This window comes from Netta rufina, assembly GCF_964035555.1.
Source record: "Netta rufina genome assembly, chromosome: 5".
Classification (NCBI taxonomy): Eukaryota; Metazoa; Chordata; class Aves; order Anseriformes; family Anatidae; genus Netta; species Netta rufina.
Window position 1 is genome coordinate 52,480,615 of NC_140128.1, and position 288,358 is coordinate 52,768,972.

General features: G+C 45.5%; 6 protein-coding genes across 8 annotated transcripts; 4 read left to right on the top strand and 2 right to left on the bottom strand.

Moving 5' to 3' along the window:
• Positions 1-1,828: 1,828 nt before the first annotated feature.
• On the bottom strand, positions 1,829-58,329 carry SETD3 (SET domain containing 3, actin N3(tau)-histidine methyltransferase). 2 transcript variants are annotated; one of them, XM_084288554.1, is made up of 14 exons: positions 58,193-58,329; positions 57,633-57,709; positions 39,847-39,956; positions 38,151-38,243; positions 34,551-34,699; positions 33,478-33,550; positions 32,699-32,955; positions 16,197-16,255; positions 14,285-14,399; positions 9,739-9,813; positions 6,298-6,464; positions 5,594-5,679; positions 3,784-3,944; positions 1,829-3,167 (listed from the first exon to the last, which is right to left on the bottom strand). In XM_084288554.1, the coding sequence occupies exons 3-14, from the start codon at positions 39,947-39,949 to the stop codon at positions 2,724-2,726; spliced, it is 1,782 nt and encodes a 593-aa protein (XP_084144680.1). In that variant the 5' UTR covers positions 39,950-39,956; positions 57,633-57,709; positions 58,193-58,329; the 3' UTR covers positions 1,829-2,723. The 2 variants fall into 2 exon arrangements, with proteins under 2 accessions (XP_084144680.1, XP_084144681.1); XM_084288555.1 differs by lacking the exon at positions 57,633-57,709 and having other exon boundaries at positions 58,193-58,285.
• Positions 58,330-58,705: 376 nt separating this feature from the next.
• On the top strand, positions 58,706-77,396 carry CCNK (cyclin K). Its single transcript, XM_084287711.1, has 12 exons — positions 58,706-58,912; positions 59,033-59,055; positions 60,429-60,695; positions 61,714-61,795; positions 62,391-62,522; positions 63,357-63,462; positions 63,601-63,658; positions 64,690-64,859; positions 65,640-65,926; positions 69,807-69,840; positions 70,931-71,005; positions 73,000-77,396. The coding sequence occupies exons 3-12, from the start codon at positions 60,499-60,501 to the stop codon at positions 73,620-73,622; spliced, it is 1,764 nt and encodes a 587-aa protein (XP_084143837.1). The 5' UTR covers positions 58,706-58,912; positions 59,033-59,055; positions 60,429-60,498; the 3' UTR covers positions 73,623-77,396.
• Positions 77,397-77,617: 221 nt separating this feature from the next.
• CCDC85C (coiled-coil domain containing 85C) lies at positions 77,618-181,018 on the bottom strand. Its single transcript, XM_084287603.1, has 6 exons — positions 180,265-181,018; positions 116,864-116,940; positions 100,301-100,405; positions 87,140-87,235; positions 79,938-80,036; positions 77,618-78,155 (listed from the first exon to the last, which is right to left on the bottom strand). The coding sequence occupies exons 1-6, from the start codon at positions 180,974-180,976 to the stop codon at positions 78,066-78,068; spliced, it is 1,179 nt and encodes a 392-aa protein (XP_084143729.1). The 5' UTR covers positions 180,977-181,018; the 3' UTR covers positions 77,618-78,065.
• A 23,871-nt stretch (positions 181,019-204,889) lies between these two features.
• On the top strand, positions 204,890-222,093 carry HHIPL1 (HHIP like 1; the record flags this gene model as incomplete). The annotated part of the gene is made up of 9 exons (XM_084287423.1): positions 204,890-205,165; positions 208,016-208,662; positions 210,952-211,095; positions 211,387-211,715; positions 213,601-213,727; positions 214,406-214,551; positions 217,107-217,188; positions 218,782-218,864; positions 221,510-222,093. The coding sequence occupies 9 exons, from the start codon at positions 204,890-204,892 to the stop codon at positions 222,091-222,093; spliced, it is 2,418 nt and encodes an 805-aa protein (XP_084143549.1).
• A 9,252-nt stretch (positions 222,094-231,345) lies between these two features.
• On the top strand, positions 231,346-245,695 carry CYP46A1 (cytochrome P450 family 46 subfamily A member 1). 2 transcript variants are annotated; one of them, XM_084287417.1, is made up of 15 exons: positions 231,346-231,497; positions 234,115-234,192; positions 234,479-234,560; positions 235,106-235,179; positions 235,867-235,953; positions 236,730-236,868; positions 237,452-237,562; positions 238,342-238,498; positions 238,820-238,882; positions 239,851-239,923; positions 240,363-240,447; positions 242,353-242,463; positions 242,735-242,823; positions 243,759-243,825; positions 244,216-245,695. In XM_084287417.1, the coding sequence occupies exons 1-15, from the start codon at positions 231,358-231,360 to the stop codon at positions 244,375-244,377; spliced, it is 1,518 nt and encodes a 505-aa protein (XP_084143543.1). In that variant the 5' UTR covers positions 231,346-231,357; the 3' UTR covers positions 244,378-245,695. The 2 variants fall into 2 exon arrangements, with proteins under 2 accessions (XP_084143543.1, XP_084143544.1); XM_084287418.1 differs by lacking the exons at positions 231,346-231,497; positions 234,115-234,192; positions 234,479-234,560 and adding an exon at positions 234,914-235,032.
• Positions 245,696-246,448: 753 nt separating this feature from the next.
• On the top strand, positions 246,449-256,146 carry LOC311210210 (extracellular tyrosine-protein kinase PKDCC-like; the record flags this gene model as incomplete). Its single annotated transcript, XM_084288000.1, has 8 exons — positions 246,449-246,591; positions 249,008-249,617; positions 249,698-249,820; positions 251,801-252,072; positions 252,838-252,917; positions 253,018-253,122; positions 254,591-254,767; positions 256,043-256,146. 8 exons carry the CDS (start codon positions 246,449-246,451, stop codon positions 256,144-256,146), a joined length of 1,614 nt encoding a protein of 537 aa, XP_084144126.1.
• Positions 256,147-288,358: the final 32,212 nt, after the last annotated feature.

Consider the following 288,358-nt stretch of genomic DNA (forward strand, 5'->3'; position numbering starts at 1 on the left):
CTGAGAAGCTGTAGGTTGTTAGGGAAACAGTTCATCAGTAGGTAGGCTCATGTAAAATTCAAAAGGCTTTTTTTTTTCCTGTTTTGTTTTTGGAGAACAGTCCGAGAAATCCAAGTGATGTGATGTCTTTCTTGCATGAGCACTTCATATAGATAGCTAAACAGAAGCAAGATTTGGCATTTAGCCTGGGATTAGTGTGAACAGCCTCTTAACCAAACATTATGAAGAAAGTTAACTTTAAAATGCTTTGAAAGGTCTGTTTTCATGACAGATGGTAATAAGGGCTCATCAGTGCCAATTTTTTTCATTTCCACCTCAGTTTTCAAAAAGCTTAAGTTTTAGGTTAGTGCTTCTGAGAAATCATTACATGCATAGAGGAAAAATGCAAATTACAAAATTAGATTACTCACTATTTTTATTGTGTGCAACATTTTGCTAAATAACACTAACATACGAAGAGTAAGAATTCGACTCTGTGCTTAATAGACCAGTTTCTCTCTTTCTGCTTAGTAGAATCTTTTTTTTTTTTTTGGTCAGATATTTCTCCTTTAACCTTCATCTGTGCACCTGCACAGATATTTCTCTCCCCACACCCAGAAACATACAGCAGTCAGCAGCAGGTAGAGATTGTTTGTATAATACACTCACTAGGGAAGACATCGTAGAACTATATTTTATTCAAGAAAACCCACACATTCTGTCCTGTGGTGACCACAGGCTTTGCTAAGCCATAGATATCAGCAAATAAAGGAACAAAATACAGTGTATCAGATTCAATCAAAGCATGTAAATTCTGGATTACAGTTATTTTCAGGGAAGGCTAAATTCAGGATTTCATCATAGTATCTACTACAATGTTGTGCAATGTAGCTGGCAGAAATAGAATATTGGTCCTAATAAAAACTGAAAAGTAACGACTTCTGTATGACATTTAAACTGTCAAGACAACAATTCATAACATTCTACCAAAGGCAGCATATAGTTACAAAAATACTGGTCCAGCATCTTGTTAGTGGTGAAGCAATATCCAAGGTGCAATGGCAACATGCCATTCTGTGAAATATTTTTTAAAAAACTATTTTTTCTATTTTCCCCAGACTGATCCTAGCTGAACACCAAAACTGCTATGACAACCTGAAAGTCACTACTTATGTGCATTGCACCAAAAACATATGCAAAAACACATATTCCAAGTTGCAGTATAAAAGAAGCAAAATCTAATAAAATTATGAATATGCCAGAAGACGTTCTACTGCAACTGATCTTGGATGAACAGGTTGCAACATTTGCTGAACTTTCAACAGTTGTCCAAGCTTGTCCATTCTTTCCATTATCTTGAGTTTAAGGACACAAAAGGTAAAAGACCATGTCCTTAATATTGAGAAAGAAATAAATCACTTGATATACCTCTCCATTCACTCACAAAATAAAAATACTCCACCCTCCACTCCTCCCAGTACCCAGGTAATTTCGAAGTCAAGCCTTGGAATTATCCTGGTTCTGATATTGCACTGTGGTAGGATTGTACTGTTTTCGTCTAGAAGTTAAAACATAGTATGAGGGTGACCAAAATTGCTGGAGACAGTAGACCTGATTAAGTTGTGGAGGTATCGAGTAATGTGCATCAGAGACACAATCTAAATGGCAAAGCACACTGCAGACTTGGCTTTGGTTTGGACTCGGGCCAAAAATACATTAGCCTACCTGCCATTTCCTTCAAGAAAACAGTGTCAATTAGTATCTTAAGCAAAAGATTGAGTAAGATTGGGTAACCACGTCACATTCAATGTTATGTCCAACACAGAAATGAAGGAATAGCAGACAGGAATATTAATCATATTTTCCTTTTAATAATGGTTTAGTCAAAAGTGGAGCTTTGAAAATCCCTAGCTAACTGTGAAAACCTGAAGAAGCTGGGAAGCAACCTCACTTTGAACAGTACAGTTTAAAGCTGTGGCTTGGCCTATCTGCTTTCAAACTCTCCAGTAGCACTTGCCAACCTTGTAAATAAAAGGTACCGCCTGGAAATAAAAAAAGTCAGCCTTTAAAAGTTGGTGAATGTTGTATTGAAGCAGCCTAGCTCTGACTGAAGAAGAAAGATGAGATATTCTTATACAGTAAACAAAAGAGACAAAGAAAACTGAAATCTTCAGAGATCACAAAGTGTATACAATTTGGATTCTTGTCAACATTTATAACTACCAATCATAAGGTTGCCACCTTACCTTTTTCTGGACTGGCATACCTGATTTTAAACAGGCTTTCCTCCAGTCTCCCAAGTTTCTGATCCTCTTATCCAGTTTTCTGCTGTACTGCTCTCCCACCTTCATGCTCAATACCGAGTCAGTCCTGCCTTCTGCTTTTCTTGGCAGGAGGCAGAGCAAGCTTTTAATTTCGGTAGTCAGAGTGACAGAACAACAAAAGCACAGCAGATAGAAGAGCTTAATTCTTCCCCAGGAAGAAAATACATTTGGTTCAATAAAGGGCTGCAAAATCTTCCAAAGGCACCTCTTTCCCCAGTTTTTGCCTGAAAGCAAGATGGCAATCTTAATTGAAAAGGGATGCTAAATCTTTTAAATAACTTAAAAATTCATTTTTATATAAAGCAGCAAAAACATTTTTCTCTGCAGAAAGAGAAATGTTAACAAAGAAACACACCAACATAAATGCACTGTTCATAAACTTCAGCTAATTTAATTTCACAAGAAAGTCATATTTTAGGACTATTCTTTAACCTCATCAGTACTTTCTGAAGAAGATTCTTTGGCATCTTCAGTCTCTCTGTGGCTTTCCTCTTTATTTAGATTTTCACTTTCTGATTTGGTCCCATTAAATAGAGAGTTTTCACCATTTACAAACCCATTCTCTGTGACTTCCGCATCCATAGCTTCATCAATCTTTAAGTCCCCTTGATCTTCCACATCATCTAGGTTTCTCAAGACAATGGGGAGTCTAGAGTCTGCCACAGTGTTCTCCAACAAGGCAATGTTGCTCTCTTCATATTTAGGAAGCGGAGCTCCATCTGCCATTTGTTTGGTATAGTACTCTCGGCTAGCAGCTGCACTCTTTACTGCTTTCTCCAAGATCTCTTTTTCACCTAAGCGCAGTTTGATAGCCATTATCGCATGTGAAGTAAGGTCATGGGTCTCCAAAAAGGACTTATCATCCTGGTAGAAAAGAAAAGGCAAGTTTTTATTACTAACAACCAACAAAACAACAAATCCCTTAGTTTTCCTCTCTATGCTTTAACAGTAAGTGACAGTAGCTTCTTCAAGCTGATCCAAACAGACATATACAAATGAGGGGGCCTGCGTGGAGTCCCAGTGAACTTTATCACAAATCCATACAGAAGCCAAACGTTTCTCCACATAGGTCAGCCTGCATAACAAGTCAGGAGACTTCACAAACATACAAAACATAGGTTCACTTAAAATATGCTTATAGTAGTAGCATGCTTCTTTGCAGTTTGGAGAATACTACTAACAGACAAGTTGAAACTGATTCCACATTTTACTTGCAGAGAAAAAGCAAGTAGCCTTTATTTGGAGAATCAAAGAAAAAATACATTAACAAAATTACATTAACAAAATTTTCTTTTTTGCAATCTTATTTGATTTTCCTTAGATAATGCAAATATGTTTCTACACTTTAAAAAGTGCAAAATGAATTATGTACTACTGTTCAGATGAAAGTTTGTAAAGAGGAGATGGGGACAAAGTATCTTTTCTTACAATCATAATAAAGCATTTCAGACATTTAAATTATATATAATAATAATTTTACCTCCACAGTTGTTTTATAGGTTTTCAAAAGAAGGGATGCTCTGGCTTCTAGGAATGTCCAAAGTTTAACTTCATTGTCCCAGCTAATGGGAAACTCAGAGTTTCCCAGAGTGAAGATTTTATCAATGGCATGCTCACCTATCAAATGTTCCTTCAGCTCTTCTGCAATAAGCATAAAACCAATCTGTTAAAAACAATCTTATCATTCACTTTGATGGTTGACAAATTGCAGAAAGATTTATTTTCAATAGTATAGCTTTGAGCAGCTAAGGAAAACAAATTTCCTCAAACAAGAACTATCAAATATGCTGATTAATTCTAGGACTCTCCTCACACAGGCAATTAGAAGTCTTGAGGTAAGCAGAAAAAGGACCCTCTCCTCCACTCTGAAATAAGATCTGTGTTTTAGCTTCTTATACAGAATGTCACTCTGTGACACTGAGATGGGATGTTTTGTATAATAACCAATAAATAAAACAAACAGGAGTAACAAATAAGAGTTCAGTGAACATTTTGTTAATAAAAGTAACAGTGCAGAGAAAGTACACAAACAGTAATGAAGTTATTTTTTCCTAACATTTTGGTAATCTGTTTCAGTAGCAGAAGCTACCTATAGCTGGTCAAAAGGCATCCATCAAAAAACGTCATATGGAGTAGAAAATGCTTAATCAGCTCCGTGAATTACAAATTTTATTAATTTTTTTAATTATCCAATTTCACTCCTGCAAAACAGCTATCGCAAACCTCAAGTAAAATGCATCACAAACAGCAGAATTTTGAATGAAGCCTGCCGTATAGATTACTATGTATTTAAATTTCCACTTGCTTACACGAGGACTAACAAGTCAGTAAATTTCTGCTAACGGTATAACTGCACGGAGTTTCCCAATAATCTTATTACTTTTATTATACAGCATTTAAAACATATGAATAAGCACAATCATATCTGAGAAATGCAGTTAAGATGTCCACCAGCTGTATTTTCTCCTCCATGAGGAAATTCACCTTCATCACCACCTTAACCCTTTCATCAAGATCTTAAAGTTTCTTTACTTGAATTTCTTAGTATGATCTAAAAGATGGACACCAGGATGCAGTGAAATCACAACACTCAAGAAGGTAAGTCTGTTTGTCTTTTAAATAAAAGATAGCGAAGAGACCACACACAGAAAACTTAACTCCTTCAATATTCCTGCTGGTGTTAAAATCCATATCATCTGCACAGCATCCCTACCTGCAAGAGAATTCCCTCACTGCCATGAAATTATTCCCATAAATCTCACTAATGTAAGAAAAACATTATAAAGACTACTTGTAAATACATAAATTGAATTCAGATTATAAATTTCCAAAATATTTTAAATACTCAGCTTTGAAATCTCTTCTGTATTTCTCGTACAATACAGAATATTCCAATTCCGTATCTGAATTATCCTGGTAGTAAAGGCTAATCTGCTATGATCTTAAGTGTGTAATAACACCGTAGATCTCATATGACCTTCTTTCATGAACCATTTCTAAAACAAAAGTCACTCGTTCACAACAGCCTAGGAGATTAAATAAGAATTGGATCACCTGTTCAGGAGTTCTAAAAAGGACTATGTTACTAAAATACTCCTTTATATCACATGGCCAAAGATTGGGTTTCTCACTAGCTTATAGACCTGTTTGCAATCTAAATTCCAACATATTTCCCATCTGAATTTCTAGCTTAATGTTTTATATTAATGTTTACTACTTTCCTGCATAATAAAAAACAAAAAAACAAAGCCACAAAACATGAATTGGATTATCTTTATCAAATATCTTACCTTCACTCATACAAAACACCCTAAGGAAAGCCAGAAGCTGGGCAGAGATTGGAGGCTCAGTGGAGTGCAAGGCAAAAACACTAGAACTAACAGAAGAAACAAGCAAACAAGAAGAGTAAATGCAAGTTCTATTGTCATACCTTTGAACTTATTTCAAAAGACCTTAAAGAATACAACAAATGAAGTGTTACAAAAGCAACTAGTTTAAACTGAATAAACGTTTTTCTAACCTGTATCTGGAAAGAACAATTATCTCTACAATTTTACACTTACAATGATTTTTATACGGCTTTCATAATAAATTCATGAAAATGCAATGTTTCACGTCTGCTGCTCCTAACAGTACCCTCTGGACTGAAAAGACTAAAGGAAAATGCTGTGGTTCACATACTGAGCATCGTAGTATGTCTGCAAGGGATAGGAAAGAAAGAAAAACCACAGATTGCTTCAAATTAATCCTTGCTCTGTTTTTGTTCAAGTAGTTATTAAAGCAAAGACTTTTTCCCCTTATATATGGTCCAAATTTGATGATAATATAGCTCAGAACTTCTGTAAATATTATTACAATAACTTTAATTCATTATACAAACAGGATAAATATTAGACCTAAGAAAACTAACACAGAACAGCTTTATATATGCTCTACTGGACACTATATACATTATAAATGTTTTTTAAAAAACATTGCATTGTGTTTTACTTACGTTGGGATACCAGCACGAGCTAAGACCTCTGCCTTCATAGCATACAGCCTGTCACTTTTACTCACGCCAAGCTTTATTTTCACTCTGTCATGTGAATTATTATCAAAGAAAAAACCACTGTGGATCACAAATTCAGCGTTTGACCGAGTGCCATAAAAAATGTAAATCTAGAAGGATGAAAAGAGAAGTGAAGGAACAGGAAAAAAAAAGCTTAAGATCAGCTCACAAATCTGACATAATTTGAAAGTTATTTCCTGAAAGAGTTACTTTTCAGAGTACAAGGTATACTTGATTATATAAAGAAATGTGCTTTGTTTTCTGGTATTGGTTCAAATGCTGTACAGAGTGGCAATAAACTTTAGAGGCAGATGCAAACATAGCCATGTAACAGAGAGAAAGGAGAGAAAAGGTTCTCATGCCATACATAAAACAGAAATGCTTTTTTTTTTTTTCCTCCATCACAGTCTCATAAAAGACCTGTATTTGGAAGTAAGCTTTCAATGATGTTACACCTCTAAAGGCCAAAAGCATTTTGAGACAAGGAAGACCCATTAAAAGAACTGGTGTTTCTGGGGACATTTTTTCCTCCCCATATGCTCACACAACAGAGTAATGAATGGAACAACTTTTATTTGGTTTTAATGTTACCAATACATATGGATATTTCAAACTATACCATACAGAGACCTGATCTGTGTTCAGCCAATATTTATTTTTGTGCTTTAATTCATATACAAAGATAAGTTTCCAAATGTAACCTATAAAAAGTGTTTAACCAAAAGCGAATAAAAAGCAGGTAGCTCTGAATAGCAGAAGCAGAATCTCATTTCTTACAGGTGCTTTTGTATCTGATTAACTTTGGTGCTTAAAAAGGGCAAAATTCAATTAAGTTTTCCTTTTGTTACCTGTGGTGAAGATATCCCCAACTGGGATACATTTCCTATGCCTAGTAACCAGTTTTCTTGAAACACCTATAGATAGTTAATAATCTTTGATTGCAACCACAATGATAATTTTTTTTTAAATAAATTTTACAGCTATTGGTGTAGACAAAGTGCACATCCACAGCCTTACAGGCTCACATAGTTTTTCACTCAGAGCTAGGCTGTTCCATTATGCACATGGAACAAGTGGTCTGAGTAGTAAGTTTTCTTCTGCATCGAGGGGATGTTTTTGCCCATGGTTTGATAACGGAAATGTCAAACAGAAAGGAAAGTTCAACATTTAAAGAACTCCCTACTTAACACTTTAGGATTCAGCAATTGGATACCTGAAAAGTTTCCACTCCTGGCTAGCTGACAGAGGAAAAGGATGATGTTCTCTTCAGGGTTCAACAACACTAGTGATGCCATTTGCTTTCTTAGTTTTCAATTTTAGATTAGAAGTCTTTGCCCTAAGCACTAAATGCTTAAACGTTGTATTTAATTATAGTAAACATTATACAGTAACGCTCAGATAATGAATGAGTGACCTGCCTACGTATGTTAAGGTAGGGGCTAAGTCAGGTTAGCAAGGCCCTTCCACAAAATGCATAGGAAAACCAGGGGAGATGAAATGCCAGTGCAAATCTCCATTAGATTACAGGAAATGTTGCACGATCAGAAGAAACACTAGCTCAATTAGTTCAGGAGTCCAGTTTAAAACTACTGTGTTCTATCTCACATTAAACTGTCGTATGTATATCAGACAGTATTCTCTTACAAAGGAAAGCAAATTAGGCCATATGAGAATGAATTAGGCTCATTAGGCTGAATTCAAGGCCAGCATTTGATAGATTCTGTGGACTTCTGTCTTCTTTTTAGCAGTAAAAGCAGAGATAGTTCACTTTTCCTACTGAAATTGTAAGTAATATCTTCATAGTACATTAAAAGACTAAACCATTATATAATTAGCACACCTTAACAATGTTAATAACAGTTAAAGTTGGCACAGAAAATTAAAAAAAAAAAAGATAAATAGCAAAGTAAAATCACTAAACCAAAAATGAAAATAGAGGAAGCCTCTATAATTGAAATGAAGAGTGCAGCCAGAACAGCTATACAACACATCTATTGCCAGCTGTGGAAAATTATAAATTGGATCACTACTAAAAAAAACGTGGACCCCTTTTAACTCAACATACTGGTATCGGAAAAAAAAAAAAAAAAAACACAAAAAAAACAGAAAATATTTGACTACCATAACAAATTCTAAGAGCCACACAAAAAATAGACAATCACTATGAACCACAGCATAGCAATGAGGATAAATATACCTCTGGAAAGCAATACTTAAAAAAAAATCAGATAGATCTTTCTTCAAAAAGATGGTAGCAATACATAAGAAAAATGAAAACCAGAAGATTATGAAGCATAAGACTGGCAAAATAATACATTAAAGGTAGTACCTCAGAGACTCCACAGGAAAACATTTTAGGATGTTTCAGAGAAAGAGTCTTTTTTTCGACCATGTTGACTGCCATTGCAGAAGCAGTAGGAAAAACAGAGTGCAGCAACACTGACAGTTTATGCTGGCTGCTGACACAGCACAGAAAAACTATCAGAGTTCCTGCAGTCCTGGAAGCACTACCTTCAGCACATCTCTTGACAGATTTAGCTTTAACATTCAGTACTTGTTTCTTAGCAGTTCTAAACAGAATACTGGAATCCGGATTGTTCCAAGTATCTTGTGAGACCCTCTCTTGGTCCTTTTTCTTTTTTTTTTTTTTTTTTTTTTTTTTAAAGGATAGAAGTGTGTGTTCATGCATAGATGCAAGGGAGGGACTATATTTTTTTTCCCTTTCTCATTTTCACTAAGCATGGTAATGGCAACATAAGTAAAATGACTGACAAGTATACTGCATCTAACCTCTTCTTAAATAAAGGCTAACAAGAAATGTAAAACAACTAAATTTTCAGACAGACTCTACAATCTGTTAATGCAGAGAAAGTGATGTCTAAAAGTATGTTTATCTTTGGTCCTTTGGATATGAGCCTTTTATTAATCTTAGCTAGAACACCAAACTCAATGTCTGTGTATATGCATTTAGCAGTGAATAAATATTTCAAGTAGTTCTCTAAAATATAAGGATTCAATAACCTCTTAAAATCAGAGTCTGCTCGGTGACAGAAAATATTTTATTTTGAAAACCATGCACTTATTTAGTTTGGCAGTATTTTCACATGGAATTAGCCAATCATAATAAGATTCAAATGTAGCAGGACTTAATCCACACCAGTCTTCTATTACAGTTTTGCAGGAAGTTACCAAGTGTCCTTTTTTATGCAATTCCTAGTAGCAGATTAGCAAAACTGTTACAGCGAATCAAAGTTTTTTGAGATTAGCTATCTACCATGTAAGTATTGGTACACGCTACCTTTATCAAAGTATCCCTCACTTTACAACACATTTCAGCACAGAATTTCATTAAGGAACTATTATGCAGATAACTGTTCACACTACCTGTTCTCCAGCCTTGAAATCTTGAAGCGCGACACATTCACATCGGTCATCTTCTAAATTGTAGCCTGTAGTGATCTATCCAAGCAAAGAGCAACAAAAGCACCTTTAGCATTTTTAAAACATCTCCCCTGGCACTGATAAAACCTTGTCCTATTGGAAATATATATTGACAATAGCAAATGCACACATTTCTTTCTCTACCCAATATAATACAGATGGTAATAAATGCTTTATGATTCCTGAGCAAACCCTTTTTAAAATTCTCTGCATTAAAGACGTTTAAGGGAAGAAATAACTTACCCAAAGCAAATGGAAGGCTCTGATGAAAGTACCTTCCATAGACAGTCCCATGTTAAAACCAGAAGCTTGTTATAAAGTTCTTGAGCTTTCAGGCACTCCCGTAAGGGACCACAGGAGCAAGGTACTTACAGTTATATATTCTGTGTTTTATCCTACAACTACCAGCACATTTTTGATCCCTCAATGAAAATGGATTAGATAACTGTGGATCTTTAGGGGGTACAATTTTCAGAGAATTATAGTTTATTTGCAAATGACCCCTTTATCTGAAGGGGATACTGTTAAGATGCTAAAAGGACTTCTTTTTAGATGGTAGTAGGCAGTGGAAGAGGACAAATTTTCTTAAACCTGTACTTCTCCAAAACCTGAGTGTTTACACCAAAGTAAGCCTATCCTAAAAACGTAATACTTTTTAATTTTACTTTTTACTGATTATTATTATCAAAGATGTAGACACAGATGCAACCACAGGATGGAATGTCAGCTGCTGCACAATCAGAAAACAACTTTTATGGTAGGTATTCTGGATTTAGCCTTTACAGAGCTAGCTTACTGAAAAATATGCTGTGTCTGGGGAAAACCTAGAAGAAGCCAAAGATTCTCCCTCAGCCTTTCTAAATGAAAACATACTTGTTCGTAAGCTGACTTACATTTGATTTTAGCTATAATTCCCATTCTTGGATGTAGTTTACCCAAAGATAGAACTCGGTGGGTTATTTTGAGAGCCCAGCTGATGGTTTACATATTAATAGTTTTACGCTGCTTACATAATCAAAGATGCATTCATAAGCCAAAACAATGCTTTCAAAGTGACCACACGGAACTCATCTCAGATGCAGCAAATCCAAAATGGCAGCCACAAGCTAGGGCGGCCTGGCCCTGCGGGACACTTGCACAACTGCACTACACGCAGATGCCACCACTTAAGACCTATTAAAAGGATTTGTGGTATGTTGAGATCAGAAGAGAACATTAGAGTCGTGCAATATGGTCTCAGCAAAAGACAGACTGTAACATTTCAACACAAATTCCTGCACATTCGTTATGCTGGACTGAACAATTCCTAATTAAGACCCATCGTTCAGGAGGTTATCCAACTTCGACCTGCAGGTTGCAACTGCTAGAGGATTTGCCCTCAAAACGTACCTTCCAAGTTCAAAAGCAATCACCTTCTCAAAGACTGCAACTTACATTCAAAGAAAAGGAAACTTGACAGCACTTGACCTGTCCTGAATTTTTCTTAGTGTAAAGTCAATGAAATACTTTTGAACATAAGAACTTCCTTCCAGTCTCTTGAAATAACTGTGTAGAAGGAGAATTTCAAGGGTTGGAAGAATTACAGTATGTTAAAAGAAGAATTTGGTCAGTTTAAGCATGCTTCACTAGACTACCACTAGTTTTGGGGGGACTTATTTAACTTTTGTATCTTTTGGATGTGTTTTTTGTTTTAAAAACCACTTCTAAAAGGCTTTTCTATAAAGCTTAATGTCATGCCAGACTTATATTTCTTTCTTTTAATAGCAGTCATGTAAGAGAATTAACAGGGTGTTTACGTCTCTTCCCACATGATAGCTGACAAATTACATCCCTTCAGTTTTATTTCTGAGGCAGACCAATACATGAATTGCAAGTTGTGTATAAAGCATGCAGTACTCCTCTTGGTCAGTGATTACGGATGGACCCAGCCCAATAGGCAGAGTGCAGCTTATTTAAAGCTCTGGCAGAACTGGTAATCAACCTCTGACTGTCAAAATACAATCCCACTGAAGAATAACAATGAGAAATGCATGAAGACAACCATTTTGATATAGTTCTTAGAGGTAGGTTGATCTAATTAATACTGTCAGAAGGAAGAAAAAGCTGGATGGACCTGGCTCCAGTTAAAACCCAAAGAGCATTTTATTATCTAGCTTGGGCAAAGGGGCCCTGTGGAATACAGCAAGAAGAGGAATATGTAGTAGCTGATTGACTCAGGAAACATTTCTGTACATTTGGAAACGACTAGACAGTGGCACATCAACACCATCTCACATTTCTTACTTTTATAAAATGGAAAACTGTTTACTTCATGTATTTTGAAGGGATGTGCTGCGATTAGCGCAGAACCCACCTTCATCCCACTGTGTAACAATGCTACTTAATAATATAAACTACAATACAGACAGTTACCTTAGCAGATTTTTCCCCGAATTTCTCATAATACAATGAAATTAACACACAACAAAAAGGCTTGATAACGGACTGAGAAAAGCTGCTAATGTTGCAGTTGTCTATCTTTCCTAAGCCTACAGACATTTCAAAGTAGCTTGAGTAGAAATATGAAACAAATGAGTAAAGTTTTTATATACATACAAATCATTTAAGCTTCCTTCCTCTCCCCACCTCCCCTCCTTTAGGATACACTTAAGCATAAAAAATTGCTTAGAGCCCTGATATACTACTGCACTAGCAGGTTTGGCTCCAGAGGCTGGCTCCATATCAAACCCATTGTTAAAGAGCATAATAAAAATAAAAATTACTTTATCAATTTAAATAGAAGTTTGAATGATTAAAACAACTTAACTAGCTGCTCTTTTAATATGGGCTACTTAATTTTTTCCCCCTCACAGAACCTTAATTCTCTTCCTCTTTCCCTTTAATCCCAACTTTGAAGGCATTCATTAAGAGTTGTCTAATAAATACAGGCAAGTCTCTGCAAAAGCATCAGAAAGAGAAGCCCAGCAGGAAAAGGGTACAGGAAGTACTGATGCTTGCAGCTAAGACATACTAGAGATACATATATTTCTGAATTATAAGCAATTTTCTTTGTATCAGAGACTCTTGTACAAGTTTTGTTAAGAAATCAAAGCTGAGATTGCAAAATAAATAGTAAAAAGCAAGAATCAGCATTAAAGAACAACATACAAAGGGAAAAAATAAACCAAACATGCGACTTTGTAACCTAGCTACTGCTATTGGTACAGTCATGGTAACAATAAATTAGCTAAGTGTAAAGAGAAAAACAACTTGTTTTATGTTTTGTTCATTTAAAGTAAGTTTTCCTATACTAACAATACTAACATGTGCTGTTGTCACAGAATGGATTGGGTTGGAAGGAACCTTTAAAGGCCATTCAGTTCCAACCCCCTGCCATGGGCAGGGACACCTCCCACCAGACCTGGCTGCCCAAAGCCCTGTCCATCCAGCCTGGCCTTAAAAACTTCCAGGGATGGGGCATTCACAGCTTCTCTGGGCAACCTATGCCAGTGCCTCACCACCTTATGAGTAAAGAATTTCTTCTGAATATCTAATCTAAATCTACCCTTTTCAGTTGGGCTAACACTCAGGTCAACTGTCCCACAAAAGGAGCAGATTACTTGAAATAGTATAGCCACATTCTCTGTTTACAGTAAGCGATATTATCTACTGGAAATACAATTTGAGGCTATAAATTTTGAAGCAGACGTGACACTGCCTAAATAACACTGAAAAACCATTCTCTTGCAGGTTTTTATTTCCTCACTTCAACGTTAACTAGCCTGTTAATGAAATCAAGACCTCATCCTCTGAACTAGCTCACTTAAGACAAAACGTCAGCAGGTCTGACTTTCTATATACATATGTCACCTTTTAAATGTTTAATATGCCCTAAAGTAGTATTTTTGCATTTTGTTTCTTTGATGTAGTAACAGATGTACTGTTTTTGTTGAACTAGGCTTTGTTCTTGTCATTGCTGTCTCCATAACAAGGCTCTTTGGGCATGCTTAGAAGAGCAGGCAGTATTTCTTAGTTGCAAATTTCTAACCACTTTCCCTAGTGGTAGCTACAAGAGGAAACCTCCATCATTGTCTGCTTTCATATTCTCAGTACAGATCTACCTTGTATTGTGAATCTTTGTCAGACCCGTCAGAAACAAAACTTCAAGTCAGAAAAATGGAAATATTCAAGCTTGTCTGGAAAAAAAGTATCATGTAGCTGAAAACTTTTAAAGGTCCATTATATGCACACAACACACAACTGTATGCAAGTATGCAATCACTTCTAAAGTTTTGTTTAGATGAAGAAGATTCTCACTGAAAAGCTACCATAAGACATTTAAGAAACTGACAAAGCTTTCTTTCAGCTATTAGTCTTCTAGGGCCATTCAGGAAGATGAAATAACTGTATTAAGAAGTGCAATGAAAAGTGTTATTAAACTGTTTGCTGCTGGTTGAACGGCTTAATACTTAAGCCATAAGCCTTTCAGCAACACTGAAGAAAACCTTACCAGTCCATTAGTATGATTACACATGTCCCATAGAGGTATTAGTGCCAATGTAACTCTGGAACCATCTTCTGTTGGAATCTGGTTCTGCCGTGTCATAACAGAAGAAACTGCCCATCTAGAAAAATTAAAAACAATAAAAACATTAGGTGGTCGATGCTGAAACATCAATATATGATTGCCTGCAAACCAGTCTGAAGCAGTCATTTACACCAGGAGTTTCCAAACTTAGTTTTCTTACACAACACAACGACTTAAAACAGCAAGAGGTAACATGGGATAAATCAGCAGCTCCAGGGATTCCAAGACATGAACACAGACCCTGAATTTCCAAATCAGGATTGTGATCCCACGCCTCTTCTGCACTTTTTGCAACAGAATCGTATCTTCACACCTCCCAGACCTCAACCAGGACCCCCTCCCATGTCACCTTGCACTTCCTCAACCTTTTTCTGCACACATACCTCTCACCACATATCCCAGACCTGGGGTCAGCTATTTCTGCAGGCTTCAGAGTTCACAGCTACTGCGCAGCAGCAGTAGATCTTATCTATGTGCAGGCTCTTGCAAGAGCCAGGTGGCATTTTCCTTCTGGCTCTCTAAAGAGCTCACACACTACCTGAACTGCAAGGCACTGTCATCTAGTGATGCAGGCATATTTTGGTAAGTGCTTCTCTTCAGTGCAGGAGCTTAGTTCAGTATCTGTAAATTTTCTACTCATCAGAATAAATAAATGGAAAAAAAAACATTCAGATACCCAGGTTAAAATAATAATTAAAAAGAGATGATTTAGTACTGACATAATTCAAAACCTTTCTAAGGCAGGTTAAGAAAATGAAATGCCAGGTACTTATTCAACTACAGGAATCCTCAGAAAAGCTTAATATTTCAATACTTTCTATACATTCCCGAATTTCCAATTTTATTTCGCTTCAGACAAAAATATTAAATGCGAGAAAGAAGAAATCTTAAAATTATTTTTTTCTTCTGGTTCTGTTCCTTTTTTCAAAAAGCACAATAAATATATGTAGTACGGCCAGAACGTAGTGAAATTTTTAACTCCCCAGACTCCACTGCTAGCAAGTATTTAGTATATAGAATTAGACTTTCAGAAAGATTTTTCCAGAAGGACTCCAGATTGCTTAGAAAGATACTGTCAACTTGAAGTTTACTTATCTTTTTTTTTTTAAATCATGTTAAAATTGTGGATAGTTCTGATATACAAACACCACTTGAAACATAACAGCAGCATAGTTCAGTATCTGGAAAATTTCAGTCAATTTCACATGCAAGTTGGCATGTTCCTCTGTGACCCTGGTAAGTGAAGTAGGCATGCTCTGGAAAACTCAGTTTCTTAGATTTACCCAGAAGCCTCTAATACATCATGAACGCTTTTTATTTGTGCTATTTTAAACATTTAACAGAATTAAAGCTCTTACTATCTTAATTATTCTTATTTTTATCTTAATTATGTCACCCCCACAGCATCTCCAAGTGACACTCATGCTTCACATGCACAGCTTAAGCTCTCCAGTTCAACAGACACCGTAAATATTAGTTTCCACTACATGTTGGTAAAGCTTCTTAAAAAATAAACTTATAAAAAAATCCCCAACCCCAAAAAACAAACCTCCTGCAACATGGACTGATTTTCTTAAAAAACAACAAATTACCGTAATCATCTCAGACTGTGTGTGCCAGTTGGCTAAATTAGCTGCTCATAATGACTATTCCTTTGTAACTATTAAAATCTGCATATTTATTTCACTTTCTTCTTCATTAAGTATATTAGTATCAAATCCTACATTTAACATTTCAATAACAATAGGGTTTTCCCACCAATGAAGCATTTCCAAGGCCCCACAATCCACTAAAAAAAAAAAAAAAAAAAAAAGGAATTAAGAGACAGACCAACCTGTAGTCATCGTAAGTGAAAGAATCCTTTAAGGGCAGTTTGCTGGCATTGGGATGGGTCTGGGAAATGCAAGTTTCAGAAAAGGTGAAAAGAGGAAGAAAACAGAAATCAGAAATCAGTCAGCAGAATTTCATTATTTAGCTGCCTAACAGATCCTAACAAGAGCCAAATGAAGCAGGAGGCGTCCAGCCGCGCTACAGAGGGATCATCATGCTATTATGCTCTCATACATCACTGTCAACTTAATTTGTTGTGCCCAGCAGCCGCCATAAATCTGTTTCTTCATATTTCAAGACTGGAACCCACAGACATCGTACAAAAATAAAAAATTTAAGGTGGACTGAGCATGCAAAGGTAAACCAAAACACAGCTCTTGGTGAAAGGGCAAGAGAAAGAAATCAGACAGAAAGCACACATTTAGGTTTCACCAACTCTAACAATGTCCCCTGTGTTAGGATCTTGGGAAGGTGTTTCACAAATGCAATAAAAAAATGACAAAATTTGCATTTCTTCCCCTATGCCTTTAAACGCTTTATGCAGTACAAGTTGCGCTACACCTCAGAAATCAAACATTAAAAAATTTGAATAGCTTTAGTGAGAAACAGATGAGATCAGATTAGAACAGATTACCTGCATCAACCCATCTACACGCACTCCGCTCTAAAAGTGGAGCAATTGCACTTGAGAAAGCATACTGTAGTTGCCATTAACATGCAAAATACTTAGATTTGAAGAAGGCTTTAAGAAGCTGTAATGCCTGTTACTTTTCTGACAAATTAACTTATCTAAAGTTTCACAGATACAGGTAGCTTTCAGCCCACGCACACACGCTTTAGAATTTTGTCCCAGGTCACAAAATGGCAAACCCTAATCGCATAAATTTTAATCTCCAGGTCCAATTAGGTCTCCCAGACAAATTGAAGTAAATGATCAAACGGCTACTCCAAAAGATACAAATGACTTTTTGCATAGCCCTGTCTCTGACACCCCTAACCAGAAGCTCTGTGTAGCACGGTTTGCTCCGCGCGAGGCATTAGCATCACAAGTGCGCGGTAATTTATCATCTCTCGCTGTAATGTACTTGCTGGCACCGTGCGCAGGACAGTAGGGGATGAGGTAAAAGTGGCTCAAAACCGTAAATCAATTAGGAAACAAAAGCTCGCGCCCAGCGCGCAATTTTAGGCAAATTATATATCACAAAAGGCTGCCAGCGGGGCGGCAGGTCCCAGGTGCCCGCTCTCCCTCCAGCCCCCCGGTTAACCCTGCGGATGAGACCAGCCGCTCGCTCGTTTATTATTATTATTTTTAAAGCCCTTGCGTTTGCCCGAGCCCCGGAGGCGGCGGCAGAAAGCCCCCGGGCTCGGGGCCTGCCCGGGAAGGTGCCGCGGCCCCGCGGCCGGCCACAAGCGGCGGCCCCGTTGGGCTCGGGCCGGCAGCGCGGGCTGCCCCTGCCCCCTGCCGGCCGAATGGCGGAACGGCGCCCGGCCGCGGCCCGCTGAGGGGCGGCAAGCCGCGGCGACACAGCCGGCTCTCGGGGGTCGCCGCCGCACTCTGATACTCTTAGCATAACGTATGTGCTGCCATACGCCGAATTTTGGAGGTCTTGGCGTAAAGTTTACGTTTAAAATGAGGGTTTTAAGGAGGTCCCAGGCACGCAAAGGGACCCTCCTCTCTGCCCGCTCCCGCTCTCCTCCCTCTCCCTGAACTTTCAAAGAACAAAATTCTTTCACAAGCAGCGAAAGTACAAAGGCACTAACTACAGACTGACCACAAAGGGCTCAACAGTGCAAAAGTGATTTCTACTTCAAAGCAACCAAACACAAGGCACACGCAGCTCCTGGTCACGCTGCACAGGGAGCACCGGCCAACACGCTCAGCCCTGACTCGGAGCAAATACCGATAGTCATCTCCAAGGCAAAATCGGTATTAGATCTAATTGAATGATTTTTCTGTTCAAGACATCTCACAACTGCATATTGTGCCGAGGTTAATTGCTCACTTGACATAAATAGTCCTTCTGGAATGACCTGACTTGAACACGCAGCCCATGGGCACCCGTTCTGGGTGCCACCAAATGCTTTGCATCCCTCCCCTTTTTTAAGTCCATGAAACTCAGGGACTGCCCATATATTGGGACAGTCCAGACATAATTCATAAAAAAACACTAGTAAATTATGATCAGGGATAAAATCAATGGTCTTATAATAAAAAACACAAGCCATAATAAAATCCTGGCATACATAATTACCATATTTATAGCATGCTGTGGTACAATATACTAGCAGCTATTTAAAAGTTAAGATGCTCTAAGATCAGCATATTTGATCACGTTAGATTTCTGACTTGGACTATGTTAGTACATAACTTAAAAACCCTATAGATTACAAGAATCTGAAGACACACAAAAAAGAACAATATTCTGATTAAAAAATTGATTTAGTATGCAGCTTCTCTTTATAGTCCCTTGGTAAAAATGAAATCTCCCTAACAAACACTTAATAAAACCTGTCAATATATCTAGAAAGAAAAATGACACAAATGCATTAAGTATTAAATACCCTTGAAAAAAGTCACATATTCCATGAATTTTTGATGTACTATCTTGACATTAATGTAAAACCTTGATATTTATAATTGACAGATATTTAATAAAGTATAGAAGATGTCTGCTGCATAGCATGCAAATTGCTCAGGCTGATCAAAAAAGATATAGATGTATTTAAACTAAACAAACACTTAATACATAAAAAATATTAGATCTAGCTTTTAGAGGTTTACATGGCTGGATCTCTACATATTATCTATGAAACGTGACATTATCCACTACATGAACCCTAATTTTAACTTACTACGGCTGTATGAAGTAGTTCAGAAAGTTGGGAGGGGAAAAGCTTTAAATAAAAAATGGGAACATGAAAATGTGAATATATTCATTTAGATGCAGGTCCTGACATTCTACTGAAAGAGTTATTATAAAGAACAAATACCATCTATTTAGTTACCCTTTCTGTGAAAATATTGTCAGAGCTGGCAATCAGGGTGATGACCACTGCAAAAACAAATAGTAGCATGCTGAATTTCATTTTCCTCCTGATGCTGCTATTCCTAAAAAAAATAAAAAAATAAAAAAAATTGCTTCTTCCCTTTCAGCATTCCAAGCTTTCTTTGAGACATTTGGAGGATATCTCAAAATAACCAGAAATATTAAAAAGTAACAGTGATTGCTGCCAGATTGTCTGCAGCCACTGTGGAAAGAGACAGACTGTTATTCTAGTCACCTAAAACACTATCAGACTAGAAGCCAGTTACGCAGTATGGCAACCGGATAAAGGGAGGAAAAAAAATCCCCAACAACAAGAAAAAAGACTTTTAAATATTTTCCTTTCTGGGAAGCAGTGATATCCAAGGGCCCACATCTCATGTTCAGTGTCATGAAAGAAACTGCAACTCCTGATGCCCTCAGAGACGCCTTCACGCTAATTATTTCTTCACCATGTTTTTGGATAAACTTTACAAGATTAATGATTCTCAAATCTCAACCTAGGTGCTAGGTCACTCCTCCACTTTTGAGAAGACTTATTTTTATTTGGACAGGATGAAGGATTCGATGTGGAAAGGGTGGGTGCCTTTCAAGCTGAGAAGCTATCACTTCTGCTATGCAGCTTACGAGGGCATTAGCCTCCTGTACAAGAATGAGCAGACCATTAGAGGCTACTACTCCTTACTCCATTCAGTCATGAAATGCCAGAGCTCATTTATCAGAGCTCCTACCCTCAACAAAGGCACTTCCATTAAAACAAGCTTAATATCTGCTTGTTTACTGAGTGATGCAAAGTACAAGTCCTATTACTGTAACATGCAATAAAATTTCTGGGTAAAAGTTAGAGTTTACGTAGTGTTAAATTTGTGTTCATACGTACAATACTAGATGTGCTGGGAAGAACGTATTTTGGTGTGACGTCATGTTGGACAGCATACTTCTTTGTACTATTATTACCATTGTATCCCCCAAGTAAGAAAAAAATGAATTGCTGGATGTGATCAAAGGTAGTGTTTTGGTTTTTTGTTTGTTTTTGAAAAGACATCTCTAAATTGAGGTAAGCTGGCTATCTGAGTCACCTGCTACTCCACTGTAATATGTAACTAAAAAAAGTCCTTGCTTAAACCACTTTGCGTCCCATTTTTCTGCTTTCTAACTCAACGCTATACACATGCCTCAGGTTGTGACAGACCCATTTGTTGGTTTAGCGTGTTTGTAGACGCAGAGATGGCTGGATTTCTGTGAAGAATATTTCAAGTACTCACAAGTCCAAGGAAAAGTAGTGGGCAATCTCCACATCAATATTACTAAATCAGATTTCAATATTCTCAAAAACCTCTTGTGTACCGCTGAAGTAGAGAGAGCTCCATTTCTATCTTGGGAAAGCATCATACCAAGTGTTGGGATTATATTGAGGCCATCACTCCCCACCTCTGCAACCCCAACCCCCAAAACACTAAGGGTACTTGAAACAAATTTAAAGCCAAAACCAGCTTAAGCTTCCACCTTGTTAACTTCCATTCCTTTGAACATGAAGCCCAAGGGTTTGTTCCTTTTGACCAAACAATTTTTTTCCTCCCCCTCTTTGCAGCTTCCCCCCTCTTTCCAATGTACTCATTAACATGGGGAGATTTCGTTATGAGTCTTGTTGGATGCTACTTGATGGTTTCAGGCCAATGTGTAGGTGTATGAAAACACAAACACACCGCACACACACTTTCAAGGCCAGAAGCAGGAAGATCTGTCAGCGTTTGCTGATAACTGTCCCTTTCCTAGCTCTTGAAATCCTTTGAAGCAGCAGCCTTGAAGAGAAACTCCTCTCTGTGGAGCCGCTGAGGCTTTAACTGCCCTAAAGCGAAGTAAAATAAAGAATTCAGAATGGAGGATCCTAGTGATCTACAGGGACACAAGAATTCTCTTTTTCCATTGGATATATGCTGCCTAACCTAACGAGGGAAAGCCAGTTCACCATACAGGACAGGAGAAATAAAACAAAGATTTTACTTTGTAATAACATCTTATAACTACAGAGGTATGCTTTGGATTTTTCAAACAGCGTGATTCATTAGGCACAAGGAATTACATCCACAAACGTATGTTGCTACATGGGTTTGCTAATGGAAGGCAGATCATCCTGCTTCGCAAAACCTAATCTTAAAATTAAAGATGTGCTACAGAATTGAAACTTATTAAATCTAAATAACATTCTTGCTTATTCTTTATGTCAGCAATTTTTATTTACTTTCTGCCAATATACACAAGAAAGCACTGTTCCACACTATTATGGGATTCGTGTAGCGGAAGCAGACTGGAATGACTCCTCCTGGTGCAATGGAATTTAACTGCACAATCCATTTTTTTTTTTGTACCTTCTACCTGCAAAAATTGTATTTAGTCAATGAGACCTCAGTGGCATTAACAGACAGCTTATATCACAGCAAAAGCTACTACCATGAGGGGCTGAAGGACTGACAGCCCACCGCATATGCGAAGTGGACATTACCTTTTGGCTGATGGAACATGCAGTAAGCATCTTCAACCAACTGCAAACCAGTATCCTGCCCGCAAACCTGTCACCTCCTTTATTAAATGGAGGAGGGAAAGTGACTCTCTTTAAAGTGCACTTCTTGATCACTCTGTTTACAGGATATTTCTTTATCCAGAATTTTACTTTCCCCCAGAAAAGAAGCCACTCAGATACAACACAATCGAGTGACCAAGTTTTCTGTACCTTTTCCTGTCCTCACAAAATCATTTAGAGCTGAATGCAGCCCCACTAGCGGCTGAAGGAATGAAGGAGGAAAGGATGAGTGCTGAGACTGGATATGTTTTGCAATGAGGCAGCCCCCTAGCTGCTGCCCTGTCCCTGTTCACATTACAGAAGGATGCACCAGGTCCGATCTCCTTTGGTTCACCCACTCATGAAATACTAATTCAGTGTTGATGTTGAGCCTCAGATTGAGGGATTTTGTCAGTAGTTCTTCATGCAACTACAGTAAGACAACTACAGACCTTTGTGAGGAAACCCTTTACTCTGCCTGCGTACTGGGATATACCATATACTCTTTAGGTTCCTCCTGAGGTCCAAGGTTTACTTTACTCCTTCTCTTTAGTGCAACATGATGCTTCATGCACAAATTCATCACAAAACCCTGCTATTAATTCAGGGAATCACAAACCACAAATAAAGTGCTGTATGGAAAGCCTAAAATGAAGTGCTTTAAGAAGACATGGACACTGCTTCCTGTTCACAACCGCTCCCCTTCTAAAGAGTTTCCTAACAAGCGTTGATATTACACAATACGGCCAACGCTCTGCTCCCTGTGAATCAACTCAAGTTTACAGACAAATCCTACTGGGTGCCACTTGGTGGAAGCTTGGATCATGACGATCTTGTAACCGAGGTACTGCACCGCAGGAGTGACACTTCATATGGGGCAGGATGAGTCCTGCAGCCAGATGTACAGGGACTGCGGTGCACACACGCAAAGCTAAAAACTTATCACTTCCTCTTCAACTCACATTCAAGTGATCGTACAAGAAAATAAACTTTGGCTTACTTAGCAACATATCAATCTCCTACTGTGTGGAGTATTAGCACTGAGTCTGACTGAAGAGGATAATCCACTTTGTAATTTAGTTAAATTACTAATTTTAACAAAGATAAGTCCCCTGTATAATTTTGCAGTGCTTAAAGAATACATCCTTTGAGTATTCCATTCTAAGAAACATCAGCTTGTTATCATATTTTAAATTTATGGAACATTTGTAACTGCTGTTATATCAGGAAAAATATTAAATCTGCACAATAAGTAGAAACTTTATATGAAAAAGTATACTTCTAAGTGCGTGATGATCTCTTGGTGTCTACTGAGGCACTCACATTCACAAAAGACACAGACAACATCTCTGGGGATAAACTCAACTGCCCCAGAAAGTGCAACTCAGTTAAAAAATAAAAATAAAAGCAACTAATAGAAAAGCAAACAGACAAACCAAAAAAGCTCTCCATGCTATAGGCTGTAAAAACAGATGCTTATCTGCATTCTCAACCACGAGGGTGGTTGAGAACCCTATCTTAAAAAAAAAAAAAAAAGAAAAAAGAATAAAGCCTTTAAAGACCATAAGACTAACAAGAGAATGTATTATTCCTCCCAAATGTGGTTTAAACTGTGCAGAAACAAATTTTGCTTAGTGCTGGCATACAGACTTTGAAGTACATCTCTCTTTCTCTAGAGGAAAGAGGGCATTTAGGCTAGTGTAAATGAATGCAAACCATACAGAATATAAACTAAGATCTAATCAGGAGGTTTTAATTTAACAATGAACGTCCAAAGAAAGATGATATCCACCTCCAAATGAAAGACAGTTTTATCTTGTCTGTCCTTGTCCAAAATTTAAAACATTCCAACTGTCAGAAATAACAGACACCAAGTAGGATGTGCCTGAATTTCGATCTAGGCCAGCATGGTCCAACTGGCACCCATGGGCTGAATCTGGACCACAGGATGCCTCCATATGGCCTGCCACCTTTTCCTTGGAGGAAATAGGGAACAGCTGTTTGAGGAGCAAACGCTGCCCCAACAGCCAAACACCTCCTCCTGTGTCCGGCTGGCTCAAAGCCCAGAGCTGTCGCCGTGTTCCAGTGGGAGGCAAGGAAGGAACGGGGGAAGGAGGAAGGAGACCTCCTACTCATACAAGGTCTTGAGCTCTTCATTTGTCTGACAGAGACACACACGAGCCAGCAAAGCATGTAGCTGCTTCTCTGATGGCGAGGAGAGGCCACAGGAATGGCTCAACAAAGCCGTAGGAACTGCTGTCATTGCCATCATAGCCAGGGGTGAGATACACCAGAAATAATAAGAAAACAGAAAATTGGCCCATGTTTGCAAAGCCAAAACCACCTTACAGTAGATACGCTAAGTGGTACAGTACAAGCATAGTCAATCTTCAGTTTGCTGCCAGCAAAACAGATTAATACAATATTTTGGCCCTTACGGAGAGGAAAAACACAGAAAGGCATAAATATATTCCATCATTAACTGTCTATTGATTTATTATTGATCAAGCAGAACAACTCAGCTGCTGAAATTTGGACAAAGCAAATATAAATAGCAGTGCTATCTTACCTCTGTAACTGCCCACACAATGAAATTTTAAATCTCTCCTAAAGCTGACATTTATAGCAGACAGGTAAACAAAAGGGAAAGATATAGAATTCACAAGTGCCTTTTTTTTTTTTTTTTCCATTGACACTGAGACTACTTCTGAAAAAAGCTATTTGATTGGTATGGCAATGAGTACAAATTAAGTGAGGGGAAAACCAGAGTTCTGAAGACCTACCTGGTCCACGATCAAAATTGTACTCTGCTTCCAAATACATTTACTTCTGACTGCACGTTAGTTTAACTCTTTAGAAGTATTCAAATATTCTGTATCTATTATATCAATTTATAGCTAAAAAACAACTTCCAAACATTTCAATAGAGAGTTCTAAAAGGCAATACACTTGCCTGCATTTAACTCAAACATTACTTAGCACAGGAAAGTTAAATGGTGGTATCTTGCTGGAATATCATACCCTTGTTGGAATAGTATAGATTTGAAAGAATAGAGAGAAATAACGCAAGACTGGCATAAGTCATATTGAAAGTATCACAACTTTAGAAAATGGTGTCACAAATAAGCTAGAGATGTGATATCTCGCCTAATATACCCGATATTGAAGAGCCAAACGTGACACCAGATTTAAAGACGCTAAAATATTATTTTGAGATCTAGAACTTACTACTTTAAAGCCTCCTTACTAAAATAAATATTCCAGTGCCCAACAACTACTAACTACGTTTTGGAGTTCAGTCACGCTAAATCAATTAGCCAAATTTTATATGAATAAGAAATCAAATTTAGTATCTGAGCAAATGGGATTGCAGTCTCACGGAGATTAAGTTCTGTCCAACAGTGCAAACAAACAGATCAAAATACCTCTGGACAGATTACTGCAAGGGGTTGCATTCACAGTGGACCTACAGTGTAACACTTTCACAAGCACTATCCAGATGTCAATACATACTGCTCAGAAAACTGTTCCCAGTCAGCAAGTGTTCCTGTGAAATGCTTGGTATAATACAAGCTACAGATACTACCCAGCTGTATTACAAAAAGAGATTCTATTAAAAGGAAAAAAAAAAAAAAAAAGGTGTGACTCATGGGGCACGTCCAGCTTCTTGAAGAACAGTAGCTTGACTGAGGCAAAGAAAGCATTAACTCATTTGCTCATTAACATTGTGAAGAAACTTAGAACTGAGTGAAAAAGAACTAAATTAGTTAAAATATTACTTAAGAGCTTCCTTTCTCCAATCAGTTTTATTCTGATTTTTATTAATTGACAATTCTTCTTTATTCACTGATTTTTATGCTACTTCTGTGCAAAGTTAAGTTGTGGAAAGAAGATCCTGTCTCTGGCATTTCTCATAACATTAACTTCAACTGCTAGGATGCACAGTATGCATGAAACACATGTCAGTTTACAGGTTAGTAGGAAAACATGCTTCCTGGCTACATTATCATTTCTTTTTAATCAAAACAGTTTAACAAGTTAAGAAGGCACACAAAATTGAAACATGACTGAATTTATTCCATCTATAAGATAGAATCCTACATCTCTTACCTCTGTCATGTTTTAAGACAGTTATTTGCAAGCACCTGGACTTCGCCATTGCTTCTCACTTTATATACAGCTATTAAAAGACAGAGTTTTACAAGTTCTTTACAAACAAATGTAAAGTTTATATATTATATATTTGATATAAAGAGGTTTTGTTACAAACTAAAGTGTTCTGTTATGGCTTATGAGCTGTGGGTTTGAGCAATAGGGATTTCCAGCATTCTTCCACTCACCCGAACTCTACCAATTAGCTAAATGAGCTGTGGCCTTCAACTTGCCCAAGCTGAGCTTCAGAGTCTCAGGATGGTGGAATTTGGAAGCTACCTCTGGAGGTCACCTGGTCCTACCCCCCTGCTCAGGCAGAGCCACCTGGAGCAGGCTGCCCGGGATAATGTCCAGGCAAGGAGGGAGATCCCACAATCTCTCTGGGCAGCCTGTGCTGATGGTCTGTCATCCTCACAGTAAAAAAAATATTTCCTGATGTTCATAGGTATGTGATGTCCACATGCCCATTGCCTCTTGTCCTGTCCCTGGACACCACTGAAAAGAGCCTGTCTCCTTCTTCTGTGCACCCTCCCTTCAAATATTTATACACGTTGAGGTGGAAACACTCCTTGTAGGGCAGCCCAGGATACCATTAGCCCTCTGTGGCAGAGAAATTGCTGGCTCATGTTGAACTTAGCCCTTGGCACGTTCATGTATTGCTCATGAAGTTCCTGTCAGCCCATTCCTCCAGCCTGTTCAAGTCCCTCAGAATGGCAACACAACCCCCTGGTGTTCCAAAACCCCTCCCAGCTGTGGATGATCAGCAAACCTGCTGAGGATGTGCTGTGCCCATCTGGCTGGCAGCCACTCACTGGCAGGATTCCCCAGGGCTCAGGTCGAGGGCTGGCTCTGTTCAGCGTTTTTATCAGTGATCTGGATGCAGGAGTTGAGCGTATCCTTATCAAGACTGCTGATGAAACTAAACTGGGAGGTGCTGCTGACTCCCTGGAGGGATGAGAGGCCTTGCGGAGGGAAGATAGATGGGAGCACTGCCGATTAACAACGGCATGAAGTTAATTCACCAGAGGAAAATACCGGGTGCTGCAGCTGGACGGAGCAGTGCCGGACCCAGACACAGGCTGGGGGGCAGCTCAGCAGAAAGGGACCTGTGGACGCTCGTGGCCAGCAGGATCAGCACAAGCCAGCAGCGTGCCCTGGCAGCTGAGGGGACAACCTGCATTTTGCATTAAACCCAGCATAGCCAGCCGCTCCAAGCAAGTGATTCTCCTGCTATATTCAGATATCACGGTGGTTGAAGGCCCCCATGAGGGCCAGGCCCTGCAAACATAAGACTACTTCTGTAGAGGGTCTCATCTGTAGGTCTCATCCCTTTCCTTCTCCTGATCAGACAGTCTGTAGCAGACACCCACTACAATTTCACCCATACCAGTTTGAAACAAACAGCTAGCTTGTTAGTGCCCTTCAGAAAAACCTGCAGACCCCGATGGTCCAGAGACCACAGCCTAAAAATACTGTCCAAATTACTGTCTGAACTGCCATCCTTAACAGTCCTGCAAAACTGATCCTCTAGCCCAGGGCATGAGAAGCAGCTACACAAATACTACCTAACTACATACAGCTGGCTACCACAGCAAAAGTCATGCCAGTTAAAGGGCTCTGCCAATTTCAGACTTACCATATTAACACTTAAGGCATGTTAAAAGTTCACTGAAATCCTCATAAAGTTATCTTTTAGTAAGGCAGCTAATAACAGCCTCTACTACACCCTTAGTGTCCCAAACAATTAAATAGTATTCTGGCAGTTCACCTGCTCTAAGAACACTCCCCATCTTGATGTCTTGTTTTGATTTACAAAATTTTCTCTTTGGTAGACTACAAACAGGCACCCAAGTGCAGCTGCAAGAAAATCACACAGGAAAACCACCACATATTCTTTTTAAAAAGGTTCAAACTTCATTTATTTTCTTTAGGAATATAAGCTCACTGTGAATGTCTGTAAACTATATGGCTCCCTCTTGTGCTTATTATACCACACTTCAGTGTACAAAAATTTTTTAGCATTAAGCCACAAACATTTGAGCTCTGTTCACCTTTCAGTATGCATGCGATGCCCATAAATGCTGATGGAAGTCACATACATACCTTGCAAGGGAAAAGAAAGCCTTGCAGGTTACAGAACTTTTCTTTGGAACAAACTACAAAAACAGTTTAAAACTACGGGTCTTCTATGATGAAAGTACTCTTTTGACCACTCGCTGTATTTTGATAGCAATGCAGAGGCCAAACACACCTTTAAAGTACATCTGCAAGAACTTTTAAATGTTTTTTAGTTATCAAATTACATACATTAAGAAAAGTGTCAGTGTGGTTTATACATCCTGGCTAGCATGCTCAAGGGTTTATTTTTGTCTACTCCACATCACACCTGTTTCTGCTTATCAAACCAGACTACAGTTTAGCTTGCAACAGCTGTGAAATGCATAAATCTGCCTGTTCTTCACGTGTATCTGGATTACTCACTCTGAGAAAGAGAACTACAGTGTTTTGAGAAAGCCACCATTACAAAGAAACTAGTGAAATAAAACAGACCAACACTTGTCAAACAGTGTTTAAATCTGCACATGTATCAGAGGCAAAATTATTTTAATAATAGTCTAGAGATCCTACATGGAAAGAAAATGAAGCATTTGAATAAGTGATTTTTAACCCCTTTATTACCCCAGTCATTAGAAACAATTTGCAGAATAAAAACGCTGCAAAGTATTTAAAATATTTTAACTTCACAAAGTAATCCCCTTTCCAGTGTCCCCACATATTAGAAAAGCACCTTTCATTTTAAGGCTTTAATTGTTTTACTTCCTGCAGTAGAAGAGCTATCAAGAAAGCAAATGTAAGACTTCTGTAATGTAAAAAAAGGTTATCTGTAAACGTTAAAAATATTAGCCTGCGTACCTGAAACAGAATCAAAATCCTGATCACGAGTCAGCTTTCATTAAAATACTTATTCTAATGTAGTAGTAGTAGTGAATGAAATGTCACACAAAAATCTAACATTCACTTTCATACAGCTTGCAGAGTACTCTGCCTTTCACAAGAAAACGGTTTTGCTTTGCCTTTTCATTTATATGATTTTTTTCCCCACCTCTTTTTGCATTTCCATATGCTCATGAATTTCCTAAAAACATTACCCTTAGTGTTAATATTTTGTAGGTCAAGTTTATTTATAAAATAATGAGTGCATGCAAGATGATACCAAAATTCATTCATTTTTTTTCCTGAATAATGAGAAACGATACTTTTTTCTCCTAAAACAAAGAGGCATTTTTTCATGTGCTCTTTTTCTTCAGTGTTTCAAAACTTACAAGCTTTTATTTTTGAGAGCAGAAACAAAGATCGAGAAGTCTTAAAACTTCCATAGGTTTCATCAAAAGCATTGTTAGCAAGTACCTAGTCCGTTCACTTGACACCCCTGGAGCCAGCTGAAGTTTGTATCTTCCTAATGTGACATTTACTGAATAGCAGTAAAGAAACTTTCAGCTGAAACTAATTACCTAGCTAGCAGTGCTGAAGCACGGCACTAAACCAGAACACACCTAAAATTTACCTAGACCTTATTACCACTCAGTTTATACAAATTATATCAGTATGATCTCTGTTCATACGGACGTTCAGTGTGAAACGATAACGACATTATACAAGGAATAAAAGTATTTGTCAAGAGACAAAAATATCTGGTCTAGATTTTTGGAGCACAAGCAAATGTTTCACATTTCACACTGTATGTTCCACAATTCATATGAAAGACAATAATACAGGACTAAGCACTTCCTTGGATGTACTAATATAAAGCTCAAAGAGAAGAGCACCATTTACTTAAACACTATTCCCACCAAGGTTTCCCATTGCTGCAGATCAAACTGAACTAAATCACCCTAAGCAACATCAGAATACAATAGCTTCAGTTGGAAGGGACCTAAAAAGATTTCATCCAACTGTCAAACTACTTTGGGGCTGACCCAAAGCTTAAATATAACATGAAAACCGTTATCCAAATGCCTTAAACGCAGACAGGCACAGGGCATCCACCACCTCTCCAGGAAGCCAGTTTTAGTGCCCAACTAGCCACTTGGCAAAGAAGCTTTACCTAATGTCTAGCCTGAACCTTCCCAGCATAGCTTTGAGCTACTCCCTTGTGTCCTGGCTCTAGATATCAGGGAGAAATGATGAGCAGCTCCCTCTCAGTTTCCCCACCTCAGGAAGTTGTAGAGAGCAACAAGGTCAATCCTCAGCCTCCCTTTCTCCAAGTTTAACAAATTCAGTGTCCTCACTCACTCTTCATAGGATGTAACCAGCTCTTTAACCAGCTCTGCTGCCCTCCTCTGGACACATTCAAGTATCTTAAATTCCTTCTGTAGTTGTGGAGCCCAGAACTGATTGCAATATTCCAAGTGAGGCTGAACCAACACTAAATACAGTGGGAGAATCACCTCTTCTGACCAGCTGGTTATGCTGTTCAATGCACCCCACAATAGATTTTGCCTTCTTGGCTGCCAAGGCACACAGCTGACAAATTGTCTTCCAGGAGGCACACCATACTAGTTTCCATGCAGTTGCTAATATAAAACAAAACAAGCTTTTAATACTCCACACTCATTATCATGTTCAACAAATCGCCATCATCAGAGCTCTAAAGATGGTCTACTCCAAAGTCATCTCATGTACATTATTTTCTTTGCTCAAATCTTTTTTCTAATTACTTTTCTTTTCTTACTCAAACATTCTACAGCATGGCTTTTGATGCTGAATATGAATTATTTAGTGAGACAGTACTTTGATGACATTAGCTTATGTTTTATACAAATTATTTTTGATTAGCTTTAAGACACAATAAGAGAAATAGCATGTATTTGCTGTCCTTAAACAGATTTTCTGTGACAAAGCTTTCATGGACACAAAATGTTTTGTCAAACATTTAAGCTGCTTTTCACTTAATAGATATCACATGCTTCAACTGATGTTACACTACTGCATTCTGTAAACATTCTTCTGTTCTGCTTGCACCACCTCAGTATCAGTTTAAATGTATTCATCGATCATTGGGAAGAGGTTCTGAAATAGTGGACAGTCAAAATCCAGCGTACCATTCCAGATCTCATTTCTCTGCAAAACTGTATTTCAGCTTTTCTTAATTAACGTTGTAACTGCACAACCTCTCACACTGACTAATCCTGCTACTAGTGTCATGAAATTGATGGAACTAGTCATAGTAATAGTGTACTTATCTGAATAAGTTTTACTAGGGCATGAATAGCAGTTAGAAGAGTTAGATAATGTTACACAATATTATGTTAACAATGCTTTAAAAATAGTACAGCTATTCATGGGTAAAGAAATATAAAAAGATACAAGAAAGTTTAGTAGTTCTCTTTTCTCAGACAATATAATTTGAGAAAAAAGTGAAGAACTGGAAGATCAAGTGTGGCACACAGCAAAAGAGGAGAGTTGTCTAAGTTACCCTTTCCTGTGAAACTTGGAAGAACTATTTTTCCTTCCTGGTATAAAGCCACTGTTCCTACCATACTCCTTGCCTCGAAGCAAAGAATCTTACTTGGTGTTTACCCACTATATCAATGACTTTAGGTTGTGAAAGGTGTTCCTCCATTCCTCATGCCCTCACAATACTTGGTAACTTGAGACTGTGTTTGAAACATTAAGTTGGAATAATATAACTTTTGTTGACTTTAAGAAGTTAACAATAAAGTTTTGGAGCTATGATAATATTAAGGGAAAAAAGAATTGCTCTATGCCTTCTGACCTCTCCTATGACCAAAATAGTTGTATCTAGACCACCTGCTTGTGGAGGTTCAGCACATAGTTACATATTTTTCACATAAATTGTGCCACTAAAAGCTTTGGAGGGTTGGGCATTGAGCACAGCCTTGACAACAACACATCACCATTTACATAACCTACATCAATTATGTCTATATGTAAGTCAGAGTAACAGTTCTCTCTTAGAAACTCGATTTAAATCATTACTTCAGAGAATGATGAGACGTTCGCCTGTCTCAAGACTCCCCACACTCAAATTGTAATCACACGAGTTTATGTATTTAAAAGCAATCAAAATAATTGTATTAAATAGAAGAGAAAGCAACAGTTAAGCCACAGTCGTTGAAAACACAACATATGCAGTGTTCTTTTCTACATCAATTAACAATTATAATTTTGCTTTGTTTACTGAAAACTATTTTTTCCCCCAAGAAATCAAAGAAACGTAAGTTGTACAAGATCTCTGGAGGTCATCTATCCCAATTTCCCCACAGGCAAACTTCTGGAGTCTGGCTACCAGTAGGAAAAACTGAAAACAATAATTGAACCACCCTTTTTCACCCTTTCCCCAGCACCCTCACTGTCTTCCTTAACAGATAAAGGGCTTAAGTAAGTGACATCTTAGTAGCCCTCCTCTGCACTTGCTCCACTTTGTCACCATCTCTTGTACTAGTTGGCCCAAAAATATACAGTATTCCAGGTAAAGCCTCACCAATGCCAAACAAAGGGCAGTAATCACTTCTCTCAACCAGCTAAGTACTTTCTTATATATTCATAAGCTTACTGAACTGTGAAATTTTAACAGCAGTTCAAAAAAGCAGCAGGAAATTGCTTTAATGATTCAAACCTTTAAAGAGCAATACAGTTTCTCTATTATTTAGCATCACTGTTTTCATACCCTCCTCAATAATCATCACGAGAACAACATAATCCATACGCTACATTTAAGATCCTTACCTGAATAACTTTGTAGAAATAGGCATACTGTCGAGCTGTATTTTTATATTGACTAAAAACATCATGTATGGCCTGAGTTGACTGAAGATACTGTACTTCATCTTCTTCAAAATAGAGTGGAGTATCATATTCATTGGGGAGAGTCTGGATGTAGGGCAGCCAGAAAGAGTTGGGGTTGGCTCGCTCACAAAGTAAGTGGAATGCCAATGTTATATTGCCCATAGCTTGAAGAATTCGATCTTGAGAATACAGGGAACCTGAATTAACCCAGAAAGGTGAGGTGCTAAATTAACAGCCCGTGGAAAGTATCACCCTAGATTCAGTTTAAATGAACATTGTGACATGTAACACGTAAGAATTTTCAAATAAGAAAAAAAGGTTTTCAGGTTTCTAAAATATATGGCCACCCACATTGTATTATGCTGCATGTTATTTGATAGAGTAAATGCCTCATAAATTATACGATGGAAGACATGAAGAAACTAGAGCAACACTCTGTGTCTCAGAACATCTCACCTCCCAGTATTATAAACAGCATAGTACATTATACGAGCTATGTGTTCAAAATAACACATGCATCTGGAAGATATCTAGTGTGCTCAGCCAGAAAAAGAGGAAAATTAAATTATTTCCACTGATGCTTTAAGCTTCTAGGTATTCCAAACCTGATGGTGAGGATGATAAGCAAGTACTGTGGTACAGCTGATCAACTAAAGAGACAGCTAGCACTGAATGATCCCATACATAGCTTCTTGTTAAGGACTTCCTTAAGCTCTTACCTAATACTGAATTTTTAGCTGACTCGACTGTCATCAAGAGTCTTCTAGGAACCCACAGAAACAACTCTTCAGCCTACAGAAAGAAAAAAAAAAAGTATAGAGGGTCAGTTAACATGTATCTGATGTGCCAACCATCTTAAGCATACATTAACATTAAATTCCAGGGTTTTTCCTTTTTAAATCAAAAATTATTTTGAATCAAAATTCTTCCTTCTCTTCCACTGCAAGTTAAATATATTGTGGTAACCAAAGTGTCTAGATCTGCATTATAAAAAGCTTAAAACAAAGATATTTGTATTACAAAACAATGTTTCACTTTGGGATTGCCAACATGTAGATGGCCCACACAACCTCAGATCTACAACATCTATTATACTGCTATTAATTATTGATCAAATATTTTCTCCCAGTACAACTATTTTCATATTGCCCCTTATGATTTTCGAAGAACTGTTCAGGATTTTGATTCTCATTAACTGGCAGTGCTAGCGCTATTAACTACATGCTACTAAAGCCCTAGAACGAATACAACATGCTCAATTTTTAACATTTTTCTACAGTAGCCAATTGCCTCTTTCCATCTCTTTTTTACAGATGGGAAACAGCTGCAAAGAACAGCTTTACATGCTTACCTGTTGGCAAACTGTGTACATCTATGTTCTTCACCTAAAGAATGTAAGATACTCAGTACCAAGGCTTTATTTTGTTTTTCTTTTCCTCCAAATTCACTAGAAAATAAGTACCACAATACCTCTAGGAAGCAAAAAGACCAGTGCTTTAGAAGGCACTGGGACGTGGAAGAGGACAGCTATAAAAATCAATGTGAGAGGGCTACATCAGCGGGGTAAGAGTACTCTGGTGATTAGGTAAACATTATGGGAAAACAAGGAGAGAAAAAGATCAATAAATTCATAGTATTATTTGGTGAGAATAATACTCAATTTTATTTCTCAAGTACAGACTTTGGAGTGGTTTAGTTTCATCAACAAAGGGGGAAGGGAAGAAGAACATTTCATAGCTCTGCAACTACATTCCAAGCATTTTCTAATCTAGTCAAATGTTCACATGCTTACCTTTATCTCTCTTGTTGCTTTCAAACCAAACCCCTCCTCCTCAAAGTTAGCTATTTCAAAACCCTCCGTGGATGCTCCATTTTCAGTTGCCCATTTTATCAATTCAGGGAAATAGTCATCTCTTTTTCCATCAAAGACAATAGACAAACCTGCATACAGAATGTATTAAAGACACAGGAATAAGAGGAGAAAGATTAAAAAAATATATAAGCACATGTAAACAGGTATGTGCTATCCTATAACAGTTATCCTTTGAAGAAGCTGAGTGACAACTGGTCTTTGTTAAGTATTACTTGATAGTAGGCAAGTGTTATACCCAGTCTTCATCAAATTAGATACTCTGCAAAATTGGCTTACCTTAAAAACACAACCATCTAAATAGAACTATGATGAAATATGAAACACCCCTCCTCTTTCTCTTTTAAATAAGAAAATAATGAAAATATTTCTCAGCTAAATATTAATAATAAATGCAATCACCACAACATACTAATACAGATACAAGAACCCATTTAGGAGCATGTTGAAATTTCATTAACTAAGCCCTGAAAATGATAAGCAGATATCAAGCTCCTCTCACGCACAAGGCACTTAGCTTTTTCACATAGCATATGGATATGCTAAAATAACTAAGAACTGATCATCCTCCTGATATCAAAGAGCTCTTCCAAATTCTTGACACTGATTCTCCAACAGGCACGCGGTCCTACAGTGAAATCACAAGTTTTACTCACTTCCTCAGCTTTCTCTTTAACCTTCATCGGATTTGAACTTATGCATTATGGTTCCCAGCTATACTCAGTCATCCCTCTATACCTCTTTGCATCTAAGTTCTCTTCAATCCAAACTCCAGTGTCAGATCACATTAAAAGTGTCCAAACACCCCTGGTGTTAAGGCCATTTTATGAGTGACAATATGCAATCAGGAAATGGCTTACATGTGAAGTATATATTATGAAGTAAATATTATCTTTTGGTTAGGCATGGGAGAAGCATCACAGCAGCCCTGTCAAGAGAGACTTGGGGGTTCTGGTGGACAAAAGGCTCAACATGAGGAAGAGAAGGCTCTGGGAGAACTTATAGCAGCCTTTCAATACTTAAAGAGGTCCTACAGAAACAATAAAGAACTCTTTGCTGGGGTAGATAATGGTAGGACAAGGGGGAATGGTTATAAACTAAAAGAAGATAGATTTAGATTAGACATCAGGAATAAATTCTTTACTGTGGAAGGTGGTGAGGTGATGGAACAGGTTGCCCTGAGAAGCTGTGGATGCCCCATCCATGGAGACGTTCAAGGCCAACACAATCTAATGGGTGGCATCCCTGCCTACAACAGTGGGGTTGGGTGATCTGTAAGGTTCCTTCCAACACAAGCCATTCTGTGATTTTATGGTCTTGAGGAGAGTTTTAGGCAAAGTAGCAGTAGTGTATCTGAGACTATTTTCCTCAAAATCATGCATTTCAAAACCCCAAACCAATCAAATTTGCAGTTAACATGACATCATAACTATCATATAAGCTATTTTTTTTTTTGATAATGCAGTATAAAAGGTATATATTGATGAAGTCTTTTCAATGCAATGAGAATGTGTTGTGCCGTAATTTGTTTTTGTTTCCTTTTAAACAAAGCTGCCGTTTCTCCTTTATTTCATATTCATTTCATGGAATTATTTTCTGCAAAATATATCTAGACCTAAGGCTAGTAAGGCATATCTAGTAAGATTAGTTGCATAAGTTAGTCACTGTTGTGGAACAATTTATTTCCATACCAAACAAAATATAGCTGTACTAATGAAAATTACTGAATAGTCAGCTTTATTGAAAATTTTGGTAATGAATCAAACAAGCAAAAGAATTTAGAAAGCATAAATACTCCATTTTCAAGTTCAGTTTTCTATAATCAAGATCATTTTAGTCCACTCTGCAACCCAGTGTCCTATTTAAGGAAATCACAAACTATGATACTTTAGGCAATACATTCATTTGTACATCTTAAAGGTCCCAACCACAGTTGACATCTCTTTTCCTAAGTGTTTAAAGCTGATATTAATCAAGAAAACCATGTAGTTTTAATTATGTTCCACTCAAAAATAGTTTTGAAAGACACCATGCTATTCATACTTGCTGTGTATGCAAAAATGCACATTAAAAGGCATTTGTGTGTCATACAGTGTTGTGGTTGGTAGGTTTTGCATCTTTCAAGACAAGTGTCCTATTAGCATAATACTGTTCTACAAATTCTACTTCTGCCAGCAGGTATTTTTCCATAGATGGTTCTAACTTTCTGGTGCTGGAGATACGGTGAAGAGCCCAGCCTCAATGGTAACTCTGTTCTTGTTAAGTTGGGATATCCTTTACTGTAACACTTGTATTACATCATAGAAACCAGGACACATACCAAAAGTTTATGGAAGTTGTGGGACAGCAAAATAATCAACCAAGTTCACCTCTACACAGCTACAGGATGCAGTCACTCAAACAGTACTATTTATTTTTCGATGCCTTCTGGTAGTAACTAACATCCAGAGATTTAAAGTTTTTATGAAGTGAGATTTTTATGCATTCATCAATAGATATTAAAAACAGGTGTCAAAAGGACATTTCAGGCTTCTAAGTACAGTCTTCTTCAAGCAAGAATACAAAACACAAGATCCATTTTAAATACAGGCTGGCTCTTTTTGTCTTCACTGTATAAATATTAGAGTAGAGAGAACTGTTTTAAGACCTTTTCAAGTATTTCCAGTTCGTGTCTATTCATTCCCAGATTAAAAAGTTGTTTTATTGGCAGAAAAATAACTTTCAAGAGGTTGGTTTTACTACATGTTACATGGAAAATATTTTTAGAACATACCTCCAAATAAAAACAAAACTAGTATGAAAACAGTACCAACAACTGATCAGTGAGTTGTTGCAAAACATAGTGAAAGAAAATTGATCTCATCTGAAAAATAAGCACATATTAAACTTAGGAAAATCAACAATAAATTCCATATAAACTATGATACCAGAAGCATTTATTTAGTTTATTTATGTGCTTGTTATACAGCAGGTAGACGTTAATTGATGAATTTACTTTGTACATTTTATTTTGTCATAATTTAATGTCACTATTTTGAATGCAAAAACTGTTTCCATGTACAGTAGTTGTTCAGACTAAAATGCTTACTAAATTCAGTTTGAAATGTTCAGATTTATAGGAACAGAAAAGCAGAATATGGAATCATAAATCGAAAAGGCCTATTATTCTCAAAGGATTTTATTTCCAGACCTTCAGATTGTCATCTCACCACAATCTCAAACTGTCTTTTCTAAATACAGGACAAAATTATCAAAGAATCATTTATCTGTCATATTCTTTCATAAATGAAAATACTAAAATTGTTAATGCCATTGGTTATGTTCACAAGAACTTTTAAGAAAGTTTAATGTGTAAAAAGTAACTGCATGTCAGGAGAACTACTGTTTTTTATCCTAATATAACAGGATTGCATAATATTCATACAGTAACAAAGTATCTCCTTTAGCTGTCAACAGAAGCAAGACTTTGTCAAATTAAGGGTAGTTCAGGTGGGCTGTTATCTTACAGTCTTTCACATTTACCTTTCTGCTTTTTGCGAATTTTCTCAACAAGGGAACGAATCTGCACATATTCTTCCCATTCTTTACCAGGACCAGGGGTAGGACTGCTGCATTCTGGGGAAAAAAAGCCAAATGTAAATATTCTCTTTAATAATATATGTATATACATATTTTTTAACATCAGAGAAAATGTCATGGTTGCACAGTAACTTTAAGTGAACCTTAGTACTAGTCCTTTGAACATGTTTACATAGTAAACACTATCATGTCCACTGTTATAAGCATCCTGTTCTTTGGCAAGTAATTACTAGAGACTTTTGAAGTTTTCACAGTATAACATTCCTGAAGTTATTTTACTTTCATCTATTCTTCTATTCTTTCAGATAAGAAATATCAAATGTTTAAAAAGCTAGGAAGAAAAAAATACAAAGAACCAAAGCTTTCAGTACTCACAGATAAAGCAAACAGACAAAATATTCTGTTTCCAATAACCCCCACAAAACACCATTTACATTGGCCTGCTTGCCGTTATTTTTACTGTAAAGAAAGCAAGTAACAGCACTGTGCTTACCTTCAGTAAATGAGAAATTTTCTAGTATGTACATTTGACCTACCTAATTAATACAGCGTTCAAACACGCATGCGTACAGGAAGGACAAGCAAAGGGACACTTAGCCAAGAATTAGCTTTAGATTAAATCCACAGTCTCTCCCTGACAATATTCTAAATGCCAGCATGTGGATCTGAGCTGCATAAATCCAAGTGGGCAGCTGAAGATTACCTTGTTCAACTGATTTGAAAATCTTTCCACTGAACGAAACATGGAAGCTTGACAAAAAGAACAGCTGATACTTGTCTTTGCTTAGAAAATTAGATCTATATTTTATTTTTGGTAGCAAAGCACAGGCCAACTGTAGCACAAGCACAAAATTGCTCTGCCAACTCCTTGTCTCCTCTTTTGTGAGCAATGCTGAAGAAAAATCCTGAATTTTTCTAAGGCAACATTTAAATGTGTCCAAAAATTTGGTCCTGTGTTTCAACCACAGTGTAGCTCAGGACAGTTACCAGTGACAGTAGCAAGTGTGAACAGTCGTTTAACATAATCATATGAATTTATGCTCTGCTTTTTATGCTTAGTAGAAATAAGACAAATTCCAAGAACCTCAACAAGTGAAACAACCTTTGGACTACACACTAGAACGGAGCACTACAGAAAGCTTCCAAAGAATAAAAATAAACATTTTTAGTTAAGACAAAAATAACAGTGCAGTTGAATTGAGTAGCACTGCTGCTTTCCACAATTAATTTCTCTACTCTGATATTGGTTCAAAGTGCTGTTCAAATGTTCAACAGAAATGGTGTAATTCTTGAGGTTTACAAGAAAAACACTTTTGACAAAGCTGCAATGTCAAGTAATCTACACTAGCTTTTTTTAAAATCAAATCTCACCCAGTATTTATGCTTGAGTTGTGCCATAAAGCCAGAAGCTATCAAAATACACTGTGGCCAACACGTACAGATAATAGACCTGTAACTGTATCTACTAAGAGATACATGCTACGAGATACAAAATATACTATCTTAAGCAGGCTGAAATAGCCAGCTTGGCCACTTACAGGAAGTGAATTGAATTCACTGGTTTCACTAAAAAGAGAAAACATTTTTGAGTGCTCAGCACATGATCCCTTCTCCCAAAGAGGCATAAAATGAAACTTACTTTGCAATAGCTCACTAATTAGATTCAACATTTCCTTTGGAGAGACTGTCGCTGTGGCTCCTGTACCTGACTTCTGAGTTTTTACTCTGCTCTTCTTCCCCATCTTCCAACTAAAACAGATTAACAAGCAGACTTGTTACCAATTACAGCAATGACAAATTGACAAGACGACAAACAAACCAAATTATTTCCTCTTGACACAAAACAAGAGTGAGACAGACTGTCCCTTAGGACATGGAGACTGAGTCCTGAGGCACAAAAAGGCTTTTTAGCTCTCTAGTAGGTATCAGAGGCTCAAACCCACACGTGCTGTTTCATTTTATCAGTTCCACTTGAGTTGCATAATATACTTTTCTAGCGCAGCTTCTATCACGAGAAGACCTCATGTGCAGACTGGTCAGGAAAGATCTCAGATTCTCTGCAATCACTTCCTGACCAGTCACATCCCTCAGCGTTTTTTTATACGAACATTGTCCTCTAGAAAGGCACTGCTCTGCCACAAGCCGTTTATCTGATACAAGATTTGATTAATTTTCATCTCATAAGAATGCAGGAGGTGACACTCATTAGGATATCCACATGAACATATTGTGTAACAGTGTATTCCATGTTACAAGTTATAAATTATGACACAGTTTATACCAGTGAAGATGCTCATAAATGCTAAGATAAATAAGTTGATCAACTAAAGTGATTTTGAAGCATTCTGGTTTCTCAACTATAAGAAGAAATTGTTTATTGGCCAATAATTTGATGGAAAGCAGCCTAAGAAAATGCCCTGTGTATACAACTACCAGAATACTGCAAACATTCTCAGAAGTTCTATTTAGGGAAAGATCTACTTGTTATACAAATGCTTATCAGTAGATTTCATCAGAAGAAAAACATAAAACAAGTTTTATACATGAAAACATGAGAAATGCCACCATGGAATTAGAACAATGATACACCAATATATGAAGCTGTACGTATACAGTACACGGTCAGCACTATATTTTGAAATGAAAGCATGAGATTAGAACCTATTTTTGCAGTGAAAGCATTGCCAGGAATCTAAAGATAAAGCTGACTTTAGAGAATGTGAACTTTGGCTTCCAAAATACAATGAACAGATAAATTTGAACAACGGTAAGTATCTGCATTACTATCACAGGTGAATTGTCTCAGAGACCAAAAAGCAACCTCTAGCTGAAATACACTCTTGTATATTACAAACTAAGAAACTCGAGGCTAATGCAAGATCTGTCTCAGTTTCTACAGCTCAGATAGCACACAGTGAATATACCATAGGAAATAAGGTCAGCAAACACTACTTACTAGGTTGATGGCACTGTAAGCAGAAAAGCATTGTCACTAGTACATCAAAAACACTGCAAGCATCTCCATAGATGCATTTCGTGTCAGCTACTGCTTCTTAGTCATCAGAATTTGTAGAGACAACAAATTCTGTATCCTGCATGCATGATTAAATCAGCAGATTTATCTCACACACACAAAAAAAAAAAGCAAAAACAGCAGACTGACATCTTCAGATATCTTGTTTTGAAACTATTTCCTTTAAAGTAATTATCTACCTTGATTAAGACTGCACTTTTTATCCAATTCCCCAATCAGAAAATAGAACTCCACTTCCTAAATAACTTATCTCCGTTCCTCGCTCAGCTACATGAGACAAATACAACCACTTACAATCCAATGCATCTGACAAATGTGGTGTTTGCTAAAGGCCATCATCTGAAAGGAATTCCTGGTATGCGTGTATTTGTCCAGAAAATATATTCCAAATACCAACCCAGGGGAGCTGCTTAGCACAAGTCACATAACATAGTAATTTTAATGTAATATATATAATAAACATATGAAAATTTCATAAAATATTCTTAAAATCTAGAACATAATCCAATTTCACGTGTCAAAAAAAGTTTAGTTAAGCAATATTCCCTGCCATTTTCTAACCAACAAATTATGAGTTATCCTGATAACATATGGTGCAATACGGAGAAAATAGTTTAATTTCTTTGTGAAATTACCTTTTGTATTTAAAATTATATTTGTATCACACAGTTCATGAAACAGATTTTCAATTGCAATTCCATAAAAATCCCTGGATTTCCAAAAAAATTGTAACTTAAGAAAAAGTGTATTTTTTAATTTGAAATAAAGTTTCAAAAATGAAGTACCTTTTTGCTAATGATTAAAGCCATGTTTCAGAAAAATGAAATAAGCCTGTTTCTCAACACAGCAATGAAAAGCCAGGCTGTCTGCCAGTATGTGCATGACAACAGAAGCAGCTATCTAAAATATAGCTGCATAACAGGCAGAGAAAAACAAAAACCTTCAGGACCGAGAGGAGCTGAAAACTTCATAAATATCTGAAGCAGCAGTGATATTACATTTCAGTGAGGCATGTTTTTTGTTTTGCTTTTGTTTCTTTTTTTCAAGTTTGCTTTTCTGGTTGTCTTCTGGTTAACATTTTTAAGTGCTATGCCATGTTTCCTTTCAAATGAACACTGCTTAAAATTCCTGAAAGCATTCTGCAAAGGGAGAGTAAGCTGACAGCAATGATGAATAAGCTTGGTAATACACAGCACAGCCACATTTCCAAATATAGTGCATCAGCTGGCTTGGCAAGAAGGATCATGCCAAAACACTGGCAGTGAAGGGTGTAAATGATCTTTCTACCCCTTTTAATACTGCTGTCAAAAATGATCCATCTCCCCCTTCAAATACTGCTGTCAAAGAGCAGTTGTGTTGTGTCAGAGTCTGAACTTTTGTTTCCGCATCTCACACAAATAATATTTTAATGAGCTGTAAAATATTCTCCCCTTGACTTACAGCTTTAGAGTGAGAATGTGCACCTAACAGCTTTAGAAGGTAACCACGAGAGGTCTGTACGAAAATACCAAAAGTTTGCTTGCTTTTTAAATTAAAAGATAAAAAAAATAATTTAAAAAGTACTGCTTAACGTTCTCATTAAGAAAGCCAATACTTCTGATATTTGAGAATTTGACCTGATCACAGGATCACATTTCCATATGGAAGCAATGCCAAGCATGGATGATAAAAATATGAATCTTCCCAGACAGTACTTCAGGAAAAAAATAATAATACTAAAAGTATTCTATGCTAACCATTGACAAAAAATTCCCAACTTTTCACATTCACATGACCAAGCTGTTCATTGCAACACCTATGTAAATAAAGCCACAGTTAATTCTGATACACAAAAAGGCCATCATAATGAGCGATACAAATACTCCCCTTTCAATCACCGGGTAAAAACACAATCTTGCAACCCATATAACAACAGTGAGCACCATCAGTGTGCTAGGCAAACACTATTAATTTTTAGTATGTACCTGTGTCAGTTTTCAAGAACTGTGGAATTCTTCCTGCTTTCAGATACCGCCTTTCCCAGCCCCCCCGCAATGCTTTCAGTTACCTCCCTCGCCTCTTCATGGACACTCTGCTTTCAGTCTCCTCCTTTTCTAGCAAGGCAACATCACCTTTTCCAGGTCAGGATATACCTAAACATGCTAGGCAAATACATCAGCATGTATGTTGACTGCCTAGTAAACAGGCCAAGTAGACAACCTGTTCTCAACACAGCCGTTCCTTTAGCAAGCTGACCAGCTCATGGCTGAGTTCTCCCACTCCAAAACTTGACTGAAGATGCCCAACAAGCTGATGGGTTCCCAAGAGGAAAGAGCTGACCAGCAGACAGAACTGATGTAATCCTGTAAGCCTTGTTTGCTTCAGCTATCACTTTTCAGTTTACAAGACAGCAAACCAGTTATTCAAAAAAAAAATAATAATAATAATAATAATCACTGAGCTTTTACAAATAACCACCAAGTCTGGGAGTCCCACAGCAAGAGGTGCCCATTCAAGTTTAACTTTGCTTCCAGGACCCAGTATATTTCTAAGGCAGTACCATAACATTGTTTCTGCTTTGATTCAGACCCTTCTTCGAGCTAATTACATGATGTCCTCATTATATAACAGTTCCCACCCCACGCATCTTCATGGCATACACCAGCACAGAAGGTGAGGGGGGCAAATCCGGAATCGATATTAGAAGGACAGACACGGGGCGACAAGGGCAGACAAGGAGAAGACGAAGGAATTCTCAAGCTATGCAAAGAGCACCGAGAGGTGAGGATAGTAGGTGGCTGTGGGATATGTTCCTTGGCTGCACTGAGCGGGAGGACAGATGAGTAGGATGTACACAAGCCAGGCTTGCAGGATTTGTTTTTCTCCTAATTTGATTGCCTAGACTAAGTCATATTCCCCTCTACTTCAGTTAAGGAAGCGTATCATCATCTTGTATCAACATATGCTGAGCAGCCAGGGGCTTAAGGGACAAGCTTATAGGCAATTGGTATGAGGTCTCCAACGTGTATGGAGGAGAACACAATTTTACATTTAATTTGACCAGATTTAATGGCAATTTGGTCTTTTGCTTCCACTGCTGAAGTTCTTTTCTGAACGTGAATCTCTGACTGCTGGTAAAGAGATAAACACATTTCAGAGCGAATAGAAAGCACAAAATCAAGAAGTGTAAGAACAGTGTGGGTGGAGGAAGATATGTCTGTGATCTTTAAGAAAAATTCAGTTTATACACTTACAATGAACACTACGTTTGCTTGTGAAAACCACCTACATCATGTCACTTGGAAACCACATTAACACTCTCATCGCTCCCAAGGTATTAATCTAGATGTTGTTCCCACTAAATAAATGACTGTTACAGTTTCAGTCCCTTTTCCCCCAGCTCTCAATCTCTCATCTTTGCTGTACTCCATCACTTCTCTTCTTGCTATTACTTCCCTCCCACCACTGCCCTTTCTTTTTTCTTCCATTTCCTCTATAAAGCTGCCTCGAAAGCTCTGTGAAATACAGTACCACTCACTCTGTATACACTTCCTCCAACATGCTTCTGTCCTCTCATTTAAGTTGTAAGCTCTTCAGGAAGCAAGACCTCCTGTGATTAGAAAGTGCTAATAGCAAGGCAGCCTTATCCCCTCCCATTTTTAAAAGGGAATCTGAAATATTACCATAGTGCTGATGACAACACTAACAAAAATAGCTTACAAAAAAACACTAAAAAGATTGATGGTAGAAATGCCACTTAAGATTGCATTCCGCTTAGAATACAGTATAAATTTATGCTTCCCAAGAATTCCCTTGGCCATGGCCTGCAATATTTCATTACAAGAGCTTTGATGCACTCATGGCTAGATACTGTACTCTGAGTCAATCCAAGGCACAGCCCAAATACAGAGTGCCCTGGGGTTCTTCTCCTGTCCCAGAAGGACTCAGTTTGGACTGTGTTGCTTCTAATCAGTTCTAATAAATCTTTATGCTGTATTGTCACATAGCCTCAAATGTGATTCCTTCCTGCAGATCAAGACACTGTAAGCTCTCCCTATATAAAATAGGGGGATTGCCATGCTTAGATTTTTCATCTGATCACATCAAGCATGCTGTCTCCAGCAGCAGAGCACAGCTCTAAACATGCATGTTCTGCAGTAAGAGGCAGACCCTGGCACACACACATAGTGGTTACACCACAGAGCAGTTTTCTTCCAGTTCCACGAGATTCTGCTCGTCATTCCTCCCTCCTCTTCTAGTGCCTGGTCCCCAGATTCCCAGATTCAACACTCCATAAAATCAGAGGGCTTCTTCCTCAGTCTTCTCTTCTAGCAAGCTATCTACCAGATAGAGGCAACGGCTTGATGAAACACCAGTTGCCTCATCTACCACCTTCCTGCCTCTATCAAGAACAGCGTTGAACAGCATCCACCATCCCCTGGGGGAACAGTAAAAACAGAAGTTGCTCTGCCTCTTTTTACACTCTTATTTTCATCCTTATCTTTGTCATTTTTACTTTTTCTGCCAGGCCAGAGTGACCCTGTCTTTTACCCCAGGAAGAACAACCACAACAGCCACCAAGAGCACGTACTTATGGAGCTCCAAGGAAAGCACAACAAAGAGGGATTTTTCTCCAGTGTGTTCACCCAGCTTCTTGTGGTCTAAGCTGCAATTTAGCAAGCTTCCCTTCTCCGTGAGGTTGTGAAATTACCCAAGCCAGCTTCTCCTATTTCATACAGAATTTCAGTTTTATCTTCCTTTGAAGACCTGATTTAGCCATGACCCATTTGTATTGGGACCGAACGTAACCAAATAAAAATAAAATAGGAAAACGAGCAAAAACACTTAACAAGCAAAACCAAAACAGAAAAGAAGAAATATCAGACCAACACTGAAAATTTATCTCAAGTTTTCACTAATGAAAAGAACTTAGTGGCAAACAAATCATTTGAAAGATATGCCTCTATCCTTAATGCTTTCAAATTAAGGTGTTATTTCTCTTCCTAGAGGATGTGTTTAAGTACAGTTACAGCAAATGAATTTGTCACTATTTTAAGAACAGTTAACATCAACTGAGTACATAAAAAAAAAATAATGTAAGAGAACACTGTTGCTTTTGTACTTATTCAGAAAAAAATCCAGTTCATGCAGAGCATCTGTTTTTCATGCAAGATACTGTTTGATACTGGTTTTACTTCATTTTACAGCTGGGCTGTTTTCTAAGGCATAAGACAGTCACATGACTGACTTATATTTCAAAAACCCTGATGTACAATACTTCTTGATCATTTATGAAAACCCTCTCACATGCTCTGTGCTCGAGGATCTTTTTGCTATCGCTATGCAATCCCAAAAGCAACCCCTTATAAACTTTATAAAGGATTGATCCACAAAGAGAATGAGATTAGCTGTTGTCAGGAGCTATCCTCCTAATGTTCACAGAAGAAAATTCTCCAAAATGTACAGCAAAACCATGACTACAAGAATGTTACTATTGCCCCAAATCTCTATTGCCATAGTTATGCCAGAGTCATTAAGGTACGCTGATTTTATTAGGTAAAGGTACCAGCCTGTACACGTTTATCAGGAAATAACACACTACCCTGTTTAATTTAAAATGGAGGTATGCTAAGACATGTGCTACTTTTGACTGTGTTTGAACAGATTTTTTCAGAAGTCCCATAAATCCAGAAATTCCATAAATTGCCAAAACAGCTCCTGTGATGGTTTAACAACCTGCTCTACTTCCCATTGCAGCACAACAATGCTCAAGAAGTCACTTTAGTGTGTGTCATATCAGACAGCTCAACCAGTAAGTGCACTTACTCCACTGGGTAAATACAGGATAGTCACTAAAACTACTTTCTGTAAACCTTAATATCAGTGACGGCTTGGTCAAACAACCTTGGTCTTTTATCACTTTTTTTTTTTTTTTTTGTATTTTACTCACCATTGGATTAAGTGACAGTAGCAAAAAAAAAAAAAAAAAAAAAAAAGCAGTTGTTGCTGATTACCATGAAGGCATGAAGTTAAAAACACCATGGCAATAGAGGTGCAATCAAACAGTCTGTATCAGCCTGTATCGCCCGTTTCCTTGCCACAAAGCAAACAATTAAAACCAGTTCTGCCCCTGGTTGAGACAGCTGATAAGCTTTGAAATTTTGACAGAGCCTTGGATGCAACTGAAGAGTATACAACAATGGTATCTAAACATACATTTTAATAGCAATTGCTTTTGGAGCCCAAATTTATATTTCACATGGGTCATGTCTCAATGCAACTGCTTTTTGGTCACTCAGAATGATCCTAATGACCAAAAAAGAGACAACACCTCTTTGAAATAACAGAATTTCACCTAACAAGAACTTAACCCATTCCTCCACGTGTTACTTCCTTTATAGAAATTGTGCATGAAAAACAAACATTTTTGATATTATACACAAATTCTTTAGGATACACAGGGAAGACTGGATGTTTACTGGATATATGTCACTATACATTACTGTCTGTTTCACATAGCAGCTACAGAAGAAGAAACTGAGTCTGGCTGAACAGTAAAAAAAAGTTCTTGGGTATGACTGTATAGATTTATTTTTATTTTTTTTTTTTTTAAAGTCCTTTAATTGCTTTATAGTTAATGACATATGAATAATAGAAAACTAAGCAACAACATATATTCCAATTAACTGGACTGTCTCCAAGGAAGAGATTTAAAGCTGAAGATGCTTAATGCCAAGGACTGCCATTTAATTGCAACAATAACTCCTCCTAAGTGGAATGCCCTCAAGCAACTTAGCAGCAATAGGGCCCTTGATTATTTCTATGCAGCATAGAAATATCAGTTTATTTTTTGTTTTAACACCTTTGTCTACCCTCTGCTTTCTATGCATAGTGCAACTCCAGTACAACTTACTATTGCATGCTAGGCTGCTCCTGTCAGACATTTAGGTTGGACCATCAGAGACGACCACATCCCCAGTGGGAGCAGAGGCAGCAGATGCTCTGAAGCACTCGCCACAGCTCTGGGCCCTTCTAATGGAACTAATCCAGGCACTGAAGTTTCTCACCCAAGCAGGAAGGCGATACAGATGTAACAGTACAAAGATACCATCTCCCTTTCATTCACAAAGGATGCGTGCTTCCTACTCACACGCGTTCCTTAAAATCTTACACGGTGATAAAAGAGCTTGCAAATCTCTCTAACGGAAAGTAGGAAGGAAAGGTGATAACCACAGCGTAAAACAAGTTAGTACAAGCTTTCAGACCTGTCTTACATTACACTGCAGCACATGCAATTCCTGTCTTCAGAATGAGTTTCATTATACATACATCCACGTCCTGTAACATCTTCAATCAGCTGAATGTTTCAGCACCACTGCCAGAATGACAGTGTTTAAGGACCTCTATTTGGACACTGAGTTGACACTCCCCTGTGTGCATGAAGTTATTAGCATCTGAATTCGGATTGTTTTATGCCGTTTCCTGGAATACCCTTTCCTTAAAGAACACAATCTAGGCAGTTTCAAAATAACTGCTGTATTTTCCTCTGGGTAACAGCGAGGCACACCTGTCTCATCAAGCTTCTCTCCAAAGCAGATTAACTCATGAAAGGTGTGCTCAAAGACAGAACTGCTGGCAGTGCTTAGGGTTGCTATCAGACCATAAAAAACCCAAAACACATCCAAATGGACAGGGAAGTGTATATTCAATGCATACCCAATGCACAGGACTTCCAGGCTTCAGCCAGGAGCTACAGCGCAAGCTTGAGTGAACAAGTTCATGGTATGGAAAATCCAGCAGGTATTTTCGTGCCATTTCTTACCCTCTCTAGGACATGGGGGAATATCAATGCCAGGCACAGTGCTTGCTGTTAGGTGATCTCACACACCTTGTATGATTCTGAAAAACACCAGAGGCCATTTTGGAAGAGGATGGAGTTGTAGTAGAGGAAAAGCATTTGGAACAGTGCTCCACCTCCACAAAGGCCTGCTGCACTTCTTCACACCCAGAGTACATCTGGCTGCTCTCCTGCTGCTGGCAGGAAATGGCATCAGCCAGTCACAAAAAATCAACGTTTTTTTTATTGCAATGCAAGTGACAAACACAGCACTTCCAGAGCACTGAATAGCCCAAAGGAAACACTTCCCCCCCTGAAATAATTACAGGCTTGCCTGGTAGCACAGGCTAATGATTTTTTTACTTCAACTGGAAAACCTTCACTGAAGATTTGGCAACCCTCAAGCCAAGTTGCAACTACACTTGAAGATACGATAATTTGTGTCCTTGGGAACACCCATGGCAGACCAAGCATTTAGCATTCTAATTCCCCAAGGAACGCTGTTGTGAGAGTTAAGAAAGGAACTTCCACAGCACTTCAGTGCCATGCACGTTACAAATATGTACATATGGACTTCAAAGAGAAGCTTTTGCTACAAATGCCTGGTAAGTGATGCAGTTTATGGTTTAATAGCAGTTGGAAAGCCTTCCAAACCCACTTGCCTTAAGTCTACTACCCATTTAGTGTGGAAAATCATGACTAATCTAAAAGACGAGACTAGAAATTTCAGCTGAAATACTGGAAGTTATCCTAGACCTTAAAAGTGAAGGAGCAGGTTCATCTAAGCCTCTTTTTATCTTCTGGCATTCATAGTTGGCAACTTGAACCCTTAAAGTCTCCAAGTCAATTCAACCTAGCAACACCACAGTGGTTTGAAATAAAGCTTTCAACACAGGCATTTACTGGGCTATCAGGCATAAGAAAGATGCACCAGCATTAAGTGTACTTGGCCTCACTCCTGAGCTTTCAGATGTGGTCACTGTACGTTATTACTTTATCAAACAAGGTGCTGTAAACAGCTGCCAGCTGCTCAGAAATGTTAATCCTCCCAATTCAAAACAAGGATAGTTGTAGTACCAACTGCTTGATAGCATGGCTTTTGTTGTCGTTGTTTGGGTTTTTGTAAAGACACACAAAAATATAAGTGACAACACAGACCAATGCAAAAATAGTTTAAACATTTATTTTGGCACACAGAGTAAACACATTGCTCCCTTGAAGGCCACACATCACTTTCTGAAGAAAGCTCTCTTCTCTGTATTAAAGGAGAAAGCTTGAGCACCGCCTCTCCACAGGAGAACTGTATCAGTACAGCATACTAATGTAACCTGCCTGCTAGAAATCTGTTCCCCTACCTTGTCTTACATCCACACAAACTATCAGCCATGTCACTGACCCTCCCCTCCCTTTCAGGGCATCCATTAAAACCCAGAACAGGGCTGATCAGACCCTACATGCAATATCCCAAAGTGTTCAGATAAGGAACTGCAACCAACTGTAGTCCCCCTGCAAATCTCTAGGGAGCCTGGGCATCTCTTACCGTCAACCCCTGCAAATTGACTCTTCAGTGTTACTTCCCACTAGCCACATTCCTGTTTTCCTGGGACTTTCTCATTCCTGCACAGAGCATATAGGTATCCTACCTACAGATGCCTGTGTTCTGGACCTACAACCACTGCAGGCCTCTGGAGCTTCAGCACCTTTTAATCTCATCTCAGACCTGCATGGGTCACAGCAAGGAGCCACAGCTCAGGAACGAGCTTCCAGTCCTGCTGCCATAGCTAGAGCCTGATCTCACATACCAGGAACATTTCTGTGCATCCAGGAAAGGACCTGGAACTGGAATTGCATTACCCAGCAAGCCACATCTGAAACACTTGCAAGATGAAGTTTAGCTCCGTCAACCTAGAATGAAAATGTATTCCTTCTCTAGTGTAAGATGAAGAACAAGAGGAAAAAAAGCAGCAGCATGACTCCTGATGAGAGGGGCGCTAGTGCTAATGTTCAGCTTCCCAGTTCTTGTACCAGAGGGTTCGCTGCTTCCACCAGCAGCACTTACCTACTAGTCTGGCAAGACACTAGACAGAGATGACATCCACTCTGGAAGTGACCAAGGAATTCTTCCTCTAACAGCACAAAGGGCAGAACTGGTGCCAACACTATGTTCATACAGGAGCCACTCCCGACAGCTTGCTGTAGGAAATACTGTTTTCTCTATCCACCAGAGAAAAATGCATTCTGGGAGCAGCAATACTTTCCAAAGCTAGACTGCTCGTGCCCTGTGCTCTCGGATAAGGTGTCACACATTGTCAGAGCAGAAGTGTGCAAAAAGTGTTCAAGTCATGTTTGTGTTATTTATCTGATCTGACATTTCCGAACTTTCTGGCATCGAAAGTTCCAGTGGAACAAACTGAAGTTGCACCACTACAGTAAACTCCCACCCTCAAGTAGGCATACACTCACTGTCTTTTAGACTATGACAGCAGTTTAGTTACTAGAGTTTTCAGAGTAAGTCTTTGGCTACTTATATAATTATAAAAAAACTCACATTCCTACCTCCAACCCACTTCCAGAGACCAATTATAAAAACACTGCAAAATAAAGCAAGCAATTATCACATTAGGCTATTGTTTCAGTTCAGCCTTCCAAATGCCCACACTCAAAGTAGAGTTGGGCAATTTCTTCTATTGAGACACTGAATCAAAAATCTAACAAGCCAGAGAAACAGGTTGTACAAGCCAGGAATCCTACAATGACAAAAGAGAATTGCAACATTATCCATCATTGTCTTGAAAGCAGGACTGATTTTTTACTTTTCAATAGAGCAGTTAGATACAGAAAGCTTGCAATTTTACAAACCTCACTATTACTCCCAAGCATCATCTGGGCACAAAGTGAGAAGTTACTGTTTGAACACTGCCTTTTAGAAAAAGGAGCAGAGAGCAGATACCAATCTGGATCTGACTACCACATGACAACCCAACGGTCATTTTCTGCAGCTAAACCTTACAGGGATTGTATCAGCTTCTTCACTGAGTCAGCATACAAAACCTCTCCAATCAGTCTGGCAACACCAGTTCCATTTGCTCCTGACTGACAGAATCAGGTGCAACAAGCTCCAGAGGGAATGGATCCTTCTCTATTTCAAGGAGAGTTAATATATTAATATGCTGTCGATGCAACTGTGCATAGCAAAGTGGAAGATTAAATGTTTCTGCTGGTCATCCAAAGCAGACAGCCATTCTCCATTCTTCACCAGCCAACCCAAGCTACTTTCCGCAAGTCTAAAAATAATACTCCAGTAAGCATAGGTCCTTGAAGAATGGAATTCATCCATACATAGCTGAGCTTCCTTCTGAGACACACTATTTGGAGAAGGCAGCTTCCACAGAAAGATTATCCAGCTGCAAGATCATAAATACATGTATGACAGCCTCCAAACATTAATACCACAAATATCAAAACCCAGACAGTATTATCCTTCATGGTGAGCAGCAGGAGTTATAAAAATGCTGCTGGTTTAAAGATGGCAGTGATGGAATATCACAAGGACAGTTGAAATGTATCAGCCTCATCAAGTTCCTGATCCTAGTAGCTCTAGCCATGCCACCTGGAAGCTCACAGCCCAGCCCGATGACACAGCTTGCGCAAGGCTATGGAGTACTGACACAGAAGGCTGAAAGCTAATTCTGAAAATTCAGTGTCATATATGAGAACTAAAAACTGAACAGGACAAATAGGCCACAGACTTTTAAATACACAACAACAGCTATTTCCTAATATGTTCAACAAGAAAATCTATGCAGATGTATTAAAGAATTACTTTTATATCAAGGGTTGAATGGCAGAACTGAGTAAGTCAAGCTGTAAATAGGTGGTGCAGGGCACTAGCAAAGATTAGAAGATGTGAGCATTTTATCACTGGTTTTAAAGAATTAAGAAGCCCAGATTTGTAAATATTGATAACAATCTCTATTTCATTCTGTCAATAGTCAATAGAAGAATATATTGGTGACAATTCATTTTATCCCGGATAGAAAAGCAATTTTAAAAACAGAATAAGGTGTGGTGACTATCAATGCAGTAAACCAGAACCATTTTGATGCGAGCACTGAAATGCTGTCTGTACAGATTTAAAAAGTATCAGAGCCACCCATATGCCTAAACAGAACTCTTACTTCGCAACAATAGTTTCCAAAATGGTAAGTTACAGTCTGTTGCACTTCAGAAACATGTAGCATCAAATTCTCCAACAAACCTTTCTTAGCTTCCTGGAGTCAGAGATTTGATGCAAAGAGGTAACTGTTTGCTAACTCAGGCATCTGTTCTTGGTTTCATGAAATAGGCTCTATCGGCTTACTACTTGCACCTCTTCCAAGAGAAATAGCTCGAGAACAGAAGGATACAAAGCTATACTGTTACTGCTCTATTTTTAATAACAGTAAACAGGTAAGACTTTGTAGGATCACTTCCTCTGTGCCCAGGAATGGTCTATCTCTACAGGCAGGACGCGCAAATGTAGCAAGGGTGGCAGGAGACCTGCATAAACAAACCAGGTGCTCCTGACAAGATAGAAACAGCAGGAAGCAAAATGCTGTTCGAGTATGCAGGGACAAGGTTAGGGAAGCCAAAGCCCACCTGGAGATGAATCTGGCAAGGAACATGTAGTACAAGAAGGGCTTCTGCAGGTGCAGCAGCAGCAAAAGGAAGAGAAGACTAGGCAAGGTGTAAGCCTGCTGCTGAGCGGGGCTGGGGATGTGGTGATGAAGGACGGAAGGGCTTAGGTATTCCATGCAGCACAAAGTCCAGCAGAAGGCCCGTCACTAGTGCTGTACCCCTGGCGTCAGTACGGGGACAAATACTGTTTACCATCCTCCCTGCTGACCTGGGCAACGGGGCAGAGTTCACATGCACATACACAGAATAACTGCAGGCACTAAAACACCAAATTTGAATCACCTTACAGGCAGCTCCCAAAACTAGGTCTTTCAGAAGCCCTCTTTAGAAACACTTTTAGAATATTTTTAAATCTGGAAGCTCCTTCCCTCAGTACTTGAAGTTATGTAGCTACATCTAAGCTTTATCTTTATTTAAAGATAAGCAAATATCTTGAAGAGTGGTCCCAAAGAGAATTAATCCACTCCCCAAGAAAGTCTGGCAGGGGCAGGAAACAGCCTGCACCTCACTCTTGGTTGCCACTGCCTCCCCCTGAGGTAACTCATAGCCCCTTAATTTATCATTGTACAGTCAGCTGGAGTAAAAGCCGGCACACAGGAGACACTGGGCAGTTAATACAGGTTCAAATGAAACAAAGCCACATATTACATCCTTTTCCCACTCCATTAAAATAATAGCACACAAAAACTTTGGTCAGTAGTACTGTAAAACATTAAAGACAGAAGATTCCCTATTTTAGAGATATAGGCAGCATTTGGAAGTGACTCAGTTTTATTAAGTTACATAACTCCATCATTGTCTATGAGATCCAAACAGATATAAAAATACACAAGAAAAAAAAATCTAAAAATCAATCAACACAAAAGACTAGAAGCCACCTGCTGGCACAGGAGACCCAGAGAAACACTCCCCCGTTTGGTGCAGGTAGCTGACACTCTTAGCAGAAATGACCACAAAGCAGCTTATCAGAGCCAATACAATTCACAGTCCATGCTCAGCTACAAAGACAATTTTGGCCTACGTTAACACACTGCCTGAGAAGTCTGGTGGCTCAAGCACTGCCGTTCAATTACTTCCATGACAGCTGAGCCACCTCCTTCAGAGAAATCGGTAGCATGCAGAATAAAATAAGACAGCAAGTAGATACTCATCTGTCATCCCCTAACATTTAACAGCCTTTAACATCAAGCTCAAGAATCTTTCTGAAAAATAAAAAAGATCTAAGTTACATTCCATATTGATTCTTAACAGGACATCAGCAGTTGCAGTCTCAGAAATATTCCTTTTGCTTATGTTGTAACTACCTGGATGCAGCCTGCTTCAGAGCTCGCAAGCACCTGTTTGCTTATACTCACTGGAGATAAAGCTGACCTGAAGCCAAGTCACTCACATCTCAGCATGCTTCAGCCCAGGGCTGCAAAGGCAGGTGGAATTCTCCCTGCAGCTCACAGGCCTGCTGCTCTGGCCTGGTAGCAGATCTCAGAATTAAATGGAAGCCCTCAGTGCTAATTCTCCTCTACTTCAAAAAGTAGAGAACAGAAGAGAGATTAGAAGAATTGCTGAACAGTAAGGGGTAAAGGACAGGGAGAGATGGAACAACTGGAATAGTCATTTGGTGGAAGAGATGCAGGCATGAGCCAATGTAGGGCAGAGCAGCTAAAAACAGAAAAAGGGAGCAGAGAAGGTTATGGCAGACGAAGGGCAAGTACAAGAATGTAAAGCAATGGTAAAACACTCTTGGGCACTGAACTTGTCTTTTAATTACTAAAACACAAACATCTTCAAAGTAGGGCTCCAAATACATCAGACTAAAACCATACAACACTAGTGGGGCACCTTGAAGGTAACATCAACAACTGGTATACTTTGTTTAGATTTGAGGTCCTTTCTCCCATTTTACACCTGGTATTCTTGGTTAAATTATTATTATTAAATATCTGAAACCAGGCCTAGGAAGCTGAAGTGTTTCTAATAAGTCAGCTGGCAAAGGATGGCTAAAATTGAAGTCACAATCCCTTGTTTGTTATGAAAAACTGCACAATCACAGATTTGCCAACGTTAGCACAAGTCTACGGTATCTAGAGAAGGGGGAAGGTTGAACCACTGTTGTATACACTGCATGCATCTACTCTGCAGAGAACAGACTTCATTAATCCCTTCTTGGTTTCAGGTTGAGAAAAGAATGACGGTATGCAAATACTACTGTGATACAGGGAAGCAGCCACTCTGCAGAGTAATAGCAAAAGAAGTTACTAGAATTAGCTGAATCTTTATTTGATCCGCTTACAAAGAACACTGACTCCAACAAATCCATCTAATTATTGGGAAACAAATTCCTAACGCATCTAGTCGTGTAATTGGAATCAAAGATAACACCGCTGTGACAATACTCTGACCTGGGAAGCTAAAGATACTCCTAGATCTATGAACAACGCAGTACTGTCAGATTGAGTTTTGTTTCACTTCAGTTGCTAGTCAGACATTAAATTCAAGGCTGCCTCAAATTAATAATTTGTTACCAGAAGTTTATATTTAATTCAAAAGTAACACAAAATGCTAAAGGACAAAAGAGTGGCTAAATTCAAGGCAAGATCCCAAATCTAAGCATGTATTTCATAACTACTATTGCTTATTAACTTGCTAATTCCAAACTATTATACTAATAACCACAGTACTGCACAGTCACATCTTCACACTCTCCTCCCTCCCCCCCCAGCAAGCTTTCTTATGCAGAAGGAATGCTTCTTACTATAAACACCTCACCGATCTTCAAGGCAAGATAACTTACTAGCTGCCACAGGAAACAATTCAGGCTCTTTCTTAATGATTAATAGTCCTATTGCCTCCCCTTTGAACCAGCTCCTCAGACAACTATTTGACCAGAAAAGTAAAAATATTTACTCTTCGCAGAAAATAGGCAAGTAAATAGACTGTTAAACCCTACTGCTTTGCCAATAGGCTTTTGTCATTTCTTTGCTTTGCTTGAGTTTAGCTCTTCCCAAAGACTACCACAGATTTTTTTCTTCCCCAAATTCATTTTGAGCAAGTTCATGAAGAAATTGGGTACTGTTTTTGCTTGTTTATTAAGCTAATTTCATCAAAATATAGCTTCTAATTGAGAATGAAGCAAGTCACCCTGGTTGACTGCAGCCATCAGCACACAGACAGGCCAAACAGCACAGGCCTCTGAAGAGGCTTGGTGTTTAAGCCACAGACATTGTGCCACGTCCTTTAATGAGTGCCAAAGGCCATGACACTCTGATAGTAAAGATACAGAGCCCCCAAGATTTCAGAAGTTTTCAGAAGTTCTCAAATTGCCTCTTTCTTTCAAAGAGCAACCACTAAACCCACTCATTTGCTGAAGACAACCCAGCATGTCAGTTTAACTATACAACGAGCACCGTTATGGTAAAGCCTGAAATCTGAGATGCAGTAGACAGATCTATGACAGTAAAAATGTCATTAATCTATACATTTCCTATGGAACAAGATGTTTTATTTCTAAATTATATGTCATACTGAAGCTAGAGGTGTATTCAACGACTGAGATCTGAGCTCAGTGTACTGACCAGGCCGCCTCAAACTGGAAGCGGTGCCAGACAAACTACACAAGGCTCCAGGCTCCTTCCTGGATTCCTTCCCCCAGGGCCCTAAATGCAGCCCTAGCCACCCCATACCAAGGAGGTATTTTCAACAGCACGCCAGCCCAGCCAGCTAAACATACCCAAGGCCCTGTTGAAGCACAAGCTGACACGCTTGAGCCCCGACCATATTAAGTTACCCAAGTGAGCACAGCCCGGGGCACACCCTGCCCCTGCGCCCACCACACAGCTCACACTCCTGCTCGGTATTTTACATCAGGTACCGGCCCCACAGGATGCTCCAGCTGTTTACTCACCTACATCAGCTTCAAAACACTACGCAGGATTTTGTTCTTTTTTTTGTTTGTTTTTTTAAAGAAAAAAGAGCTTGCAACTGAAAGCAGAAAACACAAGAGGTTAGGTTAACGCGGGCAGTAAAAAGCCGCGGGGTGAAGCCGCCGCCTGAGGAGACAGGTGCTTGTGGGGGGGGTTAAAGGGGCGAAAAGCGGCTTCGTTTTAACTTTATTTCAGAGAAACTTTGTGCCCAGGAGCAAGCCCAGCGGAGGGAGGAAACACGGAGCCCGAGCACCCCTCCGGGCCGGCAGGGGGCTGCGAGGGCCGGCTCGTTGGGGAAGGCTGCAGCCAGCCCTGACAGCCGCGGGGCCCGGCAGCCGTTAGCAGCCGTTAGCAGCCGTTGGGGCGCGAGGCGAGGCCGGCAGCAGCGCGGCCCGGGGCAGGCGGGCGCCATTTGCTGGGCCCGGGGCCCTGAGGGGAGTGTGGGGGGGGCTCCGGCACCACAGGGCCGGGAAGGGGGAGCGGGGGGGAGGCCAGGGAGGGAGGGGAGGGGGTGAGGGCAGCGCCGCGGCCCCCGCCTTACCTGCCGAGCCCGAGCGGAGCCGAGCGCGGCCGAAGGGAGCCGAGCGGAGCCGAGCGCCGCGCCTCGGACGCCGCTGCCCGCGGGTGGGGAGGCGGCGGCCCAGCTCCCCCCCCCCCTCCCCGCCTCACAGCCCCGCACTCCCAGCGCGCGGCGCGGCCCCGCCCCTCCGGCCCCGGCCCGCGCTCGCCATTGGTCCAGCCGAAGCCACGCCCCCCGCCGCAGCCAACCCGCGCCTCAAGCCGCCCCACCCGCCGCTGCCGGCCCTAAAAAAGGGCACGGCGGCGCCCCCGCACGCCCCTCCTATTGGCTGGGGCTTAAGCCCACGCCTCCGCTCTCTTATTGGTTTACTTGGCTCGCAATCATCCCCCTCCTCCTCTCCGATTGGTCCGCAGCGCGCCTGCTCCTGGCGCTCCGCAGCGGCTGGGCGACACGCGATTGGCCGCGGCGGGGAGTCCCTCCTCCTCCCATTGGCCAGCGGGCCGCGGCCGCCCCGCCCCACCACCGCCGCGCTGCCGCCCAGGCGGCCAGGCCGTGCTCCCCAAGATGGCGGCGCGCAGGGCGCCGAGGCCGCGCCGCCCGTAGGGGCTCCAGGGGCCGGCTCTGGGCGGCCGCTCCCGGCGGCGGGGGAGGGGGCTGCGGGCACCCCCGGGCGGCCTGAGGGGAACCGCGGGGCGGCGCTGGGCGGCGGCTTCCTGCCGGGCGGGGCGCCGGGACAAGGCGGTGAGGGGCCGTGAGGGGCCGTGAGGGGCTCGCGGTGGGTGCGGGGCGGTTCGGGGGGCGGTTGAAGCCGTTTGGTGCGTTAGAAATGACAGTAACCGCTGCCCATCTCCTTCCTCGCAGGTTGCAGAGCTCGCGGCCGATCGGTGAGTGAGGGGGGGGCCGGGGGGGCTGTGAGGGGCTGCTCGCGTACTGGGAGGTGACAGAAGTCATCCTGAGCGCTTGGGTATTTATAGGTAACGAGTTGTATCCATCATTCGTTTATCTGTAAATAGTAGAAGTTGTACTGGTTATTCGCTTATTTATAAATAACCGAAGTTGTATCGATCGTTTATTTATAAATAGCAGAAATTGTATTGATCATTCACTTACTTGTAACTAGCACTATTTGCATTGATCAATCACTGATACCACAAGACATGAAGATCCTTCACGAACCGACCTGGCACCAAGGTGGTTTCCTCTCTTCTGAAAAAGAAACTTCCTGAAGTTAAGGGAGAGAGATGTATTACACCAGCACTTTTTTTATTTTTTTACTTTTTTTTTTTTGGCTGTTTGTGTGATCTTTCATCTGTTTTCAGAAGGAAGACTTCTGGAAAATTAAACAGCTTAATTTTAATGAGCTTGCGCTCGGGTCTTCCGCTGACTGTTTTGCTTAGAGCAAGTCTGTTGCATCATATTTTAATCTGCATTTCTTACTGGAAGCCTTGCCAGTGACTACATGCACAGTAATTTGTGCATGGTGTCTGCACAGTTTATTGAGTTAAGATAAAAAGAGACTTGTGCCTGAAAGAAATAAAAGTGCCAAGGCAGTGCTCATTCTCTCCTTAAATTGTGTCGTGGCCGGACATCACTCGTAGCTCAAATACCAGGAAGCTGTTTGCAGAGCACCATGGTGTCACTGTAGATACGTGAAATGCTGATCAACGTAGGGAAATGCCACACGCTGCCTGTAATCAGCCGCCTTGTTTTAGTGGGGATTTTTGGTGGTGCCTTAACATTCAGGCTCACAACAGTTGTGTTAATCTCTGTATGTGACAGAACAGTAATTTGGTACCGTTTTTTCTTCAAGTAACTCAAGTACAGATCACTTCAAAAAGTTTTTTGGAGGTGGTTGCTGCCATCTTACCATCCGGTTACATTCAGGAACCCAGCTGGATGTTTAAATTGCCGTTCAGACAGACCTAATGTGTGCATGTCACACATTATGAACAGTGATCTGATTTTGTGCCCCCACCCCAACTTTTAAAATCTTCCTGCTACCATCCTTGGATTGTTTTTCCTTATCTTGTGGACAAAGTAAGGGAAAGCTGTTCTGTTGACAACTAGCAGATATTTTTGTAAGGTATTCTCAAAGTTTCTTTATTAAACAGGTGATAGCAAAAATAACATATTTTTACTTTTTTGAACTGTGGTTGCGCTATATGGGGAAGATAAGATGAGGTTAAATGTGACTTATCTTTAAGTGGAAAAAACATCCCCTCCATTTTTAAAGAAATTCTTTTTGCTTTTCTTAAAGGATCTGAAGCTACTCACCGGAGACTTCTTTTCTGAAAATTTATCGAGCAAGAACAATTCTATTTTAATAAATGAAGGAGAACAAAGAAAACTCCAGCCCTTCTGTAAACTTGGCAAACCTGGACCATACAAAGCCATGTTGGTACTGGGATAAGAAGGACTTGGCACATACACCTTCACAGCTAGAGGGGCTTGATCCAGCTACTGAGGCACGGTACCGCAGGGAGGGGGCCAGATTCATATTCGATGTCGGAACACGTTTAGGGCTGTATCCTTTAAACTCATGGTGGCATGAAATGTATTGATGAATGGGGGTTTTAAGAATAAAAGAGAAATAGCATTATACGTGTAGTTAGTTGTTCAAATGTTTCTGTATCATGATGAAAAATGTTTTTGAGCTTCAACGACTTTTGATGTAATGTGTTTCTACGTAGTTTTTAGCCATTTGTTGGAATAGTGAAGGTTTCGTCTCAAGCCCTTGGGCAACAGAGAAGTCAGAGGATACAGTCTTGCTAATTATGGATATTCTGGCTGTAACCAGATGTGGTCCCTTATCACATGGATCTAGATAATTTCACGAGTCTTGAATTTTCCATTCATTCTTCTACATGTTTTGCCTCTGGAGCTTCTGGTATATTCCCACCTTTCCCCTCCTTGTCTCTTTTTTTGGTTGTTGTTGTTTAGGTTCAGATTTACAGATCTGTATATATTTAAGTAATTTCTCCCTGCTGTCTCACTTTCTCACAGACTGCCACTTAAACTTTTTACTTCCTGCATTTTTGGTACTTCTTATAATCTCGAGTTTACGAGAATTTCTTTGTTTAACCTGGTGAAGAAGAAACTGTACATTTCTCCTTAAAGAGAAGAGCACGTTCCTATTTTTGTTGCATTTGTAGTTGTGAATAATTAGTAACCGTTTTCCACAGTAACATTTTTCAGGCAAAGTGATTGTTCTTCTGCTCCTTTATGTACTTATCACCATTTTGGACCTTTTTTGAAGCAGGTGTGGTTTATCATGTGGATGACCACTCATGGAGGTGATCAGGGCTTTGCATGCTTCCAATAAATACTTTAGGTATCAGCTGTATCAGGGTTGAATCACAGTATTTACACAGTCTTAGGGGGGGTTGTAGCTTTTTTTCCTGTCTTACTTGCGGTGTTTTTTATCAGGTCACTGAATGGATAATTACCTGAGGAACTTGATATAGCAGGGTGCATCTTTTCCATTGTATATGCTTGGGCTTAAATTTTATGGCTTGTTTGAAATTCCTTATTCTGCACCACAGACACTATGATACTCTAGCAACCGGCATAATTTATTTCCATCGGTTTTATATGTTCCATTCCTTCAAACAATTCCCGAGATACGTAAGTATTTGCAATATTGATTGCTTAATACTGTGATTACACGAACCATGGGCTGTTTGAAGTAACAAGTCGATTGGGTACTACTGCTCGCTGCAACTCTGGATGATGAAAAACAAACATTTTATCTTTTAATCAACACAGCTTTAAATATGCTGCACCTGCCTGCTTACTTATACATTTTATTTGTGGTTGGAAATGTATTTATATTGACAGTGTGGTTATGTCTTGCTGATACTGTTCTTTAGAAGTACGAGGTAAGAGTTTTGGCACAGTTGTATGGCTAAAAGAAAAAAAAAGTGGAATTACCATCCTAAAACTGCTTAAAAGACAGTGCTGAAACAAGACAAATTCTGCTTTGGGTGTCTAACCATGAAATAAAGTTCTGTGAAATGGACAGTCCTCAAAATTCTGTATTTTGCTTTGAGAAAGAAAAGATTAAATTAACACTGTAATAATATTAAAAATTAATATGCTTATTAAGTCTTTTCTGGGAAACTTCTATGGATCTGTTAATAGAAACTTCCAGTGCTTTAACAGTGCTACACTGTATTGCATGTCTAGATGCAGATAACTTTGAAAGCACTTTCTTTTTTAGGTGACAGGAGCCTGCTGTCTCTTTCTGGCAGGAAAAGTTGAAGAAACACCTAAGAAATGTAAAGATATAATTAAAACAGCCCGTAGCTTGCTAAATGATGTGCAGTTTGGACAGTTTGGAGATGATCCAAAGGTAAAAAAAAAAAAAAAATTTAAAAAAACTCACGTTGAAATAGATTTTATCCTATTATACTCCAGCAAAGTGACATTCCTTAGAACAGTGACTGATTTTCAGTTGTTCCAAATTGCACATTCAACATGCATTTATGGCTCTTTTGGGTGACATGGGTAACTATGAAAATAATTCTTGCTAATACAAGTAGTTTGGGGAGCTTACTGCAGTAAATGTTGGTAGAAAAAGTTTGTTTGATTTCATGTGAATTCTGTTGTTACTCTGCAAATGAAATTAAACTTGAGTCATTGTGGACGGAACTAGAAATGCTATCAAGATTTAAATCATAGTTGGCAGTTTTAATGTGGTTTTAAGAACAGCAAATCCTAAGTCAAATAAGAGAGTATCATCTTTAAAGTATTAAGAAGTTTCGTGTTTAGAGCTTCTGGCTTAGTAAAACTAAACTTCTTTTGCAGTTGTTACAAATGGCTCATATAAGTGCAGGAAAGATATAAAACTCCATGAAGAAATGTGGTGGGAGTATTTTTTTTGTTGTAGTTCTGTGTATTTGACACTTTTATGCTGTATCTCTTTTGGTTCTTTGTTCCATGTAGGAAAAGGAATTCTAAACATCACTTCCACCCTTCTGCCCAAAATAAATACGGAGAATATTTGGGTTTAAAATAGCCTTTAAGTTGGAGAGGTTTCTGTTGTCCTTGGAGATAAACCCTAATCAAGCAAAAGCAGACAAACATGTTTGCCTGGAGATGTTCTGTAATCATACTTTATACCAGCGTAAAATATTTGTGAGTGAAAAAAGGAATAATATTGTGGTTACCTTGTTTTGTGCTCTAGGAAGAAGTGATGGTCCTTGAAAGAATCTTACTACAAACAATAAAGTTTGATTTGCAAGTGGAACATCCATACCAATTTCTTCTCAAGTATGCCAAACAACTCAAAGGTAAAATATTACAGGGTGCAATGCCAGTTCTTAACTTTTGGCACTTAATTTACATTAACAGAACAAGAGTATTCTTTTCCAAACCATTTGTCTTTTTTAATAACTTTATTTTTTACAACTTTCCTTACTGTTTTTCAGGAGACAAAAATAAAATTCAAAAACTGGTTCAAATGGCATGGACATTTGTCAATGACAGGTAAGGTACTGCTAGGAAACCTTTTAAAAGTTAAATAGTTACTGTTGCTTACTTTATTCTTGGTTTAGGTATTTCTGACATTCCTTTGCATTTATATGTTTTCAGCTCATAATGAGGATAGATGAGGCATTTCTCGATCTATGTATTCTTTACATTTTTCTTTCCGTCTTTCCCGTGGTAATTCTATTGAGCGTGGAATCTAGGATGGCTGCAGAAGTAGGCCAGGAATCTATGGAGGGAAAAGGAAGAAGAGAAAAACAAATTTTGTAATACAGGGAAGCAGTAGCTTTTACTATGACATGAACTTACTCAGCAGATGTCAATAATACTAATAATATCAGTTATTTTAGCACCAGTTCTATTAAAGGCTATTTGGTGAATAACCTTTTGCAGTTTTTAAAGCTTGATTTAAAACTTGCATCCAGATTGCTTGACAAGTTGCTTTACAATTTTGTGTTAGCGTTTTTTCTTTTTATTTAAATTATTATTCATTTATGTTTATGTCTCTACATTTTATTGAAAAACATTTGGAAACTCTAAAATCCAAATTTGGGCATCATTCTCTACCCAGTTGAAATGCAGTGACAGCACACTTCAGTAGCAATGAACACGAATGCTGTATTTAGTTAACAGCAGAGGTGAGGCTGCAGTGGAATGCAGCTGCCCACACTGGAATATAATGCTGGCTCTTCCCCCTCAACAACCTCTCTACTCCCATGTAGTGTTAGGTTTTCTATTTTTGAACTCAAAACTGTGTTCATATGTGAAGCAAGCACATGCCCTTTGTATTATGCGTATCTAAAATTGCCTTGTTTAATGACAGCAGTAGTGCAGAAACAGCTTAGTTTTGTTAAATTTTTGTTTGATTTGGCTGTTTTTAAGTTTCTCCATTAAGTTTGTCTGAGAAGTTGAAGTGTGGTGGTTGATACCTTGGTAATTCTAGCTGTTGTACATTAAACTTCTGTACTTGAACAATCCGAATTATCTCCAGGCTTGTGAATTTATTTATTTATTTATTTTTAATATTCCAGCCTCTGCACTACCCTGTCACTGCAGTGGGAACCGGAGATCATAGCTGTTGCAGTTATGTACTTAGCAGGCCGATTGTGTAAGTTTGAAATACAGGAGTGGACATCAAAACCAATGTACAGACGATGGTGGGAGCAGTTTGTCCAAGATGTTCCTGTGGATGTTCTGGAAGGTATGAGAAACACTTGCCACTAAAAGAGGAATATTTAACTGTTTGATCTAAGGTCACAGGTAAATGAAGATTGCTTTCTTTCTGGGTCTTAGTCAAAATAAGCATGTAGAGTGTGCAGCCTAGGGCATATATGCTATGCCCTAACTAGGCTTTTAATTGAACTTACTATAAAGAACTCGTCTAGCTCTTCTGTAAATGTTTTTTTCCTCCTTTGGTTCAGCTGTTGGAAGAAGAATTTAAGTCATTTACTTAGTTTCCTGAAACTCTTGTGGTTGGCCTATAGAATCTTTGAATATCCCGGTGGGTAACCATGTTGTAAAAGGAAGTTAAGTTGGTTAAACAGGACTTGCCCCTTGTGAACCCCTGTTGGTTATGACCAGTAACTGTGTATTTCGATGTGTCTGTCTTAACATACAGTCTTCTTTCACTCACTTTCTTGCTATGCTATTGTCCTGTTGCTATGCTGTTAACTGGCTTTCTAGGCACATGATCACGACATGCAGTGTACTAGTACCAAGACACTTAGTTGTTCTTCTCAAGAATGTGCATATACGACTGTACATTGTTCAGCACAGGCAGAAGAAAATCAGAAATGCAAGTATAAATTGAAAAATAGTCCATTTTTAAAAACTGCAATCCGGAGTCATTAGAACAAATATTTGCAATGAGTTTTTCTGAAGTTTATATCCAGCAAAAAGCTGAGTTGATTATTGTGTATTAAATATTCACTTGTACATTATGGGTGTGTAATCATTGGATTTTATTTATTTATCTTTAAAGACATCTGTCACCAGATCCTGGACCTGTACTCCCAGGGAAAACAGCAAATGCCTCATCATACTCCTCACCAGCTGCAGCAGCCACCGTCTCTTCAGTCCACTCCCCAGGCACCTACAGTACAGCAATCACAGCAAGCACAGGGTTCAGAGCAATCACAGACTCAGCAGCAAAAAGAGTCACAACAGTCATCACAGCAACAACAGCAGCAGCAGCAGCAAACACAAGCACAACAATCTAAAAAGCCCTCTCCCCAGTCAAGCCCTCCTAGAAATATTAAAAGACCAGCAGTAAGTTTAACTTTGAACTTTAACTTGCATTTTGTTTTCAATCTGACCTGATGTCCCTTTTATTTTAAGGCTGTAGTGCAGCAGACTTGTTTGCTTTAAGAATGAGCCTGGTAGTTAATTTTTTATGGTGGACTTCAGTTGGTTGTATGGCAAGTACATTAGTATAGAACACCGTTGACAGTTCTGGCATAGTACATTCTTATTTCACTTGGGTCAAAACCAACTGAGCAGACTTTCTCTTCAGCCTGAACTACTAAGGTTCATGGTTCTGTGCCATCAAAATCTGTTGGTTTTGCTATTGAGCAGGCTTAATTAAGGAAAGGTCTCTTCGAGTAGCAATATGCACAATGAAGACGTTAATTGGATTTCTTGGTCTTTAATAAGTCTTTAATAATGTGGGAAAAAAATTCTAAAAGTATGAAAAAATTCTTAGAAAAAGTCCTTCAAAATAATTGAATAGAAGCCTTTAAATACTTCATGCATTGAAGTGTCACTTTTTATTATCACCTCACCACTAAAATTAAGAAACTTCATGAGCAATTGGATAATATCAGAAGCTGCCCATGTGCTTTTCTATAGTCATCAAGGCCAAGCGAAGCTTTTAAACCTTTATCTACAGTTTTTGTGTTTAACTTCTAAGTTATCCAAAAAAGTGGTAAAGTGTTACTCAAATCTTGATGTACCTAGTATTTTCAGAAGCAAACTGATTGGAAGAAGTCCATTGAGGAAATACACTTTTGTCCAGCTTTTACAGCTTTTGCTCCTACTTATTTTAACTACTGCATGCCCAAAGTAGAGACCAGATATAAAGAGGAAAAAAAAGGAAGTAAGAAATGATGTAATGAACTGGGATTGGAAGAATGAAATATATTCATAATGGCAGCCTCCTAAAAAAGAGAAAAGTGACTTCCTAAAACTGTGGTCTTCACAAGATGCAGCCTGCTGCTGGAAGAAAAAATGTTCACTGAAATATATAGTTAGTGAACTGAATACTTTAGAGTTACTCAGGATAAAAAGCTTGAAAACTGGGAGAGCTCTTTCTCTACAGTATATATTGATTTGCATGCTTTTTCTACTATCATCACAAGCTCTGCTTGGGTTGTCAGATCTGTAGGGCAGGGAACTCTTTTCCTCCTTTTTATTCAACAAAATCTTCTAGGACAGTTTGGCACATTAGAAACCATAAACAGCAGTTAGGATTTTTCTGTGTTTCCATCTGATTGAAAGTTGTTAGGAATGCCTGTTCTAAAGCTCTACGATTGCAGCACTATTGATTATACCTCATCCCATGTGTTAATGAATTATCTCTCAGAAAAAAAGCAATGCATTTTGCACAAACAGTATCTGTTGATCTTTAGCAATGCTCCCTCGTCAAGCCGTCAGAGCCTCTTAGCTTTTCTTAGAGTTTTCGGTGCACCATCTAATAGTTAAGGAAGCAAATAATACAAATAAAAAGGTAAGTCTGATGCAGTGTAGACGTACAGAACAAATACAGAATAAAGGGTGACTCAGAGGAGTTTGTGCTGTTCCCCTGCAAAACAGCAAAATTTGAGAAAAGCAGATATGATGATCTGAAATAATTCTTTCTCCAGAAAACAATGTGGGAGAACAAGATGTGTAGTGTTTGAAAGATTTACTTGGTGCTACAAAGATATTCTTCGGTTAGATGAGCCATAAACCTTTTAAAAAATGTTTGCCTCCTTCTATAAATAGCGCTTTGTAGGACTTCTCCTCCAGTTTGTATAGAATATAAATATACTTTGTTCCTGGAGGCCAGATTTTCCATTTACATGAACTCCTATAACTCCATTATCTTATACGGAGCCAAGATACTTTAAAGCAGCTGAGGCATTGGCCCATGACTTACAAGCCCTTACCAGATGTCTAAAGCATCTGCACATCCTCTGCATCTCTGGTGGTGAAGAGCACTTGAGTTTTCAGTTGACTTCACTAAAAATATACTCATGAATCATGAGATAGTATATTTGGTTTGATTAAACTAAGAATTATTAGTGGTAACAATTTAATGCATGTAAAAACAGCACTAAAAGAACAGTTCTGTTATTATGTGGATTAAGCTTGTTTACAAAATATTAAATAATAATTAGCATGCTAATAAATCAGTAATTTTGACTCAGGGTTGTCGTGGCTGGAGCAATAGAAACTACAATATGATACAAAGACAAAAAAAAAAAAAGCTCATTTCTATTTTAGCAACTGCCATTATTAGAGAAGTAATAGGCTTTGGTTTTGTTGTCTGACTTTTTTTATGCATAAGGTAAAAACTCATTTTTGTTTTTTTGTCCCATGAGCTATTTTGTGTTTGGCTGCAGTTGCTTGTTCCATATTACTGGCAATGCACCTCAGTGACGTTTTCTGAACACCGTTTTGTGTTCACAAATGCACAATAACTAAATTGCTTCCACTTGAATTAATCAACTGACTTCACAAATTGATGTATTGGAAATTCTGCCAGTAAGTAATGAGGACTTGCAGTTGTTTGAAAGAGCAAGGATATTTGATATTTTCACACGGTTTTGCAAACAAGGAATTTAGTGCTAGAAAATGGGGAAAAGGCTGGCTGAGTAAAATGAAAGCAGCAAATGAGTCTATGAGAGTCACCAAGAAAGCGGTGTGTGTTTGGAATGGAAAGATGAAGATTATCCTTAAAAACTTGGAAAACAACCAGAAGGTGACTGGAGATGAATGGTCTTAAGATGATGAGTGGAGATGAATGATGCTTAAGACCACAAGGTGATCCTAAGCAGGCCTCAGGTACCTTTGTACTGGACAGCAGAAGTCCTGAGAACACCCAGCACAGTTAAGGGGAATTTATTGTTCAAATTCGAGTGAAATGTCAGCCCCTTCTTCCTGCAGAATCTGAAGTGATGGGAACTGAGCAACAGTTGGGGAAGATAAAACCACTAGACCTAAATAGTCCCTGTAATAAAAGACCCTTTCATTTAAAAGGCACACACTTCCATTCAGTAGAAGCGTACCCTTCTTATTTTTATCCCAATTTTAAATACATTTGTACATACTTTGACATACTTCGATCAGGTTTTCAGCTTTTTTTTTTTTTTTTTTTTTTTTTTTTTAACTATTCATCTCAGTTGGACTAAGGAAGCTGGAAAGATTTCTCATATTCCCTTGTCTGTGAAGTTAAAAAAGAAACCAGGCAACAACTTGTGATCAGAAGGATGATGTGGGGTTTTGTGGGTTTTACTCAATGTGCATTTCTTTGTTCCTGGCATAATATTTGGCTTTTATACAGAGCTTCCCATCTAAGGGCTTCTGAAGTGTATTACACAGAGCACTATTTTCACTGTCCTATCCTGGTAAATAAAGCGTGAAGGCCTGCAGGGGTTTTGACAAAGGTCAAATGGCAGGTCAAAGCAGAATCGGGAACAGAGGCCAAGTCTCTTGTTCTCAGCTCAGCAAGTAATACACTGGACCATGATGTACGTGCAGCAGATGCTAAATAAATTAAATGAGATGTAATACTCAACCATGAGAACAACAGGAAATCCTCAATCTAAAATAGCTTCAATTTTTTTTCAGTCTTCATTCTTCTAGATAAGTTGGGCTTTCCCAATGTGGTTTGACTTTGTTCAGTGTTTGCACTACATCTTGCTAAAGAGGTTGTGCATTAATAACCTTCTAATAAAAATAGGAGAATAAATAATGGGTTTCCATGACTCCTTTTAGGAGAGGGACAAAGATACTGCTGCTGAGTTGGAAATTGGTTCTGATTTAGTCAGATTTGTACAAAAGCTCTTCAACAAGCTATCAGTTGTTTCCTGTTTGGCTTGCTTTTTCAAATTTTAAAATGCTTTGTATTGCAATAGTTGACTTGTTTCCATCTTTTTTTTTTAAACAGACTGTGTCTCCAAAAGAAGAAACAAAGACAACAGGTAAATGTTAACAATTTCTTTTTTCATTTTATGCAAGCAAAATTACTGTCTTCGGGAGAATAAGTTACTCACTGACATGTGCTTAGTTTGTTTGCTTATGGGCCTGGCAGTTCTAAGCTATTTTGATACTAATGCTGCATCTTTAATTGCCTACTGTAAGATTTATAAAATGTTCCTAGCTTAAAAACTTGTAAAAATGGAGTATAACTGTGCCCCGAGAATCCCTTAATACAGTTTACAGTCAGTAAACATCTTGCTAAACTACGCAGCTCTCAATGTACAACTCCATGCATTAATTGGGCTCAGTTTAGCAAGCTGTGGGACATGGAAACGATGGAAGGTACCATGCCACTGAATGCCTGCACTAATAAGTCTGTTGGTAATCAGTGACATTTTAACTGGCTGTTGTAAAAGGCATCTTACTGCAATACGCAGTCTAACTTAAGAGATGTTTCACTGCAGGGTCACATCTTTTGGTATGGATGTGCTTTTATTTTTCCTTCTCTACTGCTGTTTTGGAGCAATTTATTTCAGGACAGCTAGGATTAATTCTGTAACCTTTCCTAAGTAGTTTTGGCACTTCTCCCTTTCAGGCTCTGCAGACAGATTCCAGAGAACTCTCTCTTCTCCCTCCTCTCTCCTGTGTAACTGCCTTTTTTCTTTTGTTTCTATTTATTTTCTTTTGAGTTTTGGATACATGTTCCCTGATGTTAGCAGAACATAACAGTTCAGCCTCCCATGAGATTTATTTAACTCTTTTAAAGTTCATTTTTTTTGCTAGAAAATGTATGTGTGCATCTGTGCAGTCATACTGTTACTGGGTCACTTTGTCTCCAGTTATAAAATACGGAGCTTGAATTTGTATGCCTATGTTCTTTTGCAAGACTGGTGCATGATGCCTGGTGCCACGTAATTTATACAAGGGTCTTGATTTTAGTTCTCTTTATTAAACATGTCTAATGTATAATGTTTCCACTGCACTTTGCATAGAGTAATATGACGGATGGTGAGTGTTAGAATGGGACTATATATGGGCTCTGGAAAATACCGCAGAGCAATAGCTAATTAGGAACTTCCAAATGTTTTTCAGAACCACCACCACCATCTAAAATTCCTAAAATTGAAACTTCACATCCACCAATACCTCCTGCACACCCACCTCCAGGTAAGCTTTTATCTTCTAAAACAAATTTACCCTTGCAGTTAATATTTCATTCATACAGTTGTAGTGACCTTGGGGGAGGGGTTGTTGCCTTGATTAATCAGCTTGGCAAGTAAAAGCATTAGGTAGATAAGCTCTAGAGGGAATTTCATTGTAGTAGCACAAGCTTTTCCAGACAGAAGCAAAAACGATATGATGGAAATAAGACTATACTACATGGATGAGGGCAAAACAAAGCTCTGACTTTCAGAGGCCAGGAAGAATAAAGGTAAATGTTGCTAGCAGGCAAAGAGTGACTGACTAGCAGGCAAAAGTCCTTTAAATGGATGGCAGATGCCATACTACCGCCCATGTAGCTTCTAACTGTCCTATAAAAGTCCTTCACGTTATATCTTTGATACAGAAATTCTGCAGGTGTGTAGCTTCTAAATAATAAGGAGGACTGTTGTAAGTAAAGTAAGGACACTTTGCTGTGTCCAGAAATGGATTTTGTCTGTCAGGGAAGTTGAACACTGCACGCATGCCTTGCCTTTGCAAAATGAACTCTACTGTTGTAAAAATGTGCTTCCAGCGTGTTGATGCATTAGTTGTCTTTCCACTGACCCTTAAATACGACATAAATATTTTACAGAGCATGGTCCATAATGTAACTGTAGGATGGCAGCTTCTAACGTGGAATTGCAAGAGAAAAAGTGCTCTGAAATATAGTAGGACCATTTTTTCCTCATTTGTTAAAAACTAATTAAGAATGAGGGAGTTCTTCTGAAGACCATATTCGTCATTTCATCAGTTGTTAAATATTGAATGCACATCTTAAATCCAGAGTGATACTGGCAATGAGCAAATGGAGAAATTACTGCCTGCTATAGTTTAGGAACTACAAGTTCTGGAATTTGTAGGTACCACAGCCAGCATACCCACTTTGCATCATCTAATTATGGAGGTGTCCTAGCAGGCAATTTTGCTGTTAAAATTGTGAGTGCTCAGATGAGGTAAATCCTACTTAAGCAGGTAACTAACTTGTTTCCCTTGTTATTTTAAGAGGAAAATTTTAGATTTGTTTATACAAGCACATTATTGTATAAACACACATTTGAAGAATAGCCTTTAGAGGCCGTCTCTTGGCTTTTCAGGCTTTGAGGAAATAGCAGTTGAAAACTAAGAACGTCTATTGACCAAATAGGAAAAAAAAAAAAAAAAAAAGAAAAAAGTACTAGAAGGCTTAATTATCTCCAATTCTGTTTAGCTTTGCCAGTTTGGTTGTTACATGTCACTGGGAATGACCGCTCTGTATATATCTGCTTCTAAATGACTTTTCTTAACTGGACAATGTTTTAGATGGTTATTTATTACAAGTTGGATGTCAGGTGCCCAGAATGTTTTTGTTTGGACTTTTTAATACTGACCATATGGTGATACAGAGGTGTTGCCATTAGGTCAGTCTTCTTCCTGTAGAATTCCCTACTTCACAAAGTTGGTATTAAGTGGGGAAAATATTCTGTTAAAGACTCGAGACTTCTGCCTGTGTTCTCAAATGTTTCACAACATGGGAGGCAAGTGAAATGCAGAGAATCATCCCAGGCCACTGCCTGGAGTATAAAAGGGGTAGAAGGGAGACATAGAATAAAGAAGATTGAAGCTCTGATCAAAAGATTTTTGGTGTCTTGGGTCCCCTGATATTTTAAAATCTGCTAGCAGTGATTCTGTCCATCCAGCCTGCCACTTTCTGCTAATCGTAGAACGGCATATAAATGATAAGAAAATAGTAGTAAGGGTAATAGTAGTAGTAGTATGTAACTTTTAGGGTGGGAAAAAATGGAATTTTGTTCTGCAGCTTGGTTCTTTTCTAGTGATGTAACAAGGCCTGTCTGGGTACCATGTAGCATTCAGAGACAGAAAATTGTTATCTTTTGATGTGTTAACTGGAGGAGAATACAGAAGTATTCAGAAGTAATTGCCGCTCTCCTTCAGACAAATAATGAAATTTTCTCTTCCAGAGCGCAAGCCGCCTCTGACAACTGCAGTTTCGATGGGAGAAGCAGAGCCATCTACTACCGTGGACTCAGTAGACATGCCAAAGGTCCAGATTCCTCCCCCTGCTCATCCTGCCCCAGTGCACCAACCTCCACCTCTGCCTCACCGCCCCCCGCCCCCTCCCCCCACCAGTTACATTACAGGGATGTCTACCACCAATTCGTACATGTCAGGGGAGGGCTATCAGAGCCTGCAGTCGATGATGAAAACAGAAGGACCAACTTACGGAGCTTTGCCTCCGGCCTACGGACCACCGGCTCACCTACCCTACCATCCCCACGTCTATCCTCCCAACCCACCCCCGCCAGTCCCTCCGCCGCCCCCCACCTCGTTCCCTCCCCCCAATATCCCCCCTCCTACCCCCGGGTACCCGCCGCCCCCTACATACAACCCCAATTTCCCACCTCCCAGGCTGCCTCCGACTCACGCAGTACCCCCTCACCCACCTCCGGGGCTGGGCATGCCACCAGCAAGTTACCCCCCGCCCACCGTCCCCCCGGGCGGGCAGCCCCCCGTGCCACCTCCGATCCCACCCCCCGGCATGCCCCCTGTAGCGGGACTTGGCCGTGCTACCTGGATGAGATAGCAGGAGGTAATTTGCACGATGCCCCCGTACGCTGCCCGGGCAGGAGTAGCTAGCCAAAAGCAGCATTGTAAAGATGAGGAGGGTGATTTGTATAATTTAGATGAAGAAATGAGGCCGTGAAATGAGAATTTAGATTATCTGTTTGCAGTATTGTTTATGGTGAGTTACATAGGCTTCTAGGTTTTAATCAGCTTTGCAGTATCTATTCTAACTTTATCCATTTGACTTAAGTTTAAATTGTCTGAGTTATTCCAGCACTGGATTACTTTGTACTAGCAAAATTGTTAACCAGCCATATTGGCTCAATTATATCAGTAAGAAGTAAATTTCCTTCTAGAAATCGGTGCCTATTTTTGAGTATCAAAATAGCCAGATACCATGAAATTTCATCTGTAATAAGGAACTTCATTTTTCAGTAATAATTAAAAACAACACAATCTCGAGCATAAAAGCTACTTTATTTAAGAGAGATTCTGAATGCTAGCTGACTGGAATCATTTTGAGGTGTTTGCCTTGCTGATATTTTTGTTTTGGAATGTACTGGTATCTTAAAAGTATTGTATGTTTACACCTATTTGCAAATTCCTGTACATAATATATATATTTTCTAAGTGTGAAAGTCTGAATGTAACAACCTACTGTGATGTAAATCCTGGTTATAAATGGGACTAACTTCATTCACATCTACCCAAATAAAATTGGTTCTGAATTTAGAGTGCTCTCGGGTTTTTCATTTCAGTTCAGAATCCGTAACTATGGTACTTACTGCAAGATACTTCAGCAGTTGTCTCCCAAGCCTTATTCATCAGTTTATTTAAAAAGAAGGTATTTTATTTTATTCAACTAGAAGTATACACTATCACAATCAATCTCTTACTTCATTTTTACTAAAATATTTCAAATGAATGTTTTACACACATTATCAAAAAAATTTGTACTAATACTTTCGCTCCCCAAAAAAGCCAGAGTGGTTCAATAATAGGTAAAAACGCGTGCTAAGGTCTAAAGAATTTTGCTATGTACACAACAGCAGGTGCTAACTTTTCCAGTTCTTTGTAAATCATATACAGAAAATATAGCAGGGCTGTAAGATCACAGGTTTAACAGAAATCAAACTTTAAACTGATTTCTAAAGCAGCACAAATAGACTTTCCCCACATTATGAAAAATATACAATTTATCACTTTACAGTCATGCACTTCGTTTGAAAAAGATCAGTAGTACTCTTCCCCCACAGTTTCTAAAAAGATAAAAGGTCACTTTAACACTGGTTTATTTTAATACCTAATATTTGGATAAAAATGTGCCATTCTCAAACAAAGTTGTGCTCAGCAGTCTCACCGAGGTGCGAGGAGCCAGCTGCAGCTGGTTCCACCACAGCATTTCAGAAACTCTCACGGAAATGCCGTTCACATCTGTCCCTCCAACAAAAGCCAAGCGTGTGATTTTACTTCCCTTAAGCGAGCAAAGTCCGTTTATGATCAGTGGATGCTTTCTCTGACAGAGGATCGCAGAACCCAGGGCTGCACTCCTGAGGAAATTCCCTTGGACTTGCCCCAAACAGATCAATTCAATGGCTGCTATTGCAAGGGATGCTCCCCACCAACTTAACGTACACAGCTCCTCAGGTAGTTTTCACTGAAGACTCAGTACGTGGGTAAGTGAATGTAAATATGCACATAAAACATCTTTTTAGCCAACTGAAAGCTTAGCACCCAAGTCATCCTGTAAAGTCATTGAGCGTCGTTTTAATCTGGGAAGACACTTCAGAGCTCAAAGGGAGCTAAGTATGAAGAGTAGCAAGCCAAAAAAGACCCCAAACCATAACACCCCAACACACAGCACCGTCATGTTCTTCTGCAAGATCAACAACGCACATCTTGCACTGAAGATCTATGCTGCCAAGCAGAATCATCAAAAAGCCAATCTTCACTCTAAGGCTGTTCAACTGAACTGCTGGCTACCCCGTGAACCGGCTCTTTAGGCTCTGCAGCACTAATGGACCTCAATTACAGTGCTGTCCTTTGTGCATGTGCTCTGCAGGTGGAATAAAAGCTTTGCTTAAAGTCACTGAATAGATTTTGCGAGAAATTTGTTACAGGGAATATTGGAACGAGAATTACATAGCTGGCAAGGCTCGTAATCTGATTAGCACAGCTCTTGTCTCGCTGAGAGGACTTGCTAGTCTAATATACTCCTAAAATAGCAAGCACGTCATCATCACAATTAACTCCCTGAAAGTGCTGGCATGTTTGTGTTGCTTTAGTTAAAATTCACTGACGTAAATTAACCCTGTTCCCAATATGATTGAATTCTCTGCTTAATCCAGAGATTAGATACCAAGAAAATTAAAATGGGTTTTCAAGCAAATACAGGCAAAAGTAACCCCGTGTTACACACTACGTGTTAAGGAAGAGTGGTGCCTCCTGTTTGTATCACCTCTCCTGGCAGGAAAATCCTAAGGTATAAGTTGTGCAGAAGGACAAAACAATGAATGGTGACTAGAAACTGGAGGTCAAAACAAAAACAAAAAGGAGGAAATTGGGATGCCTCTGAAGATACTGTACATTAAAGGAGAGTCATTGTCCAGAATGGATTTTTCCAGACTACACTGGATATAAATAGAATACTAGAGCTAGAATTAGCTAGCTCAGTATTTGCTGACTGAACAACAGTGAGAAATGACCTGCTGGGTGAGTGTGTCTGTGTTTTGGGGGAGGTTCTTGGTTTTTTATGTTTTTATTTTAATATCTGCACTGAATAATGAAATAATTCTTACTGCCTGGTATGTATTTTGGTTGAATTCTGGCTCTATTTTTTTATTACAGATTTTGGTTACAGATTAAAGGCTCTGACACTGCAAAATCTTTACCCACACAGCTACTTACACTACATGCCATGGGAACAATTCTCTATTTCATTCATATCTTGCAGCACAGGCCTCTTGGTATCGTATCAGTGCTCCGTATTAATATGATAAGACACGTCAAGAGCTCAGCTGGTAAAACAAATTAAGAAGAACTTATCCAGCTAATTCAGCTGTGGCCGTGACTGAGTCTTACAAAGAACAAAAACAAAATGATGGTGTTTGAGGTCACAAAATCTTCCAGCTAATCACTAAAATTGATGCAACATTTGAAGAGGAGGCTTTGATCTTTACACATATCTGTCTTTAACATTATTTTACACCAATGAATTTAATAACCAAGTTCAGCTTCCTTGGACTAATGGGAAAGATGGGAAAGAACATTGAATGGAACACAGGGACAGCTGCTGTGACAACTTGGAAAAAAAGGGGGGAGGTCAAATTCTTACAACTATACAAGCAGCTACTCCACAATAGCAAAGTATGTCCCATTATTTTATATACAGCCGTTTGAAGAAGGAAAAACCCACTTGTTTTGGTTCATTAACAAAAATAAAGCTTGAATGGCAGGAAGTAGTCTCAACTGACAGCCTGTGTTTATTGAGTTTTATTCAGCTCTGCAAGGTTGTTGTTTGGTTACCTTAGCCAGTAACCAATGTAAGTGAGGGATCCAGCACAAACATTAAAAAATACCCAAATCTTCCGTGTGTGAAAGACGAGCTGCTCTCGAAGATACTGTGAAAGTCATAAGCACTGTGAGGATGGCAGTTTCTGCTGAATTATTTAGTAGTAAAAGCTTTACAGGAAAAGTGTTGTCATTTTTGTTGGGAATACTGGTGTGTGGCTAAGTGACTTCAGTTCATTCACATTATAACCGCAGAAATCTTGTGTCATTTGTTCATGAAAAAAATAGTTCATTAACAGCTCACACAGTGTCTCAAGATTTTCTGTACACTTGTGATGAGTACCACTGCACAAGGTACCGAGCAGTGCTGGTGTTTTAGCTCACCACTCGGTATATTACACAGCGCCTGGTGAAAACAGTTCTATTTCGTTCTTCGCAATAAGGACCTCAAAAAAAATAAAAATGTTAGCAGTTCAGGAGCCTGGCAGCCTGTAAGGTGGCAAATTCAAATAGCTTTCTCCTTGGAAGGTTCCAGAACAGTGCTGCCTGGAGCCACTAACCTAGCTATGAATCATTGAAAAGTAGGTGGACAGGAGTGATAAAAACTGTGACTTTTCCACGGGTTAAGGGTTCTTCTTGTTCCTCTCAGAAATGCTCTCAGGTTAGTTAACTCTACAAACAGACCATACAACAAAGCGGGTTTGAACTACGATACAAATGACGCAAGTCTGGCATTACTGGGTGCTTACCCCTTGAACATTAGTTCAGAGCACCACAGCCTGGACATCAGGCTGTTAGCTGCCGTATTTACACTATTGACAGTTACAAAAAAAGCCAAAAAAAAGGAAACCCTGAAGAAACTCAACCCCAACTCCCAAAGAACAGGCAGGCAGAAACCGTGAGCTCTGCCTCTTTTAGTCTTCACAGCATCACAGCCGACAGGGCAGCATTCCTACAATGGCCCCTTGAACTGGTTTCCCGAAAGGTGTTGCCTGATGGAGGGTTTGGAGCTCGCAGCATCACCCAGCTTTCGCCAGACAACCTGTAAGAAAAAACACAAGGGCGGGGTCAGAAAGGCAAGAATTAAAAACCAGATAAGGTGCAGAATTTGGCTCCAAGTCAGCATCAGGGATTTCCCGGAGCCGGGCTGTAATTCTCGGCAGGGCCACAGGATGGCACCTACGCACCAATGTCAATGGGAAAGGCATTGATGCATTTTTCTAATTAGCCTCTCTTGAAATTAGAACCATTTCTGCCTGGGGTAATAGTATAAAACAAATACACTAGGTTCAGAAGTTAAGTTCAATGTTAGGTCAACCCTGTCATGCTTCCAGAAATGATGTTACTGTGAGCAGAAAAGATAATAAAAGAGATAATAGTTAAAATTACACATGTATGATTTTTTAAAAACATACATTTTATCACTCTAGGGCCACTGGGGTAAGTGAGGCTATTTCTAAAAAATAAGAAACTTCAAAGCCCTTTATAGCTGCCTTGAGTCTACACAAAAATAATATTTAAAGAAAAAAACAGCTGATGACAGGCAAACATAAATTTGCTGGAGCATCTGGGAGCATGAAGTTAGAGTGTGTTACCTTTCCCCCTGCACGGCTACAAGGAGATGCGGTGGTAAGGAGACAAAACATCCCCCAAAGCAGACCCCATTTACTCCATGCTTGGCTGTGCTTACAGGAATCCCACAACCCAAGTGACATGCCTCAGCCCTTGCCAAGGATTCTTGCAGGGATTTAGCTCTGTAAGACGCACTTGTGTTCTTTGCACCCCCTTTGTAGGGTTGAGGACATTTTTTTTTTCTTTTCCCTTTAAGATTTTTCCTGCTGTTTGCATGCAGGAAAGTGCTGTCTTTGTTCTTTCTGCTTCCCATTGTGTCCATAAAGATGCAGTCACCAACACACAGCAGCAGAACCTTCCATACTGAATGCTGTAGCACTTACCATATAAAACAGTAGTTTGATAAGACCCCGCTGCAAGCAGTTTCAGAATTTAAAAGGAAGATTAGGCTCCTCTCTGCTGCTGTGAGGCACAAAACGGTGCCACTTGGGCTGACCTCCAGTGCGGACTTCTAAAAGAGAATGCTCCATGAGCATCCTCCTCCCTGCTGTGAGAACTGCTGTTACCGTCAAACAGCAAATCCCCGTCTGCGCGCAAGCCCTGTTCTCGCAGAAATCCCAAACTCTTTGTTCAAAGCCAAAACACGGCCAGGGTGGTTTGAAGGAGGTAGTGGCACAGCAGCAAACGCTGCGAAGCTGCCTTTTGGTACGAACGCTCACTGTACAGCATGTGGTGAGCTCAGTTTGCAGTGTGGCTGCCAAACCTGCTAGGGGTGCTAAATGAACCCCACACATCCTAATGCTGCTCAGTGGCTTCAAACAAGATGACTCCCCCTCTGATGTCATACCTCATGGTTTAGGCTCAAACCCATTCAAGCTGCATGGCTGTAAACACAGCAACCGATTGCTGCTCAGTCCAAACCGAGCCCCTGTGGGCACAGTTGGAGTCAGCTGCAAGCAGGACTCACCTAGGCAGGGAGAGCCCTTTGTGGGGCTCGTGGTTAGCTGGAAAGCCACCCTGCACCCTTTAAGGCAGCAGAGAGGGAAGCATCTGCTGAACAAAGGCTGCTTGGTGCCATGAATGAGGCGTTCGGGTTACTGACACTGAAAGCAGCAGTCAGCAGAGCCTCGACCCTTCCCTTGTGCCTGCAGATCTCGTATCAAACAGGGCTTGTATGCAGACCAGTGCTCCCCTCCACTTACAACAAAAGAACACAAAAGACAGAGCTAGAATTACTGAGAGGCATTATTACATTGCACATTTCACGGACAATCGCCTTCTCCTTTTCACTCAGGTCCTCTTCGTAGTTGTCCTGCATTTGCCTGTCCAAATTTTCGTGGACCTCAAGGACCTATAAAAAAGCAATATTACAAAAGCATTATGCTTCTCTAATAACTAACAGTGTGCTCAGCAACTTCACAGCGTCACAGAATGGTTTAGGTTGGAAGGGACCTCTGGAGGTCACCTGGTCCAACGCCCTTGCTCATGCAGGCTTCTCCACTCCCTTCCATTAATTCCAGTCATGGGGCAACTGGGGGCAGCTCACGGGTTTTAGGTCTAACAGGGTTAGCCATCTGGGGAAGAAGAAAATGGAAATCTGTACCACTGGAAAACAGAGGATTGCCCACCGAGCAGCTAACGTGTGTGGTCTTCAGTCAGCCATCAACTTTCAGATCTTAAACAAGCACAGCCCTTTCCACTTACCTTTGGCTGAAAACTGTGTTTAACCCATTTAATTTCTCAGTTCCTCAGAGACCCTGGTGACCATGAGCAGGAACTGAGCTGTTATCACAGAGACCTGGTACCCAGAGATCCTGATCCCATGCCCAGCTCCCACCCAGTGCCTCTTAGAGCTGGATCCAGCCAGCATGCAAAGGGGATGGAAGTGGGGGAAACCAGCATCCCAGGCCCCTGCGTGCTGACTGCCATCCTCTGTAGGCACCTTGCCCAACATGAGGCTGGATGCAAGCACATCCCCTACACGTGTCCCCACTCCCAGGATTGTAACCACAGCCCTAGGATAAAACCTGCCTGCTGGTAAACACTTCAGGCAGCACAAAAGCTGAGAAGCACAGGATCTGCCCACAGGGGAGCCTGGTGCATGTAGGTGCCTGCAGCACCCTGCCCCAGGGAGCCTCCGGAGGAGCGAGGCGCCGGCTTCCCTTTCCATCCTGCTTGTGACTGAGGGGTTCTTCCCACAATAGTAACAGGAGGAAAGCACTGCAAAAACAGGAAACGTGGCCGCTAAAGCACAGCAGCAGCCTGGAAGAGTGGGTGGGGGAGGCTCGGAGATCCTCCAACGCGTTTCTGAAAGGCAACCACCAGAGCTCACTGCCTCAGCAGCGCCGCAGGGAACCCTCAAAGGCGCTCAGCCGGCTTTGTGGGGCACCCCAGGTTGATCCACACAGCCCAAGGCACAGGATGCTTGCAAGGAGCTTGAGGCCACAACATTTAAAAGCCAACACAGATCACAGCAGCCATAATGCATGAGGAGACTCCGTGGCTTGCAAGGCCACGCCAGGCCCCCCAGGAGAGCGTTCCTGGACCTGGGAAGAAGCAGGTTTCCTTGTTATGGCTCCAGCAAGGACACCCCAGACCTGACAAGCCCAGTGCTGATGTCTGTGGGCCCTGTGGACTCCACCTGGCCTGCTGGCTGGGGCCACGCTTCCCTCAGGAAGACATGTAAATCCACTGGGAAAGAAGCCCAGGACACTGAATAAAAAGGCAGTGGAAACATCCCACTTGTGACTTATTTTCTTAAACTAGCTTTTGAGTTGACAATGTTTGGAAATGGTGCTGCTTCTTTTCAGGAAAACTGACTGATATTTAACCTCTGTGGTTTATATAATGCTTGGAGGAGCATTCTCCAGGCCAGGCACAACCGGTCAGACACAGGAGGTGGCGGAGGAAGGCCTTGCGTGCACCCTCCAGGCCGTGAGGTGGTTATTTAGAGAGACCAGGATGAAAGGCAGCCTCAGCTTCCAGCTGGACTCGCACTGATGCACAGGAACACCCCTCGTGCAGCCCAGAGCCTCTGCCTGCATTCAGGAGGCCTCACAGCACGAGGCGCTGCATCAGGCCCGTCAGGGAGCAGGAGCGCGCCCGACCTGCATAGCTCCCCCAGGGCTCTGCTGCTGCAGAGGAACACAGCCATCCCCGTGTGCAGGGGTGAAGATCCCCAAATCACCCTGTGCCACCGCCAAATAGCTCATGGTCCCTTCTCACGGTGATACAGCCCCACACGAAGCTCTGCAGCAGGTTTGTTTGTGCCCGTGAGCCTCCCCGGGACCTACGGAGTGAGGACGGGCTTTGCCCTGTGCTGAGGTACACGGCACTGGCTGCTCCATGAAACGGGATCCAAGAGCAGATTATCTCCTGGTCTGGCTCGGCACAGCAATCCTGCTGCACTCCAACTGCGTTATGTACAAAAATAGGTCATTCTCCTCAGGCCCTTAACCTACTTCCAAAATGCACCAGCTCCTTTTACCAACAGATCTGGGAGCAATCCTCTCACAAACACCAAATAGCCTCGTCCCTTTTAAGGGGAGAGGAAGGGCGAGAGAGATGCAAAAAGCGTGTATGTGCTGACAGAGACAACAGCTATTTTTTTTTGCTGAAGAGGAGGGAATTAATTATTGATCCAGCTGGACTGGCACTTCGAACTTGCTCGTCTGGAGCCGGTGTGCCTCTGACGCCGGGCTGCAGGAGAAGCCGCCTGCAGCAGCAGCTCGCGGCGCAGCACGCCGCCGGTGGCTGTCTCGCAGCTGAGAGCTGCCCGTGTCTGCAGGGCAAGTGTCAAGGGCAGCCGTGGCTCACCTCACTTAAAGATCACATCAGCTCCAGCGCCTGCTTCCACCAGCCATCCATCTCGCAGGCGCAGGACTCTCAGAGGATAAGAAACTGGTTTTCTATGACTTCCACTTAAAATAAAACTGCATTCCCTTGCCCGTGAGGTGTGAAGGGGTGGTGAGGCTCATTTCTTCCAGTGGAAATGTCTCATTTAACCTTGAAACCATCCCTCACAACAGGCACGGGCCCACTTCTGTGTCAGCATCTTGGGTATGGGAAACAGGGATCCAGGGTAAAAACCCAGAAGCCCACCCCAGGAAGGCCTGCTGGAGAGCAGTGTGCTCCCAGCACGATCCCCTCTGGAAGAAGGAGCGGAGCTGTGAGTGCTGACCCAGCCCGATCCGTTTTCAGGTCCTGCCAGGTGTCTCCTCAGCTAATTAGGAAGGGCCAGATCAATGTTCCTCAGGTTACACAGCCGGGCTGTGAAATCGTCTGCGGCTCAGCTAAAGGCACCAGCCACAATTCAAAGACCGAGGATTCAATTTGCATCTAAGAAATTGGGTTATATCCTCCTCTGATTCTGCCATCTCTCCAGAAGCATACAGAAAAACAGAGCAGTGTAGCCAGGCTCAGGCCATCCCCTCCGTTTTGCTCTTCACTAAGCTTCAGTGACAGCTCTTGGCCCTCTGCAGACACCCCAGCACTACGTTGTCTCTCCCTGGGTGCCCTCCAGATCAGGGGGCTGCGGAAGGGACAGGCAATGCTCCCTGGCTCCTCACGCTGCTTTCCTGCCTGAGTACTCCACCTCCTGAAGTCCACGCTCACCACCTCCTGAAGACAACCTCCCTGTCACCAAGGTGCTGCTGCAGACGAGCCGTGCCGTGCTACAGATGGGCACACTGACTCGTCTCGCTTCCTCCACGCTGCTATGCAAGCTGCGAGGGACACCTCGGGTATATTTAGCTCTCCTTCCTGACTGCACTGACATCTGCGACCAAGACAGTGTCACCTCCAAGTCACCCAGCCCATCACATCCACTGCCCCTCCGCCTTACCCTTCTGCCCCACGCGATGCAGCTTTAAAACACAAACAAACAAACAGCACCAGGCTGGGTGACGGCAATAAGGCTTTGAAAGGGGCTTTGGAAGTTGAGGTAAGCACTTCTGTGAGAGGAAGCACTCTGATTAAGGAATGTTTGCCTAAGGGTACAAGCCTCCCTGACTGTATTGATTTATAAGTCAAATGGACAGGGCCCCGGGGAACATGGCACAGTACACAGTCGTGCTTTGGCAAGGGAACAGCCTGTATGTCCCACTAGGACTCTCCCCAAGTTTTGTCAGGGCCAAATCTTGCTTTACTCAGCATCAGTGGGAGCAACTGACTGTCTGCCTGATGGCTCTGTGCCCATCAGAGAGATGCTGCTGCTGGAGGAGTTGGATTATAGGCTAAATGTTGTTTTCTCATATTTGTCTCCTCCTCATCTCCCCACGTCTTTAGCAGGTTTGCTCAATTCCTAAGAAAAGTGCTTTGATGTTCAGTGAGATACTGAGATGTAGCATATGTACCTTTTATTCTTGTTAGCAAAAACAGCTGTTAGGAGTGCCAACCTGTCATTTTGCTCCTTATTTAGTAGGTGCAAATAAGCAAAAACTATTTCAGAAGCACAAATAAAGAAAACCCCTAAACGTGCTCAGGGAAAAACTTATTTAACGCTAAACCAAGGGCAAAGCTTCATCCACATAGCGTTCAGCTGCAGGAAAAAGCCACATGAGAAGCCTAGGGGTCATTACACGACTGAGCAGAGCTTTTTCTAATATTCAATGTCAGACAGGCTAAGTGCAAAGTCTCCTTTGTAGGCTACTTTCTTCTCCTCCTCAAGGGAAGGTCAGGAGCTGTACCATGGCGAGGGGCTAGGCCGGTAGCTGCATCCCCTTTTCCACATGCAGGGGCTGGCACTGAAAAAGCTGCCCGGTTCTGCAGGGTGCAGATAAGACCTACTCCATCTGCTGCAGCATGCAGTGGCCAAAACACGTTATCTTCCACCCAGTTTAAGATCTGTGGCTGGAGACCAAGAGCCACAGTTTTACTGTGTCACACGAAGCGGGGGGAGGAGAGGTTGAGACCAGAACCAGTTTCCTTCGTCCTTTCCATTTCCACCTGATTCTTGGAAATGGGCCACAGGATGGAAAATTAAAATCTCCTCGACCCTTGCTGCCACGCCGACTTACGGGAAGATTTCCTCCTCACTTCAAATCTGAGAATGTTTTTAACCCTAAGCCCATGAGCGGGACACATCGCATGAGGTCAGTTGTGCCCTGTGAGATGTGGCTGCTGTGCCACCTGCTTCCTGTCCCCAGCTGAGGCGGTTTCCAGCGTTTTGAAGAAAGACAAACATGCCCCACCAGCCAATTTGCGAAATCTCAGAGGAGAGCTTCTTGCAGCCCTTCCTGGTGATCAACAAAGCTCTGAAGAAGAGAATTAGCACTAATAATATGGGCAAACAACCAAGCATCCAACTTCCTTCCAACCCCTTTGTATGCATCCTCGTGCCAGACATCCCAAATGCAATTTCCAGTTTCCAAGAATCTTCCTTGTTAACTTTACAATCATTTCCACAATCTTATCAAACCACTGCTTTAAACCATTTACGTTTCTTGCCCTTACTTGGAAATTCAGTCCCATAACCCCTTAAGCAGACAGAAACTTAATTTCCCCCCAGAATGTGTTCATAACCAATTTATAACTATTTGATCTTTCGACTTAAAAAAATTATCATCTCTGCTTAGTATTTTCCCTCTCCAAATACAATGAAAAGCAGGAGCAGAAAGGTAGGAACCCCAGTCGGGGAAGCCGCATTCGTTTAAAAACAACAGCAGTAGCCTGGAGTGCATCGGTGGCTTGGATGATTAGAGGAAATCCAAGAGAAACTGGATTAGTGATGAGCAAGAAGGAAAGGCAGCACAAAGTGTAGGAGAAATGAAGGTGTCACGTGTGTTCGCAATGTTCTGCAAGGTGTCAGCCTAGCAGATACTTATGCATATTCATACAGGAGTAATTTCACCCCAAAGTGACATACAGCATAGCCCAGGATGGAGCACAGCTTTCTGACAGCACCGAACCATTCACAACAAGCAAAGAAGAAACTTTCTGGGAAAACACAGGAAAAATATATGTAGGAAACTGAGCTACCACTCATATATCCAGGGCTCCTCTGGGAAGCACTAAAAAGTGTACCAAGGGTATTGTTTTAATACTTGATGGTTCTGGACACCCTTCTCTGAGGATCCAAGGAGTTATATGATTGGGATTTACAAAACCTTACGTAAGCTGAATAAATCAAGATTTTCAGCTTGAAGGATCTTTCATAATTTAAATTAAAATTTGATCCAAATCAAACCAAACTTAACTTCCCTTTCATAACTCCTCACACAATGTAAGTGCACAGAAGATGAACTGCTTGAGGAACAGTCATTCAGTGTTTCTGAAACTTAATAAACTCAGGGGATCTTGCAGCTGCCCAGTGGAACCGACCTCCTGCCAGCGGCACCACTGCTTCTCCTAACACTTGGCTTTACCACTGCCACCTGACACATCTGTGCTGGAGCCAACAGACAGGTGCAAAAACGTAAGCTGAAAAAAATTTAAAACTAGAAAAATCATGGAACCTGCAGATCTCTGCTAAGAGCAACATCTGTGGCATTTATTTTGCTATTGTGTGCAAAGAGAAGTGCTTTGTTAGCACCAGGCTCTGGGTCTAGGCCAACCTAAGCTAGTGCTGGTGAAGCAGTGACACTGCTGGACTTTTTTTCTGGCTATGGCCACGGGGCTTTGAGCTCCAGACCAGCCATCTGGGAATCTGGAGGGTTTCCTGTGAATCCTGCTTTGATTTGGCAAAATCTTTGTAAGCTTATACATTTATTTTCAGCTTTAACAAATCCATGTACACATACACATCAGTATAGTCCAGCTTAAGCCTAACTTACTTATAGATTTCCCAGCCATCTCCATAGCACCTTTCAAAGGATTTGTGTTCCCATGTCTCTTAGATAACTTAGACTTGCTTAACTAGTCAACCATAGAACAGCAAGCTATTACATTATTTTTTTCCTGCTCATGGATGCTCACTAGGACTTGAGAAAATATTTCACTGCTATGAAATAACAATGTGAGTTTTCTCCTTTACCCCAGCTAGTAGGGTCCTGTGTTTTTTGTTGGTGAAGGTCATGACTTTAATACAGATTGATGATGCAGATATCTACATGGGTATGATGCCATGGTTTGCTGTGTGTTTACTTAAAAGTCTTTCTCCTCTGAAGACTGCTGCAAACTTTTCAATAACAAAAAATATGTAGGAATTTAGTTTTTGTGTCTATTTTAAAAGCAGCACTTCTGTTGTCACTGTCACCCTTGAGACACAGTGCACACAAGGATGATGAACAGGAAGGGTAACCAACACCTTCAGCTTCTGTTGGAGGTCTCCCACCCAAAAAGTCATGTGTGATCCTGCTTAACTCTATTTGAAGCAATGATTGTTCATCATGATACAGGTGCTGATTACTGATAATGTGCCTCAGCACTGACTCTATTTCTAATCATCATATTTCCATGAGATAAGCAAACATCCAGTTCTGCAAGTTAGTTGCACTGCGCTGCAGGCAGCCTTACCTTCATAGCATGCACAACAGCCTCTGGTTTCTGACCCACGGGGACATATCCTGCTGCAGGAGAAGATGCAAGATCAGATGTCATGCGAGCTGGACCCTGTTTAAATAAGAAGAGAAGACATGCTTTAATTATGTTTGGGTTATTTAGCAGGAAGGAAGAAAATACCCGCTAGCTTCTCTCAGATTCAGTCCCCTTCAGCCACCTGCAAAGACAAAAAACACCACTACTCCTCCTTCAAAAGTAATTTGATTTAATGCCATTTAAGCTTACCATCACTCAGACTAGATGCATTCAGGCAGGAGATCACCCTGGTTTAAAGCTAAATTAGTTCAGGAAACATTTTTTCTCATTTAGGATAACTCTGTGCAAGGACAAGATCAAAGGGTGCTCATCCTTGTAGCCAAGGCAGCAATGCAAACAAGATGATTTTCCAGCATAGAGCGGTCATTTCTAAGAAGTTGCGTACATGAAAGAAACAGTTGGCGTAACATCATTGCGTTTTTGGCAATGCTTTCACATGACATCAAGTACCAATCTTCGGCTACAGAGAAAATTGTGAAGGCAACCTTAAAACAAGCAGATGTCCAAGCCTAATGTTGGCTGGGTTTCCTTCCAAAATGCTGGCTAGTTCCCCTGCATGAAGGATCCCGTTGGGAAAGATACCAAAGTTAGGTTTTACAAAAGATTTCTACAGCCCAAACAGCCCTGTAAGCACGTTTGATAGGGCTTTCCTTTTTAAGGCACCCCTCTTGGATTATGTGAGACACAATGGGAAGCACCCTGCCTGTCCCCAGAGTTTTGTATTTGCTTTGTAGCGCAGGGAGAAATCCACAATGAAACCATTGACCAAACGCGCATTTAGTCTTCACGTCCCGTAGGAAATACAAAGCATGATTATGCTGGGGCCTGTGAAAGCAAATTAGGATGGCAGAGCGGTCTGTAGCACCATGGCAGGAATGCTTTCGCATGCGACATGAGGCTCTCCATTACCATCTTTTCCAGGTTTGAACACAGCGTGTTTTGTGCCTCATCTCACCACCTCGCCACAGTAGCCACACCGGGATGGCAGACCAACACAGGGCCATCTCGTCACATCTCACACCTCCAAACCTTCCACTTTTGCTACTGAAAGCGTTCATGTGCCTACTATAAAGCAAAGGATGGGCCGATCCATTAGGCCACAGACAAGGGCAGCATGAAGGGCACGGAGCCTTACGAGCCTGCGCCAGCAGTCTGTGCTTAGCCCACATAAACCAACAGCCATTTACCAGCAAGTGACCTTCCTGAACCGAGCTGCTGGTGACACAACACTTCCCTTCCAACAGGCAGGCATCCCAGAGAAGGGAACATGAGACTCCTACCTCCACAATAACTCTCCAAGCAGATTTAAGGGGCTGATGGAGCACGGAGACCAAGCGACACTCACAGGCCTGGCACCTGCTGGCAGAGGGTCACGGCTCGCTGGAGATGTATGGCCACACGGGGACAAGGCCTCAGCCACCCCATCCAGCCCCAAAATGCTACACAGGAAAGGCTGGGGAGGGAGGGAGTGCCAGGGACTGAGCCCAGCCAGTCTACGGCTGTGCCTTAGGACTGCCAAAGGGGTTACGAATTTCTCTCAGGGCGGCTAAATGCAGAGTCAGCCTCCCACAGAGGTCACAGGCATCGATACACGCAGCAGTGCCCTGATGTGAGCATGAAAGCTGCCTTCCTTCCCGTAAATGACCAAGATCATGACAACTGGAAGCAGAATATTTGGGAGTTTGTGGCCATGAACCATGCTTGGCAAAGATCTTCCCCCACAGCCCCCATTAGAAGTAACACAGGAAATACCAGGCAGAGGTCTAACATCCAATATCTCTTCTGAGCTGAGAGCAATCAGAAAGGAAAAGGAATTCTGCTGGGTCCTGCAGCTGACAGCATTTTAAATACATCTTTCTGACAAAACTAGAGCAGAACACAAGGTCCCCTGTATGACAGGCGGCAGCAGCTTCTCCTCGCAGAAGCGAGGTAACTAATAAGCTACAAAGCACTCCCGTGTTCGTAATCGCTCTCAAAATTATTACAGAATACAAATGAAACCGGGATGATTAGAGAGAAATGCTTTCTAAAGAGTTTGATCATACTGCACTGATTACTACGCCGACATGAGGAAAGCAATCCCACAAGCACAGCAATGCCCTGGATGTGTGGGATCACAGGGAAATGCCCAAAGGGCCGGGGCCCTGCGGGTACAAGTGGCTGAGATCTGGCGAGGGCAATCAGCTGAGCTCCACCTGAACATGGGCAGAGGATTTGACTCAGGATGAGAAAAGTGATGTTAAAGAATGGGGGCTGCAACGAAGGAGGTAGACCCAAACCTTGCTATCAGTGTCTCAGTACCAGCTGACTTCATTTCTAAAGCAGGTGTGATCCTTCCTCTTTAGGGTGGAAGCCAAAAACCCGCCAGCAAACTGAAATGGACGTGAATGTGGCTGCGTGCAATGGTCACCAGTGGCAGAGAACCATGTAAGAGACTTGCATGAGAGGGCACAGAAAAACACATGGCAGATCTGCTGTGCTGCAAGCCACGGACACCTTCCCCCTGCTGAAATGGGAGACTGCGACCACAAAAGGCCGAAGAGGCACAAGAAGAAAGCAAGGGAGCAAGGAAGGATCTCACCAGTATCCCTGCTCTCTGCAGCTGTGGGCATCAAGTAAAAATACCCACGTGTGGCCAGGAAATAGTCTACACCATCTAGGGTAGCTTAATATGTATTCATCATTACACTGAGATTATACAAGTGCACCCCTCAAGAATGCTCTTTGCAGACATAACTTTCTACAGGTGTTCAGGGGCTTTGTTCCCACCGATTTCAGTGTGGTTCGCAAACAAGCTTTAGCCAAACTCCTATCAGCTTCCTGCACTGAGGCAAACGTGAAGGAGGCCAGAAAAGAGGGGAGCTGGAGCGAGCAAGGCAAGGAATGACAGCATACCCAGCAGGATGCACGGCCGGCCTTTGGAGGATGGGGGAGAGGAAAAGGGGCAGAGTTCACCCATAGTGTTAGCTGAAGGGGAGGAAATGGAAGGAATTGGAGATAAGGTCAAGGTTGCTGAACTGGAAAACTGCCAGCAGTGGGAGAGAAGGGAGGCAGCGGGAAGAGAAAGGATGTGAAGTTTATCCAGCAGGAAAACAGCTGAGATGAAATTCAGGGGAGGGGGAATCAGAGATAGGAGACTGCAAGAAGGGCAGGACGGAGGGGGAGAGATCTCAGGCAGTCAGCATTAAGGCACTAGCTGAAATCACACAGATGGAAGAGATTTCTCGTGCCTAAAGAAGACATATTTGGAAAACGGGGTAGGAAGTACCACGGCTGCACCCCAGCACTCTCCCTCGGCTCCTGAGGACCTCCAGCACTCAGCACCCCGTGCCCTTCCTGCTCCTCAGAGCTGACGCTCCCACAGCCGCGGGAACACGCCTGACTCAGCACCCTGACAGACAGTAATAGCAAGGTTAACCTGCTCACATCCTACAGAGCAGGAATTGTCCATACAGGCAAAAAGTGATACAGAGTGTTTGGGGGCACGCATCGCTCTCAATTTCTTCTCCCTGCTCAGTTTTGTCAGACGTGCACTCTCTATGCTAGACGTCGGGGGCTTTTCCACTCGCTAGGCTTTCAGGGAGTTCAGTAGCTCAGAGACAGTTCGCTCCTCATCCCCCAGCACGTGGCTGAGATGTCACATAATTGTTTAAATGAACGGCACTAAAAGACAGCTCAGAACTCGTGGAGAAGGACGCCACAGATTTATAACAAAGCTGTTGAGAAATACCATCTTGGCTGTTTTTCTCGTTTACTTCTGCCGAAGCTGAGCCACCTAATGAGAGGCTGAGTCATTTCAAAAGGCAAAGTTTCTTATTCTCTGTGGCCTCAAGCAGCTTTGGAGTTGCTCCAGGTTTAAAGCAGCAGAGATGAAACTGGAAGTTAGCTCATTTAACTCACCAGCCATACGAGGCATTTGTTATTTAAAAAGAAGACTTTGGTACATCTCCATTGTGGCTTCAGGTGCTCACCTCAGTAGAATTACAGGGCACACCTCTTGCTGCTTCAGCCACCGAGACACTGCCAAAAGAAAGGTTTGCCCAGTGGGGAGAGCACCAGCCTATGAGTGGCTGTCTCTAAGAGCTCAGGTCTGGTAAAGAAGCACACTTCTGTGTGAGCCCCCCTCAGAGCCCTCCCAACAAACCCAATGTCTGTGAGGAGATGCACAGTCCAGCTGTATCATTAACAGGCTAAGAAAAGAGAGGAGGATCCCTGCAGTCTCCCACGTCAGAGGATCCTTCCAGCAACATGCTGTGCACGGGAGGTAAATCTTCCAGTTCTCTGCCTGCTAGGAATTACGCACGACCTGGTGGCAGCCTCCAGCCCAAAGCAGAAAACAAAACGGATAAAAGCAGCCCCAACGTGCTACCCCTGCCCAGGACCCAAAGACGATCACCGAAGCAACAGCTCTGGTGTCAGAAGGAAACTCCAAAGGCTACAAATACGGCCAAAGATCCTTTTTAATCTGACACCAAAAAAATGAGGAGCAGAGGCCTGAAGTGCCACTGCTGGAGAACATCTGCGGCTGCCGCGCATCGAGCACGATGGCACTGCCATCAGGCCACGCTGCCTAATGAGGCCGAGCTGGCTCCGTCTAGCTGCGTGGGATGCGGTCCAGCACAGATGCTGAAAAGCCCCGCGGTCGATGCTCCATTCTTCCTACATATCTGGAGGAACAAAATTAATAAGAGCGTAACTGCGCACACTGGGAACTCCTGATAATGGCACACCTCCACAGAGGCAAAATAAGGCTTAAAATATGAACGCTTCTTAATAATAATGGGAATACTCCGGGATCCAAGAAGAAAAGAGTCTAACTGGGGATGACAGGTGCCTATTCTTTTATAGGTTTTGGTTTGGAAATCTCAAAGAGGAACAATGAAATTGCAATAAACAATTTCTCCTTGATTCCTCCAGGGATCTGAAAAGACACGAGACCTTGGTCCTGACATCAGTTTTCAATCTCCTTCTCCTCAATTATATTCTGTGCTTTAATGACATCCTCTCCTATCTCAGCTCCAGGAGAGCTATTCCTGCTCTTCAGAAAGGCTGCAAAAAGAGAACTAAGTTTCAAAACCCAGAGGAAGGTTGCATGCTGACTGCTACACCAGCAGCCACAGCCCAGGCACTGAGACCCGAAGTGGGGCATGTGAGCAAACATCAGTGCTTCTGAACCTCATATCTTCTTGTCTTCTTTTAATTTTTGTCCATGATTTCCAAAAACAGGCAGACGTTTAGGGTTCAAATGCGATTAAACACACCGCAATGTTCTAATGGCGTACCTCAGACGGTGTTACAGCTAAATGGAATCATATTAGAAGTTTTTATTGCCGAGGCAGAACAAGGAAAATTACATTATAGGCAGGCCCTGCCAGACAACTCTGGCAATAAAATTCCCAGGCATGAAGATTTATCTCACGGTGGCTTTGTGTGCAGCCTACTTACCCAGGTTGGAATTAAGGTTGGGCCCTTCTCTAGCTCTCATCACCATCCAGGTGCTGTACATCAATCAAGGTGCCCACGCTGCTCTGTAAATTAGGAACCGCTGAGGGACGGGTAAGCAGTGAGGCAGTGGCAACACGCCCACAGCCACGTGGGACGCAGGTGGCAGAGGCAGGCAGAACACGGGAAGCCTCCTCTGCCAGCCCCAGCCCTGGGCGTGTGATGCTCCGGGGCTTTGCATCCCTTCCTCCGCTGCCGTGCAGCTGCAGAGGGGTTCAAACAAACAGCTCAAACAAAGTGAGTGTGCTATGTGGCTATGAACCAGGCTGATTTCACTCTCCCTTCCTCCAAAGCCCCTTCCCTCCTTCCAGCATCTTCCCGTGCCCCTGGTGCTGTGCCTTGCTCTCGGAGGGGTCCGTACCGATGGCACCCTGGCTCCTGGCTGGCTGCAAGGGGGACATTTCCCTCTTGAAATGACCAGCACCAGTTCCTCTGCAAACCACGCTGCCAAGTGCTGTATGCCCGAGCACGGGACACCCTCGCCACAGCCAGGGAGCGCCCAGCTCTGCTGCATGCCCAGGCTGCCTGGCAGATGACCCAAAGGCACGGCGACACTTGGTTATTTCCATTATTAGGTGCCTGCTGTGCGGAAAGCCTGCTGGCATCCAGTCCTAACCAAGCAGTCCCTCCTTGTGCGTGTAAACAGCAGCACAGTCCCGCGTTCCCAAATCCCCAGCAGGCTGTGTTGTACTGTGCCTGCTGGGACACCCTGCCACCAGAGACATGAGCAGAGACAAGTGGGATGCAATGCAGACAGACACCAGCTCCCTAGCACAGCGCCGTCCTGCTGGTCCTGGCCACCAGCGGGACTGAGTGCAGGAGTCACCAGAGCTTCCCATTAGCATCTCCCCTATCAAATGGAGGGACTTTATTGCAGATGCTAATCTCCTTCAGCATGACTTAATTTGCTCCCTTTAATCATGGAAAGCAGCTGGTCACGGAGATGTACAAATCCATGAATTAACCACTGGATAACCAGCACGGGAGCCGGGCTGTGCCTGCACTGCGCAGCCATCCCACCAGACAGTGTACATCTTCGGGGCCTCCACCAAGCTCACAGAAATCTGCTTCAGCAACCCAAAGTGCTTACATGGCCCTTTTGATTAACAGAGAAGCCATTTAACTGCTTCGTTGCTTTCTAATCACAAACATCGAGGACAAAAGAAGAGCCATCCTCCCGGCAGGCAGGGCACCCCGCTCGCTGCAGGGGCTGTGCAGGGGCACCGAGGGGAAGGGAGGCTTTCAGGGCCTGCTGAGACCAAATAAACAAAGCCAGGGCGTTGTTTGCCGCTGGGTCAGCATCTACAAACAGGAAGGGCGTCTGTTATCAGCCCCACACCAACAGTGCAGCTCCAGCCCTAGGAAACTCCTCGGTGCCTGCAAGCTGCTGAGACAGCTTCCTCCAGCTGCGGGTACGAAGGGAGAGCAGTTGTCCTTTGGTGTACGCCGTCAAAAAGCACCACTGCCAGCTTCAGCTGCCCCCCAGGCTACAAAATTATTACTGACGTGACAGATTGGGAGCACTTTCAGCCCGTAACCACCTGACAGAAACAAAGAGAAGTGCTCTGGACAGAACAAGCCCACGCTGCGCCCACGGACGGAGTGCACTAACTGCAGCTGACTCACAGGGGCACTGTCAGCACAACTATTTGGAGAGGTGCTGGCTCTCTCACCAGAGGAACATCAAGCACACTGGATTTCAGAAGGAAGCAGCGGGTATTTTTAAGACTTCCCTGCCTTTGAAGCACATCCCCTGGTTTGGGGATGGCCCGGCTGGGAACGGCCAGGTGGGCAGAGGATGGCGTGCAGGTGCCACTTGTCCCCATGGCCACAAACCCCCTCCAAGGTCTCCACCTCAGCTTGGCTGCTCCATTGCTGGTGAAGCAGCCTGCTCCGAGGTCTTTGGGCATGAGGGTCTGCAGAGCCCCTGCATTTAGCCCAGACCCACTGATGGCCCCACAGTTAATGCACGTGGCAGTGAAGGTGAGAACGCAGAGCAGAGCATCAGAACACCAATTGTTCCCACCTCCCGCAGTTACCTGTACCAGCAGATGACGGATAAGGACTGTCAGCGTCAATTTTGCTCATCAAATCCCCAAACTTTGTCACTGCCCAACTTTGTGCTGGTTGGCTGCTGGGGGCAAAAAAGCCACCCACTGCTCAGAGACCCCACAACAGCGGCTGATGAAGGGCGGCCGCCTTTCAAAACGCATTGGCTTGTTCTCAGCCACCCGCAGTACGCTCTGAAGTTTCACAATGGCCCTCCCCGGGCTGCGAATTCTGCCTCTCCCCCCACAGACCTTTCATTTTTATTTTCCCTCCCGCAGCCTATTGCCGCAGCGGCAGAAGGGCCGCTGTGAATCTCTGCCTTTGTCTGCTCGGCGGCAGCAGCGCGGTGGTGCCAGCGGGAAGGAGCTGCCTCCTGCCATTGTTCCCCCGTGCCCACAGAGGCAGCCTGGCCTGGGGAGGGTGATCGGTGGCCCCGGCAGGGTGTCCTCCTCCGGCACACCCAGCGGGAGCAGTGAAACCCACAGGGCTCCTCCGGGTGCTGCCGCTGGCCACCAGCCCCGGCACGATGGGAGCTGTCATCTCCGGCTGTTTCAAACCTGGTTTTAAAAGCCAGGCTGGCTCTAAGAAGCCAGTCCAGCTCTCCTCCCGGAGGGGAATGGATTTACTCCCACGCGAGCCATGGGAGGGATGAGCAAACAGCAAACCTGCCCCGAGTGCCCCCCGCCAGGACCGGGCTTGGGCTACAGCCACGCTTCCCCCTGCTCTCTGCTAGTGCCAGGCTGGTGCAGGATAAATTTGGCAATGCTCCTGCAGAGAGCTGAGGGAGAGAGACTGAGTCATTTTCTTGCTGTTCCTCTGCCCTAACCCTCGTATCAGAGAGGACCGAGACCACCGTAGCTCCAGCTGGAAGAAGACAGGACTGGCAGTGGGTCGGGTTCAGGCGCCGCGTGCCCTCGCACCACCTCCCCTCGCCGCCCCTGCCACCGGCTCGGCAGACAGCCGGCACGTCAGCCGGGGAGCCTCCCGGCATCCATTTCCCCCCATCTCACGGCTTCTCTTTACACCTACACACCACAAACATTTGGGTTTGTTTTTATCAGAACGTACGTGCCATATGGTAAACGGAATACGCTCTCCACACACATCTTTGCAAAGCAGAGCTACAAAACGTGGCCGGTGGCGACGGGAAAGAAAGGGCAGGAGCCAGGCACACCAGAGGAGCAGGGGCAAGTTTATGTGGGGTGCTGCAGCCGGGCAGCCTGAGCTCAGTCCCATCCCTGGGCTTTGCTTTTTGGAGGAAACAGTTGCTGGAGAAAAATGCCATGGGAGGCAGTGGCACGGAGATAAACCTCTGCTGAGTGCCTCCACCTCTCTGCTACTGCACCACTCCTGTCCTGCTCACCTGTGCTTTCCTCCCAGGTTTTGCTATGGGCTGGATCTAGGAAGGATAAAGGTGCTGTCTCTTCCCAGCCTGGCCTCTAGTCTTAAGCAGACTCCTGAGAGATACAGGGTTGGATACCTGGAGGGAGCAAATCTCACTTTTCTTCAGGAGGTACTTAAAGCAGGGGCTGCTAGGATAGGAAATGGCACCATCATCTACCTCTGTCTTCCTAAAAGAGGGAGCTTTGCTCAGCCCTCACAACAAAGCACACCCGTAGGCACTGATCCCTGGGGACTCGGGGCTCAGGACCTGGGATGACCCCAGGTGCCTTCCTCCAGCTCCATCCTCCCGCACTGGCAGGGAGGGATCCCCTCAGCAAGGGATCACGCCCAAAGCTGATGCAGTGCAACTCCACACAAAACCTTACGGAAGGGGAAGGCAAGACTTATCTGAACCTAAAGTGACATCACTGACACCCCCACACCCACAAACACACTCCCCCAAAGGTGCGTGTCCCCGTGGTGTGGTCAGGTCGCTGTGTCTGACACTGGGGACAGGGCCACCAGCCAGCGAGTCCCAGTGACAGCTCTGGCATTCCTCTTACTGATGGCATTTTTGGGACAGATTTTTTATAGCCTTCACGAGTCAGTGGTTATTATGGGCTGATCCTTATCTCAGAGCCCTGCTTACTCACCCCCTATAAACCCCAGGAAGCTGCTGCCTGTTGTCTCCCTCCTTTCGGGTACCTTCTCTCAGCCTTCCCCCAGAACAGGCAGATGTTCAGATGCGATGGCACATCCCCTGCAACCCCGCCGCCATTCCCCCCTTATCAGGGATCGGGTCTTCCAGCGACGAGCCAGCTGTGCCATGCCCTTATCAAAGCACGGAGCTCCTGGTCCTGATGCAAACCACACACCCCCCGGTGTTTACCCAGTTGTTTGCTGTCAGCTGTGTCTCCGGTTATCAGCACGGGCCATTCCTGCATCCCTGGCTCCAGCATTCCTCCTGGTGCTTCATGTGCCCATTTCCATCCCCTAACATTTATTTCCATTGCAGACCTCTGCAGTTACTTCCACCAGCGGCAGGGTTCCTATTACAAATCACACCTACACTGCTAGTAGGTTTTAAGCCTAAGCCAGCCAGGCTAGCTCCAGTTGTTAGTAAAAGGCTGGATCACTTTTAACAGTGTTTTGTGCCAACGTGGATAAACAGCTCCTCCAGGCAGCTTAGGAGCTTGCACAGGCTGCCACAGCACCCAACAGGAGGCAGACACCAAAAGGACCGGAGAAACAACAGGGACACAAGCTGCGGGCCATGCCCCAGCCCCAGCATTCATCCTCAGCTTTGCTTAGAGATCTCCAACGCTCCAGAAACCAGCAATGGAGATTCTACCTCTTAGCAAATGAGCTGCTGAAATGTGGCTATTGGTAACAACATCGCAGCCTTGCTGCTGTGGGTGCGGAATTTCCTTGTCCCCCGTGCCTTCTCCTCATGTCAGGATCATACCCGGCAATTATTAGATGTTAAGCAGTGAGTAAGGTAACTTTACAGAGAGAGATCCCACCTCCCAGTCTTCATTCATCACTAGATAAATGATGGAGAAAGCCTGGGAGAGAAACAGCTCCACAGCAATGCTGTAGTGTTCCAAAAATTAAATACTGCCTCTCAGTATGCATCCCTGGGGGATCCTGGAGCACTTAGCGCCATTTAACTTAGTGATAAAGAAATGCCTGAAAGCCGTGCTACGGGGTGGGTGACCCAATTCCTCTGGGACAAAAATGGAGGTGCAGAGAGGTAAAAAAGCAAGGCATGTTCACGGGAGGAGAGTCCCTCCACGATGGCAGACAGAGATTCCAGTCCTGATCCACAGAACCGTGCTGACAGGGCTCTTCCCCTGCAACTGCCAATTACCTGAAACTGACATTTTTCTTCTAAAACTCCATGTTACCTTAATATAATTTCCATCTCACTAACCAGAGGTGAGACCATATCAATGGGCAATCCTGGCTCCTCAGGCAATGCCAACAAACAACAATGCAGGGCGGTAACTCCCCCCTGGTATTGTTAAAATCTCCAGACAAGCCGTGAGCTGGATGAGTTTCGAGGACAGGCTGAGCATCACCTTCTCTGCGCTCTCCAGACTCAGGTCTGAGACTCCCTGGTAGCCAACAGCTCCCCGAGGTAAATCAGAGGGCTGCTAACTGGAGGGCAGTACCTCACCCCAAGCGCTGTCCCATCCACATGACAGAGCCACAAAGGAAACACATACATGGGTGAAAAAATCTGTTTTAGGTACCACAGAGAACCAAAGTACAAAGACAAAGCAACAGCCCGGGTGAACAAATGAAAGCCCAAGTTCTCCAAGGATGCGGTGGGGTCATTTCCATCAGTGACACCCCAACACCGAGCTGGCTGGTGGATCCTCAGCAGTACAACACTTACAGGTAGCCCAAAGTCAGCTCCTGTGCCTGGGATGTCACTGGACTCGAGGATGAGCTGGGCTGGAGGCTGCTGGTGATGGGAAGGATCGAGCCAGCCCAACCTGCTTACCTTGGAGCCTGTCCCTTCCCTTGCAATGGCCTGGGAACTAAGGCCTGGGGCTTCTACTGGGTATTTGGTGACTGCTGCACACCTCAGAGCAAATCTGTAATTGTCTGCCTGCATGAACAGCCAGAGTGTCTGCACAGACTGCAACTGTGAGTGTCGTCTGATTCTGTGTCCTGAGCACACCCTGCTGTCTGTGATCCGGGGTTCATTAGAGAAAACAAATGGTTTCATTAACTGAGGTACGTCAGGGCTGGGGAGAAATGGAGTGATGCCTGAGTGCAAACGCAGTGACAGTGAGGGATGTACCAAGTAACTTCCCAAATACTTGCACAGACAGAGACAATGATGAAACCCTGCACAAATGTGACAGGCGTGGAGCCGACACCGATCGTCCACCATCGCTCACCTGAATGAAGCCTATACACACACAGAGGAACGATTTCACACAAACTCACGCCTGCTGTCAAAAAAGGCTGCAGAAAAAGGCAGGTATGTCTACATGCCCACTTTCTGGGAGGTGCCTGAGAAATTCAGAGAAATCTGCAGGGATTTGCGATTGTTCTCTTTCATCACAAAAACGATGTATCTTATCAAGCCCCAAAACAAAGGGATTTTGGTAGGAATAGAGCAGAGCAGGCAGAGCAGGCTCCCCCCAGGCTCCTCATACAAGGGAAGCGAAGCAAAATGCCCCAGAGCAGCTCTACAGGGAAGGCATTTCCCAGGCCAAACCCCCTGTGCCCTCCTTGTAAAGTCTCCTGGCTGCTACATGGGGAACCAGGAAGAGGATATTCAGCCTTCCATTTCATGTACGTGGTTTTGCCCTGATGTTGGTTTTTGGTTTTGGCTGGAGGTTCTCCATTCATTCCGGGCTCTCCTTTCACACTGCGTGGTTTTATCTATGTAATCTTTCTTAAACTATTCCTCTCCCCGCCTCATTTACAACTCTATAAGGAATGCTAAACACGGAGAAGAAAAGCAGGCAGCCAATGTACAATTGTCACCAGCACAGGTGGTGTCCCAGGCACTTGGGCAAACATCTGGAGGACAGTCAGCGTGCGCTGCGGGGCCGCAGGGAGGAGCCCCGGCAGCAGCATGCATTTGTCTTTTGCAAGAGCCTTCTCTGCCTCTAACCACGATTATCCTGTCATGTGAGAAGAAGCAACACAGGCAGATCTCAGGAAACATAAACCTCATTTGTGCTACAGGAGAACCTGAAACGAAAGTCCTAAGAACTTAATCACTGCAGCAATCCTGACTGCACGTTGTCAGACTCTTGGCACAGCATTTCTTGCGTCACCCAAGAGTGGCTTCTTGACAGCAGGCATAAAGAGCATTTATGAAGAAGGAGCGGCAGGTGTAACAAGGCTCACCCTTGCTTTAAAATATGTGCAACAGTGACTGTCAGTTAGCCAAAAACCTGCACAGGGAAGTTAACGATCCAAAATGTTCGGAGGTAAAGCACAATGCTTCCAGGGGCTCCCCTTCCTTCAAACAGCTGCAACTATCAGCTGGGTTTATTTAGTACACCACTGGTTTCGGGATGAGCTGCCCCCTTAATCTCTGTGTGCAGCCCCCTGGTCTTCGCCCACTTCCCAGGAAAGCTACAGCTCTTGTCTTATAGGCAAGGAAAGGGATCTTACGTTTTGCAGGGCATCTTGATACTGCGGCAGGGAGGACAGCTGTGACTCGGAGTGGTACGGAGATAACCCTTTCCTCAGAGTCCTCAGATCCCCAGTGCTGGACTGCTGCAATGACAAAGACAGAAAACAGGACAGTCTGTATTAGCAAGGAGAAGGGAAGTTGTGCCCCTTCTGCTGGATTAGCTTTTCCCACAACCACTTCTTCACAGTGAGCGTTCCCGTAACTTCTCCCTGCACCAGCAGTTAAAGCAACCATTAGTAGTAAAATGCTTTTCCCATGCCCACACCTGGAGAAAGCATTTGCAAGCAGCTGGAAGTTAAATTCTCAAGGTCTATTCCATTAAATGATACAGCAAGAAGGCATTTTTAATTTACCTGAGCTCATACATGTCAATTAAAAACATTTATTAAGATGCAAATGAAAACAGTTTTCAGACTCCAGATTAAGGTCAAATCAGTAAAATGAGGACACCAGGAGACATTTTCTAGATCTTTTTCAAACAATGTTGGCTATTGCAATCACCTGCAGGTGGGCAGCAATGAGTCTGTAAACAGTGCTGGTGTAATTCACTCCAGCTTGCAATAGGTGTGTGGCATTTACAGTTTCCTATTTGGCTATCAATTAGTGTGCACCCACAAGCCCTACAGAGCGGCGTGTAAATAGAGGTAATCTATAAGACTCGACAAACCACGGAGATAAATGTAATCAATCCTCAGCACTCAAAGGAAGCAGAAGCACTGGGTGTAAGGAGAGCCTTAATCTCCTCAGGACAAAGTTTCTACCTCGTGTTACTTGTTCTCTCACTCTGTCATTCCAGAACAGGACAGTCTTAGAAAGAGAAGAGTTCCTCCTTTATGAAAGTACACCCATAAAAAGCCAATATACAAGTAGCCAGAATCAAGGGCCTGGGAGAAGATCATATCTTTTTATTAGCAATAAATATCCTCATTAACTTTACATATTTTTAAGAGTATAAAGCAATGCACTGTCCTTCATTTTAAAGCTATAAAATCATGATCTTTTAGATTTTTATGTTCCATTAAGGCTTCTGACTTGCATCTGCCGCAGAAATGATGTTTTCCACTTCAAAAGAACCAAAGAAAAACCACTGGTGCAATAAAATTTAACGGGAAGTCTCATAAATCAGCTCAACTGTATATAAAAAAACCCTCAGTGACCCCAAAGGCCTGACCATAACCAAGACTTCAGGGAGTGTGGCTGCGCACAGATCTTGGAAATACGGAGAGTTCATTTCTGTTCCTTGCTCCCGCTTTACAGAGAAGAATGAGTGCCTTCAGACTGGATACATCATTTTCCATCAGTGTCAGAAACATTTTCTTGTCGCCACGTGTTCAGCCTTTGTTTTAGTTCAAAATGCTGTGTTCTGGAGGAAAAAGCATCCCGTGTGACCTGTGTGTTCACAACCATTCCGGCCTACTCGGCCTATCGACTTTCATTTTACAAGCTGTGAAGGGAGGGACGGTTTTCAAGAAAGTCATCACGAGAAATGGATGCTAGTCCTGCATCACCCATCTGCTGGGAACTGTTGTATCTCAGAGTTGAGCGAGGTGGAATGGCTTCAGCATAGCAGATTGCTGGGATTCCCTTGGATTTACAAGGTGGCATCGGAGAGGATCACGGCCTACATTTCGTTTGCATTCCACGACAGTTGGAAACAGAAGGATTTGAAGAAGGAGATATCTTCTTCTGTAGCTAAAAAGTGACAAAACTGAGCTCCTGCCTCCTTCATAAATCCTTTTGGAGGATGGTTGGAAGGTCAGAATGGAAGGTGATGACAAGGTCTTTGTTCTCCTGGCCTTGTCCCAGACCTGTGACATGCAGGGGTCTGTTGGTGGTTACACTGAAAGGATTTTAACCTGGCTGGTTCTGCTTCCACTGCCCTGCTGTGTGCAACCGCTGCTTCCCTGCTGTACGTGTACCGGGGGCAGACCTCCCGGAGAGGTCCCAACCCTCTGCTACCCACTCCTTCAGCGTCAGTCTGGGAGCTGATGGACCCTTCCCTGCCACCTGTGACGAATGGGCCCTTGCACAGGCAAGGGAAAAGCAGAAGAAAAGAGCATGGCCAAAATGTGAGGCTGGAGGTGTTTGCCAGAGCCCCCCGAAGTCAGAGACCTCCTCAAAGGCTGTGATCCGCAAGAACAAGCACTTCATCCGTGTTCAGAGCCCCGCATTCATCCACATCGCTTCAGACTTCTGCAATCAGCCCTGGGACAGGCAGTGCGGGGAACTGCGCGTGCAGAAATGGGCATGAGAAAGAGATGAGGTGGACAGATGTTTCTGTTCTCCAGAAACTTGTTCTCTTAAGCCCCAAAATCTTCGTGGGTTGACCTCTGTTGGACATGGCATGTGCTTCATGGCACTACAAGTTGTCCTTGCAGAAGTCGAAACACCTTGCCCATCAGAGGAAGTAAGGACACCAGAGCTACGTCTGGTCAACGCACAACACCACAGCGGCTATAAATACGCTGGTTTAAACTGATTTAATTTAACTGACCTATGCTCCAGCCTGGAGCAAGAGTCTGCATTAATTTCAATTTGGCTTAAATTGGTTCAAATTGTGTTGGTAAATACACAGACACAGTCAAACCCCCGCGCTAACAAGTGTTTATAATGGATTAGTTCAATCGCTTTTTTTAAACAAATCCCATTTAAGACAGTGCACTTGTGTGTGACATAACTATTGTTAGGCTGTTTCAGTGACTGCTGCTGACGAATCTGACCTAATGCATTCAATTTGATGGAAAGATTCCCACTGAGTTCAACGAACATCAAAACAAGCCCTTAATTAAAGAAAAGAAAGGGGGAGGGGGGAAGGGGAGAACAACCCAAAACAAAGGAAATAAAAGAAATCTAAGAAACAAAAATGTGGGACAGAGATACACCCAGAAGAGGAATTAGATGTTCTGGACATGGGGTGGGCTTGGTAGAATCAAGAATCATCATAATCTGCCATTACTTATAAGGTATCTGGGTTGGAGATGACCAAAGAACCTCTTTTTCCTACTGCTGTCGGTAGGAAAAGCCAGTCCCTCTCCACTCACTGCTGTGTTACTTTTACACTTTCTAGAATTTGTTGAGAATCACATCTTACTCTAAGTAGTTTTTACAACAGCCCAACAATCACAGTTCTGCACTATTTATTTTTCTTGCACTAAAACCAAAAGTGCATTTTTTTGCCATAGAAGGAAAATTGTTTTTCCTTCCTTTTTTAAATTAAAATGGTGTAGTGGTGCATATTCATCAGACCTCCCTAAACATTTACACATTTGCTGGGCTTGGCTATCAGCGTTGGAGCTAACCAGAAAAGGAAAGTGAATCCCTCATTAAAAAGCAGTATGACTAATGATGCATCAGAATGAGTAGCCATTACTCCACTTAAATCTAAATTAAAAATCCTGGTATTTGCATTGTCAATTCACTCACAAAATGAAATCTCTTATTACCTTGCCCAATTTTCATTACTGAGATGTAAGTGGATTCCAAATTGCTTTTCTAGTCAGAATGGCATTTTAAAAGTACAATCGCTGATCATCTCTGTTCATCATCATTGTTGGAGATCATCTCAATTAATGTGCAACATGTCTATAATAAATTACCCTTCAGGTAAAATCACTTCACATTTCTGGAGTTCCAAGGAATTTATCAGCAAAATAATTTCCATCTGAACTAAAACTTGCCATGGGAGAGTGCTTAAAGAGATTGAACTTGGGGGGAATGTCTTGTAGGCTGAGGTGCAGAGAGATGAGGGACATTGAAAGAAAGGGAAACAGAGAGATCTGAGACATATTCATTCTTAACCTGTTCAGATTTACAACTTGCACAACCTGAAATACCCTTGTCGCCAGCAAAAGCCAACAACTAGGCACTGCCTACTCTGGAGTAGCTCTTGTTCTTTTACTGTGAATTTTCTTCAAACAGTCGTTTCATCCAAATGTTAAAAAATAAATAAAATAAATAAATGAAATGGAAAGGAAACAGAGAAACATCTCCTGCCTTTCGCAGCAGTGCAGCAATGTGAAATCTCCCTCAGGTCTACCCCAGTGCTGCTCTATGTGTTGTTGCCTCCCTTCACCGGCTGATGAAACGCCTTCTCCTTCAGCACAAACCTGTGCTGCATGCTGCCACGCTGACAGCCCCACAGTGGTCCTCCAGACACAATAACTCTTTATTATCTGCAAGTAATGACGTGACATTTATCACTGCATTTTTCAGCTAGGCAGAACTTGAGCTGACCCCAGAATATACTGCTGTTGGACCAAAGCCTGAGATCTTTGTCAGCCCTGTTATGAAAGAAATGGACCTAAACGTGCTCCTCCTGGCAGGGAAGGGAGTTTTAGCGACTTGTATCAGTGAGAAAAGAATGGGACCAACAAACCGTTTTTTGTAAAAATGGACTGCAAACCCAACTTTCTGTCACTGGACAAAATGGAAGCAATTTGATGATTACCATGGGTAGAAAGCAGTAAGCATTTTCCATATAAAACAATTTATCGTTTAAATATTTTAGTTAGAAACTAAGGGCTCAGTGCTTAACAAGTCCTACAATTGCATTTAAAAAAAAATCAGCAAACACTTGTGCCTATCAAAGCTTTCCATTCTTCCAGCAGGGAGAAGAAATGGTGGCCTCTGACTTTTTGACCTGATGTGCTGAGTGATTCAATTTGAAAATAACACAAATAACACAAGAAGATGGATGGTGTTTGTGGTATTTTAAGGTCAAGGTACTATGAAGAAACATTTATTTTCCTTTCTGTTTCTGTCCAGTAAAGTCAGATCAGTGCTATGTCCATGTTGAACCAACTGTGAAGATAAAGCGTTGAAAACTTACGGACAAGTCAGACAAATTATCTTTTCTGTTACACTTTGGTGCTACTTCTGCTGGAAGGGAGAAAAAAGAAGGCAGGCATTTAATTCTGAAGCACTTTGATCTAACAAAATGGACCGTTCACAACAGAAGTTAAATTCAGTAAGGGGCAGAAATTTACTTGACAGATATTTTCAGTATTTATGAAAGAGATTAGAAAAAAAAAAGGAACGATTTCAATTACAATTATGTGCTGAAGTGACTGAGGAAAATTAAAAAGCGACACTGTCAGCTTCCAGTAATTCATGAATTAGCATTCAAAACAGGGTCGTTACATAAGTAGCCTTTAATTGAAAACACTATTTTCTCCTTTCACATAAATTGTAACAGCTGAAGGCTGAACAGAGGTTAAAAAAAAAAGGGGGGAATCATAAGCGATCGGTTTGACTCTGTGCCCTACAGAAATATTAAAGCCTTTACTTCACAGCTTCCCTTCTCTCTCCGGACTGCAGGGTCACCTTGCAGCAGCTCAGGTGTCTGCCCACGAGCATCCCGTGCCTGCACGCATCCCAGGCACCTGCGGAGGCTGGAGAGATGTGATGATGAGCCGCTGGAGACCCACATCCTGATGGTGTGCAGTGGGAGCCTGAGGGACAGCCCTGCCGGCACCCGAGGATGACGTCTGAGCTCCTGAGGTGCTGCTCATGCCTCTTCTTAACTCATTTGTAACCTCCAGCCCTGCAAAAGCTTCCTCTCATTGTCCCCATGCCATGCAGGAGAAAACCAAGCACCAAGCCAAAGGCCAGGACTCCTACAAAGCCTCTTCCAGCAGTAAGCACTTCTGTGTTTACCCCTGAGGAGCCCCTCAAGGAAGGCATGGACAGACATACAGAATTAAGGGCAGGATCAACCACCCGTGAGTGACCAACAGCAGCCTCTCCAGGGGGAAGTCAGCTTGGAGGCTTTACAATCATCAGCTTTGTTTTCCTACAACATAGACCCACTGGCACTACATTCAAGAGATCACACACACCTTAAAGTTATTAACATTTTATCTCCTAATAAACATAACTTTAGATGAAATGATGTATCTTAACATGAAGCACAACCAAATGTAAAGCAATATTGTGATGAACTCAGTATTTGCAATAGAAGATATCTTTTTTGACACCAGTGCAGAAGATTTTCTTTGGGCAAATGAATAAGCCACGCTGACACCCAGCCCTTAGAGAGACAAGCAATTTCCATTTTTTAGCAGTTACTTCAATCTTTTACAGGATTTCCTTCACCTGTAATTTTATCATCACAATGAAACTGGTCCCTAACAATAGGGCAAAGGCATGCCATACTGACCATGTAGGCCCAGAAGGATTTGGGCTTACAGTTTGGGGAATTCTCTTTATGAAAAAATGTCTATATGGGAAAAAAAAAAAAAAAAAAAGTCATTCTTATTTCATATTCTAGTTTTACCCCATAAATCTTGGATGGATAAAAAACTCTGCTGAGGCCTTTTTGATTGAGGTTTTTGATTAAATATACTTGGGATGAGAAAAAGGAGGAAGGTTTTGTTTCAGTTCACCAGGTTAGGCTGCCTTCGTCTTTACGGACTGCTGTACTGCCCATTACCTGAATTACTTGCCTGTCGCTGCAGTATAAATTCTTAAACCTACCGGCAACAATTTTCTACACCATAATTGTTCCTGTAATTGAAACTGCCTCAATTTTGACGCTCAACAACCCATTGTTTTCAACCGGGTAATTAAATGGAAGGTTTAGCTTGAAATCTTTTCCTCTTATTCCAAACACACACTGGTCCTGCAGCGATTTAGCTGGAAGTACCAACTTCTCCTCGTGTAGGTAAATGGCTTTGATTTGAAGTTGGTCAAAACTCCAGATTTTACTAACAAATGTCTTTTGCACAAGTACAGGATTCAAATCAAAAATAATTAGAGGCATATTTAATACATTCAGACGATTAAAAAATGGAAATCGCTAACATTAGCATGTGAAAGAACAAGCAATCAGAGCCCCGAACAACCAGCACCAGTATTGAAAGGCAGCCCCCAGATCCAAAAAGCTGTTTGCGGATGCATTGGCTTTCTCTACCTTACTGAAATTTCGTGGCAAGCTGTTGCAGTCAGCCAACTGGAAGGGAACAGAAGAACATTATACAGTTAGAAACCTAAGCCAAAATAAAGGTATTTTATCATCCCAGATAAATTCTATCTTTACCACAGATGACCAAAGTAAACTGTTTTTATGCAACATTTGACAGGATAATGCTACTATTTGAATTTCAACCCCCTTTTCCCACATTAACAAATGAAGTCTTGTAGAACCCATTATTATCTGCACAACCATTAACATCTTATTGTCCCACTTCTGAGCACGCTGACCCCACACACAGCTGACTAAGTTTAATCACCTTACGCTCGCTCACAGCTGCAGATATTTTACCATAGCACAGAGCTGAAGAGTACTATCAGAACAAACCAGTCTGTAGGAAAAACCTGGCCCAAGACCTCTTAAGTCCAGCAGAGCAATAATTTACATTGCAGAGGTAAAGCAAAGCAGAAACACAACTCCAGTAATGTGAATGAGATGCTGCAATAAGTCAGCAAAAAAAAACTGGGCACACTATTGCTGATCCTCATGCAGGGTGCATGAATAGAAACCAGGGTATGAAACCCTGCACATCCTTGCTGTCCATGGGACTCAGCACGGCACACACAGCCCTGCAGGACTGCTTCTTTTTGTGCCCTCACACGTGGGCAAGGCATCAGGACAGTGGCCCAGGTCTCTCATGGCCTCACCACTGTATGTTAGTGACCTTTTCAGGCAGACCTGTGCCCTGGTGACCATCCCCTACCGCATGACCTTGCACAAAGATTTCCTCCTTATCTCATTAACCAGTGTTTTAGGGTCTCGTGCACCAGGAAGATGAGGGATATGCAATTTCACTGTGTGAAGCTGGCTAATAATTGAATTAAGGTTCAGTAATTGCAGTTATCTCTATAAGACATTCAAGCAAAAATAAGCTCAGCAAAGCACACATCTGACTTTAAGTGCACGTGAAGAGTCCCATTAGCTTCAACAGCGTTTATCAGGCTACTTGGAAATTACACACATGAGAGTGCAGTAAAAAAATCAACGTATTTGATTTCTTAAGAACGCTGCAAATAAGAAAAAAAAATAAGGGATGAGATTAAAACTATTTAACATCTTCCCCATCATGCAATAATATGAGGTTTCTGTAACAGGAGAGATTAAATTCCTTTACACTGGTTCATATCCCACTTGTACACACAGAGCATCCAGGGATCGTTCCTCCGTCTGGTGGCAAAGGCTTTAGTGGTCTTCCGATGCCCCAACCTCCCAATTCCCTCTCTGGTGCCCAGCCAGCAGGTCACAAGTGCAGCCTCAGCCAGTTTCATCAGTAAAGCCATTTCCAATTGTTCTTGTGGAAGTTGACACGGTGCAGCCCAGGAATTAAGGTGCAGAGCCCTCATGAGCAGCAGCACAGATCCATGAGGATGCACTCACGTCATGCCATGGCTGGATCCTGGCCATTCCCAAACAAAGTGCCAGAACAAGCATCCCACTCCTAGCTATGCTCTGAATTTCCCCTCATACCATGAGCTGCATGCATGCAAGTTGAAGGGGCAAAGCAGCAGATTTCATCTGCTTCCAACAGTGAAAACTGGAATTCTCTAATACTGGGGGAGACAGCATTTTGGGAAGGGCTTAATAAATACCAGGAGACAGTCAGGAAGAGACTTCACAGATTTTGCCATGTAAAACCACTACTGGGAAAAAAATACTTTTTATTTCTGTCTCAGTGGGCTACAGGCAATAAAAGCAGAGCAAGTTTCAAACCTCTCCATTTTCGGTAGCAGCTGAGGTAGGGAGCTGTAGTGTGCTGTTAATATTCAACAATGTCCCTATCTTTTTCCTCTTGTTTTAGACCAGCAAAGAAATATCAACCCCGTAACTCATGGGAGGCTCAGATAATCAGCTCAGACTAAATTGCAGTATATAATTGTAATCACACAACTGGCAGGCTTTGCTCAAATGAGAGCATGGGCTGGCACAGCTGAGATTCAACTATTGCAGCCTCGAACCCAAACAGAAACGCAGCTCAACAGTTAACAAGCCAAATGGAGCTATAACCATTGACATCCAGTGTAGCCCGCATCTGGTCTGCGGCTTGTAAGCAGTAAGTTCAGGAGTCCCCAACTAATGGAGCCCATCCATGGCTCATCAGCAGCAAAATCAGTCTCTTCGTTAGCAAAATCAACGGAGAAGCTACAGAATGCTGCCCCGGTTCCACCAGGCGAGTAGATGTAGATGTGGATGTAGTATTACACACGTGAATGAACTTACTGGAGCATGCCCTAGAGTCACCTTTCATTTTCCTCTCTGTACTACAGGCAAGGAGGCCAAAGGGAACCACCGCACCTCCTCGCAGAAGCTTGGCCTAAGCAGTGCAGATGGGGTTCCCTTCAAGTCACTCCCCACATCCCATAAAATGAGGGGGCTGGGAAGGCAAAGACCTGAATCCCCTTCTCATAAATTACAAAAGGTCCCCGCAGGGTTAGGTCCTAGCTAACACTGGGACCAAGCTGGCTGAGGACTTTGCTGCCTTTTCTCTCTTCCTTTAAGCAGTGCTCAAGGCAGGAACCTCAAGGCCCTCTCGAGGGAGAATCACCTCCCTCGCCCTGCAGGCCACGCTGCTTTTGATGCAGCCCAGGATACGGTTGGCTTGCTGGGCATTCAATCTGGCATTGAACTTCTTGCAGAAGTCTGTTTTTAAGCCTCTGCAGCTATTGCTTTGTTTGTCTTTGAAACCACTTTTCAGTGTCTATCAGATTGACTGATGGCTGAGAAGCTGTGTACTTTGAACCTCTCTACACGTTGTAAAGACACAAAATAATGCTAGTTCATAGCCTGATCTAACTGTAATTAACAGCTTCTTTCCTGACCCTGTCCTCATAAACACAAAAAAGTGGAATCTGGAGAAATTATTACAAAGCTGGTTAAGCACAGGATATGACTAATCCTGCATTTCACAGCTGGAGGTTGAACTGAGCCTCATTAAACCCAATGTTCTTGCTCGCCCACAACAGAAACAAATGGGGCATGGAAGATCTTCGTGTGTGTGCACGGCTCGCTCATACTCATACTCTTCTACTGAAAGCCGGCTCCAGTCCTTTGAAATTTTTGAGTTAAGTTGCAAGAAATGATATGATAATCTTACCTTCAGAAGATTCAATAAGCACTGTGTGTTTCTGTCTATCTGGTATTTGCCTTCTGTATTCAGGACTTCTTGAATTATATTTCGAAGGTTTGGGGAAACTCTATTTCTATGTGCCAGGAACATTCTCATAAAATCACTTGTTTCCCCAGAACACACAGAGCATCATCCTGCCTTCATTACAAGTTTAAAAAGTCCCTTTCTGTCATTGACTCTGCTTTTCAGAAGTGCTCCTACCCATGAATGGGAGGCAAACACCAGGAGAATATTTATTTTCATAGGTAGCAGCCCAAGACCCCGATGTCCAAAGTCAACAGAATGAATTGCACTGTATCAAAAGACTTGAAAGTATTTTGGATGCAAGTCTGAGACGTCTTTAAACTGCTTTTATAAAAATGTACACCTGGAATTTGGGGGAAAACCATTGTATTCAAGAAATAGATATTATTCACTTAAATCTCAAGTCCACTTTTTTAATAGAACATCAGTCGTGTCAGTCAATCCAATCTTTTTAATTCATAAAAGAGGGAGGTGAAATGAAACACACTCACAGACTGTTTTTTTATGCCACGTTTTCTTGAAGCATCTGCTGCTACAGCTAAGGAAGCTATATTGGGGAGGGGGTCTGTTAAAATTTCTTGCATTTATGCATGCAAGTGACGCAATGCAATTAGAGGCTTAAATCAAATTTTGGAGAGCACAGCAAAGAAGGTCTCAAAAAAACACAGTTCTGTGTGAGCTGTACCTTGAAATGCGTGGAATTCTGTAGAAAGCACCGTTATTGACTTGAAATGAGTATTTGGATGCAGACCCAAGTATGTATGTTCTTTCTGATTAATTAAAATTAGTATGCAGCTAAACATTTGCACAGTGTATAAAAACAGTAAAACAGTAACCTGGGTCTTCAGTATCCTGAATTTAAATGGAGACTAAATGCATTGGAAAGCTTTCATGTCTGACTCACTGTCTGTTACAAAAAAAAAATCCTATTTCCCTTGTGATTCCTTAAATTAAAGCAATTACACTTCTCCTCCTCACACACAAACAGCAGGCAGGCTGTGGGGAAATGAGACAGGTTTGCGATCTCGTTCCACTTGTGGCAAGCACGTGCAGCACGGCCGGCACGAGTAACGGCCCCGCCACAAACCTGCTGACCTGCAGCAAAGTGAGAGGCCCCGGAGTCCGCACCTGATCCCAGCCCTGAGAGCTGAGAGAGAAGTGCACAAGCAGGGGCTGGTAATGGCAGGCTCGGCACCCACGAGGGTGATAACAGCACAACAGGGGAGCTGGGTGCCTTTCCTTCCTCTCCTCCAGCCTCCCTTCCTCAGGAGGAGACCCAGCTCCGCTAACTGCACTTTGTGCTGTGTGCTGCTAATGGCTCCCCAGCTCTCCTAAATCCTGGGCTCCATTTTTGCCTCCTCGTTTCCAGAACAATATGCCAGAATTTGCTTGCTGGGTGCATGTTTGTGCCAAGTGCACGTTTGCTTAAGAAGACTTCGGGCAGTCTGTGGACTCCTTCACAGGAGCACCCATGGAAGCTCCTTGTTCAAAAACCACAGCTCGATCTTAACAGCAGCGTTTTCAGGTGTTACTTACTATCATTTTACTATAGGTACAGCTGCGGCCTTCTTGAACTCAGACTAAGCCCACAATTTCTTAAAAATAAGTCTAAGCACCATTTTCAAGATGTTGTGGTGTTTCCCAGTGCTCCTCTCAATCCCCATCAGCAGGCAGGCAGGCGCTGAAGCGCTGGTCATACTGGTCTATGCGGCGACTTAATTAACTACTCAGATGTTCCTGATAACTCCCAGGGGTTGTCCCCTCCCTAGAGAAGAATTTCTCCTATTCCTGCTCAGCACAAGGGCTCCCGGAGTTTTTCCTGGAAGGTGCTTCGGGACCTCATTGTTCAACGTCCGGTTGCTCGGAGTCTCGCTGCCTGCCCGATACGCCTGCTCCCCCCAAAGCTTTTGGAGAATGAGGTGTGCAACACGCCCTGGGCGCCTCTGAGGAGAAAAATGCACACCTGCCCTAAAGGGAAAAGCCAGCCTAGGCTCAGCAGAGGCAAAAGAAGTTCTGACAGCACGCAATGCACAGGGTGCACTTCGTTATGAGGAGAGATGAGCACATGAAGCCTATACATTTCGGGTTTAGTTAAAAGTGCACGATCCTTGCTTGCCCCTGTGCAGAATGATCTGAAAATGTAAAACAAGGTGGGCTATGGCCAAAAGCTTATCACTGTTATTATCTCTAAAACGCATGCATTAGTTACAAGACTAAACAGAACTGACCTTTGGAGCTCCCAAAGCTGTTAAACACAGGTTTCTCTGATTTTGAGGGAAAAGGGTGTAATTACAAATTCATTTTTAGTTTCAGGGGCAGTGTGAGTTGGCTTAAAGGGTTTATGTTCTACTTGGGCACTTTCAGCTCAGAGGAACAGAAAGCAAGTCCGGTCCCTCATCACAAGGGTTATATCTTAATAACATGGACGGCACCCTCATCTGCTGAACCACAGACTGCAAAGGAGAGGTTAACACCAGCTCTGTGGTGCACTCCCCACAATAACGCAGAGAAGAAACAGGACTTCTCCCACACGATGTGCTGCAGATTAAATCCATGCACACAACAGAAGGTAGTGCACTTCTTCCCTGGAGAATTTCAGGCAATAAAAGGGATGCCTGTGAAGCTCTCCAAAGCCAACACCCAACGTTCCTGAGAGCTGACGTCTGTGTTCTTTACACCTCAGCTAAAACTTCGGAAAATAAAGTTGTCAATTAAGCTGACACACCAGAAACATACCTGGATTGCACCTCTCCTATATAAGGAAGCTGGAAAGGAGCCAGGGATTTCCACCACACCTTGCCATGTAACAATGCCAGCCATGGTGAGGCTGCAAGCAGTCCCTGACACTCCTCGGGAACCCAGTGTGAGCCTCTCCCCTTGCTCCTGTGCTTGTGGAGGACAGAAACCAGTTGCACTCGTGAGACAAGTTGACACTGCCAGCCCCAGGACGCTGAGGAACCACCTGAAATGTGGGGTCCTTGCCACTGTGGTTACAGCACAGGTGGCTACCAGCACGGATGGGCCTTTTGGGTAGCGGTGTTTGCTACAGCATCTCTCCAACCGGCACAAAGTAGGGCAACAAAAGCCGTGCGTCGGCAGAACTGCTGCCAGGGGTTTTGTCAGCACAGCGATGTCAACCGAGAGCGTCACTTTCTAGATAACACAGCCGTGACAGCAAAACTATGTGCTGTAAGCCTGAGTCAAAGACGGGCAGAAAACCGGAGTCGTATCTCCTCAGATAAAGGAGAAGAGGAAGAGCTGCGGTTGCTGACGGTTAGCAGTTTCAGAAGCAGCTCATTTCCCCACTGGAAACACACATCTCCTTCCCTAGAAAGCAAAGGAAGTCAAAACCAAAGAACCCCATACACGGCTATCAGAAATAACATCCACTTCTCCCTTTACTTTCCCCCCACTGCGCAGTGTGGCTCACGAGATGGCGCCTCCTGCCCCACGAGGAAGGAGCAGCTCTCTCCATTAATCTCTCCAAAGGAGTCACCAGAAGGAAAGCAGCGTGAATCACGGCGCGCTCGCACTGCTGATAGCACATACACACAAGGCAGCAGCCTCAGCATGGGCTGGAGAGCTCTCCAATCTCTCGCTGAGCTTTCGCTCCAACGTGCTTGAGGAAAAGGAGATGTCAGGAAGCACAAGAAAAAGTGCACGCCGCAGACCCCCGCGCTGCCTCAGTTCTGTGTCTGAACACGGCACGAAGCCACTCATCACGTCTCGGCGTAGCCTCTCATCCAAGACGCCGGAGAAGATAAAGCAACAAATCTCACTCGGGATGCACCAGCCAGCAGAAGTGCATTGTGTCACCAGCCGCTGCAACATAAATCCTCCCGTGAAGCTCACAATATCATTTGCAGCACCAGGCTTCTCGGGTTTCTCCGGATGAAGCACTATTTCAGCTCTATGTTTAGCACTTGGAAAGCAGCCAGGAAGACTTCCATAACCACCACTGATTTGTTAATCCCTTAATGCACAGGCACTGTTTGTTACTTGGGACGTCAGGTTTCATCACTCCTCAGCATGGTGGTGATAGAACTCCTTGACACCAGACTGCAAATATTATTGCAATGTCAATACTCCCCGGGAGGAAGCCAAGCTGAGTTAAAATGTGACTTCGGTGTTGACAAGCCAGTTTGGCATTGCCGAGTTCAAAGTGCCAGGATCACCTGGCAACTTGAACAACAAGAGAAAGTTTGCCAGGATCCTAGAGTCTTAGCCCAAGATCCGCATGGCAACAGCTAAACACCTTCCAATCACATGAGGCACAAAGAGCACGGTAAGTGGATTAAACTTCCCCGGAAAGTGCTGGGAACAACATGTGCATATGCATGCGAGTGTGTCCATATATGACTTTTCCTCATTTTTCTCCCCCTTCTTTTCTATAGTCTGTGGACTCTGGTAGAAAATGAAGTTACAACCGGTGAATTTCACATTAGGCATTAAAAGAGAAAAATTCCAGAACTAGGTCTGTAGCATCGCAGGCTGGCAGGCAATGCGGTTCAGGATTCCCAGGGAGTTCACACAGTCGCAGCTTCAACATTTCACCTGCTGCCCCAAGGGGAGCTGTCTGAATGCTCACGATAAAATAGAGGTATTTCCTGAGCACCATCTGAAATAGGTTGGATCCTGGTATTTTTGGAGGGCTGTTAAGACATCACATAGGGACTGCACAGAGTGGCTGGGCCAGGCTGGGGCCGGTAGCTCCTGCGGCTAGGGAGGCCCCTGGCCCTCTCCAGGTCACAGAGATATTTTCAGATAATTTCTCTCCTTCCTGGATCCAAACCTTTGTAGTAACACAGCCCAAAAGGTGAGGACAATTGCAGACAGCTTGTGTGCTCAGTGGAAAACACGCAGCCTTCACACCCGGGACAGAGCAAAGGCAGAAGGGCTGAGCCAGCCAGTAATTACCACGTCTCTTTGACCTCAGAAGGCAGACACGACCGAGTGGCGTGCTCGGCCACAGCAGGACAAAACCCAGCCAAGGGCACATCGAGCAGAGCCTGTCCCCAAACCCTTGCATGTCCCTGGCAGCTGCGCACGCACAGCCCATCTGCTTATCGATATCTCCAATGGAATCGTCTCGGGGCCTCAGCCAGCACCAGCCAGTGCACGGGCTGGGAGAAAGACAGAGGGAGTTAAAATTAAATTAGCGATTGATTAATACTTGAAGCCACTCGGTAGCTGTTTAGTTGAGAGTCCTTTGGGGGTTTTAACCGTTCAGCACTCTGTGCTTCATGCTACCGATCGCATGGCTTGCAACGGCAACAAGAATACCTGAAACGTGGGGCAATTTTACAAAAAGCTCACAGTCTGGTTGAAAAGTGAGTTTCAATAAAAAAAATATTTACCAGAACTCTTTTATTGAAATCTCAGTAAGCACCTAACCTTCTTTTCGATTTTATTTTTAACATGGATATTTTAGAAATAAAACAGAACATACCACAGCAATCTATTTTCAGACTCAGTGAAATGCAAAGAAAAACATAACAAAAACTTTTTTGATTTTTTTTGTGTTTTTTTTTTTGTTTGTTTGTTTTTATTTCTAGTCCTTATACTTTGGATGAACCCGGAACAAAAGGATTCTGAAAACTCAGTGCCTGAACAGTGTAACAGGGAAAAGATACAGAGAACAGGACAAAAAGGGTAACTCTTCTGCTGCTTTAGACAGTGTTTCGCTGCTTTCTGAAGAGCTGCCCCTCTTCACACAGAGTGCTGTGTTTTAAGGGGGATCCAGGGGACATATCAGACTGAAGGATTGTTTTCTTCTTGCTGCTTGACATTCCTATATATAGATAGGTAAGCACGAGCAATGATCAAAAGCCCAGCAGCACATGGAGTAGACTTTGAAGGACGGATGCAAGCAAAAAGTGCCAGTTTTGAAGACGTCTGTTCTGCTTTCAACGCGATCACAAATAAAAGCAGGGAGCCAGCACTGCACAAAACTACTCCCAAGGCCGCCCTTTTACTACAGCCTCCTCATTCAACAAGATAAAAGCAAATGTAAAAGGGCAAGCGAGATCCTGCAGCAAGGACACAGGCAATGCCGGAGCCTCACTTCACCACCACGTCCTGCGCGGAGGCGTCAACGTGCAAGCACAGCACGTGTCCTGCTGCTCCCAGTGCCAGCATCCCCCCAGCCCCTGCCACCCGTCCTTCATGCACGTCAAACTACGTTTCTGCTGAACACATAGACACAGACATTAACAGAGCTTACTTTTTTTCCCAATATGTAATTTTGAGGTAGCATTACTGCAAAAGTTGCATAACAAAACAAGACCAAATTCCAGTAGTGGGGGGCTGGTACCAGTATGCTCTTCCCCTTGTAAGAAGTCCCCACTGAATTCAGGTGGGCTAACACAGCTATACAGGAGCAGAACAGCAACGTTAATACCCATGAGGGAATAAAAAACCTACCTGAGAGAGAAGCTTGTTGTCATCCTCCAGCAGTTTCACTTTTGTTTCAAGTTGCCTGATGTAGTTGGAAGACGAATCTTTAGGAAAAGAGAAAAAAGTATGTTTACATTTCTTGTTTTACACATAAGACAGCAAAATATTATCCCCTGTCTGTGGAAAGCATGGGGAAAATAAATGTATTAAAAACTCAAGTGTAAAGGACAAGGAGGATTTCTGCTAAAAGTGTTTTTTCACCAAACAGGTGAGATTCAGCAAAGCAGTTATCTTCTGTGAATCCATCAGTGCCACCAGGTTGGGCAGAAGGGGAGAAAGGAAGTGAAGTGAAGCTGAAAGACTGAGCTTTGTAATTTCTGGAAGTAATTTTGTAGCTTTGAAAGACATTCTTATTCATCTAAATGCACCAAAATACTCAACAACAGAACAAGATGTTTCCTTTCACATTCAAATAAACTACTCCCCCTCAAACGCACACCTTTGTCTTGCAAAACCAAGTGAAAAAATCACACAAATAGGGACAATGCTGCCAGGAGCTGCCATCACTTCATCAGGGCACAAGGTATACGGCCAGGCCACCAAGCTGAAGCACGCACACAGCCTGAAGTTTGCCACCGAAATGCCCACCCATGAGATCTCTTTTTTTCTAGTGGCAGCATGTGACCCTAAACAGAAAATTACAGTACAGTGTAACCCCACGTAAAATGGTGATACTCGACTTGGAGGAAGTTAATGGCCAGTTTACCACTACAGTAAGGCAGCAGCACCAGATAGCAGACCTGGCACCGAAGATAATTTGCCAGCAAGCACTGTGGGTGGCTTACTGCTGTCCAAAACATTTGGGGTTTGTTTTGAAATGCACCTTGAAACACCACATTTGCAAATTTCACGGGGAAGAAATTAAAGGAACCTGGGGGAAACCTTTTATCCACTTTCATTACAGCTTAACAGTTTGCAATAGTTCCTTCCATCCATCTGGATGTTTGTAATATTTCCCCTCCACTTGTAATTTCAGTAGCAGAGGCTGCGAATTGTTGCAGCAGGAGGACAAGAGGGAGCGAGTTTTCAGCTTTAGTACATGAAATAAAAAAAAAAAAAAAAAAACTGAACGGTTTCTGCATTGTTAAAAGGGCTCTGTGAAATGGAATTCTATTTTCCCTCGTTTCATTTATTATGGAGAGCCTGCGAAAGCCGCTATTCAGCCACGGGACTTCACACTGAGCATGAATCAGAGGAAGCGAGCGTTATGCAACTGCGCTGATGCCGCCGCGCGTTGCTGCCTGCCGGCACCCTGGGCTCAGCCCCGGCACGGCCAGCAGGCACCAGCAGCTACAGCTTTCCACACGCAAATGCCTGCACCTGCACATGTGGAAGGTTTAGGCTCGCACCACGCCAAGAAGCTTATCTTACCTGGTGCCAGTACCTGCCAAACGCACTCAGCGCAAGCCCGACTGCTGCTTCTTGGCGACTCTCTGGGTAGTTTTGCAGAAAAGCTAGCACACGAGCTACTGCTAAGCACTTGGAGTGCTCTGACCATTCAAGAGAAAAATTGGAATATGCTTGGAAAAGTGCTACCATAGGCAAGAGCCAAACCACACATAAAAAAACAGCAGGACCCACTGGAGTCAAGTGCCCAGCTAAAGTGCGCACACTGTCAAAGAAAACATGTTTGCATCTTTGTTTTGATTGCGCTTTGTGCAAACCCAGGAAATCCAAATAAATCCTCATAAAAAAAAAAAAAAAGACGACACCATAGGGAACTATGCAAGTTCCACCAACAGTTTAAGTGGCCATGAGGTTCACAACAGCATCACCTTCAGCTGCAGGGATCACAAACTGTCTGCCCAACAACAGCTCAAACCCAGGAGGAGTCTTCAGATCAGAGGAAAGGAGGGCAAACGAAGCAGGATATGTGATCGATCCATAGCACCTCACCTTCCCAGCTAAGGCTTCATGACAACTGTGTTGTGAATCCAGCCATGCATATAGAGATGTGTAGACTATAACGCTACAAAAGCTCTCTGCTTAAGTCAGCAAGATTTCAGCTCCAGCTTAAAGAACTTGCTGAATTAGTAATGAACCTGTCCTCCATCAGGGTGATCAGGGAATTCTTAAAGCCCATGGAGCACAGTTTCACCTCCTCTCTACCCACTACATTTTGTTTACTTACCCCTAAATCCAGCCTGGTAACACCCATTTGGCTAACCAGTTCCCAGAACAGCCTCCGGCTCAGCCTGAAGACACCTTGGGACTCCACCTTTTCCGCTTGTGTGCTGGATACAACAGGCTCCATCTGCAGATCTGCTCAGATAAAGTGTCCTTCCCCACCCGCGCTCCAGCCCCAGCAGGAAGCAAGCACATGCTGCCGGGGCAGCAGCAGAGGTAAGTGCCTTACCCAAGGAAAGCAGCGATCCCAATACATCAGCTCCTGATTTTTATCTCGTAGCACTGAGGCAATCGAAGCAGCTCCAAGGAAGGATTCACGGCAGTGCCAAAGGACAGGCTCAGCCCACGCCTGCCTCTGGACTGAGCACAGCCTCTGCGTACATACATGGTACAGGCAGCAACACTTGCATAAACAAGTGCAAAAATGCTAGATAATGCTAAGGACGTGTTGCAGGTCACACACAGGCTCCAGAATAATCAATCTTTAAGCAACCTTTCCCCTGTTAGCAGCCGGATAGCAGGGAGCCCGCTCCACGCAGTGCCCCCCACACCTCTGTACTCTCTTATCACTACTTCTTATTGTGCCAGATACAGACCACCACGGTACGCTGTGCACAAAGGGCAGCAACAACATCAACAAAAGCTTATGGGAACTATTTCTGAGCCCAACAAGTCCCTTCTCCCAGTCCCTTGTCCATGGTGGGCAGGGAAGCTGCAGGAGGCCCTTTTGCGCAGCTCTACCTGGAGCACAGGGTACTTGGCCCAAAATGGAGGCGACAGACCGAGCCTCACGAGCAACCCTTCTCGTGTGTTTGTGGTGGCTTCAGCATTGCTAACAGCTACAGGAATGTCATGTTAAATGGTCCGGTTGGGATGCAGAAGCTGTTGTGTTTAAGCCCTTGGAGTGACAAGAAGTGAGTGGCTGATTGACCAGGAAAATTTACCATAGTTGACCAAGAAATGTAAATGGGGAGAGAATAATTTTCTACTTTATTACCTATCCTTGCAAAGAAAAAGGTATTCTGTGGGCGTGTTGGGGAGGCAACCCCTGCATCCCCAGGAACCAGTGCACTCCACAACCACCTCCAGTCTTAAAAGCTTGTTTGAGATTTGCTAGAATTCTTCAAACACTGCTGTTCGACCCCAGACTACATCTGAGATCTGACCTCAGCCTAAAGACACTCCACAGCAATGTAAAATACAAGGAGAAAAAAGCAAATGAGCTCTTTTGTCAGCAGAAGATGCTCTATCTCCAGCAAAGGCTGAGAAACCATGCTCAGAGCTGTCACCACCCTCACCATGCCCTCAGAGATGAATGCTCTCCATCTTCTGGACCTGCTGGTGCTGAGGTGGGTGCCACACAAGCCATCTGCACCTTGATCTCAGGTTTAAAGAATCCCATACCTCTCCTGACAGCCGGCAGCAACACTCCAGGGCTCGGCAGCAGAACCCCAGGCTGAGTCTCTCCCACGTTAGATCAAGAAACACATTCCCAACATTTTTCTGCCTCTGACCTTCCTCTTATCAGCGAGTCTCCCCCCTTGCCTGCCTCCCCCACAGCCGTGGGCTGAGGATGGCCCCGCTGACCCACCCAGGAGAGGCGGCAGAGCTGGAATGCTGACGGCTTGGACCCCCTCATCCCCTTCATTAAGAATTAAATGGATGGTCCCACCACCTTGTCAAGGCCTGCCGTCAGCCATGAGGAATGCTTCACCCTCAGCACGAACGCACTCTCCTTGGCGGCATGGTTGCTAGGCCTGGGTGCTGGGACCGGGACGTACCACAGCACCTCCTGTAGCAGCGTGGCACCAGCTTTATGTCTGCCCACGCCTGCTGGTGCAAGGCCAGCGGCCTGGTCGGACATGGCAGGACATCAGTCGTTCTGTCTGTCACCACATAAGCAGACAAGGATGGTGGGCATACATCGGATCAGCTTTTCAGGAGGATGCTGTGGCCCTCAGTGCCACCTGGGATCAACATGTTCCTCCTGTCACGCTCCTCAGGGTCACGGGCAGCCACTGCATGAGCAACACCTCCCTTAGCAGGCCAGACAGCAGGAATTTCCCCTAAAAACCCCACACATCCCACCTCCACCCTCCCTGTCATGCGTCAGACCGGGTGCTACCTGGCCACCACACCAGGAGCACCTTTCAGCAGCAAAAGCCAGTCTGGGGCTGGTCCCCACCTTGCCACCTCCGTGAGCAGCACCGGTGGAAATCGTGTCGCTGTCGCAATCAGCCACCGCTCGCTTACGCTGTGCAAACGCTTCCAGCCAAACTGCTGGCAGAGCTGTAAAACCTCAAGTCCCGTTTCTCTATAAAGCCTTTGAAGAACTAATTGGACGTAGCTCCTCACATTATCTCCGTGAGAGGTAAAAGAGTCACATTCCAGCCCGCGAAGGAGCATTGCTGTTATTATCCACCCTTCTCAAGATTTACCGTCTTAAAAAATACACTCCATCTGGAATCGGGTGTAATTCAACTTTGATGCAATCTCGCTGAGTAACTTTTCTCCACGTAGATAAACCACTTAATACTCATTACTGCTAAATTGAGGCAAGACAAATCACTCTACCTTGTTTTAACTAAAAGGCCTTTGAGGGAGCAGGGAACTGCCTGGCTCCTGAAGCTTTTTTAAAGCATAAATTAGAAACTGTTTCAACAATCAAAACAATCCCTAAGCCTGCTGAGCACAGAGCAATGTCATTTTAAAAGACGCTTGGAGACACTGGAGCCTTTCCGATCCTCATTTGAGATTTCAGAGAAATCTGTCTGAGGGGTAAGTAAGATGAATTATACATTTCTTTTGACAGTAACAACGGAAATGTTTTTATTTCCGTGTATGTTATTTCTCAAAACCACGAGCACGTGGAGCAGAGGCTTGCATTGTAGCTATGGGGCTGGCATCGAGCCACCTTTATTTAAGACCTGCTTATAACGAGGCCTTCCTTACTTCAGCACTTAGATGGACATGAGAAGGAAGGTAATGCCTTTACTTAGCACAGTTCACAACAGAGAGGCCAGAAAAGGTTAGGGTAGCAGTCTGAGAGGAGGATGCTGACTCCCAGCTGCCTCAGTGGCAGCGGGACAGTGCCTGCACCCCACGTGAGCAATGCAGAACCCCTCCTGCTGCCTTTTCTCCCCAGGAGCTACATTTACAAAGCACGACTCACGACAGCAAAGCACGGCTATATCTGCTTTGTCAGTGTCCTGCTAACAAGATTCTTCCTCCCCTCATCGAAAGCAGCGACCCTAAAGGGATTCTCCCAAACCCATACCCAAGGAGGAAAGACGTGGGACTGAGCAATGTTCTGCCAGGCTCACACCTTGCGGCCAGCTGCCTCGTTTTCCCTCCTGTGATGAGATGGTGATATTTTTCCTTCCACCTCTTCCATCAAAGATCATCTCAGAGAAAGACCTTCACCTGCGCTCAATAAAACACTTCGCTGTCTGTCGGCAGTTTTGTTATCACACCTCTGCTCTTCAGCACAATATTTCAGATTCTTATTGCTCTGCTGGTTTTGCTTCTTGACTCAGACAAGCAGGCTGAAAAATAGGCCAGTGGTTACATCTCATAGAGTAGTTGATTTATTAAAGCAACTGGGCTCTTTCAGAGCAGCTAGGAAGCAGATGAAACCCACACCTTTTTATATCTTGCCGTTGAAGGAAACTTTTTAGAGGCGGACAAGCCCCCAACCCTTGATTTTTCCTAGGCAGCCCCCATCTTTCTGCTCTCACCAGCAAAACCCCATTCATAGAACCACAGAACCATCTAGGTTGGAAAAGACCTTCAAGATCAAGTCCAACTATTAGCCTGCCTTACTGAGTACCATCGCTGAACCCTCGTCCCTTGACATGTCCCTTGGTGCCACATCCACACATCTCTGAAACACATCCAGACTCCACCAGTGCCCTGGGAAGCCTTTCCCAAAGTTTGACCACCAGTTCCATGAAGAAATTCCTCCTGCTGTCCAATCTAAACCTCCCCTTCTGGCAGCCGGAGGATGCTGCTGGCATCCAAGGGACTTGGCCGCTGTCCCCACGCCAGCCCCTGTCCCGCTGAACAAAGGCGGATCTGCCTGAGCAGACGTGACACCCAGGCTCCAGCCCAGCCAGTCCCTGTTGAAAACATCGCTAACCACAGCTGGGACAGCGTGTGAGTGGATGGGAGGGCAGGTTTGAGACAACAGGCAGGTAAAAGCCAAAAGAAGGAAGCCAGCAGTGAGGTGATGCAGCTCAGTGACCCCCTTCTCTGCTCTCAGGTCCAAAATACCAGCTGTTGCTAACCCCAAGCACCACACCACTCCAGCAGGAGCGTGGCCACAGTCTGGGGTCTCCCTTGGGATGCAATCAGAGCATAAGCCACCACAGGGCATATGGCAGACACAGGCTCCCAGCCCACTTTGAGCAGATTTTTACTGAACGGACACTGCCTTAAGTCCCAACAAATAGCAGGCCCACATGTAACAGCCAAAGCTACCCATGGAAACGCTCATCTGAATAAGACTGGAAGGATCAGGCCTCATATTTTTAAGGTGCAGGCAATGGCTCAGGTATAGTATAGGTATTAAACCATTATTCAAAACAATAGGGAAGGGCATTGTCAATCCAAAACCAGAAATCCAGTCTCAGCCTACCACACACGTTTTTAACCATCCCACGGCAGTGGATGTGTGCTGGCAGCAAGGCTGTGCTGCTGCACAGCGCTGCCCCGGCAGGATGGGACAGATGCCACTGGAGCTATTTAATTAACATTTCCAAGCGAGTCTCTAGCTAAGAGCTCTGAAGTTTTCCAAGCCCACACGTTCCCAACTCAGTTCCAGCCCATTAGGCCTGTCTGGGAGCTTAGCGGCCTCCAGCCAGCCTGGACAAGGCTGATAAGGTCGCTCTGACTTCAGCTTTTGCTGCTCCCCGCTCCATCTCCCAGCCATGCCAGCACCTTCCAGCACTGAACATCTGCCCGCTGCCACTGTCACCAGGAGCTCAAGAGCTCCCGATATCTTATCGGGATTTCATTAGGACAAGGCTGATAGGAAAGGAGGAGCGTGTGTATGTGTGTGCCTGGTATGGCAGCGCAGCCAGGAGAGAGCTGTCTTGTCTCTTCAGAAAGTGCCGACCGGTATCTCCTATTTTTTTTTGCCTGGTGACCTTTACATTACAGCCTCCACGGGGCACCCTGCTATCACCTCAAAGCAAAGCAGGAGCTGGCGGAGATCTCCTGCATCCCAGCACTCTAACCCACTCGACCTGTAAAACCTGCTTAATGGGAAGGGGTAAATAAAGCAGCACAGAGTGCAAGGAGGAAGAGGAAAACAGAACTGAGAGGGTGGTGAAACATCTTCAATCCTGTAGCCTGACACTGCACTTCCCCTTCTCCCAGAGGGACAGCTGGTGGGGTGGCTTCTTGGGTGCTACTTCACCTCTGGCAGAGGGCAAGAGCAGGCAGGGCTCAAATGCACCCCCATACAATGTGAAGAGCCTCTGCTCCTGCTGATACAGCTTGTACTTTCCCCCAGTCTCACTTTATTTACATCCCTACACAGGAGAATGGGAGAGCATTTTGCTGTCTTCCCATAGGGAAAAAATATGATACAGTAAGCCCCAAAGTGCTCAGCAACATTTCCGACCTGTTCTCGCTGCCTGCATGACGGATGAGCCAAGCCACAAGTAGTGGCCACTGCTGCTGTTCCAGGCTTCCTGGGGAAATCTTTCCTTCTGTCCTCCAGAGATTTTCAAGGTAAACAAGCTAGTAAAAGATTTGTGTTTGCTTTACAAGTTGTGTTTTAATGCCTGGCTGTGGACAACACTCGGAGAACAATCAGCGTGGGGTTTATTTGAGGTTCAGCCTCAGAACGAGCTTTCAAGCAGGAGCAGGCAGGCTGTAATTAGATGCAATAAGTAAACACGGTGCTAGAAATATTAATGTCCAATATATGCACAGCCAGACAGTCTTGACTGGCGCACATGTAACGGGGGAAGGCTGATTTCCATGAGCTGCAGCTCTCTTGCCCCGTGCATACAAAAGCCTTCACTGTCAAAGGGTGCAGGTGCTCCCTGGATCGGTTCCAGGTGCTGCAGGACGTGCGGCACCCACCCTGGCACCATGACACCAGGCAGATTTCACGTTTCGCTCAGCCTCTAGAAGAAGCCATTTGCTGTCCAACCACGTATATGCGCTCAGCGAAGGACTGCCTGAGCACGAAAAGGGCAATTCTAGCGAAAGCAGGACAGCATCCGAGCTGGAGGTGGATCGGAGGGATCCACCCTTCCACTGTCAATGTAGAGCTCCAGCCAAAAAGCTTTGCTTCCCGTGTCAGAGCCTCGCTCCAACACTGCAAGAGCTTCTGCTATCACCAGTCCCAGCAGAGTAACGCCATTGCCTGTTGACCAGTGCCAAGGCAGTGAATTAAGAGATCACCCTAATCTTCCTTATCCTGTACCTCCCTGCTACTGCTACAGATGGGCAAGGGCTGAGCTACAACGGTCTGGCCTAAGCAGGACCTTCCACGAGTGACGAGAGACTAATTTTAGAGAGCTAAATCCCCCGCTGTTGGCAGACCCGGGTATTGCTCCTCAGTGGTAAATGGACATCCCTGGTGCACAGGAGGGAGCAGCCAGACCTTTTCCTTGCAGTTCAGGCCCTACAAGCTCCCTCCTTGGGGACAGAGAGAGGCGAGCACCGAGTTGTGACAACAGCGCTCGCTCAGGGAGCAGGGCTGCAAGTCACTCACGGCTAATGGGATTCTGCAGCTTTAATGATTATGAAAAGGTTAAAATGACCTGCTAGGCACCCTGAGTTGTTTAAGCCTCTTTTCCTTCCTCGTGCTGCTTTAATCTTGGTAACACGGTCACGTGGCCCCGTTAGAAAAAGCTCCGAAGCCGATTAGTGGCTTCTACAACTCCAAACTAGTGGCTGCCAACCACCCAGAACCTGTGGGATGGTGTCACTGCTTGGGGCAGAGGAGCCCGCCCTGCTCCGCACCCTCCTTCTGGGGCACCTCCATGGATGCTGCAGCCTCCAGAAATCACCATGAGGGGATGGCCGAGGGGAAAACCCTGAAGCCGAGGGGACAGGCTATACGCATTGCCTCCTATGTCAGTCCTGTTACCTAATTCCTCCTTTCCATACCCAAAACACAGCCTGATTGCCCACCTGATGCTGGCAACTGCTGCAGTAGCCCCGTCCCTGTCTGTATAATATCATCCGAAGACTGAGCCCGTCACACAGCCAGCGTGCTCTGGGCAAAGCCTTGATATTGTGGCAGCATCCCTCAACCCCTCATGCACAGCACTTCTGTGGAAAGGGATCCTGGGGGCTCCTGCAGTTTGTAACGTGGAGAAGAATCGGTGCCACGCTGTGCCAAGCAGGACGTGGGATCGCACTGGGACACAGAAACAAGAGCCCTGTATGTAAACAGGGGAAATAATCCTCCTTCATCGCTGCTATTAGTGACCCTGACTAGAGATCTGCGCCCAGGTTTAGGCATCACGCTTCAAGGCTCATGTGGACTAGTTGGAAGAAGTTCAGGTAAGAGAAATAAGGAGGATCAGAGTGCAGAGAGCATCATCTGGCAGAAGAGCGTGAAGGAACCCAGACTGGAGAAGGGAAGCTGAACAAAGACACAGTAACGGATTCAAGTATGGAAATGGCTGTCAAAAAAAGATGAAGCAAATAATTGCTCTCTGTGTCCACCCAGGAAGAGCCAGCAAGGATGCATAAGGGCTGGAAGAGACGGCCCCTGGAGGTCGTGGAACTGCCATTGATGATGGCTTTCGTGAAGAGGGTAGGCAAACATCTGTCAGGAGCTGTGTAGGCACACCTGAGTCTGCCCTGGGGAAAGGAATGAGTTGGGTGACCCCAGCAGTGCTTCAGGCCTGGTTCCCATGACTATCCTGTACGTGTAATGCATGAGAAAATCCGTGGCTATTTCACTTAAATTCCAGAAAGCACAAACCACAATTATTTGAAGGCAAAAACAAAATACAGTCTCTGACTGGTATATTAGATCTAATAACCTGAAACCATCCACGCATTTTGGTTTCCCATCCCCTGCAGAAATTCTCACCTCAGTGCTCAGCAGCTGGCAAAGAAAGGTGAAAGGACACAGAGAGCAGGCTCTGATAGCAGCGGGATGTGTGCAATACGAAGGTGATACTGGAAACACTCGGCTGTTTTAAAACACTGCTAGAGATCTCAGAGCTAGTACCCCCTGAAAAACAGAGCTCTCATCTTTAAGAGTTATTGTTTCCAGCTTTTCCACAGAAATCAGTAACCCTACATCACAGGAGGCCAACATTAGTCTGAAGCAGACTACGCAGACAGCCGTGCCCATGTCCACAGAAATGTTTGCCCCCAAGATCTGAACCTCCACAAATGCCCACAGGTTTGATACCACCTTGGAAAGATGCGGGGGGTTGTTGCAGTTGCTAAATCTTCATCGTATTTGACCAGCCTTTTGCTGAAGTTTCTCCGTTTTTATGACAAACCCCTAACCACAACAAGCCTGTGCAGAAGACATCAGGTTAATCCAAAGCCTTGTGAAATACAGCTGTTGTGAATGAGTTTTGCTTTGAAATTTCAGGTTTGTTTGAATCCATAAGCATTTTCTGCTGGATACATTAGCATTACCTCCTCGGGAAGGAGCCCTGCCCGGTTTCAGATGGCCGTAAATCTTACTTTCAGTGCTGTACATACAAATGGGCCAGCAGGTTTTATGCAGAAATTCCCGTGGCCTTTGAAGGAACTCAGCTTAGAAACTGGTAGCACAAGGCAGCCCGGCTGCAGAAGGGCTCTCCTGAGTTCACAAAACGGCTTCCTCAGCATCCTGAGATGGAAAAGGCCAATTATTGGCTAAATCAATGGTTGTTTTTTTTTTGTTGTTTTTTTTTTTTTTTTAAATACAAAAGATCTTAAATATTTGCAGAAGTCTTTCCCTGTAAACATCACGTTGAAACTTTTGCAGGCTCTGAAAATGCATTTCTGGTTGTAAATCTGCTCCCCCCTTTGCTTGGGAAGATTCTTCTGGACAATAAACCCAGCGCGCCCGGGAGAGGACTGCATAATTACCCGCCGCACACAATGGGCACCGGCCTTTCCAACGCGCTCCTCAACCGTCAGGAATCCGAGCTGCGCGATAATTAAAACTCAGAACTCCTCTTCCACCGAGTCCAGAGAGAAATTAACCTCGAATTTCCAGTCCTCAAATACCCCCGTGATTCTCGGGGAGCCCCCTATTAAAAAGTTCTCGTAGATGAGAACAACACGGTACCGACGGGAAAAATTTAATCGGCGGTGCGAAAACCTAACGATTAGGTTAATGAAAAATCGGCTCCATTGACTCCGGCCACTCGACCATTCCTGATGAGGGTAAACAGCCTTCCCCCCCTCCTTCCTCAGCCCCCTTTGTCTGCCACATAGGAGGAGGCTGAAAGCGGGAACTCATTCAAAAGTGCTGCCTCGGTGGGAAAGGGCTGGAGCGGGATCAAAGCCCTCGGGGCGCAGAAGGGGCAGCAGCAGCACAACCTCCCCGTGCTCAGGAATGCGCTGACGCCGGCTGCTGGGCCCAGCCAGGAGAAGGGGCGAGAGTGACAGCCGAAGAAAAGCCGGATGGGGTGAAACGCTGGGAGAGCTAATTAAACAACAAAAAAAAGAAGCAAACGAGCAGCACAAGTTGCTGGTTCGGAGGCCGGCTGGGCTTTGGTTGGGTTGCACAGGGGCGAAGGATGAGGAAGCCCCGCTGGGAGGTGGGCTCATGCCCGGGGCCTTTTCCCACCTTCCTCACTTGTGCCCCTCCATCAGCATCAGCACCAGGTGCCCCAGCCTCTCCCCATGAGCAGCAGAGCCTAAAAACCCCGAAATTCCCCAGGTCATGCCTGGAGAGGGCAGGAGGAGGCTCCTGCCCAGCATGGTTTCACGGTGCCACCTGCTCCTGCCGTGCTACTTGGGGCTGGAGCCAGTGGGAACTTCTTAGGGAAAGTGGTTTTTCATGGAAAATGCTGATTTATCAAGAGAGCGTTTTTAATGGAAATGCGTCCAATTTCATGCATTTTTTAGCTGGGGATGAAATTTCTGGTCAGAACCTTGGAGAGAAAGAGAGAAAACCTAAAATAGCCACAAGCCTATGGCTTAAGGCAATCGCTGGAGAGCGTATAAATCCCTGCACACTAAGCTCTTCTCAACTTGGGGATTGTGTGCATCTGTGTCAAAGAGACACAAATTTCTGTGGCCAAGGATATGGAACCTGGCTAGGCTGCAGGAAGAAGCCCAGCTCCGCGTCCTATTTGCCAAAAATAACCACTGCTGGAGAGCAAAGTGGCTCACACCAGGCAGGAAAGGCACCGGCACTTGACGTTGGGGTTCAGACACATTTGGGATGAAGCAGGCAAGTCACCAGGACAAAAACCCGCACGTGACAAGGAAGGTGCTTGGCTGCTAGCCCAAACACACCACGGAGGTGGGACTCACGGCAGGTGCTGGTGGGCAACAGGAGTGGGGTTACAAAGGAGCCCTTTTTGCCATCAAATCACACAAACGGAGCACAGACTGTTGCCTGTGTTCTCACACATGGGTGAAGGGAAATGCTCTTTTTGGAAAGCCTCCCTGCCCCTCTCCCTACCTGCAGCCCTCTCCTGCCAGCTGGAGGGGAATTAGCAAGAGGAAATGAAACAGGAAAGGGGCTGTCAAGTGTAATGCGTTGGCTGCGCGGCACTGGTGGATGGTTTGTCGGAGCCAGCTGGGAACAGTGGTAGGCCAGCCAGAAATATGCCATAGCCCAAAACTGAGCGTAACAGGGATCCCAGATACCTGCACAGGATGCCACGTGGTGGAGTTGAAGGATCTGAGTACAGGAAACGTATAATTAATGCCTAGAAAGAACGGCTAGACAATGCCTTACACATCACGCTATTAGGAAATGCTTAAGGGAGCAGCAACAAGATGGAGGAGGAGATTAAAGCGTATCACCGGGCTGCACTGATGCGATGAGACAATAGGAAATAACAACTGTTTTAGCTAAGTTAATGGTACAACGTCGCTACAATAAAAGTGGGAGTGATCATTTAGAAAGAGCGAGTCAGTCCTCAGAGAAATCTCCCCGATGACTGTGCTTTGCTATCATCTCAGCCACCACCCCTACCCAGGACCTTTCGGAGGCACCCTACACAGCCAGGCCTTCCCGGGACCGAACCTTTTGAGGGGACGCTGAGCCACCCCGCTGCACGGGGAACGTGAGTGGGGAGCGTCCCACCCAGACAACCCAGGCGTTTGTCCACCGGGGATGATAAAATCAATCCCACAGCGATTCAGAGGTCGGGTGATCAGAGGAGATTTTCCGATCCCACGAGCCAAACAAACACTCGCTACGGCTTTGCAAAAGGACCGTGCCGACCTGAGGATTCGTTTCCCCCAAGGACACGTCCAGCAGTTACAAACACGCAACGCAGCCAGCTCTCGCTGTTATTTATTAACAGGTTTATTGCCTCTCGCCGGAGCACTTTGGACTGGGCCGAGCGCTCCCGGTTCACGCTCACCTCGCTGCACGGCCAGGAGCTGCCTCCACGCCTCGCCCTCGGCCCGGACACTCCAGCTGCACCCACAGGAGCCACCTCTGCACATTCGGCTTCGAAAACACATTCTGCAGTTTGGTTTGAAGCGTGGGCTCTCAGCAGTAAGCTGCAGCACGGAGCCCTGCTTGCTCTGCGGCGTCACATCCACAAGTCAGTGAAAGGGCTCAGGGCTCTGTGACACAGAGCAGGGCAGAGCAGGGGCAACGCAAAGGGACACAGAAAGGGACCCAGGTACAGAAGGGGACCCAGAACCAAACCCCTTCCTTCCTGACCACCTGATCCCACGTGTTGCCCCAGGCATCTCCCCTCTGCTCACTGCACAGGGTCGCCTGGCGCTGCTCTGCACCCACCTCCCAGCACCAGCTGAGAACCAGGCAAGGGAGAGGATGAGCTTATTTCCACAAACAGCTCTTTGTTACTCACATAAAAGACAAAGTAAGACAACCCAGTGCAGGCATCCTTTCAGTAACCACCTTCTGGGGCTGCGCAGTGCGTGGAGAAGGGAAATGAGTCATTACACCTGCAGACAAAGGGGGTTGTTCTGGTTCAAGCCCAGGAATGTGGAAGGAAATTACATGGATAAGGTAACAGCACTCATAAAAATGATAAAGATGCTTCAGGTCACCCAGCTCAGGAGTTCCCAAAGTATTCTATGTCCCAGTTGCTCCCGCTCCTGAGAGATACATCCCATGAGCTCCTTTCTCCTCACAAGACAGGCGGAGGAGGGCAACAAATTTTGGGAGCAGCATTTCAAGACCTGCCAGAGCTCTGCCCCACACAGGGATAAGCCCCTGCTGCCACCTGATGCTGGTGGCATCTTGTTTTGGTAGAAACATCAGCGCTCAGCTCCCCCAAATCCAATGCTCAGCAAAAGACCCTGCCTTGCCCCACCTGCAGCGCAAACACTGGCTCCCAGAAGAGCCCTGTTCCCATGGGGAGCCCGTCACATCCCCCTGAAGCTGCTGAGGTCTCCCATCTCCTCCCCAAAGCAAGATTTTCCTCCCGTTCTCATTTTCACATGACCTGAGTAAGCAAGGACCTTCCTTGAGAAGCTCTGCCCCAGCCTGATAGCTTTCACCCTGAGGAAACCGTTCCTGACTTTCTCCTTCGCCTCACTTCACCCCGTCAATCCCAGCTACAGGTGCTCGCCCCACCCCACACATCGCCTCCCCACCTTCACCAACTCGCGTCCCCACCGAGGCCGCTCGCCCCACTGCCAGAAGAGCGAGGGCCCGATCCTGCCACGCTCACAGCAGGCTCAGCCCCCAAAGGTGTGTAAGAAAACCCTGGGGAGCTGTTTGCGCAGGGGGATTTGTCCCTTCTCCCCCGATGTGCTCTGAAAGCAGTGTCAGGCCTCCCTGCATAGCGTGCCCTGCCATGCCACTTGCCACCCCGCGGCCACGCAGCCCCTTGTGCGCTGACCGGCGGGGATGTAATCAACTAACAATAATAAACCGGGTAATACTCAATTGTACGGATCCGCCCGGCAGACGAAAGGATTTACAAAGGCTGGATTTGTCTCCTGGCCCTGGCAGCTTTCCCACGGTCCCACGTTAATCTGCGGAGCCGGGGAGGATGCGCGAAAACTCCCCAACCTGCGTGCTCCTGCGGGGTGCGTGAGCTTCACGCGAGGCTCCCAGCTACGGATCTGAAATTTTCGTGTCCCCTGCCCTGCTGTGTGCTCTACCTGACCCTAAATGAGCATTGCACGGCAGCAAAGCCCCCTCAGAGACAGGCAGCTTATGCAACCGCTAATTCCCTAAGCACTCCAATGCCTTTAGTGACAGCCAGGCTGAGCAGGGGCTCAGGCTGGCAGCAGCCAGTTCACCGCCCAGCTGCGCCCAGAAAATCGCTGTTACCTTGGGGAATCACAGGGCAGCACCCCCCTGTTCACCTGCTAGCAGCTCCCCAGCAGGGTAAGGAATGTCTTCTGATGCTGGAAATCACTGACAGGTTGTGTTTGCTGTAATTCCTGTGGCAACCTGGCTACCAGTGCTGCTGGCCAGGACCCCAGGCCAGGGGGGCTTTGGTGTGCAGGTGGGTCTCGCCTCTGCCCCTCAGCTGGCTGGGGAGGACTGGAGCATCCCCCAGCCAGTCCGTGACGCTGGGCAGCTCCTCAGAGACACCACTGAAGTGTTAAACAAAGAAAAATTAAACCAACTTGTTGATGTATCAGCAGCTACTGGCCAATGGTCGGCTGCAGTGCCTGCCTTGTTCCCGAGCCAGCCAGCTCCTCGCCAACTGCCCCGGCACAGCACCTGATAAACGACACCTTAAAAGCCCGGCAAAGTCATATTTTTACAAGGAGGGTTCATTCAGTCAATTGATCAACAGCGAGGCAGACCCGGAGGGCCCTGCAAACACGGGTGCCTCCCGCTGATGGGAAGCAGACGTGCAGCAGCCAACTGCCAGCAGCGTGGCAGCCACGGTTTGTGGCAGGAGGAGGCCAGGGACAGAGATCTCCTGCGGTGGGAGGAGGTTTGGGCAGAGGCTCCACGGCTGTAACCCCCCCAGGCTCAGGCCGCCCATTTGGCAGCCGCCAGCCCTCTGTCCAAGGGAGTGTCCACCACAAACACGCACCAGAAAAGCAGAGGGAACGTCTCCAGGGAGGCTCACACGGGTGATACTTTGGTGGAGAAGCTTTTCGGGATCATCCCCCTCCTAGGTCCATTTGGTGTTTCTTCCATCTGAGAGACCAAGGCAGCAAACCTGGGGGTCAAACCCACCCCGGGCCAGCTCCCAGCACCGCCGCAGGCTGAAGCACGCACACAAACCCCCCCACACCACCTCGAGGGGCCCTCCCTCCCCTCCAATCTGCACTAATCTCCTCTGCCGTCTGTGCCGCAGCAGATAACTCAGAGGCAATGGCACGCTCCCTAACACATTGCCTCTCTCGCACTGCAATTAAATGTACATCATTGCCTGGCTGTCCCCTATCCTTGGGGCAGGAGGGATTGTCATCATCTTCACGTCATGATTTACAGAGGTAATAATCATGGCACCAGTCTCATTACATGCCAACTTTCGGGAAATTAGGTGATAGATATTATTCATTAACTTGCCACATGATACCCATATCCATCCATCTGTTACAGCTGAGCTAACATTTTGGTTGGGAGCATGCAAGCTAATGGCTTCTTCAGGAGGGAAGCACGCACTGTCCTGAAACGTGATGGGGAGGAACGAGTAAAATAGCAACTGGGTAAAATCAGTTTGCCAAAATAAATAAATTCAACCTTTGCCCTCCAAAGCAGAGCGATGTGTGGTGCTCCAGAATGGCAAACACGAAGCAAAAACTTCGTCCCTGGTGGGCTCAGCCCGAACGGCTGCACATGATGCGTGATTAACACCGTTTTGGGGTGCCCTGGCAGGCTGCTCCGTCATGTTGAGCTGCACAGGACCCTGCAAGGAGCTCCCTGCACTTCGCCCAGTGCTGGGTTTCTGGAGTAGCTGGAGCCCAGGGATACTCAGCAGGTACCAGGAGCCTGGACCAGCCTTTGGCAGCCCTGGGACGAAGAGAGGAAAATGCTGAGCATCGGGCTCTCACCCTGGTGCTGGGACAGAAATCTCCCCAGGTGCACAGGAGGGCAGTCACGGAGGAGACAAAAGCCTCCAGAGCTTTGCTGCTTCTCCCCCAAAACTACTCATCAGCCAGGCTCCAGCATTGCCTCAGCTAACACCGAGATGGGCATTTTTAGAGAACATAATTTCAGGATGATTCACTGCCAGAATGAGGGAATGAAAAGGATTCCTGTGGAGTGTTCTTCATTTCTATCTCTTTTAGGAGAGGCTGTGTTCTCAGGCACAGGAACCAGAGGGGAAATGGTGAGGCCTCAGACGGGCACGATCCCACATTGCACAGACAGCCACTCTCGGGTATTAGTCATCATTAGTTAAATAACACAAACGGCTTCCCAGCAAATTTCTTGCCAGAAGGAGGAGAAAAGCGAGCGCGGATGGTGCTGCTGTAGCCAGTGCCAGCCTTTGATACAGCAGCACCACAAATCTCCGACAGATGCTCCCAAGCAGGGCAGAAAGTTTGTGCCCATCAAGCTGCAGCACGCCCAGGGGCCCAAATTTACCCTCCCTAACCCTACATGACCCTTTTAACGAATGCTTCATCCAGCACAACGCATTACCAAGTACCACAAAGAGAAAGGGGTTTCTCCTTGCTTCCTAGTCCCTCGATGCAGTGCCCGAGCTGGCTGGGAGTCCTGTAGCTGGGAAAAGCTGCAAGGGGGACGGCAGGAGGGCAAGGAGAGGGGCAGGGGAGGGCAGAGAGCAGCCAGAGCCTGGGAGCTTGGATGTCTACCTTATACTTAAAACTTGCCACTAACCACAGGCAGACGGGATGGGCACGGGGAGCCGGGGCCCACCCCTGGCATGAGGCCCAGCATGAGGCAGCCGAAGCCTCCTGTGAAAGAAGGCAGCACCCAGGGGTTTGTCTCCAAATGGGAGCTGATGGCCCCTGCCCCCGCTCGGGATGTTGGGGTGAGCCGAAGCAGAGCAGGGTGTGTTACAGCACCCACAGCTCCATCGGGGTACCCGCAGCCCAGCTGTGCCACATCACGAACCCGCCGGCTCGGTGCCATTCGCAAGTCCGGGACTGACAAAGTGTGCTGCAGCTCCTGCTGAGCAGCTCAGCAACCTGAGGAAGGATACAAAAATCCATGAAAAAAGCCCATGCTTGGAGTCCATACGCTCTGCTGGCTCACAGCTGTGCAGCACAAAGCCATCGGCAGGGCCACAGGCAGTGTTCTCCTCCCAGCCCCAAAAACTCCAGGCATCCAGTCATCTCCCCACCATTCCCATTCAGCAGGGGCTGGCAGCAGGGTTGTGAGGGGCACGGGCTGTCCTGTCCAAGACCCCACATACTCCTCGGCACCAATGCTCATCTTCCTGGGAGGTTCCCAGGCACAAGTAGAGCTGAGAGCTGCGAGGCAAGCTGGCACGCCGGAGAAGCAGCAGTACCCTTCTGGTGAGCCAAGACTGACTCAAATGCATCTCCTTGTGAATGTAGCACACAAGCAGCAGTTTTGAGGAGTACTTGACCACGTTCCTACAAGGTTATCTTCCAGCACACTGAGCTAGCACCCACCTACAGATCTCCCCTTGGCTCGGCCGTGTGCGCTGTGCATGAATTAACGGGAAGGGAGCTCAGCAGGAGACGAGGCTCCATTTCTCTCTAAAACACTGGAGGGTTGGGAGTCATCCTGCAGGGCTGCTTCTGACACCCGTAGCATGTTCCGTGAGGTTAGGTGCTGGTATGAGCATTAAAGGAGCGTAATTATACCCTAACTCCAGGATTCGCACTGACAGATTTGTGCTCCTGCAGGACTCAGCTTCACTTGCCTAGGGCAACGAGATGGCAGGGAAAGCAAAACGTTCAGCAGCCGAAAGGGATGAAAAGACGAACACAGACTAGAGCTGAAGATGTTTAGGCTAGAAATTAGGGAAGGGAGGTATGGGACTCTGGGACAGCCTTTCAAGGGTTCACCTGCAGAGCCGGGCACGTCCAGGAGGAGCGTGATGGGCAGAAGCTCTTCTTGGCTTAGGACCCTCCAGCACTTCAACCACTGTTTTAACAGAGGGTTTTTGTTAGGTAAAAAATTGGGTTTCAGCATTTTTACAAAGCACCACAAGTAGCAGGCTCTCCTTCAGGTCACTGCCACAGCACGGCAAGTGCCAGGAGGCTCCTGGGAAGGCGAGCTTTCAGACAGATTAGTACAGCTCCGGTGGAGAAGGGAAGATGACAGACACTGCTCAGACACCGTCTCACAGTCCCTTGGTCAGAAAAGGCAGTTCCCATGTAACGAAGTGCAAACACTTTTGCTCTCACTAATTACTTTTAATTAAGACAGCAGACAAAGGGTAAAGATTCACAAGATTCATTCTTTTTTTTTTTTTTTTTATCCTCTACTCCCATTGTCTTCATTTTCAAAGAGGATCTCAAATATCCAGATACCAGAAGAACATGTTAGGAAAATGATAACAAAACATTTTGGAAGCATTATCAGGTTTGCACGTAATGACTGGCAGCTTGTTGCGGTGCTGTGTGCCTCCCTGGTGGATCTGTGGCCATCAGGAGAGCTGTGGGGCCTCCCTCACACAAAGCCCCTGGGAAGTTCAGGGGTTTTAGCACAGTCACTGCATCACCGTTGACTTTCTGAAACATTTTCTGCATTATAATTAATGATATTAGAGCGATGTGCACGTGTAATCAACCGGCTGTGCTTCTGCCCATAAAGGACACCGTCAAGGGCAAGGAAGCAGAAGCATAAAACAAAAACTCAACCCTCCTCCTGCTCCCCTCTTGGCTGTTGGGTGAGCACAAGCCGTCCCAGTCAGGGGAGGCCACTGGTGCTCTGTGGGGTGGCCTTTTTGTTCCTACAAGGAAGAATGTTAGCTAATATTGATGCTCTTTAAAAAATAAAAATAAAAAATAAAATAAAATAAAAACTCTTTGCAAATGCTAGGAAAAAAAAAGTTCTGCTGTCTTGGGAAACGTCTTTCCCACTGGCTTCTCCTTAAGGATTCAGTTTAGGCTTGTGGGAACGTAACACATTAGAAACTCGCCCATAATTTGCATGCCCCAAACAGCAGGGAGATATCATGAGATCTGGTATTCCTGAGATTTCTTTCCTTTGGCAAAACATAACTCCGGAACATTTACTTGCAGAAAAGTTCACACATCATTACGGCTAAACTGTGTGCCTAGTGAGTGAAGAAGGGCCCTGAGATGACACATTACCCTGTGGTTTTGTTCTGCTTGCTTTGCTTCCTTACCTCATTTGCAAAATTAGGGTTGGTCATAATCCTTCCATCAGTCTTTCCTGAAAATTAGGAAGGGGCTGAACCAGATTTTCCAATTAAAAAAAAATATCTTCCCACAGTTTCAGAGATGTGAAAATGGGTTTGCCAAGTATTTCGTCTGCAGGAGCTCTCTGAAGTACCAGCCCTGCAGCTGAATGCCCACAAGTTTCTTTGCAAGCAATCTGGGAGGTGCCCAGTGAGCCTTCCCCAGCAGCACACTCGTCCCGAGTGATCCCCTCGCACTTCACTCTTTTCTCTATGCCCAGAGTACCAAACGAGAGGGAACACAGGCCAGAGAGCACACAAAGTTAAACATCTTTCATATAACTGCTTTAGAAACAGCATTATTCCATAGAATCATAGGATCATAGAATCATAAAGGTTGGAAGAGACCTTCAAGATCACCTGGCCCAACCATCCCCCTACTACCAGTATCACCCCACCAAACCATGTCCCTAAGCGCCAGGTCCAACCTTTCCTTGAACACCCCCAGGGACGGTGATTTCAATTTGTTTGTCTCCTTTTCTTGCAACTGCTCATCGGTGATAAACAGGCATCTATGAACAAAGCAAGAGCACAGAAGTCTGGGAACCCCCCCAGAGATGGGGACCACAACACAGCAGCCTCCAGTGTCTCCTGTCAGCCCCTTTCCCCATGAACTCTGCAAACTCAACCGTGAGAGATCCTCCAGGCAGGATGCTGAAACCCCCTCCAGGCAGGTCTGAGCTACCCATCACCCACTGCCAACCAGACCCTAAAGCATATAAGAAGGCATTTCTGCTCCTACAGGGTGGAAGGCGGCTCTGCACACCCAAAATGAAGCCATCAGAGCTGCAGAGAGGTCAGCCAGCAGGGTCTTCTCCCACAGGACCAGCACAGAAGGGCGCTGTCCCCTGCCCCATCCTGCAGTGCTCGAGGAAGCCACCTCTGCACCAAGCCTTTACGACTAAAGGCAGAGAGAGCAGCGGCCCTGCTGGCCCGTTTCAGACAGGAGCTGCGATACAGGGGAGCTGAGGGACTCACCCAAGGTTACACATGAAGTCTGCGGCCAGCCCCACGAGGCCCAATCCAGCACCTAAACCACGCTCCCTTTTATGTGGTGCTGGGGCTGAGGCCTAAGAGCTGCCGGCGTTTCGCAACACAAAGCCACATCCTGCAGCCCTTCCGCAGCGAGTGCAGCCGGGGACCTGGAGATCAGCCCTGAAGTCTCGTTGAAGCCGTGGCAGCGAGGGGAGCCAGGAGCTCGGTGCCCACGCTATTCTCCCCCCGATAAAACAGCCCCTCGGCCCCAACCAGCCCCTCGGCCCCAGCCCCGCAGCCGCCAGCACCGCCGAGCTCTCCATCACCTGCTAACCCTCACCTGCCGCCTGCAGACGCGGAGGCAGCTGCTGCCACAACACCCAGGGTTCCCAAGGCAATAGGGCAATGTGTTATCAGTCCGAAGTGCTGGGTGTGCGCTGATAAGCCCGGTGAATTCCTCTGGGCTGGAGCCGCTCCTCCTCTTCTCCAGCTCTCGTAAGCCACGTGTGAGCAAGGAACCGTCCCCTCCGTGGCTTCAGAGCTCACCACGCGCACGCAGGGGCGCAGAAAGGTGCCTGGCCTCTGGAGCTTCCTCGTTCCTTCAGTCCGGCATTGCAGGGCTCCCCGGAGTGATTGTGAGGTCTCGAGCCTTCGAGGTTTTTCCAGACCCAAGAGAACAAAGCCCTGAGCAGCCTGCCTGTGGCCAAGCCTGCTCGGAGCAGCAGGTTGGACTAGAGAGCTCCTGGGGGCCCTCCCAGCCTCAGTTACCTTCTGACCCACTGCACTGCTTCCCACTTCTTCCTCGCTGTCAGGAAACGCTCGTCCCCAAAAGGCAGCAGCACAGGTGGGACGAGAGCATCCCAGTCCCCTTTTTGCCACCTTATGGGGATGTCACAACCCACTCTTCAAGCCCTGGACTCTGCAATAAAGAGTAAAACCTGGCGTACAGCGGGAGGTGCCAGGTTGTGTGCAGCCCTGTCAGGAGAAATAAACCTGAATCATGCAGAGATGAGGAGCTGAGTGCTACTGGCCCAGAGCAAGAGAAGGAAGAGCAGAACCTGCTCTTAGCACTGGAGTTACTCAAACCAAGCTCCACAACCCTGTGGTTCCCTAACATCAGTCTAGGAATATTCTCAAATCCAAATCAAATAGTAAAATCCAGTATTGGCTTAAAAAAATGAAATTGAAATGTTTGCAGAATTATTATTATTTTTTTAAATACAAACACATGATATAATTGGGCCAGAAAAAGAGAGCATTGTTACAACTTAAAAATAATATATAAACTATCTGTAAAGCTCCTTCCCTGCTCTAGGATACTATCCCACACTCTTTTTCTCCCTTCCATGTATTTGCCTGGAGCTGTGGGCAGGGAAGGCTCCTCCCAGCAGTGCCTACCCGTACACTGAATTCCCCCCTTCCTGCTGCTCTGTTTTCTCTGAAGGCCTGGATGGTTTTGGAGACCTTACAGGAAGCCCAGGGTTTTCCCCCGTATTTTTGTTAAACAAAAATTTAAAACCAAGCCATGTGAGCGCCCGCATTCTTCCAACCAAGTTCACACGCACCTTCAAAATCAGGATGAGGAAATAAGCTAACTTGTGAAACAGGCTGAGATTTACTTTATTTTAATTATTAAAAACGGCAGTGTTAATTTCAGAGCCTTCAATAATTCAGCTTAATTACTCAGGAGACAAAACCGTCAGGCCGAACACTGTAAAATATATATAAACAAAACAAGACATATCAGTAGCGAGCAGGATGACTGGATCTATTGCCACGTCCCCCAATAAATGCCACGCCACAGAGCTCTGGCACGGCTGCAGGTGATAAAAGTGACACCGAACGTTTCAGGAAGGAGTGATGCGAACGCTCCCGCGTTCAGTTGGAGGCAGATGACAGCATCCTTTCTGCCATTCCATTGTGTGTGTTTGCTTTTTTTTTTTTTTGAAGACGTAACCCTTCATCCCCTCTACATCCTTTTGTGCAGCGAACAATGTGCCCCGCGCAGATGGCACCGACGTGGGAGACAAACTGCTCGGGCTAATTGTTCGTCCTGGCCACGAGCAGCAGGGACCGCAGGGCAACGTGTGGAGCCCCGGCCCGGGCAGCCACAAATCATCCCGCAACCAGCATCCGCGCCTGTCCCCAACAGCCTCCGGCTCCTCTCTCGCAGGGCTTGCAGGCAGCACTCACAGGGGCAAGGAAAGCCTGAAAAAATGGGAACCTGCCCTAAAACAGGCTTGTTTACCAACCCGGCCTGCCTCTCTCCTTGCCAGTGCTGCTGGAAATGGCCCCTTCCATTTGCTCTAATTAATTTCTCTTTCTCCCAAGCACATCTGGGGGAGGGGAAAGAGGTGGGAGCACTCAGGGAAAGGACCCCAAATAAATCTGCGTCAGCTTCATGTCACCAAACCGCTCCCCAGCGAAACAAATGCCAAGTTAAATCCCGCGAGGCTCCCTGCAAACAGAAATACCACCAAAAAAAGGTCACGGTGGGAGCAGGGGAGGCTTCATGCTCCGAGCCAGGCAGAGCCCTGCCCTGCTGCACTCACCGCTCTCGTCTGGGAGAGGCGCTCTGGATGCTCCGTGGACATTTGGAAAGAAATGGGGAAATCTACAGCTCTCATTGGCAGCACTGTTATGGAATTGGGTAAACGGGTAACGTGCTCGGCAGCTACTGGCGTGAATAGAAAAACAAAAAGGAAAGAAAAAGCCTGCGGCAAGACTAATATTAATACCCAGCCATGTCACTCTCAATTAAGTTCATATCTAATGAGCACATTTTCTCCTTGCGCTGTCCACTGATGCTGTAAGCAATGGCCAATGAAAAGCATAAAACGCTGCCGCCGGGAAGCAATGATCTGTACTGGTGAATTTTGAACCAACCAATTATGAACATTTTTTTTTAAAGGAACAAGCAGGGCTTCTATGGATTGTAGTCCACAATGCCAGAAAATGTCTGCATCCACAAAACGTCCAGGCACACGCTTCCCACAGCCTGCGACCACGATTTGTGTGACTGGATTTGCCACCACTACCACCTCTGCAAAGAGATGTGTACATCCAGGACGTAAAGAAATCTCCCAGGCGCCCTGACGACCCTACACCACCCCAAAGCACCTAGCTGCTCCCTGCAGGAGGTGGGGCAAGGAGAAGCGAGCATGGCTCCGCAGCCCCACATGGCAAAGCCGGGCAGATCTCGAGCTCGTAGAGCAGGCTGGCGCCGCGGCCAAGCCGACAAGTCCTGACGCACATCTTCCCCCGAGGAGCTTGCGCTACGCCCGGTTCCAGCACTGCAGCCTGCATTCCCACAGGCATCCGTCCCTGGGTTACACTCCATGACAAGGCAGCAGGCACACCCTCCGAAGCGTTTTAATTAAGACTGCTCGTAAGGAGAAAGTTGACCCTCCTTCGCAACCCGCTTCGCTTTGTAGCCTTCGTCAAATTAAGCTTTGGATTGGCGATATTAATGTAACGCGTGTTAGTCTGCATGGCTGGAGACTCCTGGAGGCAACGTGGAGCTCCGAAGCACGGCGAAGGAGAGCTGCTTTGTGTCTTCTCTCTGCTTTGTGATGCCCTGATACAATTCTCTCCCTCCTTCCTTTTTTTTTTTTTTTTCCAGGAAGAAATCCCTTAATTCCGAGGATGTTGCAGCATTTGGCTGGCTCTCATCTCCAAGAATGCTCTGGATCACACAAACACGTCCAAGAAGCCTTCCACACCTCTTCTGTGTTGAGGAGACTCTGGAGATCAGCTTCCCATTGTCATACAGACACGGTACCCTTCTTTTCTGGGGAGAATACCCTAAAATGGGTGGTTAAACCCCAAAAATATACAGAAAGCCTTCCCAGCCAGTGACAGACCTACTTAAGCAGCAACAAACTGAACACAAATTTTAAAGCCAGGTACGTGCCTGACCCTCCAGATGAATCCCAGTAGCATCTACGCTGTTGGCCTGGCTTGCTCCACAGCCTGGATCCACCTCCATCCAGCACTTCAATAATATCTCATCGTCCATCCCAAACCAACAACCACAGGCCAAAGCCTTAATCCCAGGGGGGTGTTGGATAGAACAGGAAGATCATGCTGGTCTTTTGTCCTCCTTTCCTTCCTCTGCCAACAATTTCTTACTGCTTTTTCCCTATTAAGGTACCAGGTGTTTCAAGGGAGAAGAGAAAAAAAAAAAACACCTTACTAGGGTGCAGTCCATTTCTCAAAGATTTTAATGCCTCAGGCAAATTCTCCACAAGGATTCCCCCAGAAATTAATAAATAAAAACAAAATAGTAGGTCCCATGCTCAGGCTGGACCTGTACTTGCAACAAAATAAAATCTAACCCTGAGGATGGGAGAAGCAGGAGAAGAAATGTTCTGAGTCAGTTTAACCTCAAAGAAATAACGCTGTTGTTTTAAAATTACCCATCTTTCTGAAGTCAGCCAGGCAGAAGTGATCCTTTCCAAACCTATCTGCTTTGTTTTTCCTCACTGCTCTAGCTAAGTTTTGCAGGAAAGGGAGGCTGGAAAGGAAAAGCCCACATTTTCAGAAGGTACCCGAGCCCCACCTAGCCCCCGCACCCACATTCAGACTCTGCACTCCCATACAACTGTATTACAGCTTCAGCTCTGCTAAATCCAATTTATCTGTCAGGTCATAAATCTTGCCATGTATTGGAGCAGAGCCTTGGTTTCAAGCTCCAAGAGATGCTTCACCCAAGTAATGAATGTCCCAAACGGGTTATTGTTTAACCCGTGAGCACAGCCCGAGGGAAACGAGCAGAGTTGGCTTGTCGGCATGTGCAGCTCGAAATGGAAAGTCAGCAGATGATTAAGACCTAAATGTTTAGCAAATACTGAGGAAGTAAAAAAAAATATTTGTATTCAACAGCTACACAGAGTCTGTAAAAACACTCCAGGGTCACACGTGGATTGTTGAGAGATCAGTCATGTGTTATGAAAATCTCTCTCCAAAACCCTGAAGTTTTAAGACTACCTGGCAGAGACAAAAGACCTGGTAGGAAATTAAATCTATTTCACAGGGTAATTATGTTCCATCCATTAAAGCTGTTGCCAATAGTGAAAAAGGGGGAAATTAGGATTATAGCCTCAAAACGCAACAGGAACAGCCCCGTGTTCTCTTGCAACATCTCCACCTGGCAGCCTCGCAAGGCTGAGCGCTTGCACAACTCCCGAGCCTGGCAGCGGGCCCACAGGCTCGGGGAGGGGAAGGCACAGAAGCTGCATCAGTCAGCGAGCAGAGCGAAAAATGCACGGGGGTGTGAGCCTGAGGCCTGGGAAATGGGCTGGAGGGATCCTTCAGCCATTTCTTGGCCACAGGTCCTGCTCGTCTGGACGCTGGCTCGATCCTGTGCTTTGGGCGAGCAGCTTGGTGTGACGTACCTGCTGGCCATGTTTCGGTGGCTTGCTTTGCTGAGGTCCCTTTGCCAGAGGTGTAACTGGAGGAGGCTGTTTGCTGCTGGAAGTCCTGGTTATCGCAGGGAAGACAGGTCCCTTCCAGCAGAGCACAGGAGGGAAGGAGAGGCTGATGAACGAGCAGCTTTGCTGCTGAAGAACATATGCTGGTAACTGGCTGCTCGCATGCAACTGCTTTCTGCAAGGTCTATTTTGAGCCCAAGCATAAGTCGTGAGTGGAAGGCAGGAGGTTCCTCAACCTGTGTCACGCTAAGGAAACGGGGATGGTCCCTTGGTTTGGTTTCATTGTACATGGCTCCCACACACGCACACAGAGTCCCAAAGCATTTGTTATGAAATCAGCTGAAACACTAGGAGTAAAGAAAAAAAATTCTTAAAGCAATGGCAACCTGCCAAGTTTGTAAGCAGCCAAGCTTGAGACGCTCTCTGGAAACTCAGGTAACTCTCTGCACAAGCCAAGAGGAGAAATTAAGCACTCTGTTCCCTCCCCTCAGCCTCCTTTTTGTGCATTTTTGCTTTATAGATGAGATGGCAGCAATGAAAGCCAAAGTCAGGACTACAAAAGCAAGGACGTGCTCACATGTATGTCAGGCAGGACAGGCACGTCCCTCCTGTACCTTGCCAATAAAACTGGGCCCAGGCTGAAAACTGTGACAACATGCTTGGATACGGGAACCTCAAAGGCACCAGCCCATGCACTGAGGAGGTTTCCGCCTCTCAGAGGCCAGGCCACAAAGTGCCCGTGTTGGTTACGATGCTTGGCTCGAGGAGCTTTGTTATTGCCCGCAGAGGCTGACACCCTGAGCTCCCGGTGACCAGCAGACGGCCTGTACCAGCTCCTCCTGCTGTGTAGCACTGCCCTTGCACCGCCAGCTGGTTCGGGGCATACGGCTTCAAAAATGGAAGTGGATTGATTTGACAGTCCACTGGAGAGCAAGGCTTCTCCGCAGCTCCGAAAACATGACCTACAAAGAATGACTGAAGGAACTAGGTTGTTTAGTCTAGTGAAGAGTGAGGACAGGCGTGATAACTACCTTTCAAATACATGACACATAGCTGGAAAGAAGTGGATAACCTGTTCTCCCTTCCCATGGCAGATCAGACAAGGCAAATCCAGACCTAAATTGCAATGGTGAAGGTTTAGGTGAAAGGTTAGGAAAAGCCTTAGGAAAAGCAGGGATGACAGTGCCACCCTGTAAGTCATTGCCTGGTGAGGTTACGACATTGCCCTCTGTGGAGGTTTTTAAGACTAGGCTACAAAAACATCTATTTAGATAAGCTGGTCTTGCCTTAGGGCAGAGAGCCGGGCTAGGTGACCCCTGGAAGACTCTTTCACATCCTATTGCCTCTTACTCAATTAGTAACACTGGTTCACGAGTCAATAACCAATTTGCAAATCAGCCAGTGGCTTTGAGGCCTGTTCCTGACATCTGCAATTTCACTCTAACCCCAGTCCTCCCACAGGCCCGCTGCTCTGTAGAAGACAGGCCCCAAATTTCCACCAGCCAAAGAGGTGGCTGGGAGGACACGTAACTTGCACACAGGATCCCCCATGGGGGCAAAGGGCCAGAGCAGCTGGTCTTGATCCCAAGGACAAGACTTCTAAATGATCCTCCTGGCAGAGGATCACACACAAGCCTGAAGCACTGCCACTGCCCTCCTGAACTGCTGTCCCCTGGTCAGCGTGTCACCAGCACAGCCCCAACCTGGTACACGCAAACCAGGGGGAAGATCCCTACGAACATGGCCTACAGGCCACCTCAAGCCTGCAAGCTGCCTGCTGTAATCCCAAGGGCTACATTGCCTCTCCTTGTACTGTATTCCCTCCCTTTGTATGTGCCTGCACCACACAGACATCTACAACACAAAACACGACAGTTAACCACTGGGGGGAAAGAAGGTGGGAGAACTGGTCTCTGTATAAACTTCATGAACATATCGGCCACGTGAACCCAACTCCCCGCAACACACGTCCGCCTTACAGAATCACAGAATTATCTAGGTTGGAAGAGACCTCCAAGATCACCTAGTCCAACCTCTGGCCTAACACTAACAAGTCCTCCACTAAACCATATCACTAAGCTCTAAATCTTTTAAAAGATGTCTTTTAAAAGACCTCCAGGGATGGTGACTCAACCACTTCACCTCAAGGCAGTTTCCAGTTAAAGGGACGCAGGAGGGAAGCCTCAAGCCTCTCACATCCCCCTGTGTTGTAGACCAGACACAAACACAGAGTGTCCAGCCAGGCTCCTGGTCAAAGAATCATAAATTTATAGAATCATTAAGGTTGGAAAGGACCTCCATGATTATCCAGTCCAACCACCACCCTACTCCCTGTCAAAGACAAGAGAGGCCAGCTCACCGACCACCGCAGCACAGGTGAGCCCCTGGAAGCCTTTCAGAGGAACCATTTGCTTCCCTTTCCACTCCGTCTCCCCAGGGACGTTAGAAGAAGGCTCATTTCTTCCTGCCAATGCATGGCAGTGCCCATCTCATACAGGAGAAAACCTGTTTCTGGATGTTAGCTGCCCAACCAACACACCAAGTTGAACAACCTCTTCCATGACACCACTGCTCAGAGCCTGCACTGCTGCCTCAAACACGCAGCCACCACCGTGGCACTGAAATGAGAGCAAACAAGGCACTGGCTAAAACACACGCACAGAAATCAGGCACTGTGCAAACCAACAAAGGTCCTCCTGGCTTTAGGAAGGGGGCATGGGGAGACAAATTTAGCATCTTATTTTAATCCTTCTAAATTGTAAGCCGTTTTTCAGCTATATTAATTCTTTGAAGCGAGTGGTTCTCCCCTAATCATCCAGGTTTATATTTACATGATGAGGTGTAATGATGCATCTCAGGAATGTTATGGTATTAGTTAAATTAACTAAGACAACTCTGGATGCAAACTGATGAATTTTAATGTGTAAACATCAAATATGAAAATGCAGTTGTGGGGGTCTCCAGATTCGCATGACCATATGGCTCGGAATTCTAATTAATGCTTTGGATTCTATTTCCTATAACTTACAGCTACAATGATTCAGTATTTTTTCAGAATTTGGGAAAAAAAATAGTATACTTGGCCAATCTGTGGGGTTTTAGAACCAGTGGGAGAAAAATCTTTAATTTCCCCTTTTCCTGACAACCTCATCTTATCTCCATGCAGACAAGCAGTCTTCCCAAACCAGAGGTCAACTGGAGCTGTGACTCTGCCCTAACCAGCCTGTAGAGACCCACTTTGCAAGAGCCATAAAGGTTTATTACTAAAAACAAACTCGTTTTCAAATCATTATGTGCTGCGAGCAATCAGACAAGCTCTCTGGGAGTAAATGCAATCCGGCCTTGTGAAGCACAGTGGTTGTGACATGCGGGGATAGCACAGCCCCTGAAGCCAGGCACTGCTATCAGCACTGCCGACCATTGCAATCATATGAGTATTGACAGAAGATTTCCAGCTCCGTGGGGCGCTGCACAGTGCATGGCTTTGCAAGTTCCAGTTTGGGGACGGTGATATTTTCTCTTCCTCATCTGACCCCATTTCTTAATGATCCGCATTCACGATCTCCCTCTAGGCAACAAACAACATTTACTTGTGCTTCTCGTTAGTTAAACCAAACCGAAATAAAATGAAAGCACAACCCATGTTCATTCCAAAAGATCTGGTCAGACATACGTGCCATCCGCTGTTATTTTAGAAAAACTATTTCAGCACAGAAGCTAATCAACCTTGAGATCTATGCGGTGTGAACAGAGCGACTACAGCATCACTCTGTGGCTCTCAGAAACACGTGCAACGCTTTCAAAAGCCAGGTATGTTAACAAAAAGCTGGCAGTAGCCTTAAAAGACCCCCACGAGCGACCCTGGCAGGCACTGGCTCACACCCAGTACGAGATGGCTTATCTGTAAGCACATCTTGGCATGGCTACATTCATGTAGGATTCCTTCTGATATTACGGAGTTACACATTTCTCACAGTATGGCAAGGAAAGGATGGCCTTGAGAGGTTTAAAGATTTAAGATGTTTCTCTTATTTTCTTTCACGAGAGCTACATATAACTACAGGCACTATCAATTTAAGAGCTCAGCTCTGCAAGAACTAAACACGCTCAGCTTCCCTTCCACAGTGCCCTGCAGGAGGAAGGTTTTAAAGCATCAGACAATGTTTGTTCCATTTTTGAAAGGGTCAAGAGGATCCGAGGCTGGGATTGCCAGATCTGCGGTTTACTGAATCACTTACTTCAGAGAATTGCTGGAGAAAAAATGATCACAAAAACAACAGGAGTGCAGAACTGCTGGCTGAGCTCCCAAAAGTGGCATTAGAGAAACACTGATAAGGGCCAGGTGATGCAACGTGTAGTGACGACGTGTCCCACTTGGTGCCTGTGTCTCTAACCTCTAACTTGAAATGCTCTGGAGCAGGCACAACTTTGCTGCACATTTGTCCTGCGCCTACTGCAATGGTCAGTCCCTGCTTAATGTCTGAGACACTGGGGTCATCACCCCACTAATATGACAAATAACTCACCAAAACACCAAGGCTCAAAACACTCTCATTCTCAAAGTGCATTTACGTACGCAACTCTATTGCCCTTCAACAGGTACAAGGCACTCAGATCTCTCCCAGAACTGGGTTATTTCTGCCTTTGCACAAGGAGTGGGAAAATGGCAGCAAGCAGTAAGGCAAAGAGTCACTGCAGCTGAGAGTCCAAATCTGAGTCCAGACTAGAGTCCTGCACCTGCTGCTTTCCCCATTCTGCTCATAGGAACTACCTGCACCAAGACGAGCTGCCCACTCCTCTCCTCTGAGCAGCAGACACCTGCATCTGCCCAGCCCAAACTGCTAGCACAGCTCCCCGCTGGCCACAGGCTTCAGCAAAGGAGACTGATGGAGAAGAGAGCCTTGATCTGACTGCCTGCCACTGGTGGACATGGCCAATGGTTGGGAAAGCTGTCTTGTTCTCTATCTACCTCCCCAAACCCATTTGCAGATCTGACATTTTATTTCTAAAGGAAAGCAGGTGGACTGACTTGAGAAAAATAAAACAAATAGGTTTGTCTAATGTAAAAAGCTCAAACTCCCTCCTTCCACCCCAAAGCAGAGGAAACCACTTGGATAGTCAGAAGCAAGGAGCAGCTTCTGGCCTGTTTTAAAGCTCCAACTCACGTTGAACACCAGACTTAGAGTCTCACAGCAGCAGAACGGTGGAAGACAACGACCCCAAAAGTACTGAACAGAGCATTTCTGAAGTGAAAAAGCTGCCCAGACAGCTTCATCTCAGAAACCTCTAAAAAGATGTTACTAACGCACAAGGATTCCTCTCTGTACACGCTGTGTGACAAGCAGTCAGGTGCAGCTGATAAGCACTTACTTAGCAACAAAACCCCACAAAATATTAAAAAAGTAATACTAATCCTGCACCAAACTTCTGCTTAAATGTAGCTATTATGTATTTGGTATTTGCATTATAAGCCCAGTCACAGACAACAAGCCTCGTCTGAGCTGCTCTTCAGACACAAAAATAAAGCTCAGTTCTTCAGCCCCAAGTGAGTGGGACATCGTGGGGACAGCAGGGACACGAGGACGGGTGGGATCTTGCCAGGGCTGCCTCCCTCTTTCTGGCCAGAGGTTCATTGTGCCAGGTGCACCTGATCCTGCACCGGTCCTCACCGTGGCACAGCATCCCCACCTCAGGCTGTGATCGCCCATCCCACCCTCCTCACGGCCACACCGGGGATCTGTGCGTGGTCTCCTCTATTTACACCTCACACTTGATTGCTATTTCTCCTGTGGAAGTGCCTACGGACTCCTAACGGGTTTACAGCCCCATTATCTCAGGCCCCGTAAAAGCAGGGAGCACAAGGTCAGTTCCCACACACAGAGGCAGGTGAGGCTGCATTCATCAACCACAGCGCTTTCCAAAGCCTCAGGTGGCCCCAGAGGACCTTTAACTCAGCCCGAGCCCTGCAGCCGACAGCTCGGCCCCACAGCAAGGAGAGGGGCTGCTTTCTGCTGCAGGAAAGCCAGAACTGGCTTCTTCGAAAAAGAAGTGATTCCCAGATCAAATTAAAGCTTGTTCTAAGTGGCTGTTAAGAAGCAGAAGTTTGCTTTGGGTTCCACATTTGCGTGAAAGCAATATAGTTTTATTACAAGAGATTTCTTTTTGAAGGCCCTGGGGCTCTCGTACTTCAGCTCTTTGCCCCATGGCGAGACAGAGGCACTGAAGCAGAACATCGCAGACAAATAAGGAAGCAATATGCTGAAACGCGGCCCTCAGGAGAGGGAATTGGACATTCTTCGGTTCTGACAATGAAATACTGTTTATTAAGGCTTGGAGAGCCATTTCCTAAAAAACATAAACTATTTAAATCTCCGAGCGATTCATAAGACAGATCCTAACAGCCATCCTCATATAAATCATGAAGTTTTGGGAACAGTCTCATTAGCTGTCATATGAGGAGGTCACGCACACGCTGATGAGAGCTCAGCATTACTCACTACCTTTCCACATCTTTCCAAATAGGTGGAACATGGAAAAATAGATCTTCTGTAGGCATTAAAAAGACCACGAAGCTTTAAAAAAGGCTGTTCTTCACCAGTTTTTCAAATGCAGGCAAGGAAAATCCACTGCAGTCTCTATTCTTTCAGAGAAGAAATGGCAGCAGCATTGCTCATCTCTACTTTAGAGCTCCCCAAGCAGCCCTTACCCAGACAAAACCCCCAGTGATGCAAGGGGCATTATGAGGCTGGACCCGGACCCAGGAGACCATCCATTCCCCAAGGCACGGTGATGCTGCACTGCATCCTCAGGCAAGGCTGCCTCACACACCCCGAGCCTTTGCCTTGCATTTATTTTCTTTGATCCTTTAACATTTTCCTGTCTTCTAGACTCACTTGCTGGTGTTCCTCATCATCGTCTTCACTGCTTGCTGCTTCTTGCCTTCTTCTGATGCTGCTTTATGCTTTACTTTTACTTCACACATACATACTTACACAAGCACAAGGTGCCCGCTCCCCCCATCACACCAGAACACCCCCTCTGCCACTCAACCACGAAGTTTGGTTGAGTGGCTTCGGTCAAGTCAGCTGAAGCGTTTAAACCGGCAACCTGTGAGCACGGCTGATTCTGCGCAATTTGGGATCTGCTCCATGGGCAGATCCGTGAAGCCACTAATCAGCAAGGGCTGGTCCCACGCTGCTGAGAACAGCATCTTCTTCCACTGGGACAGCCAGATCCGGAGAAAAAATGCCAGTTTTCTGCCCAAAGCCTTGCCTGAACACACAGAAGTTGCGTCACGAATGATGCCAGCGCAGTTGAGAAGGAAAGAGCCGCTTGTCTGCACAGATGCCATCGCACAAGCATACATGTGCGCACACCACAGCTATCTCTCTTGCCATCTGAGAACAAGCCACAGGGATGTGAGGCATGTTCCTGCAGCTAAACCTACGCCTGAGCACGGAGCAACTGCGCGGCTTGCACCAAACACCGCGCAGGCACCGAACCCACGGAGCCGTACCTGATGCTGCGGTAACGAGCCCGAACACACCTTGGGAGGCTCCCACTGCTGCAGCTCCTGGCCCTTACAGCGTGTGAAAACACAGCTCATTTAGCGCTGCTCTGTTCCTTCCCTTCCCTGGTTTTGCATCCTCGCCTGGCCCGCATCAGCTCCGTCCCACTGCCATGAGCTACGGGGACACATGACGAGGAGAAACCTCACGGCATCAAATAAGCTAAAGCTAAAGCCTGAGGATTGGGGTCTTTTTTTTTTCAGTACAACCCTTCTGAGGGAATAATGGCTTATTTTTAATTAAAAAAAAAGAACACAAACTAAGTGCAGCCGGGCTGAATGAACCAGGTCGGCTCTGTAACTTAAATTCTCTCGGTTCCAGCAGCGTGACCAGACACTTAAAACCGACGCCGATAATAGTGATGTTTCCCACAAGAAGTAGCAGATTATGCGCTATTACAACTTGTCAAGACATTAAGCAGATTAGCAGCAGCGGCGGCGTGTTTGAACCAGTTTTGCCAGCTCGGCTCGTAGGAAGGGCTCAGGCAGCGGGCGCAGCCAGTGCCCCCACCTCTGGCACGGGAGCAGCCCATGTTTGGCTCTGCAAACAACATTTCGGAGCCTGGCACACACCAAAGTCCTTCTCTCCACCCTGCAGCATGTCACCTGCACTTTTTGGCAGCTTTGGCAACTTGCATGTGGCTTTTTGCAGCCCTGGAAGTCCAAAATTTGGAGCTTCATGGCCACATCTGATGCATGCTCTCCAGTGGGGTACTGCAAACAGGACTGCATCGATCGAGGTTTAAATGCACCCAGTGAAAACCTCACTGTGGGTAACCTCCAAGGCTGGCTCACTGCCTCCACGCGAGCACCATGCAAGCACCTCCATCTGCTCCGTGGGGAATCACTGCTACTTATTGAGTGCTGCCAGCACGATCAGCACTGAGAGAAACTTGGAGGAAGCCAGGGCATCCGACTCAAGTACCTAACAAACGCACTGCTGCTTAAAACCACGGCCGTGGGCTTTTATGAAACACTTACAGCAAACCCCAGCCTCCCAGAAATCATGAGCAGGGATGGAGAAAATAAAAACATCCCTTATCGCTCAGGTTGCATTAGCAGAGATTAGATAAAAGTCAGAGGCGCTTCAAAGCAGGAACCTGGGCTGGCAGGGGAATGTGTCAGCGCATCTCCAATGAGCCTGGAGGTGACGGACAGTATGGGGGCTTCTCTTGATTTCTTTCATTACATGGCAGAAAAGTCTTGAATGTTTTTCCTTCTGTTGTCACATGGGGCCGTGCGATGCAAAGGGCTCAGAAACACTGGCTGAAATTCCTCTTTCCTACCTGGCACTGAGGAACCTGAGCAGCCCAGCGTGCATCCCTTGCCTCCGACATCTGTTTTTCCAGCTCTGCTGTCTGTCTTGCAAGACCCTTGGTGCAGCAGAATTAAGGCTCTTTATTGCTGAAAGCAGGGATTGCCTAATCAAAGCACAGGCTAACTCTCCCAAAAGACACATTGCTCAGGACAGCTCCAGAAGCAGCCCTAAACCAAGCAATAAAATAATCAAAGGCCACTTCACAGGTCAGAGCACAGAGCACTGCAGGACACAGGGGGCCGCGGGGGGCAGAGGCCAGCCCTGCCCACCCTGCAGCCTCCCCCAGACCAGGCACTGTATGCAAAATCCAGGTCGAAGTTCTCCCCATGCTGCTGCTCACCCCAGCCTGGCCTCTTCCACGAAGAGAGTAAGATCAGAAAGGGCTCCTCAGTGGTGAAGAGGTGTAAACAGATTTTTTGAAAGAGAGCCCAGAATCTGGGCATTTTTTCCCTTAGCGAGGCTCGATGCAGAGCACCACTCCCAGCGCTAAGCCTTGGCGGTGTCTATTCAGTCCCCACACCTCCTTCTCAGCACAGCATCGATAGCCAGGTTATGGAAATCCAGCTGGGATGAGAACAAACTCAGCTCAGCTTGCAGCAGCGAGCAGGTCGGTAGGTCGAGGTGCTGCAGGCCTGACTCCCTGGGCAGCTCCACAAATAACCTTCTGTGTTGGGTGGGACCTGCAGCACAGCAAGCTTGCTTTTTGTGGGGGTGCTCGCACAGAGCCATAAGCAAGCACGTGAGCAGGCTGCTCTGTAAGAATTATGGCTCGGGGAGCATTCCCACGAACCAGTCCTCTGATCAGCAGCGGTTGCACGAAGCTTAAAAGCAAAACTGGAAAGCAGCATCTTGGCACTCTCCTTGTGGGTTCTTAGAAAAGCTTCCCTTCCTACCTCCTTCACCACAGGAAAACCTCCCGTCCCACCTCCTAGAACAGCACGAGTTGTGACTGAGGTATTCCTGAATGGGAAAGAGAAAAAGCAGAAGAAAAAAAAAAAAAAACACAAAACACCACCCATTCCAGATAAATAGCTTCAAGGATGGCTGCATGAGGGCTCTTCTGAGCATCCCCACCGGTGCTAGGGGCTGGGGCAGCTTGGGCCACGGGGCAGCCGGCCCTGCCCTTTGCAGATCCTGCAGCAAGCAGCCTGCAGCGAGCACCAAGCACCGCCAAGGGGAAACAAAAGTTGAGGTCATGGCAGCCCTCGCAGGGTGCCCCTCATTTCCATACAAGGGCTATTTAGATGCAAAGACCGGTAACCAGTTCTTTGCTGCTTTTTGGTGGTATGAAAAGTCCAGTGCAGAGTACGAGTGGGAGGAGAACTGAACGACCCCCGCTTTGTCTCCGTCCCTCTGCAAGCTGGCGTATCTTGACTCACAGCTCTCCCCATGGGAAGCACAAACATGTAGCCCTGTACAAACAAGGAGGAGCTGACCAAAAAGTAAAATTCCCTTTAAAACCTGCGAGCTCCAGCACCCAGGAACATCCCGTGCCACCTCATAAACACCGCAGAACTCTCCTTCCTTCTGCTCGTAACGCCAGCCGGCAGCAAGCCGCCCGCGCTCTCCGATTTGTCCTGACGCTCGGCGGAAGACAAACAAAGCGTGCTCACTATTTTTAGTTCTGACCTCGAGAAACACACTGCTACAAAACACGCTTAATTCACACATATGTAAGCAAGAAAAATTACTGGCGGGCAATGAATAACTGGTGTTTGACATTTAAATGTAACCTGCTGGTAAGAGCAGTTAACGTTTGTATTAATTAAGGCACACTCAACGCAAGAGTCCTTGTGTGCCACTCATCCTAGGGTATATGAAGATCGTTGTCTCAGAAAAAAACGTGAGCATTATGCACAACTACCTGGGTGCCATTAAGACAGCAGAATGCCATCTAGAGTTATTTTAATTCGATATCCTTGCTGACAACCTCACAGAAATACCAAGTCCTGGCTGCCATCCGGCTTGCGGGGCTTGGCACAAACCCTGCGGTATCGGTGGACCCGCAGCCCTCTACCCCTCTAAAAAAAAAACACAGCAGCTTACCACATTTTTGGAAATGCACAAGCATGTAAGCACACATCTCAGTGGATCACACCAGTGTCAGGGTCAGCCCTTTGGCCTTCCTGCAGCAGCAGCAGCAGCTGGAACAAGGCTGGCACGCAAACAGTAGGCGCTGCACTTGAATCCTGGGCACGGCGCACTAAACGCACTTATATTCCCTCCCCAGGCAAGGACATTGCTTGGTATCTCTTTTCCATTAGGAGGAGATGCTCATCATTAATTAATTTGAGCTTAACAACATTACTTTTGCTGTTGTAGCTGTGAGATTATTACCGGAGTGAGCCCAAGCAAGGAGATGGGAGCGAGGCCCTCGGAGAGCCGGTAATGCCACAAGTTGTTATTTAGAGAGGCAACCACACTCCTCCAGCACCCAGACCACATCCCCTTCAGAAACACAACGTTTCCTAAAGAAGAGAGCTTCCACCAGTACAAATAAATAAATAATGATGTGCCTGCAACCAACATAGCTTTTAATTAAGCAGCAACTGAATAAACAGCAGCAAAGCTCTGCGCCAGGACAGGCAGAGCCCCGGCCCAGCAGGGAGCTGAAGCCCTGGACCACTGCTGCCCTTCTGGTTTTCAACTCTCAGGCCAGGTTCCCAGGAATCCCTTCTGTGCAGTCCTGTCTTGCCTTTGAAGCGGCCCAAGCTCTAGTTTTGTTGTTTTTTTTCTGCTGTTTTGTTTTTATTGTAGCAACAAGCATCCCGCCTGCCACACACCAGGCAGCTGGGGGGGACTTCCTGACCCCGCCAGGAGCAGAGCAGTGTTTGGTGAGCAGTTTGCTGCCAGGAGAGAGGCAGAAAGAGTCAAACGGATATCCAGCTCTCAAGACTGGCTTCCTACCATCAGGCATCAAGGCTAACTTCTAGGTAAAAGCATTTATTTGTAATATTTATAAGAGGATATGTGGCCAAGTAGCATGCATTTGTCACAGGTACAATTCCAGTAGCAAAAAATTTGCTGCTCGACTCCCCCCATTCCAACTCTGTCATGACCAAACACACAAACTCCCACCTTAAGGAAAGAAAGCACACACACACACACAACACACAAAAGCACCTTTGGAGCCTATCTTTTAATGTAATGCACTACTTCTTCATTTTATGTTAACAGCTCAAGTTATCAAGGTTTTCCACCTTGGTCTGCATTATCGGATCTCCCCCATGCCAGTGTTTTGAAAAGGCAGTGCTATTCAAATACAAGCACTTCAGAGAGAATTTGCATTGTTCCCAAGAGAGCAGGGATAGCGTTTAAAAAGAAGGAAAAAAAAATCCTAAGAAACCAGGCATCGTTTTCACTTCTTTATTAAGCCAAGGATCTGTTAAAGTGCAGATTCCCCCTGTGCCAGTAACACCTGCCAGTACATAAGACACCAAGAACTGTTACTGTAATGATTCTGCCATTGAAATACAGGCTGGCATCTGACTACGCTTCCAGAGAAGTGGGATATTATTCAGTGAGGGAGCGCAGGCACGCTGAGAGGTGAGGCAGGGTAAAGGCAAAGTGCAGGCAATTAGTACTTCCCTGACATAACCGCAATTTGTGAATTTGCAAAAATCCTCAGCTGAAACCTCAGCTAATTTGAGCCACGAATAAGTCAAACGGGCCTGCCACGTTCCTGTCCCTAGAAAAAAACCTCGGCACACCCACAGGCACCCCACAAGGTGAAGCCAGCCCGAAGGAAAGCGATCCCCTGGGTTCATCCCCCTCCATCCCCGGCGGCCGCCCCCTCGGCATGGGGAACTGGGCTCCCTGCAATTCGATCGAGACGCAGGCACCAGAGGAACAACAGAGGAGAAAAACCTTCCCGATGAATTACAAGGCTCTTCAAAGAGGGAAAAATGTTTTCCCAGGGTTTAAAATTACAGCCTAAACTTGAGCAGAAAAGGGATCGTGGGTGCCTTAGCGCGGTGCTCCGCCCGGCCCTTGTGCACATCCCTTGGTATGGGAACACAAGCTACAGCCCTGTCACAGGTAATCCACTTGCTGAAAATATACTGCTGACCTACGTGCCCAGGTGCCCCATCGTGTAGGTGGTCTGTTTCTCAACAAGAATGCGGCTGGTATTTCTTTGCTTTCATGTCCTCCCTGCTTGAGAGGCTTTGGAGAGCTTTGCTGCTGGGGAATCTCCTACTCTGCATGCCTGAAATGCAAAAAGGGGCTGGGTGAAGCCTGCAGAAGGGGCAAGAAGTTTCTTTGACAAGATAAACAGGGACTGCTTCCTAACAGCTTAGACACGGGATATGGCTTCTCCTGTGAATGTATTTACACTTAAATAATACATCTGAATGACTAAAGGCAAGAGGCAATCAAAAGCTGACATTTCAGCTGCGCACCGCAAAAGTAAACCTCAGTCAAAAGTGGAATGCCAAAGGGAGGAGAGAGATACACTTTGATTTATAGGTTACTTTTAAAATTAGCGATGGGGGAGTTCTCACGGTAGCCCTCGAGAAGGTCTCTGTTTATTTGAGGAGCTCACAGGAGCAGCGCCGCAGCGCAGGCTGGTGCTCAGCCCCACGCCCCAGGTGGAGCCAGACCCACTCCATCAGTATTTATTTACATTCAGATGCAAAAGGGAGGCTAGCCAAACACAAGCTGAGAGCGTCCAGCAGATAATTAAGTACTCTAATGCACGGATTTATTTATACAAGCACGAGCACATCAGTCCCATCAAAAGGCAGGTCATGGTTTACAGTCCCTTCCCACTATAAACAAACTCCAGAAGTGCCCCTCGTGCCAAAACCACACTTAGAGGACAACATCCTCTCCCTCCTGAAAGCCTGTCAAGGACGGGACTTTTGCAGGGTAGCTGGAAAGCCGTTTCCTTCGACCCAAAGAAGCCCAGGCTGTGTTGGCCATCCTGTGCCCAGGTGCTGGCAGCTCTCACGGCAGGGCACCGGCATTTCAGATCCCAGGCAACACGCAGGAGTTGGCTGAGCTGCTAATGAAATCACAGCTTATCTATTTTTACTGCTGCCTGTATACCTGCTCTGTTTTCCTCTACATAAATTATTCTTCACTTCCTTCCTGGAAGAGCTATTACTTAGCAGCCTCGCTGGCATTAACTGTTGTATCCCAGGCCTCCAGAGGTGCGTTGGAGAAATGATGGAGAGCAACGCCCGGACAAAAGCACGTGCACAGAGGCCCGTATAGGGCACAGCACAGGGAGAGGGTAGATCACCTCTTCCACTTTAGAAAATTAACGTGCATGGGCTGAAATGATAGCTCTGCCTGCTCTGAGCACAGCCAGGCCTGAACGACCAGAGCGATGTTGCTGGGATTCCTTCCCAGATATGGAGGGGTCAGGCAAGGCTTGCTTTAGATTTTCTCTCTCTCTCTCTCTGTGGTGTTTCTTTGAAAGCTGTCTTTAGTTAATCTTAATTCAAATGATCTGAAGGAGCCCTCTCATCTCAGCCAAAGAAATAACACTGGGCTTGGAAATTGTCCTCCCGAAGTATTTGGAGGCAGAGACATCTTTTCATCCGTGGCAGTGTTTACACAGTTCTCTCGATGTTGCATGAAAACATCAGCCAGTAAAACAGCACAGTTCCATGCCCTGGCTGATCTGAAGTGGTACACCAGCTTTATATGCACATTTAAAGTTGTTGTTTTATTTTACAGGCACCTTTTTTTAGATTCTCATCTCAGTTCAGCCTCTGTCCCAAAGCAGCTTTCTGCAGATGATTCCTCCCCAAAGTTATGCTGCCTTCCAGTCCCCACACAAAACCGCTGGTCTCTAATTAGGAATTCAACTGAGTTAGCATCATAATGAGCCCAAAGAAGCTGCCTATAGGCATGGATTTATGTAACTGAGGCCACGCTGTCTGGAGGCTTGAGAACAAAGTACTCCCCTGGTCCAACGGCTTGCTCCAGGAGCTCCAAGGGTTGGGACGGGGCTGGGCAGACCCGCACACGGAGGCAGATTGCAATGCCCACAGCTCCCTCACGGGAAGGAGGTGCAAGCTGGAAGTGAAGGACACGCTACTCACCTGGTCTCTTCCCCAGTCACACACATTCATCTTGTGAGAGAAAGTTCTTGGTTCTGCTGCTGCTGCTGCAGAAGGCTTCGGGCTTCTTTTAAGGCTTTAGGTTCAACCTTACTCTTCTTGGCTCCAGCAGACGGGGGTATGGCACAGAAGGTGTCTTCTGCTGCACTAGCGCTGCTGTGGAGCTAAGCGTGCTGCAGCTGGTGTGAGTGGGAAGCGAAAGCAGCAGATGTGCTAAGCCAGCGTTTGCATCAGCCCAGGAAACCTTCACACATGGCACCCACTGCACACAGGCAATGGAGGAGCGGGCTGAGCGAGCTCTCCTCTGCAGCACCTGCTTCTCCTCCTCCAAATCCTCCCAGCACTGCATTTAATCCTGCCCCGAGGGAAAGCAATGCGTGAAACACAAGGTTGGAGGGATACTATTCCTTTTACCCCTGCAGGGATGATGGTCAAATGGCCCCGGCCATGCTGCTTTGCCACCAGGCACCAGACAGGCGGTGTGCATCATGGTTTGCTGCCCACAGACCCAAAAACCCAGCCCTGGTCCCAGGCACATTCAAAGCACCAGAAACTTGCTCCTCAGATTCACACCTTGCTAGCCAGAGGAGGGGACAAGATAATGCAGGGCTGCCTTGAACGGTGTACTGGGTCTGGCTGGAATGTTAACTTTCCTGGCAGCAGCCCATTCAGTGCCGTACTCTGTACTTGTAGCTGGAACAGCAGTGTTATCACACCAGTGTTGTGTCTACTGCTGAGCAGCAGTGGCACAGCATTGGGCCTTTCTCTAACCCTCCTAGGGGGTGGGCAAAAAAGTGAGGAGAGAAACATCACTAGGGCAGCTGACCTAAACCAATCAAAGGGATATTCCATACCATGTGGTGTCACACTCAGCAATAAAAGGTGGAAACAGGAAGAAGAGGGGAGGGGTGGGCTCTCGTTGAGAAGACGTCGGTCCTCCTCTCGAACACCGGCTGCGTGCGTTGAGGCCTTGCTTCAAGGACGTGGTCAATCATCGCTCATTTGTGGGAAGTAGAGAGTAATTTCTTTCCTCTGCACTTCCATATCGTTTTCATTTATTTTGTTTGTTTGTTTTCCTCCCTTTTTCCCCTTTCCCTTTTATTTCCCCTTAGTTAAATTGTTTAGTTCATGGTAGTCTTTATTTAATTATTATAATTATTTCCCTTTAATTAAATTATCCTTATCTCAACCCGTGAGTTGTTCTTTGCTTTACTTCTCCCCCTCCTTATCTAAAGGAGGGGGAGTGAGAGAGCGGTTGTGGGGTTTAGCTGCCCAGCACGGTAAAACCACCACAGTCTTTTTTGGCGCCCAACGTGGGGCTCGAGGAATTTGAGATAAGGATGATAGTTAGTAGAAGTAACGGGCAAAAATATGTGCAGGATGATTGTTAGGAATGTACAAGTTGTGAAGAATTTAAGAAAGCAGTAACTGTGATATGTTAGTGTGGTGAAGGGACGAGGGGTGGTGTGTGTGTGTAAAATGTCCACCTTGTCGGTGCTGTGATGATGTTATGTTTATTTTGGTGTGGTGAATTCTCTTTTTCGTTTTGATTTAAGTGAATTTTGTGAAGGTTGTTGTGATAATTGTAAAGTAAGAGTATGTTGTGAGTAGTCTTAAATATGCTTTTAACAGAGGCGAGGGGTGGAATGTAGTGGGTTTACGTGGCAAGGTTTTGGTAGCAGGGGGCTATAGGGGTGGTTTCTGTGAGAAAGATCTAGAAGCTGCCCCATGTTTGGGAAGGGCCCCATTGTTTTCCAGATCCGAGCCAATAAGCGATGTTGTTTTTCGCCTCTGTGAGAGCATATTTAAGACAGGGAAAAAACGCTGCGCCACACAGCAGCCGGGAGTGAGGAACAGCCTTGCGCCAAGGTCAGTGTAGAAGGAGGGGGAGAGGTGCTCCAGGCGCCGGAGCAGAAGTCCCCTGCGGCCTGTGGTGAGGACCATGGTGAAGCAGGATGTCCCCCTGCAGCCCATGGAGTACCACGGTGGAGCAGGGTTCCACGCTGCAGCCCGTGGAGGAGACCACGGTGGAGCAGGTGGCCCTGCACCGATGGAGGCTGCCGCCTGTGGAAGACCCCTGCCGGAGCAGATTCTGGGCCGGACCTGTAGCCCGTGGAGAGGAGCCCACGCAGGAGCAGGTGATCTGGCAGGAGCTGCTGCCCGTAGGGGAGCCAGGTTGGAGCAGTTTTCTCCTGAGGGATGGACCCCGTGGTACGGACCCATATCTGGAGCAGTTCTGGAAGAGCTGCTGCCTGTGGGAAGCCCACGCCGGATCAGTTCATCAAGGACTGCATCCCGTGGGTGGGACCCCACAGCACAGGGGACGAGAGTGACCGAGAAGGAGCGGCAGAGAAGAAGTGCTGTAGACTGACCATAACCCCCATTCCCCGTTCCCCTGCGCCGCTCGGGGGGAGGAGGTGGAAGAGGGTGGATGGGGGGAAGGTGCTTTTGTTTTTTTTTTCCTTTGTTTTCTCACTTCTCTTGCTTGTTAGTTGTAGGCAATAAATCTTACTATCTCCTTATGCCGAGTCTGTTTTGCCCGTTACAATAATTATTGCGTGATTTTCTTGTCTTTATCTCAATCCTTGAGCCCTTTTCACATATTTTCTCCCCATTCCTCTTTGAGGAGGGGGAGTGAGAGAGCGGCTGTGGTGGAGCTCGGCTGCCCACTCGAGCGGAACCACGACAAACGGAAAGGGAAGTCAATGGCTTCTCTTCAAATTTCTGGAGGCAAAAGACAGACAGCAAGCCCTGGCTGGGTGAAGAAAGGGAAAACACCCCCAAGCTGAAGGGAGGTTGGTACCTTGGCTCCTGACCTGGGACCTACCAAGGGCTTACCTGCAGCTCAGCCTCATCAGGTCACTCCCCAGGTCTCCACTGACCACTGGAGAATTCAACATCTCCAAACTACCTCTTAACAAACGGGAGGATTTAACACCACAAGGACGGGATTTTGGTTCCTCCTAGGAAATGCCTGTTGTCTGTCACTTCCTGGGAGTAAAAGTTATCCCTCGTTACTTCTCTTACAGCAGACAAAGCTTCTCGGCCCTTTTTACCCCCAAATACAGAGCCAGGTGTTCCAAAATACAAGTCACAACACAGTTAAGAAGGGCTAAGAAGACAAAAAACAAACTAGAGAAGCAGGAATCCCAAATGGGTTTTGCCTGGAGGCAAGGGGCAAAGGCAGCGAGGTGCAGTAACTTCAGCAATATCATTTTACAAGATTCGAATAAAAAATAAAAAAAAAGAAGGTCACCTTGTCACTACGGAGATTGGGTGGGATTAGGTTAATACCAGCGTGTCCAAATAAAGGTCAGAAAAAGCTCATCTCATCAGCAACGTTAGGAGGGATGGCCATTAGCAAACCGAGAGCATGCTGGTGCGGTTGTCTAGGCGGGCCTGAGGAGGAGGCAGATGCCACCCAAAGGAGCTCGGATCAGGAAGTTTGCAGTGGCTCTCGGAGGCAGGTTTCCAAGCCACGGATTTAAAAGGCAGGGTTGCATGGGCTTGTCTGGATTTGCAGAGCAGATCTGCCAAACATTTCAGTGCATGTGTCAGTGACACAGACCAAGAGACCTGCGTATGCTCCAGCTGGAGGCTCCCACGTTATGTTTGAAGGCCGGCAGCATGCAGCAGGTCTTTGCAGCACATTGTGAGGCCAGAACTCCTCAGAGAGCAAGGCTGGGAGGAAATCCAGTGACAGGGTAACTACAGTGCTCTTCTTGAAGGCACGGCAAGTAGGAGGCTAACCCTTGGCCTGTGATGATTCATCTGTTTACAACCTCCGACATCTTCTGCCACCATTCACACAGACACTGCCTAAAGCACCTAGCAAGGATAAACCAGCATGGCCCAAACTCACCTGATCCTTTAACCTGGTCACAGGGAGGAGAACCTCATCTAAGGGAGCATGAGGAGGACTCAGAGTAGCTCCAGAGCACCCAGGAACAGCCTCAGGTGGAAAAATGGAAATATCTAAGAGCCTGTTCCCCCCCTAAGTGCTCTGCTTTACAAGCTGCTTTGGGCTGCAGCCTTGCCCGTTTTTGTCCAGGCAGGACCAGTCCTTGCTCACTGCAAATGTTCTTCTGATTAGCCACGCAAAGGTTAAACCAGGTTTGAAGGTAATGACTGCATGACTCTCACCTCTGCCGTACGCCCAGCTCCCAGTGCCTGCCCCCACAGCGAAGCCTTTCCAGAACTGCCCCAGGGTTGCCCAGAAGCTGCCCGCAGGGTTTGCTGTCCACAGTGACCCTGCTGGGAGGCAGAACGGGCGCTTGCTTTGTGTTTGTGTCAGCAGCCCTGGCTTCAGTGCCTGGAATTAGGCTCTGCGCAGATTAGGCATCGCGCTGAGCTTTATCTCTGGGCCTAATCACCAATAAAGTTGCAACCTGGTGCATTTGCACTCTGCGAGGACTCTCCCAACAGCACGGCCTTTACAGGTCATCTGCCGCTAACCGTGGCCGGGCTTGTCCTGCTCCGGGTCCCGCTCCCACCGTCAGCACAAATCCAATTAGGGGCACAATGGTCCCGGCTCCCCGGCCCCTCCGAGCCCCCGCCCAGCGCCTCCCGGACAACGGCAGCTTTTGTTTCAGCCCTGCTATTGTTGGGGATTCTCTCGCATCCGTGGACAGGGGATAAAGAGCGGCGTTGGGAGAGGTGTTTTATGAATGAGGCCTCAGAGCACAGCCGTGCAGCAATGCGGGGCCTGGCCACGGACAAAAGGGGACACGGCTTGCAAAAGCCGCGTCGAAATGAAATCGTTAAAGATGCGATACGCATCGGCCAGGAACGAAAAGTTACAGGCTAACTGAAAATCAGAGGTGAAATCCTAGTCCTTCCAAAGCCAACAGAGGTTTTGTTGTGGACCTCAGCGCAGCCAGAGTGTCTCCCAAAATACTTAATGCTAAGCAAACCGCCTAGCAGATCCCATTGCTTTGAGCCAGTGCTTTGAAAAGGTTTTACATCATGTTGATTTGCAAAGGGGGAACAAAATAATTTTATCTTAATGCTGACATTTCCCAATAAAAAATGTAGCAGTAAATAGTAGAATCTGCATCAAAGAAATTAGGTCAAAAATATTACCTAATAAAAATCTAAATGGTTCCCCTAATGTCACAGACAGTGCTCTGTTCTGACCTTCAGCTGATGTAATGAGCACTTGAAACAAAATTCATCAACAGGAGAGGCCTACGTGTCCTACAAGACCTGCAGGAGTTACAAGGACCTTCCCAGCTTTGTAGGAGCCAAAGACCAGGTCAGCTCTTCAGTGCAAGGATCTAAGGATCTGTCAGAGCCCAGGCAGCTGACAAAGCTCAGCTCAACTTCTCAAACACCTTCAGCACCATGAGCCTTAACAGTCAAGCTACCCTTGGCCACAGCCCAGCTTTCTGTACACAGCCAGGCCTAGCAGGGACAAAAACAACTGCAAACCCAATCCATTACGCTGCAAAGTACCCTCCTTGTGAGGCTCTGAAGATGTTGCAAAACCTTTCTTAACCTTTAAAGAGTAGAGGCAGACACATAATTGCATTCAATGAAACATCATATGGTAATAAGCAGCAGTGGAATAGGCAAGTGTAAATCTCCCATTCAGGAGAGTGTCACATGTATAAATCTATTTACCAAGGATTACTCTGTAGCTCCTACCACAATAAATCATCAGGAAAATGTCTTATGCACCGCTAGCAGAGCAGGGATCCAGAAAAGCCAGCAGGCTATTCTTCATGTGCAGTCATTGCTAAGTAGCCACCCTGAGAGTTTGTTACAAATACGGCATTAAGTCACTCTGCTTATTTGGTATGCTCGCTCAGATGCTTGGTGGGGCTGGGATTGTTTTTTGTTTTGTTTTGTTTTGTTTTAAAACCAATACTTTCCCCTTTGCACCATAAACACTGCTATAGACTACAGCATTAAGCTCACAAACCGGGTCCAAAGTCCGCTGAAGGAACCACAGAGGCTCTTTTGATTTCACAAAACTTTGGACTGGTTTGCAATTCATCATCAGCATTTACAAAAGAATGTTATTCTGGCCTAGTTTCTGCTCAATGTAAATGTTTTATGTAGGCTAATCCCAGATAAATAACTGTTTTCTTGCATTATCTAGATCTTTCACTCCACATTATGGGTTGTATTAGAAAGATTAAACACTGCACAGTCAACTAAGAGCCTTTCTATAGGATGCTCCAGCTCCCAGCCCTGCAAGGATGCCATGTCACATGCTGAAATACCCTGTGCATCTCCATACCTGTGCGTAGCCTTACCAAAATCTCTTGCTCATCACCAAGTTTGTTACTTGTAGCCATGAGCCAACAGTGCTTTGCAAAAGCTTTTGTTCTGTGCTGAAGGGCTAAGGCGAGGTCATGTTCCAGAAGTAGCAAGACAAGGAAAAAGACCTCATGCCTGTGTAGCATTTGATAGACCAAGACCAAGCTAAAAACAGTGGCCATTCATATGCAACAGCCAACTGCTTTACAGCCATTTAACTGAGTGAGATACACTTCTGAAGTGCAGCAATAAACAGAACACAGCTTCAGCACCAGAGCACACAACACAGCGCAGTTCCCATATCTCTGAATATCACACTAGAAGGGAATACTAATATCTCTCAGCTAACATAGGTTATCGCACAATTCAAATCATTCCTTTCTTTTGCTTATTACCTCAGTTGCTATTCGTATGCTTAGCACCAATTTGATGGAAATCAAACAACCCTCTTCATGTCCTCGTGGCCTTAAACTGCACAGCACAAGACCACAAGCCAAATTCATCCTTGGTATAAATATCTCTCTAACTGGATGTACAAAGCCTCAAAAAATTGCATTCCTCAGTGTGATAACCTCTCAAAATTTGAGATGAGTCTGATCTGCATGTGGAAAGAGAGTAAACAAGGCAGTTACTTCGGAAAAGAAAGAAGATCTGCACCTTTTTTCGAGTGCCAACTAGCTTATTGCAGTTTCCAGCGTGCCAAAAAAATGATAATCAACCACATGTAAATCTTCCTAGGAAAGCCCCCAATCTTCTTCTAATAAAACGTCTGTAGAAAACACAGGTATGTTCTCTCATTTCCAGCCCTCACCACAGAACTTCCACGATAGTCACCAGCCCACCCAACGCAGATCTGGAAAAACAGCTTCACCTTGGGCAACTGATACCACAAACGCTGCTCATCCTAATAAGCAACTCTGTTAGCAGCTGCATGGCCACATCACAGAGATCACCACCTCCAAAGCTAGATCCCGACAGACTCTTGCTGGGAGCCTCACTGGTCTACAGTCCTTGCAAAAGCACTGAGATCCTGGAGCAGCTTTGCAGGTAGGGAATAGTTTACTGCAGAAGTAGTGTGTGAAAAGTTTGTTTGCATATGTGTATATGAGCTATTGAGGGACTTTTCCCTTTAGAACCACCTTTCTGGTAACTTCATAAAACACTAAATTCACACAAAAAAGTATTTATAAAATTTATCTACAATGCTCACGTTGCAGAACATCCCACTACATAAGCGTGTACAAATAACGAGAACATTCTGGGATGAACTTAAGAAGAAGCTGCTAGAGAAAAATCTGTGCATGCCCATCACACTGCTTGATCCCACCTACTTTGCAGGGCGATTTTCACAGGCATCACTGTCACTGCCCTTTGACACGGGCAATTATCCGCTCCCGGTCCTGGCTGACCTCACATTCCTTACCCACCTGAAACTCCCATGTAAAGATAACAGAAGTTTTCATTCACATTAGCTTAGCCTCTTTGTTCTGGAGAAGGAAATGATATTCATAATGCCCAAACTGATTTCATTCCAGTAGAGGATTAGCTTCTCTCTCTGTCGCTGTCGAACGAAAAGGCAAGCAAGAAATTACTGTTGAATAATTACAATGCTTTTTGCTCTACAATGGATACCCGGAGGTTTGAAAAACAACCCTTTTGCTGGATTGAATCTGCAGTTAATTTCTGAGCGTGCCTCAGATACACTTAGGAAGCCTACCGAGTCCTGCAGATAAGGCCCACACTGAGGGTCGGAAGATGAAAGCCCTGTTGCCTGCTCTGTGCATACTTAGGCTAGTCAACATCCAAACCGTAAAAAAGGGCAATAATGCTACTTCTCAGGCTTATAAATATGCTATGAGGCCAAACTCATTAATGTTTACAAAGCACTCCTAGACTCCTTGTCTGGAAGGAGTTATACAACCATAAAGTATTATTCATGCTGTTCTAAGGCAGAAAAGTCCGAATTACTGCAAATCCAGCAGTAGCTCTTCATGCACCATTAAGGTTTACTACACAGTCTTAATCTAATCATAAGCACTTCAGAACCCAGATCTGTCATTCGAAACATACAGATCAGACTTCATCACTGAATAACCAACTGGGTCAACTACAGAGAGCACAGGACACACACGCACATTTTTTCTCATTTATACCACGCATCTTCGACTGAACCATTTGTGTTTCCGAAACTCCATCATTACCAGTTCTCCTGACACCTTGCATTTTGTTCACTCAGGATTTCAACAGGTTCAAATCCCAGGTAATGGATCCATTTGCACATTTTTAAAAAGCTGAGATGGGAAGGTGAGCGAGGTCCAAATCTACACCTCCTCAGGGAACTGATTCCTTCAAGCAACTTTTTCTGCCTGTTATTATTATAGGATCTCCTTCACCTCGCCTGCAATTCTGAAAGCGTATTCATAACTAGTGGTAGGCTTGCTCTTGACTTGCTGATCAAAATACAACCTTTATACCTTCAGGCATCACCATCAATGGTGTGCTGGAGGGAGTTCAACCCAGCTGAATGAAACTGAGTGGTAAAAATAACAGCTAGCTCCCAAACCACATCTTGGGTAACTCATTCATTCACTCATGTACTCCTCTTCCTTCAGGCACCTGCTGCATCTCTTTCCAGTGGCCTCCAACTCCACCCTGAGCTGGGCAGGCAATTCTCGCTGCCCACTCCTCTCCCATCATGAGGACATTTCCCCCACCAAGCGCAGCACAAGGCAGCAGAACCGAGGAAATAAGGAGCTCACCTGGGCTCAGTGGAAGCCCCCAGCTGCCCTCCCGCTCTCTACCCTCTTGTAGCAGGCCCAGGAGATGGGCACCTCCACAGCTCCCTGTGATGGGCCACACAGTCCACGTGTGTCTTTTGACAGAGCAATCATCCAGGTATGAAACCTCCCATTTAAAAAGAGGAGGTCAAATCCAAATATTGCCATCCTTACCTGTAAAATGTACCGCATTCAGGGAGTTTTGCCCTCTAGATCACATTCCTTTTACCGGGCCAATTCCAAACCTTTCCCTAAAATATTGTGTTTTAAATATTATGTTTTCCTCACTTTTTCCTCACTTTGTGCATTTGCTATTTTTTACAAAATGCTCCCTTTACTTATAGAAAAATGAAAAAAAAAAAATAAGACATGCACCAAAGTCGGTAAACACATAGCTTTAAACTTAAGCGTGGCTTAAACAACATTGCTGTTCAGAGGAACATCCTTTTAAAGAACAAAATTCCAAAAGACCTTAATTATGCTTCCCAGGGTTAACAAAAGGATTTGTGTGATCCAGTTTCTCTTCCTTACTACAATGCAGGTGAGTGATGGATGTGACTGAACGCAATACACGTAACCCCACGGGATCTGCACCCATGATTTTAAATAATTAAATGGCATTAATTTGGGCGATCCTTTCCTCCCCGCCCCACTGCTGCTTAGCTTTACATATAGAAAACATTTAGTGCACGAGGCAAACAACAAACAGGAATATAATTAGTCCTTTCGAAGCGAGACGCTGTTTAACTTAACTAATTGAAAAGAGAGAAAGCCAAAGCTTACGCTGCATGGCTAGCGGCGAAGTCATAAAATGCCACTTTTCTCAAGTTCGTACTCCAGTAATTATCTTTTATACAAAGAACAGTGACTCATAAATCTGCTTTTTCATAAAAATCCTCCACAAAGAAATCTGCAATAAAAGAGCTCCCCTCTTTTTTTTTTGGTCAACTTGAGGCTGAAACAAGGTCTTTATGATCTGTGGGAGTGGAAAGTCATTAGGGTTTCAATTCCAAATGAAAATTAAGGCTTTTAACTTCCCATACTACTCATACTGACAATCTTTCATACATAATTGCCGAGGAAGAGTTACTGCAGTCTTGTCACCCTCCTAATGATTTGGTGATAGGCTGACAAATAGATCCTCCCTACAAATTCCCCTCTGCAAATGGGAACAAAAGCCAAAGGTTGTTAAGAAACACTGGGTTCACACCCGAGAGTGACTTTGATGACTTCTCAGTCCGAGCTTATTAGGAGTCACCAAATTAGTGGAGTCAGAAATAGTGCAATCAAGGGAACAGGTAAGAATTTAATTGGAAATAGGCAAGGTGTCTTCAGCAATTATGGCAAAGACGCGGCTGCTTTCTGCTGCAACACGGAGCAACACAACAAGAGCCCATTTGCTTCGACTGTGGACCTGCACCTTAGCTGGAACTGCACCAAGCTGCCAGACAACCAGCATTTTAAATTCACATCTACAATATGATACCAAACAGGGCGATGCAGACAGGACGAGCTGAAATACAACAAATGCTGTCCCCACTCTCTGAAAGGTATCAAGGTAGCCTGTTGCCCTGATACCGCAGTGAAAGCAGTATCATCTTTCTGCACTTGTCTCGCTTAGGTCTCGCTGTGGAGAGGCAAAAACACCACTCTTTGTCTTTTTTGCTCTTTGTCTTCTCATTTGGGAGTAGAATCCCTTATTTGACAAGTTTCTAGTTTTGACAGTTGTCTGGAGACTGTCCGCAGTCCGACAGCCTGCTGTCCCACGGGGCAGATACAATGCAGAAAGAAGCACACCAACACATAAAATACTTTTATCCAGTAAAGTCAAAACAGGATTTGAAGCAACTCCAAAACTAGGAATTAGAAATGTCTGGAGTTTAAGTTACTATATGGGCTGCTTGTTCCTTGCTAGCTCCCTATAACTGAAAACCTGCGTTGTTTGTTATCACTGGTATCATAGCAATGGTTAGAGGCCCATCTGAGGTAAGGGTCTAAATCTGTAGAGCTCTGTACAAGCACGTTGTAAACGATCCAATGACCCACAGGTTACTTGGAGAAGATAAAGGAAATATATTGTTCTGGTGCTATAAAAGGTGAACCTGAGATTTACCTAAGGCTACATCAGGAAGTCATGTTGCAATGAGAAAGAGCACCAAATCTGAGCCCAGTCTAGCACTGGAAATTGCAAAACCATCCATCCTTCTGTTGTTATTTTAAAGCTTACAGCTAAAACAATGCTGTCTTAACTGACCTTATAAAAAGAGGACTGTACTTAGTTACAGGAGGCCAGGAGACAAGCACTGGGAGACTGATAAACTGGTTAGAATCCAGAAAGAAAATACCTATACCAAAACTACCAGACAAAAAAAATATAATTAGAAGATGGTTGAATCCATTCACACGCATGCAGCTATATCCATGTGGCCTGGAAGACTGAGAGCTCCAGAAGCAATGATTTTTTCCAAGGTAGACCATGCAACCACTCCAGAAAAAAAAAAGCTCTCCACAAACAAGGCATCCATCATCGTGTTTCAGGACGAAGAGGAATAATCGTACAGGCTTTAAAAACCACTCCCCATGTTTCAGGAGGTGTAACAAGCGGTTAAGAGGAGGCAAAGGGAAAACTCCAGGAGGAAATCACACCACAAAATGTTTCCAGAATTGGAAAACAGAAAACCTGCTGCACTGGCTGAAATATCCAACTGGTTTGTAGCTTCAAATATAAACATCACAGAGACTGCAAAATTGAAATAGAGAATAAGTGCATAGGTGTAGGTAACAGCAAAGGACAGGTGTGCCAGCAGACTGCACAGCAGCACACAATTGACTCACTCACGGCCTGGGTTTGAGTTGCAATCAGGAAAACGAACAAGGGGATATTTTATCAGAGTTTTTCACAATATGCCATCTTTGTGTGATGCATGGGCCGCCGGTGAAGATCATATAACCTATAACTACATATCACATTCAACAGCAAACAAGCTTTTAACTCAGTGGAAAGGGATTAAAAGCTCTGCAGATCCAAAGCACAGATCGAAGTTATATTCAGCTGCTGGGAAACATACAAATATGAGACTGCAAACCCCAGTAAGGGAGATAAGAAAAGGAAACCAGGAAGACAAAAGAAAATTATTCATCACAAAAGTGCTTTAAGATTGTACATAAAAATAAGGTTTTCATAATACATTTGTTAGGAGCTGGAAAAGATTCAGCATCAACAAAAATAACATTTTCTTTTATTATTGATACTCTGTTAGCATCTGATCCTCCTACTCCAGAATAAAAGAATGGACTTTTATGTAGGTTATCCTGTAGCTATTTCTAGTAGATCCCACTAGAAACAAAAATGGGAGGAAATCAGTGAATACATCAGCATGACCATAGTAAATAGCTGCATGTATATAACTGGGGCTACACAAAAATCATGCGGGCTATTACCTAAGTAGGTCAGATTATGTCCTCTTGTGGAGATTACAGATCTGCTTTGCATGAAAGACTAAAGCAAGTATAAAGTCTTAACTCTATTCAAGTCAAGCACTGTCCCTGTAGCAACTTTACAGGGCACTGAGATGCACCACGCTACCAAGTGGTCCACGGCCTAATACAAAGTCACAGCCATCCTTCAAGGAGCACAGTGTGACAGGAGTGGCATATATAGGACAAGACATTATCAATAAGTGTCATAGAGTGAATGAAATGAACCTTTGCAAGTCAAAAACTGCACATGAAAGATGGCTGCAAATCCTCCAGAGACTGCTTAGCACTTAATGGAGAGCCAGAAACCAGGAATGCAGGGTTTAACCTTGCACTTGTGATACACAGCAACCTGTCTTGGGATGATCCAAGGTAGGAGATGTGGGGAAAGGACAAACAGTTGTTAAATCTAGTCAACCCCAATAGATCACATAAAGATACTGACAGCAAGCCTCCTGCTGCAATGGTTTCCATAGAAATATTAAGCTTTGGGGACTGGAAATGCTGTAAGGCTTGCTTTTCCTTTTTCTCTTTTCTAAAATAATGGTTTGTTTTTATTGATCTACTTTGAGTAGTCCTTTTGTCTGCTCTCTTCCTCACCATGTTGTCTTCTGCAGTGAGAGGACAGGACAACACCACAGCTCTCCCCACCGTACCAACGAGGGGTTCTCAGCATCACTTGGCTTTGTTTTGTCGCCCCAGGAAGGCAGGGACAGGTCAGACAAGGCTGCCAAACCCTCAAATATAGGCAACCCTGGATCATCCTACTGCCCAAGAGACAGCTTGAAACATGAGCAAGATACCTACTCTTGTATCCAGTTCTCCATCCATTTGCTCCCCATACTACTTCCTCTGCCTCCCACAAGGATCCAAATGCCACCAATTTCTCTGTTTGAGAACGAAACCCCAGCATTTGCATGAAATGGGGGGAAAGGCAGCAGCATGTAGTCATGAGTGTCATTGTATGGAGCTGGGGGATGGAGCCAAAGAGCTTTTCAGAGCACTCCTGATTTGATTGAACTAAATCTGCCAGCGAGCCTGGGCTGACACAACTACACAAGACAGCTAACATGTCACCCCTTCAACTGCAGTTTACAGCTGGGCAATGCCCTGATACCATAAGCCTGGCACTCATCACTAGCGCTCCCTCCTCTCCAGACAGCGCAGACATCTCCCACTGTACCCACAGCAGACAAAAAGGGGATATCCACTCCTGCAAACCAGTAGGAGAAGCCCTTATCTCCTAGCCCAGACAATGTTTTAATTCACATCAGATGCAGGACTGCTTCAGTCTGAGTGTGAGATCCCTGAAATGGAGTGTCTGTAGTCACTTGCCAAGACGAGTGGCACAACAGCAACGCTGACAGCACGTAGCACATGGTGCGTTAAGAGTCTCCCAGTCTCAAATCTCACCAATAAATTAACCTGTAATCTATATTGCCAAGAAGAATCTTTCACAAAGACCCTTTACAGGAGAATCCTTGAGCAAGGTAAGCATTGGGCACAGTTGGCCAGGACATGGAGGGTATGACCAGGGTGCTGAGGGTGCTAACCTGGCAGCCTCCAGCAGAGAGGCTCCCCCCAAGGCCACTGCTGCTCCCCAGAAACTGGGCAGGCAGGGATGGACCTGCTGCTCTCAGGAGGGGACTCTCAGAAAACCTGCATTTCGGCAGGTATGAACATTGTGCTCTTTTGCCAGAGCGGGATATCTCCTTGTGTCATTGCTCAGAGGTGTAAGTCAGCAAAATACTGAGCTTTTGGAGAGGAGTAAACACCAAGGCAAGAAGCAACTGAAGGGAGGAAAGAGCATATATAAACCTGTATGCATAGGGACTGAGGTAACCTGGCACAAATGGTCTCGGCCCAGATGTGAGTCACCATGCAAGCGTTCAAAATAACCTGTACAGCAGCCTTCAATTGCCATGGTGATAAATGTTTCCTAATGCCTAAGAGCAGCTGAGTCCTGAACTCCACACACCTCATTCACTAACAAAAGCACTCATTACATTAAAAAAAAAAAAAATCACAAATGAATTGTGGCCATTTTAAGCCTATCTCAGATCAAGGGCTGATCTACACGCTCTCCTTTCAATGGGGAGTGCTATGCTCCCACCGCCATTAATTCAGAAGATGGAGCTCGCTCGCTTTTTTTGCTTCACAATTCAGTAGGCAAGGGAAAGACAGATTCTGTGAGACAGTGTTACTTTTTCTGCCAGGAGTTATCTATTCGCAGAAGTGGGTCAACTTTCTCTTGGTGGACATGTTAGTGTGCGAGTGCCTAGCAGCGCTGCCTGCGAATTTCTGTCCGCTCCGCGTGCGGAGGAACCTCTGCACATAACTATTTATGGCAGCCAAGTGTTTCATGAATTGCAGCAAGTTAACCACAAGGGGATGATGACATTTGGAGACAGGGCAGGATGAATTCTGGCTCGCAGACAAAAAGTCAGGTTAAAAATACAGAATGCAGAAGCAAACCTAGTCAGTCGCTGCTAATTCGCAGGAAAACTGGATACGTGGCCCCCAACCTTGCCTGCTCCACGTGAGCAGTGTCGTGTGTTTTGCAGTGGGATATATATTACAGACATGATGAGCATGGAAAGAACTTCAGCATTCCCAGAATCAATAGTTTTAAGGGTATTTTAAATGGCCTAATAATTCTCTTCATTCACCTCACGACACACCAAACATTTTTGCCACTATAAGCACCTCACCCACCCGCTGTTGTCCCTCTCAGAGCTCCTGCAAAGGGCAGCCCAAACACAGAAGGATGCTGCAGCGGCAGCCTGAGGGGACAACATGGGCAGACCATACTGTGGACATGTCTCTGAGAGCCACAAGCAAGGCCGATACCCAGCTCCTGCCAGGGAGGCTCTTGCCTGGGCCCTCTTCCTCCTCACCACAGCCTCCATGGCAGGCCTTGACCCCACACAAGCGTTGACCCTTGAGCTCTGAAGCCTCCCCAGCACCACTGCTCATACCCCTCATCTCCTCTCACACACCACGTGCAACACCTGCCAAGGCTGCATTTTGGGTTCCCATGCCTGCCACTTAATTAGATCACCATTTAATTTGATCCTCAGCTTTATTTGATGAAATGCCTCCAGAGGACCAAATCATTTACATGTAACCAACACAATTTATTTCCCTTATTTTGATTGCTTTTGACAAGAGTAAGTGGATAATTCCATCAAAGGCCCATAGAAAATTGCCTTTTAATCAATACATTTTTTTTCCTTCAACAGGACAGCTGAGAACAAGATATCTCTTTAGAAAACTGAAAGAGGAATACAAAATTGAAAAGCACTACTATACAGAATATTTCCAGACATGGCCTAATTTGAGTGCCTTAAGTTTCTTGAGCCTTTTTTTCATGGGCACCAGCTTCCCCAAAGTTTCAGAGCCTAACGGGTTGGCACACACTTAATGCCCCAGCAGGAAGGCAGGAGTGGACAATGACAAAGATGCCTCCAGCTGATGCCCCTTGGTAGAGGCCAATGACTGCTGGCTACAGGATACTCAAGCTGTAGCCTCAGCATCTGAAACATCAGCATTTAAAAACCTATTAGCAGAACTCGGTGAATGCAGAAGAGAACAGGTATTTCTACAGAGGTATTACATTTAGCCTATCAGCCCAGGGAGAGTCTCCTTATTTAATCACAAGGAAGCTGTATGTAGTGGCCTGTGATACCAAAAATACTAACATCCTAAATACAGAAAAGTTAATGCAATGTTTGAAGGACTAAGAGTGCTCTTCATGTCACAGAGGTAGGAATTGGTCAAGTAGATGAAACTTTGCTTCACAGTTTGGCAGGAGCCATCGAGGTCTGATGTGTCTCCATCGTAGAGAAGAGAGCTTCCTCCAACCCAGACCGTTGTGCCCATGTGGTATGGGGACTGCAAGGAGGTGACATCTGACTGGTACCTGAAAAAGTGATTTCCTGTCTTTCATTGGTGCTCACACAGCTGTGCTGGAAGAGTGTAAGATGGTCACCACAATATTTCAGTAAGGTTGATTTCACCTCACTTTAGATGGCTGCATATGAACCCAGGTTTCCTTCCCATCAGTAAAAAGAGCACATACAGTGTACAATGCTTCACCCTCTAAAATAGACATAGGTGACATAAATCATGATACCAAAATCTCTTCTTTCACATGTCCTACAAAGGAAGCCCAAGGAAACAAAAGATATTACAGCCTATATTGTAGACACCTCAATTTAAAATTAGATGAACCTCATCCTTCGCTTCTGCTTCTACATATTCTCATCTCAAAGGCCTCATTAATACGTCATAGTAAGTAATATGTATATTGATTATGAATACTCTAATAAAAACAAAGGACTTTGGCCTAAAGGCTATGTGAAAAAGAAGAGAAGTAAGTACAGAGTATCTACACATCCAATCAATACCAACCCACAGGGAATGGCTATTTCTCTTTGCCACCATTTTAAATGCAATATATCGTACCCTCTAGGTAAATATGTGGACATTTACAAGTGGGAATCAATAGAACTAGAGCTCTTCCCACCCCCTCACCCAGAGAGACCATTCTTCTTCCCTTGGAGCAGACAGCAGTGATGGGCCATAGATTAATGTCTCTGCTATGACAGGTTATCTGCTGTGCCCACCACCTGCCTCCATACCTCTCTGACCACTTTTCAAGTGTTGATATTTTTAAGAACATTTCTTTTTAGAAAACTATTCATGCTGATAGAAAAATACCTAAACATTTCACTCAACTGGAATAAAATCAAAGAGACACTGGAAACAGCTTGGCACATTTTGGGAACTCAGAGCAAACAGCTTCAGTGGCAGGTGAACGAGAAGTTCTGCTGACAAAAGCCATTTGATGGTGGAGGGAAATTAAAGCCCAAAACCTTTGTAAGCGTGCACTGGATTTTGTCCCAGACACATCAACAGCTAGCAAGTCTGTATCACTCCAGGCTCACAGCACAGGCGAGGAAATCCACAACATGCGCTCACCCTCGTCTGTCTCACAGCAACGTTACACCAGACTGGTAGAACTCATACGCTGCCTGCCTGCGGGACCACACCAGCCACCGGGACTGACTTGTGCGGAGCAACCACCAGCAGGCAGGACCAAGTCCTTCTACATTTGCAACAAGGGCACATTCACTCCTTCTTGTCAGCTCTCCGTCTCTCCCAGATGTACACATAAATCCTACCAAAGCCAACTGTCCTCTAATTGTTATTGGATAAACAGTTGTTCTAGTTAGATGGAGAGGAGGCTAAAATTAGTGGAAGCCATTACTCTGCTTCAGGGAGCATAGAGTCCCTCCTCCCAGGGTTCCCACATTGTAATCCAGTGTATATCCCACAGGACCTGAAGGCTTATTCCTCCCCCCAGGTCATGTTAGTATCACACAACGTGGCTATCTTCTTTTCTTTTTTCCCCTCCAGTTTGGTGTTTTTTTTTTTGGAAATTTTATTCTGGCAGAAACCAGGCAGTAGCAACAGCAATAGCTCCAACTGGGCTGCCTCACCCAGCTGGAAGTCCAGAAAGACTACGTACATCCACAGAGACACCCGCCATGCATGCAAAGTAAAGCCAAAAGCACTCACAAGCACAGCACAGCAACTGTACTTCAATACCTGCCCTGGATCTGTGGGTACATTCATTGGAACTACAGCACATCGCTCAACACGGATGCAACTGGCCAGATCACACAGCCTGCAGGTGCCCCTATCCCTGCCACGACGGTTCCCAGCTCACACACCACTAAGCAGAGAACGAAAAGACCATTTACCTTCAGACTAAACACATGTTCTCCTGGCTTTCAGCAGGATATCCGGAGCTGTGTAAGAGCATGTCATCCAACATTAACTGCTGTACTATCAGTTGTGCTTATTACCTTATCGTCCATGAGCAGATATTTAGTCATCAGGTTCCAAGTATCAGCTTCCAAAAAGCCGGTTTATAAAAGTAAATAGACTCAGAAAAGTCAAGAGAAGGTGGATCACGGATCGGATTGGGTTTGGTTTTGTTTTTAACTTGCACCACTTCTACTGAATTCACCTTACAAACCTAGAGTTTAAAGTTCATCACCTCACATTGGGGCAGGTCACTGGGGCCAATAAATCAAGCCCTGGCTTACCAAGTCACTTCCAAAGGATTGTTGAGGAGAAAATAAATATTTAATCCACCTTCGCTTGCTAAGATTTCATTAAAAAGCTGTCAACCCAGGAGCATTTAACAGCTGCCATTCTCAACTCCTTCAGAAAAGCACTAACCTGGTGACACAGTCTGCTAAACACCTGGAAAAGCAGGGCACCGCATGAAGCCCAACTGACTTCACTGCCAGCGGCAGCACATTTCAGGACCTCCCAGCTTCCTATAATTTCCAAAAGCGCTCTAGCTAACAGCTCACCATCCCTTGCTCTCACCACTTGTCCAAGGCTTCTGCTTACTACAGATGCCAAGTTCTGCCCTGCATCTGTTTCAGATCCATCTCCCTCCTCCGTAATAAAGTACCAGAGGGCTGTTCATCACTGCACCAGTTGTGCTGGCCAGGCTGCTTCATCCACCAGGTAGTTACCCAGTGTGTTAAAGAAAGGAGATAACGGCAAACCAGACTGAATTCTGTAACCTTAAAACAAAAAGCCACCCTTTCTCCTCTTTCTTCCTTCCATTTTATACCAAAAAAAGAAAAAAAAAAAAAAAAAAGAATCATCAGGAAAAGAGTACAAAAAGATTAACATCTAACCTACATGCACCAAAAGCAGAGTCAGCACCAAGAGAAATGGAAGGGAGCTGGTGCTGCAGAGGCTGCTGTGACAGCTCCTGCACCGACCTGACTTGCTGGATTTTTTCCTCCGCATTCACTGTCCCTCCTCTTCCACATTGTCACCGGCTTAAATGAATTGCCACTTGGTCACAGGCAAGCCTCCCCACCAGACTCCTTTCTGTCAGTCAAAAAGAGGCCCGAGAAGCTTTGCATTTACATATGTATTCACAGGCACTTCCAAAGGCATGCTGAGGGAAATGGCCTTGCTGAATACCGATGCTATCTAAGAATGACTATTTAAGTCATTTTACAGCTTCACTACCTAAGAAGAGAGATCAGGCTTGTTTGCATCTTTCCAGGGATTATTAGTCTAGAAAGTGCAGATCATATCTGTGCCATCCTCAGAAACGAAGCCACACAGGTTGGCAGTAAAGAGGCAGCTCCAGTACTTCTCACATCTTCCACAGCTTGAGTTGGGCAACCCTGAAACAGAAGTCACTAAAAGCTAAGGAAGTATTTGATAACTAAAAGGGATTTGGTCTCAAAGCTGCAAAGCCCTTCTGTCCCAAAACAATAACAGCACACTCTATCTGCCAAGTGCTCTCTGGGCCTCTGAGAAGGGCAACGCTTTATGAAAATAAAATCACACCAGGAGCAGAAGCTAGCTGAAGGTTTACAAACAAGATACTTCTGATTTACACAACTCTAGAAGAGAGAGAGGAGAAAAAACAATAATAGGATGCTTGCCACATCCTGCAACATCTGGTGGCTGGATCACCCTCTAAACCAGCAAGCCCTGTCTAATGGGTGAGGTGGCAGTAACATCTCCAGCTGCGAGTGGAAACACGCAGCTGCGGCAACAGGACTGAGCATGGCAAATTCGTGGATAAACATACCACTTGAAATCCAGGCTGATTAGTGCCGTGTGCCCTCAGATCTCCTGGAGCATCAGGACTTCCCATAAATCACTGAAAACAAGGACCAGCACTCCCTGGTCCCACCAGGACCACCAAAAGCTCTGGGAACTGAAGGTGGTGATCTGGTAAACGCATCCAGCAGCCCCCTCCCCAGCGTCCTGCCCCTCTGTGGCCTCTTGTGCCCAGCGAGCCCCAAGTGGCACCAGCAGCAGCCAGCCTCCAAGGCTCCATCCTGGTGTTTGGAGGAGGGCTGTGTGTATACCAACCCAAAAATACCTCTCTGGGAAATCCTCTTGGAAAAGAGGATTAAGTACATTTAAAGGAGTCTTGTACACAACAATTAAACAGATTGATGCCTGGTTTGACTCCTGTTAAACCCTCCTGACCAAACTACTCCTTCTAGGAGTCCCCAAAAATCCATTTTAAAGACATTCCAATATTATTATTTTAATGCCTGACCACTGTTCAACAGCAGGAGAAACTTTGCTTGCATACAAGCTGTCAGAGGAGGTTTGGCATGATTTCACAGTGGAGCTTGTTTCTAACTTTAATGACTGGGCTGAACAAAATTGTGAATGCAGCGTCCCGTTGAGAGCAATCTCTTCTCTACAAACAAACCTGTTCCTGAAGAGGAGCAAGGGAACAAGGGGAAGCCAAGTTCCAGCTCTCCAAAACTGGTGGGCACACCATAGCCAGGCAGCCTGCCTGAGAGCCCACGGAGCTAACAGGTGATGCTCCACGCAGCATACCTCGACTTTAATCAGCTTCTTCCAAAATCTCATTTAGGTTTTTATCAATCTCATCAAAACAGCTGATAAACAAGCTACACGTAACCCAGAATATTTAAAGGGGAAGAGTCAGAGGAAGAAGGGATGGGAAAATCAGCATTTAACTCTGAAAACACAGACAGCTTTTTTCGAGGGGGAGCAAAAGCAAACATAACACCAATCCTCCAGATAAAAACCCTCCAAGCCTCAGCCCCAGATAGCAGTAACACAACCCAGGGGCACCACGCTGGGTGCAAGCACCGCAGAGCCCTGTGACCACCGCCACCACCCCACATACACATGGGTGCTCCTCCCCACACCACCACCCCCAGCTGCTCTGCCGGAGCACCCTGGGGCCACCAAGGATGGGCAGGGCTGGGGATGGCAAGGACCACGGCATCCCTCACACCCTTGCCAAGGGGGCTAGGCATGCTGAGAGGAGGTGGGCACAGGGCAGGACCAGCAGCACCTGCAGCCAGCAGGGCTACGAGGAGGGGGACAAGCTCACCGTTGAGACCATTGGGGATGCTCCGGTGGTGGAGAGGCGCAGACAGGTCGTCCATAGACCTCCGCATGGCCCCGGCCTTGCTGTCGCCGGCCTTGTGGTGGTGGAGGTGGTGGTGATGGTGGTCAGGGCTGCCTGCGCTGCCCGTGCTGGAGGTGCTGCTCCCGTCCCCCACGTCCCTGGTGGCCGAGCCGCCGTTGAGGTTGGTCAGGCTGGCCTGGCTGTCGATGGAGCTCCGCGAGCCGGCCCCGCTCCGCTCCTCGTCCAGCATGAGCACCATCTCCTTCAGCTCCACGTTCTCCCGCAGGAGGGTCTCCTGCCTCGCCTCCAGGTCCTTCAGCTTCTGCTGGTACATGCCCACCTCCTTCCACATCACGCTGGCCGTGTGCCTCCCAAAGCGCTGCCATTCCCTCGACAGCTTCTTGCCTTTCTGCCGGTCGTCGTCCAGGAAGCAGCAGAGCTCCCGCAGCTCCTGGTTGTCGTCCTGCAACTTCTGGTTGACCTCCTTCAGCCCGCGGATCTCGTGCAGGTGGAGCTGCAGCCGCCGGTTCACGTCCTTCATCAAGTTGCCGTGTTCCACCATTAAGTTCATCTTTTCATTTTCCACTTTCCTCAGTCTTTTCACCAGCTCCTCCTTGCTCCACCTCAGCATCTCCTCCTCCGAAATTTTGCTCAGGTCCTCCTTGGACCCTTCGAGGGGATTTTTTGCCATCATCTGTGCTCAGGCAGCGTCCGCTCCGACACGTAACAAACGGGGTTCGGGTAATTCGGATTATTTTTGTTCACCTGATTTCCTGGGACTACGATTCACTGCAGCATCCTGGGGAAGAAATATTATAGTTCCCCGCGGAGAGCCGGACAAGGAAGCACAGCAAAGCCGGACTGGAAGATCTTCTCCCCCGCAGATCCCATAATAAAAAACCAACCCAGATTGGGGGGAAAAAAAAAAAAAATGATGAAAAAAAAAAAAAAAAAAAGACACCCCCCCTAAGGGGGCTGCGGGGAACGGGCACCCCCGGGCTTAGCCTCCGCAGGGGATCGCCCAACTCACCCCGGGTGCACCGAGCCCGGCGGCCAGCCCTGTCCCCGGGGGGCTCCGTCCACTTGTTCGCCCCCTGCAGCCCCGCGGGGCCGAGCCCGGCGCGGTGGCGGCGGCTGCTGCCGGTGCGGCGGTGCCGAGGGAGCGCAGAGGGAGCCGGCGCCTTCCCGGAACGGCTCGGCCCTGGGCACGGAGGGGACGGGCGGCAGCGCCGGGGCTGGTCCCACCTCCTGCCGGCCGCGGCCCTGCCCCAGCCGAGCGGAGGAGGAGGAGGAGGAGGAGGAGGAGGAGGAGGAGGAGGAGGAGGCGAGCGCCGCCCTCCCCCCGTGCCCCATTGGCTGCAGGGCCGGGCCGGGCCGTGCCGAGCCGGGCCCCGAGCGCCGCGCCCCGCCGCCGGCTCGGGTTACCGGGGCCGCGGGCAGGTACAAAGGGACGGCGCCGCCTCCCCTCCCCGTTCGCCTATTTTATTTTTTTTTCACCCCCTTTTTATTTTTTTATTTTTTTTTTTTTATTTTTTCCCGGGAAGTAGCAGGCCTGGGAAGGGTGGGGTTGGCCATGCAGGAAAACGAGCCCGCCCGGTCCCGGTCCTGGTCCCGGTCCCGCTCCCCTCTCCCGGCCCGGCTTCGTGCCCGGGTCCCCACGCTGCAGGTTGAGCCTCGGCCTCCTCTCCGCACCCCGGGGCCGTCGTGAGCCCTCAGCCCACGGGGGCAGCACCGGTTCCCCGCGGAGATCTGCCCCGGTTCTGGTGGCCCGGGTGCAGGTGTGCTCATGTCACTTTGGACAGAACCAGATAAAGGGTGCAGAAAGTTCACCGAGTGGATTCCCTAGGCAACGCGTAGGCAGATTTCCTATATCCTCGCATCACATCCCCTTGACTTTTACTCTAATGCACTTTTCCTTGGAATAGGCTGTTAGCTGCTTTTGGCCGGCATCGTGTTGTAGAAATGAAAGATGCACCAGGACAGGGCAGCGCTGCCAGCTGTTTCCCACATGAGAATCCTCAGAAAGCCCCAGGGAATCGGCAGCTTTGTGTTCCCGAGGAGCCTTGGTAAACGATTTGACTCCAGGGTTAACTCAGTGCAACCTCAAATTTGTGACCGCACCGAGAGCTGGTCCAAGCCACCCTCTAGCAATAAAGAAGCATCAAATCCAGTGCCGGAGCATGGGACACAGAGCAGATGGCCTGTGTGTGGAGGGAGCATCACTGCAACTTCTGCCTTTTGGTGTTGCCTTCCTAAGCTGAAGTAAAGCTGCATTTCTCAGATGCTGTTTCTTCTGCATGAGCTGTGCTGGCTGGTTTGTGAGCCCAGACATACCCTTGGCAAACTAGGACAGGTGCCAGTTCCCTGCTGAAGTACAACAGCACTTCCCTTCTTCTGGTGGAGTTCATCCCCTCCATGGATATTCTTGGTCCTTCTCCTCTCCCAGTGCAGCTTTATTAACAAAAAGGGAGCAGGAGCTTGGGATCAGTCACTTCGTGTGGGATATGCCCGTGGTCAGCCACTGGTAACATGCCTTACAGACATGGAGATGTGAAGACAATGGTCCCCTAGCAGACACAAACCAAGGTCATTCCCTGAGGAGGAAGAAACCAAAATGCCCTTGTTTTCATGCCATGAATTCACCATTGTGGCAGGGTCGGCCCTTGGGATGCAGAAATCAGCAGGTGTCTGCGCACCACCTTGTGCCTTGGAGAGGTCACTTTTCCCCGGGTCCCTCAGGCCTGGAGCAGGTCTGCTCCTGCCTCCCTGTGACAGGTCTCAGATGTCGGGGTACCCACACAGGGGGGCCACCACCAACCAGCTGCAGAACCAGGCCGTGTCATACCTCCTGCTTCCCACCACCCCAGCCAGGCCGCTGGGAGGTGACACCCCTCGTAACGGGGCACGCTGCCGTGCCTCAGGACTGCACCGCATCGAGAAGGCACCCAAGTGTTTTCCAAGCCAAGTCTTATTTACACGGCTTTAATCACATCCTTCCCTGCAGGAAGCGGAAAGTGCTTCTCCCGGACCCTCCCAGGCGGTGATCTGCCTCATGGATCCCGCAGGGGCTGGGGGGAAGGAGCAGGATGGGGGCTGCTCAGGGAAGCTTTTCCTCACAGCAGCCATCGAGGGCAGGAGAAGCCTCCAGTGGTGGTGCTCACTGTGAGTACAGGTGCAGCTGCACCACGGAGGTACCTGGCCCCTCATGTTTCTTGATCTTTTTCCCAAGAAAAGCTGTTTTTCCACATGACACTTTTTGAAGTTTGAGCTCTGCCGATACCTCTGCGGAGAATGAGCCCGGCAGACAGGGGGGCTCCTCAGAGGAAGCGGGGAGATTATTAATATCCACAGAGGAAGTCACTGTGATGATTAAGACTTGCTTTCAGTGCTCGGTGGGTATGTCTGTGCTTTCGGAAAAAAAGGGCGTTGCATTGCAGGAGAGGCAAATCCCTTCAGCTTGGAAAGGCAGGAGTGTTGGAGCCCAGGGGCAGAGCTCGGCGGCATCAGAGGGTGTCTGTGGCCCAGGTTATCCACGTGAATAGTGGAGGTGAGCGTTGAGACGAGGGAGGTTTTTCAAGTGTTGTGATATCTCGGAGGGAAAGGACTAAGTCAGTGCAGTTTTATGATCAATAGCAAATGCTGAGTTGCAGGCAGATTTTTAATCAACACGAATAATACGTAACATTGGAGTATTTTTGATGGGCTTGTGCTTTTTATTTTTAGTTAACAAACCCAGTTACCCAGCGTTGTTCAGAGTGAATTACCATTTCCCCATGCCAATTTAAGATGAAGTGCAGAAGCTGGTAAACAACACGCTACGGATTCCCTTTGGTACATTTGGCCGTGGGGCCTTCCGCAAGCTGCAAGTGAAAAGCAGGTTTAATATGTGTGTCACCTGAAGCTTTTCGTGCCCATGTAATACATCATCAAAGCCCATCCCTTGCATCGAGTCAAGTGGACACTTCCACCCTCTTCAGTCAGGGGCAAAATTTTAAAGCGAATTATAGCATGATAAAAATTCAAGGGGGGGGGGGGGAAAAATCTACCGGGTAAAATTACTCTTGATGGTAACTCCTGAACTCAGCAGGTGACACAAAGAAGGAATTTGTGCCCTGATGCTACACAGCTATACGTAGCCGCATTTAAGCCTTACCAAAGCATTCCCTCTACAGGGCTACACAAGAATTACAGAAAGGACTTCAAGCTCAGGTCTGTGCTGCTGCTTCATCCCCGGAGAGGGGTGGCTCTGCCAAAGCCCATTCCCCTGGTGTGGGAGCCCCACACCTGACGGAGGAATGAATCCCAGGGACTCTCATGTGGCTTTGCTTTCCCAAGGCAGCGTAGGACGTCCACGCCGCCATGTGAGCTTCAAGGACTTGCTCCAGTTTACACAGACTGAGGACCTGTCTCATAAAATGTGTACTCCATGAATCATTTACATGGGTTATAAATCCTCCGCTGCACTGGTATTTTCTCATAAATCAGTGCCAAGGACTAATCCTTGATTAATGTTTTGAAATATACCATCCAGATTGCGACAGTGGAAGTTCTGTTTTGTGCAACAAAGCTGTACAATAACAAAAACTTGCAACGCTTCTAATCTCTTCCATTAAGACAGATACCATGTTCCTAGCCTGATTAAGCGGTATTTTGAGCCAGAACATTCGTACAAGTAGCAGCTACATGACAGACAGTCATGCGTCATTCTCCCTTCTTTTCCCAGTGATTCACTGTATAACCCGGGCAGATCAGACGAACCTTGCCATGAAAAGTCTGCATCCCTCTATGTGCCCATCTGGCTGAGCTGCGAGGAGAGAGCAGCCTCCAACAAGGTTCTGCATCACTCCCTGATTCTGGCTTCTGGCAATATAACTGGGCCGTCCAGTTCATTCACTCTGCTTATGAAAGCAGTGTGTATTGCTGAGGGTTTCACCTCGTGGCCACAGAACGTTTCTATTCTGTGCCCTGAAACGACTGTTATAAAATTAAAAAATGAACCAACTTGTTTCAAAGCCTTCAGGATATTTGGAGAAAAATTACGATTGTGACCAGCAACTCTTTGCCATGCCAGAAAAACAGGTCCTCTAACAGGCATAAATAGTAGCCTAAACACAGTATGTTTAAATCAAGTGAAAAAAGCCCATAAAAATCTCCTAAGCCACAGTGTTCACCAAAACTTCATTTTCAGTGAAGTTTCTAACTACTTCCTTCAATGTAATAGATTTTTCTCCCTAACATAAAGATCCCTAATCTTTATGTTGGTAAAGGATCAGAATCTAAATCCTAAAAAGCAATAGGCATCTATGGTGCTCCTAGCTGAGCGTTGCAGGTGACTGACGTTTCCCAAATGCAGATATAATAGCTATAGCAAAACTTTCACTGCTAGTTAAGAGTGTGATGAGGATCCAGCTTCAGTGAGAAGTCAGAAGGCTGCATACGATATCAGAGCTATTCTTTCAAATGTTAAGAAAAAAAAAAAACAACTCCTCTGACAACATTTGAACCACCAGAACAGCCATGTGCCTGTGAGCTGAGGCAACGTGCTGACCAGCTGAGTCTCCTTCTCTGCCGTCACCTATCCAAAAAATCAGGAGCGCCACTGAGACCTTCAAACTGAGCGTGTATCAGGAACGAAAATTTGGCGAAGCTCTCCTTATCATCCTGAGTATGTAAGAAAACAGAAAATTGCAAGAATACAGATGCAGGTAGACTGGATCAGAGCACTGGCCCCTGTATTGTTGCCGCCAGTGGCCAATATCAGATGCTTCTAAGAATACTGTGAAAAACCTGCCCATAGGGTGAGTTTCCTCCTCTCTGCCATCTGGTACTGCTTGGCTTCTTCCCAGAAGCATTAAGATTTACATCCCTTCCAAAAATATTTGCAGTCCTATCTAACATGGGAAGAAGGCCAGAGATAGCTTGATACACCTTTTCCTTTTGTAAATACTCCTTTGTAAACAGGTGAGCCAACAAATATGTGGGAGAAATGAAAGCTAAGGTTTTACCGCACTCCTCTGTTACCAAGCCATCAGGACACATCCTGGAGGCCAAAGTCTGCCCTGAGTTACACGCAGAGCTGACCAAAGGGGGATCTGGGGCAGAACTTGGTCCCCACAGCCTGGAGGTGCTTGCAGGAGGCTGTTTTGTGAGACAGAAGCACAACTCTCGCAGTTTTCAGTGATGTCTTTCATGCGCACCGACTGCACAGAACCCAGGAAGCTCTCAGGATTTAGACCTACATCATTTCAGTCACTGGTGATTTAAACACTGGCTTTGCTGAGAGTACATTCAAATTACAAGCATTTTTTTTTTCTCTCCACCTTTGTTTGTATTTTTCCTACAACTCTAACAACCCTTTGCAGGTGTTTTGGATGAGGCAGAGTGTTGTTCCATGGATGGCAATGAATTCAGACTGGTTTCAACTCAATGATCTTTGTTTTCAGTGGCTTAAAATAAAAAAAAGAAAAAGGAGAAAAAATTACACAAGAATGGAAAAATATCAGCACTGTTCCTAGAGAACACTGGAGACTGATCATCCTCAGAGCTTGGTGGGTTTCCCCCGTGATCTGGAGGACACAGCAACCTCCTGGGCTCTTCTGGAGTGCCCCACTGCCACTCTGCTCCACCACCATCCTGCTTTTCCCCGGCACAGCTCTGCGCTGAGCTTGGCACTGGCAGCTACAAAGCAGACACCTTGCTATTCAAGCAAATGAGGCCGTCGGTATTAGCAGCATGAGGTCGATGAAACCTAAGCAGTTCTGCAGGAGAGAAAACAGACTATGCTATGCTATCCACTGTGTTCTTTACACTCTTATTTCTCATTTCCATTGTGAATCAAATGAACAAATGACCCCTTAGCTGTGCTGACGGACCAGGGAAATACAAATACCCAATTTTGTGCGGTAAGCGAGGCCTGTTGGTACTGCACCCTTCACTCGGTGGTAAAGTGTATTTTCTGCTTGCAAGACAACAACTTTTCTGAGGACCTAATTTTGCCTTCTTTTATCACTCACTGAAGCCACTGGGATTTTATAGCAGATGAGAAAGGAGAGTCATGCCCTAAAATGCTGACACTACTTCTATATATCATAGGGATATCTGAATAATTCATAGTGTCAAGCAGAGCAAGTTAAAGGAACAGTGTCATAAGTGACAACATCCAGCTTTAATACATCCCATACCAAAAAAATACCCTCCACAAATTTCTTTATTCGGCAAAAAATGAGATTGTTTTTTCCAAGTAAGATCTACAACAGTGTTACATCACCCCACATTTTGTAACAAACACTGGGATTTCACTGTGATTGAGCATGTTCCCCATTACGTGATACTTGTGTGATACTTGAAATGAAACCGGACCCAGATTAGACAAACAGACAGCATATTCTTCCCCAGTGCTTATTCTAACACAGAAACGTTGCTGAAGTCACTGATTTGCTGTCACAGGTCCTCAGGGGTTACATCTCACTTTCCATTCCTGATAACTATTGACTTCCAAAACTTTTATTTCTGAAGCAAAGGTTAGAGAGTAAGCTGCTTATGGAGCTGGTGCTGAAGCAAAGACTCCTTAGTTCTGAGGACGGTTGAATCCAAGCCAGACCCATGTTTTTCCAAAGGCCCCTCATCTTTACAATGCACAAAATGACAGCTCTAGGATGCAAAGACCTCCAGGAAATTGTGCTTGAAATTCAGATAAGAACCATTCTGATCCACCTCTTCTTGTGCAAATAGCAAATCCCCTATAATTTGCAGACTCCTGTACTACTGTAAGCTTTCTGTCCCTTGTTCAGGACCAATGACCCTCCTGGTGTCCGACACCTCGGGCCTCAGCAGGCTGGAGGTGCTGAGGGAAGGGAAGCCTTGCGAATGCCCACTTCTTGCTTGGCGTGTGACATGTGTCTGCAAACCCAAACCGAGCAGGAAGGGCTAATTTTAAGTCTCCTAACTGGTGCTCCTCGCTGTCGATATGCCCAGTTGCTCGGGCAAATCAATCTCCCCAGCCTGATCTGCGGTCGGCAGCCGCAGCAGGTCTTGGTGAGCAGGTGATTCTGCCTGGCTTTCTGTATTCTGCCCACGTCCACCGCCTGCTATAGGACAGGGATGCAGTTACAAATGGGGACGCTATCTGAATACAAATGGGAGGAAGAAAGCCACTCTCTCAGCACCGGAGCCAAGGGAAGCCCCAGGTGGCGGTGGGGTAATAGGATTGCGATTGCAAGGTTCAGCATGATGGCTGCTCCTGCCACTGCTGCTCTTCAGCATGGCACTGCATTTTATTAAATTTCCTGCGCGCTTGTCACTCTCATGATGCCGTTTGGCACAGCCTTCCCCGCTCTCGGCAGCTCACAACAATGCCAGTTTGGTTTGCATTTTTCCTCGAGCCAGCAGGTTGCTGCCGCCTTTGTATTCGCCGCTCTTTTTCAGCTGGGCGGTTGTTTATTGAGGCAGGCTGGAGCGTTGGGCTTTGAACCGTGCTCTTGTGCAGGCTCACATCATCGCTCGGGTAATTTCTCCTTGCTGCAGAAGTAAAATTTGGAAAGCGAGGAATGAATTGCCTTAGGGCTCTGATCATTTTTAATGTCATGGAGATAATCTGCCAGAGTCAGGAACAATGACAGAGCAGCAAAGATCCCTGTGTCCATGTTCTTACTTTCGGTCTCTTCCCATCATTTCCAGATCAGACCAACTTGAGGCTTAGGAGGATTCAAATTTGGGGTCCAATTTGAGTTCTACTTTGCAGATACTGCTTTAAACCATGCTGTAAGTTAATTTTGAATTTTGAATGCAGGCAGAATTGATCGGTCATGCCTGCAAATTCAAACTCACTTGACATATTCCCTGCTTTGCCTTCATTAGAAGTGGAAAATTTCCAAGAACTGACAACTCTGGAAACTGAAGTTCCAGGTGAACAGAGCATAGTACAGCACAAATCAAAGCAAATTTATTACATCCATGTGCTCCCTGTGGTTCAACCCCACATCCTTTAGGTCTGCCCTGTTACCAGGACCACCACCTGCATCACCTCTGAGGAGCAGCCCTACAGGTGACTCTGACCAACCCACTTAGTGCTTCCAGCTGGCAGCTGTGGACTTCTGCTCTCCTCCTCTCACTGATGTATCTGGCCTGCTGCTAAACTGAGCTAGCTGTAAACCAGTGGCTCAAGAGGAGAAAATGCTGAGGTGGTGGTGGTACATGGTGCAGATCTGCTTTAGAGCCAACTCCACTGCAGGGTAGCAGAAAAGCATCCCCTGCAGCAGCCCTGGGGGTGGGGAGCAGGCGGCAGGGATCAGCATCCCTCTGCTGCTCCACCTGGGCACGGCAGGGACCCTTTGAGCACTTGGTTTGTGCTTATCCCCGCAGCCTGTCTGCAGACGGCCGCTCCAGGAACCACATCTTCGCAGTGTCTGATGCCACAGGAGATGCAGATCCCTCTCCTACCCCTCAGTATCTGAGCACACTGACATCTTGCCCAGTTTGCTGTACAGAAGGGCTGCCACTGCTGCCCTTGCACAGATAAGGGAGAGCAAAGAGTTCCTAGGCACAGCCCTGCTGTCCTTGGGAGGATGAGGGGAGGAAGCCTGCCTGAATTCACTGCTATCTGCATGGGCAAGTGGAGCCTGCTCTGCCCTGGGGACCACAGAAGCAACAGCTGTGCAGATTTAAATAATAATTAATAATAATTATTAATTATAATAATACAAGAAGCTCTCAGAGGTGTGTTCTGTTACACCTCGCCACCAACAGCACTGGCTGGCCCTTGGAGGAGATTCAAGCCCAGCTTTAACACCTGAGAGAGGGTCTCCGCTTACTGCAGGGGCGAGGTGGGCTGCCACCCCTTCCCCCTTCCCACACAACAGTGCCTTTGTTCTCCCAACTTACCTGACCTGATGGGCTGGAAAAGCCATCGGGTCTGGGAGGAGACCCTGCCTTGGGTGAGCTGGGGCCTGCAGAGGGCAAGGCACAGCACCAGCCCTGCCCACATCTCCCCACTGCTGGGCCAGGCAGGGCTCAGCACCGCCAGAAAGACAGGGAAGGCAGAGGGGAAGCCACGTGGGATATTTTGATGTGTTGTTTCTTCAAGTAATAATTTATTGCTGTTTCTACCCCAGCAGCAGGCTGTTCCAGAGCTTGTAAATACGGCCTGGCTGCTGCTGAGTGCTAGCTGGATCAGACTCACAATAAATTGAAGCCAAACCCGTAGTGCATTTGGCTGCTGGTGCTTCATTCTTCCCATGTATCTTCTCAGAGGCAGATTACTTTGCAGTCCTTATGCTAATCAGATACATTAGCCAGGTAAGCCTGGCTTTTAATTTCACCAGGTGAGCTGATTTCTCTCTGGGGGTAAGTGGGAACAGGCTTGGCTGCCGTGCACAGATTTTATACCTGTCAGTAATTTGGTGCTCCTGTCCCCCAGGTGCTGTAAAAGGTCACATGTAGTGGTTTTATTAGGACATAGTGCAGGAAAGAAGCCCCTTTCCCATACAGAAGCGCACTAGGATGCAAAGGGATGCGGGAGCCAATACAGGGGACATTTGTCCCCCCAGCATACCTGCCACGTGTCCCCAGGCAGGCTGCCCCAGCGCTTCTGGGGTGCAGGATGGTGCTGGTAGTATGGGACAGTTGGACCTTTACAAACTTCTTCCAGCACAGTGTTTTGGGCACACGGTCACCTCTGTTGGGCACTAATGCAAAAGGCACCTGCTGCTGGGGAACCGGGTGGCTCGAGGGACTGTGGTAATGAGCTACGAGCCCTTGTCTCTGGGTTACTGGTACAAACCCAGGCAAGACAGGCAGTGACGGGCAGTTTTACCTCTTGACAGCTGCTAAATAGCTGGTGTAAATTGGGTTGGTGGCCTCAGTCAGCTTTCTCATTAACCCATGTCCATGTCTCAACACCACAAAGAGAACCCAATTATCAGCCTCACCCGTGACAGTGATTTGATGGATAAGGGGACAGATGAATTCGTCACCAGGATGGGCTAGAAGCATAGTCCAAGCCTGGAGTGAGGTGCAACGAGGGAGGAAAAAATTTTTATTTTATGCTAAACTGCCCTTTCCTTCAGTATCCCTGGGAGAAACAGAAGAGTTAAGCCTTTGGAGGTACCAGGCCTATACTTTTCAGCAGCTTCACACACTCATTGCTGTTCTTGCTCTTTATAGAAAGTAAAAAGACTGCAGGTCTCTTGCTTTCATCTTAGGAAAACTGTTCCTGCTCACCAAGACCTTACTGGACAAGGCAAGAGGTGGCAGATCTGTATGTAGGTAGCTGGCCAGAGGAAACACAGACCAAGGGGACTTTTTCAATGATAATCTGGTTACCCACAACATCATTAATGTGCTTTAGATACTAGGCTAATATTTTTATTAAAATAAACCCAGAGGTTCAAGAATCTCAGAACTGCAACTTTTATACTTTTGCTTTTGACAACTGAAACACCGAAGGCCTGATACGGCAAGGAACAGGACCAAGGCTTCAGCACACTTCAACTATTCCTTTGCCTAAATAAGTGTGGGACTTGCTTTCAGTCACAGCGTTACTGGTCTTAAGTGAATCTTAAATTCATAGGTGAGGAAAAAGTGAAATTGGTTTGCAGCTGATAAATGAGCTCAAACCTTCATAATGAAGAACATTGTGTTAACTAATTACATCGTGATTTAATACTAAAATTATGATGAGAGGGCAAACTGGCGCTTCAGAGAGCTTAGTATTTCCCTTTCTCAGACCCAGCCTTACAATCCTGCATGGCTTTGGCTATGAACCCAACACACAGCAGTTACCACACACAAAAAATGGACAACTAGGGACAATTGGACAACTCATGAAAGCTGTGTCCTATCTATGGTACATCATCAGCACGGTCAAGTGAGATCCAGTGCTCAGATCAGTCATCTTCTTTCACCTGCCTTGTACGAGCAGTCAAACCTTGTTGAAGAGTCGCAGAGAAGTATCTCCTTGGCAGCACGTGTGGTGGATGGGTGATATTTGCTGCCCCTGAGATGAGCAAAAGCAGTCGAGGGGCAGACATCACATTTTGCATGCACCTGTACAGCTCGTGTCCAACACAGGAATAGTGCAGAACTACAGCAGACAGGCACACTGATGCTCAGTTTGCAAAGCAGGGGGTGCAACAAAATGCCAAAGGGCAGGCGGGCGCATGGTGCTGGCACCACAGGCCCTGTGCCGCCCTTGTGCCTTGTTTTTGTCCTCATGCTCGCTGCGCCCAGGGCCAGTTATATTGAACAAAACCCTAACCTGCAGCTGGGCACTAACGGCAAAGTTTCCGATTTGGGTTTCTTTGTTTTACACACTACTGAAGGTGTTATTTGGAGTCAAATTACCGTTTTCCTGCAGCCTTGGCAACATGGTGGTTAGAGTGATAATAATACAATTATTACTGTATGAAAATGTGAAATCAGCCATGAATCTGATGAGGCTGTTATCAGTGTCCAAGCTGATTATGTTACAAAAACTGCACAGGTAGGGGAAAATGTGTTTGGTGTTTTCAAAGTAATGTATTGGGCATAATTTAAATTATCTTTTCTGTAGTCTTAAAATAAATGCACAGTTTTTATAGCTACATGGGTTATTTTCTTCTTTTTTGTCTTCAGTAGTACATATAATAATCCCTAATAAATTCCTCATTTCATTCCTTGCGAAAGACCTGTCCTGCTAATTGGGTGATCACACAAATTCTTCTTCAGTTATATTGAAACAACTATAAAAACAATTTATTTGCAACTGCAATGATATTAAAATTAAACTCAGGCATGAGACCTGCTTCTTTCTGAAGGTCTCTGAATGTCCTTCGAGTTTATAAGTAATAAGTTCTCATGGGACACGTGAATTCATGCCCTTAATCCATTCTGACTTTAAAAGTCCAGCTTCTTTTACGGAATGTCTCATTATACAAGCTCTTGCTTCAGCAAATGCACTTCCATCAGTTTTCTCTGATGTCTGTTTAATATAACATCTTCTGAATTATTTAATGGGCAAACATATGGATTAAATAAAGCAAATACATCTACCAGAGCTTATACATGCCAGACAAACTTCTGACCAAAATTTTCCAAACTTTCTGCAGTTCACATTTCAAATCCCTGAGATTGAAAACCTTGGCAGGGTTAAATTAAAGCAGCTTCCAGGTTGCTCTGGTGAATCCTGTGGATTGGCCGGGTATGCCCAGAATTCACATTCACCACTTCGTTGCTCCCCACTATCTGCTCTGTGTTTTCCTCCTACAACCAAGGGTCTGAGCTTTTTTCTATATTTTACATTATATTCACTTCTGTGCAATTCAGTTCTGGGTCATATTTCTGTGTTTTGGGTGATATATAGCCCATAGCTGGTGTTTACCGATGTAACTATAAGCCAGTCTAGAGTCTTCCTCTGATTAATTTGAATTTAATTCTGCATTTCATTTCTCCTGACCTTTGAAATCTCCCTCATGACTACTCATCAGAAAACCTTGATAAGATAAATTAGAAATTCTTTTAGATCTCAGATCAGATTGGAATAATAATTACCCCTCTTCCCAACTATCCATCAAGGCTTTGTTAGTTTACTTCCAGAAACTGTGCATAGTCAAAGTCATAAGAGTTATAGAAATTAAACCAGCAAAATTGGACAAGTGAATTCAAGTGTTTAGGTGTAGAAAAAGGTAGTGTATCCCCATCCTCTTTCAGACTTTATAATCCATACATTCTGGCCACAGTTTTAAATTGTGTTCCCTTTCTGAACTATTCTGATAGCGGGGTTTCTTTATATGCCTTGATTCGTCTTATTTGAAACTGAAGCTGTGAAGTAGACACATCAGCATCTGGCAAAGCTGAGAAACTGAAATTGTGTTTTATTATTCGTAGCAATTTAGGTGCAAACCAACCAAAATCAAATAAAAAACATTCCCAAAGTAATTGCTGTCTGAGCCAATTAGCAGATTTATTTGTTGGTGCTGAAAAAAAAAATAAATAAATAAATCAAAATTTGACAAAGTATAAAATAAAGCTAGGCTTCAGCCAGAAGGCTTTAGAGCCTACACAGGATTGGTACAGAGAAGAGGCTTGGGAATGTCTGGCAGCAGAACAGCTGATGTTTATTTTGAGTTTGAAAGGAGTAGACAGGTATCCAGGAAGGACATGAGCAAAATACTCATTTTAAGCAATCTCTCTTCCTAGTAAAGGGATGTACTGTTTAGGAAGAAGCCTTAGAGCTTGTAGCTGATCACTAGCAGACATTTTGTTACCGTGAGGTTGCTAAATGGCCAGGAAAAAAAAAAAAATCACACTTGTTGGCATTCAAAGTCTTATTAATTTCATTAACTGGAACCATTTATCATCCCTGGTGCTCCCTTTTCTACCTCAGCCCTGAGCACCTGGGAAGGGTTCCCTCCCACCCCTCCCAGCACCCGCTGACCCAGGGACAGGCGATGTGGTTCCTGCATCCCATCCCCACCAGCTCATTCAGCAGGGCTGCTGGCTGGGCTGGAGAGGTTCCTGCAGCACATCCCTGCCAGCACTGCCTGGCCTGGCCTGGCCTGTAATGTTTTACAGGGGTATGGCAATCCACGTCTCCAGGGGCAAAGCATCCTGGCTGAAATCTTGGCCCAAATGAAGCTGGGGTTGTTCTACTTACACAGGCTCAGATTGTGCTGGCAGGTCTGATTTCTCACAGCTGTATTTGGTTTGGATTCCTTTTCTTGTTCATTGTCAAAATAATGGAACTATACCTGCATTAAATAAGATGTTGCAATCCTTTGTGTGGGTATATAGGAGAAAGAAAATCACTTTCCCACTAAGACGCATGAAGGAAATTTTCCTAAATACACTTCACAAGGTACTCAGTTTCAGCAAGAGTTCACGGACCTCTTTCCTAATGAGCTGTGCTATACAATTAAATTTTGTCACATCGAAGAAGACCAGGTCAGCCCCAAAAGTTTCACCTGTTAATAGTAAGTGCACACAATGAGCTTATTAGAAGCTCAGCATTCTTTGCTTGATTTTCCAGCTGACTTTGCATCTCCACAAAGAAGACGAGGAGTCCAACATCCTAGAGTAATGCAAATAATAACAATTTAACTTGGAAGCTATTAAAAAAGCAACTTGAGTTTATTTGCATTTGTGCTTGCAGCTAAGTCATTTCCTGATGCTTTTGCATCCTTTTGCTCCTTTCTCACACTCAATTCAATATTTCGCATTAATGTTTTAGCAGTCATTTATTTGTCTTGGACATTTCCAGACCCACCAAATATGGTGAAAAGGCAAGTTTAAAAGCCATGCTTGCGTCTTTGAGCTCAGTAGGAGTTTTGCAATAAATGTCATGGATTAGCAGTGGAGCCTTAAAGGAAAGACAGTATAAAAATGTATTGTATTTATCCTGCAAAATTAGCCAATTACCCAAAAGGTAATTTCAAGCATTTTTTATCTTTTCAGTAAAGTATTATATTATTGTAGCTTGCTGAGATCTAATCTCCTGGACATGATATATTTTTGAGATGGATGGAGTAGACTGGGAGCCTGGCATGTATTTTATAACAAGTTCCCAGTCCTGGAGATTTCCGGTCAGCAATTATAAATGTCACAGAAATATTATGGAATCGGAAATTACTGACTGCATCAAAATCGTGTCTGCCGCATGGTTTATATTCAATCCATGGGGTTACAAAGTCTTTTAAATTGCCCAAGGCAATGTAAAAAGCTTGGCTCTGACAAGGTGGAAAAGCTCCCGTGACCCAGTTTCAAAGGCTCAGTGCTGTGACATGCCAGGAGGAGCATCCCAAAAAGCCAGAAGAGCCCCACTTGCATGGGAGGAATTTCTCGCATATAAAGGACAGCTCAGACTCATAAGCAAGAAGGACGTGAAATTAATATGGGGAAATAGGACGACAGGAAGAGACCGTGCCCATGTGCGCCCATGTGCATAAGGGAGTGGATTGGCTTTACATGTAATTTTAAAGCATTGTTCTAAAAGCAACAGACAAATAATCCAAGCATATATTACTGCTCCTCTGTTGTGCTGCTCGTTGTGCAGACAATGTGGTGATAAGCACATGAAAATGCCCAGGGAGAGAAATGCGGCAAAAAAAAAAACTTCTCCTACATTCAAATAAATTCTGCAGTATTAGCCAAAACAGACAGATGCCCAGCCATCATCATGTATTAGCACATCAAGTGATCTCAGAGCAGTGCTAACAACACAAGAGTAATTGTAAGGCATGAGGTTGTTTTGTTTTGCATGTAGCGTATCTCAATTTGATAGTAACCATTTTAAAGTCTGGAAGAATTTTGCACTCACCAAGCTGATTTTACAAGCAAAGAGAAGTGCTTGTCAGCAAAGGTTAATGTAGCTGTCACTGCAGGAGAGCCCTGTGGGTAGAAAGAGTCTCATCTGGCTGTTTTTTAAAGGGCAAGAGTCATTGGAGTAAAGGAGGAATTTTTCCATTTCTAGAAGCCTTTTGCCTAGTTTTAGTGAACTGCTGCATGTCACCACTATCTGTAGTACTAGTGTCTATATTTTCATTATTATCAGTATTTATTACTATTGTTTGTATTTTAAAGACTTATTGGATGTTCTCCAAAATGAATTAGATTTTATTGGATAAATTGAAAAGAGAAATTCTGGGTGCCTTTATTGTTCGCAGTGGAAAACTATTGGAGTGCTATAGCTGTCTCCCCATTTTACTGATGGAAACAGGGGCAAGGAGAGACTAGATGCCGAAATTAGACCACGTACTCCAAGATCCTGCCTTGCACGTTGCAAGCACCTTTAATACATGGTTGATATGTTATGAGGAAATTGAATCCAGATCTTCAACTTCCAGGGTGCCCCTTAACCACTGACCAGAACCAACCTTCCTTAGAGCATCAAAGGTGAAAGCCATGCAGGTATGGGGCAAGTACCCCTGATTGTGTACAGCAGTTGTCACAGCAAGAGGTCTGGCTGCACCAGGCTGTCCCGACCAGCGAGGGTCTCGCAGTGAAGGTGTCCAAGCCCTCTGGTGAGCGCTCACAGAAGTCCCTAGGAAGCCACTGTCACAACCAGGGGACACACTCCCCTTGTAACAGGAAAAGCATAAAAGTGATCCCAAGACCTCCAAATACCGCCTGGCTTTATTTACCCCTGGTTGCCAGGAGATGGAGTCATGCGACGTGAAGTACATGTGCACGCAGCATTTTGCTTGTAGACGGGATCTTTAGCCGAGGTAGTCGGGAAATCTTTTCTTAGAGCTGCCAGAGAAGACAGCCGCCAATGCTGCTTGATTTGATGAAGAGGCATGGAGTAGGGCAAGGCTCACCGTGGCTGCCACCTTGTGAGGACAACACTCTGGACAAGCAGTTGCCCATCCTCATCAAGCTGAAATGGAGGCTAGTAAAATATAATTTGATACAGCTCACATGGCAGCTCTTTTATGGCAGCAGCCCTTAGACATTACTGCAGGAGAATTGAGGCAAAGAATCCAAGGTGAAACCTGCATTTAGATCCACAGGAGACCAAGACATTATACACGTGTTGCATAAAGAGGCTAGCAGTGTAACAGAAAAAAAAAAAAAAAAACAAAACCAACCTTATACTTGACCTAGATCCAGTCCTTTAGCTCTGCCACATCAGCTACCAAAAATATCCAATAACAGTGGGCTATGTGTCGTTGGGCACCTCTACAAAGGGGATGAGACTGCTTTCAGAAGTGGTTGTACCTAGTGGAGCTGCATGCAGGAAAGCTCAGCGTGGCCCAAATATTCCCGTAATGCCAACAGCCCAGCCATGTCCTCAGGTGCTGTGTGGAGACACCCCACCCCAGAGCACCCCAAGGCAAGCCTTGAACTCGGAGCAACCCTACAAGGCCTCCTTCTCAGCTCCCCACATGAAAGTGTGTGGGGGCAGCGAAGAACTGAGGGCCCCTGAGGAGCTGTTCTGTCAAGGGGTAGCTGTTCGCGGAGCATTTCCTGGGCTGCATGAAACGGGGCCCAGGTTTATAAGCAGCCCCGGATCCTCTGCAGCTGATGAACAGCCAAAGCATCAGGAGCAGCGATGCCTGGCTCACTGCTGACGTTGCTCTGAGGGGATTTCCTTCTGCCCCTGACCCAGATACTGGCATGGTGAACCAGGCCCTGCTCGCCTCTGGCTGGGCTTGCTGCAGCAGGCCCCAAGGGCATCCAGGAATAGCAACACGATCCCGTGACCTCCCGGTTATCTCTGGGTGTAATTCAGGCTGCTAATTTTGACATACACTCGCTGCAGTTAGTTCAAGACCTCCTTGCTTCATCCCCTCGTAGGGATGGCTTGGCCATGGGGGCTGTGGGTATCAGGAGGTGTCAGACCGTGGCTGCCCCGTGCCACGTGCCCAGGGCAGGTGGCAGGGCACTGCTGGGGAAACCCTTTGCTCCTGGACTTTGTCTCCTGTCTGCGACAGCTGAGGCCACCAGCACCTGACACCCCCCAGGTCCCCACAGAAAATGCTGCAGCCAAGGGGAAGGCCAGGGAAGAGCCAAAGGTGGAAATCACTTTAAACACACATAAGCTACAGCACTAGATAAAATTGCTCATGGTTTAAACATCAGATAAATACAGCTCTTAATTTACAGTGCAATTCTGTGCAACACCTAGAGTTTGTGTCTATCTTGGACTGTCCCTGCAGTTGCCACTTTTTGCTTTCGCTGCTGCGTTGCTGAGTTGCTTTGTGAGTGCCACATCTATTTTAGCATTTTGAGCTACGTCAGATCGAGTCATAAATCATATCCAGCATGCAAGAATTCTGGATTACAGCAAAATAACTCTGTCTGAATACCTTTTTTTTTTTTTTTTCTTTTTCTTTTTAAAGTTAGGAACTAATTCTTTATTTTCAGGATCCTATGATTTAAGCCAGTAAGTGCTGAGATCTGGATTTGCACAGGTCTACAGGCGTGTACAGCCAGTGGGAATTTCCTGGATACTGAAGCACGTCAGACACTGAGCCCTCACTGAGATGGCTGGAAGGCCAGCACCTAACTCGCTTGGGACTCTGTAAAATACTGTTAGTCATGAACTTCAGCCAGAGTTAGGCTACCAGAAAATATAACAGTCTGCAGTAATGTCGCTCCGTAATAGGGGAAGCAATCTGAATCTGCTCAGAATTCCTTTCATTCTGCATTCACGGCACCTAGGCAGGTCCTGTATGAGGCTACAAGCCTCTCTGAAGTCAACCTGCCAAGCTCTGCAGCATCCCCAAACTACTTGCTATTACTTTGAGAGAGGCTTGAAGATATTCCATGGTGGCAGATAGCAGCCTGTGGCCAAAGCCCTCCTTTGCTTTGTGAAATGATCATGCGTTTCTTCTCAGCTTCGCCCAGAGAATGTGAAAGAGAAGGCACAAAATCACTGGATGGAGAACTGTGATACCCTTGACCTTCTTTAAATGCCCTACTTCCCTAAATAGACTGGCAATATGCATATTCCCTTAGCAGAAAATGTTGTTCCTTGCATATTTCATGAAGACACTGTACTTGACTGGAATCCACTGAAAATGTGGTTACTAGCAGCCTGCTAGTGCTGGACCAGTCATGCAAGGGACACAGCAACCCAGGAGCTGCCCATTGGGGTCAGGATTCTCTGGGGGTCCTAAGCTGTGCATCGTCTTCACTTGCATATTCCCTGTCCCTCCGGAAGAGACCTCACTCAGTCATCCACATAGACTCATGTAACTTCTTTTTCCCCCCCTGTTTTGTCCTTCCTGAAAGGTCGCTTGCTCCCCAGATATGTCTTTTATTAAAAGCATGTCTGAAGGCTTGGTATAGCTGGCAGTGTTACTGCCTTCCTTGCTCAGTCAGAAAGGGCTCAGAACTAGTAAATTTCCCATCTCCCTGTTTTTAGGATGGCATCTATTCCCTTTTGCTGCAAGACCTTCCTATGCTGATTATCTGGGGGAAGAATTCTTCAAGTTGGAGCTTGCTTTTATTGGCTGTGCCTTCTATTTCCAGCTATTAGAAAATATCTGAACAACCTGTTTACAGCTCCATGTCCTTCAATAAGGGTGGAGTAACAGCAGAGTTGGCTGCTGCTTGCTTTGTTCCATAAAAGTAACATTTTCATGGTTATTAATCAAAAAATGTTGTTATCTCCAGACTACTGATGGGGCTGAATGATCCAGGAACAACGGCATGGATTCAAACTGGACCTTTCTTTTTCAGTACAGGCTCTATCTACAAAAAAAATCATCGTTCCTCTCTGTGGAATGCACACGGTTCTGTAAGCGAGCTTTTTCACCTCTCAGAGCAAACTAAAAAGCAGGCAATTTTATAATGTTTTGGATCACTGATGAGGAAAGGCTCATTTGTACAACTCAGTGAGCAAGTCTTTTGGTCTGTTTCTTGTTACAAACAAATTATATGGTTATATGTAATATATAACACAAAGCGTTCAGATGTTACATAAAATCAATACAATACTTTCTGAAAAGAAATGTACATTTTAATGGCTTTATTATTCCTCTTGTGACCAAACAGGGGGAAAATATCCATGCACTGTAGGATAGAGAGAAATCATTCAAGGGTTGCTACTTATTGTTCTGTTTCTGTTACCGCAGGGAAAATAGTAGTAATTTTTAAAAATCATTTCTGCATGATCTGCTGGTGCACGAGCTGATAAGAAAATACGTTCTTTCTGTACGTGCCACACATAAGAATCGCTTACCACCCATATGGTCTCTTTAGGGCCCTTGCGTTAGAATTCCTGCGGTAGCAAATTGTGAAGCGAAAGAAGCAAAGGAGTTATTTGGTTGCTGTATGACGATGATATTTCCATCCTCCTTGTGTACAACACAAGCATAAGGATGAAAGGAAAAACTTTTAGCAGTGCGCTGTCTGTGTGTGCATCCTGGTTATCGTGCACAGAGCTGTGGTTGAGCTATGCTGATTTACACCACATGCAGGGCTGTCCTGGTGTTCTGTACAAACACTTCCGATGACATATGACACAGGGCATAGGAATGTGCACCGGAGGGTATGGCTAAAGCAGTAGGAGGTGCTTCATAACAACAGGATTAAAGGATATGAGGAACTCATAGTTCCATTACCAGGAGAAATTAGGTCTCCAATGTTACAGCAGAACATTTCATTCCACATCTGACTCTTCCTAGTATGTCTAGAGGCAGCAGGATTTCTGCTTATCAAACCCTCTGATGGTACTCCTGATGTAGCATGTGATTTTGCCTGCACTGGGCTGGCTCCTTAGGATTTTGCATTAAGTGCTGCCTTAACACCAAAATGTGTCAGAAGGCCTGGTGCAGTCAGCGGGACTTCAGCTGCTGCCCGACACATGTCTGTGTTCCTCGACAATCAGCTTAAATGAGGAGATGACCATTTGGTTTTGACTGCGTTGTAAAACTATTCTTCTAAGCATCTTTCTAAAGGCTTAATGTATTTTGTTTGTTGTTCATGTAGAATGCTAAAAGCCTTTGGAACAAGCAGCGTTCATGTCAGATCACTATAAAACTGCCTAGCGTGGATCCTGTTCTATGAACGGAATGCTTTACCTTGCTCTTCTCTGTGTGTATCTGTGGGTCTGGGGCTATGTTATCTACATGCACACACATCTTTTTGCTGCTGTTCTCATAATATTTATCTGTTCTCAGTATCTCCTCAAGTAAGGAAAACAAAACACTTAGAAAACAAATGAGGAACAGAAGGGTTTAGTGATCAGACACATAATGAGAAGGCAAAGCCTAATTTCCTCCACAAAGACTTATAGCTCTGTGTTTAATTCCCAACTGCTATGCTTTCAGGCATAGTGATCACAGTTGGCTTGGGTAGCGAAATGTCCTTTGGCTGTTAAGGTTCACTGCATTAAACTCCTTGCTTTTGACCCAAACTGCACTTGAAGGTGGAGTTTCCAGACTCTGGGTCAAAGCCTGGTCATTGATCAAATGCAATTTAATCACATTTCTAAGCAATCTGTCCTATGAATGCTAACAAATTCTAATGTATGCAGAACGAGTGAAAAAATCTGTTCATTGCACATTCAAGGAGCTCAGCTTGAGGGATATGAGACTGTTTTTTGAGCTGCAGAGTATCTGTGAGTATTGGTTGCTTTAATTGTCTTAAGGGTTGCAGGTTCAGTACCCCAAACTGATCAACACTTCTTCTGTCTTGTGTTGTTTGCAAGCAAATTCTGCATTTCCGTACCTGGCTTCAATGTCATACATCAATACAAATGCTGATTTTGAGAATCAATTGGTAAAACTCCAACAGACTTCAGAGGGAATAGGAGTAATCCAATGCCTTAACAAGAACAGAACAGAACAAAACAAAACAAAAACAAATCAAACAAGGAAAAAAAAACAAAAAAAAAAAAAAAAAAAAAAAACTATGTTTTCAATAGCTGATATACAGCACAAACTATTCAATTGATTCATTTGGGTCATTAAGTACAAGGACAATTTTTCAAATTATCCAAATTAAAAATGAGTTATTTTGATATGAAACCTCCTGAGTGGCCAGTTCTCAAACTGCCCTGTGATCTTGGAGAACAGTGCCTACATCAAAGCCCAGACCCATTCTGTAATTGCTCCACAGAGGACAGACACATGTTACGGCTCCCAGGTAACAACAAGGGCAGGCAATCTTTTAAATTTGGAACTTCAGGTCAAGGGCAGTGGTTCCACTCCTGAGCTTTGTCTTTAGTGAGGGAACTCATAAAAAATAACAAAACAGCAATTTAAAATATCAATAAACTACACCGTGAAAGATTGCCATTTTCCAACTGGGAGAATCTAGGCAGAGAAACAGTAACTTGGGAATGATCACACAGTGAGCCCCCAGGCAGAGCTGGAAATAAAAGCTAGAGGTGTGTGTGTGCTCCTATCTGCCACAGCAACCATTCCTCAAACACAGCCCATGATCCTACCTGGGAAGCCTTGAAATACAGCTCACAATACGATTCGAAATACAGCCGTCCTCGACAGAACTAGCTCATTACTGAGGCCGAGGCAGCTCCAGTCTCCATTTCAGCAGCGCCTTGCAGATGAATTGCTCTGTGGTCCCCAGCCTGGGAGGAAGCCAAAAAATGTCCCTGTCTGAACAAACAGGGCACTGGGAACTGTGGCACTTTGGGGTACGCAACAAAGCACTGGAATTCCAGGGGGTGTGTGGTGAATGCACACCCAGGACTTCCCGGAGCTGCTTTATGCCAGCTCGCAGTGACGAGGAGATCAAATCTATGGTTCTTATCGTTCAAAAACTCCCTGCTAAATATGCACAGCCTTTCATTTTCCATTCATTTCTGAATGAAATGCATGGATGCCAAACTAATCAGGGGCTATAATAGCAAATCAAGAGGCTATAGGATAAATCTCATTATCACAGAAAATGTTTGGTTACTGCAATCCCTTCTTTGTGTATTAATCTTACAATGTTAATTAACAATGTTAGGATGTGTTTGGTATTTTTGTAATGGGATGTTTAAATATCACCACAAACTCTGAGACAACAGCCAGCATTATCCACAGGAATAAGAGATTATCTGGGATGAGTAGGAGGTTCATTTATATCTGGTGTTTCTACAGAAATACGGGATTGCATAACTGCCTTTGTTCATGGTATGCAAAGTTTTCAAGGGCAGTGGCTCATTTATTTGTTTTCCAATGTGCTTAGCAAGGTCATCCATGAAAAAAGTGTGGTTTTTTAATTTGTTTTTGGTTTTTGTTGTTTTTAATGACAAAAATAAAAAGGTAGAGGACTCTGAAGTAAGATCATCAGGTATTCTTGTTGCCTGCACATATGCAAAGTTTTTAGTGACCTTAGTAGCAGTTACATAAGCATATGGAGAGAAAAACAAACTCTTATTAAATGCTGTAACACATATGGTCTCCTGACAGGATGTTCCAAGCCATGCAGTGATTTTACAGCCCATATGCACTGTGCAGCAGTCCTTTAGTCTCAAAGCGGGAGTCAAAAATAGCATGTCAGCATGAACTCGGCATTCTTTGTCTTTTATGGACAGTCTGCATCTTAATATTGAAATGCACTGGCCACTGTGGCTAGCTGCAGTGAAAAACAACAGAGAAAAAAAAAACCACACATGTCTACTTGTGACTTGGTTGTAATGGTTGCTAATGTGAAACATGACACGGGATGCAAAAAATAAGCAACAAAGAGCATTTGGAGTAAGCACGCCGAAGGGGCATGCCGTGAAGCAGAGAGGTAAGGGAGAGGTAAGGGGCTGGCAGTTTTATGCTGGCTGGCTTGGGGTGATGCGGCCAACACGCCGGGCACGGTCCTGAGCCGAGGGGCATCCTCCCAGGGCACATCCACCGCCGGGGCCACGCACGAGGGGCTGCACCAGAGCAACCCGAGCAGGAGCAAAGCGCAGCCTGCCCTCGTACCACCGAAGGCCGCAGGAGCTCTGGCCAAGCAGCGAGGGCTTCGCGTCTCCGACCCCATCGGTGTAAACCCAGACCCCCGGCTCCTCCGCACACCCCCCCGCAGCCCCTTCCACGCCGCCTCCCTCCGCAGCCGCCGGGGCCGGGGGAAGCCCCGGGCAGGCGCTGCCCCTCGGGGCGGGCCGTGCCGTGCCGTGCCGGGGCCGGGCCACGCTCCCGAGCGCTGCCCGGCCGCTGCGGGGGCCCCGGCGGCGGCCCGGGGGATGCGGGCGCTGCGCGGGGCGCGGGCGGCGCTGGCGCTGCTGCTGGCGGCGGCGCTGGGCCCGGGCCCGGCCCGGCCGCACCCGCAGTGCCTGGACTTCAAGCCGCCGTTCCGCCCGCCGCGGGGCCTCGCCTTCTGCCGCCGCTACGGAGCCTTCGGCTGCTGCGAGCCGCGGCGGGACCGGGCGCTGCTGCAGCGCTTCTACCGCCTGAGCGCGCACCTCGACGGGCACACGTACGCCGCCTGCGCCGGGCACCTGCAGGAGCTGCTCTGCCAGGTGAGGGGCAGCTGCTCGGCACCGGGGGGCTGCGGCTGCACGGGGGGGTTGTGGCACGCAGGGGGGCTTCAGGTGGGCTGAGCCGCCGGGTGCCTGAGCACAGGGCTACGTGGGCACAGGTGGAGCAGCGCCCGCAGCCAGGCAGGGCTGCCTTGTGCCACGTCTGGGTGCGCTAGGGTCGGGGTATCCGCCGGGGTGTGCTCCCCAGGAGCACCTGTGCACCAGCAGGTTGCTCGGTGGAGTTTTGGGCCCTTGGTGGGTGTCTGAGGATGTTGCTCTGCTCCAAGCCATGAGCAGCTGGGAGCTGGGTGTGCAGGCAGGTACATCCTGCGGAGCCTCCGCACCCTCTTTGGAGCTGCTGAAGACACCCAGGAGGGGAGCTGCCTGTACAAAGCGTGCCCCTCGTTACACCCAGCTCATGGCATCGGGGGTTTCGTTGTGCTGGGTTGCAGCAGCCCAGTAGCATGTGCCAGGTGTTAGCAGTCCTGCTGATGGGTGCAGAGTGATGCCCGAGGATGTGTCCTAGAAACCTCTGTGGCAGCCATCCCACGCAGGGAATGTTTCCACAGGGTTGTGTTCTGTGGCCAGGTGCAGTAACAGGATAATCCCAGCCTGTGCGGAGCAAAGCATCCGACCCTATCATCAGCAGTGGCCTCGTGTGTATGAAAATGCCCCTGAGACAGAATAGTGGCAGCTCTGTGCCGTGCAAGTGTAAATCTGAAATTAATTCAGACAGCGGAGTCTAGTCTGCTGTGCTCAGATGGGATCAAAGTGGCTTTTCAGAAATCCTGCTCTTAGCATTTTGCAGGGAGCTCTTGTGTTTTTGCAAGTGTGAAGAGAAAAAGACAACCCTTTCCCACAATAGCTTCTAGAGGTTTGACTTTCAGTTCATCTCATGTTGTACTGAAAGCAAAAAACTTTGAATGTGTTCCTGAAACAAGCAGTGGCCAAAAGTCCACTCGCAAGGAGAAGACAAGTTAGCAGTGCCTGCTAAGCAGTATTTCTGCCTCTGGAAATGATAAGTCTCCTGCGTACGTCAGAAACCTGCCTGTTGAAAACTCGTTCAGAAGCAGTGAGGTATTTCAGTGTGGAAAAAATGATTCACTGAAATGTTCTAATGAGCTCAGTGCATCATCAGCCCTAGACGTGGCTACAAATGGTTGCACCTCTGCCCACACAAGCACAAAATGGGAGTCCAGGCACCGCAATTGCTCCAGAACGCTCTGCTTTCATTTATTCACTATATAAAATTTATAGCCTATACCTGAATTACTAAGTGGTTTTCTGGTTTTCTGTGAATTATTCAGCACACTTCTGTCCCTTTCTGCACACAATTTGTGATTTCTCTCAAATGTAATCAAATTATTTTGACAAGCGTTTCTTCTTGTACTCGAACAACCTGCAGTGGCAAAGGGACAGGGAGGTCGTACCTCTGTGCAATCCTGAATTCTGCTGTTGAAGCCTGGCATGAGCTCGCTGCTCGCCTTGAAATAGGTTTTCAGAGAAGCAGACCCATCCTGGTGCTCAAGCAGGGTGCCTCCTCTCTTGGAGTGGGAAACCTTCAAATGCAGAAAGGGAAGCGACCACCCCTCACTCCCAATTCTCTTGTTTAAATTGGTTTTGTAAGGCCAAATTTTCAGCCATGACAACTGCCTTGGCAAACGCTGCAGCTCTGCTCTGTCCCTGGCACACCTCTGGGTTCGTGTAACGGAGCTGAGTGCCATTACCCCATCTGCGTATGTAATTTCAGTGTTTTGTGTCACACGTAATCTTCTTTTTACCACATTAATTGCTGCTCATTTGAAGGCATAATAACCTTCATTTTGCAATGAATGGCTTGACATTACAGGGGGAAAGCTTACTGTACACTAATGATCTGTTATATGGCCTCTCAGCTTATTGTGGAATGTAATGGAAAATAAAAATTAAATATTGTGTGCACTGATCTGCTAATTTAAATACTTCAGTATCTTGGATATTATATCTTCAGCTATTGAATAGTGCTGTAATCTGCATTAAGCAGCTCCTGTAGCTTTTGTTTTTGTTTCAGCTAAGCTGTTTTTGCTCAGAAGAAATGCCATCTAGGACTTAAAAAGTGCAGACTTTATTCAGGAAGGATAGTTTCTCTTACTGCATTTCTTGCCTCAGTTATTTATCTACCCCGTGAAAATAACCAAGCCTCCACTGAGTCATGTTACATTATTTGGAGAGCACTTCTGAGATGCCTGTCGGGAAGATGCATTGAAACTGGAAAACATTTTATGTTTATTGCAAGGAAAAGCCCTTGCAAAGCAGAACTGAGTCACTTTGGTCAGTTTGTAATTTACACAGTGTTGTATTGGGTTGCAGTGGCAAAGAAAGAAAATGTGTCTGTCTGGAGGAGTTTTTGTAGTGGAGAATACCACGAGCTAGATGGACTTGAGTCAGCCCTTAGCTGGATCTCCAAGGCTCTCTGAATTAGGGTTGTGCTGCAGCCATTCCCAGGGGCTGTGAATTGGGACTGTCTCTTTTTTCTTTGTCCTTTTCTCTGAGAAAAGTCTCCTTTTCCCCAGTACAGCCTACTAGGGTGATGTAGCAAGATATGTGTCATCACTGGTTTTCGTTAGTGCTATGGTGGGAATAAATGAATACCCGCACATGGGAGCCAGCTTTCTCCAGGAATATTGAAGATCATTTCCGTGAATGCTGAGATAAACCCACTTTCTAAGATCCTTTCCTCTGTTAATATATTTTCCAAATAAACCACAACATATGTTGTAATTAAGGAGAAATTTCCCCAATTAGTGCTGCTGCTCAGCTGTTTCAGATCTGGTCCAAAAATGGCTTGAGGCTCTCTCTCTCCCCCTCTAGGAATGCTCTCCGTATGCAGCTCACTTGTATGACGCCGAGGATCCCTCCACCCCCGTGCGGACGATACCGGGGCTTTGCCAAGACTATTGCCAGCAAGTGTGGCAAAAATGCCGCTCCATTTTTCGCTACCTCTCGTCAGACCCGGAGTTAGTGGCGCTGGAGAACAACATGGCAAAGTTCTGCCGCTACCTGTCCTTGGAGGACACGGACTACTGTTTCCCACACCTGCTGACGAACGAGAACCTCAACCAGAACCTGGGGCTGGTGACGGCCGATGCGGAGGGCTGTCTGCAGCTCTGCCTCATGGAGGTGGCCAACGGGCTGCGCAACCCCGTTGCGATGGTGCACGCCAACGACGGCACCCACAGGTTCTTCATCGCTGAGCAGGTCGGCCTGGTGTGGACCTACCTCCCCGATCGGTCCAGGCTCGAAAAGCCCTTTCTGAACATCAGCGAAGCCGTGCTTACCTCGCCTTGGGAAGGAGACGAGAGAGGTTTTCTAGGTATTGTCTTCCATCCTAAATTCAAATTTACTGGTAAAGTGTATGTCTACTATTCGGTTGAAGTTCGTTATGAAGAGAGAATCCGAATCAGTGAGTTCAGAATTTCTCCCGGTGACATGAATACTTTGGACCATGGTTCTGAAAGGTATTGTACACACGTTTATGTATTTAAGATCTCAGAAGACAGCTTGTGCATTTTTAAGGACTATTAACGAATAAGACTTATTTAGCTCGTTACTGTTCTTGTGTTCCAGATTGTTATCAAGTTAGCCCAAGTCCATGCCTAGCACACTGAGACGGGGAAAACACTTCCTCCATGGATGAACTGCAAGCACTCAGGAATAAAACATTCGTGTTTCTCAGTTCAGTGTGTTGGAAACATTAACTGAACTTTGATTGAATGCTATTTACAGTTAGTCAATTTTGTTTTATTTTTTATTTATGTATAAATATATAAATAGTAAGTAAACATAAATATATAAATAGTAAGTACGTATAAATACATATATTTAGTAAGGAGGACCTTGATTATCCTTTACAATAGACTTCTGCAAAGCATGAGTGAAATTTATTCCAAAGCTAAAGGTTTCCCAAAGTGGTGGAAACAGAATCGGTGATACTGTACCAGCGATGAATTTGTCCTCGTATTTCTTTATCTGAATGAGAGCTCAACCCCGTGACATTACAAATTTAATAGCAAATTAAATAAAATGCAAATCACCATGCTGTTTCTGAGAGCATTTTGATTGGAAAATTTATTTGCTTGGGTCTGACCCTGCAGTTGATCCACATTAATATGCAGAGATAATTAGGGGTTTGTTTGTGGCAGTCTATGGGCTTATAACTTGTTGCAGACCCACAGGACTGAACCACCATGTGAAGAGGCCCTTGAACAGCATTCATTTTAAGAATTTTACTCTGTTACACAGGCTGTATTAGGGCTTTCTTGTCACTCAGCGGTGGGTGGTTCTAGCTCAGAAATGCTGATAGGCTGATGACAGAAGGGGGTGCTGGTTTATGAAGCAGTTGTAGCAATTCAGTGGAGGTAGCACTGTACATGACAGGGAACGAAAATCTAGATGTGCTTCTCAGGACGGGCCTGTAGACATGGCCAGTCAGCAGCTTAAACCTGCAGATGTCAAAACCCATGAGCTGTCTTGTTTAGAAAGCTGTGGTCCTGCTGTGTTTGTGCAGGCACGGCTCCCACTGACTTCATCCTGAGATGCTGTCCACCAGGGAGCTGCGGGCTGAGGCTCTGTGTGCATTGTGCCTGCTTGCCTGCAGGTTCCTACTCAATGCATTTTGTTTTTTTTCCATCTTCTTCGGGAGGTTGAGGGAAATCCACATTTCTGATCACACGGGATCCTCCCGCGCTCCTTCTGCTGGCTGCAGCCCGTGTGCTCGGTCAGGAGTGGCAAAGTTTGCAGCAGGTGACAGGATAATTACACGGCTGGTTTCCTTCCCACAGTTTACAGTCTGGTCAGGGCTGTAACTAGCTGTGCTTTCAAAAGGGGAAAAGTTCACCAAAGATGAGGTGTTGCAAGTGATTATTGTCATATGTTTTTGCAGATATTAAAAATAAAAGACCAGCATGAAATCTGGGCTTTTCTAGAAGCTGGAATAAAATAAGCTTCAGTTATTGCACCTGGGAACCTCCACTGCATGTATTCCTGGCTTTACCTTTCTATAAACGTATACTTTCATGTATTTCAATCTTTTCTTGGTAAGAAAGAGAAGCTAGGTGCATAAAAAAAAAGAACAAAACAAAACATCCAAAAGATATAAAGGCAAGAGGTGATTAGGTTTTAAAATGAAGGTAAAGGTTGTTGGCACTGCTTTGAATAACCTTTGCTTTGTCAAGATGCGGATCTGTTGGTGGTAGTGCTTTTAACAGTTCTGGAAGTTCATGGAGTCCTGTGTATGTAATTGTCCTTTAAGGATTCTTCCCTTTTTAACAATTTAACTATTGCATAAGGTTTGCAAAGTCTTAGGTTGCCTTGAAAGAGCCTGTCACGTCAGGATTGTGCCAAATGCGGTACAGATGCACAGATGGACCGGAGTCCTTTCCCTTGCAGATTGCAGTCTGATTTGAGCTGAGATGCCTTTTCTAAAGGAAAAAAAAAAAAAGTCTAATAAGGAGGAAGGAAGAATCAGAGGAAAAGTATCATTACAGGTATACCCTGCCATGTAATTTCCCAGATTTTCCTTATTACACAATTTGGTGTTTCTGTAATCCACAAAATATGTCGGAATTATATAAGGTTGGAAAATCAGTTGTGCCCAAGTAAGATTTAGCAACATGGATACGGAGGAGGACATATCAAAGCCGGTCTGCAGCCGATTGCATGTGTCAAGGACAAACTGGGCAGATGTTTCTGTGCCCTTTGCTTAGGACTCGTGCAATAGGTAATGCTTCCTTCCTGTTTGCGGTTAGGATAATCCTGGAAATCGAGGAACCCGCTTCCAATCACAACGGAGGAGAGCTGCTCTTTGGCGATGATGGCTATCTCTATATATTTACTGGAGATGGAGGCATGGCTGGGGATCCGTTCGGGACCTTTGGAAACGCCCAGAACAAGTACGAGCCCCTAAAACTTTGTGTGCTCCACGTGTCTCCCCTGTTGCCCTTGGGTTGAGAAGAGGAACTGGGGGAGGTAAAACTGGGGGTGTCTTCTGTCCTGGGCTTACTTTTTCCCTAACACCACGCTGATATTCATGCGTACCTCCCACGGAGAGAGTTGTGTTTTCCAAAACAGAAACAACAAAACCCAAGGCTTTTAAAAACCATCTCTGAATGAAAATGCCTGTTAAACTGAGGTCTAGTTTTATTTCCCTTCTTTCTTTATTTCTTTTCTTTCTTCCGATACAGATCGACACTGCTGGGCAAAGTGCTGCGGATCGATGTGAACAATAACGACCGGGGGCCGCTGTACAGAATCCCTCCAGACAACCCTTTCATTGATGACCCCCAGGCTCGCCCCGAAGTCTACGCCTATGGAGTGAGAAATATGTGGCGCTGCTCCTTTGACAGGGGTGAACCTCAAACGAAGGAAGGGAAAGGGCGTCTCTTCTGTGGGGATGTAGGACAGAACAAATATGAAGAAATCGACATCGTGGAGAAAGGGAAAAACTACGGCTGGAGGGCAAGGGAAGGATTCAGCTGTTATGACAAAAAACTTTGCACCAATTCTTCAATGGGTAAATATAAGTTATCTCTAAATTAGCTGCATCTCACACTGTGCAGTTTTCTGTACCTTCATTTTTAATTCCTGCCCTCAAAGCCTGACTGCTTGTTTGAAAACATCCATTTTTGAGATGTAGGTCTTTATGGGTTCAGTCTAGAATGGAACTGACTTGCAGATAAATACTGAAAGTCCAAATGTTGCCATCTTTTTATTTAGGAGAAAAATGAAATGTGCTAGCTGTTGTTTTTCTGGGCAATACATGTAGTTAGTCAAATATCCTAGTGATTCTGTGATATTGAGGGATGATTTCATCTTTTCCACATAAAATAAGCTTTACTGCAGAAGCAAAGAAAATCTGGAGAAATTCTGTTTTTCTCCGTAGCTCACAAGTGGTGACCTTAGTGAAAAAGAAGAACAAATGCATTCTGTAAGCTGGCCAAACTCTGTGTGCGCTGCCTGCTTTGCAGGTAACTGGATGTACATTGGGTTTGGATTCCTTTTAGCTATGCCAAAAAGGAAAATTTTAATTTATTTTTTACTTTTTGAATTTGGGTTCGAGGTATTGGCTGGCTGGCTAAATGCTGGTGTGTGTGTGTGTGAGGTCAGTGTATTGTGTGACAAAGTCTGGCCCGGACCACGTCGTGTGCTGGAGCATCTCCACGTAGATCCAGGGAGGCCACAGGGCTGGCACTGGTTTGAGCTGTCTGAGATTCTGTTTTTTTCTCTTTGATGTGCTCTGTGATGTTGTTGCACTTCCTTCCAGTTATTAACGTAGCTGCAAGCAGAGTGAGAGCACTTAAGCGTTTTTTGACAAAACTTTTGAGAGCACAGAGCAGGTTTTTTGCGCTTCCTCTGCTGAAGCAGTTGTCAGAGAGCCCATTTAGCACTCTCTGTGTGACAGCACCTCCACTAGCGTTCATGGTGAGTGCTTTACTGAGGTCTCCGGGGATTCAGAACAATTTCTGATGCCTTTAGAGACCCTTCTGTGAGAACATTGAAATGCCACAACCCCTGTACGGTGATAAGTGCAGCGTAAGCATAGGAAACACCCGCTTTAGATGAAGTGCCCCTGGTGCACAGCTGCCAGGTTTGTGACTTGAGGCTTCCGACACAGGGGCAGGGAGGAAGGCTGGGAGGTAGGAGGGGAAGGAGGGGTAGGCCCTACGAGGAGATACCTGTCACCAGGAGTTTCAAAAGAGGAAAGGGGGAAAGAGGAAGCACCCTCAAAATCAAGTCATCTCCCTTTGTTTTGCTTCTGTCTTGTGTTTTAACTTAATTTTGCAATGAATGTTCCAGAGCTACATTTTGCGTGTGCATAAATATTTGATGGCCCTTTCAGGTTGAGCTCCCCCATTTGAGAGAAACACAAGCTATTCGCACTGACATCTGACATATCCTTTCATCAGTGCCTGCAGTCTGGAGTCACCTGCCTCTTTTTTCTTGCCTTTCACCACATAAACCCAGCTGCATTGGGCAAGCATCTCCTGCATAGAGGCAGTGTGTCTGAAAGCAGCTTGCAGACTCAGGCAGGCTGATTAGAGGTTGGCCAGAAGCAGCACTAACAGAGCCTGGTTGTGGAGGAGAGCTCAGATGAATGGTCAGGTTTCGGTGAAAAGCACTCAAGCTTATCAGGAATTCATCCCATATTGCAGGTGGGACTCCAACTGGTCTCCCTGAGCTGATTTGTCCTTTGTTAGCTCAGCCAGCTAGATGGGGCTATCAAATTTGTTTAAGAAAAGAGAAAATCAAACTAAATTTGTCTCCAGCAGCAGTTCATTTGATTAAAGGTGCTCAGGTGAACCCAATGGTACTGTGCTAGTCTCAGACCCATCTACAGAAACAACCAGTCTGCATCATACACAACACAAGGCAAGCCACAAATGTTTTCTCTTTGACAGATGACGTGCTTCCAATCTATGCGTATCCACACAAAATGGGGAAATCTGTTACGGGAGGCTATGTCTATCGGGGTTGCGAGTCTCCAAACTTGAATGGCCTGTACATATTCGGTGATTTTATGAGCGGGTAAGTAAATATTTCCGACACTAAGCTGTTACCCCCAGCCGAAGTCCTCCAGTGGTGCTACACCTGCTTTCGAGTGCTGGTGCTGCGTGACCACTGCTGGCCTGCTGCTACGTGCTGCTTGCAAGCAGCGTGCAGAGCCTGGCAGCTTATGGCAGGGGGCTCACGTGGCACATTTTATACAGCCTTTGCTCCACGTTGCTCTACAGGAATGTGATCTCCGTGTGCCAGCAGCTGTTGATGTCACTGGTTCACACTGTGTCAGTACAAATAAAGGGGCAACGATATGGTGTTCACTTAGAATATAGAAAATAGTGTAAAAATGCATACAAATACATCCTGAAAACAGACAAAAAAAAAAACATAAACCAAACAACAACAACCCCCCCAAAAAATCTCTGATGCAACATTTGCAGACACCAAAGATATTAAAAAAAAATCCATTAAAATCCCTTAAATTCTCCCCTATTTCAAGGGCTTGTGTTGCCCCGAAAGAGAAGGTGTTGTGGGTGTGTTTAATGTATCTGTTTTGCTTTTCATTTCTCAGAGGAGCTGCAGCTCATATTGTAGCTAATGTGGGTAGAAAGCATTAAACATCCTTTCAGTTTTCCTAATTAACGTTCATAAATCATCCTCTTGGTTGTTTGGCGCAAGTTTTTTAATTGCATTTTTCCTTTGCAGACGCCTGATGTCTTTGAAGGAGGATCGTACCACCAGAGAGTGGCAGTACAGTGAAATCTGCATGGGGACGGGACAAACCTGCATGTTCCCTGGGCTTATCAATAACTATTATCAGTACATCATCTCTTTTGCTGAAGATGAAGCAGGTAATCATTTAATTTATCTCACCCTGAATGACATGCTTACAGTTTCTCTTTGCAGTGAAACACCTGAAAAATGGCCAGGGAGGCCATCCATTGATGGATTCAGGAAAGCAGATATAATGGGCAGTAATTAGGAATTTGCTCATTCTGACCTGGAATATTTGCACCTCTCAAAGTGAAACGGAGTGAAAGCTCTGTGTTAAATCTCAAATGGGGCATCTGCAAAGGGCTGTTTAGGAGCATATTTTCTTAATGTCACTTGGGATTTTGCTCTGCGTAGGACTGACAGATGTAGTCTCAGTGGAGCTTTACATAGCTGTATTTGTAACATTGTGCATTCCAGGAAGGAACTGCTGAAAAATCAAAGAATCATTAAGGTTGGAAAAGACCTCCAAGATCACCTGGCCCAACCGTCCCTCTAACACCAGTATCACCCACTAAGCACCACGTCCAACCTTTAAATGTTTTAGATATTTACATTGTATTTCAGATACAATTCAGATTTTAGATATTTACATTGTATTTCAGATACAATACAGTGGCATGTAAGATACTTAATGCTAAAGTCAGTGTACATGTATTTATGAAAAATGTAATTTTTAAATGGAAGTTTTAATTCTCAACTAACATTGAGAAGCCAGTCCTGGGATGAAACCTGGTGGTTGTTACCTTTGTACAGCAACATGGTTAATGACTGAGCGTTGGAGATGGGCAGGCAGAGTGTGCAGCTCCTGGCTGTGGACAGACAGACTGACAGGGAGAGAATGAGCCCTGCAGTGAAAGCTCTGTTGCTAAGTAGCTTCAGGTGTGGCTGGGAAAATGCAGAGTTGGTGTGTTATGGCCCAGTTCTTAAATGTCTGTTTTTCTTATACAGTTGTGCAGATCATTCCCCATGTGGATGTTGGGGAATCACAGGCATCGAGCTTTCCTGTTTTACAATGGAAATTAAAACCATCCAAATTCAGTATTAGCTGAAAAGTTTGAATTTGGAATTTTATCTTTTTGGAGTTAAAATCTCTTTTCTTTAATCACCAGTGTTCATGGAAGCTACAGTTGTTTTGCAGTGCTGTGATGAGGAGAATATCTCACCCTAAAATCAGGATGACATGGCTTAAACGAGTATTTTAGAGCCAGGTGGAAATTTGTCTGGAGTCTGTTCTCAGAGGTAGTTTTGCCTTGTGCTTGTTTTGTTATAATGGAAAGGAATTTGTCAATAACAGTTGAGTGAGTTTTTTCCCTGCAGTGAACGTGTCTTTGGTGTGCAGGCAGCCTGGTTTTACAGGTTTACCACACAGTTTATTTTAGGAAGCTTTTCTTCACAGAAATGTTTATTTTTGAGGCTGTTGTACTGATGAATGTTAATCCAGCCAGAGCAGTGGATGTATTGACGTGGTGGGGACACCTGTATTTTTGGCTGATTGCATACCCACTGGAAAGGCAACAGCCCCATCCCCTGGCAGCTGAGCATGTCAGGGACACCCCAAATACCATGCAGGGTGCACGTGTGACAGCCTGTGTGCTTCAGGGACCCCACATCCATATTTCTGCCTGGTAATTTCCAGAAGAGAAACTTGGGATGTGGAAGGAGAGTGTTGGATTGGACTGCTTGTCCTGGCTCCTGCTGTGCAGTGGGAGGAGAGGGATGGAAATGCAGTTAAGAGAAAATACGTCAAGTAAATGGTGATGGAAATTGTTTGGCTGAAGGTCGAGCCCTACCCATGCAGCTTGACAGAGCTGTCACAAATCCAAATGCCTTTCTTGTGAGATACATTTCATTTTGTGAGAAAGCAAAAACAAAGTCTTGTTCTCCTGTAATTCACCCCAAAGGAGTGCTTCATTGAAAAAGGCAGAAAGGAGTGTGAACAGTCTTAATTTCCTTTCATTTTGTTTCAACAGAAGGAATTTAGGGTTTGACTGTTTTACATTAGTGAAGTTAAAGGACACACTAAACATTTTTCCACCGAACATGCAGCGCAAATTTGTCAAAATAATGTTTCGTAGAATCATGGAATGGTTTGGGTTGGAAGGGACATTAAAGATCACCAGTTCCATCCCCACTGCCATGGTCAGGGACACCTCCCACCAGCCCTGGTTGCCCAAAGCCCCATCCAGCCTGGCCTTGAACACCTCCAGGGATGGGGCACCCACAGGCTTCTCTGGGCAGCCTGTGCCAGTGCCTCACCACCCTCACAGTACAGAATTTCTTCCCAATATCTAAACCTACTCCCTTTTAAGTTAAAAGCCATTACCCCTTGTACCATCACTACAATCCCTGATTGTCCTTCCCCAGCTTTCTTTTCCCCCCTTTAGATAAGTTTCAAGACAATATGTAAAAGTTCCATCTCACTGAGTGTATTTTTTTTGCCACTGCAATGCAGATGAACACTCATTACAATCCCAAATGCAAAGCCGCACTGTTTGCCCCAGTAGCCAGACCCCTGTCTGTCAGTCTCATCATTTCTTGACGCTCCATGACCTGTGATGCTGAATGCCTTTGTGCTGTGCAGGACAGAAGCTCCACGGAGAGTTTTCATGGCTGTGTGTGATCTTTTTCCCAGGGGAACTTTACTTCATGTCTACTGGCGTACCGAGCGCCACGGCTCCCCATGGAGTGGTGTACAAAGTGGTGGACACCTCCAGGTAAGGGATGCTCCTGCTGCGAAGCCCAACCTTGGTGCTGTGCATCCAGGTGCCCTGTGCCCAGGCAGCCGGAGCTGACCCTGCTGTGCTTGCTCAGGCAAAGCAGGACAACAAAAAGGAATGTCAAAAAAGTACAGTCTTTGTTGTGTGTTTTAGGAGTAAAAATGGCTTGGGCGAGGAAATCGAGCCATTGTCACACCTTTGGGATCCCATGGGCTTGTGTCTGAGGCTGGGCAAGGCAGGGAAGAGCAGTGTTTTATGGAAAGACTTATAGCTGTTTTTTCCAAGTTGGTGTTTTTAAAACATTACTATTGTTGGCCAAACCCCAGAATATTTTTAGCTAGACATGCAGGATGGGACTTTTTAAGACTTCGCTTTTACTTTTTCAAACGAATTAAATTTACAGCTTTAGCTATCTGAGCATTCTCTTGAACCAAACCACTGTTCTATTTTTGTGTTGGAAAGGGACCCCAAACTGAAACAGACCCCAGTGCTGCTGCCTGTTTTCCTCTGACTCGTCCTCTGTCAGGAGCATTTTCCATTAGCTAACACAGTGGAATAGTTCCTGTAAACTGTGTATTAAGAGGCTTGTATTACACAACCTTTGCAAAAATAAGAAAGCAGAAGTCAAAAAACAGTCGCAAGTTCAATTTTAAGAAGTTTCTTTAGTCTGTAGGCAGTAGCAATATGAATAAGAAAGAATTCACAGGGAAATTCATAAAAGTAGGAATATAATATCCCTGTGGCACAACCAAGAAGAACTTTTTGCCTTCCACAGAAATGCAAATGGAAACAATCCTAATTACAAAGGAGTTATATCCTCCAAACACATGCATCATGCATTTTTGAACCAGTTTGAAAACCTCTGAAGAAGCTGCAGATTAACAAGCAACCTTCATAGGAAAAAGTGATTACGAACTGGATGTAACTTCTCAGAAGTGAGCTGTAATTCCATGGCACACAGATCTGTGTCAAAATAATGTGTGGTTCTAAGAGAAAGCCTCTGTAGGAGACGCTTCAAGTTCTTGTTTGAAACTAATGCATTTTTGGTACTACTAAAATGGCAAGTCATCAGCAGTGACAAATCACAGACCTCTTTATTCTCCACCTGGCTGCTTTCCACGTTTGTATTGACTGTGATAAAAGGGAAAGTATTTTGTTTTGGCTTTGTGTATGAATAATAGTCTGTTATTTCGCTTCTCTGAAGACAGCCGGAAAAGTTGCGTTAGTATGACCTTTGTATCAGATGTTCAACATACGCTGTCTAGTTTTGTGATTTCTAGTTTCAGTCTGATTAATCTCTTTCTGGATTGCTGGGACCTGCCAATGTTTTATTTCCTTAATGGATTCAGCAATGGCAAGTGAAAACACAGCCAGAGGACTCCATTGACTTGTGAATATTTGGACTTTGATCAATGGAGATATGTGATTGTTTAATTATGTTTTCTACTGTAAGAGATTTCTTGGATCATTTAAACAGATTTTTTTTTTTCCAGTGAGCATTACATTCATCGAAAAACAATGGGAAGCAAAGGCTCATGATGCCACTGGAAAGGAATTAATTGTACGCCCTATGTGTCCCTTTTTTCACAGGAGAGCACCACCAGGAAAATGCCGAGTTGAGCCTGTGCCAGTGAAAGTAAAAAGCAAGCTCATAAAGTTTGTGCCAAAGGAGAGTAAGTGTCATTGTTGCTGGTTATTATGGGTGTGTGTTAGCTGGCAGTAAATATAAACTCAAAGCTTGCACTCTCCCTGTGTGTGGAGACCACCCAGAACTGCAGGCTTCAGAGTATCCTCAAAATTAATTCTTGCCAGCTGGTTTGAGTCCGAGGAGTTGGTTCAAATAAGGCATGAGGCAGGAGGTATTTCCCCTCTCCGAGCCATGTGAAATCTCTGCAGTTTTTGCCCTTGTACACTTACCCTTTTCTGTGCTGCATAATAACTGTTTCATTACCAACAACTCGCTTTCCCCATGACTGTTTCTGCACTGAGACCCGGTGCTCTGTGGCATTTTTCAGCGATAAATGATTTTTGCAGTGCCTTCAGGAAGTGAGGAACACTTGAGGAGATGAAGGATATTATGGCTAAAGGGTTGGGAAATAGCTCATTGAGCAAGGCGAGGTTTGAGTCATTGTTAGTTGTAAGAGAGAGAATATGTGATGAGAAAATGCTCACAAAAGACTCGAGTGATCAGCCATTCAGGTGAACTTTTGGCTTATCCAAACCCTCCAGGGCTTCATGATTGCTTCATACTGAATGAAGCATTGTGCTGCTAAAAGTGGAGTAGTCAAAGATGTAGATGAAGCTGCAGCAACCCAAGCACTGTGTTAAATGCAAAGAATTAAATACACCATTAAGTTCTCAAAATTAGATTAGGCAGCATTACATTTCTTTTCCTCTATGCATTTTGTTTACACGTGTAAGTACGTAGCCAGTTCTCTAACAACTTCGTAATGACGTTAGTGTTACTGTAGGAACTCTAATGTCAGACTCCTCTTATTTAATTTTTAATTACATTAATCGCATTACACTGCATTTGAATCATTGATGAGTTGTACAGCTTTGACTTCACAGAGGAATGAGGGCACTCATCACCTTTTAAGATTGAGTCTTTAGGGTGGAACAAGATCTAAGGGTAATTATTAACTGTTGACATGCCCAAGCACTCAGCACCTCTGTAGAAACATTTTCCTTTGCAAGCTGTGAATGCTTTTTCCAAGCATTATTAACTTTTTTCATGTTCAGCCAGCTTTGTCTCTGTTTCTTCATAAGCTTTATTCTCTATGCAAGTCCAAAGTTCAGGTTTTTAAACTATACACATAACTAAATCTTTTTGATTTTGTTTAAAAGGTAGTTTTCATCACATTGTAATGTAGAAGCAGTGGAGAGATTCCGCTAAGCCTTTCAAGAACTGAATTCACATTCAGGTGAAAACCAAGCATGAAACATTTGATTCAGAAGCATGAAAATGAGGAGGCAGAGCTGTAAATATGTTGCTGTTTGGTTAGTGTTTACTGTGAGTGTGACAGAATAAGCAAAGCACACAGCTGGCATTAGCTGGAAGAATGCATTTGTTGCAAGTGTATTTAATAAACAGCACACTGAAGAGTAACATGAAGTAACAACTTGATTGAGTGACTTGAAAAGTGCTCCCAGGTGACCGCTAGCTTTGGTGCAGTGCTGCATACCATTGTATGAGCTCTGGGATTTGGGAGTGCTTTTCCAGATCAGATTCCAACACCCGAGGTGTGCACAGGTAAGGATTTCACATTTATGGCTTGCATTCAGAACCTCAGCTTCCAGAGAAGGCAAAACTTTTCACACTAGCAATACCATTTTTCTCCAAAAAACATTATTTTGGAGGCTCTCTCAAAAACCGAACCACTGCATGGGTTTGTCTTTTGAGATCAATGGATATTAAGCATGGAAAAGACAACTGTATTTTTCCCTGTCTCTTCTACAAAACAAATGATGAATGAGAATGGATAAATCTAGGAAATTATCCAAATGTTGTGATGTCTTTGCAGATGTATGGACACTGTCAAAGCTCAATTGATTATTGTTCCAAATAATTCTGAATTGCTTCCTTCTGACAAGCTAAAACTTGTTTTTAAGCTAAAAATAGAGCATATGTGAATAAGCAAGTCCAGTTACGCCTGGAAACTGTGACAGTAAAGAATTTTCAGCTCTTTGGAGTTCAAGGATCTTTTTTTTTTTTTCTCTTGAGGAAGAAAAAAACAACCCCAAATCCTGTTTTATGTGTTGTCCTGGCAACTCCCTTCTTTTTGCACATTCCAGTTACCAGAGAGAATTGATTTTGAATGTTCGCGATTTCAGCCCCTTGAATAAAGCATCTGGCACAGTGGGGAGGCCGGAGCGCTCGGTCTTGTAATGATCCCGTCATTAGTAATGAGGAGAATGGCAGGAACAGTGTGTCTCTCTACAGCGCTTTCAGCAGGGGAGAAGGGTCCGGTGGGGAACTCCTCTTCTGGCTGTGGAACTCCAGCGCCGACCCTTTAATGTCCATCCTGAAGTTTTGCCAGTAGACTGCTTGGAAATTGGGTAATGTTTCCTTCTTGGAAGAGTCTTATTTATTGGCATTAAGCCGTGCAGTCATCTCTGCTAACTAAAAGCAGCAGGCGTCTCTAGCTGATGAAATACTGGCTTACAGGGAACGTTTTTGCTTCTCAACAGGACCAAGTAAGCAAATTCCAAGAGAGGAGTTAAATCAGTCAAAAATCAGCGCTGTATTTGTATCGTGATCCTTAAGCAGTACCTTCCGAATGTCACACTGATAATTTCCTGGGTTATTCCCCAACAGAACTCATTGTGAAAACACCAACGCCACGTCCCCGGCTGAAGACCACGACCGAAGCCCCGGGGAGAGGCTGGCCAGACCCTGCAGCGTCCCACATGCCAGCCCTGGACCGAGTGGACCAAATCCCAGTGCTCTCAGTGAACAACAGCAGGATGCCAGTCCCCACCCCAGCACCGAGCCCCAGGGTCCCCAAGCCTGGGAAGGGGGAAAGGAAGGGACAGCGCAGGAAGAAGAAACCCCGCAACGGCGCCGTGCGGCTGATGGACCACCGTGGCCGTGGACGAAGCTGGGGCCGGGTGGAGGTCTACATCGACGGAGAGTGGGGCACGGTGTGTGATGATGGCTGGAGCTCGGTGGCTGCTGCCGTGGTGTGCCGCCAGCTGGGCTTCCCCCATGTGGTGAGGGCCAGCAAGAAGGCAGAATTTGGGGAAGGGACCTCGCTTCGTATCCTCCTGGATGACGTCCAGTGCTCGGGGCAGGAGAAGACGCTGCTGGAGTGTGCCCACGCCGAGGTTGGTACACACAACTGCTCCCACGAGGAGGATGCCGGTGTGGTGTGCAGCCAGGAGGAGGTGTCAGACTGGTGATGGGAGCTGGAGAAGGCAGCTGAGTGACAACGAGCATGTCCCCTTCTTGCCCAACCCTCTAAAGCAGCATGAGCATTGAGGAGGGTGTGATCTGCCTGGGGGATGCCACGTCTGTTTGAAGTCATCTTGGGTTTTCTTCACCTTCATCCCCATCCATCTGCCTTGGAGGGAAAGAAAAAGTAGGATGAAGAGGTGACTCGAGAGTGCATTGTGGGCAACTAACAGGTTTGTGTGGGGTCTTTTTCAAGCAGACAAATCCAAACCTTAGCAATTACACATAAGAAGAAGGATGCCCTTTCTCTTGCCCTTTCACCTTTCAAAATGCAGCATTGCCCAGCCATGCTTCACAATGTTTAGCCAAAAAAGAAATTCCCAAATGACCATATTTCACTTTTGCTTATGGAGGTGTTTGCATTGTTCTCCTTGCTTTGCTGTTTGTAGTTCTCAGTGGTGGTTTCTAAGTATGCATAAATCAGTGCCTTTCTTTGCAGAATACAAAAGTAGAATTTTTTGTTAACTTTTCAAGTGCTAGTTTAAAGGAAAATGGTTCTTTTGTAATGCTTAATGTTTGTGTAAGCCTATGGATTACTGAAGATAACCATGTCTAAGCAACAGTCAGGTAAATCAGAAAAAGTTGTAACATCGTAACATACTGCCTGGAGAACAGTTCTCCAGGTTACCATAGTCTAAGGGAAAAGAAAATCTGGTCTTCTATACACAAATAGGACTGATATCCAATTCAACCCTGAAGATACTTTGTATACATTTTCCACTTTCTCAAGCATTGTGAAACCATGTGATTTTTGCATTCCGTTTTCACAGTTGTGGAAGATGCAATGTTGTGGGGTAGTAATCCTGTAACATGTACCCCTTTTGAAAGAATATTAAAAACTAAAACAAACAAACAAAAACATTTTGTCTGAAATGTGTTTTTCACCAGTGTAGTGACTGGAGACATGTATTCATCTTTTGAGGTCTCTGCATTGGATAGGATTTTGCCTGATTATTTTTTTCCTGATGTAATTGGGGTAGGTTTTTTTCTTACAGTTCACACAAGAACATGAGGAAGACACAATGAAACAAGTGTAAAATGCCTCGTGCATCCAGCAAAGTCCATAAGCAAGACCTGGTATTGGAAGCTCTTCCTGTGGATGTTTTAATTCCCCACTTTCAAGTTGACAGTATCATCTTAAGCCCAGAACATAGATGTATATGGTAATCTGTATGGTAAATAACATTGTTTTAAATGGCTTTTCCTGAACTTTTTCATATTTCATTAAATGCTTTTTGATATTAAAGGGTTACCTTCACTATACAAAGCAGATGAACAGAAAACTAATGCTGCTTCCCTAGTTCTTATTAAGTCTAAAGGGGAAAAGAGACATATAAAGTGCCTTTTGCATAATAATTCTCTTCTTTGTAAAACCCCCAAACGCTGCCAGGAACCAGCCAGCAGGCCTTTCCTACTGCAGGGAAGGTGCAAGTGCATTTGTTTAAAGTGCAGAAATTCATTTCAAGCACATCAAAACGTTCAGGAAACAAGAGAGGCCTTTGTAAATTCTATTAAAAGAGCTGGCAGCTATTTAGCTGATGGGACTAGAGGGCTGGAAGAAAACTGAAGGCAAAGACACCTTTCTTTTCCAGAGTTCCTCATTTCTTTTGGTTCCTTAGCCAAATTTCAGCTAGCTCTAGCTGTGAGATTTTAAGGAAATTCATGATCACAGTAGTGCTTAAAAATGTGTGGGTAAAAAAAAAATAAAAGTCATGAGTAACAGAAGATATTTTAAAATTGATATGAATCAGGGATGTCTGCCACGAACCAATTAGGCAGGAATTTCACCATCAATTCCAGGTACGTGGTGTTTCTGACTTAATTCTTTGTTCCCCACGCCTCCTATAGCCCATGAGGATGTCCCAAGCAGAAGTGAAGGCCACCTCCTGCTTGCAGGTCTGACTGCCACCACGACCCGGGTGACAGTCACTTGGTGGCTCGGGGTCTGGTGCCAATGAAGGCGCCCAGCATCCAGCAGGGCACTCGCAGGGGCTCAGCAGGCACAGGACTGCGTCCCCCTGGTGCTTACTGCTGGAGTTACCCTGTGCCACAGGCATCACCGTGGAAATATTTATTGGCAGAGGTAGAGAGGAGGCTTGCAAATGTGTTTTCTCCCCCTTGTCACTTCTCCTAGCCTACACCGAGTAGGGAAAGCACTCAAGTGCCTGCCAGCTTAGTACACGTGTGCATGCAAGGGTCTGTGCCTGCCAGCTCGGTGCCTTGATCTGATGCTGGGAAGATGATTCCAATCATCGTGCTCTCTTCCAAGCTTAAAATGTATCTATTCTAAGCCCTGCCATTTGTCAGGCTGCTTCCCAGGTACTTAAATAATGAGCCTGTACTATTCAAAGCGCAGAAATATATCTGCATTTAAATACCTGAGATGCCACCTGCCAGTTAATAGGGTGCTTACAGGTAGCATTTCTCTTCGTTTCAAAATGCATTTATGTACCAGGATGCCAGGTGAATTGAGCTGTAGACAAACTGATGAACCCTCCTGCTACATTTGAACACGCTGGTGTCCCAGCCTGGATCCTGATGCAAGGTAAGGGTCTTAAAATAGCCCGGAATAATGCTGGCTACCAGAGTGCAGCTGCTTTTCTCCATGTGTTACATGGCAAACCCAGACTTTTGCCAAATAGTAACATTTTTCACTGCCTTCTCTCCTGATTGACGTCCATGACTGGGTCTGGAGCAGCTGCTTTTTTCCTTACGCTGTTGCAAAGCGAAAGCAGTGCATTGACATGGCTGCATCATGTAGGGAGCCCATCATATCTCTGTGGGAACAGAGCAGGCGCAGCCTTGCCACTGCTTTTTCTCCACCTCCAAGGCAGAGGAGCAGCGTGCTGAGCTGTTTCTTTTCACTACCCTACCTCCAGCCCAAGCACTGCTGTGCCGCGTTGCTGTCTGTGGTGCAGACGTTTCCTTTAGGCCAAAATCACTCGAGCTTGGCATGAGGCGTGCACAAGCATTGCTTGGGAACTAACAGCTACATGCCAAATGTAATATTTAAGAATCTACACTCTTCTCTGTTAAATAAGGCCCCAAGCCCACGTGTTGATACCTCACTGCCTTGTACATGACTTTCCCAAGGTTTCTCACGTCTAGACTTTGCTCAGGGGCACAGGTGCAGCTGTAGAGCTGCCTCCAGCAACGCTTTAATGCAGCCAGAGAAGCAGTTAGGATGGAAACTGCAATCCTTCCTTAACAATAACGTAGCAAATGGAGACACCATTGCTAAGGAAAAGAAGCTTCAGTGGTCAGCCAGGTGTAAGCACTGACAAGTACCTTGTACCTCAGGGGCATTAGCTGGTGGCAACGCCTGAGTCCATGGGCTGTCTGCATTCAGCACTGACAGCTTTGCCAATCACTCGCTAACTCTGTGCTGAAACATTTTATTGACTGAGAAGGATCAGTTAGCTCTTCCAGTCCTATGGAGCTCAGCATATGTGAGCTGGGTGGCAGGCCACTCAGGGTGAAAGGGCCCAAAGGGCTGTATGGGCCACGTTGGGTGACCAAAGCCCGCTTAAAGTTTTGTTCTGCAAATGTTCAGTTGTCTCCTGTGCCCAGGGTAGCTCAATTTGTGGCAAAATCTCTGTGGGTAGCTCAGTTTCCTTATCACACACATGATTTTTTCTGAGTTTTCCTGTCCTGCCTGCTTGAGTGAGGTGGCTCTGGTTGCCTTGATAGGTCCAGCACTGCCCACAGGGACCTTCCTTCCGTGCACCCAAGCAGAATGAGAAAGCCAAAGGCTTTCTCCTGATAAAGCCAGGACATCACGGCCCAAAGGTGCTTTGTCACCTGGGCAGGAAACGGCTCCATCTGGCTGGGTTTGGGAAGAATCAGCACTTCAAAAAGGTGGGTGGAGCAAGCAGTAATCTGTTGGACAGCACAGTTTGGGTGGCTGTTCACAAAAAAGGTTCTGGTGTTGAGAAAGAGAGAAAAATTACTCAGTCTGGCTCCCCAGAGAGGACTGGAGCACAACTAGGTGTCAGGCCCTGAAAAGCATGATTTGTTTTGCCTACAGTCACGCTGATAAAGGAGGCTCCAGGAAACACTTCCCCCATGATCCTGGGGTGGGTCAGCAGTTAGCAGTGGTCCAGGACCCTTCCTGGTGGGCCTCTGATAATCCGTTTGGTGCATGATGCAGAAATAAAAATCTCTTTGCAGCTGATCAAAAGCATGGGGAAACAAAATGATGGTATCCTTTGATTTTTGTGCACCTGCTTTTGGATGTAGTGAATGTATCAATGATATTTAGAGTGTTCTTTTTCTTTTCTTTTTTTCTTTTTTTTCTTTTTTTTTTTTTCTTTTCTTATTCTTTTCCTTTTTCTTTTCCTTTTTTCCCCTTACTTTTACTGTGGATGGGGTATTGTGGTTTTAGGTAGATGCCAGAGTTGTTGCAGACCTCAAGGTGTTTCATTGCTTGTACATAGAAGTTCTTTAAACCAAGACCTGAATCCCCTTTTTCTGTGCCCAGCTTTCCAATGTGATACTTACAGATACCTTAAGGAGAGACAAGGTGCTCCTGGAGGAAGCAGCAGGGACAGTTTGGGGGACCTGTGGTTCCTCTTTGCTGTGCACGGGAGGATGGGGATAGTTCCTGAACTGCAAAGGTGATGCAGGGGGGTTCCTACCCCAGCCCAGCCCTGGTGTGCAGCGAGGATGCTCTGGTCTTCCCCAGCAGGGTCTGTGGCTCAGGACCCTGCATGTGGGGAGCTGATTGTCCCGGCTGCAAACAGAAGGCCATTTGGTGGTTATTGACTTGACGTCACTTTTCCATTTTGGTTCCTTAATAACTAGGTTAAAATAACGGGTTAGTTTCCAAAACCTTCACTACCCTCACTAGCTTTGGCTTGCGTAGATTTAATTATGATTGACACTGATGCAACTAACAGCAGAATTTGGCCTTCAGCTTTACATTTTATATCCGCATTATATGCATATACATATACATCTGCTAAAGAAAGTTATGTAATTATTTTTAACAGAAGCAACTTAATTTTATTAATAGCTGGATTTAAAATAAGGTCATGCATAATAAGTATTACTTATAATATTGCAGTTTTATATAATAAAAATAACCAAATGATTAAATCAAAGTATGTATTCTATTTTTTCCTGTGAGACAATGTATGGATGAACACAAGTATCTCCCTGTATATGGTAAAAGCTTAGTATTAGAGAAGCAATTGCTGACTGTTTAAGCGGGGGAGAAATTAATATAAATCTCTCTCCTCTATATTTGTTCCATATGATCTTACTCTCTGTAAGTTCATCTGCCTCCGTATTTTTCACATCAGCTGTCACAATAGCAGTAAAAACCAAGGACATCAGGTATTACTATTTGACTATCAAGAGAACAAGATAGATTTGGGAAGTTTATTTCAATGAATATTTTGAAATCTGGGTATATCCTTCAGACAGTGTTGCAGTGAGCCGGATAACTGTCTGCTGGCACCGTGGCGTCCTAGTGCCACATTCAAAGATACGCAGAATATTTTTCTGTCTAAGCTCTTCAGATTCAATGGTAAATTGAGCTGCAATCCTGTAGCAAGAAACCTTGAGAAGATACATTTTTTTCACTGAATTTTGCAATTCTTGGAGCAGAGAATTTTAGCTTTTGCACTACTAAAAACAAATGACTATTTGCCACAATACAGCAGCTATGTGAGATGGTCAGAAGCAAGTGAAGGCAATCTGTGTGCAGACACGGTGAAAGCAGTTTGCCTTCAGTTAAACGAAATGTTTTGATTTTTCTCTGCCTGTGTACAAAAACCTGCACCCCTACCTAATTTCTGCATTACCATGTGCCCTAGGGACCCCTTGGGCACAGCTAAATCCTCAAGTCTTAGCCGAAGAGTGCTAGCCCGGTGCTGTGTGCGGGCTTCCTGAGGTGCAGCAGAGATGGCCAGAAGGACCAAAATCCCAAAACAGCACTCAGTCCTCAGATTCCACCCAGACCATGTTTCTGACCAGGAAAAGAGGGCACACCTAGTAAAACCAGCTCTGAAATGTGCATTTCCACTGGACAAGGGTGAAGTGTATTGCTTACATGAGCCCCAGACCTGTATGAGTTCCATATGGACCTTAATGCAGGGGGCTGAGGGTTTATAAAGACTGTAAATTCTCCAGGAGAGGCACTAATTTAATCGCCATCTGCACTGAACCAGTGGCATACAACAGATGGAGGCATTTAGCGGTAAAGTTAAAAGCTCTTTATTTAGAGATGTATTTATTGGCAAATTGAGATTGCCACATGATACCAGCCTCGGTATTGCCAAGCACAAGCGAAGCCTCTGCTCTGCCCTCTCCTTGCTGTCCGCACTGGCAGCCTGTACACTGCTGGACCTCGAGAGAGAGAGCAGTAAACAATTTTCTAGCTGAATGGCTACGAAAAGACAAACAAAAGGGAAGAGGAGTTTGCACGAATCCTAGGTCCGATTAATGTTTCGAATTCACCTCGTAACTTCACACCACTTAGCAGTTCCCAGCTTTCTTCTCTCCTGCTCTTGCTCTTTGTTTCTGGGAAGGTGCAAGTTGGCAAAATGTCCACGCGATGGCAGTTCAGTCCCCAGCAGGAAAGCGACAGGCGGGCACAGGCAGCGGGCCCAGGCGCTGCTCCTGCTTGGTGCAGCATGCAGGTGCCAGGCAGAGGGCAAACCCAACAGCGCAGTGCCTTTGTATCATGTCCCTCTCTCCAGGGTACAGAAAACATGTTAGAATACAAGCAAAAGTTGTTGTTGTTGTTGTTGTTTTTAAGCATGTTAAAATAAAAACAGAACTGTTTATTTATTTTTTAATTAACGCTTATCTTTAAAGACTGCAATGTAAGGTAATTTTTGCATTCCTAGGTTGAGTATTTATGGAAGGGGAATTATCAGCTGATAATTATATTTGCGGGAGAAGCTTCATTCTGGGAATTTGCCTTTTGCAATCAGGGATGAGAACTATATTGCATGGTCTCTCTATCCCATCAAAACATATAAAACACCAAATATTTTATTACCTATTAAATACAGCTTGTGAGCTGCTTGCAGACGAGGTACAAGCAGAAATTTTCTATCGGGAGTATTTTGAAGGTGCTTTCAAATGAATGAACCCTACAAATAATTGCAATCTATTCCTGAATAACTCTGAAAAAAAATAATAAATCATCAATGAAACTCAGAAAATCAATACTTCATCAGGAAGCTCACTGAGTGGCTTTAAAGATGGGGTTTCATGACCTACCTTTAGTTTCTTAGCACTTTCTTGGGGTGGTGCTGTTATTGTGATCATCTATATTTTCCCCAGTGATTGCTATTCACATCATGAGATGATGATGTATATTGCCTGACCAAATGGGAAGGAATGTTAGCTTTTTTTTTTTTTTTTTTTTTTTTTTTCTGAAAACAAGAGGTTATAATAGTGTTGGTCTTTGAGAATATACCAACTAGACTATTTCCAGATTTAAAAAAAAAAAAAAAAAAAAGTGGAAATGTGTACTCAAAACACAAGGGAATATCATTCCAGGGTTGTTGCAGTTACTTCAGACCAAAGAAATAAGTACTGACTCAAGAAAAATCAATGTTAAGATTAAATTTAACAGAAATCCAAACAGTATTAAAACAAAATAAAACCGACTTGTTTACTGATAGCTGTGACTGTGGTTTCTGGCATTTTGTACCATTTGAGCACTGTCAAGACCTGGTGGCTCTCAGAGGTTGTGATGTGTTGTTACCACCTAACTCATTACCTGTGCTATGCAGTGCCAGGCCAGAAGAGCGCTGGCGTGCCTGTGGAGCAGCCCTTGTAACTGCAGGCTGGAGCTGGGGGCTCAGAGATCAGGGAAAGCCCAGGAGCTCCTTGCAGGCTTCCACAGGTTTATTACGAGTCCTACCTGAACTGGTCTTTCTGCCTCCCCAGGGACCTGCTGCACTGATACCACCCAACTCCAAGCCAAGGAACCGAAACTCAGGGAGGTTTTGGTCATGTCTGCCTTGAGAAGTTATGCTTCCCAACAGAAAATCTGTCATCTTCTGACATCTGCCATGCCAGGCCTCTCCTTGGCCTCACTCACATCACAAAGCCAGTCCAATTTATTTTATCTGCCTGGTTTTCAAGCTTTTGGTGATCTATGTTTCTGTGGCAAATTTTGTGTAAGTTGGCCACAAAGCTGCTAGCGGGGGCTAGGCAGACACGCGTACACACAGGAAAGCAGAATATAGAAGAGTCCCAGCTGCTATAGGTGCCCCTTAAATTCTCCTTCACCATTGACTTTCCACTGTCCTTCTATCACTATCAGGCCATTCAAAACTATTTACGTTGCGAAACAAAAATGAAATAAAGATAAAAACTCTCACACCAGCATGTGCTGTTGTTGCTTTGACAGCACTTCTCTGCTATCTCTGATCGGCTAGTCTCATGCACAAGGAGAAATGACTCAGGAAGACCAAGGAAAACCTGCAGGTCGTGGCCTTTTAGCACAGTCTTTCCTTTTGAGAACCTAAGTGAGCTGACCCTTGGGGGTACCTGGCAGATGATTTCTGCATCAGATGGACCAAAGTGAGGTGTGCTATGAATTACAGCCTCTCCCTCCTACTGTGGAGAGGTGTGGGAGATGCTGTGGGACACCCCGGGAAAGGCAACACACTGGAAAAAGCAGGGTTGAGAACTCCTACTGAGAAACGTGCCAGAGACCCACAGGAGGCAAAATAGAAGAAGACATGATAAAAATCCAGCTAGCTTAGCATCCTGTCTCCGGCAGGCTGAGTAAGGTGTGTGTGAGGAAGGAACACGGGAATGGGGATGCCCTTCAGTGACAGGCTGTGGGTGAGGTGTGCCCGGCAGGCAGCGGGGTGTCCTGCTCCTGTCCCCATGGGGACAGCAGTGAGGGGGACCCCGAGGGCAGTCAGCAGGGCTGGGAGGGGAGCTGGAAGTGGGCACAGCGTGTGTGGCTTGCTCCTGTTCATCACCCCCAGAGCACCGACAGGTTCCCAGACCCTTGCTGTAACCTCCTTTGGCACTTCGTCCCTTCCCCAACACCCGTGCCGAGCTGGGAGGAGGCGTTAGCACTATCACAGTTACACAGTCGCACTAATTACACGATTTCACCACACACAACCCGGGGCCACCCCCCGGGCCGGGCCGCTGCCCTCAGCCCGTGTCCCCGCTGCTCGCCCCGCCCGCCCTCAGCCGGGCACCCGGCGCTGGGAGGCGGCGCCGCGGGCATGGCGGCGCTGGGCGGGCTGGCGGCTGCGGCCCTGCTGCTGCTGGTGCTGCTGCTGCTGCTGGCGGCCGGGCTCTACTGCTGCTACGTGAGGCACGTCCACGCCAAGTATGACCACATCCCCGGCGCCCCCCGCGAGAGGTAAGGGCTCAGGAGCCGGGGGGGCGCCCCTGTGTTGTTGTCCCGATGTTGTTGTCCCGGTGTTGTCCCGGTGTCCGTGCAGCCGGAGCGAGGCGGAGGGGGTTCAGAGCCGGCATCGCCCTTCTGGGTTCCCCTCAGCGGGTTCATGGCACCCAGGAGTCCCTTTAACCGCACCTCTGTGTGCAGGTGCCCTGACACCCCACCAGTGCTCTGGGACACGAGCAGTCCCACAGGGACGTACCCGCAGGTTTCAGCCTACTTGTGGCATCAGGGTCAGATGTGGTGATTAGGGCTGTGGGGGATCCTGCGGGACCTGAACCTGCTTGTCCTTGGGTGCATTTTGAGGTATGAAGTCACGCCCTAACCTAACGGCAGCTAAGTAACCCTGTGGCTGTTCTGTCCCTTCTCCAGGATTTGAGGCGTGATCGTGGTGATCAGCCTCGGGTCCTCTGCAGGAAGATTTCTAGTACTGCTTCTCTATGTGCAAGCTTGTCTGTCCTGTGAGCCCATGGTACCTGACAGCTTTTCAAAAGTATAAATGGTCAGCAACTGTCCAAAACCCCCATTTCAGTACTTGTGGCACAAACACTTCTATTCCTAAATATCCAAGGTAGGAAAGATCAAATACCTCCAGCTCTGGTAAGTAATTTATAAAAATGGTGACACAGGGTGCGGATGTAACCTCCCTAATACACAGGTGGCTATGAGAAAATGGGGCCAGAGTCTCCTTGGAGGTGCACAGCACAACGCAAGGGGCAATGTACACCAGCTGCCATACAGCAATTGCAATTAGGTGTGAGGCAAAACAACCTCACTGTCCTGTGCTCAAACACTGGCCCGAGTGGCTGGATGAGTCCCTGAGCAAAGTCATGCAGCTTTGGCCTCCAGCCGGAGACTTGGCCAGTGGCCTCCAGAGGTCCTTGCCAACCCAAATGACTCCATGATCTCACGGTGCTAAAATGGGATTCATCCCATTCCCTTCATTCTTGTCTCTTTCCTTTACCTTTAATAAAAGCTTAAGAAAGCGTTGTTTTAGGATGAAGTGCAGGAGGATCTTATCAAAACCTCAGACTTCGTCTCAGCCTTTATGGCTGCGTGATGACAAGATTATGTTAACACCCTTGATTTCCTGGGCTGATTTGTTTTAGCCGGACCAACACAGCACATCTCTAAATGAGGCTTGTGCACAACAGGCTGGAAACGTGAGTCATAGTGGCTTTGTGTCGTTCCTGCCGTGTGAATGGCTCCCCTTTGAAGACATAAGATTGTCTCTTCAAAGGTTTGCTTCATATTAGAGATCTAATAGTAAGAAATGGAAAAAAGGATTTCTTTGTAAATGCATGTTTTCAGATGGTAATGTCACTTAATTATATATCCCAAACCAAGCCCTTGCTTATTTTTTTCATGGCATGCAGTAAGTGAGAGGAGTTGTGACTTCTCATTAGCGGATGAATGCGCTAGGCCTGTTGTAGCACCTAACTGAATTGGGTAGTGATGGGACAGAGGACAAAACATCCAGTTTGTCACAACTCCCCAGCCACACAAGGGGAGCCGTGAGTGGGACCTTGCTTCAATACGCTGCAGATAGAGTGGTTCCCGGAGCTTTGGCTAACAAAGGGCTTTGTCTTCTTTGGAGCTTTTTGTCTTTTTGGAGTCCAGTTACAGCGGAGGAGTCAAGCAAAGAAAGGATTAAAAGTTTCTGTAGATGTTGTGTAACTTTGTTGAGTGCTTGTTATTTTAAGCACCTACCAGTTCCAACAGAAATAAAATAAGAGCCTGTTTTTCCCCTATAGCTTGTTTATACTGAAGAGGATGATAGCATGGCTCTCTGTGTCTCAAATGGAAAACAGATCTCTAGCATAGCTTGCTTGATTTGGAGAGGAGCTTGGCCAAATCTTCCTTCAGATGTGCACAAAGCCTGTGGGAATTCCCTGCTCACATCTGAAGGAAGAAATTGATCTCTGACTTTTGAATACAGCTATTGTATGTGAAGAGTTAACCCTTTTTATTCATTTCTGCGATTTCCATATGAATCAATGAATCCTTCTAAGTTTTCCTTCAACATTTCATAGTCTCGCTCAGAAAAAAAGCCGCCATGGGTGTGCAGCCAGGCAGCACTTTGTCCTGCCTCTCTGCACCGATCCCCCTGGCTGTGCAGGGGCACCAAGTGACCAAGGTCCGCAGCTTATCTAGGTGGTGGCTGGGCACTGGCATCACTGTGTTATTTTTACCTTTCCTTACCAGGAGGAAAACCACAAGCAACACATACTGTGTCCGATGAGCAACAAGGATAAGGACATGTACTGAATAAATGGCACACGGACATGCAGGGCTATAAACACAGCCACAGAAATGGAGTTGGGTTTGCCCTGCTTGTTTCCCTCGGCAAAGAATCTGGAGCGTGTTTGTTTCATTTAAAAACAGAACATCTACCCAGTGCTAGCGTCATTCCAAATTGTTCTTTGCATCATTAGACCACAGCAAAACAACAGGGTCTTGGAGCTCACCCCACATCCTTCCACAGCCATCCCTCCCGAAATACCAGTCCCGAGCATTGCAATCCATGCAAACCCCTGTTTTGGCATCCTCCTGACACTCTTTACTTCATTTTATGCAGCTTTTTACTTGGACATCTGCCAATCATTTGGAGAATGATGGAGAAACAGGAGCTTATACACGACCTTTTCTTGCAGTGGTAAGTTGAGACACACCACTAAGCTAGGCTTGGGTAGCTTTTGTTATACAAGTTGGGAAAACAAGGCACAGAGGCATTGAGTTACATGTTTAGCATCCTTCAGAAGGTCGGTAGAGTTACCAGACAGAAAAGAAAGCATTGATCTTTCTCTTAGCAGCGTTATTCACTCAAGTCTGCAGTAATTCCAAGTCCATGCTCCTTTGGCCCCTTGAAGTTGTTAGGTTTGAACTGTTAGGTGTTGGTGTTCTGTACCATAAATCTCTTTTTTTTCCTTTTCTTTCTGTAGGTCAGAGAAGTATGGACCTGTTATACGGTTTAATGCTTTTCACAGAGTCTCAGTAATGATTCTGAGTCCTGAAGGAGTGAAGGTACTGCAGAATAAAACTGAATTGACAGTGGGGATCAGCCCATCCCTCCAAAAAAGAGAGGTGGTGTCTGGTGGTTAGGGCAGCATGGTGCAGCAGCCTGTGCCTTCAGGGAGCGGGACTCTAGCTGGGTTGCGAGGGCAAGGGGGCCTGCACCCTCAGCTCTCCAGATTTATTTTCTTACTTAATCAGTTGATTTACTTTGTTACTTTCCTTTAAACTGCAGATAGAGCAAGCATCCACCCTTTCTGAAAAGCAGACCATCTGCAAGAGCCTAATATCTCTAAAGAACAAGGCACATCAGGGCTGGATTTCTTCCTCTAAACCCTTGTAATAATCATAGAGTGAGATTCCAGGTCACTGGGCAAAAAGTGCTACAGGCATGCAAAACAAGTTATCAGTGTGGAAACTGGGGAATCAGAGCACACCAAATAATTCATGTAGTCTGTTGCTACAGGAGGAAAAGAGTGAATGTGTGAGTGGCTTTTTATGTTTTGTCTGGGAAACAGAGAGCACTCAGCGTTCACTGACCTGAGGTTTGATTTTAGGAGTTCTTGATGTCACCGCAGTACCCTAAGGATCCCCTGGTCTATGGTCGTATCTTCAACATGTTCGGCGTAAGGTAGGGAAAATCCATGTGAAGCCGCTGTGATCTGAAAATAAGTGAAAGATTAATAAAGGCACAGGCGTGACACTCGTTTTGAGTCAGACCATTTGTCTTAGCACTGAGATTAATGACTAATTCCAGACATATTTAAGCAACAGGTATCTACTAAATGATGCTGAATGTGCATGTGTCAAGTCGAATGTCTTCCTGATCGAGCAGGAGGTTATGTTGGATTTTTTACCTTGATCTTATGTTTTTTCCCCTGTGGATGTTCAGTTAGTCTCAGAATAGGTTGCTGAAGACCATCACCAAACTTGGATTTTAGAGCACTAAATGCACTGGAGTTTCCGGCTCCTAAGCAGAATGATAGAAAATGAGAGTTTTCACTGTTATCTTGATGCTTCTGAACACAGAATAATGCAGTTATTATGTTAATTATTTGCACAGCAGTTGTTTTGGGGAACCTGTGTAATGAGCCAGCATCCCCTGTTGGACTCAGCAGTCCACTCATACCAGGCAAAACATAGCTGCAATTCCATTTTGTCCACAACAATGAAAAGATTGTGTTCTCACAGCAACAATGTACTCTGCACATGGGAAAAATACAAGAAAGTAGATGTGGAAGTTTCCTTTGTGACTTGACAGGCTTGGGCTGCCTCCCCTGCTGAAAACTGTTCCTGTCCTTGTTTTCCTAAATGCCAGATTTCTGGGGAATGGCTTGGTAACCGACCGCAACTACGAGCATTGGCACAAGCAGCGGAAGGTGATGGATCCAGCTTTCAGCCGAACGTAAGGCAAACATCTATCTGTTGTTTCTACTGTATTTTCATGATTCTCACTCTTGTTGGTCCGTTTTTTTATTGTTGTTGTTTGTTTGTTTGTTTGTTTAATTTATATTTAGAAAGAGAAAACCAATTTATTGTCAGAATTGTATTTTACATTGAGTGTAACACATTGATCCCTTGACAAGTACAACCGGACTGGATTTTTCCTGTGGGAGTGACACCCATACAAACTCAGTGATGGCAGGAAGGTCCCAGGAATGTGCTGATGGCTGCTTCATCCCATTTGAAAACAAACCTCAGATATTTGAAGTGGGCAAGCCTAATCATTCACCTGTCTGAGTGACGCCCTGTGGGAGACAGAGCTTGATTAATAAGTTGGGGCTTGGTCTGGTTTGTTTGTGAGTGCCTGTACGAAGTAGACACATTGCATTTAGGGTCTGAAGATTTGTCCATCTGCCTCGACATGCCCAGGCCAAAGCCCTTTGCCATGGCACCTGTTATTTACATGGTAGGGTAGAGCTGAGCTTCTACAAGAGGAATTTATCTCATTTTATGTTTGTTTTTTTAAAGTAGTAAGGCAAATTTGTTATAAATCTAAGGTTAAAACAATGTAAATTAAAACCATAATATAATTAAATATAATAATATAATAAATACAATTAAAACAATAAAAATTAAAATAAGTTCTTGATAATTTTCTATGGAAAACAATAAGATAATTTTGCCTGAGCAAAGATGTCCTCCCCAGAGCCCGATCACTCATTTTTATTAATTGTTCAGCTACCTGATTGGCCTGATGGAAACTTTTAATGAAAAAGCAGAGGAGCTGATGGAGAAGCTAGAGGAAAAGGCAGATGGAAAGAAAGAGTTTAGCATGCTGACGATGATGAGCCGGATGACTTTGGATGTCATTGCAAAGGTACCAGCTGTCTGCTTTCTTGCTTCCTTCGCAATTAGCAGGAAGGAATGGAAGTAGCGGGATCAGGAGCTGGAGCCAGGGAAACTGACCTCTACCCAGAAATGCCCGAAGAATTGAGGCAGCAGTTGAGACACTTCCATTCAGACTGAGACATAGGAAGGAGCAGTTAGGGCAGGGTTTATGTCATCTAAGCGTGGCCAGCAGCATGCTGCACAGGGGGCCCTTTGCAAAAACCCTTACAGCCTCATGAGTCCCACCCGTCCAGACAAAAGGGGCACACTGCTATTTGTTCATGGGTGCGTGTTGTGTTAATTATTATACATCAGCATGAAGTCTGCCTGATACTGGCTCTTCCTTTCTTTATGAGAAACATGAATTGAGAGTAATATTAATTCCCCCAAATAAGGAGGAAGCCTAATGTAGCTATCACCCTTCCCTCCCAGGCTCCTGCAGGGCAGAACCTAGCCTGAGGCATTTTCCTGGTCAAAGACAGTCAGCGTGAGGCAATCCTGCTGTTTCATCCCAGCCCTGCTGAGCCAGGAAGGATTAGGAAGTGGCTCCCTTTTTCTCTCCCTCTCCTCAGATAGCCTTTGGCTTGGAGTTGAACGCGCTGAGTGATGACCGGACACCGTTCCCACATGCTGTGACCATGATTATGAAGGGAATGACTGAGATGCGCATCCCCTTTGTGAAGGTCAGTGTGCTCCTCGGTCAGTCCTCTCACATGTCCAGCTGGAGCCTCTGCCTCTGTATGGGGCTGGGGCTGTGTGTGGTCCATATGTGACAGGGAAAACATCATCAGTAGTTCTTTTCCTCCAACATGCACTGAGATAAAATTAATTAGCACTTTGAAACGCTTACAAAATTGACATTATTATTTAATGCTTTGTTTCTGTCTTTCTGCCTTCTCCTTCCCCCTGCGTGTTTCCTCTTCTCATGTCCTTTTATACTTTCACACCCATTGCTGCAAAAATCGGGATGTCCTTGCTGTTTGTCCAAGAAGTACTTCTGCCTTTACTCCAGGTGGAAGAAATTTGAACTTTCTCACCCCCAAAAAAGTATTTTGGACTGATATTCATGTACTAAGAGATTATGGATGAAATCTGAAATGGTTAAGTTAAATTCCACTGCTTCTTGAGAAAGCTGTGGTTCAGACTTGTAGAGCTCCTGTTTTCCCTTTTTGGTCCAAAGGTTGGATTCTGTGCCACGTGCTACAGTTTCTTTCCTTGGGGAGGTGAGGAATTGTGCTCATGGTGCTTAACATGTTAGCTCTGACAAGGCAGGACATCAGCATGCACAGATTGAAATACTTCTCATTTTAGCCCAAACACTTCACTTTGGGGACATTCACTTGGTTCCATGGACAGCACACATATTTGTTAAAATAGAAATGAGGTGCTCACTTGAAAAATAACACTGGTGGTGTTTTTACCAGCAAAAGGAATAAAATGACTAAATACATCCTGTATTCAGTATATACCAGGAAAACAGAAAATGATAAAGGAGGCCCGGGAGAGCCTGAGGCTGCTGCGGCGTGTGGGAAAGGAGTGCATTGACCAGAGGAGAGAAGCCATCCAGAGTGGGAAGGAAGACACGTTAGATATTCTTACGCAGATACTGAAAGGAGACGGTAGGAAACTCATTGCTCTTTAAGTTAATTTGTCTGTGGCGTGCTTTTCCTGAGATCTGAACACTGGGACTCAGTCCTCCTTTAATGACTTCAGAAATGTGTTTTTTCTCACTGAGGAATCGTACTAGGACTTGTTTTGAAAATTCCATGTTTCTTGATGTTGGATCAAGTACTGGTTTAGGACCCCACCGAGTAGTCCTCTCAGCATTCCCTCCCTGTTTCACCTCAGAAAAAATGCTCGAAGCAGAGCAGAGTGCCCTGACTCTTCCAGCTGGGGTACAGGGTCATTTTCTAATCTCATTCATTTTTCTGTCTTGACAGCTCTGGAGGAAACTAGAGATGATGAAAACATGCTGGATAACTTTGTCACTTTCTTTGTTGCGGGTTAGTAGCTACTTTATTATTTGTATATGTAATGTGGGAAGCCGTGCTCAGTCTTGGGCTGCCTATGAGAGCTTTGCTCACTCCTTACAATGCTGCTGTGACCAGGAGTCACTGCTGGAAGACAGCGTCATTATACTGATGTAAGACCAGCTGAGCAAAGTCTGGAAAGAACTCTTCATTTTCTCATGGACAAATTAAGTTTTATCCTTGTTCTGTTATATCAGCATAGGAATTAAAGCCAGGGTGGTGGTGCAGGGAGTGGCCCTGCCTGCTGGGGTACAAGCAGGGGTCTTCACATCACATCACCTCACCCACACAAGTGAATGCCATTCTTGCCCTAAGGGCATTAATCAGTGCCAGGTCAGAGAGGGCACTGCCAAAGCCATCAGGAGAAGCAGAGGCCAAAGAGATACATGGGGTAAAGGACACAGAAAGTTTGATCTGGCAAGTCAGTAGGATTTAGGTGGCCTCATGGGTTTGGGTCAAATACTGTTCTTTTGCAAAAAAGACATTTTTTCAACAAATACAACTTTAAAGAAGTCTGTTTTCTGTAGTGCTTTAAAACAGAACATATGCATATGCATAAAAAAATCCTCATAAAAAAATCCACATAAAGCAAACATTTCAAAGAATATTTCAAAGAAATTTCAAAGAATCTCCCAGGCCTCTGCTGAGTGTTAGTGCTGACCCTCACTGACAGGGAATTCATAACCAGTCAGTGCCGTATATAACAACTGCAGCCATGAATTGATCAAGACAGCTTGTATCTTTACCAACTATGTCTTGTTCTTGTAGTTCTTGAAAGGCATTTATATAGAAATTACCTCCCTCTTAGTGTTTCGGTTAATTTCTAGCAGACCTGAAATTTACTGTTTGGGGCATGACTTTTATTGACAATAACACAAGTAGACCTTAACAGTATCATCTTATTTCATACTAAGCTTTAAACTGATTCTTTCTGTTGTCAGGTCATGAAACCACTGCCAATCAGCTGTCGTTTACAGTAATGGCACTGGCTCAGCATCCTGAAATAATGGAAAGGTACAGGCGCTCTCATCTGCAAAGTCAGCTCACTGTTAATTTCAAGGTGAAGTTAATTATCAGGATTATCAAAAAGCTAGGATCCATTCCTAATAAATTCTAGCCTCCTTTCCAAAAGAAACAATTTGGTAGTCTAATATACCTAACATTTAAAAGGAAAGGGATGAATTATTTCAATTCCATCTATGTGATTTTTTTTTCAAAGCCTTTATATGAAGCTGGTTCTGAATGCTGCCTGGTCCGATTGTGCTGTGTGCGCATTACTGCTCCCTGATAACGAGGCACAAGTTCAGGCAGGCTGGCTGGGAATCAGTAGGCATTTTGCCTGAGGATGGAAGTCAAAGTCCAACTCAATGTCTGGAAAGTAAAAAATGTACTTTGTCAGCTTGCCTAGCAAAAAATGGGTGTCTGCAACTAACATTTCTTAATTTAACTGTAGAGTTCAGGCCGAAGTGGATGAAGTCCTTGGTGCCAAGAGAGACATCAGCTATGAGGATCTTGGCAAACTGAAGTACTTATCACAGGTACTGTGGGAGTGAGGTAAGATACCAGTCAGAGCTGTTTGGTAGCGCTCCTGCCATGTCATACGACTGCCAAGAGGAGCCTCACGCTTTTAAGAGTTTAGGAGCAACACCAAGATGCTGACGGTATTTGTCCTCAGAGAGTAAGCGAGCAGGTAGAGAGCCATCTGCAGCAGCCCAGCCTTGCTGGGAAGGGTGCTCCTAGGGTTTCGTTCTGAAATCCCACACGATTCCTTCACTGCTTGCTTTCATTATTACCAGCCAGGAAGCTAGAGTGGAGTTGCTTAATCCCTACCTGTTTAAGCTGAAATTGTAGTCATATTTTAAGAAGGGTTTGCAACCTGGAGCCCAATCTTTGCATGAGTCCCACGCAGTTCCCAAACTCCCAGCTCTATTTTTGTTTGATTATTATTAAAGCATCTCCAACTATGATCTCACCATAGTGCAATAAACGAAGCAGGATTTGAAGACAACCAAAAATAATGGCTAGTTTTTGCAATTTCACAATTTCATTCTTTTTAGTTTTTCATTCTTTAAACCCTCTTTAGTCACTAAAAAAAAAAAAAAAAAAAAAAAAAAGAAAAGAAAAGAAGAGACTTTGGTCCTAAAAGAGGTCTTATCTGTGGAAAGTTAGTAATGAGCTGTAAAGCCAGGGCTTGGCTACTTGCCAGCATTCACATTGCATATCTTTTTTAACAAGATGGGGGAACATCAGTAACCCTCCAGAGGGGCTGAATCACAGTCCTGGCAACTACTCTCCCTGCTTAAATTTTCCTGTTATTTTAGTAGTCTTCCACCATCACTCATCTCTTAAATTGCCCTGTTGAGCTGGGTGCTGGTGTTTTACCGTTTGCCATGTCCCATCCCCCAAATCACGGCGCTTTGATGATGGATAAATTACAAAAGTCCATTTCTTGTGAGGAAAAGACATCCCTGTGTGCTTACAGAAACCAGCAGGTTTCTCCAGACTTCTCCAAACATCATCACAATTACACCACTCCAATTAGGACTAGGTATCTGAGCCTTTCAGTGTTAAGACAGATCACATAAGAGCTTCTCAAAGCAGACAGTTTATTTAACAGAACAAGCTTGGATCTGTACAAGCAAAATCACAGTTGCCCTTGGTCAGAGAGCCAGCCTGTCCCTGGAGGATCAGAGACCATGGGACTCCTCTCTTGTCATTCAAGCAATTCTGAATCCTTTTGTCGACTCTTCTTTTTCATTAATTCACTCGTGCATACACACCGTTAATTGCATTTGCAATGCAATGCTAATGTGCACTGTTAATTAGGCTTCACTTTCATGAAATAAGCCATTCTTACAGCTCAGTGCCACCAAAAGAAATGGTCTCGTTCCACTTTTTTTTCTCGCTGGTCCTTATTCGTTTTTCTTTGCCAGGTTGTTTTTTTGTCATTTTGGTGCTGTGACCTGGCGCAGTTCCCCGTGCACCATCAGCAGCACAAAGGCAGGAGCACAGTGCTGAGGGTGGGAAGGAGGTGGCAGCAGCCACCCATGCTGGTGGCAACAAGCTCTGAGCACGGCTCACCGGGTGCATGAACTTCACTCTCAGATACTCCCTCTGAATTCCTTCCCAGGAGTTTTTCATTTATTTGTTAACCCAACTTTAGGTGTTAGATCTGTTCAATGCATGGTATATCATGTGTTTTTCACCTCTTTTTTCTTCTATACTTTTTATAACAGTCATAAGAAAGAACAGGTCTGAAGCAAAGGAGCTGACTTTGTCATTTATTTTTCCCGCAGGAGTCCAAGGGAGATAACCAGCATCTGTTCCACAGGTCAAAAGCTCCCATTTAGCAGGAGTGAAAGGCCATGGGGAAGTAATTAATTTCATTTCTGCTTCCTACACTGTATTAACTAACTGACCTTTTGTGCTTTTTGCTGATGCAGGTTCTGAAGGAATCGCTGCGGCTATACCCGCCCGTCCCAGGGACGGTACGCTGGACGGAGAAGGAAAATGTCATCGAAGGTGTCAGGATTCCTGCAAACACAACAGTAATTGTGAGTCTTGCAGCAACATCCCCCTTCAGCAGCTTTTTCCTGCTGCAGTGGATCCACATGCAACATGTGTGTGTATCAGAGGCCAAAGTACTCCCTGACTATTCCTCCTGGCCTCACTGAAATTGTGGCCAAAATAGAGGTATGAATTGGGAACCTGGGTCAGTTTTGCCTGAGGAGTGCACGTTCTGTGGATGTTTTTGCATCTATGATGGCAAAGAGGCATTTTCAGTAAGCTTCTGCTGACTAACACAAATAAACTCTTTCTTGGCAGTTCAGCACCTATATCATGGGGCGGATGGAAAGGTACTTTGAGGATCCACTCACTTTCAATCCGGATCGATTTAGCAAAGATGCACCAAAGTGAGTTATTTTACTTCCAGCTTACTACACATGTAACAAGGAACCATTACAGGGAGAGATTTCAAGGGGAATAAAGCAGAATAAAACTGTTTTCCCATTCCAAGTATGAGTAACACTCGTGTGAGTTGTGGAGCCAGGAATTGGACTTGATGATTCTTTTGGGTCCCTTCCAGTGCAAGATACTCTATGATTCCGTGATTCTCTGAACACTGAAGCTGTATTCAAATACAAATGGAAAACAACAGCGTGCAGCTTTTGTTCAGAAGTTCTTTAGACCACACTATGCCTTACAAAAAAGACCAATGCTAATGCTATTTAATATTTACATTGAGGTCGAAGTCTTGGCCAAAACCAGACTGAGTATTTGCCCTAAGGCAATACCAGCATTTAATGTGTGACAGCCTTTACCCCAGGAAGCTTCAACGGTCTCCACATGAGAGGCAGGATGAGGGGCCCAAGGGCAGAAGAAGTTCTGCTGCGGGGGTGATAGTGCTGAGGTCCCTACATCAAACGACTTTGTTGTTCAGGGGCTTTACTTCAGACGGGAGTTAGTCTGGTTTCCTGAACCAGATGTCCTCTCACTGGTGTGGTTCAGACCTGCCCACAGGACCAACAGTTATATGGATCGTTATGCCCCGTGATGGGCTGGAACATTTAGAGTCTGCTTGAAATTCAGCTAACAAATAAGGTTTGCATGCATAAAAGTATCTCTGTGAGCTGAGTCAACACAAAGTGGAGATGATTAGGGATTTTTTTCCAGAGCTATACTGCTGCTCTAAATGAAAAAAAAAAAAAAGTTAATTTGGAGATTGCCTGGACAAGTTAGCTAGGTGGGGTGACATTGTGACTATTTACTTGCTGTGGTGGTAAAGTATTTGCTTCTTTCTTTCTGACAAAGCCATCAGAATGACAGTTTTGAATATTTTTCTCTGCAGGCCATATTACTCCTATTTTCCATTCTCGCTGGGACCCCGCTCCTGTATTGGGCAGGTGTTTGCACAGGTAAGGAGTTCTGCAGTGAGGTTTTGTTATCAATCCCTGTACCAGTTCATAGTATGCAGAGACGGGGCCTGTACTGACCCTGCGCAAGGCAGAGGCAGGGCATGTCTCTACCTTGCAATCAGAAACATGCTCTGAGTTCATCTTAGCATTGGTGCTCAAAATTGGCAGGTGAAAGTGGCTGGGCTGACACTCCAATTGCCAAAACAGGGCTAAAAACATAAACACAAGGAAGATCTTTGTTCCTGTCAAGTGTCATCAAATCCAGGAAGTTTTTAAGTTTTAAATCTCTATATTGACAAAGCAGTATGACATAGCACACTGGATTTAAGCAGCTGTGGGCAAAGCTGTATTTGCTGTCACTGATAACGAGTTTGCTTTTCTTCTTAACAGATGGAGGCAAAAGTGGTGATGGCAAAGTTGCTGCAGAGGTTTGAATTCCAGCTGGTACCAGGGCAGAGTTTTAAACTCTTGGATTCTGGAACCCTTCGACCACTAGATGGAGTAATGTGTAAATTAAAGCCAAGGAGCCTTCCAAAAGGCTTCCAGGCGTGACCCTCAGGAAGGGGAGCATGAAATGGAAGTGGTTGAGTTTTGTCAGATTTTGTAGATTTTAACAGTAATCAAAGGTTAGATTTTACAGGCCCCTTTAGAGGATTACCAGATTGGAAATTTTCCTAACTTTCTCATCATGTACGAAAGAAAACCTTAGGAGATTCACTCTGGATATATTTGAACATCTTCAATCTGGAAGCGTACCTGGAATTGCAAAGCCTGCTATGTTCCTGGGGGACTATTTGGTTCTGTCCAGAATTTTAAAAGGACATCTTTTCACTGGAGTATCCCTGAGAGCTCCACACAAAGCTGGAGTCAAATCCCAGTGGATAGTTTCCACTAATTTTGCTTACAACACGACATGGTCTAAGTAATCCCTTGTTAGGGAAATGTTGTGTTTACACAATGAAATCAAAACCATCGTAGAGCACAAGATTTGGATTGAATTTAGGAGGAGAACTTTGGAGCTATTCTCTTGGTAAAATAGTTTTTCTATCCCTGCTGTAAATGAGAAAAATGATTGAGAAGTGATCTGAAACAAAAATCAGAAATTGTGGCCACTAATTGTCCCTGTTTCTTCTGCCTCATTTTTCCTCAGTCTCTTCTCCTTCCAACACTGGTCAGAGTGTAGGTTCACAATCCAGGCAGCGCTGCTCTTTTGGGGAGGTCTCGTTGGGTTCATTTAAACCTGGATTGTTTTCCCCATCTGGCTCACTGTGAAGCTACACGAATGCTTGGACCAGACAGCCTAGAATGTACAGCAGAGTTGGAAGTGAGGGCCTAAAGTCAAACGCTGCTTAACTTGACCTTTCCTCGAAGAAATGCTTGTGCAACTTGAGCCAGAGGCAGGAGAACGTCCTGCAGCCTTTCCTGCAGCTGCTCCAAAACTGTTCGCTCTGTGCTGCCTCTCAGCTTGGCTCAGCTAGGGGAAAAATGATAATGTGAAAATCCCACCTTCCAGAAATACATGGATACCTAATAGGAGTTTGGGCATAAGATCTGCCATGAAATGCAGGGAATTCAGGACATTTGGCACTGGCAGTGTTACAGAGAACGCGGTGTGTGCACTGACAAGTTGCCGTGGTGGTTTCCACACCAGGAGGATAACCTCCCAGAGATCTCCTTGGGTCCACTCGTGCACCATCTGATGCAGAGCAGCAGTGGGATAACAGGCCAGTAGGGCTGATGCTGCCTTTGCTAAGCGATGTTATGCAGCGTACTAATACTACTGATACCCGGAGGTGACACCGCTTGCACTGCTAGACCAGCTCTGCGATCCCTTTTGCTGGAGATCCGCTCCTGTACTCCTGCACGTGAATAAAACCTGATTGGGAAACCCGAGGACTCTCCAGCTGAAAGTGTGCTTCTGGGAGTGGATGCAGCAGGGAGCCGGCTGCCCCATGTCGGGCTGGACGTGCGGGTGGCACGCTGCGTTCGGAGAGGGTGTCAGAGGGAGGGAAGTATCGCAGTGCCGGGAGTCGGGGTGGCTGTGAAGGGGAGCAGCATGTGTTCCTCCACCCAGGAGCTCTTGCCAGTGTTGCCTGTCAGTGCTGGTCGCCTTCCAGCAGATGGCAAGCTCTCATTGTCGATGTGCCGAACAGGAGCAGTGCTTCTCTGCCTTGACGGCTCCTTCTCTTGGGAGATAACCTGTCCTGGGCTCCCGCAGGGCACTGGAGGCAGTAGGTGATGTCTAAGCCCCAGGGACGTTGTGCAGAGGTGCCGCAGTGCTCTCTGCTTCATCCAGCACCCCCAGCCAGGAGGTGATCCCTCGTCCTCCAAAAACAGGATGAGGGCATGTTCAGGAAAGCTGCCCCCGGGGGCTTGGTATGCAAGCCGGGTGCTTGCACAGGTTCTGCCAAGCTTCAGAAGTACAACGGGACAGAAGGACAGCAACTGAGGCTGAGCCCTGCAGGCAGGACCCTGCCCTCCAGCAGCTCTCCAGCAGCTCCCCTCACTTGCAGGCTGCCCCAGATGCACACCTGCAGGCAGACGGGGGCTCCGTGGAGCCAGGCAGGAGCTCAGCCAGCAGTCAAGGTAAAAAGCTGCCCCCAAAATGAGGGTACCGACAGCAATGCTAATTCCCAAGGGTTTCTTACAGGTGCCTGAACCTTCCTCCTATTATAAAGGATGGCTGCTGCAGGTTTCTTTGATCCCCTCCCAAACCTGTAAACTCTTTGCCTACCTCTTCTGGATCGACGCCCGGGACTTTCATGTGTGCGAGGACTTTCCCTTAGGATTTCTCCCCAGCTTTTTATCCTAACCCAAGAGCTTGATCTTATCCCTTTTAAACCACTGTGGTAAAATAAGAGAAACAGGGAAAAAGCTGCTGCCTAGAGTCTCTTGGGATGGGAGGGAACTGGATAGGGGAGGCACCCAAAGGAGCCTTTGTCTTCCAGGGGAAGGCAATGCCTTCAGAGCTGGCATGGCACGGGGTCTGGAGCACAGCAGGCTCGCAGTTCTGCTCCTACACCTCACGTACAGACCCACACACATTTCCAGGGAGGAGCACAGCTCGCGTCGGTGCCAGGAGGGAAGCGGGGAAAATAACCACGATCCTGCACGTCAGGAACATCATCCCAGCCCCTGCAGGAAACCCACAGGAGCTCAGCTCGGGATTCAATGCCAGTCCTTGCAATTACGCCAGAGCCTCGTGTTTTCTGGGCAACGGATGGCCTGATCTATCTGTAGCCTCTGGGGGAACGAATGCAGATAAGAAAGCATATGATGTTGCCCTTTATTGCTGGAGACAGGTATGCGGAGTACGAATCGGGATATTTTGTTGCCCTTCAGGCTCATTTAGCCAGCCACAGCCAGCTCCTGGTTGCCTCCTTTACCACAGCAGCTTCGGAGTGCTGTGCTCGCTGTGTACAGCACGTCCAAGCTCTGTGAGTCCCCGCAATCCTGCCAGCATCTCAGTAGGGTCATTTGAACGCTTCTCCGTCTTGCTGCCCATGCTGCTCTGGGCTGCACTGCAGGGCACCTGATGACATTACTTGTAATTAAGCATTAGCTGTCTGTCTTGTGGTAGTGTTTGGAGGCCACCAGGTGACACTGAAGCCGAATGGGGGCCCTGGGCTCCGTTTTACTGCCTGCGACCTGTTTTGTGCCATAGATTCACAGCCCCTCAGCTGCAGTTATTGTGAACTCAGAAAGCTGAAGATAAAATGACATAAAGAGGTCAAAACTAAGAGGCTCAGGAAGCTTCCTATAATGCATAAGCCTTCTCACATAAGCCCTCTATATGAAATGTTTTTCTGACAAGTCACAGCTAGTTGTCAGCCACTGTGGTAAGCAGCTCTAGAACCCTCCCTGGTGGGTGCTTGCTTGCTACGTTTGGGACTTTCTTGTTCCCTCTCAGGGCCAAAGACACGTGAGCTCTGCTCTGAGTTCCTCTGACAGCTTTGCACCCTCAGAGCAAACCATCCTTTGGTCCTCCTGCTTCACCAGGCACAGGTCCCCGGGGCTCCTGGGTGAGACAGCGCTGGGCAGCAGGACACCCTAGGGCCAGATGGCTGGCACTCTGTCCCCTTCCCTTGCCACAACACTAAGGTGACATCTATGTGACAGAAAAGGGCACAGCACCTTCCCCTGGCACTGAGGCTGACTGGCACAGAAGCACTGAGTCTATCCAGATCTCTTATCCTTCAAAATACGGTCATCATGTGCAAAATGTGGTTATCATGTGCGAACAGCCTGCTATGGATGCTCCCTGGCACAGGCGTTGCAGGCGCCAGCTCAGTCGGGGGACGCTGCCTTTTGTGCTGCTCTCTGTAAGAAGCCTCGAACAACAGAGCCTTGGCAGGAGCCCTTAAGTGCTACTATAAAGCAAGTAAATAATCAATCATTATTACTTTTACGTATCCGTGAGCCTTCTCTAATAGGTCCTGATACTATTACGGTGCTGAGGACATGCTGAAATTAAATAATACCGCATTCAGCTGGCATCTATTCCCTTGGAAACACAGGTAAAAATGCATTTAAGAGCTCTCCAGTGACAATGAATATTCATTAATACAACACAGATGTACGCTTGATTTGAAAATAAGGACACTAATTAAAGAGCTATTAAGGTTAAAAAGCAACAAAGGAAATTCAGCTACTGGAAGGCCTGTTCTGGGATCGGGCTGTGACCCATCCATGTGGGGATGGGCACAGGATGGAGATTTGGGGGATTATTTTACTGAGTTTTGTAGCCTGAGAAAGTGGTGTGTATGAGGAGGGCTCTGCCTGCCCTCCCCAGGCTCTTTAATGTGTCAAATTCCTGCTGAATTCGGAGCACGGTCTCCGCTCCATTGCTGTGCTCTCCTTGCTCCAGTAAGGGACAGGCACCACATCCCATCCCGTCCCGTCCCGTCCCATTCCTCTTCTTCCCCACAAGCTCAGCACCTCGGCAGCGCTTCTTCTTCTTTATACGTGTGTCACAAATCGCAGCGCTGAGCTGGCCGTGTGCCACCACTGCCCCTCTCCCTCACAGCCCACCCCTCAGGGCGCTGAGGAGCGGCAGCGGTCACCAGCAGCCCGCGGGGGCTCCCCTCAGCCCGCAGCGGTGCCGCTCCCCGCCCCACCCCGACCCCTTTCACCCCACAACCACCCCCTCTCCCCTCTTCCCTTTCCCCTCTCCCCACCCCAGGGCCGTTCCCCTCGGCAGGTGCCTGCGGCCGCCTCCGCCCCGGCCCTTCCCTTCCCTCCCCATCCCCGTCCCCGTCCCGCCCCTCAGCAGCGCTCGCCTCAGCGAGGCGGCGGGCGGCGGGCGCCCGGCCCCGCTCCTCATGGCGGCGGCGGGCGGGACGCGGCGGGGCGCCCTGCTGGCCCTGCTGTCCCTGCTGTCCCTCCTGGCCCTGCTGGCCCTCAGGGCCCGGCACGGCGGCGAGGGGCGTGCGGGCTCCCCGCGGCTGCCTCCGGGCTTGCTGGAGGAGCTGCGGCAGCGCCAGCGGGACCTGCGGCGCCTGGCGGCGGCGGAGGGCGGCCAAGCGGAGAGCGCCGGGCTGGGCTGCGGGGACCTGAGGGGGGCGACGGGCGGCGGGGTGCTGGGCTCGGGCTTCACCAAGGTGGTGCAGCGGGCGGCGCTGCCCGGCGGCGGCGGAGCCGTGGCCCTCAAGTCGGTGCACGGCGCCGGGCGGGAGGTGCGGCAGTGCGAGCAGCGCTACGGGGAGCCCGCCGGCTGCCGCCGCCTGGCCGCCTACAAGCTGCTGAAGGAGGTGGCGCTGCTGCAGCGCCTCAGGCACCCCGGCATCGTGCAGGTACGGCGGGGAGACCCTCGCTTCTCGCCATCCTCGCCTCTTCTCTCCTCGCCCCTCACCTCCGTCTCCCTCTCCCCCAGCTGCGCGGTCACTGCCTCGACAGCGGCGGCGATGCCGGGGCAGGAGTCACGGCCGTGCTGGAGCTGGGAGCCCCCCTGGAGATGATCCAGCTGCTGCAGACCCCCTGGGAGGAGAGGTTCAAGGTAAGGGGGCGGCTGGGTGCGTGTGAGAAGCCCGGCTGAGCGGCTGTCATGCTGGCGCTCCGTTTGCTCCGGCGGATTGGCTTGGACCTCACCCGGAGCTTTGCCATTCCCTCTCTCCAGAGCAGCGCTAAAAGAGCTTTCCACCCGCTGTTACGCCGTGTTTCTGGCTTTCCCCGCACGCCGTGCCACTCCACGGAGCCGCTTTCCCAGCCAGACCCCTCGGCAGAGCCCCCGTCGCTCAGGGAAGCCGTGCTACGTGTCTGTGGGTTTCGGCACGCTGTGTCACAGCAGCGAGCTGAGCAGCCCGTCCCACCCCGTGTGTGTGTGTGTGATGCTCTTAGCCCCTCAGGTATCGCTGTGATACCAACACCGCTAGATTGCTTTCCTCGCGCTGCGGGTGATAGGGTCGCTGCGGGTGGTAGGGTCACATCCCATCACTGAGACCTGCCGTGTCCCCCAGGCGCTGCACAGGGACTCCTAAGCTCCCCGGGAGCACGGATGAGTTGTGACACGGCACTTGCTTTGCTGATGGCTTGTGTTACAGTTTGCCTCCAGGTCTCTGTCGGGGACTACTCTCTCACTACTACTTGTTAGCTTCCCGGGAGGAAAGAGCATCAGGTAGAAGCGTGGGTACCTTAATATCAATAAGAAATACTTTGGGCAAAATAAAGAGGCAATAAGACTCAAAATATAAAATCCCTGCTTGCTTGTGGTCCACAATGTTGAGAAGGAGCCGTCCAAGCCAGAGGGGGAGTGTGGCATTCACACTTGCTGAGCTGCGGGACGTGAAGCTGAGTTTCATAGGATTGCTTCACTAACCGAGTTCAAGTAGCATCAGAGCTCCCAGAGTTGTTTCTCTAGACCTCTGCAGTTCCAACTTTGGCTTACAAACCATTTTGTACTGGCTGCTTCTTAGCTTTCTCAGCACCACGTTTCCTCAAATGCGCCAGTCTCCTGTGGAGCTAGAAACCCTCGGTACTGGATTAGCCGGTGGTGAGGTTTGGTGAGGTGACATTAGGACTTTAATAACCTTTGGAGTGATGGAGTGATGAAGACACTAAAACCAAATGTAGACTGGCAGTGTCTAGTCCTGTTTCCTAATTAGGGCGTCTGAAAGGATGGGATTTCCCCTCTAACGAGCCACATCAGATACCAGAGATTCTGTGAATGGTTCCAAGCACACAAACCCTTGTGCCTGCAGAGATCGCTATCTGAGGCAGTGAGAGGTGGTGTGGGGCTGCCTGGCACACCTAGCTGATGATACAGTTAATCTGATGCTAGGGCTCCGATACGGAACGAAAAATGCTGAAAAATGCTGCAGCTACTTAACCAAACTGCTGGTTCAGTATGAACGTGCTTTTCTAGCTCTGGTTTGTCCAACAGTTGTTCGCCAAGCTTTATGCTGGATCAGGTATTGTATGAGCTTTCACTGCTGCCAGAAAGTTGACATAAAGGCAAAAAGCTGGCAATAAATGTATTGCATGCTTTGGCTAATTCTTCAGAAGCATGATTGTGTGCCCAAATTCATGCTGCTGAGCAATGCAGCAACGCATGAATCTGGTATTAATGACCATGGAGCCTCAGTCTGTATGGAGCAGCATGGGGGAAGGGAGGGGAACATACTAATTCTATGCCAGAGTGGGAAAAAAACCTTCTGATTTCAGCTCACAAATCAATACAGCTCCTGAAACATGAAGGCTGCTATTGTTTTCCTCACAGCTTTCTCCTCTAGTTCCTCTAACTGCAAATGGCTCTTTTTGCATATACACGTTTTTAAAAAATGCTGCTAAAGTACTTACCACAGTCAAATCCCATGGCAATGTTGATAATAAATTTTGTAGCATACATATAATTACCTTTTAAGTACTATATGCCTTGTTGCCTTTAATTTCATTGAATGCCCTCTCCTTTGTTCTACTTCCAATTTAATAGCTGTTTTTCATCTGTTTTTCCCATGCATATTCATCTTCTCTTTCTCAGATTTGCCTGGGCCTTGTGAAACTGCTGTTTTACTTGGCACATTCCCCCCTGGGTTCAATAGTCCTCTTGGACTTCCAGCCAAGGCAGTTTGTTATGGTGGATGGAAACCTAAAAGTGACAGACATGGATGATGCCAGCACCGAGGAACTGTCGTGCAAGGAGGACAATGACTGCACACTCGACTTCCCTGCGAAAAGCTTCCCTCTCAAGTGCTCTTCAGCCGGGAAGTGCGAAGGAATAAACGAGAAGAAGAATCTTTTCAATGCATATCGGTATGTGCAGTTAGATGGGGGAAAAGCGGGGGGTTTGAGCTCCGTCAGTGCCACGTGGCCTCTGCTGTCTCGCGCTTCTTCACTGCACGCCTCCCCCTCAGCTCTGCCAAAGGGTAGTTAAGGAGCGCTTTGAAGCAAGTTTATTTTCCTTATAAGGCAGGAAAATAGTTGTGTTGTTTGGGGAGGATGCAGGCATCTTGCTGCTGCTGCTGCTCCCTTTCCCTGGCGCCCCCTAGGAACTTGCCCCAGAGGTTGCACCTGGGAATTTATTGTTTGCCAAACCAGAAAACCTTGACATCTGGGGCTACGTGCACTGGGAGTGGTGACAGTGCAGGCTATCTGCCACAGCACACCAGCTTTGACCCACTGCTGTTGCAAACAGGCTAGGTAACGTTTACCTTGCGCTCGGGGTCTCTCTACAAAACTGTAGGCAGCAGCGGCATGGCACTAACTCAGGGAACGGGCAGCAGCTGAGAGCCACAGCACATCCTAACAGCCTCTGGCTCTTCAGATCCCGGCTTTATTTGAGCCTGGGCAAGTGGCTTCGTGCAGGGCTTGGCTGCACGCTGTGCTGTAAGGACTGGGCCTTCAGAGCAACTCACAAGAATGGTCTGAGAGATGCCAACAAAGTGTTCAAACATTACTTAGTAACCAGAGCAGACTTACTGGTTGCCTATGGATAATCAAGTCACAGGACAACATAGATAACTTAATCATGAAGGAAGTTAAGCTGCTGTTTTCTAATCAGTCTGTGGGATTTTGCAGGTATTTTTTCACCTATCTTCTGCCACACTCCGCACCACCAGCTTTGCAGCCCTTTTTGAGTGATATTCTCAATGCAACAGGTACCAGCTAACGTTCATAAACTAAGGCTTCTCGATGAGAAGACTCCCAGTGGCATTTCGTGGAGTTACTTGTCCCTGTCATCTTTTCCTGTAAATGCAGGTGATTTACGATATGGAATAAATGAAACCGTGACAGCTTTTGAGAAGGTTTTACATCTGTACAAGTCCGGGCTTTATCTACAGAAAAGACCTCTTCTTTTAAAAGGTACGTGAATTTGAGTGCTTTCCCTAACATAATTACTGAGGGAGCAAGGAACTTGGTAGCCAGTCCAATTCTGTTCTCTCATACTTTCAGGCACCGTATAGTCACTGGGAGTAGAATTAAGGACCAAAAGCATCTTTTTTTTCCCCCCCTCATTTGAGCAGTCTTTTGTCATTTCTTCTTGGGAGCTATGCATGATTGCATTGTTTTGCAAAGCAAATGCAGTGCAGACAATCTGGCATACATATGAACATGTGTTTGCACTACTTCTAAATACCCTTCATAATGTGCATCAGCCTGTGCTGTAAGCAAATATATTTGGGATAGTTTCAGCAACGAGAACAGAGCAGTAAGCTGAGTCTCTCATGTCCCTCTGCAGGGCCACCTTCTCGTACAGCCCGTAGGTCAGTTTCCCAGGCTGCCAGCAAACTTCCCACTTCACTCAGTGGCTTCTGTCCGATGAGCACCGTTGGTTATGGGAGCACAGAGTGGGGATGTCACAGCACTGGGATCAGTGTGGCAGGGGAGCTTGGTGCCCTCTAAGTTTATTTTTTTCTGAAGACCCATCCTAGCTGGTTTGTAGATAGGTAAATTAACTTTTATCAGGTGCATTCCTCTGAAAAAGACCCGTTTGGTGGTAGAGATGGGGCCAATCATTATTCCAACTGGGAGGCTTCAAAGGTCCAGTGGTTACTGCAGCTTATATGTTCCTGAGTGTTCACTTGAAGTGATGGAGAAGTGACGGTAGCTTGAGAATGGAAGTCTCTTAATGCATGGAAGAACTGGAATTTGCAGATATAAACAAAGATACCCAGTCATTTACACTGAAGGACCAGCAGCTTTCACAGCGAACACCAGAATTTTCCAGTGGTGCCTACTCATTAGCTTAGCAAGTGCCCCAGTAGCCATGTGCCAAAGTGACCACTGTCCTAGAGGTGTGGGGAAGGACTCTCAGTCCACAACAGCCATAACATCGCCTGCTCAGGCTCGTCGAGTCTTTTGTATCCTGCTGGAACAGCATCTGGCCTCCCTTTCACCCCTGGGGGTTCCCAAATCTCCCCCTGCAGCTGGCAGCACAGTGATGAGCTGCTGCTGTTGTAGGGGCTAAGGTACAGGAGGGGTCACTGTGATGGTGGCTTCCCTGGGGCAGTGCTAGGAAAGCCGGTCTGCACAGCAGCCTCCCCTCTGCCCAGCCCCTGTTTGTTGACTCCATCCCTTCACCCTGCTCTCTGTAGGGGCTCCTCTGTTGTATTTCTGGGGGAACTGCTGTCCTGTACCCGATGGCAGGATGATCACAGAACTGGGCTCCTTTCAGCTTTGCAGCTCTGCCCATTTCAGCAGGTCGGTTCAATCTGTCTCCATCACTTCTCCTTTAAGAGTTCCACCAAAGTGCAGGATGCCAAATTCACTTTGTAACTAGTCTCTGAAAGTGCACCTGGAGTTTCCCTACATGCCATCTTTCTGTTCCCAGAGTACGTCGCCCTAAAGGGCTTCCGGACGGTGGAAGCAGAAGACTACAAGTGCTGGCCCTCCTACAGCCACCTGGGCTGCCTGCTGTCTGTTCACAGCCCCGAGGAAGCCGCTGCAATTTGTAACTCCCAGTCGCAGTGTCAAAGCTTCATCCTCACCCAGCAGAGGACGTGGACAGGTGAGCTCGGACAGAGGTCTGGGGACAGGGGCTTGAAGTTACCTTGCCACGTGGTGCCCCAGCGCCCTTGGCTGTGTGTAGAGATAACACCTTCACTGTGCTGTGTGTCTGCAAATGAAAAAAGAGGGATTATATTCTCCTTCTTCAGACTCTTCCCTCGTCAGGTTTTGCACAGGACAGCTATGTGCTGTTAGACAGTTACTTACTGCACGCAGAGATGGCTTCACTTTGGTGTTAGGCTGAACAGCTCCTGCGGTACGTGTAGTTTGCAAAGAGCTGCTGGGCTGTGTGAGATGAAAGAAGCTGTGCAGAAGTGGGTGGTTGCTATTGTTATAATTAAAGGAATCATGGCTTACAAGTTGTTATCCCCTTTATCAAAACTAAATCCCCAAACCAATGGATTTCCAAAATGTCCCTGTAATTAGCTCTGATTATAGCCTTTTATAGCGACCATGTTTTTAGAATTATTATAAATTGCCTCATTTAGTTGACACTTCAATCGTGGGCTAAATTGTTACTCATAAAGTACGACACTCAATGAGTGTTTCCAGTGGTGGTGCAGAAGAATGATGTCTTGTTGGCTCACAAGGCATTTATTTTAAAAGCAACAATGCCAAAAAATGCTGCTCTTCCATGGCATTGGTGCGATTGGCACAGGGCTAGCGGCTGACACCAGAGCACTGCCCTGGTATGAGGTAAATCTGGGGCCAGCACCAGGCTCCCGATGGGCTGTGTGAGTGCTGCCCAACGTGCCTGGCTGCCCAGCGGGGTGGACGTTTGTAGCTGTGCTTGGGGACACAGAAGGAGCTTCAGGTCCTGCTGATGGTGTGACACGAATGGCACAGGGTGGGAGACCCTGTCTGCAGTGCCTGGTCCCTGCCATCCAGCACTGTGCCTGCAGCTTGGGGATTTTTTTTCTTCCTCGTGTTCTTACAGGAAACCTCCCTACCCAACGATGACAAAAGTGTCAGGCCTCCAAAGTGCTGAGCACCTAACTTTTCTGCTGGGATTTGTGAGGGCTGGGGGAGCATGCTAGTCCTTCGTGCAGCTCCGTAAAGCAACACAGGACTTCAAAGCTTTTTGGGCTTGATGTTGCATTTCTTGTGCACACTTGTTGAGCTCAATGAGCACCTTGGAGTGCAAAACACATCTATGGCAGGGCAGAATGACTGTCTGTGGAGAAAGGGTTATGTTGCTGTGTCTTTTGGAGTAAATAGCGTGGGTCAAGGTGAATCCACCTCCTTTGTTAAACTTGTGTTTGTATTTCCTTTCCAGGGCGCCCACTCGCCTCGTTTCAGAGTAGCCCAACTGACTTAATACCGGATGCTAATGCTGTAGTCTATATTAAACGATCAGCTTCCTCAGGGAAAAGACTGTAAAGACAATGAGATCGCACAAAACGATCCTGTGAGGAACAAACCGTTGGGGAGAATTTAATCTACTGGAAAGAATGACACAATTTATTTTGCTTTGGGATGTGATCTCCCTGCCAGCTCCGATTGAGTCAAATGCTGCTGTCTCCTTGATCAAAGCTCCAATTCCTCATTGCAGAATGCTCCCTTCCCCACAGCCCCGCTAGCTTGTTTAGCTGTTCCCACACTGCTGTTCCGCATAAACGCTCTCAGTTTTAGTCAAATGTCGCCAGACTCGGCAATACCTAGCCTTGCTGCTTCAGTAACCAGCTTGGCAGCCAAGAAATAAAAATAACTGCAAGGGACTCGGCTGGAGTAAGCCAAGTTAGTTCAGTAGACTCCAAAAAACCTACAAACAACGTACCCTGGAGAACGCAGCGGCTCCTTCCACAGCTGCCAACGAGGATTTCACACCACTGCACATGTAAGGGGCCAGGCTTCAGCCACGGGGCTGAGGTTGCAGGGTTAGGATCTGTAACCAGAGGTTGATGCTGGGGGTGGTCTTCCAGGGAGGGTCTTGATTCAGTTCCTTCAGGGGCAGAGGAGGGAGGCGGTGGGGAGGTCAGCTCTGGAATCCAATGCCAGGAGGCTTGGATGCAGGACTTGTGATTTGTGTGATTTGTGATGCCAGCTCCCATGTATCAACCTTGAAGGTTTTCTCTGTTACTTTCCGTGAAAGAGCGAGACATTCAAATTATTTATGTATAAAGTGTTACTCTGTATGGCAAAGAATTACTATGTTTATTCTAAGCAAGCTGTTTTTTTCATTGCCTGTGTTTCAATGCAACCAAAAGCAAAATGCAAGTGTTCCTCACCTTCAACCTGCCCAGCATCGTTGCCCGCTCCTGAGGACGACACCTGAGTGTGATCAGCAGTGTGTGAATGTGCCCAAGCCCCTGGGATGCTGACTTTTCCTCCTAGCCCCCTGGAAAGGGCTGCTCTCAGGACACCGATTGGTGCCTGAGCTCCTGCCTGGCATCCTGCTGTGCTTTTCATGAGCTGCTCCTGGGATTCCTAGTGCAGGTGCTCACCTTTAAGCTCATTAGTACTCTATTAACCCGCAGCAATGCCATTGCATGGGGGCTTTCTCATGCAATTGCAACCCCTGCTGCTTAACACTGAGGCTCAGGGACTCTGATAGGATATCAATTAATGAGAATTGCCATTAGCACAACAAGAAGGCTCTTCGTGCTGTGATTGCCACATTGCTGCAGGCTTTGTGAAGGCAGGGCTTTGAAAATGGACGAGCACAGCCAGTTCTCTCCATTACAGTGGGTCCTGTGGAAAGGTCCTGCCAGGGGTTCTCTATTGTTTCACGTTGGCCTGGCCAAGCAGGGCTTCAGGCATCTGCTCTGGGGTTGCTTTGCGTGAGCAAGAGGTAATGAGAGTTTATTCCGTATCTCAACCTCAGGAGATACGAATCAGATGTACGTTCCCTAGAGCGAGGGCAAGTGCCAGCCCAGAGCCATTTCAGCAAGGAAGAAACAGGATGGGAGCGCTCAGAGGTTGTAGTGCTTCCAGGCTGTGTTAGGAAGGTCCTCCTGGCTTCAAAATCTCTCCTGGCAAAAAGCACAGGTTCTGGGAATGCCACGAATTCCAGTCATGCAGTGCTCCTTTCATCTAGCAGCTTTTTCCATGGAGGTTTGATTGTACGAATCTCTGCAAATCAGAGTCAGGTCCGGCCCGCCAGCAGACGGTGCAGGGCATGGCAGGGTGCTTCGTGTGAACCGCAGGGTCCAGCATCAGCCCCGCAGTTCTCAGAGCCTGAGGGCAGGCACAATGCCATCCTGTCCTCCAAGTTTTGAGCACAGGGTGCTTAATAATAAAAAACTGTTAATGAAAAGGGAAGCTGGCTTAGAAGATGCTGCAGATCTGCTGTTAGAGGGGTGTGTGCATTTGGTGTGGGGGCATTTGGCTAGGCCTGGGGAGCCATCCTGCTGAGGCTGGACGGGGCTGGTGAGAGCTGGGTGAGGCACGGGCAGGGAAGCTGTGTTAGCACCCGCTGCATCCACAGCTCCAGCTTGATGCACAATCGAGGAAGCCCAGTCAGTGCAGAAGTGTCTCCCAGCCTGACTTTCCCCAGCTTCTTGCTGCTACCATCTGCTCAGAAACCTTTCCAGCGGCTGTGCCACTCTCAGTGCGTGTAAAATCCGTCCTCCTTTAGCCCACTGCAGGCAGCCTGTGGCCCTGGAGCTCCGGGCAGCTCATGAACATCTTTTGTGCCAGCTCTGTGCAGGGCACCGAGGCTGCTGGCAGCCCTGAGGTGTGCACATGCGGCTGCTTTGTAGTGAGCTATCTCTGTGCCTCATCTCACCCAGCCAGTCTTTATTCATTCTAGCCTTTTATTAAATTGTAACTGCCTCGAGCAGCTCCAGGCTTCCCGTTCCAGTGAAAATTTCAGTGAACGCCTGAAAACTCCTTCGGTAACTACGGTACGTGCAAAACTCCGACGCAAACATTTGCTGCCCTTAAAGCTTCCAGTTGCTGGAGTCAATTTGTCTCTGCTATCGCTGATCAGTATTTCAGCCACCATCGTGGGATGTGTAACAGAGGAAAGTGCTTGGAAGGAAACAGCAGGGGATCCACTGCAATGGAAACCATGTGTGGTGGAGGAATAATATTTACCTAAATGTGTCTATCACATCTTCTCAAAAGATACTGCTATTAGGAGAAAATGGACATGAAAATGTTGCCTCCGTAGATGAAAGTTAGGAATATATTTTTTTTTTAAAAAAGCACATACTTTAATACTCCTAATTAATTCCATACTGCAATAACGGAGATAAAGCCACATCCATAAAGGATAATACCATGTACTCCAAAGATGTAAACCGCAGTTTAATAAATAGCAACAGCTGCCGCATGAGTCATACCAAGTGTGTTTGCACACACATTCACATGGCGGCTGCCTCCATGGTGGAGCGGAGCGGGGAGCAAGTGGGGCAGAGACAAATAAGAAAGAGCAACTCCTGGTGCCTCAGCCAGGCTGTGGGTAACAACCAAGACAATACCTGCTGCATGTGACACGTTGTGCGAGCTTCAGTGGAGTCCTAAGCAGCACTCCAACAGCTGAGGATGGTGGCATTGCCATCACTGATCGTGGGCGATAGGTGCGGGGGATGAGGGCCAAGCGCCTCTGCTTGGAGTCCAGCTCCTGGCTCTGCGTGAGGGCTTCAGGCTCATGCTCTGGGGCTGTTTGGCCTTCAGCACCCCTGGCTGGCCAACACGGAGCAAAAGTGTTGGCTCACCTACTCCTTCCCCCTGGCAGACATCCCCTGCATTCATTTCATGCATGTCCCTCACAGCCGAGCTGTTTGTGGCCGGGTAGCCACGGTGCCCTTATTTCATCTGCTCTCGGGAAGGAAATATTGTGGCAGGACACCACAACTGAAAGGTGCAGCCACAAGATCAGCCTGCTTCTCATTTGTAGCCTGCCTTCCCACTGACTGCTGATGGCTTCTAGATTAGGAAGCGTTGAACAATGCAGCAATAACCCAAAGTACACAACCGGGGTCAAACCTACGCGTTAAAAGCATGGTGCTTAGCTACACTGTGTTACTGACACCGTACATCACACCTTCCCAATCCAAGCCCACACTAGGCTGAAGAAAAGACAAATCCCTACGTTATGTTACGTTTACAAGCATTTATCCTCAAGCCTCATCAAAATCAAGGGAATTTTCTCTTGGACTTGTTGGATGAAATCCATTGCCCTGCTCACAGCACTGGAAACGTAAGATCCATCCTCAAAATGAAGTAAAGCATCAGCCACTCCCAAAGCTACAAAATAAACAACCGAATTTCCACACTCTTGTATCTGTAAGCTACGTTTCCCACATAAAGTCTTCAGCAAGCAAATTGGTTTTCTCTGCTGGGAAAAACCCTGCTGCAAATTCCCTCAGTGCTTCCAACGACAGATCAGAGGGCTCAGGCTTAGATTAAAAGCTTGATAATGAAACCTGGGGACATGAGTTAGTCATCGCATTGGGTAGCCAGAGAGGCGTTTTATGAATGTCTTGGGGACACTTGGGTGCGAAGGAAATTTTCGAAGAGCTCAGCTGGAAAATGCCAAGAAACACTTCAGATAACCGGCTGCTCTGTTCCGCTCGGCGCGGTTCCTCGCCCGTTTGGAGAGGGAGCCATGAGCTCCCACTCTTAATTAATCTTGCTCCTGTCTGTTTCTTCTGATTCTTTACATACATGAGAAACAATTCACCTTCCCTTCCAGTGAATCTAATGCCATGGTTTGCAGTTTCATGGGTTGGGTATTTCACTCATCTAGCAGAAATATTTTTACGTGCCGATGATCATTAGCACTACCTCCGAAACAAAGCTTTTGCACCAGACCCAATTCCCTCCTACTGTAGAGCAGCAAACCCCCAAGTTTTCCTGGCACCGCTAAAGACTGGTTGAAGATGCGCTCTGGAAATAAAGCACGGCCTAATCACAGTTGGCGTTTGTTCACTTGCTGTATGGCAGCAGCGATAAAAGCCTCCTCTGAGACCCTTGTAAACAGCAAAGGGTTCTTTGCTCCACCCAGGCAATTTTACAGAGAAGCTGCTTCCAGCACAGAACGACTGACTCGCCAGTGCTTTTCAAATAAAAACAAGGAAAAAAAAAAAAAAAAGAGTAGTGTTTAAGAACTACATGTCATCGAATGGTTTTTATTTAATTTTAATGGGGTTCTTCAGCTTTGAAAGAAATCGGTGATGCATAACTCCAACAGTGCTGCCCTCATCTCGCTAGGATAACACCAGCACGTAAGGACTGGTCTCCCAGCCTCACCTGCTTTGTTTTCCCACTGACAGAGGCTGTCACCCAGCGCTAACGGCAGAGCCCACAGGCCCTTGGCCAGGCGATGTGCGAGGGAGGACGGTCTGCAAAGCCTCACCGCCACTGACCCTGCAGGATGTTACCACAGCTGTCAGGGGAGCTGCCACCCATGGGCTGGGGAGATGGAGTCGACATGAATTTGCCGTGGTGGCTGAAGGCTGGAGGCACCGTGTGGAGGCAGCTGGCCTCCCCTCCAGCTCCCACAGTAGGAATAGAAAGGATTTTTCATTTCAAGCCAGTCTAGCAAAACAGTGTCAGCCCTGCCAGCCTGTAGATGAGCTACCTTAGGAGCGGGGAGTTGTTCCTGTGCCAGGAACCAAATCAAAGTCCCACCTGCATCCTTAGAAGTGCAGCTTTACCTCGCCTGACCTCCCCATCCCGCAGAGGACCCTGGACTCGAGAGGATTGGCTTTTGCATGTTCATGCACAGGAAAAGAATAGGGAGAACAAACAAAACACTCCACCCTCTTCCACTTATTTAAGATCAGAAAGAGAGTGTAGGCTAAGCCTGGAGGACTGGATTTATGGATTCAGAAGAACCTAGTTATTAAAATGTTATGAAAGTTTTCCTCTCCTTTAAATGCATAAATATGCAGATGAAAGGAGCCATGTGATCTGGCCACTGGCCATGCTGCTGCAGGCTCAGCCTAATTATCAGCAGCCAGCTCTGCCGCTTTTTAAGTGGTGAACATGATTAAAGATGCAAAGACAATTGAAGAAAGTTAGATTGGTTCTTACAGGGCCTGCTTCTATTTTATAACCACATGGCAGCTTGGCCTTGAGACTGAATCTGTCCTTACAAGCTGAGGGAGAAAAGTTCTGCTGATCAGACGGTTTCTTTTCAACCACAAGCTCCACGTGCTCTTGAATTCATCATTTTCATAGCAAGACGTTTGCCAAGGCAAGCTGCTTTCCTTCCCCGATCTGAGAAAATCAGAGCTCAGACAGGGAGCACGGGAGGCAGGGGCAGCCCCGCCAGGTGAGAGGGGAATCGCAGCTTCAGAGGCGTGCTCTCGGTGTGCAGATCCTCCCGGCCAGAGAGGTGCTAACTTGTTGTGAAGGCAGTGTGAAAATAGGACTTCGGGAGCTTCCCCTTTCCTCTGGAACTGAGAAAATCATGGAGAAAGCCAGATGGTCTCCCGCGTTTGGGAGAGAACCGCAGTTCCGTGGGCAAAACAAAGAGCTGGGATTCCTTCCCCCAGCACTGCCATTTTTTTTTTTAATTTTTTCTCTAGCTTGGTTTCATAGCTGCTGCAGCTAAGGCAAAGCCAAGTAATCTGGCAGCATCCGCCCTTTTGTGATCTGTATTCACAGGGGGATGGAGCCAGGCGCTGCCGGGTGACAGACCTGTCAAGTCTCATGCATCGAGTGTGAATCTCACCCAGCTGGGTGCTGGCCTCGTGCCTCCTGCAGCGCGGCTCTGTCCTGTGCCTCCCCAGGGCCTCTGCCCTGCCCCGGGGCTCCGTGCTGAACCATGCATGGGGGGGGTAAGAAGTGGCAGCTTTCTGAGCATCCTGGACTGTTTTTTCATGGCTTTCCTGAAAGATTTGGCTGGTTTTTAGCTCCACCACAGCGCACAGCAGAGCTGCCCCATGTGGGAGTGAGTCTGTGTCTATGCACAGCCCCAGCCTGCTCCGGGACCAGCTGGAGGCACCCAAGATGTGTGCACCCCTGGGACACAGCAGTTTCACTCCACCTTGACCCTGCTGGTGCCCACACATGGCAGAGGGATGCCCAGGCACCGGTCAGCACTACCTTCAGGAGGTCACCCCTTAAGCCGTCCAGATATGAGCTGGAAGGAGCCATCCATTTAAGAAATCCCCTCGAACAGGATCTGTCGCCCTCCAGACACAGCCTAGGACATGCCGTGTCTCAGTATGACCCTGACACCATGCAAATGTGCTGGGAGATTGAGGTCCTATCAGCCAGGGTCCCGTCCTGGTGGGTGGCCACCACAGAGGCAGCCACCTCGGCTCGCTTTGCAATCAGCAGGGGCAATCTGTTTGACCTCTGGTGGATGTCTGCTCCTGCATGGATGCATTGCGTCCTCAGAGTGCTTATTGATTAGAAAAGCAGCTCAGCGATAGACATGTGAAATGGATCCTACTCGAGGGGTCTCGTGTCAATACCCGGCCGTGCAGGCTGAGAGCCACGGCATGTGCACTCTGCTTGCTGCTGGAAGCGTGGCTCTGTTCCTCCGCTGAGCAGAGGGCTTCATGGCAGGAGCCGGCCTGTCTCCTCCCCTCTTGATTTACAAGCCAGATACTCATGGAGCCACTCTGTCCTTTGGGAAGGAGAAGTGCAGGCACAGATGTGGCTCTGTCCTCCCAAGATTAAGGCCTTCTCCAGTTTCTCGTTGATTTAACCACCTCCCAGAGCAGAAATTGATGGGAGACAAAGACGGAAAATAAGCCTGATTGTTATGTCTCATACCTGAGCAGCCCCTACAGCCCCCTGCCCTGCTATGCCTGCTTTGGGCCTTTAGCCTTCTCACGTCACATCATATTTGTCAAGAAATAAACCAGTGAAAGAAATGCAGCCTGTCTGTGCCAAAGCCATGCCTTAGGAAGCCCCACTATAATTTTGTGTTCCCCTCAAATGTTTCCTGTTTAAACGGCGAGCCTGTAGCACTACTGTAGCACCACTCCTGAATAACCGAGGGTCCCCGAAGAACTGTTTTATGATTACAGGTTTGCTAAGGTTGAGATTTGCATTTCCCCCATTATGCTCACTCCGCACTGCTTCCCAGATCATGTTCTCTTTTACGAATAAAGTAGTGCTGGGCACAAACTGCTCATTAAAACCTATTTCAAGTCACAATCTCTTTCACCGTTTGACAAAACAAACATGCCTTATCCTGGAGATTATTCTACTGCAAAAAGATAAGCAAAACGGGCCAGATATCAATGCTAATTACCCTATAAAGGACATTCCATACTGATCCAATATATACAGTCAGGCTTACGGAAGTCTGTTTTTTCTGAAGCATTAATAATGCATAAGCATGCTGCTCTTTCTAGTCTCAGCCAGATGCCTCTGTATTATGAGCCCATTCTCACTAATATATTCCCTGGTAGAGGAAAAGAGGATTAATCACACACAGAGAATGGCAGGAATATACATATTTTAATAATCCTCCGTTTTGCGTTCTTGGCATTTGTTTGCTTTTGAAGATAGGCTGGTGCTCTCCCTAGGGATGGGAAGGGGCTGCCTGGCAGCCGGCATGTTGCCACTCGCTGCTGGCTCAGGGCTTGCTCCCGAGGTGCCACACGCAGGGCACTGGGGCTGCTGAGAGCCTCTTCCCCCCCAGCAGCTCCCCTGAAGTCAAATGTTAGTGGTAGACTTGCATTTCGACCCCACTATCACAATACTTTCACTACATTCCAGCCATATAACTGAGTTCCTCTTGGGGTAGCATCTGTAAAACGGAGTGGTTCACAGGCTGGGAAATTGTATGTGCTTGCATTTAAAGTGCTGTTCCTGTAGTGAGCACCTCCATTTTTATCAGCAAAGCGCAGGACAGAGATCAAATAATTCAGTCAGAGAGTGAGAACCAACAGTTCTGTTGTGCTTGATTTAAGCAAATGCAAATCCACATCCCTGGAAAAGTTTCCCCACTGCTCTCCTCACACCAGCACCAAGAGCTGCACTGCTCCATGGGCAAACAGATCTACAGGCAGCCAGAAGCTAACTTGGAAGATGTTTTAAGTCAGATGAGATCCTTGATGTGGGTCCAGTGGCAGCATGAGTGTGGTCAGGAGCCCAGGACAGCAGTGAGAGCATGGCTGAGGACCAGGGAGCTGCACAGGAGACACTTTTCCGTCAGTAACCTACAGAACTGGCCTGACCCACATTCATGAAAAAGCTGAGCTCCGGCTTTCCACCCAGCAGCTGGGTCCTTGACTGGTTCCTGCATTTACAACTGCTTATAAATTGTATTCAGTGGAACCTGAACGCAAACACATGTGCAAGCTCTCTTCTACAAGGGATTTCAAGAAATACCTCAAATTTTAGCATATGTATGTCTTATCATGATGCACAGACTGCGATGTCTGTCTGTCCCACTCTGTGGTGGGGCAGCAGAGCCTGTTGTGCCAGCTTGGTTTCCCAAAGCCTCACCACACGGGCAGATAAGCTTCAGTGCCAGCGACCAGGCAGGCAGGAGGGACTGGGAAAGCACCCCAGGTGAAGCACCCTGCTAGGTATGCCTAACTTGTGTAACCACAGCTTGTGCTCTGCAGGTGACTACTGGTAAAATCTCAGCCTCACAAACCCCAAATAGATATGAGACTGCACAAAGGGATTCTGCAGACACATTACTCTGTAGTTTAAAGCACGGTGAGGAAGGCCAGGGTGCTGGAAGCACCAAGTATTTTGCATGACCCCAGCTGTAAGGGGTTACGTGTGTCTTTTGTGTGATCACTCAGGGCCTGGTTACTGATAACAGCAATCTGCTCACCCACCGTGAAAGCAGAGGCAGGGATGCTTTTCCCTTCCTTCCCCTGCTGAGCAGGGCATGCAGGATGGGGCAGCAGCGTGCACGACCTCTGCATGTTCAGCAGTGCCCTTGCATAGCTCTGCTGTCTGCTGAGCAGTAAAAGCACACCAAACCAATATTTTTATAACCCAGACAATAATTCTCCTATTTTTCCTGAGTGAAATCTGGCATTTTGGTTTCCCATCTATAACTGAGTTGGGTGGCTTGTGTATAAAATGAATGCTTGCAGTCCTTTAAGATTAGACGGGCTGGTGGTCAGCAGAGGGATGTTTTCTGGATCAATCCCTGAACGATGGGTGGCACAGACCCATTCCCACGTGCCCTGTGAATATCAGTGTCCAGTGAACGTGGATGGCTACAGCTCCCCGGGAACGGGCCTGCTCAAAGTCACTCAGAGTGGATTTAATTTCCTTGCAAGACATTCACAATTTGGTCTGTGTGACACAATAAATTTTAAAGGGATAAATGCATGATGGATATAAATCATTTTGATCACCCAGCCTTATACCGGAGATGAATTTTTCCCCTCATCTGAGTCAGTAGAAGAGAATCTGCAGCAATGACTCAAGCCAACAGCTAAACATTGTGAAGAAATTATTCAGAAGTTTAAATAGGCAGAACTCCAAGTCCTTTCAGTATTTTCTAGAAAACAAAAGAAAAACAAAAAGACAACTGTGTCACTGGATGGTGCCAGGACTGCTGCAGACTAGTACTGATGTACCAGTTAAGACCTGGCTGGTGTCACAGAACCACAGAGTGGCTGAGGTTGGCAGGGCCCTCTGGGGGCCACCTGGTCCAGCCCCTGCTCAAGCAGGGCCACCCAGTGCAGGGTTTCCAGGACCACGTCCAGGTGGCTTTTGGAGATCTCCAAGGAGTTTAGTTACCAGATCACTGGATAGCGAACAGCACCTCAAAAAAAGCCGTAAAACGGAAAACAGAGCTCTGTGCAAGTGCGAGAAATGTGTGTTGGCAATGCACATAGCACAAAAAGGCATTGGGGTTTGGAAGAACTTGCCTTGTGTGCCAGCATGCTGGTTCTCAGCAAACAACCTCTCCACATTTTATAGCCCGCCTTGCAGTAATGGCACCAAATTTCACTTCAGCAGAACTGAAAACTACTTTACCGTTTCCTTCGTGTTAACAAAGGACAACTTTTAGGACAGCTTCCAGGAATACGGGCTGGAATTTCCCATCCCTCCTGGCAGGCTGTGGGCTCACCTCGCCTGGTGCCCGGCCGGAGCCCCCCATGCAGTGCTGGATGGAGCCAACAGGCTCCATGCTCTGGGGCTACATCTGCACAAAGAAAAGAGCAGTCAACTGAGCTGAAGCCAGTTTAATTAAACTGATACACATCTCACTAATGTAAACACACAACAAGAAAAAAAAAAAAAAAAAAAGTAAGCCTGCTTTAAATCCAGAGCAAGGTAGCAAATGGGTGGCAAGCAGAAGGTTGAAGTGAGGGTGAGCTGCCTGGGGCCACGCCTCGCCTCTGACCGAGAGCTGGTGAAGCAGGCTGCGGCCTAGCGTTGACAGAAGGCAAGGCAGCAAAAAGGCAGATTTGTAATGATTATTTGTGTTAAAACTGGCAAAAATTATGGATTTGATTCTCATTTTAGCATAGGACTAGGAAGTTACAGAGCAAGTGTAACAGAGGTTGTGTAGCAGGGACTGCTGTCTTAGACCTGTCCTGGGCCAGCCAGAATCTCAAATGCTTTGCCTCCACCCTGGGTGCTTGGCTAGGTGAATATTTCAGATGTCCAAGGCCCCTCCATGCAGCCTGTATCAGGCCATGGAGACTCAGTGGAAAGTGTGTACCCAGAAATAGAAAGAGGACACTCGCAGGCCTTCTGCAGCACTGTCTGGGTGAGGTGCTGTGGGAAGCAACCACATCTTCTTCCTCAGAGACCATCTGCTGTGCTCTCCAGTCTCCTCATGCCAAATGAACCATATGGAAATTTGATTCATCAGCCAGACATGCCAGAGACCAGGAGAGGCCTCAGGAGTGGCATGCCTGTGAGTGCAGAGGAGGACAGAAGAGTACATACACGTGGTGTGACACTAGAGTGGAAGCTGGAGGAGCGTGCAGGATGGGTTGAGTCTGTTCAGTCAACAGATCTGCATGCAGTACATCAAAGTGAGCTAACTGAGAGCACTCAGTACTTCCTCAGGTACTGAAGCTGTGCTCTCCTGTGGTTTGCTGGCTCCTGCAGGCCACCTCTCTGGTGCAGCTCCGGAGGAGGAATGGGATGCTCCAGAGCTGGCTGTGCTGCAGGCTCTCATTGCCCAACAGTTCCTTCCACCTGCTGCTGAGAGCACTGTGGCCACGGTTCATTGCCAGGCCACGTATTAAGGCCTGGGGTGGAGCTGTGATGTGCATCCCTCAGGATAAGCCTCATCCCATCCAGCAGACATGTGGTGCTTCCTATTCTCATTTCCAATCCAGATTCAGCCAGATACAGCTGCCACATTGATATCAGCCTGTGACACACCAACATGGAAATCCAGAATCAGAAATGAATAGTTGTATAATCCAGCCAAGGAGAAACAAGGGGATTTTGGGGCACTTTCTTTCATTGCCAGAGGGAGTGAAATGCTACAAACTGAAAATTTGCTAGTTCAGTTAATCCTACGTGGTCTGTCCAGATAGAAAAACTGAGGTCTAAAGAGTCACCTACCAATACCTATCCAGCTTGTAGCAGAGCTAAATATAACACACTAAATGCCTGAGGATATTTTTGCTGGTGCTTCACAGGCAGAGTATGAAAAGGGCTTATTAACATTGGCACAGAGTAGTGCTCGTGATGGCTACCTTGTTCCTGGTCTTGTGCTTTAACCATTAATTTAGGTTTTATCCCCATTGCAGGTGGGTTATTCAGCAAACCCTGACATTGTTGTAAATTAACACCTGAACATCTACTGTTGTAAGGGGTTATGAAAGAGAAGCCTCATACCTTACTCTGCAATAAGATACAGAGACAAGGAAACACACTGGGGAGCTCGTATGCTTACTTAAAGTCTGAGCACATCAGAGGAGTCACACAATTAAGTGATTTAACTCCTTCCACCTTCCATTTAGCAATCAATGAAAGTTCTCCCTCCAGGAAAAAAAGCGAGATGAGGGGGGAGTGCTAGGCCCACTGTTTTGCCTGTGGTGCCAAAAAGAAATACATCATGATTTATATGTTAATGAGCAATTCTCGTTAGGCAATGCATTCTGCAAGGTGTTGCAACGGGGTACTGTGAGGTTGATCCGTCAGAGGAAATTAATTCATCATCAAAGCGAGACAGGGAGCTCCCTGGTGCGAGCTGTAAATAGGGCATTCGGAGAGCCACCGAGTGCTGGGTGGCATGTTCCCCGTTAGCGCTCCCACTGACAGCCGCGCCGCCGCCTGCTCTCCGGCTGCAGCTCACGCACATTATTTATAACGCGTTTCGCATTCCTGGTCGGTATCCAGTCGATGTTGGCTTCAATTAGAATAAATGCTTATTGATTGAGAGGAGATGGGCTGGCTGATTAGCTCCTTGGGAAGCGGAGCACGCTTGGCAGAGGGCAGGCTGGGCTCCTCACAGAGGCAGGAGTGCGTGGGGCTCTGAAAATTTGTCATGGAGGAGAAATCTTTGAGAATAAATCAATTCATCAGAGAGTCCATCTAATAAAGATAAATGGCTAACTTCATTAGGGAATTAATGATAGGCTTGATAAAAACCCCAGCGGGAGCCCTATTGACTTCAGATCCAGCCCAATATTTGCCTCCAAGCAGTGGTTCCCAACCTTTGTGTAGGCTACCGAAGGACAAGTGCACAAAACCACGCAGAGAGACACAGAGCAGACTGTGTCTGTGCTTGAGCTACCAATGGAAATATGTAGATGGGAAGCGAGCATCTTTCAGCTAAAATAGAAATGCCTCCTAAAAAAAAATATTAAATAAATAAAAATAATAATAAAAAAATAATAAAAAAGACAAGCATCTTTATTTACATTAACCAAGACATTTTTAGATAGTAGGGATAAGAGTTAGGTGGAGAAGTGCTCCAGGAGCATGTAGTCGCAGCACATTTTCCCTTGCCCTGTCCCACATGTGTTACCACAGACATAGCTAGATCGAGCCACTGCGATTGACTTTGCTGTGTGTTTGGGCATCTGAGGCATTTCACTCGCTAACAGCCTCATGCTATGTATGACACTCGCCGCTGATCTGATTACGCACAGCTCCCTTGCTTTGAATAACAGCGGCGACTTGCCGGCATTTATCCCAATCACTTGCCCATGATTACATTATTAGGGTCTTCCCCGGGTGTCTGCCACCGTTGCCGGCCTTCGGGGACGCCTCCCCAGGGGACACACCGCCCTCGGGCAAACCCCAGCGCTTGGTGGCTCTCAGCCACGGGAGGTGGGGAGGTGGGGAGGGAAGCAGCGCTGCTTTCTGCGGGGAGGGCGTGGGGAATGTGCGCTGCCTGCTGCAGCGGGCCCCTCCTGTGGCCAGGCTGGGCCGGTGCAGGCAGGGCTGCGGGGGAGGCACAGGCAGGGAGAGCAGGCAGGGAGCAAGGGCAGGGCTCCTGGGGGGCACCCGTCTGGTCCCAAAGCTCTGCGGGACAGTGGGGGCTGTGGGAGAGGGAGGGAGCTGGGGGAGCTGGGGAGCCTCTTCGCTTAGGGGTGAAGAGGGATGGGGGTAGAGAGGAGTGGTATGATTTTAAACATGCTTATTTTTACTTCCTTTCATTTTTCCAATTTTTATTCAAACAGTGTGGGTACCTTTGGGCTCGGTATGTGCCCAGGCTGATGCTGTGAGCTGTGAGCTAAGGCAGGGATGCTGTGGTGGTAGAGGTGAGGGCTGCAACCCCCCTTCCTCTTCCCATCCCCATCCTCAGTGCAGCATGACCTTGCCACACACGAAAAGCAAGCACTCGGTATGACTCAAGAAGGAAGACTTCAGCGTGAGGCTCCAAGACTGATGAATCCACAGGAACAGCAGTTGTGTAAATGATTAATGAGTGCCTGTATTATTCATGCCTGTGTCAGGTGCTGCCAGGGGAAGTCCCACTGCAATCTGCCACACTGCCGCCGCCACGTGCAGGTGCTCTGTGGGATGCAGCTTTGCTTTGCCAAATGCCAGCTGTAACATCAGCGGCAGAAAAGTGCTGCTGAGACACCGCCGTCTTTTTATGTGTGTTTATTTTTTTTGCCATGGGCCATTAGTGGGTGGATTTGGGGGTTTTATAGAGTCAGGATTGTCGATATTGGTGGATTGTGTTGTAGGTCATGCAGCACGTTGCACAGGATAGACTACGGGATGGTACTGGTCTTTCCTAGTGGTTAAAATCTAACAGAGGCTTCATCTAGCATTCTGCTTGTGGCCAGCAACAAGAATGGAAATTCACTTGGAGTCCACACACAGATGAGCAGCAGTCACACCATTTGATCTGGACTTTCCCCAGATCCCAGGATTTTCACATCTGGCCTATGCCTCTGGAGACGAGCCCGCGATGCTGTCCCTAGGAGGGATGTTCACAGCTGACCTTGGTGACTCCTGTACCCTGCAGCCAGCACTCTAATTACCCACATCATTATCACAGCCTGCCCTGCTGGAAGTGTTATTGAGGAGTACAGGGATTCACTAGGAATACTCATTCCAATGTAGGACAATGTAATTATTATTGCCATCAGAGAAGGGAATGACTAATAAGGACCTTCAGAGAGTGTTTCATTCATCCTTCGCTCCGTGGCTTCAAAGACAACTTTAAAAGGCATAATTAAATAGCTTGAGTGCTAAAACTGCCTGGGTGCTTTTAGTTAATTTCTTTCCAATATCAAGACATAAAGTGGACAATAATTTCCCAGCAGGCTGACATCTCCACCCTTAATGAGCTAATGGAGCTGACATCTGTCTGCTCTCACATCTTGCTCTTGCCATGTGTCCCTACCTGTTGTTCACTCTTTTTTTGCCCAGAAATTCAAGTGACACTGCCCAGAACAGACAACTGCTCCATTTTCATACCATTCCAGTATTTCTTTGCAGAGCAGCTCTCACCCACACATCACAATGCTGCTATTCTGATGACCATCTGCATGAAAGATTAGCAAAAGACCTTTAGGAGCTGACGTATTTCTTGCTCAGCAGCAGCCTTTTCACAACTGTGGTGAAAACGCTAGCTCCGTCAGCCCACACCAAGGGGTTTTCCCCTCTGGCTGCTGTGCTGATGGATGCAGGGGAAGGATTTCTCCTGCTCTCATCTTATGGCTTGTAGCATTGCCACCACTGTTATTAGGGGAATGAATGGTCACAGCGTTGCAGCTCATCCATGCCCCTTCTTGCAAATTTGTCCTTGTGGGAGACCCTGCAGTATCAACGCCAGTTTTTTATAACCAGACAAAAACCTAAGACACAGCTGTGCTACTAACTCTAATTGAATTCAGTATGAATCAATGTATGAATTGATTCATACAATTTTTATTTTCTAGCATGAATTTTAAAATATGCTGCTTTGTTACTATTAAAGCAATACTGTCTGCTTTAGGTTTTCTCTTCAGTAATGTGCCTAAAAATAAACTATACCTCTTAAATAACTCTGAAAGAGTAAAAAAATAATGTTTAAATATACCAACAAATGCTTTTCTGACCTTTTTGGATTGAAGTCAACTTCCAGAAATAGCAAAGCAGGTGGCTGGAATTCCTTTACACCCACGTACATTGAGTGATGTTGTTAAAATTAATGGAGGAATCCCAAAGTAAAGGAGGAATAATGAATTTGATTAGTTTTATTACTTCCCCCAGTGTTACTGAGAGACAACAGCCCATTTGCAGGAGATGCTGTAAGACACTTTCAGGTGCATTAGAACTCAGCAAATGGGCAAGCCTAATGAGCTTCTTAAATGATTAACAACACATCTTCCTCCCCACACTGGAGACCAATTAGTGAAGGCAGACATTTTCGTGGGGCAGTCAGATCGAGGCCAGACATTTTGAGCTGAGGCGTAACACTGATGTTTCTGCTCAGAGTGGTGGACAGGTGAGCTGTGCTGCTGCAAGCTGGTGTGCCCCAGCTCCTACCGCACTCCATGTCACACGTTACCAGTCCCATTTTAAGGCAGGTAGCTGCTGAGACTGTTGCTCCCCATCATCATGCACAGCCCAGCAAAGCCAGCAGCAGGGAGAAAAGAGGAGCTGCAAGGGTAACCCCATCCGAGGAGCTGGGGTTGCAGCATCAGTCAGAGCATCAGAGGAGGATGGAGGGCAGGGCCTGATCCTGCAGACATGGATGATGGCAGAGGCTCATCAAGGATCTGGCTTTGTGCTATGGGCACATTGAAAATTGCCTCAGTAAGCAACTTTCCCAGATGGAATCCCTCTGAGTTGCTCAGAAGAAAAGCTCAATTCTGTGGAAAACAATAATGCTTAATTATAACTTTACAAAACTTTGCTGTTCTTGGTGGTCTGCTACCATCTGGCCATAACAAACTCATTAAATGCGAATTCAGACAGAAATTAACATAATATTCTCCAGTCACTGTCATTTATTAAAACATTTTTGTTAAAAGATCATTGATCGATTACTTAATTAATTACAGACAGTCAAATTTTATTTGTGCTTTGTGATGAACCTGCTAAAAGTATTTTTCAATTTTCAGAAACCTGTGCGTACCCTTCCTTGACACTCAGTATGGCCACTGGTGCGATTAACGTGTAGGTGAGAGGGGGAATGTTGCTTGGACACCTGCAGCTGTTTCTAAATGCCATCCAGTAAATGTAACGAGCTGATAATACTGGCAACCTGAACCAGAGCAGGCACATGTACAAATTACTGCATGATGAAGAGGTAAATATGTGTAACTGGGCACTCAGAATAGCAGAAAATTCAGGTACTTGTGCTTTTGGTTTATATATATGTTGGCCCGTGTATGTTATATACATAGTATGTAGATTATATATGTGCTATATACGTACTATAAACACGATATAACACTAAAATGGAAGAAGAAGGAGAAAAAGAAGTGTTTTCCGTAGGTCTCCCGTCCAGCTGGTTGGAGCACGCTCACACAAACATCTCCACCGGTTTCCAGCAGAGGGCAGCCACAGACATGCACAGGGCTTGCAGGCAGAGGGAGGAAGCGGAGCAGGCAGGGAGAAGCGGGTCGTCTTAAAGCCAGGAGCTGTATTTATGCTCTCATGGCCTTACTGATTGCAGTGGTACTCTGACAGCCTTCAAACCTGCCCCAAACCTGATGAACAACCGGGCTGGGGGCAAAAATCTCATTCCTAATGCTACAGCCAAAGTTTTCAGTCTCACGAAAACAGACCGACCAGGTCTCGTGAGGCAGCCAAGATACCAAAGCTCTGCGTGAAGCCCAATCTCAGCACAGGAGGACAAGTGGGCAGTAGGCATCTCCCCTGGCTTCTTCGGGCACTGTGGGTGCCGGAGGAGGGTGCTGCAGGACACCAGCAGTGTCACCAGCACCAAGACACCTGGAATCAGAAAGGTGCTGCTGTATTAGCCCCTTTGTTATGCTAATGCCAGGTGGAAAGCAACGCCAATATTAATTGCAAACCCGCGCAGCCACACTACTTTGAGCCATGCAGGCATCATAATAATGCTGAGAAGCTTTGTGTTTTATTTTAATTAACTCAACAAGAAAGGCAATTTAAATGAAATGTTTTCTGTTGTGTTCCCCGATGCTAATCAGCAACTCATTATCTTTAATCACAGCAGCATTGCTTTTCTTCTTTCTCGGGTAGAGAGGCAGAGCAGAAATGAGTGGTGGCACATGCTGAAGGTTACGTGAGTGCAGCGACGTGAGGTTAGAGAGGCAAGGAAACTGGTGGCCATATGGAGGGAGATGTGGGAGAGAGCTGAACCCTGGCACCAGACCCACAGGCAGTGGGCTACTGCTGCGCTCCAGCCCTGCCCAAGGGGCTGTTTCCCCATGTAAAAGCCTCTGTGCTTCTCCAGCTCCAAGGCCAGCCTGCAAAAGTGTAGCTAGGTTTTGGATCCTTACAAAAATATTTATAGCGTGCTGCTGCCTCGAGTTCATATTCCCCTACATCCTCCTGTCTTACTCACTCAAGGCAGCTGACCAGGAGAATAACAGCCCTGCTAGTTCTTGCAGCTTTTGGGTACCAAGCCCAAATGTCATTTTGGAAACATCAAGTATCTGTAAGAGCCTGAATTTCAGGGCTTGATACGTTACCTTATTTTTGCATAACACCAATCTTGCAACAAATGATACCAATAAATTCAGTGATACTTTTCCTAAATTTCTAGGGCTAGAGGTGTATGCATGAGACGGTATTTTGCAGTATTATATTACATAGTGAGAGAGTTTAGGTAATGATAACAAAAAGATAACAAGCTGGAGATAAATTACCCCAAATAATGAAATCTTTGCCTGGAAGATCCAAAAGCCAAATTAAATCCAGATGCAATCCAGAAACAGGGCCAAAACAAAAAGCCAGGTTTTGGCTGAGGTTTTATAAAACCTCATTCAAGAGATCGAGTTTGCACAGCCATCCCATCTTTGAGATTTTATTTGTCTGGATCACTGATAAGAGGAGCTGGAAGCTTTAGCTTTTGTCAGATTCCATAAGAAACAATTCAATACAGAGCAAAAGCAGCCAGAACACCAAACATTGAACTCTACTGATGGGCATTCAAAGTGCTGAGGGGACTGTGAGAGGTCTGGTGCCAAGCTGTAAGTGTTGCATACGGCTTGGCGTTGGCCCGGCACGCTGAGGGCTGATGGCAGAGCTCCCACTGACTGCAGCACCGGGCGCCGCGTGCCTGCCCGGCCCTGCTGGCAAGGAGCCGGGGCTGTGCGGGAAGCAAGCAACAGGCACCAGAGCTGGCCCTGTGGGGGGTCGTGCCAATTTCTTTCCTGCTTGTCGCCTAAGGTCTGTAATTCACCATCTAAAAGTCTGTTAGATCCTGTGGTTCTTGGGTTCCTCCTGGAGATAACTTCTGCAGCTCTATCCTGCTGCGGGTCCATTTGCTTTGGGTTCAGCACACATCGCGGTAATGCACATTACAGCAGACAGATCTTGTGAAAAGGTTACTGCTTTATTAATGTTGTTATTATTTGTGCATTTGAATTGGTCAGAAAAAATCCAGTCCATCCAACATTTGGTATGTACATGAACATATGGATTGCTTTACTGCTCCACGTATCTTCAGAAAGCCTCTGTAACCTTTTCCTGAAGACGGAGGTAAATGACTGCTCAAAATATTCATCGGGGATAATGAAGGGTCAAGAGCTGAGAAAGCAGATGAATGTTTTAGAGCATCAGCCACAGCCAGCATCTGTGCTTAGGTGTGCATATGTATTTCAGATTTCCTGGCCGTAATCATAGATACCACGTAATGCTGAGGGTCAAATTCAGCCCTGGCATAACTTCAGTGAAATCAGATCATCTGCCGTTGGGTAACTGGTGCTGCACCAGGGACTAATGTGGCCCCTGGTGTTTAATTTAGATCGTATTCAGTTTGAATTAGCAGTGGTTGCTTCACCCAGCAGGCAGGCTTTGCAAACCAGAGTTTTCTCTTCACCTCATGCTGTGTGTGTCCCCGTGCATCTTCTTCTATCTTTGAAAAATTATTCTCTTTTGTCCTATTGCATCTAAGGGAAGTTTTCATCAGTAGGGAGAAAAATGTGGATTAGCCCTGCATCTGCTCTCCTCTCTGCTAGGGAGCAGTGGAGGAAGAGTTTTGCCAAGGGAAGCAGTGGTGGAGAGCACTGTTGATGTAGATAGAAGTAAAAAGTCTGCCCTGAGGACAGCTTGTCAAATGAAGCCTCCTGTGCCATTAATTACAGTTCCAAGGTGCAGATGAAATATGGATGTGATAGAAGAGGTTTGCTTTTTAATGTATTGTTGGAACATTTTTTTTAAAGAGACAGCATCAAGCCAAGTCTTCAGCTCATAAATAACAGTTTCTCTTTCCTTGTTGCTCTTGTTGCAAGGAAAGACTCTTGTCATCTCAGTTCCAAAGCACTGATGGCTACGTCTCTGGTTACATCTCCAAAAGAGGATTTTTTCTCCGGGAGCCCAAGACTGACATACTTCCTGTGGCCACGTCAGTCCTCACACCAGTGCTGTTATCACTTGCAATGTCTAGAATTGCGAAAACAATCCCAGAATCATTTATTTGTGAGGGAATTACAATTCAAATGGAACTCCAAACAAAATAGAAAATTACAATGTGACAAATTATAATTCAACTCTGGTTAGTATTTTGTACGCCGTATCAAAAGCATAACGAGACCTTTAATGAAAACACAGCATGAAAGTACTAATTATAGAAGTAGCTGAGATCTCAGCCAGGGCAGGAACTCCAATAATACGGCACAGTGTAAACAAGCAGGATGAAACAGCTCTTGACCAGGACAGATTACAAAAGGAAACTTTGCTATCTATGGCTTACAGAGGGAAACTGAGGCACGGAGAAATTTAATCTCTTGTTTAGTGTCACAGAGGCAATTGCTAGCAGGGCCATGAACTAAACTTAGCCTGCTGGGCTGCAGAGGCAGGCTGCATTCCTGCCCTGAGCACCGCCGAGCAATAAATAGCAGGGAGCAGGGAAACTGAAAGGAGCCATGGGAGGAGAGCTGGTGGCTCTCCCCGAGGTTTGTGGAGGCCTGGTGGATCAGCGATATGGCTGGAAAGAATGGTCTACAGTGAGAAAAGCTGTGGCTCCCCATCCCTCAGCACTGCAGAGGGGCTGGCGATGGAAACAAGGTCAGGGAGGAAGGTGAAAGTGATGGAGGAACAAAGAGAACCCCTCCTGGACCCTCACCCTCATCCCACAGCTCCATCACCCCAGCTGTGCCAGCAGCAGTGCTGGGTTTGGGGCTCTTTGTGGCTGCACAGACAGCCAGGCCCTGCACTGCCCAGCTGCTTGCTGCTACCAGGATGGAAACCCCTTCATGCTGCCAGCCTTCCTCTGGTGCAGCAGCCTTAAATCAGGCAGATCTCTGCCCTTTACTGAGCCACAGCTATTTTCTGAAAAGTGTAGGGGCTTGGAGCTTGTCATCGGTTTTAGGATTTATTACGGAAGGGACTGTGCAAATCATGTTTCTTGAGGAAGTGGTGATGAAAAGGGACATTGAACTGGCAAGAAAGTGCCAGGCCAAGCTCTGCCCGTAGATGGGTGGATGCGAGTCCCAGCTGCTGTGGTGCCAGCAGTGTTTGCCTTCTCAAGGGCTCTGGGAAGACCAAGCAGACCTTAGGTAGGGATCTGGGGAAGGTGTGCCTTGCTCCGACACTGTGCCCCCAGAGAAGGGAGACGTAACCTTTGGGAAAAGAGCAGCGAGGTCTGCGAATGCATGCGTGCTGAAAGGAAAATTGTGCTTGTGCTTGGCCCCCTCTCCCTCCCCTGCCCCCCCCGAAAAACTCAGCTCCAAGGAAAAACTCTCCAAATGGAAATATGATTGCCACATTGCCCTTTGCAAAAGAAACAACTTGACATTTGACCATACGTGGAATTTCCTTAGATGTGGGCTCTGCTGCGAGACAGATTGCTCTAAGGCCTCTGCTGCTTTCTAAACTAAAAGATAACAACAGTGGATTAATTGTTAGCCCTGTAGCCTTTGCACTTCTCTGGTCTATTCCTTGGGAGCTTAACACCTCATTAACGAGGTTCTGTAATGTTAAGTATGGTATAGCAACGTTAACATACATATAATTTTGGGATGAAATGTTAGGAAGTACACACTGACAGTGCTTCAAGGACACCAGGATCCCTGACCTGCCCACGTTACCTGCTGCAGCTGTGGCCTGGGGCTGCACTTGGGCCCATCTGGCTCTGCTCCGATCAGGCCCCACTGATTTCCTACATCCCAGGGTTTTTAGAGACAAGTGTTCACCTGCTTCTACCAGTTCATGTCCTTTCTGCGGACCGATACAACTAAGGAGCAGACCCAGGGCACAGAGGGAAGGCTGTCTTGGCTGTGTGCCCAGGGGGTAAAGGCACGGCATGGACACAGCTCAGGTCTGCATGAGGCAGCCCAGGGACTGTGAGGCTCTGACTGTCCTGGGGTGGGAGCCCCTGGCTCTGCTGCTCCCTCACTGGGTGTCACAGCCCTGGGATTCCCCTGAGTGCCCCAGGCAGCCAGTGTGCGATGTCTCTGTATAGAAATGGGAATGGGAGATGTCCAGTCCTCAGATCAGCCCAGGATGACAGCGGGAGTCTGAGAAGGAAGCAACAGCTTCATGCATCAAACCAGGAAATTCCAAGGAAGCTTGTCCCTACAATTTTAAAGCATTAAACCTTCCACCTGCTCCTCCTCTGGCTCCTGGGGCAGGCTGTAGCATTTGGCCATGCATTGAAAGAAACCCTTGCTGCAGGAGCACTGAGTATCTTGAGGAAGGTCCTAAGATATTTAGTCACAGTGGTAACTTCTGGCTGGGCGGACACCAGACAAGCCACTGTGCTGCCCAAGCTGTGAGCATTCAGCACTTCATGAGCATTGAATGGACCCCTCTCCCCTCTGCCTTTTTTTTTTTTTTTATCAACAGTCAGCAAGTTGGCTTCTTGAGACTTTCCTTTTTGCAAGCAGCACAGCAGTTTGACAGCCTGGTTTAGTAACAGCCCGCTTGCCCCTCACCCATTTTGTAGCAGGACCAGGCTCCCCTGCCACAATGCCCTGGCCTCGTTGGGTGACCTTGGGAAAGTCATCTCCTGCCCTGCTGGGGCTTCTGCACCCCTGTGGTGGCAGCAGGAGACTTACGATTGCCCCAGCAGCTCTCTTCACCCTCAGCCTGACTTACAATGTGGCAATAATCTGCTTTCTTTGCTATTCCCATGTAGTCTTGTCCTTTTTGCAGAAATCACCAGCAAGGTCACCGCTTCCGTTAATTGTGGCTGTGTTTATTGTAAGAAGGAGGCGTCCCCACATGACTAAGAATGAAAACTCCTCCCTGGTCGTTCCTGCTGTCAGGCACCCTTGACAAATGTTTGCAAAGAAGCAAATGAAAGTGGGTTGTAAAGTGGATCGTATTGCGCCACGGTACAAAATTCATAGATAACCTAATGAATAATTTCCCCTGCTGTTCAGCTCTGATTCCATTAGCAATTCCTTAATTAATTCTGTCTCCTTGCCCGGCAGGCCTGCACCCAATGCTGTGGAGCCAGCAGCTGCTTTGGTGGAGCACATCAGCGGTTATTGACCTGCAGCTGAAGGAGGAGGCTTTCATTTCCTCACACCAAGTTTTGGTGCTCCCAGGATGAGCCAATAATTCAGTGTGTGACACCTCACCTTTCTTTATCACCCAGCCGATATCCTTGATCACGGACAGCTGCAATTAGTCCCCAGAGCACTTACAGCACATGACTGACGCTGTGGCTTTTGCCTTCTGAAGGGATAATATTGCACCTCCTTAATTCCTCTTGGGATTTTCCAGCTCTGAAGCCTTTTTGTCAGCTAACCTTGGATATACGAGCTGTCCGGGGAACTTATTGATTACTCCCGCCCCCACCTTCCTGCCCGGTTGGCTGATTTATAGGAATTTTGGTAGGAACCACTAAAAACCTGGCAGAGCTCATTAATTTGTGAATCTTTTAAAGACTTCCCTTATTGCAGAGACCATCTGTTTGCCCAAGTGTTATTTTTGCAGCTGCCAAATCAGGTTTGCAAGACTCTCACCTTCTCTTCAAACCCACCACTTGATACCATAATATTTACATTCAGAGCTCAACACTCCCTTTTCCACAAGATCTGTGCAGAGCGAATGCAGCTACACTCAGCTGTGCAAGACCCAATCCCGCTGAAATAAACCGCAATAATGCCATTAAAACCAGAAACAGCAAGATCCGACCTAATTGTATAATTTCGTTTTTGCTTTTTATGTTCACCATGAGGCTCTTCAATAACACCTGGAACGTCTGCAGAAGGAAATCCCATTAATTGCGGTTGTGCATGAAAATCTGCCACGTATCAATGGGAAAACAGATTCTGCCTCAATCCTCCTGTCCTGGGTGAGTCCTGCAGAGACTGCCAGCAATGAGCTGTGTGCTTGTATCAGCAGATGCTGAAAGCCAGGTTCCTGCAGTCACACTCACCTTTTCTGACTGCTTGTGCAGTCCCTTGGGCACCAGGCTAGGTGGACTCGAGGGCACATACTCATTTTGGTATCAGGTGTGTTAGGAGACATTGCCAGCAACAACAGTGATGGCTCATGAGTCAATTTTATCCTCTATTTGTAGCTTTTATATTCCCTCACATAATTTCAATGGCCTTTTTTGACTTATTTCCCAAAATGCAACTGCTTATAAATTAGATGAGGCTGAAATGCCACTCAGATTCAGACCGTCCACTCATTTCTTCTTTAAGATAAATCCTTCTCCAAGTCTTTGATCTTCTTATTTTATTTACTGTATATCTGCACATTTGCATAAAATGTGCTGTTTGCGAGCCAACAATTGTCACCGGTAAGACTTCTTGGAGACAGGCAGAATTTCTCCCTCATTCTCTCTTTGGACGTGCAAAATTATTTTCACTGCCGCTGGATTGGTGTCACCTGACACAGTTAATCTTCTAATCTTCTCTCCAGGGTGACATCAGAGGAGATGATGGAGATGTTTCCTTTCTTGAATACAAAGCTCAGATTCAATTGTGACTAATGAAAATCTTATTAATAAAAATAAAATAAAATAAAATAAAATAAAATAAAATAAAATAAAATAAAATAAAATAAAATAAAATAAAATAAATAAAATAAAATAAAATAAAATAAATACCACCAGACTGACACTAAGGTCTCCCAGACACAAAATGATGATATATCTAGTTCTTGCTGTTACTTTTGTGTTTGCTGTCTCCTGGAGGACTGTCCGAACTGTCAGCTGTATCTTGCCTTTTTTCACTGCCTTTCCCTAGGATACACCCACACGAGCTCCTGTCAGTGCATCCACTGCTCTTGTAATTACATCATTACGCTCCCCATCCATCAAGTTGAGATGTGAAAAGGATGCGTCAGAAAACAATAATGAAATAAAATCCCAGTTACCGGGACTTTCTTAGCACTTGGTTCTAGTCTGAACCTCTCCACTTTCCTAGGGAAAGCCAGGAATCACCATGCACAACAGCAGCTCTGTAGCCATTTCTCTGCTGTTTTTGGTGATAAAGAGCTGAAGCATAACTATTACATTGCCCTGCCGTCAGTTTTATCACCTTCATGAGTGGACAAAAGGGTCCATGCCCTTCCTACCAGTTTCAGGGCTTTTCAAAGGGTTTCCAGGCTTTGCTAGCAAATTCCTGACAGTGGCTGCCAGCACAGACCAGCACCAGGAGCTGACACTTGAAGAACATGCTGAGTTTTTCAGCTTGTCTGTCTGGGCTGGCAGGCATGCTTAGCTCGTCCACCGCTGCTGCAAGCGCAGGTGGAGCTCCGTGAATGTCCCACCAGCTGGAGACCATACCTGTCGGTGTCAAGCACGCACTGATGTCAGAGTGCTTCTATCACCCTGCATCTCCTTCTCCATCCCGATCTCCAGCCCCATTCCTCCCCTCCCCCCGCTCGCTGTGAATCCCCCAGTACCAACAGGCAGAAATCTCTGCACACAGCAGGGAAAAATCCAGCGGAATTTGCATAAATTAGAGGGGAGAAGCACGTCTCAGCCATTCTCCGTTTAAACTGCGTGGAAATCGTGCTGATGTGAGATAGAAGCTCCTGCTGAACTGGGCAGGAAGGCGTTTGCATCAACCCTACAGAAAATTGCAGATTGAATAATCAGGTCTGACCTCGTTAGCTGAAATGGCTCTCGTTCCCCCTATTTCCCTCTGCCAGGGGAGAGAAGTGCACAGGAATGAGACCAACCCTCCATGCTCCTGCATCGGTGATGAGATTAGCAAAGCCCTTCCACCAGTAATTTTAGCACACAGGGTGCTCGATCCCACAGCGAGAACTGCAGCTCCAAGCTTCTGCAGACGTTTGGACCCATCTGCAGCTGTTCAGCAGGAGCAAAGCCCCCGTGGCTCCAGCTGGGAGCCTGCAGGTGAGGCTGGCTCTGCACAGCCAGATGAGTGAGCCCCTTGGGCTGCAGCAAAAATTGTTATGAGTCCTGAGAGACTTATGATGTTAAAGACCTGATTTCCAAAGGCACTTAGATCAGAAGCCTAATGGGATATGTACGCTTCTAGGTTAGAAACCCAGTCCCACTACGTGTTGTCTCACTCATTTAGCTGGCAGCTAGTGTTTATGAGAGTCTGCTGCTCACTCACAAAGCTGCCACCTGGGCTTATGAGCAGCCAGCAGGACAGCAGGCGTCTTGGGCACCGACAGGACTGCGTACTGGCGCTGTCACGGCTGCCCTGCACCTAGGTTTCCCCACACGCTCTCTTTTCCCAAGCACATTTGCTCAGCCCCAGGTTTGGGGCACCTCAAAAGCCCTTTCCACAGCCCAGACATACTGCACAGCTGGGTTACCTGCAGAATTTGTGGCATAAACACCAGGCAAGATGTTTATGTTTCTTCCTGGAGAGCTCCAGAGAGGGACATGGCCACTCTAGCAACTGCTTTTGGTGTAAAGAGGCTGTGGGCAGGTACTGTGCAGGGCTCTGTGATGTTCTGTACCTTTGCTGAACACACTGTCCTTTTTGCCAGGACATGAGCTCAGCACCCTGCACACCCTGCTGCTTCTTTTCCAGCTCCATGAAGCGTTTAAAGACGCATCAGGGCCATGCAGCTCTCTTCCACAGGAGACCAGTGAGTCCTTTAGGAATTTTTCCATTACCTTCCTTCCAGAGATTAAATTTACCATTCCCCTCTCCCTGTATTTGTCACTGATTTTTTTGCAGAGGAGTTCCTCAGAAAGCCCAAGTGAGAGCGGTTATTGACAGATATTTAGCACATTTCTCGCATTAGCTTAAAACCTACTAAAGTAATGTGTGCTTTATCACTCACCTTTTATTGTTTCATTATTTTTTTTATATTTTTTTTTTTTACTGTGACAGACACCAGGCATATTCATAAATTCCCCAAACTTTCTCCTTTCAGACTTAAGTTTTCCAGGCTTGGCCTCTCTCCAGGAGCAAGCATGGCTCTTTTCAGCCTGAAAAACAGAGAAAGTTGAAAGAAATACTTCATTTGTCTCTTATTAAAAAAATAAAAAGTCATATAAAAAATAACTCTATAACCAAAATATCAAGGGATCTAAGCAAAAATTTTAATTTAAATAATCCTATAGTCCTTATTTGAGTAAGCGTTGTGAGAATCATCCTAAGAGCTAGGTGTGCTCTGTTCAACCCCTGACCCTGTGGCTACCTTCCCATGTTAGTGTTTCACGGCAGAGCTCTCCCAGGCTCCATGGAAGGTGGGTGCCAAATCCTCCTCATGGCTCTTGCAGGTGAGCTCTTGCCAGCTTTGCTGTAATAGCTGACAATGTTTCTGTCCTCTCCCCTAGTCTTCTCTGTTGGCTTCTCTACCCCTCTTCCAGAAGGTGCTGAGCCCCGTAGAGGACTCGCCCAAGGGCAATGTAAGCGGGGTGACTGAGGCACAGGTTTCTTAAACCACTGGTGAAGACGAGCTTGAGCCAAGCCACTGGCTTGTGTTTTGGCGTGACTTCACTGCAGGCACTCATCCAGCTCTGCTCCAGGGCTCTGACCTTCCACAGAGGAGCACACAGCTGTGAGAGGTGACTTCAAAATCAGCTGCAGCTGCTTGCTCCATCAGTGCGAGTGGGGATGGTGAGCCCTTGATCCTGCAAACACTTAGGCACATGTTTAACTTTATAACTGAGAGTGGTTCCAGGGACTTCGATGGGGCTTGAGGTTCAATTGGCACATAAACACCTGCAGAGCTGGGAGCCTGTGCTAGGACAGGGTCTAGCTAAAAAGCTTTAATCCACACACATGTCGGAGCAAAACTTTTCTGCAGTGAAACTGCATGGAAGGAAGAGTCCTCTGGTCTGTTTTAGCCCCTCTACTCTCCCCAGACATGCATTGAGACTGAGACTGGACACCTCCATGGCTCCATATCTCCCACATTAGAGACTGCTCCTTGAGCCTGCCAGTGGCAGAAGGATGGAGGGGATGAGCATGATGCCTTGGCATGATGTCCATGGCATGATGTCCATGGCAGAATGATGCCTGCAGAGCTCCATGCCAGCAAACCCCACCAGCACTGGGACAGAAAGCCCCAGGACCCCCATCCTGCCCTCCAGAAGCTGTGAAGGGAACCTGAGGTGTCCTTTTGGGAAGATTTGCAGCTCTTCTAGCTTTTGTAGTCACTGGCCTGATGTTCTGAGCTGAAGCCATGCTACAGTTTGCCACCCTGCTGAGTGCTTAGAGTGAAGCACCTTGATAAAAGTGGCCCAGCTCTTCCAGAGGTGCTGAGCATACTGAGCACCTAATACAATTCATACAAATTAAGCCTTAATGATGCACTTTTTTTTTTCTTTTTTCTTTTTTCTTTTTTTTTTTTTTTCCCTTCAAGGTATTTTGAAGCAATATGTCACCCAGGGCTCTGGCAGCTCCTTGTCCTGGGTGGTTGTGCCTGGCCACCTTAACAGAGCCCTGGTACTGGTGACATGATTTGCTTTTTTTCATTAAGTAGCCAAGACTGTGCCAGTGTGCAGGGATCCTCACTGCTGACCGGACCTGGCTGAAAGGTCTAGAAATTTCATATCAAGCAGAATCCATTTACTGACATTAAAAAGTTGAGCTGCAAGGGTAGCCATGAAATGCTTCACTTCACCAAAGCTGCATATTTTAAGCAAGCAAAAGTGACAAAAAGTTACCAAAAAATCTGCACTCGGAACATTGCCAACGGTAAACACACAAGGTGGGACAGCAAGCAGCATCACAAGCACCGTTTCTCAGATCTTACAGCACAAACCAAAGCAGATTTATTTTTCTGCTCCTGCAACCAGCTGTGCTCCAGCCCCTGCCCCTCTCCCAGCTCCCACCCTCGTTTTGCCAGCGGCTGTAGAGGAGGGGAGCAGCCACCGCCTGCGTCCCCCCGGGGACAGTGCTGCTCCCACCGCAGCCCTCAGCCCCCTCCTTTGCTGCGGATTCGCAGCTTAGCTCTTAAAAGCTGTTTCATAAATATTCTATGGCCTTTCAGGCCGGGTAATGTGCCTCTGTGACATTAAAGAGGAAACTCCATGAAGGGGAGGGATGACAACAAATTTATCCACCAATAGCACACTCTTTTGGCACAAAAGCACATTCTTATCTTTACATCCCATAATGAGAAGGCAGAGACGGGACTGTTGCTACAGCTCTCTGGGTGGTTAGATGTACCGTGGAGGAGCCGGGTGGCTGTAAATCCGTAGATATTTCCCCCCCCTCCTGCCTCTGCGAGCAGAAGAACCCGCGCGGGTGTTTGTTCGCCGTGGTTTTCCCGAGCCCCCGGCCAGGAGCGCTTCTCGCACGATGTCTGACTGCGAGGGACTGCCCGTGGGTAAGAGCCAGATTTATATTTACCGCAGCGTCCCGCCGGCTAGCGCACGCTCTCGGGTTGCAGAGCCCCACGCCAGCCCACCGGCCGGCCACCACCAAGGGGCAACGAGAAGCCCCCCACTGCCAGCCTGGAGCCCACACAGTGCATGGGGAGAGGCACAGGGGCGAGGAACAGCTGGGTACCGCAGGCAGCCGGCCCCTGTGTCCGTCAGAGGTGAGGGTGACGGTGTCAGTGCCTGCTGTCTCCGTCTCCCGTGGGGGATTTTTTGGGAACGGGTCCCCCAGGAGTGAGCGCGCCGTGGGCGCGTGGTGGGAGCGCGCTGATAAACCCACAGCAACGGCTGCGGACGCAGCAAGGGCAGATAAATGTACGGCGAGTGGTTTGTGTGCTGAGAGGAAATAGAGGCGCGCCGTGTTTCCAAAGTCAGGGCTTCGCGTGTTTTGCCTGCATCTTTTGGAGGAGGCTTTTACGGGCACGTATGGCTGTACGTGCCCAACTTCACCGAGCTCAGAAAGCAGCGTGGTTCTCAGCTGCTTTTTTTGTAACTTCTGTACATCTTGTAAACACCCGCTATGCTGCTGGCGTGACAGGAAACTGTTGTTGTAATGCTGGAGCAACTCTCTGCCAAGGCATTTTGCTAATAAAGGCATGGACCACTGAAAACATTTTTTTTTGTTCTTTTTTGTTCTTGTACCATGGGAAGCATTGATCTTTTCAGGTATTTGTGTATACAGACAAACACAGGCAGAGTATGCAGTGCTTGTGTTTTGCGGCCTGTGAAGGCCGTGTGTTAGAAATGAGGGTCTCAACTAAAACAGGGGACTACAGAAGGCAGCTGCAGCAGAGGTGTTTTTTTTTTTGTTTTTTTTTTTTATTCTCTCTCTGCTTCCATTTTACGAAAGCAACCCCATGTCCAAAAATGTGCAATCAAAACCACTGGAAAATTATAAATTATGTATGCAATGCAGAGTGAACTGCACCATGCACAGCTCCCTGCGCCGTCACACAGCTACCAGTGCTGTCTGAAGGCAGGAGAGCTGGGGATGGGCTTTCCTCGCCCACCCTGTCAAAGGGCTGATCCGAGAAGCAGCACGGCTTCCCTTCTTCGGCAGAGCCGGCTTTGATTTTAAGGGCCCGGCCTGTGTTTGCTTGTTAAGCACTCTGAGCCGAGGGTGGGATATTTCAGGATGACAGTGACAGTATTTAGCTGGCATCTGATATTACTGATGAAACTGATATCGAGCACGCGGAGCATGCTGTGTGCAGGAGCTCCTGATATCTCAATCTTCCCCACTGAGGGTCCGGGAGGTTGCCCTCAGAAATGCTCCTGTAGGTGCAGCAGCACTTTGCTAGGCGGAGAAGGAGCCAGAAGAGATGTGTAGGTGCAGACACAGGTCAGAAATGTCCTGGCACAGGCCAGGGGCAGGTATGCTTCCCTCTGCTCCCCCCAAATCCACCCAACTCAGGGCCTCCCAGCAGCCTGCCCAGCCCCAGGGCTCATCCCTCACCTCCCTCTCCCAGTGGTGTACGGCTTGGGAGGTGGCCCTTCTGCAGGGTCTGTGAGCAGACCTTGGAGGAGCAGACCAATGGAGGGCTTTTCCTGCGAGGGGGCTTTGAAATCATGCAGCTCCCTTTGTGGTTACTTCTCCTTTACCGGCTATTTCAGAGTTTAAAACTTCAGCAGCAAAAACTCCATTGAAAGGGTTGCAAGAAACCCATCATAAAACTTGCTAAAATAATGCTTAGTGTCCAGCCATACAGAAATACCACTCTTCTGAACCCAATCAGCACAGTAAGACGGGTGCTGTATTTCTAAAACTCCTAGTTTTGAAAGTGGCCAGGCAGCATAGCTGCAAGGAGTTGCTGTAGTGGTGTGTACCATAAGCAACGTGGCAGGGATCTTGAGCTCTGTTTATAACACAACCTGGACAGCCGTGTGCATGTGTCTGAGCATAAACAGGCACGCAACTATAAATAAGTTTAGCCAAAGCAGAATATTAGTGTCAAGCCTACGTATCGCTTCGCCAACCTCCTTGCAAAGAGTACGCCTAATGAACAGCCCGCGAACTGGAGGTTGCACTTACTGTAAACTCATGCCAGGATTTTTACAGTGCTTTCTGCCCACACAAGAATGTAGTAAGAACAGCTGCGTAATTGTTCCCTCAGACAAGCAACCCAGAGGGAAGTGCTCAATACAATCTTTGAATTAAATAGCTGGATGTGAATGGGTCGATACACCAATAATTTCTCAACAAGAAGCTTTATTCAGTAGGAATATCCCACTTCTGCACTGCAAATGGTTATGCAGTTTTTCAGGATGAAAGCACTGGGTTTTTAAATCTCTGGTTTATGTTTGATTCCAGGGTGGCTGCGCTGTTTCTCTGATTTGTAATGGAAAATTAAACATGTGTTGCAAACAAAGTTTTACATTGTCTTTTGAATGTGGCACAGAAGACATAAA

Bases quoted from the DNA above. Each gene is read 5' to 3' on its own strand.
- SETD3 (XM_084288554.1), bottom strand. From the start codon at position 39,949: ATGGGGAAGAAGAGCAGAGTAAAAACTCAGAAGTCAGGTACAGGAGCC. The intron at 16,256-32,698 runs GTAAGGATCTTA...TGCATTTCCCAG, and splicing joins ATTTCTACAAAGTTATTCAG to ACCCATCCCAATGCCAGCAA. The intron at 9,814-14,284 runs GTAAGGTTTTCT...TTGCTTGGATAG, and splicing joins GTAATCATACTAATGGACTG to ATCACTACAGGCTACAATTT.
- CCNK (XM_084287711.1), top strand. From the start codon at position 60,499: ATGAAGGAGAACAAAGAAAACTCCAGCCCTTCTGTAAACTTGGCAAAC. The intron at 60,696-61,713 runs GTATCCTTTAAA...TCTGCACCACAG, and splicing joins GTCGGAACACGTTTAGGGCT to ACACTATGATACTCTAGCAA. The intron at 63,463-63,600 runs GTAAAATATTAC...ACTGTTTTTCAG, and splicing joins GTATGCCAAACAACTCAAAG to GAGACAAAAATAAAATTCAA.
- CCDC85C (XM_084287603.1), bottom strand. From the start codon at position 180,976: ATGATGGCAAAAAATCCCCTCGAAGGGTCCAAGGAGGACCTGAGCAAA. The intron at 100,406-116,863 runs GTAGGTTTTTTA...TTGTCATTGCAG, and splicing joins ACAACAAGCTTCTCTCTCAG to CAGTCCAGCACTGGGGATCT. The intron at 80,037-87,139 runs GTAAGGCTGCCT...GCTTTTTTATAG, and splicing joins CTGTTGTGCATGCTATGAAG to GTCCTTGAGGTCCACGAAAA.
- CYP46A1 (XM_084287417.1), top strand. From the start codon at position 231,358: ATGGCGGCGCTGGGCGGGCTGGCGGCTGCGGCCCTGCTGCTGCTGGTG. The intron at 231,498-234,114 runs GTAAGGGCTCAG...CATTTTATGCAG, and splicing joins CCCGGCGCCCCCCGCGAGAG to CTTTTTACTTGGACATCTGC. The intron at 237,563-238,341 runs GTCAGTGTGCTC...TCCTGTATTCAG, and splicing joins TGCGCATCCCCTTTGTGAAG to TATATACCAGGAAAACAGAA.